Consider the following 241,532-nt stretch of genomic DNA (forward strand, 5'->3'; position numbering starts at 1 on the left):
CTAATTTGCGCAGACTGTTGGTGAGAGCTGTGCTTAAGCCACCTATCACCAATCCAGGGTCTCATCCTTGTCACTCCAAACGCTGTATCACCTGTGTGTACCTCAGGGAGACAGCCACTTTTACAAGCACTAGGACAGGCAGGACATATTACATCAAACAGAACATCACCTGCAGGTCCTGCAATATAGTTTACATCATCTAGTGCAAAAGACCAGGATGTTATATCCAATATGTAGGAAAGACCACAACTGACCTGCGCACGCAATTCAGGAACCACAAGTCAGCAATCTTGACAAAAAAAAGTGGAGCAACCAGTTGCAAAGCATTTTAACATCGAGGGTCACAGCCTGTTGGACTTTTCCATAACAGCGATAGAGATGCCAGCAGATCCAGCAGCATTGACCGAAAGGGAGAACTTTTGGATATACTCTGTGGACACATTGGCACCACATGGTCTGAACCTGGAGGACAGCACCAGCATCACTTAGCTTCTGCAAATGAAGCCCCTCTGAGCATTCCATCCTCAAAGCTCTATAACTGCCACCTTGGTAACAGCATTTGTATGTTGGCAGCTGATGAAGGCGGAAGCTGAAACGTTTTGTTAATATAATAAAAACCTCTGTTTGGTTAATCACAATTACGTTTATATATATTTTAGGTGATTAACGGAATCCTTATAGGGATCCAGAGCAAGCTTGAGTGAAGTTCTGTTTGTTGCTTTCAGAACTGTCTTATATATATATATATATATATATATATATATATATATATATATATATATATATATTCACTAATAGGCAAAAAACCTTGCAGTTTAAGAATGTACCTATAGCCCGCAGATATTTCTACCAAACTTTAAAAAGCAGGGAAATTGGGCAGCTATAGTGAATGCACCAGGGGAGCAGAAGACTGACCTCCTCTCTGAGATAGTGTACTGCCCTACAAAGTTGTCAAAATGCAAACACAATTTGGGTTGGTCTTTCACAGTCCAATCCACTTGCTGTGTAGCTTGGAAGAATTTGGTAACATGTGCCTCTGAGCATATGTTAATAAATTGATATCCCACCCTTCCTACCAGAAGGAGCCCAGGGCAGCATTTAGAAGCGTTTATACCCCACCTTTCTGTTTAGGAAAAGTGTGCGCCACTGTAAGGCAGCTTGAAATGGAAATGGACTGCCTTCAAGTTTATGGCGACCCTATGAATAGGGATTTCATGGTAAGCGATAATCAGAGGGGGTTGACCATTACCTCCCTCTGAGGCTAGTCCTCTCCAACTGGCTAGGGCCTGCTCAGCTTGCCACAGCTGCACAAGCCAGCCCCTTCCTTGTCCGCAACTACCAGCTGGGGGGCAACTGGGCTCCTTGGGACTATGCAGCTTGCCTGCAGCTGCACAGGTGGCAGGGCACGTAACCCATCAGCCACTCACTGTGGAGTGATCCTTAGCTGGCCCTTGACATCCAGGAGACACAAGAGGGATTTGAGCTCCCAGACTCTGGACTCCCAGCCAGGCTCTCCTCCCCACTGTGCCAACAAAAACGAAACAAATTCCTGCCTTGTCCACTGTTACTGTTAACCAGCAAGCACGTTTACCAAAATAAACGTCTGAATAATGGCTCCTGGAGTACGGTGGCCCTACAGATATTGATAGGTCCCCAGATCCCTGGCCATGCCGGTTCAGGCTAATGGGGAGGAGTCCATCGGTTCCGCATCCTTGGTCCGGAGGAGGGGTAGGAGAATCTTTTCCAGCCTGAGGGGCCACATTCCCTTCTGGGCAACCTTCCAAGGGCCACATGCCAGTGGCAGGCAGAGCCAGAGGCAAATGTGGGAGGAGCAATGAATATCAAGGCAACTTTTGTACTGCAGATTGCTGTTCTTCAACCTTGGGTCTCCAGATGTTGTTGGACTACAACTCCCATCATCCTTGGTCATTGGCTAAGCTTGATGGGAGTTGTAGTCCAACATCTGGGGACCCAAAGGCTGAAGAATGGTGCTGTAGACTAGTTTCTAAATACACTCATATCCCTATCTATCGGTCTATCTATCTGTCTATCTACCTACCTACCAGATTTATATCCCACCCTTCCTCCCAGTAGGAGCTCTGGGTGGCAAACAAAAGCACTAAAAACACTCTAAAACATCATAGAAACACACTCTAAAATACAACGAAACATCCCTAAAAACATATTAAAATAAAACATCTTTAAAAACATTTTTTAAAAAGTTTTAAAAACATCTTTTAAAAGGCTTTAAAAACATCTTTTTTAAAAAAAGCTTTAAAACATTTTTTTTTTAAAAAAAAAACAGCTTTAGAAACATTAAAAAAAGCAATTCCAACACAGATGCAGACTGGGATAAGGTCTCTACTTAAAAGGTTTGTTGAAAGAGGAAGGTGGAAGGAAGAGGAAGTATTGTCGGAGTATAAGGACACACTCCAGCCAGCCAAAAACACTCAAGGGGGGCATGGAGCAGAGACAGTGAGGGGTGTGGCCTGGGAGCATTCTGAGAACCTGATAGAGAGGCCTGGAGGGCCACATTTGGCCCCTGGGCCTGAGGTTCTCCACCCCGGTCTAGATTTTGCCTTTGCTCATGAGAACAGGCACTCTCCCTTCCTCCCCCCTCTAACCCATGTTTTCCCCCCTCCCTAGCCAAACCTGCCTGGCTTCCGCTCTGCCCTCTTTTATTGCCCCCCTCCCACCACTGCAAATCCACCCCCTCAGCCAACCATCTCACTTTGCTTCACACGGCAGTGACCCCATTCCCCATCCCAAAGACAACGCCTTGGCAAAGTTTTTTTAAAAAACTTTTTAATAATAATTGTACATCTGTCATATTAATTACAACTTGAATATAACAAAACAAAAGGTCAGTTATTAAAAAGCAGCAACTTGAAAGACGGCAAATCTTTATTTCTCTCTGTCTCTTTTTAATAAGAAGGTGCACAGAAGCATTAAGAAGATCAATCCAAACTACTGTAAAAATTCATCTCTTCGGGAGAAGATGTTTGGAGAGCCCCGTTCCCCCCATTTCTCTCACCACAACAGATAAATCTGCTCTGTTGGGGGGGGGGTGTCTAGAATTGAAACGTGCAAATACAACCAAATTCAGCTGGCTCTGCAGATTCCCTCTTCTGAAGAGCACAGCGGATTTTTAATTTTCTTTTGAAAAGCCATTGCTCGGTCATTTCTATGTGTTCATCCATAGTGGCACCCCATTCCCTGTCAAGAAGAATGCTAAGAGGCAGAAGCAAATCTCCATTTTGAGCAAACGTCCCCTTTTCAGACTTTTCCTCATAATCAGGGCCTATTGGATGAAGTGTGTGCCAAACCTCAGCTTTCTATCTGCTGCGGAACAATTTTGATTCTCCGCTTCACTGGGTCAGTTGGCTAGCTCCAAGTCTCCTACTGCAAGAGGTACCTCATTTACCTCACACAAAGCTGGTGACAAACTACCACCTCAGAATTGAGGGCATGTGCAGAAATCGGGCCAAAGAAAAGGTTTAAAACAGGGATGGGGAGCCTTTGGCCCTCCAGATATTGTTGGGACTCCAACTCCCATCAGCCCCAGCCACCATGGACAATGGTCAGGGATCTGGAGGGCCACAGGTTCTCCCACCCTTGGCTTAAAAGTAGGGCCGGCTGTGGATTTGAGGAGCCATTGGAAGGCCCTGGTGGGATTATCTGGGAGCGGCAGCAGCAGCAGCGCTTTGAGTAGTGATGGGTGGTGGCATGTGGCTGCCATTTTACCTTTGTGGCATTGTGGGGAAGTAAGATGGTGGCAAAAAAAGACAGGTGTCAGTGGTGAGCCCTCCTGGTGTTCCAGGAACTACCCATGGATGCCAGGTGCTGATACCAACCCTAGCTAAAACTGACTTGGTGTCTGTTGTACAGTTAAATCAGAGCAAGGGGAGGAAGCTTTGCCCTCACTCTGATCTGGCTTCAGGCATCATCTTACATATTGTCACCATGAAGCCAAATCCCCATATTTCTGTCCTCCCTGCTTTTCCTTATGAGCAAAAGTGCAGACACACTTTTAGCACACAAATTGATTAAAAATTGATAGGGCTGCCCAGGGCTGAATAAAAATTGCTTCAGGGACCCGATCCAATCCACAGACTCCCAAGCTGACCATCCCTACTGTAGAGCATGCAGACAGTACAGAAGTAAGGCACAGATCCTGAGAAGCTCTTAACAAAGTAAGGGATTCGGACTGAGGCTCAGTTCAAAGTTCTTGAGCAAACAGGTTGGGCTTGAACTACTGGAAGTTCATGTTCATGAGAGTTATAATTGTGTCCCCTGGTGCACTGAATACCTTTTTAAAAAACATAGGAACATAGGAAGTTGCCTTATACTGAGACAGAACATTATCTAGGTCAGTATTGTTGACACTGATTGGTAGCAGCTCTCCAGGATTTTTGGCAGGAGCCTCTCTCAGCCGTACCCGGAGATTGAACCTGGGGCCTTCTGCATGCTAGGCAGATGCTCCGCCACTGAGCTATATCCCTTCCACTACATTTCTCCTAAAAATTATCAGCAAGCCACCAGAAAGTAATAATTCTTTTTGCCGTTCCCCTGACTGTGATTTGCCTTCATAACAACACCATAAAAGCCAATAAGATTTAGGTGAGTCGTGACATCTGAAGCTACATCAGAGCAAGGGCAATGCTTCCTGCCATCACTCTGATTCTACTTCATGGCAACACCACATAAGCCAATGGGATTTGGCTGACTGATGGCATCTGAAGCCAAATCAGAGCGAGGATTCTGTCATCACTGACCAATTCTACCCTGTTGTCCCATATATCAAAGTGAGGCCCCACTTCCACCACAGCCAGGGGCCTAGATAAGCTTTAGTTTAGTCTCTCATTGGTGGTCAACTCTGCAATTTAAACCAATTTAACTCTCAGCCAAGGGATTCTGGGGGTTATATCCAATACTAGTCCTAGACCCAATGAAGTTAATGGACAATGCTAACTTAGTCCCATTAATTTCAGTGGGTCTCCTCTGAGTAGAACTTGGTTGACTACAACTCTGAAAATTGACAGGTTGTAGTCACCTAACTCCTGCACATAGTCTCACTGAAATGAATGAGCCTATGTTAGCCACGCCTATAAACTTCAGTGGGTCTACTCTGAGTAGGACTAGCACCCAAAGTTATCTATGGGATGAATGACCTTCAACAAAGAACTCCCCGCTACCTCTCAAAGCTACCATTCCCAAAGTTGTGAAAAGGAAATTTATGGGTGTTAAAACTGGTTTCAAACCAGTTTAAAATGCATAGCATAGATACGTAGGTTCAAATGATACTGGAGCTTTGCCTGGTAATACACTGTAGCTGTAGCCACAGCGTGCAAGGTGGGGCGCTGCCACTGTGTGGGTCTCCCGGCTATGGTGGTGATAGCGCTCACCAGGAATAGGAGTGGGGAGGCTGGGATGGCAGTAAGGACAGGGGAACATCAGTGGCTGATGGCAGCAGAGGGCGTACATGCATGCACCCTGTGTTGACCTCCACTGCCAGCCTATTGCTTCCCTGCTCTGGTCCCATCAAGCAGCAGCACCACCACCACAGCTAGGAGGGCAGCACAGGAACAGTGCACCACCTCACACACCACAACTGTGTAGCAGCACATTTCAAATTCTCATTCCTCAGAGGCTGGCAACGGTTTGCCAATTGTCCTTTTAGCAATGTAGGCCACATCCACACCATACAATTAAAGCAGTATCATACCACCTTAAACAGTCATGGCTTTCCCCAGAGAATCCTGGGAGCTGTCGATTGTTAACGGTGCTGAGAGTTGTTTGGAGACCTCTATTCCCCTCACAGAGCTACAACTGTCAGAGTGGCTCAACAAATAAATCCCTCTGCCTAGTATATTGTAGAGTTGGAAATCAGGACGATCACGGGGATGGAGCGACTTCCCTACGGAGAACGGTTGCAGCATTTGAGACTTTTTAGTTTAGAGAAAAGGTGAGTTAGAGGCAACATGATAGACATGTATAAAATTACACATGGCACGGAGAAAGCGGATAGAGAAAAGGTTGTTCTCCTCTCATAACATCAGAACTTGTGGACATCCAACGAATCTGAACGTTGGAAGATTCAGGACAGACAAAAGAACAGACTTCTTCTCACAGCACAGAGTTAGAACTATGGAATTCGCTCCCACAAGAGGCAGTGATAGCCATCACCAACCTGGATGGCTTTCAAAGAGGATTAGACAGATTCACGGAAGACTCTTGATGGCTACTAGCCACGATGGTTAGTCACCATAGTCAGAGGCAGCATGCTTCCAAATATCAGTTGCTAGAAGCCGTAGGAGGAGAGAGTGGTCTTGCGCTCAGGTCCTGCTTATGGGCTTCCCAGGGGCATCTGATTGGCCACGGTGAGAACAGGATGCTGGATTAGATGGGCCACTGGCCTGATCTAGCACGGCTCTTCTTGTGTTCTTAACTGTAGCTCTGTGAGGGAAGCAGGGGTCTCCTAATGACTCTCAGCACCCTTAACAAACTACAGCTCCCAGGATTCTTTGGGGTACTATTTAAAGTGATATCATAGTGCTTTAAACGTACAGTGGGGATGTGGCATGAGTCTGTCCCGGCCCCTTTCCAGCACTCAAATCTCCCCTTCTTTTGCAACGTTTCAGTCATCCCGGCAACAACTCAGTGAAGTTAGGCAAAGACGATTATCCCCGCTCTGCAGAGAGAAGTGGAGAAAACAGGAGCCTGCCTTAGGCCTACTAGTGAGTTCACGGATGAGGCAAAATTTGAACCCATGGCATCCTGTCCTGACCCTCACCTAGCCATTACGCCAGACGTGAGGAATCCCCAGCCTGCAGGTCTCATTAGGCCTGAAAGTCTTCCCCGTTTCACTCACAAGGCCATTTCGGCAAAGCCACGCTCAGCTGAACTACACCTGGTATTGTATATGATACTGGGTGTGGGGCAGGCAAAGACGCAGCTGGGCCAAGGGAGTTTTGCAAGCAGTGCCGATCAGCTGAGCGGCAGCACCTGCAAACACGTGCACACAGTGCCCTGCAAAGTGCTGACAATCAGCCGATTGGCTGGGTTTGCAAAGCACCGCACATGGAGCTACGCAATTCCCCAGATATCAACCAAAGATTGTCTGTGTGGGCAAACACAGGTCATCATTGTGACATCAGGCGATTGATAAGCGGGCAACCCTGCTGGGGTCTGGGCTGGGGTGGATGGAGAGATAAAGATCTGACCCACTGGCTGGCTCCAGTTCGCCACTACTACACCACGCTCACACCCATTCTTAAATCACTCCATCTCTTTGGTCTCTGTCCAATCCCCGTCGAGAAAGGTCCCATTCCCTGCTTGGTTAAGCACCTGGACAGTTTCACTGGCTATCCCATCCCAAAATGGCACCATCCATTTCCCTCATCAGGCAAGCAGAGAGATTCCCTCTGGAAACAGCCAGTCTTGATAACACTGATCGTATGGGTGCAACCCACATGTTCCCTCCTCCTCTCCCCCTGAAAAGAGGCAGTGTTAAAAGCAACACGATTACACTTCGTATGTCGTTCACAACACAAATCGCCGTTCTGATGAAGGCTCTCAGAGACACCTCTTCAAAGTCTTTCTCGGCTCCCATCCTCCGTCCCAAGGAGTGACCACATGCTGGTGTACAAAGGACACATTTGGATTGTGCTCTCCGAAATAAGTGCTAAGCAGGCTCTCTCCAAAACAGGCATGGCCCAATATGGCTTCCTCGTCTGGTCACATGACTGGCTTTGAGTTGATTCCCCCCACCCCCTTTTCCTTTCTCAAGGTCAAACTGTCCCAGATAACTCATGCAAACTCAGTAGGGAGTGGTACCCTCCCATTCCACTAGGTACTCGACTTTACCCCCTGGGGACACCCTACGGGCCAACACTTGGTACTTTTCTCCGCACACCAGCCTGCCAGCGGCGCCAAAGTAGTTGCTGATGGATGACTTCAAGTGGGAAAGTGACGAGTCGTCCTCGCTCATGCTCTCGAAGGTGGGGCAGTTGATGGCGTTGTCCGGACGATCCGGGCCGCAGGCTGCCTCACTGTCTTCGGAGGAACAGGCGGGGGTAATCCTCTGGGGGCGTTCCAAACATTTCTGCTTCGCCTCGATGGCTGTGTAGGTTTTAGCTGACAACTTGCGCTTCCGACTGCCCACGTTTCTTCTGCTAGAAGAAGAAATAATAATAATAATAAATTACAACTGTGGCATTTAGTCTATAGATCAATTAGGTTAGAGATGAGGAACCTGTGGTCCTCCAGAAAGACTACAACTCCCATCATCCCTGACCAATGACCATGCTGGCTTGGGCTGATGGGAGTTAGAGTCCAGCAATATCTGGAGGTCCAGAGTCCTCCACGCCTGGATTAGATGAATCCATTAAAAATCATTCTGACTGACCAAAGAGTGCCCCCTGAACCCCAGTTAAGTTTATATATACCAGTATAGTATAGTGGTTAGAGCAGCCTTTCCCAACCGGTGTGCCTCCAGATGTTGTTGGACCACAACTCCCATCAGCCTCAGCCATGCTGGCTGAGGCTGATGGGAGTTGTGGTCCAACAACATCTGGAGGCACACCGGTTGGGAAAGGCTGGGTTAGAGTATCAACTGGGACCTGGGAGACCAAGGTTCAAATCCTTGCTCACAGCTATGAAGCTCATTGGGTGACTTGGAGCCAGTCACTGTCCCTCAGCCTACCTCACACGGAGGGGAGGGGGAGAACTAGGTTTGTATGCCACCTTGCGATCCTTGGAGGAAAGGGGGAATACAAATGTAACAACAACAACAACCATTAATTCCACATAGAAAGATAGATGATAGATCGATATGCTTATAAAAACTGCCAGTGTCAAGGGCCATCTTTAAAATACACAGCAGGCAGCCTCCAATGCAGTCACGCTGAATGCAAACCAAGAGTCTCTCACCTTGATTCATAGGACAGGCTGGTTGTGGCTGAACCTGAAGTGCTGACGGCATCCGTGGAATCCACGTCAGAAAGGAAAGTATGGCTCGAACTCCCGCTGGAAAACAGCAAGAAAGAATAAAGAGGGTGGTGAGAAAAGAGTCAGACCGCTCTTGTGCAATAACTCAAGTAACTTGGCTTAAGCAGGGACTCAGTCACGGAGCGTGTGAAATCGCCACAGGCAACAGTGCCTCTGGGCATGGGTCTGCAAAGCCCACTTTGCCACATCTTTGCCTGGGACTGAACCTGGAAGCCTCTAAATGCAAAACATGCGCTCTTTCACTGAGCGATGGCCCCCTCACTTCTGCCAGCCCCACACCACCACCATCCCCAGCATCCCCAGTCCACTAGGCTGTTACCTTTTCAAACTCTGAATTTCATCCAACGTGAAATCAAAGATGCTGGCCAGGTGATGGTTTGTGCTCCAAGCAGAGGCAAAATCACTCTGAGAGCCGCAAAGGAAAAAAACAGAACGACAAAAAGCAAAAGTCCATTACAAACAGACGTATCCTCAAGCAGGGGGGATGGAGAACTGGGCCCAGACAGGGGACCTAATCTTTATCTCCCCCAGCGCTCATCTGCCAAGTCACAATGACGTCAGGTGACCCGCTTTTGTCCGGGTGGGCAAAGGCACAGCGCTTAGCAAGTGCCACCAAACTGCTGATAGTCAGCACTTCCAAAGCCTAGTGCGCAGGGCTTTGCATGCCAACTGGCAGCAGGGCTTGCAAAGCACTGCACAGGGAGCATTGCAGATGATTGCAATTCCCCTTTTCATCCAGCTGTGTCCAGGTATAGGACAGGTATGAGTAACTTGGCCAAAACAACCCAATGGGCCTAATCGGCCAAAGGTTCCCCACTACTGCTTAAGCAGTACATAAGAGCATAAGCAGAGCCCTGCTGGATTAGGCCAGTGGCCCATCTAGTCCAGCATCCAGTTCTCACAGTGGCCAACCAGAAGCCCCAATGGGAAGCCTGCAAGCAGGACCTGAGCACAAGACCAGCTCTCCCCTCCTGCGGCTTCCAGCAACTGGCATTCAGAGGCTTACTGCTCTGGCAGAGAATACCAGTCACCACTGTATCCAAGTGGAGACTGAGCATGCTCAGCGATCATGGAATGGTGACTACAGAGGGAGTGGGAATGGAAAATCGGAAAGGGAAACGGAATGGAGCATCTTAGAAAAGGGCACGGCTGGCACTCTGATCAGCCTAAGCAGATAAGTTGCTGATAACCAAAACAACAACGGTATCTGACACTCGGGTTTCAGTAAATCGGGAGATTAAAAAAGAAAGAGGGGCAGTTTTCATTGTTTAAAAAAATAATAAAATAATAATAACAACCACCAAGACACTAACACTAGGGATCGCATCCTCCAAGAGAAACTTTGATCTTTTCCTTCTCCTTTCCTGCTGGAGATCGTGCGGCAATGAACTGTGGGAAAGCAGTACCAGAAGAATTCATAAATTAAAAATCTGTTCAGTGGAAAGCTTATAGCATCTTTGCATGGCTATTTTTCCCCTTGTATTTCCTCTGCACGGCGTTTAAACAGCCGTGTTTTCCCCCCCCCCATTCTTTCCATGCACAGCAATGTGCATATCTGAAAGGCCACCTCCTTCCCTACAGACCCTCTCAGGTGTTAAGATCCGCAGAGGGGGCCCTCTTGGTAGTTTCTCCATCCTGACGGTGGCCCAGGAGAGGGCTTTCTCTCTGTGGCAGCCCCTAAATTGTGGAACTGCCTCCCCAAAGAGGTGCGCCTGGCACCTTCATTGTACAGCTTTCACTGGGTGACCTTGGGCCAATCACCATCTCTCAGCCTAACCTACCCTCACAGGGTTGTTGAGAGGATAAAATGGAGGCAGCCCCCATGTATATCACCCCAGGCTCCTTGAAGGAAGGACGGGGTATCAAAGTGAGAAACAAATAGATCTAGCCACAAGCATCATGCCGCTCCAATGCAGACCTGTTTTTGTGGGAGTACTTGAGTCTCCCTCTTTTCTTTGGCTCAGTTGCTCTACCGTCAACCGGTGCAGGGATCTTCTCGGGCAGGAGTTTGCTCGGCGGGTTGGGCGGGACCCGGATGCGCAAGCGGAAAATGCATTTCTTCTTCTTGATTTCCTTCCCGCATAGAAATCTAAAAGGCGGCAGAAAGAAGAGCTTGGAATCCACTAAGCTGGAGACACATCAGGAGCGGGTTGGACTAGATGACCTATGAGGTGCCTTCCAACTTTTTATAATTCTACGATGCACAGAAAGCTCATTTGGATGCTCAGCGTGCAACAAGGGCACTCGCAGAGACCTCTGGAGAAACTGACACTTAATTACATGCTTGCTTAAATGACACTTTAAAAATCAGCTTTGAAACTCATGAAGGATAGCTTGTACCTATAGGCCCGTGTCAGTAGTCACCTCCATACTAACAAGATAAGAAAAGCCTGCTGGATCAGGCAGATGTTCTCACAGTGGCCAGCTAGATGCTTGGGGTAAGCCCATAAGCAGGACCTAAGCACAAGAGCACCCTCTCCTCCTGTGGTTTCCAGCAACTGGTATTCAGAAGCATACTGCCTCCCACAGCAGAAGCAGAGCATAGCCATCATGGCTAGTAGCCTTATCCTCCATGAATTTGTCTAATCCTCTTTTAAAACCATCCAAGTTAGTGGCAATCACTGTCTTTTGTGGGCACAAACTGAATTCCATAGTTTAACTATGTGCTCTACTTTCTCCTTTTTCTGGAATTGTTTCCCAAAACAATCCAATAACGTCAACGCCAAATCATTGCAATCCAATACCTTCCATGTTGTTCTTCCATGTTTTTTCGGACTTGACTGCTAATTATTTTTTTTACAAAAACAACTGTGCAATAAAATGCCATTTGAAAGGCATCCTGCCCAGTGTGGACTGGCAAAATTGTCTTAATGCTCATGAGGGCTACTGCACTTTTAATTAAAAGTTTCCTGTTTGCTGGTCCAGTTTGTTTTATTGGTTCCTGTTCAGCAACATTGTGGAAAATGGCTTTCTGAGACTTTTGCCAACCTGCACCTGTTGCCTACTCAATTTTTTTCCATTCCAAACTCTGTCATCTGGGTCGTACAAATGGCAATTGCCATCTGTAATGACTTCCATACAGAAGTCAATTACAGGGACAGGAATATAAATGGAGAAAAGAGACCTTGGATTATGCTTACCTGCTTTTGTAGCTGTTTAGTGCATCAAGGAGGTGGGGGCCTCGCTCTGCTATGGGGGTCGCAGTCAGCTGGGGAAAAAGACCTTATTTAAGTATTTAAAAAAATAAATGCTGCTTTAAAGGCCCAGAAACCCTCTCAGACAGCATCATGAAACAATTTAAAATATAAAAACATATAGCCAAGAGGGCAGCATGCAAACAACCCAGGCCAGGCCACAACTCATATGAAGCATATCAAATGGTTTAGCGCAGAGGCTCCCGGCCACCAGTGGTCTACGAGCTTCATCCGGGTGGTCTGTGGATTTGTGGTTGAACACAGGAGACAACACACCCATTGCATGAAATATGCATATTGCCTTTTTTTTTTTTCAATAATTTTTATTCAGATTTTCATAAAACATACAAGACGAAATCATAAAACATTCAAAGACAAAAAACAAAATCAAAAATAGTTAAACAAAAAAAAAAAAAAGAAAAAAAAAAACAAAAATAAAAAATAAAGAGTAAAATATTGACTTCCCATTTGTCAAAGATCAAATCAGTTATAAGTCTATAATATATAACAATCCTGTCTCTTAAGTCATATTATAAAATCACTTTCCTCCAGTAGTTATCTTACTTAATCATCAAATCTCATAAACATTACTTTATTCTTTCCACAAAAAGTCAAAGAGAGGTTTCAATTCTTTAAGAAATATATCTATCAATTTTTTTTTCCAGATAAGCATATCGATTAATCCATCTCATTACTAATTATGATAATCTTATTGTCATAACCATAGTCAAAATAAACATTTCAATTAATCCATCACATCAGAATCTGTTAGGTTCAGTAATTTCAGTAGCCATTGTTCTATTATCCCTATTAGTTCCATTTTCCATCTTCCATCTTCAGTAGTCTTGTTAAGTCCAGTAATTTCAGTATCCAATCTTCCATTATCAGTATTCCATAATAATCTTGCTGTCAAAGCCATAGTCATATAGTAAGAGTCTGATGGGAATTACCTCTATCCCAAATATTTTCTTGCCATCCATTCTGAATAGGTTGCTGAAATACTGCTGTAAAATCATATCTCTGTTCTTTTTTTCAAAATACACTGGGTCATCTCTTGAAAGTTTTTCCATTGTCACATGGCTGCAGTTAATTCCATAGATTTTCTCTATATTGGGCTCCATCACATCATTCCAGTCCAGAAGATTATCCATGCCATTGATAACTTTATCTCTAGAATCTTCATTAATTTCTTCAGAGATAACATTGAGTTCCAAACAATAGATTTTATTTCTAAAGTCCATAGACTCCAAATCTTGTTCCTGTTCCACGTTTGTTCCAATCTCCGTGATCTCCTCTCTCACAGGGACCCCTGTTCCAGTCTCCAGGGTCTCCTCTCTCACAGGGACCCCTGTTCCAGTCTCCAGGGTCTCCTCTCTCACAAGGACCCCTATGTCTTTAATCTCCTGTGTCTCCAAACAATAGATTTTGTTTCTAAAGTCCATAGACTCCAAATCTTTTTCCTGTTCCACGTTTGTTCCAATCTCCGGGGTCTCCTCTCTCACAGGGACCCCTTCCAGGGTCACCTCTCTCACAGGGACCCCTATATCTTTAATCTCCTGCTTCATTTTACTCAATTCAATTTTCAGCTCCTTACAACCCTGTCGCAGGTTTTGTTTCGTTATCTCAATCTCATCCATTATTTTCTGAAACATAGTTATTTCCAGATTCTCAGCCACTTTCTTAATTGCCATTTTAAAAGAAAAATATAGGAAAACCACTTCTTATTTCAGCAACAATTGGGTTAATACTCCAAACTTGGTGACATCACAGTATAAACAGAGCAGACAGCCTTATCTCTCCATGCTTAAGTAAACAAAATGCAGTTCCCAGGATCGAAACAATTAATGGCGGTCGTCAGGAAACAGATTCGTCAAAATAAAATAGACCAAAAAGAGAGTAGTCTCAGACAATATAATATTCTTCAAAATAAAAATCTGGAATAGAAATCCCTCTTCTGTGTATATCTTTAGAATGCAAATCCAGGACAGCTTTTTGCAACAAAAACAGAGATAAGCTATTAATTAGTGAGTAGCAGAGAGAAGTTATGGCTCCCCAGTGAGATGTCAAAAACCGATCAATCTGGCAAATCTCTTTTAAACAGCAACAATTTAAGTCAAGTAAAAGAAAAATATAGAAAGAAGGGTGCTTGCCTGTTAGTGCGTTCTCTCTTAGAAGATAAGATGAACGTTCGCTTTATCAGATAGAGCTTGTTGTTGAAAATCCGTCCCACCTTCGTCGGCTGGACCTCGTCCCATAAATTAATGAGATCTGGTCGTCCCAACAAAAATAGGCTTTGAGGTTAATCTCTTCGTTTCTCCCTACCCGGGAGAAGTTTAATCAGTCAAAAAAAAAAAAAATCTGACTGATATATCTGAATAAGCTTCTTTTGAGGCAGGAGCCCGTCTCAAAAGCAGGCACAGGCTAAGTCACCCTTCCCGGAAGTCGAAATATGCATATTGCCTTGAGTGGCATTTTAATTGCTTCGTTCATTTCCTACGTTGTGGCTTGTCGTAAGCGGAGCCCCGGCTTCCGCGGGCTGAGAGGGCCGTGCCACACCCAGAACTATGGGGATAGGACTATGACTGAGAGAGCGTGGCTAGCCTTGCAAAGTAGCCCAATGCCTATAATACCTATTTTGCCAAAGGTCGTTTGTGTTAACTTTGAAATGTACTACAAATTGCATTGTTTTTATTGTTTATTGTTTGTCTTAATGATGTTTTATTTTTACATTGGTGCTCTTTTGTAAGCCGCTTTGAGGGCCTTTCGGCCGGAAGGCGGGGTAGAAATATTAAAAATCAAAATCCATAAAAGCCAATATATAAAAGAAGCAATAAAACATGCAATTAAAAATCATACAGCATCTAGCACAGTGCATGCCTGTTGCTACAACAGGCAAAAACCATCGTTCGTTGGATTGCCAAGATCCTCAGCGATTTTCAAGCGGTCCATGGGGGAAAAGGTTTTAGCATAAAAAGCAGCAACTAGTTTAAAAACAGGGACGTGCACGCTCAGTTCAAAGCAGACTGGAACAAAAAAAGGTCTTTAAAGGCTCACATAAGTAAACCTAACAAGGGAGTCAAATGTACATTGAGGAAGGGGCTGCATCTCAGTGGTAGAGCACCTGTTTTGCATGCAGAAGGTCCCAGGTTCAATCCCCGGCATCTATGGATCTGAAACCCTGGACAGCCACTGCCAGTGAGTGTAGATAATCCAAGGAAATGGATGGTCCAATGGTCTGATACAGCAGAAGGCAGCTTCCTAGGCTCTGCAGGACAGCGTTCCACAAAAGCAGGGCCACCACCGAGATGGCCCCGTCTATTGTGCCTGCAACTCCGATTGACCTTAACGGTGGGACTGCGATTTGAGGCAAGATCAGTTTAAAGCTGGTTTAGGGTGGGGAGGAGACTGGAAAGATGGAGTGGGTTCACTTGCAGCTGAGGAGAATGATGCCTGCATGATTGCTCTTTTCCCCCCCTCCATAAGTAAAACCCTAAGAGATATAGGCCCCAATCCAGCTGAAGCTGGTCAAGACTAAGCCCCACTGAAGAAGAAGAAAAAGCCCCAGGTTAGTTGTGAATTTTTTAAGCTGAGTTAGGACCTTATGATTCCTTTAATTTGAAAAACCAAACAAAAACTTGAGTATCATCAAGGAGGTCAAGGCTCTGCAGACGCATACCCCCATGGCTATAGGAAGCTGGCTTATCCCAAGTCAGACCACTGGTCCATCTAGATCAGGTGTGGGGAACCTTGAGCCCTCCAGATGTTGCTGACCTACAAACTCTAATCGTCCCTGGCCACTGGCCATGCTTGCTGGGGCTGATGAGAATTGTAGTAACATCTGGGAGGGGGCAAAGTTTCCCCTTCACCTGATCTAGATCAATCTTGTCTCTACACCAACTGGCAGCAGCTCTCCAAGATTTCAGACAGGAGTCATTCGCAGCCTTGCTTGGAACTGTCAGGGCCTGGGACTTCCGGGAAGGGTGACTTAGCCTGTGCCTGCTTTTGAGACGGGCTCCTGCCTCAAAAGAAGCTTATTCAGATATATCAGTCAGATTTTTTCTTTTTTTGACTGATTAAACTTCTCCCGGGTAGGGAGAAACGAAGAGATTAACCTCAAAGCCTATTTTTGTTGGGACGACCAGATCTCATTAATTTATGGGACGAGGTCCAGCCGACGAAGGTGGGACGGATTTTTAACAACAAGCTCTATCTGGAAAAGCGAACGTTCATCTTATCTTCTAAGAGAGAACGCACTAACAGGCAAGCACCCTTCTTTCTATATTTTTCTTTTACTTGACTTAAATTGTTGCTGTTTAAAAGAGATTTGCCAGATTGATCGGTTTTTGACATCTCACTGGGGAGCCATAACTTCTCTCTGCTACTCACTAATTAATAGCTTATCTCTGTTTTTGTTGCAAAAAGCTGTCCTGGATTTGCATTCTAAAGATATACACAGAAGAGGGATTTCTATTCCAGATTTTTATTTTGAAGAATATTATATTGTCTGAGACTACTCTCTTTTTGGTCTATTTTATTTTGACGAATCTGTTTTCTGACGACCGCCATTAATTGTTTCGATCCTGGGAACTGCATTTTGTTTACTTAAGCATGGAGAGATAAGGCTGTCTGCTCTGTTTATACTGTGATGTCACCAAGTTTGGAGTATTAACCCAATTGTTGCTGAAATAAGAAGTGGTTTTCCTATATTTTTCTTTTAAAATGGCAATTAAGAAAGTGGCTGAGAAGCTGGAAATAACTATGTTTCAGAAAATAATGGATGAGATTGAGATAACGAAACAAAACCTGCGACAGGGTTGTAAGGAGCTGAAAATTGAATTGAGTAAAATGAAGCAGGAGATTAAAGATATAGGGGTCCCTGTGAGAGAGGTGACCCTGGAAGGGGTCCCTGTGAGAGAGGAGACCCCGGAGATTGGAACAAACGTGGAACAGGAAAAAGATTTGGAGTCTATGGACTTTAGAAACAAAATTTATTGTTTGGAGACACAGGAGATTAAAGACATAGGGGTCCTTGTGAGAGAGGAGACCCTGGAGACTGGAACAGGGGTCCCTGTGAGAGAGGAGACCCTGGAGACTGGAACAGGGGTCCCTGTGAGAGAGGAGATCCCGGAGATTGGAACAAACGTGGAACAGGAACAAGATTTGGAGTCTATGGACTTTAGAAATAAAATCTATTGTTTGGAACTCAATGTTATCTCTGAAGAAATTAATGAAGATTCTAGAGATAAAGTTATCAATGGCATGGATAATCTTCTGGACTGGAATGATGTGATGGAGCCCAATATAGAGAAAATCTATGGAATTAACTGCAGCCATGTGACAATGGAAAAACTTTCAAGAGATGACCCAGTGTATTTTGAAAAAAAGAACAGAGATATGATTTTACAGCAGTATTTCAGCAACCTATTCAGAATGGATGGCAAGAAAATATTTGGGATAGAGGTAATTCCCATCAGACTCTTACTATATGACTATGGCTTTGACAGCAAGATTATTATGGAATACTGATAATGGAAGATTGGATACTGAAATTACTGGACTTAACAAGACTACTGAAGATGGAAGATGGAAAATGGAACTAATAGGGATAATAGAACAATGGCTACTGAAATTACTGAACCTAACAGATTCTGATGTGATGGATTAATTGAAATGTTTATTTTGACTATGGTTATGACAATAAGATTATCATAATTAGTAATGAGATGGATTAATCGATATGCTTATCTGGAAAAAAAAATTGATAGATATATTTCTTAAAGAATTGAAACCTCTCTTTGACTTTTTGTGGAAAGAATAAAGTAATGTTTATGAGATTTGATGATTAAGTAAGATAACTACTGGAGGAAAGTGATTTTATAATATGACTTAAGAGACAGGATTGTTATATATTATAGACTTATAACTGATTTGATCTTTGACAAATGGGAAGTCAATATTTTACTCTTTATTTTTTATTTTTGTTTTTTTTTTTTTTCTTTTTTTCTTTTTGTTTAACTATTTTTGATTTTGTTTTTTGTCTTTGAATGTTTTATGATTTTGTCTTGTATGTTTTATGAAAATCTGAATAAAAATTATTGAAAAAAAAAAAAAAAAAAGGAACTGTCAGGGCCTGAATTTGCACATGCTCAACCACCGAGCTGCAGACCTTCCACTATTGCAAGCTGGAAGGGCCAGGGGATGAAGCCAACTGGCTTCTGGGGTTTCTCCAGGCATTGACAACACGCTATTCTTTGTTTCCTTGAGGACTAGCGACTTGCTTATTTTTTAAAAAACTGAATTCCTGAATAGTAGTGGGAACAAACACAGCTTCTTATTTCTGAAAAAATATGTATTATTTTAGCATTTATTAGCATCAATTTTAAGTAGAAATGGCAACGTATATTCCTCAACGTATAATTCCTCATTTATCCTATGACCACAAGGGGGACCTCTGGCTTCAGCTTCCAAGTGCTAACTAAACTGAAAATAGGTGACTCTCACTCACCGACTCACAACCTTGAATGCAGGGGTGCGGAACTTGTGTTCCTTCAGATGTTGTGGGATTCCAACTCCCATCAGCTTCAACCAGCATGCCCAATGGTCAGGGATGATGGGAGTTGAAGTCCAGCCCCCCACCCCTCCTTTTACTTGTTTGACAAGCCCTGCCACTTACCTCCCCAAGCTGCAAAAGGTCCCAGTGGTGATTGACAAAGGCTAAGATTTCCTCAAAGTCAAAATATTTCTTCTTACTTTGGACGCCCAAGTTGTAGAGTACAAGATGCACCACGTCCACCCTGCATGTCGCAAAAGTGCAAGAGTGACCGAGGGTTCCTCCAGAGGACCTGTTGAATCGCGCACACACCCCGATTTGCTTGCACAAAACGTGTGCAGAGGTTATAGTTAGCCCCCATGTGCACTATATATTTAAAGCAGTATCTTACTACTTTAAACAGTCATGGCTTCCCCCTAAAGAATCCTGGGAACTGTCATTTGCTGAAGGTTGAGAGGAGACCCCCATTCCCCTCCCAGAGCTACGGTTCCCAATATGATTTAACAATCAATCCCTCTTCCCTCTGAGAACTGCAACTCAGTCAGGGGAATAGGGGGATTCCTTTATCCAGTGTTTACTGAGTATTCACTCTGATTTGTTCACAGGGAGGTTATACGACAATGAGCATTCATGCTGATTTGCTTGTGGTATTTTTATGCGTCTTCCTGTTTATCATTCATTCATCCCACACTTTTGACTGCATTTCCCCATCACCTTCCCAACTGCAAAAGTCCATGTGTTTTGGGGTTTTTTTTTTAAATGGATTTGTTGCACTAGGGGGACAGAGCACTTTAATCCACTTTAAACGCCCAAACCGAAAATTCTGCCATGTGCTTGAATGCCCCCTGGAGAACACACATTCTGGAGGCAACCAGAGATCTTCCCAGATCTAGGAAGAGAGTTGCAATTTTTACAGCTGAGGTAGCTAATGGGTAGCCCATGGACCAAATCAGGGCCCAGAGTCAATTTTATCTGGTGGCTCTTGACAGTCCTACTAAGTTTCAATCAACATAATGTTTGCAAATAGTGTTTGCTCTTAAGGGAAAGAAAAAACGCTTCCAAACTGTAAGAAGTACAGATATGCAACACCTTTATGTTGCATATCAAAGCTGGAGACTGTGTGCAACACGGATATAACAGGGAAATGTATGAGCTTGAGTGCAATACAGTTGGGGATGGGAGAATTTTCGTCAATTTTGGTTTTTCAGTTTTCCAAGCTTAAGTTCCAAGCTTAAGTTAAATTCTCCATGTTTCCATCCCAGCTTGGAATTAAAAAAAAGTTCTCATAAAAATCCATCAGCTGTTTAATGCAAATATTTCCTAACATAAACAATGCAATTTTGCCCAAGGTAGATATTTTTGCAAAGCCATTTATGCAAATATAATGCATTTGTGTATGTTATTTTCACTAATATAGGCATTTTCAAGCACATAATGGGTTGTATCCACATAAGCTTCATCAGAGTAGACCCACCAAAGTTAACGGGCATAAGTGAGTCACGTTTATTAATTTCAGTGGATTTACTCTAGTTAGGACTAGCATTGGAGACAACCTTTTATTTTGTACACATTACTGGTCTGGAGAACTAGATGGTAAAATTTGGTTCAGTGTCAGTTTTGAAGGATGGCTGTGTTTTGGTTTGCATATTGTTTCAGAAAGCATGAATTATGTAGGCCTTCAAATGCAGACTGAATCAAATCTTTCCTTCATCCCTAAATGCAATGTACACATTTGTCCTCCTTTGTAGCTGAGGTTGGTCACATTTAGCGACAGAAGGACCTGTCAATTTTTGTTCTCTCCATTTCTGAAATTTCCAAACTTAAAATTCAGTTCTCCACATTTCTGCGAGAATTTTTGATTCTTTGTAAAAAAAAATAATGAAAATTCTTCAGCACTTTAGTGTGAATTTCTCCAAATAAAGACATTTTTGTATGCAGTGTTGCCTAACGCACATATTTTTGCAAGCAATTTTTCAAATGTAATGCATTTTTGTACATTATTTATTTTTATGCACACTTTCCCCGAAAACATGCATTTTTGTAAGCACCGTTTGGTTTGGCGAACTGCATTGCAAAATTCAGATAAGTGCAACTTTCAAAAAATGGCTCTTTCGGTCCTCATATTGTTTCACAAAGTGCAAATTTGATAGATTCAGATTAAACTGAATCAAATTTATTTATTTATTTATTGTATTTGTATACCACCTCATAGCCGAAGCTCTCTGAGCGGTTACAGTAACTAAAAACATTAAAAAGAAATATACAAGTTTAAAACACATCTTTTAAAAACAATTTAAAACACACGTAAAAAATTTAAAACAATTAAAAAAAAATGCTAAAATGCCTGGGAGAAGAGGAAAGTCTTGACCTGGCGCCAAAAAGATAACAGTGATGGCGCCAGGCAGGCAGATCACACACAATAAGAAACACTGACAGAAGGCGCATGCCTAGGCCTTACCATCTCAAGGGCAAACGTTTGATGTACTCTGGGCCCTGGTTACACACCGAGCAATAGAAAACATAAAATCTGAAAGATGAAAACAAACAAACAGACCATGCTTTCTTTAATTCAATCTAGCAGCCTCGTACCGGCTGTTGCTCCAGAATTCTAAGAAACCCGAGAACTACTATAGTTTGAAAATCAAGGCTTAAAATCAGTGCAGTTTTTAAAAGTACAGTCCACCACCTTGATTCAAAATGGCACCCAATTGTATCCAAACCTAGACAAAAACCTGCTCTTGATCTTGGAAGCCATTGTGCAACATCTGGTTGCAATATCCTAAGAGGAGTCCAAACACATAGCAAGCAAACAACTTTCCAAAATATATAGCAGATTGGCAAAGGGATCAGTTGCAAGCAATAAGCTGAGCTTTTCAATTAAGGAACTACACAATGGCCTCCCCCCCCCCACAAAAAACCTAGAAAATAATTATAACATCGTAAAACAAGACAGGACAGGGCTTTAGAACAGTGAATAGAAGGAAGGGGGAATCTCCCCTGGGGCCCCTTTCACATGCTCAGAGAGCAAAACTAGATCACCCCACCCCCCCATACATGATCTCTATATAGCTCCCTGGAAGAAGGGCAAGATCCAGAGGTGATCGATCAGGGGTGGAGGACCTGTGGCTCTGCAAATGTTGTTGGACTACAACTCCCATCATTCCTGATCACTGGCCAAGCTGGAAGGAGTTGTTGGGAGCGGTAGGATAACTAAAAATGGAGCCTCCATGCTCAAGCACACAGTATACTTTCAAGCACCAGGATGAACCACAGGGGAAGGCCTGTTTGTTCACACATTGCCTGGTTCTGAGTGCCCAGAGGCATCTGGCTGGTCATGATTAGAAAGCTGACAAAACTTTGGCTTCATCTTGCCAGTTCTTAACATCATTATTATTTCTTTTTAAATTTATTAGCCACTTGTTACGAAGGTCTCCAGCAACTTCCATTTAAAGACATAAAGACAAACACATTACACCCCTAAAAAAATTCATATAGAACTTTCACGTGTCCATACAAACACCTGCAGTTCATACACAGCCACAAAAACAACCCCTGCCCTATAACAGCCACAGGAAGCTTTGGCAGCAGACGAACAACAGAAAAAAAAATCTCAGCCCATCAAAAGGCCTGCGGGAGGTGGGGGGGCAGGACAGAAGTCTTTACCTGGCACCAAAAAAATGTCAGCAAAGGCACCAGGCAGACCTCACTGGGGAGCACATTCCACAGATGGAAAGCCACCACTGAAAAGACCCTTGTCACCTTCCGAGCCTCCCACATAGGAGGACCCAGACATACCAATTCTAGATGCAAGTGAGGAGGGGGGGGAAGACGTACCGATCTCCAAACATCATTGGATCACTAAGGCATTGCGTGCAGGCTTCATGGAACCATTGTCGGCAGCGGTAGCACTGCAGCATTTTCAGGTACCACCTGCAGGGGAAAGAGACTAGGTTGGAACAAACAAGACCTGCAACAAGTGTGCAGAATTCCCCACCCAGGGTTGCTCACTGCCACTGGTACCCTCGGGAGGGCTGCCAATGAGAAAATGTATCCCTTGGGCTGAAAAAGGCCCCATCTGCACGATATGTTTAAGGCAGTATCATACCACTTTAAATAATCATGGCTTCCCCCAAAGAATCCTGGGAACTGTCGTTTGTTAAGGGTGCTGAGAGCCATTCAGAGACACAAGATCCCCCTCCCAGAGCTACAATTCCCTGAGTTTCCTGGGAAGTGGGATCAATTGTTAAATCACTCTGAGAATTATAGCTCTGTGAGGGGAACAGGGGTCTCCTAACAACTGTCAGCACTCTTCAATTTGAAACACAAAAGGCTGTCTTCACCATCATATGACACAGTATAAATAAATAAATAAATTTGACACAGATTTCTGGGATGAATGAGGAAAATAAAATTTTCTAGTTTAGATTCTCTATAGAAACATTAGTAAGACAGGAAAGAAGCAAAGTAAGAAGAACACCAACAAACATACAAAAATATAATTCTCTATCTTTGGAGATGGCAGGTGTTGCCACCACTCACCATATGCTCAGAGGCACATGTTACCAAATTCTTCCAAGCTACACAGGAAGTGGATTGGACTGTGAAAGACCAACACAAATTGCATTTGCATTTTGACCAATTTGTAGGGCAGTACAATATCTCAGAGAGGTCAGGTCTCCTGCTCCCCTGGTGCATTCACTATAGCTGCCCAATTTCCGCAAGGTTTTTTGCCTATTAGAGAATAATCATAGCTTCCCCCAAAGAATCCTGGGAACTCTCGTTTGAGAAGGGTGCCGAAGGTGTTAGGAGACCATTTATTCCCCCCGCAGAGCAATAATTCCCAGGATGCCCTGGGAAGAGGGATTGATTATTAAACCACTCCCTTTTGGGCAACCTTCTGGGGGCCAAATAGGAGTGCTAGGCAGGGCCAGAGGCAAAAGGGGACGGAGCAATGGATGTAAATGTGACTTCTGTACAGTGGGCTACTTTCTACACACATCCACACACCCCTTTCTCTCCTCCATCCAGGAAAGCAAGAGGCATGATCAGAGTACAAGGGCACATTCCAGGCTGGCAAAAACACTCAAGGGGGCGGGGAAGCAGGGCCAATGAGGGGTGTGGCCTGGGAGAGGGGTGTGGCCGGGAGAGCGCTCCAAGGGCCAGAAAGAGAGGCTGGGAGGGCCATATCTGCCTCTCCCCCCCTTGGGGCCTGAGGTTCCCCACCTGTGGCATAGGTAGACCTGTCCCTATCCTTAGTTCCACAAGACCCAAACATGAGCAAACTTATTTAGGCATCCCTAACAACATGGGCAGCATTTGGTATCGTGATGATTTCATTGTCTTGCTTTCTACGTATGGCTTGTTTTTATGTGTGCTACTCAAAAATGCAAATGATTAAGTGGTAGAGACATGCCTTCAATAAAGAAAGAAAAACAATCCGTTTTATTTATTTATGTTAAGACGTTTTCTATACCACTTAATATCCGAAATATCAAGAGGAAGATGAAAGAGAAGGAGAAATAGACAAGAGAGATGAGCCCCTATTGTCAAACATCCCCAGACTGGCCGACTACCACCCGGCTGCCATCTTCGTTTTTGTTTCTCTTACTCGCCAGGGCCACCACAGTAACAGTAACACTGCTGCTGATTGGTCCTATGGGGAGAGTCCCACTCCAGTTGCTCCGGATTATAGGACAACACCATCTTGACCATTTGCAGCGTCCTCGCAATGGCGCCTTTCTTCAGGGCTCCACCTTTCTGCAGAAGCAACAACAAGAGTCAGGGTCTGGCTTGATCCACTGTTAGTCATTCTTACAGGTTACATCCAGGGCTGATCCTACTAAAAGGAGACCCCACTGAAATTAATAAACATGACTAACTCAGGCCCATTCATTTCAATGGTCTGCTCTGAGTACAAGTTAGTTCTGGGGTTCCCAAACAGAGGTCTGCGAGCTTCATTAAGGTGGTCCACGGCACGTCCTTATTAAATATTCGTATTGACTTATAATTCTATTTTGATTGCTTGTGTCATTTCTTATACTTGTATTTTTTCTTAATAATGTTATTTGTTATTTAATTTAATTTTGGTAAATTAAATATTGCTTTCATTGATGTATTTTATACTTGTGTTTATTTTTCTTTGTAAGCTGCCTTGAGGGCCTTTGGTCGAAAGGCGGGGTATAAATAATATTAATAATAATAATAATAATAATAATGCAGTACACATTGAATCCTTTGGAATCCAAATTGTAATACAACAAAACATAACATAAGAAATAAGAGAAGCAATAAAAATACAATTTAAAAAATCATACAGCACCTAGGACAGCGCATTCTAATTGCTACATCAGGCAGAATAAAACATTAAGCTAAGAGCATCAGCAATTTTCAAGTGACCTATGGGGGAAAAAAGGTTTGGGAACCACTGCGTTAGTTAGATGTAACCTTCCGTTTTCATGTGGGGACACAGAAGCATGCACGAAAAGGAGATGGACTCCAAAAATGAGAAGTAGCAGAAGGCATCGCTTGAATCCCATCACTCACCCGCACAGCCAGGGCAAAGATACATCTCCGACAGAACCACGGTGACACCAAGGAACCCTCGGGGCTGCCCACCACTGGGATATGACACTGCTGGTGGTAACCTGGGAGGCAGAGAGGCAAAGTTTTGCAACTCCACTCAGAGGCTGAGCTCCTCCTGGCATGCTCTAGGTGCCGAATCCAGCAGAACACAAACACCATGGGCACAAAAGGCTCCCACATGTCTGCTCCACACTGGCAAGGGATAGATACTTTATGCGGGCAGCACCTACTCCCCGGAACTCCCTGCCCATTGATATTAGGCAGGCCCCTTTGCTGGATCGTTTTTGGTGCCTGCTAAAAACTTGCAAGCCACTCTGGCAATGGCAGCTGATGCCCATTGGGACTGGTGGGGCAGAAGGCAGGGTGCCCAACAGTAGGTGGAGCCAGAGCCAAGGACAGGCAGAGCCAACTCATTCTAGTTTGCCCCCAGCCTCCTCCCTGCTGAGTTCTACAAGGGGCAATACTGAGACTTGAAAGAGGAAGTTGACAGCCAGGGTCATCCCGCAGGACTAGCTGTCAATAAGAAGGCAAGTGAGGGTTGGCTGAGGGCAGACTGAGGTTGGTGGGGCAGTGCCCCAGTCACCCTAATGGATCAGCCTCCACTGGGTGTCATAACTCACCATCTAAATTTATTATTATTATTAGTGTGTGAATATATGCAAAAATTGATCACAAACTAACCGTATGCTGCTTTTGGAGGGGTGGAGGTGGGGCAGTGAAGCACACCATAACAGCGTATCCTGAAAGTGAAGGTGCTAATATTTGCAATGATCTGCAAATATTTGAAGACAGGCGGAGCCAACTCATTCTAGTTTTGCCCCCATCCTCATCCCTGCTGAGTTCTACAAGGGGCAACACTGAGGCTAAGGAGGAGGAGGGAGATAGCCAGGGCCACCCCCTGGACTAGTTGTAAGTAAGAAGGCCAGCAAGTGAAGGCCAGCAGAGAGCAAACTGATGTTGGTGGGGCGGTGCCTCTTCTGCCCAAATGGAGCAGCCAATCAGTTATGTTCCTGTAGTGATGCGGATGTTGAATCCCTGGCTCATGTCTTTTTTGCTTGTGATTTTTATAAGGAAGAACGTACTAGATCCCTTGGTCCTATTATGGAAAATTTGCCTGGTAGGTCTTTGGACTGGTATTTGAAGCATCTTTTGGCTGATACCAACAAGTTGGCCACAGAGCTAGTAGCTAAGTTCCTTTTCTCAGTTCAAAGAATACATAAGATGGTCCTCTTTTTCAAACTGCAACGTTCCATTTTAAAGTCATATTTATATTTTATTGTACATTTTAAATGTTTTAAAGAGTGTTTTCTTTTATCTGATGATTTGCCTTATTGGGTCTGTCACCGCACAATAAATTGAATTGAAATCGAAATGGAGCAGCCTCCACTGAACCCTGGAAGCCTTTTATCAGCTGAGAAGCAGGATTAAAACACTTGCAGCAAATAAATGAGAGCCCCCCCCCTTTTCAAAATGAAAATGCTACAGCAAATTTGCTAAGGGGCAAGGGCGTTTTCCTTGCTGCCCCTTTTCTGCCTTGCCTCCACTCCCACCCAGGAACAAACCAGGGCATGCATCTTACCAAGTCCACATTTCCCGCATATCAAGATATCGTTCAGGGGCCCCGTCGTCATTCCCAGGCAGATGTTACACTTTGGCTCTTCACCGGGCAGACCAGCTGGACGAGGGAAAGAAAGTCAGCAACATTCAACACAATTTATCTTGGAAAAGGGATGGAAATGGTCTGGCAAGCCTGGCCTGGATGTCACCAGAGCAGCGTGATCGCTATCTCACAGCCAAAGATCAAGCCCATGCCTAAAATAATGAGCCTTTGCTTTTTCTTGCTGCCGTTCACTTGTTTTGTGGATATGCCTGCCACCCTAAGCTCCTTCAGGAGAAACGGCGGGAGATTTTTGTTGTTATGTGCCTTCAAGTCGATTTCGACTTACGGCAACCCTATGGATCGGGGACCTCCAAGAGCATCTGTCGTGAACCACCCTGTTCAGATTTTGTAAATTCAGGTCTGTGGCTTCCTTGATGGAACCAATCCATCTCTTGTCTGGCCTTCCTCTTTTTCTACTCCCTTCTGTTTTTCCCAGCATTATTGTCTTTTCTAGTGAATCATGGCTTCTCATTATATGTCCAAAGTATGATAAATTCCACAAAGAAACAGCAAAGGAGCCTTCCGCTGAGGTCCCCTTCAGATGCCCTACATGATGATTTGGGCTCGTGATGGTATTGAGGCAGTTATACGCAATCCCTGCAAAAGGTTCAGGCTGGACTGAGTAAAAGACAGCTTCCTACATTCCTGCATTAAACACACCTGTAAGTTGGGAACACATGGAACACAGGACGCTACCTTGCACTGAGGCAGACCATTCATCAATTTTAGCTCAGGATTGTCTACGCCCCTGTTCTTCAACCTTGGGTCCCCAGATGTTCTTGGGACTACAACTCCCATCAGTCTGCTTAGCCACTGGTCAAGGGATCATGGGAGTTGTAGTCAAACAATATCTGGGGACCCAAGGTTAAAGGACAATGATCTACACTGACTGGCAGGGGCTCTCCAGAGTTTCAGGCAGGAGTCCTTTCAACTCCTACCTGGAGATGTTGGGGGCTGATTCTGGGACCGTCCACAAGCAAGGCAGATTCTCTACCACTGAGCTACGGCCCTTCAAACCTAACACACCAGGGAGGAGCTCTGGGCAAGAACTGTTTGTTTTGAGGGGCTTTTATTTTTATTTTTTTCTTTGCACTTGCAAGATGTTTTGACGTGCATTCCAAAATGGCACATGCGCACAGCTTGGTATGGCACAGTTTGCTCTACCCCGTCAGGATTCCCCTCTGACATTCCACTACCTGCCCGTGCAGAAGAGCCAGAGAACTTGCCCACAGAGGAGAGGGCTGGAGACTCACGCACCATGTTGGATGTCTTTCCAAAGAACCCAGTATTTGGAGTTGTCTTCAAAGGTCACCAGGCAACTCTGCTTAGAGCCGCTCACCTGCAAAGAGGGAAAGGGAATGAAAAATAATGTTTTGAAAATCTGCAAAGAACAAAGGGCTATCCTGTGGTTCATGGAGGATAAGGCTATCCATGGCTACTAGCCCTGGTGGCTGTGCTCTGCCACCATAGTCAGAGGCAGGATGCTGGAGGCTGGGCCTGGCAACCAAGAGGTCTTCTGTATCTTTAAAAGTTGTGCAGGGGGAAGGGAGGATTCCACCTTGCGGTTTTTCCCATTACAGTGTTGCAAGAAAACCTGCACTTGGCTGAATTTTCTCTTCTTTTAAAGATACAGGATCAGTCTAAGGCCCTGAGCCTGGCAACCCCAGCCTGGACACAGGAGCGTCATCTGTAGTGATAACAGCCGTCAGTGGCTACTAGCCGCAATGACTGTGTTTTACTTCCACTGTTGGGGACAGGATGCCTCTGAATGCCAGTCGCTGAGAATCCCATGTGGGGAAGGCTCTATGGTCCTGCTTGAGGGCTTCCCATTGGGGCACTGGGTTGGCCACTGTGAGAACAGGATGTTGGACTAAATGGGCCTTTGGCTTGATCCAGCAGCCAGGCTCTTCTTACGTCCTTCTGGTTACTTTAGTCAGCAGTGGGAAACCTAAGATTCACAGAGGTAAGGCCATCAATGGCGACTAGCGACAATGGCTGTGTTTTACCTCTATTATCGGAACCAGCGTGCCTCTGAATGCAAGTTGTCGAGGATTTCTGGTGGGGGAGACCACTGTTGCATTCAGATCCTACTTGTAGGCTTCCACTGGGTCACCTAGTTGGCCACTGTGAGGACAGCACGCTGGCTTAGATGGGCGTTTGGCCTGATCCAGCAAGGGCTCTTCTTGCGTTCTTCAGTTTCAAATATTGCCTTGGGACTGCAGAGCTTTTAAGCCATTTTAGATCTCAGAGACTTCAGTGGGGGTGTAAGAGACATATGCTCAACATCCCATTGAAATCAACCGGATTTCAACATGCTTCCACTTTGATTTGAGTCGGGCACGGCCTACATACAGTATCAATAAAAACTGAACAGCTCACAAAGGTTCCCAACAGGATAAATGATGTTTTGCTGCTCTGTGGAATAGGGCCCCATCTGGACTATAGACTTAAAGCCATCTCACACCGTTTTAAACAAATGTTTAAAAGGTTTAATGTTTGTTATGAGCGCTGAGAGTTGTTAGGAAACCCTTGTTCCCTCATAGAGCTACAGGTCCCAGAGTGGTTTAAAACAGTAAAACCTGTAGCTCTCCAAGGGAAATAAGGGTCTCCACAAACGACAGTTCCCAGGATTCTTTGGGGGAAGCCGTGACTGTTTAAAGTGGTATGAGACTGCTTTAAATATACAGTGCAGATGGGGCCTATGGCAGAGCATTCATCATATAAGGAAAATGATTTTTTTTAAAATGAAGAAAAGAAATACTTTCTTACCCTCTTGATCTTCCCAAGGTAATAGAGCCCGTCAGTCCAACGACACAAAACATACTGTCCCTCCATCAACTTGACCATCAATTCTTGATGGCTGTTGTGGTTCTTGGTGGCCAAGTCCACCGTGGATTCCTGAAGATGTCTGGCGGCCGCAAAGACATGCCTAACATTGGTGTTCTCCATGGGCCTGGGGTGGGTGCTGGGATTAAAACATGAAAGAGAGAGATTTTTCTTGTTAAAGTCAGCTTTGTTGACATAGGTCAGGGGTTGCCAACCTTTTGGGGCAGGCAGACACTTTGGGATATTTGAGAAAGCGCCGCAGGTGCCAGTCACAAAATGGCTGCCGCGAGGGGTGTGGCATAACACAAAATGGCTACCACAGCTAAAACAGCAATGGAAAGAGACAAGATCAAGATCACAAGGTGGTGTGGGTATGTCCTACATCAGTCCCCCATCAATGGGGAAAAGGCATGCAAACAGCTTAGAGGTTTTCCACAATTGAACAATACATCCATTTTGTTAAATTGTGTTGTACATCAGCCTGCTAGCGGAATGCTTTCCTGAGGGAAATGTGCCGGGCACCATCATTGTCCATTTTTAAGCACCAGACTAAGCCAATGCTACTTACATAGGCCTAAGCGAGCATCTGCTGTGACTTTTGTTATCTTTCATTTGGGAGCGGTAGGACCTATCCTTTTTATTGTGTTGTCGGATGAGCATATTAGGGATTTGGTATTGTCTATTTTCTGGCTTTTAACTGATTTTATCTGTTTGTATTTTATCTTGTTAGGTCACTTAGAAACTGCTTTGTATAAAACAACTAGCATATGCAATAAACATTAATCGGTTGTATATAACTAAGTTCTGCCATGGGGTAGACACATGGACATTAATGTAGCTAAGTTAATCATGTCTATTAGTTTCAATGGGTCTACTCTGAGTAGAGCTAGGAACAGCCATAGCTGCCCTATATTGAGTCTTGCTCAGTATTACCTATACTGAGTGGCAGAGGGTCTCTGAGATTTCAGGCAGGGAACCCTTCCCAACCCTACCTGAAGATGCTGGGTACTGAAGAACAGAATAGTAGAGTCTGAAGGGGCATTTAAGGCCATCAAGTCCAACCCCCTGCTCAAAGCAGGAATCCAAATTAAAGCATCCCCAACTGGTGGCTGAAACTAAATTCCATAGTTTAATTGTGCACTGTGTAAAAAAATGTATTTATTTGAACTTGGGGCCTTCTTCATGGCTTCTACCAGTGAGCTACAGCCCTTCCCCAACTAACACTGGATGAAAAATAGAAAATGGAAATGGCCTGCCTTCAAGTCAATCCCGACTTAAGGCGACCCTATGAATAGGGTTTTCATGGTAAGCGGTATTCAGAAGGGGTTTACCATTGCCTTCCTCTGAGGCTGAGAGGCAGCGACTGGCCCGAGGTCACCCAGCGAGCTTCGCGGCTGTGTGTGGATTCAAACCCTGGTCTCCCAGGTCGTAGTCCAACACTCTAACCATTACGCCACAAGACCTGAATCAGGTTGTTCCCGTCGCCTGTTGTGCAATCTTTTTAAATTGGGAGATGTTGAGGTATGACCCGAGACCTTCTGCATGCAAAGCCTGTGTTAGAATTGCTTTTTAAGATGTTTTTAAAGCTTCTAAAAAAAAAGAGGTTTTGTTTTGTTTTTAAGAGTGCTTTTAGTGTTTTTGTTTGCTGCCACGGCTCCTTCGGGGAGGAAGAGCAGAATATAAATTTAAGAAATTAATAAATAAAGCACGCGCTCTACCACTGAGCAAGGGCCCCTTGTTGGAGACAGAAAGCTGAATGGGACAGATCTTGAATCTGATCCAGCGAGACAGTTCATATGATCAGAGACACCCATTAACACTAGAGTATACAAAGGCAGGGATGTAGGGAACCTGTGCGCCCCTTCCCAGACATTGCTGCATGGCAACTATCCGCCCCAGCCATGTTTGCCAACCATCACAGACGATGGGAATTGGAATCCCACATCTGGCCCTAGAAGCAGCCTGCCCGTTGTGTCACATTTGCCTTGACTGCATCATGAAACCACAGCCCGCTCGGAGCTCTTTTGGTCCAAAGAGCAAGAGACCCTGCCAATTTGCCAAAGGCATGCGCCACCCACGCCAAGATCTATTTTTATCTCACTGCTGGCTTTGGAGGCCTTTGCTCTGTGGAACTCAAAAGCCTGCAAGATCAGCTGAGCCAACAAAATATAATAGGTCACTTGCCTAAGGGATGCCCCAGCAGATCCGTTGCACAATCTGACAGAAGAGAACCCTGTGATCTGCATACTGCCAGCTGTTCAAAATCCAAAATCCAAGTGCCCAGGATGCTCTGGAGCAACGCCTGGGTGTCAAGATCTGCCTCTCTGAGTTCATGCTGTACATGTGGATAGAACTGCCCTCTCCAAAGTTGCAAGCAGTTTACTATCTGACAGGTGTGGAGACGGACTGGGGATGGAAAGATCGGTCAATTTCGGTTCTCTCAGTTCCTCAATTTCTCCAATCTTTAAATTCAGTTCTCCACATTTCTGCAGCAATTTGGAATTTAAAAAAAAAAAAACCTCATGAAAATTCTCCAGGATATTAATGCAAATTTCTCCTAATATTTTTGTAGGCAATTCTGAGGAATGCACACATTTTTGCAAGCCATTTCTCAGCACAATGGAATGCATTTCTGTATGTCATTTTCACTCATATACTCATTTTAATGGAGATGCATTTTTGTAAACCTTGTTTGGTTGTCGAACTGCATTGCAAAATTCGAATCAGGGCACAATTCAAAAGGCAGCTGTGCGCTGGTTCTCATATTGTTTCGGAAAGTGTGAATTTGATCAACTTGGCTTCAAAAGTGAACTGAATTGAAATTCTTGCCCATCCTTAGTGTGGGGGGTGCGGGAGCATACTTTGCAGGGAGCAGTGATGACAGGTCACTGGCAAGGGTTAACAGGAAACAGAAGAAGGGTAGTGTGGTTGCTCGACCCAGCCTTCCAATTTGGCTGAACCCCAAGGAGTCTGATTGGCACCTGATGTTATAAGTAGAAGAGCTACTGCTGGGTTAAACTTTAGTAAGGATCTGTGGAATGGGCACATACAGATACAAAAGGGGGTGCAGGAATTGCACACTTCCTGAACTTCTGGTAAAAGCTGGAAGCTGCCAACTGCCATCATATTAAAGACCTGCCTTTTTATATGTATAAAGCATTTGGCAAAGGCCTGGTTTGGGGATAAATTGTTCTCCATGACCAGATTTTATTGTTTTGTTGTTGTTGTTCTTGTTATGCATTGTACTGTATTTTGTTCTGCTATACTAAACGCATCCTCAAGCAGCTGTCCAGTGGAGCTTTTCCATATTGTCAGGGGTCTGTTGACATTAACTCCAGGAAATGGAGTTTTAGACCCTTCGGAGGCCCACTGTGAATTGTTTGCAGGGCACTTTGAGGGTAAAGTTGCTCGCCTCTGTAGCAATCTTGATGTCTCATCCACATCTACTGTAGTTCCCAGTGAGGCATCCAGTGCAACGTCTGCTGCAGCTTCTTGGGAACTGTTTCAGTTTATGCAGCCTGATGACGTGGACAAGGTGCTTGCAACAATGTGGCCAGCAATGTGTCCTCTCGCCCCTTGCCCTTCTTGGCTTATTAAAGCTTGCTGAGGGGGGTTAGACCGAGTGGATCCAGGGTGTGGTCAATGCATTGTTGCTGGAGGGAGTGGTTCCAGCTGCCCTGAAAGAGGCAGTGATTTGACCGCTCCTGAAAAAAGCCCACCCTGGACCCATTGGTTTGCAACAACTACCGCCCGGTCGCAAATACCCCCTTCCTAGGGAAAGTGATTGACAGGGTTGCGGCAAAGCAACTGCAAGTACTCTTAGATGAAACAGATTATCTTGGATTAAACCCAGTCTGGATTCAGGCCTGGTTATGGGACTGAATCAGCCTTGGTCGCCCTGATGGATGACCTTCATCGGGAGAAGGACAGGAGGAGTGCAACCCTGTTATTCTTACTTGATCTGTCAGCGGCTTTTGATACCATTGACCATGGTATCCTTCTGGGCCAACTTGGTGAGATGGGTGTTGGAGGCACTGCTTTAGATTGGTTCCGATCCTATCTCCAGGGTTGTTTTCAGAGAATAGCTTTGGGTGATTGTCTTCCAGCTCCCTGGCAGTTCTGCTGTGTGGTGCTGCAGGGTACCATCTTGTCCCCCATGCTGTTTAACATCTATATGAAGCCCTTGGGAGCGGTCATCTGGAGATATGGGGCAAGATGTCAGCAGTACGCTGATTACCTAGCTCTATTTCTCTGTAACATCTGAATCAGGAGAGGCCATGCAAGCCCTGGACCGTTGCCTGGTTGGTGGTTGGCTGGATAAGGGCCAATCAACTGAGTCTGAATCCTAGCAAGATGGAGGCGCTGTGGGTTGGTGATAATTGGTCAGTTGCCTGCTTTGGATCAGGTTGTACTCCCTCTGAAAAAACAGGTCTGTAGTCTGGGGATGCTCCTGGATCCATCTTTGTCGCTAGCGGCCCAGGTGACCTCCGTGGCTAGGAGTGCCTTTCACCAGCTTCGGATGGTAAGACAGCTGCGGCCGTTTCTGGACAGGATAGCCTGACCACTGTTTTCCATGCACTGGTAACCTCCAGGTTGAATTACTGTAATGTCCTCTTTGTGAGGCTACCCTTGAGGTTGGTCCGGAAGCTACAGCTGGTGCAAAATGCGGCAGCGAGACTGCTCATTGGAGCAGGGTATTGCCAACATATCATTCTGCTACTGAGAGAATTGCACTGGCTACCTACTAGCTATGGGTTAAGTTCATGGTTCTAGCATTGGTGTACAAAGCCCTATACAGCTCAGGACCAGGATATCTGAAAGACCGTCTTGGCCCTTATATACCCAGCCAATCATTGCACTCTGCAGGTGAGGGCCTCCTGCAGATACCATCTCATCAGGAGGTCCGTTCCACACAACATAGGAAGCGGACCTTTAGTGTAGTGGCACCGACCCTTTGGAATTCCCTCCCCTTAAATATTAGACAGGCACCATCTCTGTAATCTTTTCAATGCCTACAGAAGACCTTCCTCTTTTAACAAGCCTTTTAAGTAGAGACCTTATTCCAATCTGCATCTGTGTTGGATTTGCTTAATATATTTTTAAACCTTTTTAAAAATGTTTTTAAAGCTTTTTAAAAAAAATGTTTTAAAGATGTTTTGTTTTAATATGTTTTTAGTGGTTGTTGTGTTTTAATACATTTTAAAGTCTGTTTTTATGATGTTTAAAGTGTTTTTAGTGCTTTTGTTTGCCGCCCTGGGCTTCTACTGGGAGAAAGGGAGGGATATAAATCAAATAAATTTAAAAAACTAAATAAATAAGTAAGTTGTTTAGCAACTTTGGGGGTCCCTTTAGAGACCAAAAATGGGATAGAACTATAGTAGGTCATAGCCAACTAAATTCTACTCAGAGTAGACCTAGTGGGTGGTATTCAAAGAGTAGACCCATCAAAATGAATGACCATGACTAACTTAGGTCCATTCATGTCAATGAGTTTATTGTTAAGTAGGGCTTAGTTGACTACAACCCATTGAAATTAATGGATCTAAGCGAATCATGTCCTCTACTTTCACTGGGTCTACTCTGAGTGTAACTTACATTGGCTACAACCCATTGGGTCTACTCTGAGTAGATTCTGCCAGGAAACAGGCTCATTGGGTTGTATCCAACTAAGTTCTACTCAGAGTAGACCCATCAAAATGGAAAGTCGTAAGTTAGTCATGTCCATTAATTTAAATAGGCCTACTCTGATTAGGCCCAAGATTGGATACAAACTTATTCTTATCATTCATAGTTTTAATGGATTTTTATTTAGTTGGCCTGTTTACCCAGGCATCTGATGGCTGAAGGGAAATGTTCCTGGCAACCTGGAGATCACTGGATGGAAGGGTGTTTTTAAAACTGCAACTGTGTTCCAGAATGTTTGCAAACTGATTTTAGAATGCTCTTCTTGCTGTTCAATTGTTTTGTTACATTTGCTTCCTGGACTTCTTCAGGAGGAAGGGCGGAGTATACATTCAATATTACTGTCGTTATTGTTGGCTGTCTTGGAATCATCTTTACACAGACTATAAATTGTGATTCCATAGATTAAATAAGTCCATTTCACATGTTTTGCTCAATTGCAGTTATTACAAAGGGGCCAGAAAAGACCTAATACACCCTGTTACGCAGTCTTTCCAGGACGCTTTTCTGAGTCCCTTTTGACTGTTTTACTTGAGGGCTCTGATAAGGCAATAACTGAGCAAGTGGCAAAATTTCTGAACTTGGCCATCTTGACCAGACCCTGCAAGATTGCTAATGGTAATTAAACTAATTGAGTTGCTTTTGCTGTTTGTTGTAGTCTTTGCTATCCTGTAGTTTTTATCTCGTAATACTCAATACTATGTTCTGTATTTGTGGTCAGTTGACTGTAAATAAAGATTGATTGATTAAATAAGCTTATATAAAAAACGGACTTCCGGGAAGGGTGACTTCGCTTGTGCCTGCTTTTGAGACGGGCTCCCGCCTCAAAAGAAGCTTATTCAGATATAAATCAGTCAGAACATTTTTTTTTTGACTGATGAAATTTCTCCCGGGCAGGGAGAAACGTAGAGATCAACCTCAAAAGCCTGTTTTTGTTGGGAGGACTGGATTTCATTAATTTATGAGAAAAGGTCCAGCCAGCAATGCCGGACGGACTTCCGAACAAGCTCTATCTGATTAATGCGATACGTTTATCTTTTCTTCAAAGAGAAAACGGACTAACAGGTAAGCACCCTTCTTTCTATTATTTTTTTTACTTGGTTTAAATTGTTGCAGCAAAAAGAGATTTGTCAAATGAATCAGCTTTAAAGAACTTCTGGGTGAGCTATAACTCTTCTCTGTTATTCACGAAATTAACAGCTTATCTCTGTTTCTATTGCAAAAAGCTGTCCTGGAAGTGCATTCTAAAGATATAAACAGAAGAGGGATTTCTATTCCGAGGAACATTATATTGTCTGGGACTATTCTCTTTTTGGTCTATTTTATTTTGACGAATCTGCTTCTTCACGACGCCACTAACTGTTTTGATGCTGGGAACTAAATTTGTTTTGTGTTCTTGAACATAGAGAGATAAGGCAGGCTGCTCTGTTTATACTGTGATGTCATCAAGCCTGGAATATTAACCCAATTGTTGCTGAAATAAGAAGTGGTTCTTCTTTATTTTTGTTTTGTTTTCGTGGTTTTAAAAATGGCAATCAAGAAAGTGGCTGAGAATCTGGAAGTAATTATGTTTCAGAAAATAATGGATGAGATTGAGATAACGAAACAAACCCTGCGACAGGGCAGTAAGGAGCTGAAAATTGAACTGAGCAAAATGACGCAGGAGCTTAAAGAAACAGGGGATCCTGTGAGAGAGGAGAATGAGATCAGAGATGAGAAAAGAAAAAATAAAGGGAAGATACAAGCCCTGGAGATTGGAACAAATGTGGAATTGGAAAAAGATCTGGAGTTTATGGATATTAGAAATAAAATCTACTGTTTGGAATTTAATGTTATCTCTGAAGAAATTAATGAAGATATTAGAGATAAAGTTATCAATGGCTTGGATAATCTTCTGGACTGGAATGACGTGATGGAGCTTGATATAGAGAAAATCTATGGAATTAACTGCAGCCATGTGACAATGGAAAAACTCTCAAGAGATGAGCCAGTGCATTTTGTAAAAAAGAAGAACACAGATATGACTTTACAACAATATTTCAGCAACTTATTCAGAATTGATGGCAAGAAAATATTTGGGATAGAGGAAATTCCCATCAGACTCTTATTATATGACTATGGCTATGACAGCAAGATTATTATGGAATACTGATAATGGAAGATTGGACACTGAAATTACTGGACTTAACAGGACTATTGAAGATGGAAGATGGAATTAATATGGATAATGGAATAATGGCTATTGAAATTATTGGACCTAACAGATTTTGATGAGATGGATTAATCGATATGTTTATTTGGACTATGGTTATGACAATAAGATTATTATTATTATTAACGAGATGGATTAATTGACATGTTTATTTGGAGAAAAATTGATAGATATATTTCTTAAAGAATTGAAACCTCTCTTTGACTTTTTGTGGAAAGAATAAAGTAATGTTTATGAGATTTGATGATTAATTAAGATAACTACTGGAGGAAAGTGATTTTATAATATAATTTAAGAGACAGGATTGTTATATATTGTAGACCTACAACTGATTTGATCTGCGACAAATGGGAAGTCAACATTTTATTTTTTTGTTTAATCATTTTTGTTTTGTTTTGTTTTTTGTCTTTGAATGTTTTATGATTTTGTTTTGTATGTTTTATGAAAATTTGAATAAAAATTATTGTAAAAAAAAAAAAAAGCTTATATAAAAAACATCTCTGTGCATGGTGCGTTACGAAGAACAGGTTTGCGGTCCCTGCCCCTAGGGGCTTGCAGTTAAAAAAAAAAAAGAATGTCAAGGAGACAAGAAGGAAGGAAAAATGAGCGGCTAACGTAAAAAGGGAAAGAGCGTGCGATTGTTTCTGTAAGTGATGATCTGATTCGGTATAAGGCAGGCTTCCTAAGCTTGCTTCTTTCAACAGGGATTCCTCCGCTTTCGCCAGCTGAGGCAGCCAGCACCACTTAGCAGGAGGATACAGGCAGCGCAGTCTGTTGCTTGTTAAATCAGAGTTGGAGACAGAGGTAGGCCCCGTGCCAAGCGAGCTCATTCTGCATTCAGTTCCAAACTATGAGAAACCGCCTTTGGTTTTCCAAGAATAAGGTCTGGAGTTCATTGAGTTTGATTGTCAGCCCCACGATTATACAGCACACAAACCCCGGAAGACTAAAAAAAAACACACACACATGCCCACCTTTTCCAGGAAGCCTTTGGCAGGAGCCCCTCAATATCCTCATGTCTCACTCTAGCGGCTCACGGTTTCAACCTTGATACGACTGTCAGTTTCACACCGAAAGAGTTCTTACCAGAAAACAGGCACAGGGGACCTTTGGCCCTCCGGATGTTGCGGAACTACAACTCCCACCATCCGTTGGCCAGGCTTGCTGAGGCTGATGGGAGTTTTAGTACAGCAACATCTGGAGGTCCAAAGGTCCCCCATGCCTGCCTTAAAAGGCGGGTGCACATTTACAAATTAAAAAAAAAAGATTAACTGAATCAAAGTACATAATAACTGAAAGAAATGCTTATTCCTCACCCCCTTTTTACCCTCCCTCCATTTCTCCCTCCTTCCTCCACCTCCGTTATCAAGTTTTATATTGTAAAGTTCTCAAGGCAGGGACCTGCCCACCGATGCTTTTGTAAAAGGCCACAGGAACAGAGGCAGCTGCCTTCCACCGAGTCAGACCATTGGTCCATCTAGGTCAGTATTGGCTACACTGACTGGCAGTGGCTCTCCAGAGTTTCAGGCGGCGGGGTTGAACCTGGGACCTTCTGCATGCAAAGCAGACGCTCTGCCACTGAACTCTGGCTTTTCCTGATGAACACAGGGAGCTGCCTTGTACCTAATCTGAAACCTTGGTCCATCTAGCTCAGTACTGTCGACACTGACCGGCAGCAGCACTCTAGTTTTTCAGGGTGGGGCACCTGGAGATGCCGGAGATTGAAACTGGGACCTTCTGCATGCAGAGCAGATGCTCTGCTGCTGAGTTAAGGCAATGCCCATTGATGGCACTCTCTAAACAAATAATGGTTCCAAGCAATGAAAAGAACAGAGAAAGGCACGGTGGGTCACCGCTGCTCACCTGGCCCCCAGTCGCCTACGGTGGTGTCGCCTACCAGGAGGTAAAGGGGGAGGAGCGAGGCGGCGGCACCACAGAGCCAATCCGGGGCTCCGGCCTGCGCGTTTGCACTGGGCTGACCTCACCAGCACCGCCTGGCCCCTCCCCTCTGCCTCCCAGTAAGCAGCAGCAACACAGCCGACCAGAGGTCAGGCGAGCGGCAGCGCCCGACCACGCTGTCCGCTACTGGAAACAAAAATATTATTATTCTATATTAAATTTGCATCCTGCCCTTCCCGCAAAAGGAGCCCAGGGTGGCAAACACGGCAGTGCTAAACACAATACCACTGAAGAGGAAAAACGTATTTAAAACATAGTAAAAATATCAAAGCATCATCATATTTCTTTGGTGCGTAAACAGGGACAGTCAAGGTTTCAAACGGACAAATGGAGGAAAATCCATCCGAAGAGGAGGCTTTCCTGGACCTAACCCTTGAATAATTATAGATGCACTTTCTTGGATCCGAACCCGGGACTGTCCCTGTTCAGCTGCCTGCTGTAAGAAACCCCAAGCTTCATTTCACCCCTTACAGAACAGTTTCACCACTTTCCCCACCAACTGTCAGGAAATTCCGGGCAGATTTGGACACTCTTAAAAACACACCATACATTGGAAGCACATTCCCCCACAAGCACACATTCAAAAAGCACCGTGGGAACTGTAGATTACCCCTCACAGAGCTACAATTCCCAGCACTCTTAGCAAATTGAAGCTATCAGGATTCCTGCTGGGGGGGGCGCACAGGAACAGCTTTAAATGTACAGTGTGTACGGCGAACCTCAGTTCCCTGCATTGTTTGGGGTCCTCCATGATAGGCCAACCAGCTATCAAAATGGTTTGTCAAGGACACGGCAGGCCAAAATACCCATTTTAAACGCTGGATTTGGCTTGGCATGCCACATGTTGTGATAGCTGACCGGGGTGGGGGACAGCACACCAGTTTCCTATGGAGACTATAGTCCAAGGTAGCCAGTGTGGTGCCTTCCAGATGCTGGACTACAACTCCCATCATCCTTGGCCTTTGGCCATGCTTGCCGCTGGGGCTGATGGGAGTTTTAGTCCAACATCTGAAGGCTGTGATGTCGGCCGCCCCTGCTTAGACCTCTTCTGCTCGCATCCATTCACTATTACCTGTGGGAGGGCCATGGGGCTGCCCTGCCCTCTCCAGCCCCTATTTTCCCTCCACAAGTGAGAGGTCGGGTGTGTGTGAGCGCATCTGGCCGAACACAGCTGCAGTCCTCTCTGCAAGTGGGAAACCCTCAGCCAAACATGTAGGCTGTGGCCGCAACATACACTGAAAGCACATTTCCCCCTCCCCAAAGAATCCTGGGAACTGTAGTTTGTTAAGGGTACTGGCTATTGCAGCACCGTAAGGGGAAAACTACAGTTCCCAGGATTCTTGGGGGGTGCTTTAAACATATGGCTCAATGAGGGAAGGTTGCATCTATCTAGATTTCAGCAAAGCGTTTGACAAAGTCCCCCATGACCTTTTGATTAGCAAACTGGTCAAATGCGGACTAGATGGAAATACTGTCAGGTGGATTCACAACTGGTTGGAAAACCGTACTCAAAGAGTGGTCGTCGGTGGCTCTGCTTCGGACTGGAAGGAGGTTTCGAGTGGAGTGCCACAGGGTTCTGTCCTGGGGCCGATACTCTTCAATATTTTTATCAATGACTTAGATGATGGGGTGGAGGGAAGCCTTATGAAGTCTGCGGATGATACGAAACTGGGAGGGATAGCTAACACAATGGAAGACAGGAATAAAATCCAAAGGGACCTGGATAGACTAGGAAATTGGGCTGAAATTAATAAAATGAAATTCAATAAAGACAAATGCAAGATTCTGCATTTAGGCCACAAAAACAAAATGCACGGGTACTGGATGGGAAATACCCGGCTTAGCAGTAGTGCGTGTGAGAAGGACCTTGGAATTGTAGTGGATCGCAAGTTGAACATGACCCAGCAGTGTGATGCTGCGGCAAAAAAGGCAAACGCGGTTTTGGGCTGCATAAACAGAGCTATAGTTTCCAGGTCGAGGGAAGTAATAGTCCCACTATATTCTGCATTAGTCAGGCCTCATCTGGAATACTGCGTTCAGTTCTGGACACCTCATTTTAAGAAAGATATAGACAAATTAGAGCGGGTTCAGAAGAGGGCGACGAGGATGATAGCGGGTATGGAGAACAAGTCTTATGAGGAAAGGTTGAAGGAACTTGACATGTCCAGTCTGGTGAAGAGAAGGCTGAGGGGTGACATGATTGCACTCTTTAAGTACCTGAAGGGCTGTCACATAGAGGAGGGTACAGATTTGTTCTCTGCTGACCCAGAGGGTAGGACTAGGTCTAATCGTTTTAAGTTGCAGGAGCGTAGATTCAGATTGGACATTAGAAGGAACTTCTTGACAGTAAGGGCAGTTCAGCAATGGAATCGACTGCCTAGGGAGGTGGTGGGATCCCCTTCGCTGGATGTCTTCAAGCAGAGGCTGGACAGCTATCTGCGGGAGATGCTCTAGCTGTGGATTTCCTGCTGTGAGCAGGGGGTTGGACTCGATGGCCTACAAGGCCCCTTCCATCTCTATGATTCTATGAAAAGACTACGAGCGTGCAGACCTGCAGCCTCTTCATGAACACATTTAACAAACACCTAAATAAGGCTTTAGTGAAACAAATCTTATCATTATTACATTTACAGTATATTCCACTTTCCAAGGGCCAGGGAGACCAAGGTTCAAATCCCCGCACAGCCATGAAGAAGCTCAATGGGTGACCTTGAGCCAGTCGCTAACTCTCAGCCTAAGCTACCTCACAGGGTTGTTGTGAGGATGAAATGGAGAGGGGGCTTATTTACACATTTATTTACATTTCTGTCCCGCCTTTCCTCCAAGGAGTTGTCGTCATCGATAAAGGGAAAGTGGGACAGAAGGCATCGAACAGCAAAGAACGAAATCTGTACCTGCAGCCTGAGAAAGAGGAATAAGAAAAAGCCACCTGGCCAAGCCAATGGTAAACCCAAAATGGAAATCAAAGACGCTTCCCAACACCAGACCCATAGCCAGGGGTAGGCTGGGGGGCCGCCCCACCTAAACTTCCCTCCCATTTGCTTGTACGAAAAATACATAATACAATTTATTACAGAATTTTTGGGTTCCCCCTGAACTTTTAAGCTGCCTACGAGCCAGACCAACACACACACACACTCAAAAGAACATCAGTCTGCCACTATTTGACTTTAGTTCAGCAGCCCTTGAACTAAAAAAAATCACTTTACTCTGCATCTTAGAAGGACTGCCAGAAATCCTTGCACTGCCAAACAGTGGTGACATCGGGGTGGGCCTCTGAGGAGCAGACATCCAGGGCCCCACTCAGCAGAATGACCAGCAGGGCCCCCAAACCCAGCAGAGCTGGACTGAAGCAGTAGAGTCTGGTCCATCAGGGCAAGTGGAGCACCGCCCCACCAAATCCAGTCTGCCCTTAGCCAGCAGTCCCCACCTGCCTGCTTTTTTACTTACAACTGGGTGCCGGCTGTCAGCTTCCTCCTTAGTCCCCGTGTAGCCTCTTGCAGAAGTCAGCAGGGAGGAGGATGCAGACAAAAGTAGAATTAGCAGGCTCCGCCTGGCATCAGCTTGAGCTCCGCCCATCATCGGCTCTGGCTCCGCCTACTGTTGGGCTCCCTGCCTTCCGCCCTACCAGTCCCAACAGACGCCAGCCACTGCTGGACTGAAGTGAGCAAAGTACCACCTAAAGAGGAGGGACCCCCTGTAAAGCCAGGAAGTCTGAAATGGCCTAACTGAATTACACAGCGGCGGATGTCAGGGGACGCAAGGAGCAACCCACCCATTATTTTATTTGAGCCCCTTATTTATTTTTCATCGCTAAACCAGTTCGCCGGGAGTGTGTACATCTGGCATGGTGACCAGATGTTTTTAAAACGAAACAGGATTTCATACATACACCCAAAAAGTCACTGGAAGGATTTCCATTTTAGCCTTCCTGACAAGCCCCGTAGCCCACCCACAAGTGCTTAGGATGTCAGGTGCCTGGAGAAGCCCCAGCATGCCACACCCCTTTCCCCAAGCCATGCCCCTCACTGGCCCAGCTTTGCACCTTCATGTGCTTTTGCCTGGCTGGAAAGCATCCTTAAACTGATAATGCCTCTTGCTTGCTTGGGATAGAGAGAGGGTTCGTTATAACACCGCCTACTTTTGGCCCTGGCCCCGGCCACCACTGGCATGCAGTCTCTGGAATACAGCCCTCCGGTGTGGGGGTGAAGAGATGTCCCTGCCCAGAATCTATACTATAGCTATACTATTCCTGAACATGGAGGTTCCATTGAGCTATAATATTCTTTGACAGGCCCCTCTTCCAAATGAGTGTTGTGTTAGGTGAGCACACACACCCTTGCCATTTTGTTTTGCTTTTTTGTGGGGTGGGGGAAGTCTGTCAAGATTGTGGCCTCTCGGCTCAGAAGAAGCCAGGAGGAATCTTTGACTTAAGAAAAAAATTAACTCTGTAAAAAAATTTGCAAACATCCCGCGTGTAATTGACTATGAGCCGCGTTCTGATTGGCTGGTTCAAAAAAAAAAAGCCATGCAACATTTCAAAAAGAAAATCCATTTTAGGCCAGGTGGGGAGATGAGAGAGATGCAACACGCGATCTGCGTGCGTCGAGTCAAACCGAAAGAGGCCCCGAAGGATGCGGTCGCTGGAAAAAAAGCCTCTCGCGGGCACCGGAAAAGAAGCAAAGGATCTGCGCAGTTAAGGGGGTCTGGGGGAGAAGGCCCCCTCTCTTTCATCCTGATTCTTTTTATGGGATCGGATTTCTCCCGTTTGCACACACACACACACACACACACACACAAAGACAAGCAACTGTCAATCAACGATCTGCACGGACAGGCGCGGGCACGAACACGCCCTTTTGCCCAAACTCCCACCGTTGCAAAACTCAGAGGGGGTTGCAGCCGAGGTGAGCCCTACTCGGAGGAGACACCCCCCCGGAACCCGAGGGACACGCCTAACTTCGGTCCCTTGACTGCAGCGGGTCTACTCTGAGTAGAACTGTGCGGGACACACGCCAGCGCGTTTCTATAATCTTGCGCGTCTAAAGGCATACGGAAATGGTTACACTTGAAAAGAAGATTTCTCTCTCCCTCCCGATCTTCTGCCTGCCTACTCGGAAGTAGCTCAACGGGGCAAAAAAGCGTGCCAAGGGCCGCAGCCTGAAGTTTGCAGGAATAGTTAACTGACAATCCCGGGGTGCAGCGAGAAGAGTTGGCGATCCCGGGCACGTTTTACTCCGGAGTAAACCCCGCGGAGTCTGATGGGACAGCGGCTCTCTCAAGAGGCAACGTGCGCGGGCTTGCCGGTGTGACCGGCGTGCGATCCTAAGGCAGGTTTACTCGGAAGTCACTCTCTTGCCGAAGTCCATGTGGGACCTTGCACTCAAGGGCGCACCTGCAGATCTGGGGTGGTCTTCAGTACTAATCCTACTCAGAGTAGACCCAATGAAGTGAACAGAGAGGACGAAGGCTGCAAGCCAATATACACTTGCCTGGGAGTAAGTCCCACTGAACCCAACAGAACTTACTTCTGAGGAGACATGTTTTGGGTTGCAGCCTAAGATAGGCGCGTTCTTGTCAGTGGCTCTACTCAGCAGGACGTAGCCGATTACCGCCCCCCCCCCCGCAGCATAAATTATTATTACTAAAAAGCCCAGAAATGTCACAGCGTTGTCACGACTCGTTCAAAAAAACAACAACAAGCCGCTCCCCGGTCAGGAAAAGTTGAAAACCTGCGTGCCTTTCGTTTTGCAAGTTTTTAAAAAAGTTTTTCCGAGATGAAAAACTTTCCTGTGCACGCTACCAATCCCTTTCCAGCCCAAGGCACGCCGCCGCCAGCGCTTCCCTGCGAATCGGCTCGTTCTGCCCGCGGAGACACCCCCTTCGCGCCCCCCCCCCGGTGCACAGTCTCACCGATTTTCTGTATCGAAACGCGTCTTCTTTTTCCTGCGGGATCAGCGCCTGTCTTGCTCCATTGCGAAGAGGAAAGTGCCAAAAGAAGAGGAGGGGGGGAAGGAAAAATACACCCCCCCGGACGATCGGACTTTCTCAGAGTCCACCGGGGGAGCTCAGAGAGCCGATTCCCCGCGGCGACCCATTGCACGCCCCGCCTCGCTTCAGAAAGGTGTCTGTTCCGCCTTAGGCGGCTCTTGCAAACTGAAGATGCTGAAGCTCCGGAGCGCCATCTTTTTTCCCCCCTCTTTTTTCCCGCGAATTATTTACGTTCGGCTTATGCAATTAGCGCAGCCGGCGCTCCCCGGGCCCCGCCCCCCGGCCCGCCCCCTGGGTTGCATCCTGCCCGTGGCGCAGCCCTCCGTTGCGTAAGGGTGGGTGGCCCTCTCCAAGAACCTCTGAGCAAAAAGAAAGAGAGAGGAATCTTGGTGCTGGAGGAGCTGTACATCCCGAAGTGTGCATAATGTAAGGACAGTGCATGAGCCTCCATGTCCAGAAGCAGTATGCCTTCACACTGCGGAGGACAAACAACAGCAAAGATCAGTTGCCTTTAGAGCCTGCCCTGCGGGAACTGCCCCTGGTAACTGTGGGTTTAAATTAAAACACAAAAAAAACCCTTTATTATTAGAAACAAATAATATTCCAAAATAACATGTACAGCATAATTACATCTAAACTCAGGGGTGTAGTCGTCCAGGGGCTTGGGGGGAGGTTCTTAGACCCTTTACTTTTTTAGGAGCAGGGACCCTATATTGCCAGCATGCTGTGAGCCAATCAGCATGAAAGGGGAGTGTGTTAGCCACTGAGAAGAGTCTTCTAACATGCTTCCTTATATTTTCCTGCTGATTGGAACCAATCAGAGGGGGAAAAGGTGAGTCAGCCACTGGGAAGACTCTTCTTCGGTAGCTAACACTCTCCTCCTCCTGGCTGATTGGCTCCTAGGAGTGTTTGTTGTTGTGGGAAAAGGCATTCACAAGGATCTCATTCTCAAACCTACAGCAAAAAAGGGGAGAAGGGGCATGGCTGTGAATAACATGAAGGGACTCTGCACTTCTGAATTTGCCACTATACTACTGTATAAATTCAATAAACAATAACAGGTCAGACCAGGGCCAGCACCAGAGGGTGGCCAGGTTGGGCCCTGGCCAAGGGCCCCTGTGGAAGTGGGGCAAGAGCGTGTATGGGTTCTGCATTCCAGAAGGAAGATAGAGTTAGGGTCCTCCAGCTGGCTAGGCTTGCCTACCTTTACCTGCGCTGTTCTCTACCTAACTTCCTTCCATTGTAAACTGATATGCTCAGGGAAGCTTATTTGCCCCTCCTTCCGTTGCCATCCGACTGTCCGAGGAGAGAGGAGACCTTTGTCTTTGCTCTCTCTCCTGAGCCATGAGAGCAAGACCCACGTCTGGGCATTGCTCCTCCAACTGAGTGAGTGAGCTAGAACTAGGTATGCCTTTCCTATCTACTATGTATTTCTAGAAATAAAGTAACTTTTCTTATTTTACTAAGTCTCAGTGATTTAAATGCAGGATAAAAGCCTGTGTTGTTGTTATGTGCCTTCAGGTCGATTATGACTTATGGCGACCCTATGAATCAGTGACCTCCAAGAGCATCTGTCATGAACCACCCTGTTCAGATCTTGTAAGTTGTGGCTTCCTTTATGGAATCAATCCATCTCTTGTTTGGCCTTCCTCTTTTTCTACTTCCTTCTGTTTTTCCAAGCATTACAATCTTTTCTAATGAATCATGTCTTCTCATGATGTGTCCAAAGTATGATAACCTCAGTTTCATCATTTTAGCTTCTAGTGACAGTTCTGGTTTAATTTGTTCTAACACCCAATTATTTGTCTTTTTTGCAGTCCATGGTATGCGCAAAGCTCTCCTCCAGCACCACATTTCAAATGAGTTAATTTTTCTCTTATCCGCCTTTTTCATTGTCCAACTTTCACATCCATACATAGAGATCGGGAATACCATGGTCTGAATGATCCTGACTTTGGTGTCCAGTGATAGATCTTTGCATTTGAGGACCTTTTCTAGTTCTCTCACAGCTGCCCTTGACCCAGTCGTAGCCTTCTACTTAGATAAATACACACACTGGCACACATGCATCTCAGATCGCTGACGATCTCTGCATATACAAATTTCCATAACACTCCTTAGATTTGGAGAGTAGCGCTCCCATTCTGCTATCTGCGGCAGTGTTGACTCTCTCGTAGATCACAGAGAGGGAGCTCCCAGGCACCCCCCCAATACAGACCATGTGAGCTTCAATAAGCCTGCACACATGCCCCGCCTGCCTCTCCCATTGCTGGGAATACTGTGCACGCTGTGCGCCCATGCCTGCCATCAACCAAGATGGAAATGGAGGCTTCCCTAAGGGGCGTAGTGCACATGCATGCCATCAACTAAGATGGCAGCGAGGGCATCAGTGCCCTTAGGGAAGCCCCCGCCACCATCTTGATTGATAGTATGCATGTGCACGCAGTGCACAAGCAGTTAACACGAGGCAATGGGAGAGGTAGGTGGGCAGGCGCCACAGGCCCAGAGCAGTCTGATGCCCAAGGGCCCAGTCATGCCTGGCACCGGCTCTGACATCTAGCCTGCAATTGGTTCCTCTGATTAGGAGCAATTCATCGGGATCGCAGGCTGAAAAAGGGGTTTTGTGTTGTTCGACTGAGGCATGAAAGTGCCTGCTCCAGCTACTGAGCAATCATCCCCTCCCCTAAACATCACACCCCAATGGTAGCTAGTTTCATGATTAATGGGGATATCACTTGCTTACTAGGAAAGATTGGGTTTCCTCAGTAGGGCTGTCAAGGTGGGACAAAGTCGGTTCAGCTTGAATTTATATTTATCTAATTAGAGTATTGGACTATGACCTGGGAAACCAGGGTTCGAATCCCCACACACCCATGAAGCTCACTGGGTGACCTTGGGCCAGTCACTGCCTCTCAGCCTCAGGGGGAGGCAATGGTAACCGCCCCCCCTTGAATACCGCTTACCATGAAAACACTATTCATAGGGTCGCCATAAGTAGGAATCGACTTGAAGGCAGGCCATTTCCATTTCAATTTGCACTTTCTGAAACAATGTGTGCCCCAAAACATAGCTATCCTTCAACATTTGCACTTTTCTGAAGGTTCCAGTGGAGTTCTCCAGCCGTGTAACGCGTACAAGAATGCATATAATAAAGTGAGAATAAATTCACATATTAGTGCAAACACAGAGAAATGCCTTACATTGGGGAAAGTGTCTTTGCAAAAATATGTGTATAAGGCAAAACTGCATACAAAAATGTGTATGAAATTGGCACTAATACACTGAATTTTCACAAGGCCTTTTTTTAGAAAAAAAATAGCAAACATGGAGAATTGAACTGAATTTAAGAATGGAAAAAAATGAGAAACAGAGGTGCTAAAGTTGACAGATTCGCTCATTCCTACTGTGCCAGGTCAGGACTTTGGGGCAGAAGTCCAGGACCCCATTCAGCGGCATAAGCAGGACCCCTAAATGCAGCAGGGCCGCTGGCCGCATTTTGAAGCAAGTGAAATAGCATAGATTGTCTTCTAAAAAGCCTTGCCCACAAGACCATTAATTCCAGAGTCTAAAACGCCCTATTATTATTATTCATAGAATCACAGAATAGTAGAGTTGGGACCTATAAGGTCATCAAGTCCAACCCCCTGCTCAATGCAGGAATCCAAATCAAAGCATTCCCGACAGATGGCTGTCCAGCTGCCTCTTGAAAGCCTCCAGTGTCGGAGAGCCCACTAACTCTCTAGGTAATTGGTTCCATTGTCGTATGGCTCTAACAGGACGTTTTCCCTGATGTCCAGTCGAAATCTGGCTTCCATTATTTATTATTATTATTATTATTATTATTATTATTATTATTATTATTATTATTATTATTATTATTATATTTTTTAGATGCCTACTGCTAAAAATAGTCTCAAGGCGCTATAAAATATATATTACTTATATGCTGTACTTCCCAGTGGGATATACATAAGCTAAATCAAGAGCAAAGTACTCCGCAGCTTTTGCCTATAGTTTAATGCGACCTGAGGAGACATCGGCTGGCTCTTGAGTAGCCTCTCCTTGCAAAGAGAACAGAGGCAGTTCTTATCATCTAGGGTAGGCAAATATACACAGCCTAAAAATCGACAGCCTTGGGCTTTTTCTTCTGTCGCGTATCGTAAAGAACACGAGCACTGTACAAAATTGTTTTTTTCCTGTAAGAAACGGTCGATATATTTCTATACAGAGAAAAGAGGGCACTTTTTAGGGGAAAAAACCAAGCCCACACAGTTCTGGGTAAGATGGTTAAGAGATGGTTACATGTAAAGCTTTAAAGCCACCATCAGAGGAGAGCGAGGGCTCCGTCCACGATACTTTTCCAGGGCTCTGATTCTCAACCAAAGCCTTCCACATGGGCCATTCCAAATGTCAACTTCTGCTTCAGCTCATGTTTGGTCTTGCACACTGCATGTGCATTCAGACATGCATACACTACCGACAAGATTATATCCCGCCCTGGGCTCCTGCTGGGAGGAAGGGCGGGATATAAATCAAGTAATAAATAATAATAAAGATGCATCCAATCTCTACCCCAGAGACTGAACTTCTAGAGACCCTAGGGCTGTGGTGAGGGAACCTCCGGTCTGGGGGCTGGACATGGCCCTCCAGGCCTTTGTTTCTGGCCCTTGGAACTCTTCCCAGGCCACACCCCTCACTGGTCCTGCTTCACCACCCCTTTTTTTTTTTGCACATGCCTCTGGAGGGGACATGGCCACAATCAAAAATGAGCAGAGGAACACATGTTAAGCTTTACCTTTGTACAGTAGGCTAGCTTCTGCACACAGCCCTCTCTAGCCGGACAATCGGGAGGCATTATCAGAGTTCAAGGACACTTCCTAGCCAGGCAAAAACATTCTAGAGGGAGCAAAGCAGAACCGCCTGTTCCCCGTCTGTGAAACAGAGAATGCCTCTAAACAGAGGACTGTCCTCTGTCACGTAGGGCACATGGCTTCCAGGAGGGTTCTCTCCCTCCCCAGGGGGTGCATCTGAGACACTTACCGGGGAATTGGATGCTTCCCACTCTGCGGCCCCAAGAAAAAAAAGTTTACAAGCACTCAAAGGTCTAAAATTTGCAATGAGCCATGACGGAGAACTGTGAGTCATGATGACACAACGAGGTTATAAATAACTGATGCAACTTGCTTCTCTGCCCATCTCTTCTTTATAATGTCTCTTTGTGGTGTCTGGGTCAACCTAACGTAAGAAAAAGTAGGGCAAAAAGTTTACATTGCACCATCAGGTCAAATGGCAAGGCCTCAGCAGCATTCTTTGGGAAAAGAAAGAGTTGCAAAACAAAGTCATCCCACTGTGCTCTTCTCTGGGTTGTTGTTGTTAATATTATTATTATTATTAGAAGATGTATCTCTCTTATTATTATTAATGATAGTGATGATGATGATATCATCTCGCTCTGCCTTCTAGTAGGAGCCCAGAGCGGCAAACAAATGCACTAAAAGCACTCTAAAACATCATAACACACTTAAAATATATTACAACAAAACATCCTTAAAAGCATATTAAAATATTGTTGATGATGACATCAGCTGATTGAAGTGATGCTGTGTTGTGAAGTCACAGGATGAGCCCAGTGACTCTTTGCTATGCCCATCCCGTCAGTTAAAGACACTGGAGGGGATTAACCGGTTGAAATCAGCCAATGAAGGGGTTAAGCAATTCACAGTGCAATCCTATCCATGCATTCTCAGAAACAAGCCTCGCAGGGTTCAGTAGGACCTACTCCCAGGTAAGTGTGCGGAGCAGAGGAGTGTTTTGTCTGTTGTGGAACACACTCCCAGGGGGGTAATCTGTTGGGGGCCGCATGCTAGCAAATGGGCAGGGCCAGCAATTGGTGCTGCCACCCCACCTCTCTCTCTCCCTCCCTCCCCAACCAGTGTCAGGCTCAGGGGAACTCGGAGATCTGGATTTGCTCCAGCAAGGAACAAGCTGCAACTACACCCTTTCATAGCAGTAGCACAAGGGGCATCATAATTGTTAGCACCACCTGCCCTGCAAGGTGCTGCTCTACTTAACAGGGGGCCGCCCTTCTCTAGCAACCTCCAATGGCAACTAGGGAAGGGTGAGGATTTCAATTAAGAACATAAGAAGAGCCTGCTGGATCAGGCCAGTGGCCCATCTAGTCCAGCATCCTGTTCTCACAGTGGCCTTCCAGGTGCCTGGGGGAAGCCCGCAAGCAGGACCCGAGTGCAAGAACATTCTCCCCTCCTGAGGCTTCCGGCAACTGGTTTTCAGAAGCATGCTGCCTTTGACTAGGGTGGCAGAGCACAGCCATCATGGCTAGTAGCCATTGATAGCCCTGTCCTCCATGAATTTGTCTAATCTTCTTTTAAAGCCATCCAAGCTGGTGGCCATTACTGCATCTTGTGGGAGCAAATTCCATAGTTTAACTATGCGCTGAGTAAAGAAGTACTTCCTTTTGTCTGTCCTGAATCTTCCAACAAAATTCAGTTCGCATTTCAAGCAGAACTTACCAAATTCGCAATTGCCGAATCAATATCAGAACCGAAACGCAGCCATCCTTCGAGATTTGCATTTATTGGAATTTTGGGATGCAGTTTGCCAACTGAACAACATTTACAAAAATGTGTATATTAGGGGAAAGTGTGCATAGAAATGAATACATGAGCTAAAATAACACGCCAAAAGGCATGAAGTGATGAGAAATGGCTTGCAAAAATGTGCACCTTTGTCAAAACTGCCCACAAAAAATGTGCATATTTGGAGAAATTTGCACTAAAATGGTGGAGAATTTTCATGAGCATTTTTTAAAACAAAATTTGCACATTGCTGTGGAAATAGAATCATAGAACAGTAGAGTTGGAAGGGGCCTATAAGGCCATTTAACATTGGAAAAATGAGAAACAGAGAACCGAAACGGACAGATCTTTCCATCCCTAATGGCAACGGGGTGGGAGAGGCTATGGTGGAGTCCTTGGAGTTCATCACGTAGCAACACCCCTGCGACTGGCCCTGCGAACCCTTCAGCTCCGTCCCTGGTGAAGAGGATTCTGACTCTGACTCCTGGTCCTGACACCCTCCATGTCCATCAGGCTCTACACCAGGTCCTCCCCTTGCCTTCTTCAGGTACCACTAGGGTCTGCCCTGCATATTCAAGCACCGCTCCTTGACCTTCCAGGCATGCTCAGGAGATCTGTGCCAGCCCATGCAGCCCAGCTGTGAAAACCAAGCTCTCCTAGATAAGCCTGGTGTCCATAGCAGATCCACAGGAATGAAAGCTAGAAACAAAAAAAGCAGGTGTTTGTAATATGCCACCATCCAATGGGTTCCAGATGGGCCCAGCAGAAGCGCGGAAGAGAGGGCGCTCTGCCAGCCACAGCCTCCTCTTTTAGAGCTGAGGCTATTCAAGAGAAGACCACAAGGAAGAATCTGCCCCGAAGAACGATGGTTCAGATCAGATCCTGGGTCATTCATGGGGATATTCTACTTGTGGCTGCCAACAGGGCCTTGGTTAAAGGAGCTCATTTCAACATGCCAGTCTGAGTGAGCCAGGTGAAAACTTTCATCAAAACTCTCTCACTGGAGGCTTTTTCTTCTGCCTCTGTTGCGACCTCCTAGCGCAGGATCTTGGAGCGAACTACTCTGAGCTGCTGGTCACCAAGAGGCATAGTCAAAACAAGTCAACCTTTCTGTCCTGGACGATCAGAGACATTGGGAGTGAAGAGTTCAGGCAGTCTGCTTCATCATCGCCGGGGCAGCTGGACGCCCAAGAAAATCAGGACATTCCCCTCCCAACAACAAACATATGAAACTATAGACCTGGTTGCAAATGCAGTTCAGCTGGCTTTGAGGAGACTGGAATTTAACACAGAAAATGCAGTTACTTGTACCACAGATAAAGCCACCATTAAGAGCTATTATGTGTATTGTTATTTAATTTTGCAGATTGTATTTTGTATTGTTTTATTGATGCATTTTTATATTGTATTTTATATTTGTGTTTTTTGCAAGGTGTCTTGAGGGCCTTTGGCCAAAAGGTGGGGTATAAATATCATCATCATCTTCATCATAAATGGAATCCATCCCCAGTTTTCGCTTTTTCATTGGAAAGAAACTTTCTGTGCAGACGCCCGGCACAGAGAAACCTCAAGGAATGGATAAGGAGCAAGGTCTGGGAGCCAGTGCATATGCAGAATGATCAGGGCCAGTTTAAGATATGCTGAGGCCCTAAGCTCTATACAGTTTCAAAGGCCCCATAGCCTGAGCTGTGCCCCACCTGCCACTCAGGATGGGGAGAAATTTGATTCATAATAAATAATAAATAATAAAATTTTATTTAAAGTCAAACTTAACAAAGTGGCATTTTCTGAAACAAAATGTGGACCGAAACACAACTATCCTTCAAAATCCACACCCCTCCAGATTTTGCAATGCTGTTCTTCAATTAAGCAACGGGTAAAAAAAATGCATATAGGGTAAAGTGTGCCTAATAATGCAGCTTTTTGTGAAAAATAACAGCCACAAATACATTATATTTGGGAACATTTGTTGCAAAAATTTGTATATAAGTCAATGGGTTTATTAGGAGAAATTCATACTAAAATGCTGACAAACTTTCATGGGGATTTACTTTTTTTTAAATGCAAATTGTTGCAGAAATGCAAAGGACTGAAATTAAGGTTGGGGAAAATGAGAATCTGAGAGAGCCAACAGAGACAGATCTGTGTGTCCCTGCCTGGCACCAGTGCTGTTTCACAGCAGATGGACACCTGGCCTAACAACATTTTGCTATCCCAATATGGCAAATAAATGTGTAGCCGTGAAGAATATTTTTGTCGTATCTGAACCATGGCTGTTTGCACCTATTGGAATGTTAGGTTTGCACATTTAAATTGGATTAAAGCACTCTGTTCCCCTGGCACAACATATCTATTTTAAAAAACTACACACTTTTTGTGCTTTGGAAAGTGTCAGGGAAAATGCTTTGAAAATGATTAACAGGAAGATGTATAAGGATGGAGAAATTTGATTAACTTCACATTTAAAGCTGAATCTATCAAATTTGCACTTTTTGAAACTGAACTGAAACACAGTCATCCTTCAAAGGTCACACTTATTCCATTTTTGCGATGCATTTCGCCAACCAATGTTTAACAAAAATGCGTATATTAGGGGCAAGTGTGCCTAAAAATGTATTATAAAAAATAACATACAAAAATGCATTATACTAGGAGGCAATATTTGCATATTAGTCAAAACTGCATACGAAATGTGTTTATTAGGGAAAATTAGCATGTAAATGGATTGTTTTATAATTTTATTTACATATAATTAACAAAATCCATATAACTTTCCATAACGTAATGGAGAAGGTACAATCAATGAGTAAACAGAGGGAAAGAAATTATGCACATTGTGTGCGATATGCAAAGCTTTATAAAACATATATTATTTCCCTTTTCATAGTGATCATATTCCTTTATGGTCCTGTATATAAAGAATGTGGGTAAATATTATCTTGTATCTTCTTGTTCCAAAACATGATAAATAAAGACAACCGTTCTATAAACCTATTTACTTGTCCATTTTTTCTCTCTTCCAAGGTATGTCAGTTTTAACATTAATATTGTCTCCCAGACTTTATTAAACCAGCCTAAAATTAATGGAGCTTCTTTCTTTTTCTGTACCTTAGCAATTGTTATTTTGTTGCTGTCAACAGATTTGAAATAATGTCTAAATCAGATTCTAGAATTACGCCATCAAGAAAATTTAACAATAATACTTTAGGGTCATTTGGTAGAGAATATCCGGTCATGTCTCAGACATTTCTGATATTATGTTACACACATTAGTCCTTGTATCGCAGGGCAGCTCCACAATACATGCAAATAATTGGCTTTATTATTTTCACATCTCCAACATAGATTCTGTGCCGCAGGATATATATTTGAAATCCTGCATGGAGTTAAGTACCATTGATACTGGACTTTATAGAAATTTTATTTTAAATCAGTTTATTTTTATTATTTGATTTATATCCCGCCCCTTCCTCCCAGCAGGAGCCCAGGGCAGAAACGCTAAAAACACTTTAAAACATCATAAATGACCTTAACTTACATTAAAACAAAACAACGTTAAAAACATTTTTTTAAAAAGCTTTAAACATTTTTTTAAGGTTAAAAACATATTATTAAAGAAAACATATTAAAATCAATTCTAACACAGACGCAGACTGGGATAGGTCTCAACTTAAAAGGCTTGTTGAAAGAGGAAAGTCTTCAAAAGGCGCCGAAAAGATAGCAGAGATGGCACCTGCCTAATATTTAAGGGGAGGGAATTCCACAGGGTAGGTGCTAGTTGATACTAATTGGGAAGGTATGGATTTTTTAAAACACACACACACACACACATTCTTGCAGAAATGTGGAGAATGGCATTTGACTGAAAAAATAAAACCCAATAACCAAAACTGGCGGATCGTTCCATTGCTAGTGATGGCCACTAACTTGGATGGTTTTAAAAGAGGACTGGACAAATTCGTGGAGGATAAAGGTTTCAGTGGCTGCTAGTCACAATGGCTTATGTTCTCCTCCCCCCCCCCAGCGGTCGGAAGCAGTATACCTCTGAATACCAGTTGCTGAGAACATAGTCAGGTCCTCGTTGTGGGTGAGCTTCCCATAATGGGCATTGGGTTGGCCACTATGAGAACAGGATGCTTGACTAGATGGGCCACTGGCCTGACTCAGCAGCCAAGCTCTTCTGATGTTCTCATTCTGCCACTCATAGCCATGTCAATACTTAAACTTGCTGCTTATTCATTAAACCTGTTGCCGGTCCCTGCCAGCTCCATTGTGGCACTGCTGGTTGAAAGAGCAAGGAAGATCAAAGGCAGCAAAAGGGATTTCTGCCAGATGATTTGCCTCCTATTAATCCACCAGCCTAGCTGCACACAGTTGCAGTGGGAGTAGAAACACTGTTTTTCGACCGGAGCCTATCTTGGCTGTCATTGATAAGGAAATAGAAACTCCTGGCAGAGCTTTTTAATGTAGTTGCTTTCTTGTCTTTTTATTTCTTGATGGTGTTTGTTTCCCAGCCAGGATTTTCTCTCCTCCAGTATTCTAAGTGTTGTTTATTGATTTTAAAGACGTAAAATAAAAGCTCCTTTTCTACATCCAGCTGCTCACTTGCAATGTCAGGAGGAAGGCTGGCAACAGAGGGTTTTAGCCAACCAAGTTTTACTCAGAGGAGACCCACTGAAATTGATGGACCAAAGTTTGCCACGTTCATTTATTTGAAGGGGTCTGCTCTAAGCAGGACTAAATGTAAATGTCCTGCCTTCAAGTTGATTCCGACTTACGGCGGCCCTATGAACAGGGTTTTCGTGAGGCTGAGAGGCAGTGACTGGCCCAAGGTCACCCAGTGAGTTTCATGGCTATGTGGGGATTCGGACCCTGGTCTCCCAGGTCGTAGTCCAACACCTTAACCACTACGCCACACTGGCTCCCCTAACTAGCAGTCCTAAAAAAAAAATGTAACACAGTCATCCTTTACCCGACCCTAATTAAGCATTCACTGTGTTTACAAAAATGGCTACTTTTGTGTCTTTGCAGCACCACCCTGTGACATTTTTGCATCTAAAATGGAACATCAACATGACAAACATAATGCCACACACACACACACACACACACTGAACTGGAACTCATGACACAGAGATGGAGGCAGGAAACTGGGGGAACACACCCACCGTACAGAATGTGCAGCCAAAAGCACATTGCTTCACACTGTAACCATCCCATGAGTAACTGCAATGTGCAAATCAGCTCTATTGCCAATGCAAATCAGCCTCAGTGCAGATGCAAATCAGCCCTACAGCTCCTGGGATGTTTCCAATGCAGCCGCCAACCCTCGGTTTTGTCACCTGCCTCGGCTTTCAAACCTTCACAAAGTGGCTTCCGTAACACACTTGAGGAAAAGGGTGCCCTCTCTGAAATAGGCATGTTTCGGTGAATGCAGTTTGGCCAAAGGAACAAACCTGGGGAAGCCACTGGCCTCATTCATATCAGTCACCGGCTTCTGAAATGAAGCAGAGGCTGGATCTGGGTGGAGAGTATTAACAAGATGCTCTCCGTCGTTCTGATCGAGCAACATCAAAGTTACCTGTGTGTCGGCGGGGAAGAGACAATGAAAAACAGGTTAGGCTTGGAAGGCAAATGAACTCAAGTCTAAGATCATAAGAATCAAGAATGGGGAAGCTTTTTCACCTTGAGGGCCACATTTGCTTCAGGACAACCTTCAGGGGGCCAGAGGCAGAGCAATGAACATAGATGTTAACTATGCACTGTAGGCATATTTCTACACATGCTCACACACCCCTCTCTATCCTCCATCAAAGCAAGGAGGAGGCACGATCAGAATTTAAGGCCGCATTCCATCCATGCAAAACACTCAAGGGAGGTGCAAAGCAAGGGCAGTGAGGGATGTGGCCTAGGTAGAGAAGGTGTGGCCACAGGCCAGCTACAGAGGCCTGGAAGGTCACAATATGCCCCCCAGGACTGAGGCACCCCACCCTCAATAACAACATAAGAAGATCCCTCCTGGGTCAGGCCAAAGGGGCCCATGTAGACCAGCATCCTTGCCTCGCAGTGGCCAACCAGATGCCCTGATGGGAAGTTTGCAAGCAGGACCTGAGCGCAGCAGCAGCCCTCTCCCCATTTGCAATTCCCAGCAACTAGTATTCAGAGGCTTACTGCCACCAGATCTGAAGTGCAAGCAAACCGACCCTTCTGGGTTGTGTGCGTATGTTTTGGTTCTCATGTATCATTAATAAGCAAACGCATTGCAATGGCAGGTGCTCGCTCCATAAGCAAAAGCAGCTTTTCCCACATCTCAAGGTCAGCAGATGGAAAAACAAGAGAGACAAAGCAGGCTTCGAGGGAGAGAGGGAGCAAAACATTTTAAAGCTAAATGCGGTCTGAAATCTTTCCTGCAAAAGGGGGCGGGTGAAGGGAAGCTGCAAGAGGAATTATTTTTGGATGGATTACTCAGTCAACAGCATACTACGGGCGAGCCCTAGCCAAGTTGAAGCTAAGACATAAGGAGAGACCTGCTAGACTAGACCAAAGGCCTATTTATCTAGTCCAGCATCCTGTTCTGGCAGTGGCCAACCAGATGCCTCTGGGAAGCCCAGAAGCAGGGCATGAGTGCAAGAGCACTAAGGGATAGATGAATATGTCAATCTCAGCGGTGGAGGCTGGTCCACTGGGGCAACTGAGGCACCGCCCCACCGAGCTCAGTCTGCCCTCAGCCGGCTCACTGCCTCCTTACTTACAACAGGCTCTGCCTGTTATTGGCTTAGGCTCCACCTACTGTTGGCCTGTCTGCCTTCCGCCCTACCAGTCCCAATAGGTACCATCTGCCACTGAATTTCGGTTTCACTCAGTTTCTCCAATTCGAAATTCAGCTCTCCACATTTCTGCATCAGTTCGTGATTTAAAAAAGAAAAAGAGTCTGCATGAAAATGAAAGTCCGCATGAGGAGTCCAATTACACATTTTTGCATGCAATATTGCAAAATTATTGCATGTAAACATTATTGCAGGTAATTCCCGGCTATGATGTATTTTTGTATGTTATTTTTCACTAATATCTGCATTCCGGGCCCAGTTCAAGGTGTTCATGATAGTGTTTAAAGTCCAAAATGACTTCGGTCCCAGATATCTTCAACAGAGCCTCTCAAGTGCTGAGATCAGCAGAAGGGACCTTCCTGATAGTTCTGCTGCCCTCAGAACCTGGGGGGGGGGTGGTCCAGGAGACAGGGCCTTTTCTGCTGCAGCCCCTGTGTTGGGGAACTCCCTCTTCACAGAGGTTATACAGTTTCTGTCGTGCACTGACTCTCCTGTTTACCCTGGCCTTTGACACCTGAGATATATATATACTTTAGGAGCCACCCTATTTTTTGTTATGTTGTGACTTTAAGCTCTTCTTCGTTGTTTTTAATGATGCATTTTAACCTGTTGTAACCTGCCCTGGGACCTCAGGATGAAAGGTGGGCAATAAATTGTTATTATCTATGCACACTTTCCCCACACATGTTCATTTTTGCACATATTTTTCTCCAGGGCCGTGGAGAGGAGCGCAAGCCCTTTACCTTGTGTGCGAAAGGCCACTGGAGAAGAGCATCGTACTTCCCCTTCAGGAGCACCACAAAGAGGGAGAGGTGGGTCCCTCTGACTTGCCCTTCGCCGTTCAGGTAAATCTTCATGCAGAGCTTGTAACCGTATCGTGAAGTGTAGAAAGCTGAAAAGAAAAAACTTGGGAGTGAAACACTAGCTAGAATCCATACATTTCCCCTGGGGAGAATGTGGCCCATTCATATCCCACAGAACCTACGGGGAAGGGCTATAGCTCAGCTGGAGAGCACCTGCCTTGCATGCAGAAGGTCCCAGGTTCAATCCCCAACAGCATCTCTTGTTCAGAAATATGAGGACTGGAGTCTTACTTCATTTTTAGATTGTTGTTGTTATATGCCTTCAAGTCGATTACGACTTATGGCGACCCTATGAATCTTTTTTGGATGTATTCATAGGGTTTTCATGGTAAGAGGTATTCAGAGGTGGTTCACCATTGCCTCCCTCTAAGCCTAAGGCACCCGGTATTCCCAGGCAGTCTCCCATCCAAGTGCTAACCAGGCCTGACCCTGCTTAGCTTCCCAGATCAGGCGAGATTGGGCGTGTTCAGGATAGTATGGCCGTAGGCTTACTTTTAGATGAAGGACAGTAATTCAGTGGTAGAGCATCTGCTTTGAACGCAGAAGGTCCCCAGTTCAATCCCTGACATCTCCAGGTAGAGCTGGGGAGACAGCCCAATCTGAAATCGCAGGGAGCTGCTGCCAGGCAGTGCAGGCAGTGCTTAGCAGATGGACCAACGATCTGATTCCATATAAGGAAGCTTCCTGTTTTCATGTGTTTATGTACGCATACGGTGAGCAATGGCGTTGAAAAAGCATTAACCACCTAAGTCAGACCCATTGCAATTAACGGCCCTAAATTTGCCACCTGCATTCACTTCAATGGATCTACTCTGAGTAGGAGTAGCATTGGATGTAACTCGTTGTCTCCAGGATCTCCCTACCACATCCTTCTACAAACTGGTCTGCCAAGAGTTGCAACATTTAGTCAACTGATCAGGTAGTAGATCAATCCTTTTGACCAACTCAAAGGACACCCCTGAGAGGTCAGTTTCAGTTTCTCTCGCTTTTCTAATCTTCAACTCAGCGCTCGATATTTCTGCGTCAGTTTGCCACGTGAACATCCTCGTGAAAGTCCATCAGCATTTCTCCCAACCTCCGCACACACATTTTGCAAGGAATTTCCCTTACAGTGGTGCACTTTCTGTACACTACTCTCACTAATATATGCATTTTAAAATCCTCATATACACATCTGGTTGGAGAACTGCATTGCAAAATTCAGAGAAGTCTGAATTTTGACGGATAGCTGGTTTTCAGTCTGCAAGTTGTTTCAAAAAGTGCAAATTGGACAGGGTCACAATAAAATGCAGACCAAACCAAATTTCTCTTCCCCCCTCCCCCAGTCCAACAAGTAGCAGATTTTAACTTTTAAAAAATGATATACGTAAAAACTGCACATCATGGATGGAAGAGTTGTTTCCTACTGTGTGGAAGAGGGGACATGTCTCTTCCTCATCTGCCCCCAAATCCCACCACTGTACATGTTTGGCATGACCCCCAAAGCATTTGAGAAACCATGTTTTTGAGCAGGGAGTGGAGGAAACCCTCAGATGTTGTTGAACTTAGGGACCGACTGAACCCTTGTATCCCCCAGCAAAATCACCATGATAATCTATAGCCTCATTGATCGTTCCCAAGGTTGGTGAGGCTCATTTGGCATCGACACAAAACTGAGAGTCATGTCATCAGCTCAGTCCCATAGACTGTAGGCTGGTGGGGCAGCGCCCCAGTTGCCCACTGCACACACACTAGGGATGGGTGACAATTTCAATTCGGCTCGCATTTCAAGCAGAATTTGTCAAATTCACACTTTCCGAAACAATATGAGAACCGAAAAATGGCTGTCCTTCAAAATTCACATTTATTAGAATTTTGAGATGCAGCTTGCCAACTAAACATTTACAAAAATGCATATATCAGGGGACAGTGTGCATAAAAATGAACACAAGTGAAAATAACACGCAAAAAGGCCTGAAATGATGAGAAATGGCTTGCAAAAATGTGCACCTTTGTCAAAACTGCCTAGAAAAATGTGTTTATTTGGAGAAATTTGCACACAAATGGTGGAGAATTTTCATGAAGATTTTTTAAAAAAAAAATTCACAGATTGCTGCTGAAATGTGGAGGACTGAATTTAACATTGGAAAAATGAGAAACTGGGAACCAAAACAGACAGATCGTTTCATCCCTACTGCACACACGCACACACACGGCAGATTCTTACGGGGAGAATGGAAGCCCCACAACTTCCCACACACAGCTTCGTAGCACTTCCGGTGGACATCCATAATCTTCCATAAAAAGACGCCATCGTAAGATGCTTGCTCAGACAACAGGAGCCTCTCCTCAAGCTTGCTCAGAGCTGTGTCTTTCTGTATAAGGCATCGCTGCAGATCTGTAATCTATTAGAGAAAGGAAAAATCTTTATTCTGGGTGGAGGGACAAGTGGCTTGGAATGGGCAGAGAAATGCAATTCAGTTTGCATTTAAAGCCGACCATTTCTCAAATTCACCCTTTCCAAAACAATCTGAGAACCGAAACACAGCCGTCCCTCGAAATTCGCACTTTTCTGAATTTTGCAATGCAGTTCTGTAGCCAAACAATGTTTACAAAAATGCATGTATCACACACACGCCGTAGCCATCCAGGAACAATAGGATTGCCATTGGGGATGCAGAAGGAATTTGATTCTCGTTTTAAAGCTGAATCTACCAAATTCATACTTCCCGAAACAGCACAAGAACCAAAACACAGCCGTCCTTTGAAATGAGCGTTTATCCGAGTTTTGCGATGCACATCTCCAGCCAAACAATGTTTACAAAAATGCATCCATGAAGCCAAAGTGTGTGCAGAAATGAACATGTTGGGGAAAATAACATAGAAAAATGCATTCTGTTAGGAGAAATTGCTTGCACGAACGTGAACATGAGTCAAAGCTGCGTACAAAAATGAAATTATTACGAGAAATTAGCTCTAAAATGCTGACTTTTTTAACATTAAAAATAATCGCAAATCCCTCCAAAAATGTAGCAAACTAAATTTAAGATGGGGGGGAAACTGAGAAACTGAGAGGACTGGAATTGATGGATCCTTCCATCCCACCTGCCAGCCTATTTGGGGGGGGGAGAGCAACAGGGGCTAAATAGGGACAGATAAGCTTTCTGTTGCGGATTCCACCCATGCCCACCCCACCCGATGAGCACAGGAATCACCATTCAACAGGTGATGTTTGGGAGATGTCAGCTGATGCATTCCAAATGCAAATGGGGCTGCCCTTGAAGACTGTTCAGAAACTGTTCATGCAGAAGGCAGTTGCTGGATTACGAACTAGGAGTTATGATTATATCACAACAGTGCTATGCCATCTGCACTGGCCCCTAGTCCATTTCCGGGCCCAATTCACAGTGCTGGCTTTGACCTTCAAAGCCCTTCACCATTTAGGATCAGGATACTTGAAGAGCCACTTGTGGCCACATGCTCCTATCCCCATATTAACATCTTCAGTGGAGAAGGTAGTGCGGATTGAACCTGTGACTTCCGGCAGCATTCAAATCATGCACGCGCTAGCACTGAGCCACAGCCTTTCCCCCCAACACTTACCTTCAGCTCCAAGCCGCGGATCATGTCCTGGTCAAGGCCCCTCTGGCTCCGGAAAGCCACAATCTTCTGGCGAGAGGCAGCCATCTCCTTGCTCAGCACCGAAGCAATGTTTTCGAACACACTCAGCTTGCCCTCCAGCAAGGAGACCCCCTTTGCTGTCCGCGGGAGCGTCCGCCTGCTCTCCTCCTCACACAGAGGAAGCCTAGAAGAGTCTGCTGCCAAGGCCCCCCACAGTTTCAAGCTTAAGAAGATCTCCATCAGAACTGTGGAGTCTGTCAAGCGTGCATCAAGCGCACCACCTCCTGGGTACAAGCGAGCTTTCAGCTTCATCACGTGGTGGAGCAACAGCATCAAATGTGTCCCTGCAGCCTGCCTCTCATGTTCTTTTCTGTCTTCTGCATTGCCCTGTTGGGAAGAGACAGGATGCCATCAAGATGACAAAGCCACAGTGACCAAGTCACACTGTTGACCAGGTATGGCGCCAGCCCCCGGCATGCTAGGGTAGCTGCTGAGGCCACCATACCTTGGGAGGGCCCACCAGTGCTTAGGGATGGATGAGTCTGTCTATTTCACTTTCCCTCAGTTTCTCATTTTACAGTCTTAAGTTCAGTCCTCCACATTTCCACATCAGTTGGCTATTATTATTATTTTTTAAAAAGTCATCATGAAAATTCATCAGCATTTTAGTGTGAATTTCTCCTAGCATACACATTTTTGTATGCAGTTTTGCCTAACAGACACATTTTGGGCAAACAATTAGGAAGTATTTTTCATGTTTCACTAATATATGCATTGTTATGCGCATTTTCCTCAAAGATGCACATTTTTGTCTATGTTATTGGGCTGCAGAATTCGCAGAATTCGGGAAAACTGAAAATTTTGAAAGATGCAAATTGTGACTTGTGGCTGATTTAGTGAAATATTCAAGATAAGCATTGGGGGGCACACAGTATTAACACTCCATCTGATCTTGCTCCCCCATTAGGCTTCTCTTGGGGGGGCACCCAATAAAGGAACCTTGTTTTACAGCTCCTAAACTGGTTCATCTCCTGTTTACTATAGGCACTCTCTTGGGTTGCCTCCTGTGATAACAGCAATGTATGACATTTCAAAAAATTGAATCCCCAGCTTCATTCCACTCCCCGAAACAAGGATGGCCACAGGTTCTAATTTACAGTGCACAGCTCTCTGTTTGGATAGGTGGCAGAGTACAGTCCCCTTTGTGAAGGTGTCCTGCCTTTGAAGGCAATTATTCATCTCCAAGAAAGAAGCTGCATGGACTTTTTTCCTCTCATCCTAGATGAGTGCAGCTGCCTGTGAGGGTCGGGCAACCTGTGGCCCACAGACTAATTTCACGTGGCCGTTGGTGTAGCTTCATGGAGGTTGCAAGGAAAGAAAATAGGGTGGCAGAAAGAGGGGAAAGAGAAGGAGCCAAAGGAGAAAAGGGTTGGAGAGACAGTGGGGGTAAGGGGTGCCAAAGAGAGAAATGAGGCGTCAAAGATAGAGAAAGGCTGTAAAAAAGAGAGAGAAGGGGTGCCAGAGAGAGAAAGAAAGAAGGGGTAAGAAGGGGTGCCAGAGAGAGAGGGGGGGTGCCAAAGAGATAAAGAGAGAGATAAGAGAGAGAAAAGAGGTAAGAAGGGGTGCCAAAGAGATAAAGAGAGAGAGATAAAAGATAGAAAAGGGGTAAGAAGGGGTGCCAGAGAGAGAAAGAGAGAGGTGTGTTTGTGAGTGTGTGTGTGTGTGTGTGAGAGAGAGAGAGAGAGACTCACTTTCAGCTCCAACTCTGATCACTTTCGAGTCTAGCCCCACTCACCACCAATATGCAGCCCCGTTTGAAGTGCTATGCAGTCCAAATCCAGTTTAAAGCTAAAGAACCCCCAGAAGCGGGGATCAGGAGAGAGGTCTTGAAGTTTTATCAACAGGGAGCACCTGGACAGCAGCTGACTGAGCAGGCACATGGGTCACCCACTCACGGATCTCCCCACAAAAGTGCAAAGCATTGCATTTTTAATCAGTCGTTAGGTCTGAATCTGCGCCTGTATCAGCATAGGCAAATTTTCGGCAAATCTGGGTACTCTCTTTGTGGCCACCCTACCCGAAGCAGGCCATAGAGGATCTGGTTGGCATCATTACCTTGAAAGAGCATCCAATCCTAGAAAACCGACATCCTTCCTCACCAGCGAAAACCACCAGGGAATTCTGTGCAGGACAGGTTTTTAACATATGCTCCAATGGTTTCTGCGTAACCAGAGAGAATGGGAAAGTGTACCAACACATAGGGGCAAGAGGGGCAGAGCCTCCAAATGGTACAATCAAACCAATCTGTATCAAAGACAGACCTTAAAAATATTAAGCCCAGCGAGTTTCATTTGAAAACGATCTCCTTCAGGAGCATCTAAAACACATCTAAAAGCAAGGAAGAGCCTGCTAGATCAGGCCAATGGCCCACCTAGTCACAATGGCAAACCATATGCCTATTTGTTGTTATGTGCCTTTCAACTTACGGCAACCCTAGGGATCGGGGACCTCCAAGAGCATCTGTCGTGAACCAGCACTGAGTAAGAGCCACTGGACCAGACGACAGCTGTGATGGCTGCGTCCTGCCTCCACTATCGAAGGCAATACGTCTCCGAAGAGCAGCGGCTGGAAATCACCAGCAGAGAGAGCGCTGCTCCACTCAGGCCCTGCTCCACTCAGGCCCTGCTTGAGTTACTTTTTTTGAACTACAACTCCCATCAGCCCAATCTAGTGGCCATGCTGGCTGGAGCTGATGGGAGTTGTAGTTTAAAAAAGTAACTTTTCCAAGCTCTGCTTGTAGGCTTCCAAGAAAGGACGCTGCACTGGATGGGCCTTTGGCCTGATCCGGCAGGGCTCTTCTTGCACTCTTGAGGTTACTTTAGTTCGTAAGGGGACACCCTGCGACGATTCATGGAGGAGAAGATTCACGGAGGACAAGGATTCAATGGCTGCTAGCCACAATGGCTATGTTTTCTTTCCATGTTTGGAGGCAGGCTGCCTTTGAATACTGGGAATCGCAAGTGCTTTCAGGCTTCCCATTGGGGCATCTGGTTGGCCACTGCGAGAACGGGGTGCTGGGCAAGATAGGCCCCTGATAAGAACATAAGAAGAGCCTGCAGGATCAGGCCAGTGGCCCATCTAGTCCAGCATCCTGTTCCCACAGTGGCCAACCACATGCCCACTATGGGAAGCCCATAAACAGGACCCGAGCTCAAAGAGCACTCTCCCCTCCTCTGGCTTCTGGCAACTGGTTTTCAGAAACATCCTGCCTCTGATTATGGTAGCAGAACATTGTCATCCTGGCTAGTAGCCATTAATAGCCTTATCCTCTATGAATTTGTCTAATCTTCTTTTAAAGCCATCCAAGTTGGTGGCCATCGCTGCCTCTCTCGGGAATGAATTCCATAGTTCTAACTCTGCTCTGTGTGAAGAAGCCCTTTCTTTTGTCTGTCCTGAATCTTCCCACATTCAGCTCCGTTAGATGTCCATGCATTCTAGTGTTATGAGCCCCAAATGGTGCATCCTTTCCTCCTAGGAGAGTCGCTCCATCTTTTTGATCATCCTGGTTGTCTTTTCCTGAAACTTTCCCAACTCTACTATATCCTTTTTGCAGGTGAGACAGCCAGTACTGTACACAGTACAGCAGCCAAAGTCTTATTTTTCCATGGTGTGATCCTACTTGCGGTTTCCACCACTTCGAGAGACAGAGCCCCTCATCTGCAATCAGCAGCAGCTCAGCCTCTTTCAGAAATATTCCCTGCGGATAAACCTTTCAGCAAAACGTCAAACTACAGTTATGGGCGGGAACAGCAGGGGATTGTGGGAATCAGATTGCCGCATTTAAGAAAAAAATTAAAAATTGCCTGGCTCTGCCCCAGCACCTCTAACGACATCCTGACGTTGTCGAATTTTAGAAAGCAAAGGGTTTCTTGGCATCGGGGAGAGGAGCAGTGAGAGAAGTGTGGCTTGCTAAATGATTTTGGTGTCAGGCTCTCGTTTAAAAGCTCAGGCACAGAGCCAGTAAAAATGTTGGCAAGCTGCAGCTGCAGTGTTCATGCGTGCCATTCATTTTCCAACATTCGTAAACCCCCATAATCCAGGAGGCTTGGCAGGGGGTGCAAATGGGTTGCCATTAATCCCTGGAAAAGGTGCAAACCTCCCCCTCCCATCCATGCAGTGGCATACACTGACCCCATAAGAAAAGTGAGGAGTTCTCACTGCCATAGTTCTCTTCAAATCCCCAGAGGGCAAGCAGTTCTTCTCTGTTGCACTAAAGAATTTAAACAGTAGTGTAGTGGCAAATTCAGACGTGCAGGGTTCCTTCATGACAGTCACAGCCACCACCCTCTCCCCTTTTCCCTCCTGGGTTGAGAATGAGATCCTTGTTAATACCATCTCTCACAACAACAGATGTTTCTATGAGCCAAAAAGCGTGAAAGGAGAGTGTTAGCTACGGAGAAGAGTCTTCTCAGCAGCTGACTTGCCTCCTTTCACCCTGATTGGCAGGAAAAGACAAGGAAGCCGGTTAGAAGACTGTTCTCAGTGGCTTGTAGGATGCTGGAGATAGGGACCCTGCTGGGACCCTGCTCACAAAAAAGTAAAGGGACTAAGGCCCCTGAGACCCTGGATGACTACACCCCTGAATCTAAAGGACTTAAGTTACAGGAGGGTAGATTTAGGCTTGATGTTAAGAGAAACATCCATAGCTCAGTGGCAGAGCATCTGATTTGCATGCAGACGGTCCCAATTTCAATCCCTGACATCTCCAGGTAGGGCTGGGAGAGACCCCTACCTGAACCCCTGGACAGCTGGTGCCAGTCAGTGTAGACAACACTGAGCTAGATGGACCAAGGGTCTGACTCTCTCTAAGGCAGCTTCCTCTGTTCCTAGGTTCTTTTGGGAGAAGGGCCATAGCTCAGAGGTAAAGTCAAGCCTCCCACCAAGTCAAGATGCTCGAGAAATTCACTTTCCACACGGGCACATCTGGAAAAGGCAAATAAACCATCGTACTTGATGCTCGTTCCCAGAGACCTTTGGGCTGCCGCCGTCCGAGCACGGGGTGGCGTCTGCACAGTCGCCCTGCAAGCGATCTGCCAGCCTTTTTCGCATCGCTGCCTGTCCACAGGGGTTGGCATGGCATGGGACTGGGGCATATTCACATGTGCTCTGATGATCCTGAGTGGAAGAAAAGGTGGTGATGTCAGCAAAACAGCCCACTGGGGCAGAGGCCATGTTGGTTTTTTTTAGAGTTTAGTTTGATTTAACCGAGTGTAATATTTATATGCTACCTTCCGGTCAAGAGAAAGTGGTTTACAGCAGGGGGTGGAGCCTCAGGCCCAGGGGATGAATCTGGCCCTCCAGGCCTTTCTATCTGGCCCTCAGAACTTTCACTACTAGGCCACACCCCTCACCAGCCCTGCTTTGCACTTGTGAGTACTTTTGCTGGGCTGGAGCATGCCCTTGAACTTGGATCATGCCTCTTGCTAGTCTGGATGGAATATAGAGAGAGGGGTGTGTAGAAACTAGCCTACTGGACAATGGTAAAATTTACATTCAATGTTCCACCCACTCTTGTTTCGGGCCCCACCCACCCCTAGCATGTGGCCCTCCCAGAAAGTTGCCCAGAAATGATCGTGGCCCTCATGCTGAAGAAGGTTCTCCACTTCTGGGCTTAGAAATAAAATCTATAAAAACACAGTAGAAAGTATGTTTTTTAAACATAAATAAATATACCCATTATGCACCATAAATATCCCCAACAATTAAAATAAAAACAAAATGCCAGCAACAGCATTTTCATATATAGATATCATAGTTGCTCATCTTACGTGTGTGTGTGTGTGTGTGTGTGTGTGGCCCATGGGCACAGTGGGAAATGCCCAATGTTACTTCTACTCAGAGTAGACCCATTGAACATTATGTACATTACTAACTTGGCTGCATCAATTTCAGCGGATCTACTCTGAGTAGAACTGTGTTGGATAAAAACCAGTTAGATTGATTCTAGTTCTTTTCTTCTAGATCAGGTAATCCAATTTTTTTCACTAGCTCCTCCCATCAAAGCCTCTGCCTCCGCCCACTGCTGGCATCTGGCCTCCAACAGATTGCTCTCAATGAAATTTGGCCTTCGATGGGTGGGGGGGAAGTGTCCCACCCCGTTCTGTTTTTTCTATTCCATAACACTCAACAAATCCTTTCAATACAATTAGGATCCCTTTTGAATTTGTTTTTTAATTTAATATTGAGCCATGTTCACACATATATCTGGCATGCAGCTCAGAGGTCCTCACCTGATTTTGTCCTTTCTTCCTAATAGAATACTGTGCATATTTCAGCCCATAGTTCTATATTCAAAACCATCTTCACATTTCCTCTCTTGCACTTTCACCAAATCAAAGTGTGAGGTTTGACTCCTTAGACTTAGGCTTTGAACAGGATCCTGCCTATTAGTAAATCTCCCCCAAAATGTTTTTAGTGCACCATTTTGGTTTTGCTCCTATGCCAACCTGAGCCTGTGAGGAGCACAAGGTGGCATACAAACATGGTTTTCCCTCTCCCAATTGTATCTTCACAACATGCACTAATTTCAGCAATATTTTATTGTACTGTATTTTAATATTGGATTGGATTTTTAATTTTTTTTTTAAAAAAATTATATGGTGGTGGTTGTTTTTAACATCTCATAAACCTCTTTGATGGTTTTAATGAAATAGCGGTGTACAAATATTTTTATAAATAAATAAAATAATACACCCCACACACCCTATACGCAGATATTTTAAAAGCATTTCTAGGGTTCCTGGACTGAATGTATGCATGTTAGCCTTTGGCAACTGTATGGTATGTACAGCTGGAAGAGGCCAGTCATGCCCTTAAGCCAGCAGGGATGGTGCTCTAATCCATCCTGCTCCTCAGTTCAACTGGCCTATGGCAAACATGCCTTCTTCCTGCCTTACGTCCAGGTTCTTCATGAAGCCCATCCAGTTACATCCAGGGATCCCACAACGCACGCTGAGTTCCAAAATTTCCTTGTTAATGGCAGCATCACTAAAAGCCTGGAGTGGAACAGGGTAGGTAAAAAGACCTCTTAAAATTATCATCATCATCATCATTAAGATTTATTGGTCACTTGATACCCAAAGGTCTCCAAGCAACTTCCAACGCTGTTAAAAATAAAAATATAAAATAGAAATAAAGAAACAACCACCCCCATAAAGCCACATTTGGCAGCAGACTCGTACAAAACAACATCATCCCAGTCTATCAAATGCCTAGGGAAAAAACGTTTTTATTTTTACATTTATACTCCACCTTTCCTCTGAGGAGCACAAGGTGGTGTACAAACATGGTTTTCCCTCTCCCAATTGTATCTTCACAACATCCCTGTGAGGTAGATTAGGCTGAGAGACAGCGACTGGCCCAAGATCACTCAGTGAGCTCCAGGCCAAGCGGGGATTTGAAACCTGGTCTCCCATCTCTCAGTTCAACACTCGAACCACTACACCACACTGGCTCTCAATAAATGCTGTTTATCCAGCATTCATCCTGATTTGCTTACACAAAATGTACACAGAGGTTAGTCTGTATCTGGTCTCCATTGAGCACCAGTTCTGATTTGTTTGTGGGGAGGTTATACAACAATGAGCCTTCATCCTGATTTGCTTTCTGTGTTTGTTTAAACATCTTTCTGCTAAACATTTTGTCCAGCTGATTCTTTCAGAGCATTTTCTCCATTGCTTTCCTAACCGCAAAAAATCCAGTTTCTGTTTAAAAAGTTGGATTTGTTGTGTTAGTGTGACAGGGTGCTTTAATCCACTTTTATTGTGCAAACCTAAATTTCCAGTATGTGTTTGAATCCTTCTACAAAACACTGACAGTCTGGGGGCAACCTTGTTCCATGGAAGGGGGACGGAATCTTGGAATCTGAAAGTCAGTTCATTGTATGAGTTTCAGGCTGTAATCCTAGACTCACCAAGGAGTAAGCCCCGTTGAACTCCACAACTTACTTCTGAGTAGGGATGGAAGGAACTGTTAGTTTCGGTTCTCTCAGTTTCTCATTTTGCCAATTTTAAATTTGGTTCTCCACATTTCTCCAGCAATTCATGATTTTTTAAAAATCCTCATGAAAATTTTTAGTGCAAGTTTCTCCTAATAAACACATTTTTGTATGCAGTGTTGTTGTAATGTACACATTTTTGCAAGCAATTTCTCCTAATATAATGCATGCAGAGCTTGGAAAAGTTACTTTTTTGAACTACAACTCCCAGCAGCCCGATCCAGTGGCCATGCTGGCTGGGGCTGATGGGAGTTGTAGTTTAAAAAAGTAACTTTTCCAAGCTCTGTGTTTGGGTGTTATTTTCACTAATATACTCATTTTTATGCACACTTTCCCCTAATACATGCATTTTTTGTAAGCATTGTTTGGTTGGAGAACTGTATCACAAAATTCAGAGATATGTGAAATTTTGAAGGATGGCTGTGTCTTGGTTCCCATGTTGTTTCAGAAAGTGCCGGTTTGATAGATTCGGCTTTAAATGCAGACTGAATTGGATTTATCCCCTGCCCCTACTTTTCAGTAAACATATAAGACTGTTAGAAGACCCATTAACATGTGCAGAAGATTAAACAAACAACAATACTTTCACTGTTTTAGATGATGCACATTTGAGGAAGAGGCATCACCATAGAAGATGCATTTCCTCTTATGCAAGAGGAAGAATGTGGCGGGGGGGAAGCTTCTTTCTGAGATTTATTTATTTATTTATTATTTCAATTTATATACCGCCCTTAGCAGAATAGCTCTCAGGGCGGTGAACAAACAAGATAAAATACAATATATCATAGTAAAAAATCACAAAAACATGTACAAACAAGCAACAGAAAGCACAACAAAAACAAAATACAACACAAATTAAGAAGGATACATATTAAAAGTAGAAAGATTAAGAAAATTAAAAGATTAAAATGCCTGGGAGCATAAAAAGGTCTTTACCTGGCGCCGGAAAGATAGAAGTGTAGGCGCCAGGCGTATCTCTTCGGGGAGGCTGTTCCACAACTCAGGCGCCACCACAGAAAAGGCCCTGTCATCCACAATTTTTGGAAGTTCCTACGTAAGGATGTTTAGCATGTTTTATGGACCTTGCTCCTGCACCAGGTTTTCTTGGGGAGGGGGGCAAAGTGTGGGCATCCTGTGCATGCCTCCATTAAAATATCTATCCTTTATTTTTGTTTTTTAATGGAAATATTTTTAAATGTTTTTGCAAAACCGGGGATTGGAGGCGTCTCAGTAACTTCATGAGCACTAGCCAGTCGTCACTGTCTAAAGCTGGCTTTTGCTGTGAATGCACAGAAATAGTTTTCCTTCCCCCCCCTTTCTGGAGCTTGATCTTCAGCAGGAAAATGAGTGTGTGCATTGAAAGTGCCCTTCTAAACTTGCTCTTCCCCATAGACAATAGAAAATTGGTTGCGATGGCTATATGGAACCTCCATCTTCAGATGCATTCTAGCTTTAAATACAAGTTGCTGAGGGCAACCTGCTGGCAGGCTTCCCTAAGGCATTTGATTGGCCACTGTCTAGATGGACATTTACCCTTATTCTTAATAAGCCCCCACAGATCTACAAATATTATATCCATCATTGCCCTTATTCATTTCTCCCCTTCAAGAAACTGGCTTTTAACAGGCAACAAATAGCATCTTTCTTTGAAACATACATGAGTTCCAGTAAAGCACACCTCATCTGTACTCAGAGTCTACAGCTGGATCCCTCTTACACCCACAGCCTCCAATTTAATATACAATGTAGGCTGTTTACGCCAACATTAATTGCCAGCTGGATGTCCAGACTAAAGAGGCACTTGGATGCAATGTGTGTTTGATGTCATAAATTGTCCTGGAAAGGTATAGAGAATGTAACCATTGCTTGGAAACAGAACTGAAAATAAATGTTGACTCCACTCCATTAAAAAAGAGCAAGAGTTCAGCTAGAACACTTCTACCTTTGTCTGTGGATTGTAAAGGTAAGGTAATTTTCCAGTCAGCTTATAAGCTTGTTTACATTTTCGGAGGAAAAATGACAGTTAATGCAAAGCTAAGTCCAACGTCTTAGCCAAGGCAGACATCTAAGCAACGCTTGCTGTCGTCAACATTCTCCACTCTGACTAATTGCATTTAGGTAATGCTAGATGCAAAGGCTTCTGAGGCAAGCTGCAGACTGGGTTCCTGCGTCAAAATTCTCCCCACACAGAGAAAGCTAGCACGTCAGCAGCCTTTTTCAGATGACATTTCCGCAGGCACTGTACATGTTAATTGTGTGAGGGGAGGAATGGGGTCACACCACTGGCTGAATCCTGACCTCCACATGTGCTGCTGAATCCCTGCACAGGGCCCATACATCTATAATCTTCATCCAATGTCAAGGGGGAAAAGTCAAACTAATTTTGGGGGGGGGGATATATTTTCTACCCCAATGAGATTTCCAATGTACGGTGAGCTGAGATCTTGACCCCAGAAAACATTCATGTCTGTGTTATCAGAAGAAGTGTGCTTGACAGTACCCAGACACCCAGAGCCAGGAATCACTCATTCAGAGGAGGTACAATGTTGCTCTTTGCTGACCTATTCCTGACCATTTTTCTATGAAAAAACAACAGGGTGTTTTTACTACCCTAATCCATTAACATTGGCTAGGTTGGTAAATACACCCCAATGCATTTCTGGGATATTTTATGCCCCAGGTGGTTTTTTGTTTCCGGAAGGAAAACAGTAAGTGGTAAGTAACTGAAATGTGGGGACGTTGTATGGGTGACTATTTGTGACAATGACCTAGGGCTTATTCACACAGCAACTTACTGCGATATTGGTGCTACTTGCATCTCCGTTTAATTTGCATGGTTCACACTACGTTGCAGGCAATCAACAGCTATCACACAGATTTCCCATTATCAACCCAATCCAATTCTAATGCAAAAAGGAAAGGAAAAACCACCCTAGCTTTGCTGCCCTCCTCCGTGTAGGTGCTTTGCCTCAATGTTTTTTTTTAGTGGGTGAACTCTCTTATGCCCCATTGCCAGCTCCCTCTCTCTCTGCTGCCCGCAAAAGCTCTATTCCATTTCATACAGTTTTGTGACAACTGCACCCCCCTCCTGAAGCCAGGAGAGGCGTGCAATTGACAAGAAACAATGAAACTGACCAAAACAACCCTCCCCTTCTCCATTAGCAATATTGATACTCCGGAGGGAGTAAACATGTAAAGTTAGGGGTGGGGCCACAAGGAAATAGCAATACTAAACCTTTCCAAATGAATGCCTACTTGTGTGAAAGGAAAACAGCAGATTTGAAGGTAGGAAGTGTGAACCTTGCAAATCTATCACGATGGCAAAAGCTGTGTCTTTACTGCGAAGTTTAGCTCCCTTGTGAATGTGCCCCTAGACAGACTACCCTTATGTGTAAATTGCTCAATGGAAACTGTGCCAGGGGTAGGTTTTTGCCTCACAAAATTGGATGGAGATTTTAAATTTGTTCAAGCATCATTCAGTAAACATGACATGGGCTAGGGAGAAGGTTAGGATTAGTTCCCTTCATTCTGACATGGCATTCCACAAGGAGAATGTTTCTAAGGCAAGCAACCAATCATTACGCTCATTCATGCACCTCACCCACTTTCCTTCTGAAGTGACTAGGGTTGTAGGACAAGTTCAATTCAGTTCACACTGAAAGGCGAATCTACCTAAGTCACACTTTCTGAAACAATATGTGGACTGAAAGGCACTCATCCTTCTAAATTTGCACATCTCTGAATTTTGCAATGCAATTCACGAACCAAGCGATGCGAGCAAAATTACATATACTAGGTAAAGTGTGCGTAAACATGCAGATGTTCATGGAGATAACATGGAGAAATGCATTCTGTTACGGACAATTGGTTGTGAATATGTGTACTTTAGGGGAAATTGTACACAATAATTTGTATGTCAGGACAACTTCACACTAAAATGCTGATGAATATTCCTGAGGACTTAAAAAAAACAGAATTAACAAACTGATGCAGAAATGTGGAGAATTTAAGATTGGGAAAATGAGAAAAATCATCCCTTGAAGTAATCCAGTCCAAGGAGGATTGCACCCTGTGGCTGGGGTTGGTTTGATACATGCAGCTCCTGGCTGAGCTGATGTTGCACCAGTCCAGAGGCTCCCAAATGGGAAATGGATGCCATTGAGCTTCCTGCTCCTTTTCTGCTGGCATGCCTTCTGTTGTCTTTCCATGAGTTGGATTGCTCTGTCAGGCATCAAACTGTCTTGGTTCTGAATCCAAATCTTTCCAGAACAAGTTTTTTGAACTACAACTCCGAAACAGCAGCTTTCCCTGTAGCTCCTCATGAGACTTCTAACTCTTCTAACTCTTCTAACTCTTCTCAAGCTTTAATGAGTAAGTTTCCTCTGCTTTTTCGACCTAATTTGAGCTCTGTGCCTCAACATTCCAGTCTCAACATTCCACTTGCTGAACGGTGTATAATTGGGCTGTTTTTTAGTTCCTTTATCTAATGCTGCTCTCTACGAAGTTTAAACCTCATTTTAACAGCTGTCGCTGCCACAAGCCTTTTGAACAACTTTGAGACAGTTTTTCTTTTGACCCGTTATATACTTTACACTCCGTACGCTATCTTTTTTAGCAGCAGACAGAACGCAATTAATGGGGATTCCAAACATTATCTGCCGAAACTTAGGAGATAATTTACTGCCTAAACTAAATTAAAATGGCAGTGATGAGAAGCCAAAGGAAAACATTAGGAGCCCCTCTACAACCCAGGGATATGAAAAGAAAGCAAAGAAAACAAAATCACAAGAAAAAGGAAAAAATTAAAGCCAAACCTTTGACTCCAGCATCGATGCATCCACACTCCCAATCAGACATTCAATGCTCACAGCAAACCTTCCCAAATTTAAAGGGACAACAACATATTACTCAGTTCTTTGCCTCTTTAACACCTGAGAATCTATCAAAGAACACTTCTCCTGAACCCACAGTGAACCACGACTGGTCCATCTCACATTACTCTTTCAAAGTCCCTGCTGACTCTAATACAAATGCTTCAACTCCTTTAACCCTCGCAGAAGAAATCGCTATAGCGGAATCTTTGGCCGGGAAAAATCACGCCTTTCAGGACGAACTCAGCCACCCCTGCAATGCATTTTTGGACACCGGAATGGCAGTCCCTAAGCATCTTATGCAGAAATTGGCGGAACCTCTGTTACGTGCTTTTGATAGCCCGCCCCTGAACATCACGCTGAAATCTCCACGCACCTTGGAGAAGCCGGCAAGTCACGACATGCCGAAGACGGACCCCTTACCTGGGGAGGCAGAAAATCTGTCACCCCCCGATCCAACGGGCGCAGCCGGACTTTTAAATGAATACATCCCAACCCTGCTAGGCTGTCTCTTTATGATTGCCCTCGACTTGGACTCTATTAATTCATCCTTATCTGAATCTAACCGCCTGCTATCCTTGCTGGCCAAACCCTCTCTTAATCAGGAATACGTCCCTCCAGACGCTCATTTGCCCTCTCTCTCCATTTCTTCGCCAGATTCTAAACAAGTGACTCTAGGAAATAATAACTGTGGCACAAAATCCAAGAAACGCAAACGAAGACACCATATACCGCTGCCACCCAAAAAAAAAAAATCCAGCAATGTGAAGAATTATAAACATCTACCTGGCAGAAAAATGAACTTTAACAAGTTATTCACCCTTTTGGAGCAAAGTGAAGCCAAAAAGCCTATAGGGAAAACAAACAAAAATGTACCTAAGGCAATAACCCCGGAACCTACCCACTGTACCAACGTGCCATGGAACATCCCCGCGAGTTTGTCCAATGCTGATACCTTCTCTCCACAACGATGCAATAATTCGCTCCCAGAAAACTGTTCCTTATCTCCAGCTGCCTTCAACACATCATCATCTTTTCAGAAGAAGGCAAACTTTTCCATCGATCTTCCCCAAGATCCATGGGCTGAAGTTCTTCTAAGACCCAAAAGAGATCTTACAAATAAGACTGACCATTGGAATTTAGTTCTGGACCCTCTACAGCTAATATTTGAAAACTTCCCAAAACCTCCAGGATTACTCCCCCAATCTGCACGAATTCATCAATTTTGTAACTTATTCAGATCAAAATTGCCTCTATCAATAACTGACATATCTAATGTTAAATACTTATTTTCAACGGCCATAAAGCACGCGCCTTAGTTCGCTTTTCCTCTTGTGATGTACTTAGCAAATTTCTCTCCATTAGACCATCACTAGTTGATTTAGGAATAACTATCCATAGATACTTCGAAAATAAAGCATCTCCAGAACCTTTAATTATCACTAGATTCTCTCCCCTTTCACACCCTAATTACTTGCAGATACCCGACCCTCTTATTACTTTTGTCCCTGCCTCGACATCCCTGGTATCTACTTCCAATGGAATGCCACCTCCAAGCACACCCCCTTTGCCGCCGGCACCACCTAATCTGTTCACCGAAGAAGAGTTACTACTTATTGAAACTTTTTTTTTTTTTTTTCAATAATTTTTATTCAGATTTTCATAAAACATACAAGACAAAATCATAAAACATTCAAAGACAAAAAACAAAATCAAAAATAGTTAAACAAAAAGAAAAAAAGAAAAAAAAAAACAAAAATAAAAAATAAAGAGTAAAATATTGACTTCCCATTTGTCAAAGATCAAATCAGTTATAAGTCTATAATATATAACAATCCTGTCTCTTAAGTCATATTATAAAATCACTTTCCTCCAGTAGTTATCTTACTTAATCATCAAATCTCATAAACATTACTTTATTCTTTCCACAAAAAGTCAAAGAGAGGTTTCAATTCTTTAAGAAATATATCTATCAATTTTTTTTTCCAGATAAGCATATCGATTAATCCATCTCATTACTAATTATGATAATCTTATTGTCATAACCATAGTCAAAATAAACATTTCAATTAATCCATCACATCAGAATCTGTTAGGTTCAATAATTTCAGTAGCCATTGTTCTATTATCTCTATTAGTTCCATTTTCCATCTTCCATCTTCAGTAGTCTTGTTAAGTCCAGTAATTTCAATATCCAATCTTCCATTATCAGTATTCCATAATAATCTTGCTGTCAAAGCCATAGTCATATAGTAAGAGTCTGATGGGGATTACCTCTATCCCAAATATTTTCTTGCCATCCATTCTGAATAGGTTGCTGAAATACTGCTGTAAAATCATATCTCTGTTCTTTTTTTCAAAATACACTGGGTCATCTCTTAAAAGTTTTTCCATTGTCACATGGCTGCAGTTAATTCCATAGATTTTCTCTATATTGGGCTCCATCACATCATTCCAGTCCAGAAGATTATCCATGCCATTGATAACTTTATCTCTAGAATCTTCATTCATTTCTTCAGAGATAACATTGAGTTCCAAACAATAGATTTTATTTCTAAAGTCCATAGACTCCAAATCTTGTTCCTGTTCCACGTTGGTTCCAATCTCCGGGATCTCCTCTCTCACAGGGACCCCTATTCCAGTCTCCAGGGTCACCTCTCTCACAGGGACCCCTGTTCCAATCTCTGGGGTCTCCTCTCTCACAGGGACCCCTTCCAGGGTCACCTCTCTCACAGGGACCCTTATATCTTTAATCTCCTGCTTCATTTTACTCAATTCAATTTTCATTATCTCAATCTCATCCATTATTTTCTGAAACATAGTTATTTCCAGATTTTCAGCCACTTTCTTAATTGCCATTTTAAAAGAAAAATATAGGAAAACCACTTCTTATTTCAGCAACAATTGGGTTAATACTCCAAACTTGGTGACATCACAGTATAAACAGAGCAGACAGCCTTATCTCTCCAATAGTTAAGTAAACAAAATGCAGTTCCCAGGATCGAAACAATTAATGGCAATCGTCAAGAAACAGATTCGTCAAAATAAAATAGACCAAAAAGAGAGTAGTCTCAAAACAGTATAATATTTTTCAAAATAAAAATCTGGAATAGAAATCCCTCTTCTGTGTATATCTTTAGAATGCAAATCCAGGACAGCTTTTTGCAACAAAAACAGAGATAAGCTATTAATTAGTGCGTAGCAGAGAGAAGTTATGGCTCCCCAGTGAGATGTCAAAAACTGATCAATCTGGCAAATCTCTTTTAAACAGCAACAATTTAAGTCAAGTAAAAGAAAAATATAGAAAGAAGGGTGCTTGCCTGTTAGTGCGTTCTCTCTTAGAAGATAAGGTGAACGTTCGCTTTATCAGATAGAGCTTGCTGTTAAAAATCCGTCCCACCTTCGTCAGCTGGACCTCGTCCCATAAATTAATGAGATCTGGTCGTCCCAACAAAAATAGGCTTTGAGGTTAATCTCTTCGTTTCTCCCTACCCGGGAGAAGTTTAATCAGTCAAAAAAAAAAGAAAAAACTGACTGATATATCTGAATAAGCTTCTTTTGAGGCAGGAGCCCGTCTCAAAAGCAGGCACAGGCTAAGTCACCCTTCCCGGAAGTCTACTTATTGAAACTTTTAACTCTTTGCCGGGCCCAAATCAGAATGAGATATTAGAGCGCCTTGAACAACTGAAAATCCATCTCATTACGCTTAAGAAAAGAGACTTAACTCATAAACTCACAGAGAGCCTTAAAACTCCTGTCACAAAGGATACATCTAGAAAAACCTCAGAACCCATACAAGCACCTAACACCTGTGATATAGGCGATCCAACGTTAAATTTGGAAAATATCCCCTTGATCCCCCAGATCTCCTACCAGAAACCCGCTCAGGGCAAGTTGGAGAAAGATCCCCCTGCCCCAGATATGGCACACCCTAGCTGTGAAAATTTCTCTTACCAGTTGGCTAAGCATGCAAAAATTGACCCCCCTGGGTTCTGGACAAATATGCGTTTTTTGGCTCCAGAGGAAATGGGATCTTGTGAGACCCTACCCCTTCTGAACCCCCGAAATACTCTTACTTCTAACAACTTTTCGGCCCCAATTGTGAATATTCCTGAATCACAAGCACCACCTCTTTCGCGACCATCAACACTGAACGGCTGTATCGTACAGTCTTCTCTTTTTAATGTGATCACTTCTATATGACCCATTTCATTCCTCTCCTGGAACGTCAGCGGTTGGGAAAATAAATACCAAGACGCTGACTTTACAGAATTCCTAAATAACTTCATGATTATCTGTCTTCAGGAAACTTGGGTCACCAACACAGACAAAATGACTTTACCAGGATATGTATCCTACTCAAACCTGGCGACCAAGCATTCCAGGATCGGCCGACCCAGTGGTGGCCTAACTATCTTTGCCTCCTCTGCCTTGGCAGTGGTAATTACCCAGCTCCCGCTAACACTTCCAAGCTTTATGCAGGCCCTAAGGCTACAGGGACTATGGGTCGGTCCAGTGATATGTATCAATATCTATTTACCCCCCTCATATCACCTATCCAATCAATGGGTTAGGTTAGATGAGGCCCTCTCCCACATAGAGACACGGTTTCCAAATGATAAAATTCTCCTATGTGGAGACTTCAATGCCAGAATAGGTAACTCCTGGCCATTTAATACCAATACTTCCAATCAGGACCCTTTTACTTACTTCCTGTTTCCACATAAGCCCCTTCAAGACTCAAAATCGAATAAACAAGGCCCCTTCCTAATAGAATTTGCTTCAGCACATCTGTTGGAAATTTTAAATGGCTCTATATACGATCTATCTATGGGCTCATTTACTTTCCGGACATCACGCGGTACAAGTTTGATTGACTACATTTTGGTCTCTCAGACGCTGCTGAAGAACATCATTGATTTTAATGTTAATCCCAGGATTGAGAGTGACCACTTTCCTCTCTTACTTAGAATTAGAGCTCCCACGACCAGAATTTACTATCCCTCTCCAATGGAGTCAGTGGATACTGAAAAAAGAATCTATTGGACAGATAGGAGGCGTGCATCTCTCGCACTCCTATTCCAGAGCGACACATTCCAACTAATCCGCCTGGAGGTCCTGAACGAAACCCAGGACCCCATATCGGCATTTCAAACAGTCCTATCCTTACTTAGGCCCCATATGACCCACAAAAGCAATGGCATCCAAAAAAACCCCCACGTATGCGCCTGGTTTGATAAAGAATGCAGAGAAGCAAAAAAAAAGCTTAAGAAACTTCTACACTTGTCTCTCAAGTTCCCGTCCCCTCAATCCCTTTTTGCCTTTAAATCAAATAAGGCCCTTTATAGATCCCTCCTGAGGGAAAAAAAATCAGCCTTTGCCGATTCTCGTTGGCAGCTATTAACAAAGATGATTACTGAAAACCAAGAACGCCAGTTTTGGTCTTTAGTACAGTCGGGACTTGGCCTTAGCAACACCTCCAACCAAGTTTTGATCCCAATCTCAACCTGGTATTCACATTTTTTACACCTCTATTCCTCAATTTTGTCTCCCCGTAGCATTTTACCCATGTCAGATATTACCAACTTGCCGTCATTGCCCCCAGTTTCACCCCAAGAAATTAAATCTCTAATTGATTCACTTAAAAATGGGAAATCCCCAGGAGAGGACTTCCTTTTACCAGAAGCAATTAAACAATTTCCCGAATGGTGGGCCCCTTTTTTGGCTCGTTTATTCACCAGAATAAATGACTCTGGCATTATCCCCGACGGTTGGAGATGTAACATAATCATCCCCATCTACAAAAAGGGTGACTCCTCCAACCCCGCTAACTTCCGTCCAATCAGCCTGTTGAACGTTGTATCCAAACTTTACGCTAAATTCCTTCTTAATAAACTAGAAGACTGGGTACAGACACAACAGATTTTATACCCTGAGCAAGTTGGCTTCCGTAAAGACTCCTCTCCAATCGATCATTGCCTAACACTCCATTTCCTGGCAAAACAGTCCATCGCCGGTCCTATCTGACATCTGTATGTAGCATTTGTAGATTTGGCCGCAGCGTTCGACTCGATCGATAGGAATGCTCTATGGCATAAACTGTATCATCTGAACATCGACCCCCGCTTGCCATACCTTATTCGTATTTTATACACTAACACCTTTGCTATAGTTAGAGCTCCCCATTCTGGAGTCCTATCTGATCCGATACCTGTGGAAAGAGGCATCAAACAAGGATGCCTCTTAGCTCCCCTGCTCTTTAATTTGTTTTTAAATGATATCATTCCTTTTTTATCCGGACCTCAATTTTTCTCCCCCTCTATCGGCCAAAGGAAAATACCGACACTTCTCTATGCCGACGATATGGTCCTTCTTTCCCTAGTTCCAATTGGACTTAGAAAGATGTTGAGATCCCTACAGTCCTATTGTTATAAGGAAAAACTCAACATTAATTATGATAAAACCAAAGTTTTAGTTTTTGGGAAAAGATTCAAAGGACATCGCTGGCATATAGCTGATCATCAGTTAGAACAACTTCGAGAATTTAAGTACCTGGGTATTTATTTTTCAGATACCCTTTCCTGGCAATATCACCGACAATATATTAAATCGCACGCGGTTAAGACAATAGGGACAATTTTAAAATTTTCTCGTTCTGTCGGGGGCGGTCAGATTCACCCTACTTTAAAGATCTTTAAAGCAAAGGTGATCCCACAAATCCTATATGGAGTAGCCGTATGGGGCTGGGATTATAATATCGTAACAGCCCTGGAAACTATACAAAATAGTTTTCTCAGGCGCTTGTTATCTCTCCCTGTGGGAACCTCTGCAGCGATGACTCGAATTGAGACGGGCTCCCCCTCACTGATGGCTCTCATACATTTTACCCTTCTGAAATTTTTGAGAACACTCAATGGGCCCCAGCCCGGGACATTATTACAATTATGTTTTGACCACCCATTTGCTTCTATCTTATGGCGCTCTAAATTAACTAAACTGCTATCAACTTACCACCTTTTAGAGCAGGATTTCAACGCTATGCCAAATAATAAATCTCTACGTGAATACATATTCCTCCACTCTATGAACCAGGATAGGCTATCCTCCATCAACTCAAAGGTATCTCCTTGGTACTGGCGATTTAAGCTTGACCCCCACTGCTCTACTTATCTCCTTCAACCAATACCCCTTGTCCTTAGACGGGCGTTTACAGCCCTACGTTTTTTCTCCTTACCAAATGCGGACAGGGAAGGTCGACTAGCCGGTGTCCCTAAGGACCAAAGAATTGTGTCTGTGGCTCACCCTCGGCGGAAGACCTTCCCCACGTTTTGCTCTACTGCCCAATTTATACTCAGCCCAGAAATAGATTTCTTAGTAAATGGTTAGAAATCCCTCAGCTTGATTCACTTGATGGAAAAATCATTTTTTTAATGTCAGATCATAACTTGGAAGTAACCCACAAAGTAGCTCTTTTTGTAATAGCAGCAAGAAAACTTAGGGTCAATTACATTGCCCTTCGAGATATTACATAGGCAAGTTCTCTTACATGAGATCCCCGCTTAAATGCTTCCCTTTTAAATGTCTCCATTTGATTTTAAAGTATTGTATATGTATTGTTTTAATTTGCGTTGGCCTTTGGTCCTGCAAACAAATCAATAAAGTAAAGTAAAGGTTGGTTTCCCCCTGTTGATTGGCCTTCTGTTATGCTAAGGCAGAAAATGATTTTATTTCATGGGGTTGGATGATGACCATCTGTTTCCATGCTCCCTGCTCCTCAAATTCAAAATTCTTTAAAAAAAACCCCTAAAATACCAGGTTCAGAACAATATTCAAAAGATAAAATGCACAGATTTAGGAGCAAGAAAGCAGCTTGAGCAGATGATCTTAATTTCCTGTGTGTGTGTGCGTGTGAATTGACAGCACTTAGGAAATTATACTAACCAACCTGGCAGATGTACTTTCTGGGAAAGGCTGAAGGCCAAATACATAGAGACCACACATACCTTTCCTGCTGATAGTAAACTTTCTTCATTTGTGGTGCCCGGATCTTCCTCTTTACACCTCTGACAAACTGGGTTGTTACTGTTTCTGGGGTGGGGAGAGAAAGAAAGGTCAATCAAGTGGTTCCAGGGGATTTTAGTTTGCATCTGTCAAAGGCCAAGTTACCCTATGGAGGAGCCCCCAAATCTTCTGAACTACATCATCATCCCTGGCCATTTGCCACACTGTCTGGGGCGCCTGGGAGCTGTAGTCCAGCACCAGCACTCCTCCACCTGTCCTTTGATAACTTTAGTTAAAGGTAGTTACAATTTCTTTAGTTATCCTTCACAATTTGCACTTCTCTGAATTTTGCAATGCAGTGCTCCAACCAACCAGTGTGTACAAAAATGCATATATTAGGGGAAAGTGTGCATATGATAGCAACACACAAAATGCCTTATATTAGGGGACATTGCTTGCAAAATTGTGTACAGTATACTAGTCAAAACAGCATAGAAAAATATGTATTTTAGGCAGGGGTGTAGTCGTCTGGGGACTCGGGGGGGTCTTATACCCCTTAATTTTTTGGGAGCAGGGTCCCTATATCTCCAGCATCCTACAAGCCAATCAGCATGAAAGGGGAATGTATTAGCCACTGAGAAGAGTCTTCTAACAGGTTTCTGTGTCCTTTTGTACTGATTGGAGCTAATCAGAGTGAAAGGAGGTGAATCAGCCACTGAGCAGACTTGTCAGTAGCTAACACTCTTGCCTTTCATGCTTATGGGCTCCTAGGGATGCCTGTTGTTGTGGGAGAAGGCATTAACAAGGATTTCATTCTAAACCCAGCAGCAAAAAAATTTAAAAAAAGATGGGAGGGGTCAAGGCTGGGACTAACATGAAGAGACCCTACCCTTCTGAATTTGCCACTACACAACTGGTTTTAGGAGAAATTCACTGCATAGTGTTGATGAATTTTCATGAAGACTTTAATATATATATATATATATATATATTGCATGTTGCTGGGTAACTGCGGAGAACTGAATTTAAGACTGGAAACATGAGAAATGGAAAGAACAAAATGGATGGATTTCTCCTAGTTTAGCCCTCCAGGGCTTCAGGCAAGGGTCTCCCCCAGTCCTGCTTGGGCCTGCCAGGGATTGAACCTGAGACCCTCTGCATGCAATGCAGATGAACATAAGAACATCAGAAGAGCCTGCTGGATCAGGCTAGGACTTCCTTCTCTGCCATCTGCAGCAGTGTTGGGAGTCACGGAAGGGGAGCGCAACCTCCATACCCTAAGGAGGGTCTCTTCAGAGGCCCCTCTGGGCTGCAGGGGCCCTCAGCCAGGGCCCAACCTGGCTGCCCTTTGGCACCGCCCTGCCCATCTAGTCCAGCATCCTGTTCTCACACTGGCCAACCAGATGCCCCAGAAGGAAGCCCGCAAGCACAACTTGAGAGCAACAGCATTTTCCCCACACGGGATTTTCCACAATCGATATTCAGAATTGTACTGCCTCTGACAGAGCACAGCCATCATGAAAAAAGGAAGCAGCCTTATACTGAAACAGATCATTGGCCCATCTAGATCAGTACTGTCTACGCTGACCGGCAGCACCTCTCTAGGATTTCAGATGCTCTGCCACTGAGCTACGGCCCTTCCCTACAACACAGGGGCCGGATGGGCAAATAGCCTGACCAGAGTTCTGAATCGCTGGCCGGTCCACGTATCTTGACAGCCAGCATGCTTCTCCTGCCCTCTGCATCTCTCCCCTTGCACCTCTGTTCCTCCCCGAGTCATGGCCTTCCCCTTTTGCTGCCGAATTTTTACACTGCCCTTTCTCTTCTCTCTCCCTCTCCCTCTCCAGTCACATGACTCCTTCCTCTGCAAAAAAAAAAAAGGCATTCTCACCGTACAATCCAGGCCAGGCACTCTGAGCAATAGCGATGTCCGCAGTGGGTCTGCAGCGCATTCCTCAGCAAGCTCTTGCAGCGACTGCAAAGATATTTAGGGTCTGGAGCATCCTTGCAGATGCTTGGAGAGTACCCAAAGGGTGGCTTGATTTTATCAGGAGATAAGCTGGCAGCGGTGGCCCTGCCAGACACGCTGCTGCTCCTTCCCTCTGCCATCTGCAGCGATGTGCAGCAGGCAAGCTTTTTTTAAAAAAACTTAAACACACAGGCGCACCGCTTTCTTCTGCAGTGCCAAAGACCCCATTACCTCGCCCTGAGGCTCCCCAGCCTCATTGTCACTGGTTGCTAGCGATCCATTTCACTCAATCTTGCCCTTAACATGATGTGTGCGTGTGTGACTAAGAAAGCATAAGAAGTTTTAAAGAGGTTGTTGTAACAGGAAATTGCCAAGCAGACTTCAAATTCCCCCTGAAAGCCCACACATTCATGCACACACACAAGGCATGAAAGCACAAGATAAGCATGAATCAAAGGGAAAGTTGCTTGCTCCTTTTGAGATAGGGCCTGCCTCACCATCTGAAAGATTTCCCATTTATGAATGGACATTGGAATGTGGGGGCCACCAGGAAAGAGCCCAGCAGCTGCGACTTCTGTGCTTAGAAAAATCCATCATGCCATCGTTTGAATCTTAGAAGTGGCCGCATTCTTCCTGTTTTCCTGTCCCTAGAGAACCATTGACATCAGTGGAGGCTGGTCCCTTAGGGCAAGTGGGGCACCGCCCCACCAAGCTCAGTTTGCCTTCAGCCAGCCCACTGTCTCTTTACTTACAACAGGCTCTGCCTGTTATTGGCTGTGGCTCTACCTACTGTGGCCATTCTGCCTCCCGCCCTACCAGTCCCAAGGGGCGCCAGCCACCACTTGCTGATGCACCCCCCACGCATCATTTGCCTTTGGAGATTTATTATGATTATTTGTTTCATTTGTTAGTCGCCTTGTACCCAGTAGTCTCTAGGCAGCTTACAACAGAATTTATAACATGCAATATAAAAGAGATTTTAAAATATACAATATAAAAACTGAAAACCCAAATAAAAAAGGAATAGCCAAAATAGCCTACATCAAGGGCCAAAGGCTGGAATGAAAAGGAAGGTCTTTGCCTGGCACCTAAAGATGGATAAAGAAGGCACCAGGCACGCCTCCCTGGGGAGAGCATTCCACAGCCAGAGGGCCACCACGGAAAAGGCCGCTTTAAAATATTGGGAGCATGAGTTGCCGTTCTTTAGGATTCCACTCCCTAGGGGAGGGGGAGGGAACCTTTTACATTTCCTCCTAAGCCACCTGCCAGGGTCTACATGCCAGTGGCGGCCGTGGTCAGAGGCAAAAGTGGACAGAGCAATTAATGTACCTTTGACCTTTGTACGGTAGGCTAGTTTCTAGACACACACTCACATACCCTCTGTGCCCTCCACCCAGGCAAACTAGAGGCATTGTCTATTGGAAGTCAGCAGAGTTGCAAAGCAGGTGCAAGCATCGGTCTGTTAAGACCACAGGTAAAGGTGGGAAAGAAAAGTGAAGGTTGATTTGCTTCTAACATCCAGAGCCATCTCTCGGAGTGAGAGCTCAGAGAGACACCGCCTCACAACAAGGAGGGAGATCAAAGGAGAGAGCATGTTCAGAGCAGAAGCAGGAAGAGATGCTCAAACAAACAAAGCAACAAAGTTACAAGGCGGCCAGTGAGAGGACCACACTTTTCCCCCACTGGTTCAAGTAACTAACTGCACACACTGTCATCTCATTCCTACCGGAAGGAAGAGCAGGACGCAATGTTTATTATTATTATTATTGTTATTATTATTTATTATTATTATTCCAACATGATCAAAGTTCAAGGACACATTCAAGACATAAAAAAGCTTGGGGTGTGGAGCAGGTCTAGTGAGGGGTATAGCCCGGGGAGAGTTCTGAGGGCCAGATAGAGAAGCTTGGAGGGCCACATCTGGTCCCCAGGCCTGAAGCTCCCCCACTACTGTCCAGTGCCTTAGTACATGTGTGTCTAAATGCACGTGGAGTGTTGCCGTTAGGACATTTCAGACTCTGGGATGAATGGTCTTACAGGGGAGGTTCACATGCTTCAAAATGAAGCGAGTTAGCCCTGCTGGCGTTTGGGGGCCCTCTTGCTCATTCTGCGGTATTCAGAGGTGGTTTACCATTGCCCTCCTCTGAGGCTGAGAGGCAGTGACTGGCCCAAGGTCACCCAGTGAGCTTCATGGCTGTGTGGGGATTCGAACCCTGGTCTCCCAGGTCGTAGTCCAACACTCTAACCTCCACACCTATTCATAGGGTCGCCATAAGTCGGGATCAACTTGAAGGCAGTCCATTTCCATGTCCTTTGCTCATTCCGCAGAGTGAGAGCCCTGACGTGTGCCCCCAAGTCCCAACGTGGCAGCGCCCCTTGCTCTACAGCAGCTCTCAGGCTTTAGTATTCATGTTTCCTGGATGCAGGAAGCGGTTAAGGCCCCTGCAACTCATACGAAAACACACCATATACACTGAGAGGTCGATACTCATCTATTTATGTGATCTTCCAATGACTTGCCATCTGTTCCTTTCTCCTCCCGCTTCTTTCTTTAACATGTCAAGACTTCTCTTATCTAGAACAGAAAACATCTCGGCTTATTTTGCCTTAGTGGCCTGAGAAGGCCTTCGGAGCACAGCTGCCTGCTAATCCACTCGGAGCGGCAGGAGCCAAATCCCAGGCTGCTGGGATTTCAGCGATAAGGACTTGGAAGATCAGATTCTCCTAGGATTTTTGAGCAGGTGTGCTTCAGAAGTTGCCGATACTGGCTGTGAGTTCATGGCCCTTTAACTGGGGGGGAGGGGGACGTGGAGGAGGAAAGGGAAGCTGAGGATTATACTCTTGGATATCACCAAGGGTCTATTTGATTACAGGGGATGTTTGGTAGAGGGGTTTGTGCAATCAGCGTGATCTTACAGTTTTAATTTTTTAAATGCAAAAACAAAAGGAGAAAATGAGGTCTGCTGGATAAGATGAATCCAGGTGTGGAGAACCTCAGACTGAATATGGCCCTCCAGGCCTCTCTGTTTGGCCCTTGGGATTCTCCCCAGGCTGTATGCCCTTCCCAGCCACACCCCCTACTAGCTCTGCTCTGTACACTCTGTGTTTTTGCCTAGGTGGAATGCGTCCTTGAACCCGCTTGGCTATGAAGCTCATTGGGTGACGTTGGACCAGTCGCTGTCTCTCAGCCTAACCTACTTCGTAGGGTTGTTGTGAGGATAAAATCAGGAGCAGGAGAATGATGTCTGTATGAGTTCCTTGGAGGGCAACGAGGATGATCAGGGGACTGGAAACAAAAAGCAGTATGAGGAGAGACTGAAAGAACTGGGCATGTTTAGCCTTGAGAAGACTGAGGGGATATAGGACAGTACTCTTCAAGTGCTTGAAAGGCTGCCACACAGAGGACAACCAGAATCTCTTCTCGATTGTCCCAGAATGCAGAACAAGGAATAATCGGCTCAAGTTACAAGAAGCCAGATTTCAACTTAACATCAGGAAAAGCTTCCGACCTGTTACAGCGGTACAACAATGGAACCAATGACCTAGGGAGATGGTGGGCTTTGCAACCCTGGAGACATTCGAGAGGCAGCTGGACAGGCACCTGTTGGGTCTGCTTTAATTTGGATCCCTTCACTTTGCAGTGGGTTGGACTGGATGGCCTTACAGGCCCCTTCCAACTCTATGATTCTATGAGGAAAGGTGGGATAGAAATGTAATAAACTGTGAGGATGCCTCTTGCTTGCCTGGATGGAGGATACAGAGGGAAGTGTGAGAAGCCTACTGTACAAAGGTAGCATTTGCATTCTTTGCTCCACCCACTTTTGCCTTTGGCACTGCCCACCAGTAGCGTGTGCCCCCCTGGAAAGTCACCCAAAAGGGAATGCAGCCCCCAGGCTGAAGAAGATTCCCCTTCCTTGATCTAATCCATCATCCTGCTGTCCACAGTGTCAGGAGTCACTGACCACCCCAGTCAGGACCAAGAGACAAACCAGGAGGCGAGATCTGGAGCAAGGACGGGGAACTTGTGGCCCTGCACATGTTCTTGGACTCCCATCTGCCCCAGCAAGAACAGCCAACAGTCATGGATGGTGGGACTTTGCAACATCTGGAGGGCACCAGTAGTGGAGGGTTGCTCCCAGTAATGTAGTGGCAAATTCAGAAGTGCAGAGTCCCTTCATGATAGTCACAGCCATACCACATCCCATCCTTTCCCCCCCCCCGCTGGGCTGAGATCCTGATTAAGTCTTCTCCCACAACAACAGACGCCCCTAGAAGCCAATGAGTATGAAAGGGGAGAGTGGTAGCTACTGAGAAGAGTCTTCTCAGTGGCTATCTCACCTCCTTTCACTCGGGCTCCAATCAGCAGGAAAGGATAAGAAAACACTTTAGAAGACTCTTCTCAGTGGCCAACACACTCCCCTTTCATGCTGATTGGCTCATAGGATGCTGGAGACATAGAGACCCTGTTCCCAACAAAGTAAGGCGTCTAAGACCCCTTGACACTCTGGACGGCTACACCCCTCATTGCTCCAGACAAAAAACACAGCTCATCAGCCTTTATAAGATGCCCCATATAGGGTTTGATAAACCTCTTGCTTTTATTACCAGTGTGGAACTGTTCAAAAAGAAGAAACAGAGGTTGTACTCCAAGTTAGGCCTACTCAGAGTAGAGTAGACCCATTGAAATCAGTATGTATAACTAACAATTTAATTTTTATGGATCTACTCTGAATAAAATCTACTTGGATACAATTAAAAAAGGAAATTACATTAAAATCCTAACTACATTTATATCCCACCCTTCCTCCAAGGAGCTCAAGGTGGTATACATAGTCCTTTCCCCACCCCACCCCACATTTATCCGCACAACAACCCCTTGAGGTAGGTTAGGCTGAGAGTCAGTGACTGGCCCAAGGTCACTCAGTAGGCTTCACCCGAGTGGGGATTTTTACCCTGGTCTCCTAGGTCCTAGTCTGACACTTTACACACTACACCACACTGCTCCAGGTGTGGTTTGCCAAGCACCACCAAAAGCCAGAGTCCATAGCTGAGCAGCTCTGTGTCGTTTGATGGGTAGTGCCCAACTGCACTTGCTGACCTCCTCTAAATAATGTGGGTTCTGTAGGACATTGCCTTATACTGAGCCAGACCATTGGCTCATCTAGCTCAGTAGTGTCTACACTAATTGGCAGCAGCTCTCCAGGTTTTCAGACCAGAAGTCTCTCCCAGCCCACCCTGGAGGTACTGGGGACTGAACCTGGGACTTCTGCATGCAAAGCAGATGCTCTGCCACTGAGGTACGGCCCTTCCCCAAAGATAAATCTTTTATCTTTTAATTGCAAGATGAGCCCGAGTTGCAAAAAAAACCACGCCTCTGCATGGCACTACAGCCTGCTTGTTGGGCAAGGAGTCAAGACACCTCGAGCCTCTATTTCTGTGCCAGCCACATCCTGTTTTTTAAAGTTATTATCTGAACTCATCAATGAGTGGGCCGAGGTGATTTACCAGAGGAAATAGGTCAACAGTGGAAAGTACCAAAAACTTAGCTTTCGTTTCACAATGCAGTTCAGTCATTTTGTCTTTCCATCTCTCTTTCAAAAGGGGCGGCATTCAGGGTGGCGACATTGGGGAGATGCTTCACCAAATTATTTAGGGCCCTCCAGACTGATATTATTTTGCAGGCAAGATTCAAGCACACACTGGGAATTTAGGTTTGTGCAATTAACATAAATCAAAGCACTCTGTCCTCCTAGCCAGGAATGGGCAGATTTCCATTTCAGTGTTTCATTTTCCCCCAATCTCAAATTCAGTTCTCCCCATTCAGTTTGTGAACTTTTAAAAAAATCTTTTTTTATATGCAATTTCCCCTAAAGTAGAATTTTTTGCAGAGCATATTTTCCCTAATGCATTTGGGTATGTTATTTTCATTAATATATACCTTTATATGCATACACTGTAGCTATTGCCCTTGTAAGCAGGATGTGCTAGAGTGCCACCCAATTCAGATTTTGTACCAAATTTTCTATTAATTCGGTTATTCTCTGTTATTGCGTATCAGATTTTTATGCAGCAATTTCCCGCTGCTATTTTCGACAAGAGATTTTGTGTAAAAAAAATCTGCCTCTAAAATATCAACTACAATAATTTTATTGCTATTTTATTTATCTATATTTGCTTTCCAAATATTGATATTAAATATCAGTATTTTTTGGTGAGAGGAAAAATGGCTTGGTAAAAGCAGCAAGCTAGCAGACAAAGAACAAACTCGACTTGATACTAGCTTGTTCGACGGAATGCTTTCGAACCAGCATTTGCCAACAGATCCCATCCCTAATTGTAAGTACCTTTGATCGGCTTGAGCAACATAGGAAATATTGTATCCATGTAGCCTGGAAACCTAGGGCTGTATATATTCAGATTACCCGGATGACACTCCTTGCTGTGCTTTAATTGGCTTTTAAATATGTGTTTTTAAATTTGTATATTTGTTTTTATGTTTTAATAGTTGTAAACTGCCCAGAGAGCTTTGGCTATGGGACGGTATACAAATGTAATAAATAAATAAAGTTAACTCAATTTCCCATAGTGAATTTACACAGGATCTGAAGTGCCATACAGGAGCATACACAACATTGCATCCAATGCTAGTCCAATTCAGAGCAGACCTATTGGAAACGACGACCATGACTAAGATCCATTCATTTCAATGGGTCTACTCTAGAGTAGAACACAGTTGGATCCAACCAATATGCTGGCAATCTGTAATACCTCCCACTCAACTCTGATGCTATTTTAGCCTTTTGAAGACCAGACTTAAGCCTGAAAAGGCAACCGTGATACCTCGTCAAGTGGAAATATGTTAAATGACTTCTTTAATAGTTATGGCCGAGAGCCAGTGTGGCGTAGTGGTTAAGGTGTTGGACTGTGACCTGGGAGACCAGGGTTCAAATCCTGACACAGCCATGAAGCTCACTGGGTGACCTTGGGCTAGTCACTGCCTCTCAGCCTCGGAGGGAGGCAATGGTAAACCCCCTCTGAATGCGGCTTACCATGAAAACACTATTCATAGGGTCGCCATAAGTCGGAATCGACTTGAAGGCAGTCCATTTCCATTTTAATAGTTACAAAGTTTAACATCAAAAGGTATGTGCTTCACACTTATGTGATGAGTCTCTCTTCAAACTTTTCCAATTAGATTGGGGTGGTGGAAATAAGGTCTTGGGTGTTTGTGCTGTTTTAAAAGCTATCTTTGCCTGTTTTTACATTTGTTTTAAACCTGTTTTTAGTTATTTTTCAAGTGCATGATTGTAAAGCAAGCTGGGGTTTATATGAAAGGTGATTCATATATTGATACAATAAAGAAATAATGGGAAAACGCAACGCAGCACTATTACTCACCTTGTGGAGGGTGGCTGGGAGGAGGCAAGCCCAAAGCAATCAAACTGGTCCAGGGGAGGGTAACGAGGATGATCAGGGGACTGGAAACAAAGCCCTGTGAGGAGAGACTGAAAGAACTGGATGTGTTTAGCCTTGAGAAGAGAAGACTTCAGAGATATATGATCACACCCTTCAAGTGCTTGAAAGGTTGTCACACAGAAGAAGGTCAGGATCTCTTCTCAATCATCCCAGAGTGCAGGACACAGAGTAATGGACTCAAGTTGCAGGAAGCCAGATTTTGGCTGAACATCAGGAAAAACATCCTAACTGATTGAGCGGCGTGACAATGGAAGCAATGACCTAGGGAGGTGGTGGGTTCTCCAACACTGGAGGCCTTCAAGAGGCAGCTGGGCAGCCACCTGTCAGGTATGCTTTAATTTGGATTCCTGCATTGAGCAGGGGGTTAGACTCAATGGCCTTATAGGCCCCTTCCAGCTCTACTATTCTATGATTCAAGGCTGCAATCCTAATCCCACTTCAGCTGAACATCAGGAAAAACTTCCTAACTGTTGGAGCGGTATGAGAATGGAGTCAACAGCCTAGGGAGGCAGTGGGCTCTCTGACCCTAGAGACATTCAAGAGGCAGCTGGACAGGCACCTGTCAGGGATGCTCAAAGTTGGATTCCTGCATCAAACGGGGGGTTGGACTCTATGGCCTTATAGGCATTTTTCAACTCTACTGTTCTATGAAACCTGCCGGGCTGTATGTAGCAGGCACACACAAGCAATCATAGAAACATAGGAAGCTGTGCTGCACTGAAACAGACCATTGGTGTATCTAGCTCAGTACTGTCTACACTGACTGGCAGTGGCTGTCCAGGGTTTCAGGCACGGCTGTCTCCCAGCCTTACCTGGAGATGCCGGGAATTGAACCTGGGATCATCCGCCTGCAAGGTAGGCGGTCTGCCACTGAGCTACAGCCCTTACACGTTGATGCAGCAGAGCTGCCACAAGCAGATAACAGTTTGCTCCTTTAGAGGAAAAAAGTTTCCTGGTCAGACCTCACAGTGCATGGTGTTTTCTGCTTCCAATGCCCAATGGGATGCGGCCAGCCATTTAATAGTCCACTGCGGCTATTTCTAGTTACACAAAGCTAGGTAGGAAACCAATTCATCTCCAGAGGGGTTATCTTGCTTTAAAAGCCTATTAAAATGCACACACAGAGAGAGAGATGGCTTACAGCATGTTAGCCTTCAGGGACTGGTTTTATGAGCTTGGGGACAACAGTCATTCCAACCTTCATTGCTTCTGTAGAAATAATTCTGAACAAATAAGCTTGGAGCAATGAAATGGGCTTCATGCTGCTGCTTCCCATGTTATCGGCCCTTGGATGGCTCTGAAAGAGGAGTAGTCAAACTCATGGAGGATAAGGCTATCAGTGGCTACTAACCCTGATGGCTATGCTCTGCCTCCACTATCAGAGGCAGGATGCTTCTGAATATCAGTTGCTGGAAATCGCAGGAGGGGAGAGTGCTCTTGCGCTCAGGTCCTGCTTGTGGCTTCCCATTGTGGTTGGCCACTGTGAGAACAGGAGGCTGGACTAGATGGGCCACTGGCCTGATCCAGCAGGCTTTCTTATGTTCTTTTGATGTAGCATCAGTAGCTTCAAGAACATACAGTGGAGAGCCTGTGGCCCTCCAAATGGTGTTGGACTCCATCTCCCATAAGCTGTAGAATCGTAGAGTTGGAAGGGGCCTATAAGGTCATCGAGTCCAACCTCTTGCTCAAAGCAGGAATCCAAATTGAAGCATGCCCGACGGGTGGCTGTCCACCTGCTTCTTGAATGCTTCCAATGTTGGAGAGTCCACCACCTCCTAGGTCATTGGTCCCATTGTCGTATTGCTCCAACAGTTAGGAAGTTTTTCCTGATGTTCAGCCAAAATCTGTCTTCCTGTAGCTTGAGCCCATTACTCTGTGTCCTGCATTCTGTGATGATTGAGAAGAAATCCTGGCCCTCCTCTGTGTGGCAGCCTTTCAAGTCCCTGATCATCAGCTATGCTGGCTTTGGTGATGGGATGTGGAATCTGGAGGGCCAAGTTCCTCATCCTTGCCTACAGAATCAGATCCTGATTTAAGTTTATTGAACTTACATCCATTGAAATCAAGGGATCCAGTTAGTCATGATCACTTAAGTCCTGTTTATTTCCTAAACCCCAACAACAGCTCACTCTATTGCTCTGTTTAGTTCTAGCAAAAAATGAAATGCAAAATATGAAAGGTGAGATCTTTTATTTGAGTGCAGAATGGCAAGATTTGAATATAGATGGGTTCTTGATTTAGGGTAATCAGCCCTATAAACTCCCTGTTGGTCAATGGCAAATATTACGTGTTTCCAACACACCCCAGTACTACACAGGGTTCATGCAACACCTTTACTCTCCATTCTTCCTTTCTTGATTTTCTCAGTTTCAACTCATTTGTTCCAAGGTCTTTCTCCATCTTATATCAAGCTAACATATACACAAAAAGCTAGAATTCACAAGCATTTTCTGCCCCAAAGATAGAAGGTTGAGAAGAACCATAGAAAATACACTTTTGATGAGTTTGTCCAGAGAAGTTCTCCAGGAGCTTAACAGCCATTGATAAAGAGATCTTCTGCAAATTCCTCCATTGATTCAACAAAGTCCTGGCACAAAGCACAAGATGAATCGGAAGGCCACCACTCAATCCAAGTCATGGCATCTAAAGGATACTGGTATCTACAAAGAGAGAAGGAAAATGCCATTTTTTAAAGTAAAAGAACAGAAGGAAAGCAAACCATTAGATCAGCCTTTCCCAACCAGTGTGCCTCCAGATGTTGTTGGACCACAACTCCCATCAGCCTCAGCTTCATTGCCAATGGTCAGGAAAGATGGGAATTGTGGTCCAACAACATCTGGAGGCACACTGATTGGGAAAGGCTGCATTAGATGAACATTTAATGGATATGGCTAGTGATGCATGTCTTGATCTTTTCCAGATTAGACTACTGCAATGTGCCTTACATGGGGCTGCCCTTGAAGAGTGTATGGAAACGTGGAAACCCTCCTCTGTTTTCCAGCAACTAGCATTCAGAAGCATCCTGCCTCAGTGAAGGTAGAAAGCTGTCCAAGTTGGTAGCCATCACTGTGTCTTGTGGGAGCAAATTCCACAGCTTAACTATGTGTTGCGTGAAGAAGTCCTTTCTTTTGTCTGTCCTGAATCCTCCAACGTTCATTTTCATAGGATGTCCCCGAGTATAAGAGATGGAGAAAAACTTCTCTCTATTTTCTCCTCACCAAGCATAATTTTATACACGTTGACCATCTCACCTCTGACTCACCTTTTCTCCAAACTAAAAAGCCCCAAACGTATTCTTCACAAACCGTGCCTGTGCACTGTTTAAAAGGACCACTGCGGATCCCCGGTTGCTTACTTGGAATTGGCACCATCTCCTATCTTCAAGGCCTCTTTCCCCATGATCAGGTAATCCTCTCCTGGATTAAGCTGAATGTCAGCGCATGAATTCTTTTTAATAAAGATGACTTCTGAGTTCCTCTGAGCAAAAGCTACCCCTGCAGTAAAAATTGAATGAGGTTAAAAGAAGCCAAAAGGTCACCAGGTCCAGTCTAGAGATGTGAAGGCCAGAGGGGGAAAAAACAGGAAAAAATGGGGGGCAGTAGAGTAGTGGCAAATTCAGAAGTGATAGTCATGCCACACCCCCTCACAGCCAGGCCCCCTTTTTCATTTTCGATCACCTCTCTTGCTGTCCCTGTCATCTCACAAGTCCACACTCCACTACAAGAAGCATCCCTAGCAGCCAATCAGCATGAAATGGGAGGCTGTGTGTTAGCTACTGAGAAGAGTCTTCTCAGTGGCTGACTCACCTCCTTTCACTCTGATTGGCTCCAATCAGCACAAAAGGACAAGGACTCTTCTCAGTGGCTAGCATGCTCCCTTTTCATGCTGATTGGCTCATACATAGAGACTTGACAAAGTCAGGGTTGTTGAGAGGATAAAATGGGAGTAAGCCTGTTGCCTTGAACTCCTTGCTGGGAGAGGTAGGGTATAAATGTAATAACTCTCACAGACATAATGCAAGATATTGAGAAAATGGAAGGTGCCAAGATGAAGGCAACAAAGATCCACTGAAGAAAGAAGGAAGGGGCTGGGTGCGTTTAACCTCAAGAACAGACGAAGACCACATCCACACCAGACATTTATTCCACTATTATTCCACTTTAAAGAGTCATGGCTTCCCACAAAGACTCCTGGGAAGTGCAGTTTGTGAAGGGCGCTAAGAGCTGTTAGGAGACTCCCTTTCCCCCTTCAGAGATCTACAATTCTCAGAGTGGTTTAACAGTCAGTCCTTCTTCCCAGAAAACTCTGGGAATTGTCGCTCTGTAAGGAGAATAGAGGTCTCTTAACAACTCTCCGATATGTATTTTCGAGACCCACCCTATTCCAGCAACCGTAATTTGTTTTAACTATCTAATATTGAATTTTAAACTGTTGTAACCCACCCTGGGAACTGCTGGTGCAGGACAGGCAACAAACAAATTTAAACAGCAACAACAACCCAGAAGGCCACTAGGCCACCACCCCTGTTGGATCTGAATGGAATCATTTCAGGTCAAGATAATCAATGCTCTCACCTCGTTTATAGAGGTCCAGGACAGTGGCGGCGTATTTGACAAAGCTTCCTTCTGCCTTGGAGGACAGGATGTTCACTTTATACACTAGAGTGAAGAAATAATAAAGATACGAAATACAACAACCGTGTTGGACAAAGGTCCATTCTCAAGTGCCTTCACTTAAAGTCAGGGGGCAGCAGGAGGCTTTTTCTTTGAGCAGAGGTGGCTGGTTACTGTTGCCAGTCCCCAAGCCCTGCCTGTGATCAATTCCTCTGGCACTGACGTAAAATCTACCACCATCACATCTTAAGACATTGGCAATGACAGGTAACACTTGGATGGAATTGTCTCCCCAAGGAGGCCGATCTATAGCACTCACTGTGTTGTCTTTTGGAAAGACCAGGCATTAGGATACCGTGTTATTTATGCTCCTCAGCCAAAGCTGAACAAAATTTTTGCTGTGGGAATCTTTTGTAATTTGCTTTGGGAGCCTCTAGGCCAGCCTTTCCCAACCACTGTGCCTCCAGATGTTGCTGGACCACAACTCCCATCAGCCTCAGCCAGCATTGCCAATGGTCAGGAAAGATGGGAATTGTGGTCCAACAACATCTGGAGGCACACTGGTTGGGAGAGGCTGCTCTAGGTGCTATAAACCAGGACAGAGGTATTCTAAATAAATACTAAATAAAAATTTGGGATTTTTTAAAAATAAAAATAATCCTCATGAAAATTCTTCAGCATTTTAGTGCAGACCTCCACATTTTTACTGGCAGTTTTGACTATTGTATATATTTTTGCAAGCAATTTCTCCTAATACAATGCATTTTTGTATGTCATTTTTACTAATACATTCACTTTATATATTTTTTGAAATGTTTTTTCTTCTATGGTGGTGGTGGTTGTGTTAAACATGTTGCAAACGGTATGCAAATATTTATATCATTATATATATATTATAAATATTTGCATACCGTTTGCAACATGTTTAACACAACCACCATAGAAGAAAAAACATTAAAAAATATATTAAAAACAAAAGTCAACTGTTGCGAAAAAAGCATCTTCTTTAATTGCCTGCATAAGCCTGGCGAAACAGAAAGGTTTTCAGCAGGTGCTTAAAAGTTGAAACAGAAGGCGCCTGCTGAATCTCTGTTGGCAGAGCATTCTGGAGAACTAGGCCCATGAATTGAAGGCTTCATTCTGTGTCAATGTTAAATGAGCCTCGCCAACTTAGGGGGCAGCCAGAGCCACTCCTGCAGATGATCTCAGTGATTGAGCTGGAACATAAGGGTTCAGGCGGTCCCTAAGATACCCTGGACCTCAGTTGTTCAGGGCTTCATAAATTAATACAAGGACCTTCAACCTGGCTCAGTAGCAGATGGGCAGCCAGTGCAGATGTTTTAAAAGAGATGTCACATGTTGTCAGCCACATGCTCCCATCAGCATTCTGGCCACTGTATTTTGCACCAGCTGGAGCTTCTGAACCAGGGCCAAGGGCAGCCCCACACCAAGTGCATTTTTGCAAGCATTGCTTGATTGGATAACTGCATTGCAACCTTCAGATAAGTGTGAATTTTGAAGGATGGCTTTTAGTTCTCATATTGTTTCAGAAAGTATAAATGTGTTAAATTTGGCTTCTTTATATGAGAGCTGAATTGGATTTCTCCTCCATCCCTACTCAGAGTAGACCCACTGGAAATAGACCTAAGTTAGTCATGTCCATTACTATTATTTATTTATTACAGTTATATACTGCCCCATAGCTGAAGCTGTCTATGGCTCTACTCTGAGTTGAACTAACATTAGATACAACCCATTGAGGCCAGCTCCACAACACAGGGCTACTCATTTGCATTCCTTCCATCTACATTCAAAGGAAGGCTGACAATTATTAGACCCTACCTGAGAGATATAACGGTTCACCTGAACTGTGGGCCTTGCTAGATCAGCCTAGGAGTTCTCCTAGGTCCTGCTGAACTGGACCCTGCTATCTAGAATGCGACACTGCCTCCTGGGTGCAGGATATACTGAGGGGTTCGAAGTGCACAGGGGAAGTGGACACAGTCAGATCCAATCTCTTCTGGCTAGGCCAAGACAGGTCAGGTCTTTTTAAGCAGAAGTCAGGGAAGTCAGGACCATGGACAGCTTCCAGTGGGCCCTGCTGGCTGGAGCTCTCCCTCATATTGCAGCCACAAAGGCAATGTTGTCTCAGCAGAGTGCTGAAGCCATCTAAAGCCTGAAGAAGGCTGGCAAGGCCTGTACTGTAGTTGGCTCCATCTCCTTGGAGGAGCTGGCTGCGTGGTTCATAAAGGGCTTTTCTGCATTTCTGCAAATACCAGTTCTTACAAGGCGGAAGGGCTGGAAATGTCACTTGAGACTCATCCTCTGAGTAAAAGAAGGCGGAAGGCCCATGTTTTCCTCCACCCTCCCACTTCTTTTTCCTCACTTGTCTTTTTAGATCAGGAGCCTGAGGGCAAGGACCATCTTAATACTCTCAGAGCCTTTTTGGCTAAAAGGCAGGGACTAAATGCTCTATGTAAACAAACAAAATGTACCAAACTCTTACCATATGCAATATTGTTTTGGCAAGCTGCTTCCTTCCGAGAATTGAAACGTATGGACTGATCTAGTCTGGTCTGCATGCGCCCACATTCCGCTGTGTTTTGGAGAGGAAACAGAACATCAGCACCAACAGAAACATTTTGCCTGGTTCCCACATCCTCTACCCCCTTTCTGTTGCTCCATTTCAGCTGGAAGCAGATTTCCCCTACAGCGTGGGGGGAGCTCCAAAAACAGCCCAATGGCGACTGAGCAAGCTCAGCATCCATGGAATGCTGACTATTGTGGGAGGAGGAATGGAATGGAGTGATGTGGAGGTGGGCATGGCTGGCTGGCTGGCACAGTAAACAGGAGCACTCACACGGCAACATTTTGTTGCAGATCTCCTCAAGAGCTCCTTTTAGCAGCACTTTATGAACACTTTCATACCTTCTCAAAGCAATAAGTCACACTTCATGATCCCATAACACATTAGCAATTTAAAACACTGGCTGGGATTCTAAGTAAGCATCATGGGAAGTAAGCCCCATTGAACTTGGGGGGGGGGATTTACTTACGTATATGCATGTTTACCTTCCATACATTTGCACTCCACCCCTTCACAGAGTCTTACAAGAGAGTCTTCTCCATAAGGATTGTAAAATATAGTGCACTCTTTATCTGTGGGGAAGCAGAGGTCATTTTCAGAAAGCCAGGGAGTGGGAGTTGTCTACATCGGGGTTACACACAAGAATGCAAAGCGGGTGCAGAATGCTATTGAGAGACAAGCCAAGAATTTGGAGTTCCCAAAATATGAAGACCAAACTGTGCTGCAATTAACGTCCATGTAATTTGTTATGTAAACTGTAGCTGCTGCTACAAAGCCCCAGCAGCTCTGGGATGGTGTGGGGTGGCCAGGGGGAGTTTAACTCCCTGCCACAGTCTCTGCAAAAACAAAACCACCTCCCCAAAGCTACTGTTTGCCTTTCAGGAGAAGCTTCTCTTGTCGCCGAAGGACATTTCCCTGGAAATGCAAACAGCTTCAGAGAGGAGATTTTTGTCAGGATCATGGCAGGGAGGGAGGGAAAGCATTACATGCCCTCCTTCCTTTCCCTCCCACAGTTCTAAGGCTGCTCAGGCTTCTTCGCGGCTACTATTTACGTAACAAGAACAAAAAGTGCAAGTGAATTGCATTCATGCAATGACCGTAGTGGGAAATTTGGTCCCCAAGAGCTTTTGCTTGGAGGAGGAGTGGAGAACCTCAGGTCTTGGAGGGGCAAATGCACCCCAGGAACTCTCCCCAGGTTAGTTGTGGCTAATACCCATCGGGACAGGTGGGGTGGAAGGCAATAAGGCCAAAAGTAGGTGGAGCCAAAGGCAATTATAGGTTGAGCCAACCAAGGCAAGTTTTGTCCCCATTTTCCTCCTCCCTGCTGAGTTCTACAAGAGGTAACAATGAGACTAAAGAGGAAGCTGATAGGCAGCGCTGCCCCTTGCACTAGTTGTAAGTAGGAAGGCAGGCAGGCGGTGGACTGGCTGAAGGCAGACTGAGGTTGGTGGGGCAATGCCCCATTCTCCCCAATGGACCACATCCCCTTTCCCCACACCATACTTTGGACCTTCTGCACCCAAACCATGTGCTCTACCTTAGAGCTACGGCCCGTCCCTTAAAAGAGCAGTCTCCTTACCAGGAGTGTGATATTCATACACAGTGAAGGTTCCTGGGCTCGGCATTCCGACGCGGAATATTTCTGTCACTTGGAACCCAATGCACAGGAATTCATCTGCTGGAACCTGTTGGAAATAGAGTGCAAGTCAGGATGGATTCACATGAGGAATTTCCCATGGCAAGGTGGCCTCTTTCCCCCGTCTCCTTGCATCGGAGGTCCAGAGAGCCTGAGTTCATTCAGGAGTAAGTGGACACTGGGGACCAGTGCAAGTTTAGTCCTCCTTAAAAAAAAATTGCCAAATCAGGTGAGGCTTTGGTGGTGGTGCCACCACCAGCAGCTGCCCGGTTGGCACTGACCAATGACAAGGCCTTCTCAGTAGCGGCTTCCGGTTTTTGGAACGCCCTCTCTGGCGAGGTCCCCTGTCTCCATCATTACTGACTTTTAGGAGGAATTTGAAGACATTCCTGTTTACCCAGGCATTTGATGGCTGAAGGAGAATGTTCCTGGCAACCTGGAGATCACGAGAGGGAAGAATGCTTTTGTTTGCAACTGTTTTCAGAATGTTAATTGTTTTTCGAATGCTGGTTGTTAAAATGTGTTGTAAATATGTTTGCTGCCCTGGGCTCCTTCAGGTGGAAGAATGGAAGATACATTTCATAAGTAATAATAATAATAATAAAACCTGCTTTCGGAACAACTGTTTTAGAGCGCTTTTAGTGTTTTTGATTGCCACCCTGGAGTCCTGGGAGGAAGGGCTGGATATAAATAAATAAATAAAATAAAATCTAATGAAGTGGTGTAAAATGTAAATGTGATGCAAAGTTAAAACATCCTGGACACAGAACGGAGTCTGGGATGAGCTGCAGGCAGCTATAGTTTGAGATGAGCTGGGAACAAAGTGTTGTTCCTGGAGACTGGAGTCAAGGGATGAAGCCAGAAGTTGGAACTCACGAGCAAAGGATTCAGGAAGACACTAAAGACCAGGAAGCTCGTGTTGCTCAAGGAAGGAACTGGAACAGGAAGCCATTTATACTCCTGTGCAAGAGGGTTCAATGACCAGCCTGGGTGTGCAGACTCCAGGGTCTGATTTCCATTGGTTAAGAAAGAGAGCCCTGTCAGGCTCATTGCCCTTCCCCAAGTACAAGCAAAATGTGTGGGGTTTTTTTTAGAGTTTTGCAATTATAGCAAATCTATGCAAATATGGTTACTTTGCATAAAACAAAAATCATTATTAATACATTGCATAAAATATTTTATTATCCTCATTTATTAAATTTCTATCCCGCCCTTTCCCCTAAAGACAGCAAACACCAGAGTGGTAAAATAATACTATGGAGGGAAAATTAATATAAAATAAAAACCTATTTAAAAACATGTAAATGTTTTTGCACAAATCAGCTTCCCTCTACCCTAGTGCACAACCTGGTAAAGAATTTTGAAAGGCTGACTAATTCTAAAAACAGGGAGTATATATATATATATGCGCAGCCTTGGCACAGAACAACAGAAAGAGGACCACAGTTGGTGAAACGTAGAACAGGGGTTCCAAAATTGGTCTTTGGACCACCAGTTGTCTGCAAGCTTCATTCCAGGGATCCACAGCACGTCCACATTAAATATTCCTCTTGATCTTAATTGTGCTGTTATTGCGTCTTTTATTTCTTAGATTGTATTTCAGTTTGAATGCTATGGATTGCAAATTATAACACAATAAAATACAACATAAGAAGTAAAAGAAGTATTTCAGTTTGAATGCTATGGATTGCAAATTATAACACAATAAAATACAACATAAGAAGTAAAAGAAGCAATAAAAAAAATGTAAAATCATAGCCCATCTAGCACGGTGTGTTACAATTGCTGCAATGGGCAGGAAAATCATTAAGTGGACCCTCAGCAGTTGTCAAGTGGTCCATGGGGGGAAAGTTTGGGAACCACTATTGTAGAATATTTTTTAAAATGAAATGCGCGGAGATGTCAGAGGGAACCTACCGAGTCAATTTGCAGCAACACATGTCTGTCTCTGATCTCATAATTTGCAATCAGCTGGTCAACGTTATTTGCAAGCTGAGAAGAAAGAGAGAGGGAATTCATCAGTTTCTGATGCAACCAGTACCAGAAGAATAACTATAGTAGTCTACAACAGAAAACTAAAAAGGGAGCTATGATGGCACTAAAAAAGCTGAGTTACATGGAACGTCTGCGATGTTATAGTGTTACTCTAACCTTAGCAAGGCTGGCTCCAGCTTTGAGGGGTGGCCCTTGTCAAAATGCCATCTGGCAGACCACCTCTTACACTGGTGGATCTCCAGCCATGGGGTTATTTGGTGCCAGTGCAAGATGGCCACAAACTGCCATTTTGAATTTCCCACAATGCCCCAGGAAAATATTATGCCAGGGGCATTGTGGGAAATTTAAAATGACAGCTCGCAGAACCAGCTACCCAGACAGGGCGGGGGCATCATGCTGGCGGGTGGGTGGCAAGTACCATCTTTTAAGAAGCCGTTCCTCCCCTCTCTCACAAGAGAAGGAATGCCTTTTCCATGCCTGCTGTGACAGATAACACCTAACAGATGGCAGTCAAGAAAACATTTTTCTTGCCTCAGAACTATTACTTTTATCCAGAAGCAAATTATTAACACATGGGCCCCATCTGCACTACACATTTAAAGCAGTATCACACCACTTTAAAGAGCCATGGCTTCCCCCAAAGCATCTTGGGAACTGTAGTTTGTTGAGGGTGCTAAGAGTTGTTAGGAGACCCTTCCCTCACAGAGCTACAATTCCCAGAGTGCCCTGGGAAGAGGGACTGATGGTTAAACCACTCTCAACATTGCACAGAAATTACATGAAAATGCATATATTAGTGTAAATAATATACAAAAATGCATTATATTAGGGGAAATTGCTTGCCAAAATGTGGATCTTAGTCAAAACATATAAAAATTTGTTGATTAAGAGATATTCACATGTACATGGTGGCAAGTGTTCATGATGATTCTTTAAAAAATGCAAACGTAGAGAACTAAATTTTAAGATTGGAAATATGAGAAACGTAGAGAACCTGAAACTGCTAGATTTGTCCATTCTTGGTGACAAGTTACCAGGGATGTAGTTGTCCAGAGTCATGAGGGGTCATAGACCTTTCACTTTTCTGGGAGAAGGGTCCCAGCCAGGTTCCTAAGTACAGGCCAATCCTCATGAAAGGAGAGCGTGTCAGCCACTGAGAAGCGTCCTTGTCTTTCATTCTGATTAGAGCCAATCAGAGTGAAAGGAGGTGAGTCAGCCACTGAGAAGACTCTTCTCAGCAGTGAACTCACAGGCTCCCCTTTCATGCTGATCAGTTCCTAGGGATGTCTGTTGTAGTGGAGCGTGGACTCTGAGATGACATGAAGAGCAAGAGAGTCGAAAGTGGAAAGGGGGCGTGGCTGTGAGGGGGCATGGTGTGGCTGTCATGAAGGCACCCTGCACTTCTGCATTTGTCACCACACTACTACAAGTCACTTACAATAGATAAGTCTTCTGTGTTTGCTTCCAATCCGCTGACAAGAGAGATGTCCATCACAGCGTGGGAGGAAGCAGATTGAGGTTCCCTCCTGCTCGGTTTGTACCTATACAGGGTGAAGAATTGAAAACCGAACAGGTGACAGAGTCCATGAGAGAGAATAAGCTTCTCCTGCACTAGTCCTGACATGCATCTATTTTATGGAGACTAAGGCCATCAGTGGCTACTAATACATGGCTGAATACCCATTGCCCCCTACATTGACTACGCCCCCTTAGACATGCCGCATTTTAATGGATGACAGGACTGGATACCTACCCTCCCTTCCATTCTGAATGGAGAGGTGGGTGCATAGAGCTTCTCTTTGTGAGCGATGGCTGATGCCCATGCACAGAATGGCATACCCACATCTTGTGAGCGCACCCACATCTATTTCCACTCTTCTAGATGTGGCAGCTTTTGTGCCGTTTCCAACCCCCCCTCATGGCAGCCATCTTGTGACTGGTGCCCACAACACTCTCTCAAAATTCCATATATGTGACCATTGCCTCTAAAAGTGTGGCGATCCCCACTTTAGGCCATTTGGATTGTACCCAATTATGTTCTACTCAGAGGAGACCCGCAGAAATGACTGGAGCCCAGTTAGGCATGCCCATTCATTGCAGTGGGTCTGCTCTAACATTGGACATAATGATCTTACACACACACACACACACACACACACACTTCAGTTGTTAATGTGTACGCTCACTTCAAAATGCGGTTAGCCGGCTCTGCTGCATTTTTGGAGATGCTCCTGTTTATTCTGTTAAGTGAGGCCCTGGACATGTTCCTCAAAGCCCAGTGATGGCACCACTGGACACATCATCAGGTGCATTCCCAGTTCATGGAGGGTGGCAGGTAAGCTCAACAGGTTTGCCTGGTTCCCTGTGCTGATGGTTCCAGGGCCCACCCGTCCCCCTAAGTTCCTGGCCCCGAGAGATGATTAGGTAAGTCACTCAGCCTGTTCTGCCAGTTCCTGGTGGGATCAGCTTGAGTGTGTTTTTTTTAAAAAAAAAACTTGCTTCAAAGAGGTTTCTCAGCTGATCGGCAGATCAACCCATTTCCCCTCCAGATGTGGCCAATGGAAATGCTTTGCTGTCGGCGACTAGTGTGCTCACAGCCAGATTCTAAGCTTCCCTTAATATTCTCCAGAACACCACTGGCCATCCAGAGGCACCCCCCCAGCCTCCTAAGCTCATCTGCACCAGGCCATTGTATTGTTGTCCTGCTGGCTGAGTCTTAGTCACTCCACAGGGTTCTCCTTTTTCCTGCAAAATAGCTTGCAGGGCATATTATGCTTGGGAAAACAGGAAGCCTGCCTTTGGCAACCAGGGCCAGCTAGGATATCAAGACAGATCTATAACTCTGGCTACAACCATAGTATACAAAGGTCAGGAAGAAGCAAGGATGAGCATAGTTTAGTGAAGTTGTCATTAAGTATTGAAAAAATCTGAAATAAAATGCTTATCCCCCCCCCAACTATTCTGACAACTGGCACAAAGCAACAGACTCTTGACTCATCTGGACTTACTTTGCACAGGCCACCAAGTGCTTTGTTTCATCTGAGGACCTGTAGTAAGAGCCCCTTCCATCGATCCTCATTTCTGCAAATGCAACAGCAGAAGCAATTTATCCAGGGCTTTCCAAACCAATTACATAGATTGCTAAGTGGTTACAATGAGAATTAATCCTGGTTCTGTATCTTCAGGTCAAGGAAATCAACTCATTCCAAAGTCTGAGATTTTGCTTTTAAAAATAAAATAAAAACACAGTCCCGTTCAAAACCAGAATTTCAAAAGCTGCTCATTACTTAGCACCCAAACTCAAACATTTAGGCAGTTTATAAAGTGAATTATTTTTGGCAGGGCTGGGGAGCCTTTTTTCAGTCTGAGGGCCACATCCCCTTCCATACAACCTTCCAGGGGCCACATGATAGTGGTGGGCAGGGCCAGATGCAAAAGTGAGCAATTAATGTAAAATATTATTTTGTACCGCAAGCTGGTTTCTACAATCATACACATATACCTAGGCAAACAAGAGCCATTATTTGTCATTTGTTTTAAACTGTTTTTAATAATTATTTTATATTGTTGTGGGCTGCCCTGGGACCTACTGGTGAAGGGTGGGTAAAATAATAGTAATAATAATTTATTATTAGCCTATGGCCATACTACCCTGAACTCACCCGATCTCACCGTATGCGTACATAAACACATGAAAACAGGAAGCTTCCTTATATGGAATCAGATCGTTGGTCCATCTGCTAAGCACTGCCTGCACTGCCTGGCAGCAGCTCCCTGCGATTTCAGATTGGGCTGTCTCCCCAGCTCTACCTGGAGATGTCAGGGATTGAACTGGGGACCTTCTGCGTTCAAAGCAGATGCTCTACCACTGAATTACTGTCCTTCATCTAAAAGTAAGCCTACGGCCATACTATCCTGAACACGCCCAATCTCGCCTGATCTGGGAAGCTAAGCAGGGTCTGGCCTGGTTAGTACTTGGATGGGAGACTGCCTGGGAATACCGGGTGCCTTAGGCTTAGAGGGAGGCAATGGTGAACCACCTCTGAATACCTCTTACCATGAAAACCCTATGAATACATCCAAAAAAGATTCATAGGGTCGCCATAAGTCATAATCGACTTGAAGGCATATAACAGCAAGAACTACATTGTTGTTGTTGTTGTTGTTTACAGCCATACTACCCTGAACATGCCCAAGTTCATCTGATCTGGGAAGCTAAGCAGGGTCAAGCCTGGTTAGTACTTGGATGGGAGACTGCCTGGGAATACCAGGTGCCATTGGCTTAGAGGGAGGCAATGGTGAACCACCTCTGAATACCTCTTACCATGAAAACCCTATGAATACATCCAAAAAAGATTCATAGGGTCGCCATAAGTCATAATCGACTTGAAGGCATATAACAGCAAGAACTACATTGTTGTTGTTGTTGTTGTTTACAGCCATACTACCCTGAACATGCCCAAGTTCATCTGATCTGGGAAGCTAAGCAGGGTCAGGCCTGGTTAGCACTTGGATGGGAGACTGCCTGGGAATACCGGGTGCCGTAGGCTTAGAGGAAGGCGATGGTAAACCACCTCTGAATACCTCTTACCGTGAAAACCCTATGAATACATCCAAAAAAGATTCATAGGGTCGCCATAAGTCGTAATTGACTTGAAGGCATATAACAACAATTTATGTATGTATTTACTTGTTTGTTTATTTGTTTATTATTAGATTTATATCTGGCCCTTCCTCTCAGTAGGAGACCAGGGTGGCAATGAATAATAACAACAACAACAACAACAACAATAAAGCCTTGAGCCAGGTAAAGATACTCAAGGAAGGTGCGAGGCAAGACTGGTGAGAGGCGTGTCCTGGGGAGAGGGGGTGTGGCCAGGGTGTGTCTCAAGGAGCAGATCAAGACATCTGGAGGTAGGCCTTCTCCTCCATACCCTTGGTTTATGGCATTTGAACACACACACCATTCAAATCAATGACCTTAACTCTGCATCGTATTATTTCTACTAGCTACACCAAGTGTGGGGAACCTTAGGCCTTCCAGATGTTGCCAAATGACAACTCAGCCCCAGCAAGCCTGGCCAATGGCCAGGGATGATAGTTGTACTTCAGCAACGTCTGGAGGTCGAAAGGTCCCTCTCACCTGACCTGAGCTATACACATGAGGAGTGTTTTGGGAATATCCTTCCCTACTCCCTCACCTCCTTGCGTTTCAAATTAGGGCCAGGTAACCACACATGGAGATTCAGAATAGGCTGTGGTACGTTCAACAGATATGAGGAAAGAGCATCTGCTTTGCGTGCAGAAGGTCACAAGTTCAACCCCGCCATCTCCAGGTAGGGCTTGGGAGTCTGTCCTGTCTGAAACCCTGGAGAGCTGCTACCAGTCAGTGTAGACAATACTGAGCTAGATGAATCAGTGATCTGACTCAGAAGAAGGCACCTTCCCAAGCTCCAGAAGAGGAAGGGAGTGCAGATTCCCATGCAAGGGCAACGAGAAAAGACACAAGTCCTCTCCACAAATTGCAGCTTGCTGCAAGGGTGAAGAAGACTTTGCTTGCATCCGGCTACCCTAAACTAGGAGTGCCAAGTCTAGACGCTGAGATGTCTGCTATGACTTCATTAATGCTCCTTTACATTTCGCCATTTATCTTTATTTATTTATAGTACTTTTATTTATACACAAAAGCTGTGTGGGTGGCTTGCAACAGAACTAGAACAGTTGCCTACAAAATTAGTATTACAGAGTCAAAATTCTTTTCATTGTAAAGTATTACTTTCTCACCAGATGGCGATTTGACCTCAATCTTCAGCTCAAAGCTGCAAATGTCGTCAGAGGTACCGATCTTATAATACACACTTCTCACCTGCAGAAGTCCGTTTTAAAAAAAACAAAACAAAAACACGCAAATGGCATTTTAAGAGGATTTGAACTCACCAATCAATTATTTGGCTATAGGCATCTACTCATAATTCGTGTAAAATATGCATCTCTCAAATCTAGTCATCTACATACAATCTACAGTGTCTACAGGTGGATAGTCAGACCATTCAGTGCATATGGTGGGTGGCAACACACTTCCAAATACCAGTTGCTGGGAACCACAGGAGGGGAGAGTGCTTTTGCGCTCCGGTCCTGCTTATGGGTTTCCCATTGGGGCATCTGGCTGGCCACTGTGAGAACAGAATGCTGGACTAGATGGGCCATTGGTTCCTATCTGATGGACAGTGAACTTGTGCAGATAATCTAATCATGGAAGAGAGAGTCTCGCCTAAAGAAACCCGACCCATTTATTTCAGTTTGTAGCCTACTTAGTAATAAGGACTCAGACACATTCACGAGGCCCTTTCTGATTGGCTGCAGCCACTTTAGGGTTTGGCGGTGAGCTAGCTGGTCGTCCACTTGGCTTCTGTTGCAGCAGTTTTGCATCAGGCCAGGAAGGTGTGTGTGTGTGCCCTAACTTGGGGGTATGCAATGGGTAGAGGCAGAGCTTGGAAAAGTTACCGTTTTAAACTACACCTCCCATCAGCCCCAGCCTGCATGGCCACTGGATTGGGCTGATGGGAGTTGTAGTTCAAAAAAGTAAATTTTCCAAGCTCTGGGTGGAGGCACCCCCACTTAGCAAGGGGTCTCCAACACTGGCCAATGCAAGGAAAGCCTCAACCCCCTTTTCTCCTTCCTAAGTGGGACACTCAACGTCCCCCCCAGTGCTCAGTTTGGGGGCATGAAGGCTCACACATCTCACAGCAGATGGGATGGGATGGAAGATCCTGTCCTATGTCAAGCCAAACCCTTTAAGTTGCTGTAATCAATAAAGAGCTGTGGCCTTGTTTTATCCCATACCTGTCTCTGGTCTTTTGAGCAGGGCTAAAATATAACCTTCCCACAAACAAATCAGGATGAATGCTCAATAAACAGCTGGTGTCAACTGGGCTCCTTCTGGAAGGAAGGGCAGGATTGAAATGTAATACATAAATAACTGTCTCGCCTCCCCGTAAACTTTGTGCAAACACAATCAGGATGAATGCTCCGTCAACAGGCCATCTGGAAGTGAGCCACGATCCTTTGCTCACTTACATTCACTATCGCTAAGCCGGTGTTACTACCCGTGCGGACCTCTAAGTCATAATTCAAGGGAGCCTGCAGATGCAACAAAATGCAGAAAAACGGCATTAATGCAAACCAGATCCTCGTTACGCTGTTACGCTCAGCAGTTGCATTGTTCAAACAGCTTTACATTGGTGATATGGAGAAAGGTTTCTACCAGGATTAGCAAGGACATGCCAAATTTCACAGAATAGTAAGGACACAGTAGGCTGTGGGGGAGCGAATAACTGGCTAACTATTACATCCATTGGCAATCACTCATGGCCGAGTAAGATTGTCTTCCAAGATAATTTGGTTAGAAGAAGCCTGTGCGTGAATTTGTTTTATGTGGGGAGATTGGCCCACGACGATCAACACACAATCTTGACAGAAAAAGGCTTTGATCCAATGGAATGGATACCACGAAGATTGGAAGTCTTTTATCTGCTTCAGCCTTCATCTGCCTTCACAGCCGTTGTAACATACACATTGTTATCCTCCGCCTGTTCTGCCGTTGAGGACTTTCTTGGATCGTTCTTTGTCTGGTTTCTCTCCCTTGACCTTACCGCTATGGGTGACCCTGCTGGGAGTACATGACTCCCAATGGCATGGCTCACAGGGTTCACTGGAACACACAAGCCCACTCAGCACTACAAGGTGACAATCCAGCGAGTGGAAATTATTACATTATTACGTTATTACTACTACTTCCATTTGCACTGGAGGAGGTATAGCTTTGGGGAAAGGCCACTGCTCAGTGGTTGAGCATCTGCTTTGCATGCAGAAGGTCCCAAGTTCAGTTCCTGGCATCTCCAGGTAGGGCTGGTAGAGACCACCCTTGCCTGAAACCCTGGAGAGCCGCTGCCGGTCAGTGCAGAACAGCAATTCCCAAACATGTTTTCCCTTCATGGGACACCTGAAAATTGCTGATGGTCTTGTAGGAATCACTTCATGACTTTTCTGCCTGTTGCAGCAATTGTAATGTTGCCATGCTAGATGTTGTTGTGTGAAATTGTCATACCTATCAGCAGAGATCTGCAACGGTCTGAGACGCATGCGTGCCAGTGTGTGCATTTACCTAAGAAAGCAGGCTTTACCCTGCATTGAGATCACTGAGACTTTTTAGCAAAATAAGAAAAGCTACTTTATTTATAGAAATACGTAGTAAATAGGAAAGGCATTCCTAGTTCTAACTAAGTTGGAGGCGCAACGCCCAGGTTTGGGAGTTGACCTCATGGCTCAGGAGAGAGCGAGCAGAGACGAAGTTGTCTCTTCTCTCTTGGACAGCCGAAGAAGAGAAGAAGGGGAAGGGGGGAAGGAGGAGGGGCAGATAAGCTTCCCTAAGCATATCAGTCTGTGACAGAAGGAAGTCAGTCAGCATCACAGGTAAAGGCAAACAAGCCTATCCATTGGAGGACCCTAACTCTATCCCCCTTCTGGAACATAAACAAAAGAACAAAACAGGAGTTGCTCTTGCCCCACTTCCAACAGATGTCACATGCTTTATAATTGCTCCTTTTGTGTCATATGTTGTCTTTCATAGTATTACAATTTGTGTTCCACAGAATACAAACTGCAATATGATAAAACACAACATAAGAATTAAAAGAAGCGATAAAACACACAACTAAAAAACAGTATGAATATTTAATGCAGACACACCGAGGACCACCTGGGTGAAGCTCACAGACCACAGTTTAGGAAGTCCTGGGTACAGACAGCATTCCCCCATTCCTAGGGGTGCTGTTTTGGCTACAGAAGCAATGGCACTCACAGTCGGGACATTGGAGATAGAAGGAATGGTGATTCCAAGGACATTTCAAAACTATCGTCCCTTTAAAAAAAAAAAAAAACATTAAAAGCTATTTATAATATGTTCACTCACTTGCACAGACTTGCCCACGTAATTGTGTTCCGTCAGTCTGTACTGATGAAAATCTCCATGATTCTTGTAGGCCACTTTGACGTTCATGGACAGCATCATCCGTTTAATCAGAATGGAATATTCGGTCAGGGCTTCAAGAGCAATGACTGTATCCTGTCAAATGCAACCAGGCAAGGGTGGGGAATTAGCAGATGAACCATGGCCTGCTGTTATTTGTTTAAGTAAGGCATTTATGCCCTGCCTTTCCATACATCCTAAAACAGGTGTGAGGACCTTTGGCTCTCCAAACGTCACTGAACTACAACTCCCATCATCCCTGGCTCTTGGTCATGCTTGCTGGGACTGATGGGAATCATAGTTCAGCAACATCCTGAGGGCCAAAGGTTCCCCACATCTGCCATACACAATTGTGCATGCACAATTCAACAGTTGTTGTAAATTCTGAACTTGAGGGTGTTACTACATGAGATCCTCCCACATGACAATGGAATGAAACATTATCTCGGCAATCTTTGCAACAATCCTGAAAGCAGGCCAGCATTACTGTTCTGCCCAAATGGGGAATTTACAAAATGAGGCTGAGAAATCATTTTGGCTTGTCCAAGGCCTTCACACAGCTGAGCGGGGGATTTGAATCTAGGCTGGCCACATCCAAGCCCAGCACTAAAATGTCTAAGGCTGGGGTGGGGAATATGTAACTCTCTGGATGTTGATGAACTCCAATTCCCACTGGGCCCATCTAGCATGGCCAAAGATCAGGGATGATGGGAGTTATAATCCAACAGGCTCCCCAACCCCATCCTAAATGTTAAGCTGTTTCCTGGGCACTCCAACTCCCATCAGCTTCCGCCAGCATGGCCAATTGGGCAGGGATGATGGGAGTTGTTGTCTAGCAATACCTGGAGGGCTACAGAGTTCCTATCCCTGGCTTAAAAGAAAGGGAGCCAACCACAGCCTTGGCACTGCTCCTGTGAACACCAACCAACTGTGCCTATGAAGGGAAAAGGACTTTGAGCAAGGTCTCCAATGACAATCCATCAATCATTATTACAGTCAAAGACCACCACTATAAAATATTAAAACCATAAAACATACCAATATTATGCATAAAAAGAAGCAAACAGATGCAACATAAGATAATATGGCACTATTGGTGCTGGATAAGTACACCAATGGGCAGCCCCCTCCCCCAAAGAATAGCTATTATTATTCTCCATCATCACTCTCCTACAGGTAACAGCTGATGCACAAGATCTTGCCACATTAACTGTGACCTGTGGGTTCCTATCCAAGAGTAAATATTCTAAGAAAAATGCATCAGACCTCCCTGGGATTTTTTTTTTTTTTTTGAAGAATTGGAGTAATGAGATCAAATCATGAGTCTCAATAAAAAGGACAATATAGCAACACATGAGCAATGGTTTCCACATCTCCCATATCACAGGGGCATAAGCGCTCTTGTACCGGCACCTTGTTAAATCTGCCTTCTAGAAGTGCAGAAGGTAAAACATGGAGCCTAGCGAGCATGAAAGCTTTCCTATACTTGGGAATGGACAAATTTGTCATATAATTTGTTGTTGTAAAGATTCTCACATTATCTCCATAGTTAAAGTGCGGCCAAGCTCAAATTTATTTTATTTATTTATTTATTTAATTACGCTTTTAAACCGCCCTATAGCAACAAGCTCTCAGGGCGGTGTACAGCAAAATAAAACCACATTTAAAAACAAACAAGTGTGGATTAAAACATACACTATAAAACATATTTAAAAACAAAATTAAAATACGAATAAAATAAAAATACAGTTACAGTTAAATTTAAAATAAAATTAAATTAAGTTTAAATGCCTGGGCAAAGAGGTAGGTTTTTACCTGGCGCCGAAAAGATAACAAAGAAGGCGCCAGGCGTATCTCATCTGGGAGGGCATTCCATAATTCGGGGGCCACCACTGAAAAGGCCCTAGATCTAATTGTTGTTCTCCGGGCCTCCCTATGGGTTGGGACCCGGAGAAGGGCCTTAGATGTCGAGCGCAGTGAACGGGTAGGTATATAGCGAGATGATCTACAAATGATTATGTAGATCAATGTTCGTGAGCATCCGACGACAATTGTAAATGGTCTGCAGGCTTGTGAGAGAAGACAGGCCTTCAGCTATTGACCGCTGAGAGTTAGAGGATTTGTGTGTGTGTGTGTGTGTGTGTGTGTGTGTGTGTACCTGCGTGGAATAAAATCCACCACCGTATCTCTGTTCTTCCGACAACCACCTGATGATCGGATTAGCATAGGTTTGGTCTCCATGCAGAAGAGTGGCAAGCAAGGCATAGGCAGTGGTTTCGACCATCCTGGCGTAGTTTGCCGACGGACTGCTTGGATCTAATTTGATGGAGGATTCTTTCCAATAGCGATACAAAGGTGGGCCTACTGTAAAAGGAACGGGAATGAAGATGAATGGAGAGGGGCACAGCAAGGCAAGGAAACAGAAAAGTCACCTGGAGGGATCATAGAATCATAGAATAGTAGAGTTGGAAGGGGCCTGTAAGGTCATCAAGTCCAACCCCCTGCTCAATGCAGGAATCCAAATCAAAGCATTCCCGACAGATGGCTGTCCAGCTGCCTCTTGAATGCCTTGAATGTGATTACCTTTCACCCTATTGGATCACAGGACAACTAGTACCAAAAAACCAGACAAACCAGGAATAGGTGAGTGCAAACCATTCAAACAGGAAATTTGGAAGAAAGGATGTCAGAGAATTCTGCCCAAATTGGAAAGTTCACGGGTTCATCTGCGGTCAGGAATGAAAATCAGTCAAGTGAATATGATCATTGTTTGTCCACATTGCTGTTTCAGTCAGCAAACAATATGAAATTATTGTGAATCTTGGGCAACAAAACTTCTTTTTGTAAAAACAAAAAAGTCTATCTGCGGTTAGGAAAGTGATGTAGAAATGCACATAAAAAGCATAGGATGGGAGGAGATATATCCTCTGGGCAAGCAAATCAGATTGCATGCTCAATAAAGTGCAGACATCATATTTTTTGGTGCAAGCCACAACACACACATTTTTAAAAAGCCTTCTTAGACCTCTTTTACAGCCATGGCTTCCCCCAAAGAATCCTGGGAACTGTAGTTTCCTAAGGGTGCTGAAAACGATTAGGCCCTTGAGAGAGCTACAATTCCCTTTGCAAACTACAGTTCCCAGGATTCTTTGGGAAGAAGCCATGACTGTTAAAGTGGTGTGAGGGTTTTAAATGAATGGTGTGGATGTGACCCAAATTAGGATGAATGCTCAATGAGTAATTCATCTGGAGGCCTCCCTCCCCCCATCTCTATTTCATTTAGTTTCATCGTCATTAGGGGAAGTTGCTAGGAATTGGGAGGGGGGATTCAGTTAAACTTGCTTTTAAAGATGAACCTACCAAATTTGTACTTTCTGAAACAGCACATAAACCAAAACACAGCCATCCCTTGGAATGTGCTCATCTTCAAATTTTACAGTGCAGTTCTCCAGCCAAGTAACGTGTACAATAATGCATATACTAGGGTAAAGTATGGTTAAAAATGAACATACTAGGAGAAATTCACACTTAGATGCCCATCTACTTTCATGAGGACTTTTTTTTTAAAAAAAATAATAAATTGCAGACTGATGTGGAAGTGTGGAGAACTGAATTTAAGAAAAATGAGAAACTCGGACAAACCAAAATGGACAGCTATGTCCATCCACAGAAGTCGAGTTTTACCTTTCACGAGGGCTTCCCTCTTCAGCGCACCATAGGCTGCCCGTGCACCAGGATGATTGAACTGTGACAGAGCTAGTGCGTAAGTCACTACTGCCAAAGAAAATGTGCTCTGTGCCGACTGGAAATTTTGTAGCAAATAATCTTTAGCTTTATTCTTGGCATCGTCAATTCTCTGTAAAGACAAGCCAGACATTCTCTTTCCTTTTTTCTTTGCTTGTTTATTGTTGCATCTGTATCCCACCCTTTCCTCCAAGAAGCTCAAGGAGGTAGCATACACAGTTCTCCCCCACCCCTCATGTTATCATTACAACAACCCTGTGGGGTAGGTTAGGCTAAGCCAGGGATGGGGAATCTTTTTTCAGCTGGAGGACCACATTCCCTTCTGTTCAACCTTTGGGGGGAACATTCCAGTGGTGGGCGGAGCCAGAGGGAAAAGTGAGTGGAGCAACGTACTGCATTTCAGTCATACAAAAGTCCAGGGGAGGCTGGTGGCTCCAATGTCAGTGGGGCAGTGAATCCACTCTGGGTTTTAGTCTGAACTTTCAAGCAGCTGGTCCCAGGCGCTGGACCTATTCTGGGAATAGGTTTCAGCACCCGGAACAGCTCCTTGAAAGTTCAAACTAAAACCTGGAGTGGATTCACTGCTCCAGTCAGGGGGTTCCACACACATACAGACACCTCCATCCAGCTGTAAAGCAAGAGGCATTATTATTACAGTTCAAGGACACGTCAAGGAGGATGCAGAGCAGGATCTGCAAGGCTTGTGGCCTGGGGAGAGTTCCAAGGGCCAGACAGAGACACACCGAGGGCCACATTTGGCCCCCCGGCCTGAGATTCCCCACCTCTGAGCTGATAGTGACTGGTCCAACGTCATGCAGTGAGCTTCACGGCTGAATGGGGATTTGCCTTCCCAGTTCTAGCCTTGCTACCCTAACCATTGTGAGACTAATTGCTTTGTCTAAATAGCTGGCCCCCTTTCCTTACAAACTGAGAATCTACCTGTCTGACCGTTTGAAGCTGCTATCTGTGCAGTCATATAGCCCAATCTGGCTGTCTTACATCTTCAGAGAAGGTGATGCTAGATTAAGATCCTTCACCGTTACATCTAGGGATGGGTGAGGATTTTGATTCAGTTTGCATTTCAAGCAGAATTGATAATATTCACAATTTCCAAAAGAATATGAGAACCAAAACCCAGGCATCCTTCAAAATTTGCATTTATTAGAATTTTGGGATGCAGTTTGCCAACCAAATAACATTTACAAAAATGCATCTACTAGGGGAAAGTGTGCATAAAAATGAATACATGAGCGAAAATAACATGCAAAAAGGCATGAAATGATGAGAAAAGGCTTGCAAAAAGGCTTGCAAAAAACCTTTGACAAAACTGCCCACAAAAATGTGTTTATTTGGAGAAATTCACACTAAAATGGTGGAGAATTTTCATGAGGATTTAAAAAAAAAAATTAGCAGATCGCTGTAGAAATGTAGAGAACTGAATTTAACATTGGAAAAATGAGAAACCGAGAGAACCGAAACAGACAGTTCTTTCCATCCCCAATTACGTCATATACTGGCAATTGTATCACATATTGGCATCATATTGGAAAAAGTGCCTGGTTGGTGCTTTCTGCTACTGAACATAAGCATCTAGCTACCCTGCACATGAACTAGCCACAGCTGAACACTTTTAGAAATATAGGAAGCTGCCTTATACCATTGGTCCATCTAGCTCAGTATTGTTCACTCTGATTGGAAGCAGCTCTCTAAGGTTTCAGACAGGAAGCGTTTCCAGCCCTATCTGGAAACACCAGGGATGGAACCTAGGATCTTCTGCATGCAAGGCAGATGCTCTTCCCCAATCTCCACATCCCTGGAATCTAAATGCTGACAAAGGCAGGACACCAACCTTGGACCACTGTGTGGACCAGCACAAAAAACACAGGCAGAGAGAAGGAGGGAATGATCACATCCCACTCACCTGCAATGGGCAGACATGAATTGCTTTTTCAATTCCAATCAGACAGAAGGCTGTGAGATACAACGTTTTTTCTTTCTGTTCTTTAGGTAGCGTGCCCTTTAAAAAGCAACATATACATATATACGGTAAGACAGATTTATTTGCTGCATGTGTAGCCACAAAAGACACACACAAATCAATCCGAGAGCAAGTTAAAACATATCCGTCATCAGAACTGCAAATTATCAACACTTAACATTGCAAAGGTTTCCCAAATCATTTAGGATTTTTTAAAAAAATCTTCTCAGTACTGTAGTCCATAATATTCTCTCTGCTGCCCTATAGATAGCAAACTTGCTTCCATCAGCCAACAGCCAACTAATTTTGAAATCATTTGATTGCCCTTCCAGGGAATTCAGAAATGAACAGAGGAATCTATCCCTAGGTCAGGGGGGTGAGGAAACTTTGTGGCTCCACAGATCAGATCCTTCTCAGGATCAGCCTTGCAAGCCAAATTTGACAAGTGGGCACGCCTGCCTATCGTTTAATCATGTTGCGCATTATGATATCACATGATGGACAGGTGAGTTGCCTTGCCCACCTGCCAAAATCCCTTGCACAGACTAGCTGGTGGGCACTTGGGAACCACAACACGAGGGGCATTGAAAGACAGACCACATGACGCTCATAGCTCTGTCCGCCGATGCTCCCTGACCCCAGCACCTACTGTTGGGGATGGGTGAGAAATTCCATTGTATTTGCATTTCAATTAGAAACCACCTGAACTGCTCTTCTCGAACCAAGCATAGCCATCTTCACACTTCTCCGAATTTTGCAATGCAGTTCTCTAACCAGCGTGTGTAAAACTGTGTCTATGAGGGCAAAGTAGGCATAAAGATGGATTTATTAGAGCAAATCACATACAAAAATGCATTACATTAGGTGAAATTGCTGGCAGCGGCATGTGTATTAGTCAACAGGGCATGAAAATGAGTTAATTAGCAGACAGTCAGACCAAGAGGCTGACAATTTTTCTTGAGGATTTCAAAAGAAACATAACAAAAAATGTGGAGAACTGAATTTAAGATTAGAAAAATGGAAAATTGGGAGAAACGGACAGATTCACCCATTCCTATCCCCTCTCTCACTCTGTCTAATGGTAGAGCCGGCCCTGCAGCAGAAAAGGCTTTGAGCTAACAAGGAAGGTCATATCCAAGTTATATTTTTGTAATATGTTAGCTGGAAATTTTTAAAAAATTAAATCAGTTTCCTTACCTGCAGTTTTACTGGCTGATAACTTGAAATCTCCCTGAAAGATCCATCTGCCATTTGACAGCTGTCAATCAACCATGTCAGAGAATTGCACATAGAATCCCGATCGACAGCCACATACTGGCTCACTTGTCCCAATATCCTTAAGGCAAAAGCTGTCAGCCTGCCAGGTCAATTATATAAACAAAGATACTTCCTTAGAAAAAAATGTGAGGGTGCTAGTTTTGAAATCAACTGTCTTTCATTTGAGAGCTGCGACTCTGAGAGAACAGGGTAAAGTATTCAGTGGCAAGTATTTAATGTTCTAACCAGGATCCAACCTGATGATATACTAAGCCAATACCGCAGTGTTTCCAGGCAACCTGTTTATTTAACATTGGTCCTGATTTGTTTGCCGAGTAGTTAGACAATGTGGGCTATTTACTGTGCATTCATTCTGTTTTGTTTCCAGAGAGGTTCGATGATGTTCTGCCAACCCAAGTGCTACCCAAACTTCCCAGTGCATTTCCCCATCACTTCCCTTATTGCAAGAAATCTGATCTTTTCGGGAAGCAGATTTATTGTGCAAGTGATCAACTGTAGTTGTGCTACTGAATTTGCCAGGACGTGAATCCCAGTGACAATCTGGAAAATCCCCTATACACATTTACTGAACTCAGTGGGTCTTACTTCGAAGTAGACTTGCATAGGATTGCACTGTCAATGTGTGACATTTCCAGCCCATGGACCTATAACCAGGGTTGCTGTGGATCACTCGTTTGGTTTACACAGAGAGCTGGGAGTTCCAGAGGTAGGGGAGCGTGTAATTTTGCCCCACCTTTTGGTGTGAGCTTAAGTTGGGGAGACAGCAGACGGTCCTATAAATAAATTATCAGGGGGTACCCGGCATTATTCGGGAACTCTAGAAGCTAGCAGCAACCCTCACTGACAATCGGTGCAGTTTTGAAGGGCTGAGTGTGCCATCTTGATTCAACATGGTGCCCAATGGCATCCAAACAGACACAATCCCGTTCCTTGATCTCAGGAACCTTCGTGCCGAGTTTGGTTACGATATCTTAAGAGGCATCCATATCAGTGCAGTTTTGTACGGTTGAGTCCACCATCTTGATTCAAACCTGACAGCATCCAAACATGGAGAGGAACCTGATCCTTGACCTTGGGAACCACTGTGCCAAATTTGGTTGCTATATCTTAAGAACTCACCAGGCACTGGACTCTCCGTTCTGCCACATGCTGTATGAGAAGTCTTTTTTCCGGAATGACAGGATGCTGACGATTCCTAGGATATAAATAAAGTGGCATCTCCAAGGGCTGTTTCACACCTTACACATGCCACCATTTCAAACATTTCAAGATAATATACATTTATTATATTTCCTAGAAAGTACGAGCAACATCCTGATATCACTGAGGTTCACTGCAATTATGATGCCAGTCATAAGATTCTCGCTACATTATTGCAGTTTGAGTATAGGTTGACTGTATGCCCAACGCCCTCCCTTAGCATGCAATCCATCATCACAAGGCACATTTTGATGGTAAATATCGTGTCTAGTTTCTTCTCCTATGAGGTCTTTAGGTCTATGGTGCTTTGAAACAGCACTTACCTTGGTTCAACTTCCTTCTCAAGTTAACTCTTGGAGTGATAGTTTCCTTGCCAAGTATGTCCCAGCTGTCTGTCCTTTCCAGGTAGTCATACGCGTAAAAGATTGGCACAACATTCATAAGCTCGGTTTCTGCACTCCCCTTGGGGAGGTTGACAAGAAACATCAGCCCTTCTGGGCTGAGGGCTGCCATGATCACTTCACCCAGAAGAAGTCCTGCGGAAGAAAAATGATACCCTAAAATCCTGCCTTTGGGGGTGAGGTCCATGTTGTGCGTTAATTTCAGATGCTTATTGAGTGTATATGAGAGACGGAGCCTTTTTGGTGGTGGGGCCTAGAGGGTAGAATGTCCTCCTAAGAAAGCTCTGCTGGGCTCCATTGCCGGCTGCTTTTCAAGGGCGATTAAGACTTTTTTCCTTTTCTCTGGGTAAGGGATGTTAGTTTAGATTGGGGTGGGGAACCAAATGTGGCCCTCCAGGCCTCTCTATCTGGCTCTTGGAACTCTCCCCAAGCCACACCCACTCTCCCCAGACCATGCTCCTCACTGGTCCTGCTTTTCACCCTGGGGTTTTGTATTGTTTGGCCTGCCTGGAATGTGTGCTTGATCTCCAATAACGCCTTTTGCTTCCCTAGTTGGAGGATACAGAGGGGTGTGCTATTGTGGTTAGAGAGAGACTAACCTGCTGTACCAAGGTAACATTTACATTCATTGCTCCACCCACTTTTTCCAGTGACTCCACCCACCACTGGCATGTGGCCCTTGAAAGGTTGTCCAGAAGGGCTGAAAAAGGTCCTCTGGCTGAAAAATGTTCCTCACACCTGGGTTAGATTGATGAGTACCAGGGACAGAGCCTTTTCAGTGGTAGTCCCACACCTGTAGACTTTCTCCTGCCAGGAAATATGTACATCCCTATCACTGCTGACCTTTCAGAAGGCATTTTTATTTTAATCTGCTTTTAATTGATGCCTGTGTTTTGATTAATTCCTGCTTTTTAAAAATATTATAGTAGTTTTAAAAAAAAATATTATAGTGTTTGCAATATACTATCAACAATTATAGTATTTATTATGTTATACTATCACTATTTGCCGTATTTAAAATATTAAACATTATAGTATGTACTATACACTATAATATTCTATTATGACTCTTGCACCCTGCCTTCTAATGGGCAAAGCGCCCTGAAAGGCAGCTTTAAAATTCTGTAGTTAATAAATATAAATCTTCCAATAATCACGTTGCTGTTGAGTAGATTTTAATCTTTTTTCACACACAAAAATAGTTCTGTTCTTCTTTCATTTGGCTGTTTGATTGTACTTTTTATAGACATTGCTTCATACTGTTAGAAGCTAAGAAGAGCCTGCCTGCTGGATTAGGCCAAAGACCCATCTAGTCCAGCATCCTGTTCTCACAGGACAACCAGATGCCAGCGGGATGCCTGCAAGCAGGACTTGCTTCATTGCAACTCAGTGGAGGCTGTTCCTTGAGGGCGACTGGGGCACTGCCCTACCAACCTCAGCCTGCCCTCAGCCAGCCTCCATCTGCCTACTTCCTTGTGCTTACAGCCAGCCCAGGGGGTGGCACTAGCTGTCAGCTTCCTCCTCTTCCTTCTTCATCTCAGGGTTGCCTTTGTAGAACTCAGCAGAAGATGGGGACAAAACTAGAATTAGCGGTCTCTGCCTGTCATTGGCTCTGGCTCCACCTGTGGTTGGGGCTCCCTGTCTTTCGCCCCACCAGTACAATGGGCACTCTTACAACTACCACTCTTACAATTTGTAAGCTGCTTCAGTTGTCACCAACAGAGAAGCAGGATTTAAAAAAAAATCTTCAGAAAAAATATAAACCTAGGAAGAGCTTTGCTGGATCAAACCATCTGGTCCAGCATTCTCTTAAACTAGCGGACAGCTAGATGCAGTGGAGGCTGGTAACTCCATGTCAGCAGGGCAGTGGAATTCCACTCTGGGTTTTTGTCTGGACTTTCAAGGAGCTATCCAAGGTGCTTTATCCTGGACAGCTCCTTGAAAGTTCAGACGAAAACCCGGAGCAGAATCCACTCCCTTACTGACATTGGAGCTACCAGCCACCACTGGCAAGATGCTTATGTGACATGAACACAACAGCATGCTCCTACGCATGTTCCCCAGAGAAAGCCATATCCCTATGGATGTGAAAGTTGGACAGTGAAAAATTGGATAAGAGAAAAATCAACCCATTTGAAATGTGGTGTTGAAGGAGAGCTTTGCACATACCATGGACCGCAAAAAAGACAAATAACTGGGTGTTAGAACAAATTAAACCAAAAGTATCACTAGAAGCTAAAATGATGAAACTGAGGTTATCATACTTTGGATACATAATGAGAAGACATGATTCACTAGAAAAGATAATAGTGCTGGGAACAACAGAAGGGAGTAGAAAAAGAGGAAGACCCAACAAGAGATGGATTGATTCCATAAAGGAAACCACAGACCTGAACTTAAAAGATCTGAACAGGGTGGTTATAACAGATGCTCTTGGAGGTTGCTGATTCATAGGGTCGCCATGAAGGCATATAACAACAACTCCTCCATGGCATGAAACTTGGTCGAAGACTAATCTTACCTGTAACATTTGGCAGTTATAAACAACAAGAATGGGAGTATAAATACAGGACGCTCCATCCCACTCCGTTTTACCTTTTATACTCACAGTCCTCTCAAGGCTTGTTTTCGGGACCATGTTTGCGGGTATCTTGAGTCGAAATTCCTGCTGTCTCTTCACTGTGCCTGTTGTTTCAAATACATGTAAAAAGATTGATGGAAGTTTATTGCGTTCCATGTGTCATCACTAGAGCTAAAGCTACAATGCACTGTACATTGATTGATTGATTGCACATGATATCTTTCAAGGACATACATGTGGCACTGATCCAGATCTAGACCCACCTAGCTTCAGCAACTTGGTGGTCTTTTGTGCCTTTGGACTAGAGATGGGGGGGGTGAAATCTACTTCATTTGCACTCCCTGAAACAATGCACAAATCTAAACATAGCAATCCTTTGAAATTCACACTTCTCTGCATTTTGCAATGCAACTCGCCAGCTAGGTATTGTGCATAAAAATACATGCAGCAGGCAAAGTGCACGTAAAAATGCATATAAGGTACAAAAGCGCATTACATGAATTTGCTTGCAAAAATGTGCACATGAAGCAAAAACTGCATGCAGACTCGCATATGAGGAGAAATTAGCATGTTGATGGGTTTTCATAAGGACTTAAAAAAAGAATTTGCAAATTGTTGAGGAAACGTGGAAAACTGAACTTAAAATTGGAAAAATTGGAATCTGAGAGGAATCAAAACTGATAGATTTACCACTTCCGGGAAGGGTGACTTAGCCTGTGCCTGCTTTTGAGACGGGCTCCTGCCTCAAAAGAAGCTTATTCAGATATATCAGTCAGTTTTTTCTTTTTTTTTTGACTGATTAAACTTCTCCCGGGTAGGGAGAAACGAAGAGATTAACCTCAAAGCCTATTTTTGTTGGGACGACCAGATCTCATTAATTTATGGGACGAGGTCCAGCCGACGAAGGTGGGACGGATTTTCAACAGCAAGCTCTATCTGTTAAAGCGAACGTTCATCTTATCTTCTAAGAGAGAACGCACTAACAGGCAAGCACCCTTCTTTCTATATTTTTCTTTTACTTGACTTAAATTGTTGCTGTTTAAAAGAGATTTGCCAGATTGATCAGTTTTTGACATCTCACTGGGGAGCCATAACTTCTCTCTGCTACGCACTAATTAATAGCTTATCTCTGTTTTTGTTGCAAAAAGCTGTCCTGGATTTGCATTCTAAAGATATACACAGAAGAGGGATTTCTATTCCAGATTTTTATTTTGAAAAATATTATACTGTTTTGAGACTACTCTCTTTTTGGTCTATTTTATTTTGACGAATCTGTTTCTTGACGATTGCCATTAATTGTTTCGATCCTGGGAACTGCATTTTGTTTACTTAACTATTGGAGAGATAAGGCTGTCTGCTCTGTTTATACTGTGATGTCACCAAGTTTGGAGTATTAACCCAATTGTTGCTGAAATAAGAAGTGGTTTTCCTATATTTTTCTTTTAAAATGGCAATTAAGAAAGTGGCTGAAAATCTGGAAATAACTATGTTTCAGAAAATAATGGATGAGATTGAGATAATGAAAATTGAATTGAGTAAAATGAAGCAGGAGATTAAAGATATAAGGGTCCCTGTGAGAGAGGTGACCCTGGAAGGGGTCCCTGTGAGAGAGGAGACCCCGGAGATTGGAACAGGGGTCCCTGTGAGAGAGGTGACCCTGGAGACTGGAATAGGGGTCCCTGTGAGAGAGGAGATCCCGGAGATTGGAACCAACGTGGAACAGGAACAAGATTTGGAGTCTATGGACTTTAGAAATAAAATCTATTGTTTGGAACTCAATGTTATCTCTGAAGAAATGAATGAAGATTCTAGAGATAAAGTTATCAATGGCATGGATAATCTTCTGGACTGGAATGATGTGATGGAGCCCAATATAGAGAAAATCTATGGAATTAACTGCAGCCATGTGACAATGGAAAAACTTTTAAGAGATGACCCAGTGTATTTTGAAAAAAAGAACAGAGATATGATTTTACAGCAGTATTTCAGCAACCTATTCAGAATGGATGGCAAGAAAATATTTGGGATAGAGGTAATCCCCATCAGACTCTTACTATATGACTATGGCTTTGACAGCAAGATTATTATGGAATACTGATAATGGAAGATTGGATATTGAAATTACTGGACTTAACAAGACTACTGAAGATGGAAGATGGAAAATGGAACTAATAGAGATAATAGAACAATGGCTACTGAAATTATTGAACCTAACAGATTCTGATGTGATGGATTAATTGAAATGTTTATTTTGACTATGGTTATGACAATAAGATTATCATAATTAGTAATGAGATGGATTAATCGATATGCTTATCTGGAAAAAAAAATTGATAGATATATTTCTTAAAGAATTGAAACCTCTCTTTGACTTTTTGTGGAAAGAATAAAGTAATGTTTATGAGATTTGATGATTAAGTAAGATAACTACTGGAGGAAAGTGATTTTATAATATGACTTAAGAGACAGGATTGTTATATATTATAGACTTATAACTGATTTGATCTTTGACAAATGGGAAGTCAATATTTTACTCTTTATTTTTTATTTTTGTTTTTTTTTTCTCTTTTTTTCTTTTTGTTTAACTATTTTTGATTTTGTTTTTTGTCTTTGAATGTTTTATGATTTTGTCTTGTATGTTTTATGAAAATCTGAATAAAAATTATTGAAAAAAAAAAAAAAAACTGATAGATTTACCCATTCCTGCTTTGCACCATACCAAGGTTTGATGCTAATGCTAATAATGATGCAAACCTACCTAGCAGCTAGCCCCATATGAATATATTAAATATATGCCTTCAACAGGATTTAATTCTGAGTAGACATGGTTAAGATTGGAACTGGCCATGAGTAAAGGATCAGGGAAGAGCTTGGGAGGCAGGGAACGGCAGGTGAGAGAAGCCATGCACACCAATATAGATAGTAGTGGCGATACAATATGCAACTCAATTGCCTTGTTCCCAGTGTTGCTCAGCAATGCTAAGATGGCCAAAATCAGCTCAGTTTTGAAATCCATGGTTAAAATCCGTGCAATTTTGAAAAGTTCAGTCCGTCATCTTGATTCAAAATGGCGTCTGACTGAACCCAAACTAAGATGAAAACCTGCTCCTTGATCTTGGTAACCCTCATGCAAAATTCGGTGACAACATCTTAAGAAGTGTCCAAATACATGGCAAATAAACAAACAACTTTCCAAAATGTATAGTGTAATCTTCTACATGTCTTCTCATTAGTAAGCCCCACTGAGTTCAACGGTACTTATTCCAAGGTGTAAGGACTGATCCCTAAGCGGCTGTTCAAAGAGTACATTACAACATATGCACGCTGATTATTATTAGAAAGCAAAATAATTTATTAGGAAATTTGAAAGGGGGGGAGGTCATTTTCCATACCATAAACACCTTGTGGGTCCAGAGTGTGACCTTCGTGAATTTCCTTTCGTATTCCTTCAGGCTAAAACCCAGGAACAGAGAGATAAAATTATGCAGTCTTATGAAGGCACTTTGGCTTATTGGTTTTTTTTCGCTCCTTAAATCTCCACCAAAAATAATTTTAATAATAATTTAATTAAGAACAGAGGAAGCTGACTTATACTGAGTCAGGCCATTGGTCCATTTTACTTAGTATTGACTATAGCTATAATGCCTTTCCCAGCCTTACCCTGGAAGCCCGCAAACAGGACTTGAGCACAAAAGCATTCTTCTCCCTTCCTCCTATTTAAGTAGAAGAATAGAAGAATGCAAACTTTAATGAATCTGGCCAGTGATGCATGTCTTGATTTTTTTTTCCAGATTAGACTACTGCAGTGTGCCCTATGTGGGGCTGCGCTTGAAGAGTGTTTGGAAATTTGGAACCTTCCAGCGGATCTCAGCAAATGGTATTCAGAAACATAGCGCCTCTGGCAGTGAAGGTAGAGCATAGCCATCATGGCTAGCATTCACTGACAGCCATGAACCTGCCTCTTGTGGGAGCAAATTCCATAATTCAGCTATGCACCCTATGAAGAAGTACTTGACTGAATCTTTCATCATTCAGCTTCGGATGTCCATGAGTTTTAGTAGTATGAGAGAGGGAGAAAACTTTCCTATATCCACTTTTTCCATGCCATTCATATTTTTATACACTTCTATCATGTCACCTCATATTCACCTTTTCTCTAAATTAACCCCCCCAAGCCATTTCTATGGACTTCTGCCTTATCAATTTCATTGGACAGACCCCAAGTTGTAATATGATATGAGGGGGATTAAAATCATGCATACTTTATAAACCTTCATTTATTTGGGGGGCGGATTGGGAGGAGATTTTTAACAAGACAGACTTGACCTTACCACAACTCTTAACGTTTTCACGAGGATTTCGTTACGATCGCTCATCAGCGTGAAGTTGATGGTATGGAGGCCTATCTCCAGAGGGAGAATCTTAAATGTTACTAAAGCAACAGACGATCCCTGAAGTTCCTGGGGCCGCCCACAGGAGGTGCTTTGGATGCCTTGCGGATTGATGGTAGAGCCTCCGAAAAGGCAGATGCCGCTGCCCACGGTTACCTTTGTGCAGAACTACAACATGCACCAGAAAGCATTCAAGGATGTTACTGGCAGCCGACTCAGTAACGTGTAACTAACAATCATGAGTAACGTGCAACTTAACAAACATCTGCAGAAATTGTGTCAACATTGCATGCAGTGCTGGTCTTAGCTCTAAAACGAAAAATCATGACACTCCTTGCTTTGAACTGGACAGGGGCCAGGGCACAGTGGTGCCTGGTGCCTATTGGGATTGGTGGGGCAGAAGGCAGGGAGCCCAATGTCAGGTGGAGGCAGAGCCAATGACAGGTAAAGCCAACTAACTCTAGTTTTGTCCCCATCCTTCTCCCTGCTGAGATCTACAAGGGCAAAATTGAGCCTAAGGAGGAGGAATTTGAAAAGGGGTATAACCCCCCCCAACTAGTTATAAGTAGTAAGGCAGGCAGTGGGGGCTGGCTGAGGGCAGCCTGCGGGTGGTGGGGTGGTACCCCATCTGCCCAAATGGACCAGCCTCCATTGGCCAAGGGAAATACAGGTGTAGCCCCGCCCTCTCAATGTTGCTGTGTTCCGACCATACCCCTAACCAAAGGGGTGAAGACAGCTGCTTCTACAAATGTAAGGTTTCCTCCACAAGTCAAGAACCCTAATTGATTCCCTGGAAGAAATCTTACGAAAGAAGTGGGCCCTGTCAGAATGAAGCCACTCATGTGAACTAGTCCCATACATTCACAAGGGCCCCACAGATACCAAACGGCTGACTTATGTCTAGCTGATAGTGTATGAGAGAAGAGGCATTTAAAAACGTCATTTACTCTTGGAGTGATTGTGTCTTTTATTTTGGGATGCAAAGCTGCTGCCACAGTGGCAGCTGAGAGCTCCAAAACAAATCAGATTGTGCATATGACTATAACTGATTTTATTATAGGTGCTCATTAAAAACAGTCTTGATGAATAATTATTTATGAATGGATTCAAAACATTTGGACTATTTAAATGGTGCCTCGCATAAGGCAGTCAATAAGTCACAGACCCACAATTCCCAGAGTTTCCTGGGAAGGCATATTGATTGTTAAACCATTCTGGGAACTGTAGCTCTGTGAGGGGAATGGGGGTCTCGCAATAACTCTTAGAACCCATAACAAATGACAGTTCCTAGGATTCTTTGGGAGAAGCTGTGGCGGCCTGAAGTCGTAGGACACTGCTTTTAATGCACAGTGCAGATGGAGCCTTTGCGGGGTTATTTACTGAGACCTTTCACTGGCGCCATTGGGGATACTGGCAGGCACCACTGGCACCTATGGGATTTACTTTGTAAATTTTTTTTTAAAGTTTGCATTAATAATTTCAGTGGAACATTTGGTGTTTTGGTAAACTGTTGTGAAGCTCTGCTCCACTTGCTGTCCCATGTGTTAAGACTTGTCACTTTCAAAGAACGGTATGCTCTTCCTGGTTTTTGTTTTACTTACCCTGGTTCTAGAACCTTTGTAATTGTAAACAGATCCTCTCAATTCGATTTGTTCTCCACGGATGACAGAGTAGGGGATGTGCAAGCTTAAGAAGATGTCTTTCACTACCTCCACTTGAAGTGCATCAGCAACACAGATACCTGTGTGAACATCAAGCATCATCACTTACATCATCACTAGCAGTCCATTAGGGTGAATGAGGCACTGCCCCACCAACTTCAGTCTGCCCTCAGACAGCTCCTACCTGTCTGCCTTCTTCCTTACAACCAGTCCAGGGGCTGGCCTTGGCTATCAGCTTCGTCCTCCTTAGTCTCAGTGTTGCCCCTTGTAGAACTCATCATGGAGGAGGATGGGGGCAGAACTACAACTAGTTGGCTCTGCCTATGATTGGTTTGGGCTCCACTTACTTCTGCCCTACCAGTCCCAATAGGCATCGGCCACCACTGATCATTAATAAATAGTATTTTCTAATTAGTCAATCAGTATTTGATGATATTTACTAATGCTGGGTGTTCTTTATAAACACACAGGTGAGCATCATGGCCAGTGCTAGCAGAAGTGATTGACTGATTAATTTAATATACACATTACATATACTACTATTTATATATTTAGGAAGGGTTTTTTTTAATTTGCAGATTAACTATAGGAAAAAGAACTGAATTGAATTATGGATAAAATATGGACAAGTGACACAGGCTGGTGATAGATTCATCCATCCTTAGTTAAGATAGAACTGCATTGGACCTAACCCACATGAATGTGCTTTAGGCACTGGGGAACATTCTCACTTGCATGTATTTGCCAGCACTGCTAAATAACCACACCCACATCACAGCTACAATTCCCAGAGTGGTTTAACCATCAACCCTCCTTCCCAGGGCACTCTGGGAATTGTAGCTCTATGAGGGGAATAGGGAGTCTCCTAACAACTCTCAGTGTCCTTCACGAATGACAGCTTCACCCAGGATTGTTTGGGTGATGCCATGACTGTTTCAAGTAGCATCACAGTGCTTTCTATGCATGTTGAAGATGGGGCTGTTTGAATTAAGACTTTTATACATACCTTTGTCTGAAATGCTAACCCCTTGTATTTCCCAGGTGGTGAGAGAATCAGGCAAGGTCACAGAAAGGGCTTTGGAACTGCATTTATTGAAAACAAGAAGAATGAAACAGTCAATATACTAGTTCCGGTATTGTTGTCGCTGGTTTTTCAGTACTAGAAATGACAATGTAATTTCAACAAACAAGGAGCTGGTTTAGGGCCCCTCCAGACATCCCTTAGTCTGTGCCCTCTTGTTGATTTTGTTTGTGCCCTCATGCTGGTATCAGGGCAATAAGACACAATCCAAGTTCAGACTAAAACCTGGAACGGATTCACTACCCCATTGACATCGGACCCAGCAATCTCCCCTGGAGAAAAATCCAATTCTATTTGCATTTAAAGCTACCTGATCTGCACTTTCCAAAACAATATGCGGACTGAAACACAGCCATACTTTGAAATTCATACTTCTCTAAATTTTTGCAATGCGGCCTCCGGCCAAGTAATGTCTACAAAAAAGTGTGCCTAAAAATTTTCACGTCACTAAAAATAAGATACAAAAATGCATTATATTAGGGGACATTATATTAGGGAACATTGCTTTGCCAAAATGTGTATAGTACGGAACATTGCTTTGCAAAAGTGTGTATATTAGGGGAAATTGCACACAAAAATGAGTATAAACATATGCACTAAATGCTGATGAGGATAAGTTCTTTTAAAACCTGCAAACTGACGCAGAAATGTGGAGAGCTGAACTTAAGAGAATCAAAACTGACAATTCATCCATCCCTGCTTTAGAGGCTGGGGATTGAACCTGTGACCTTCTCTGTGCAAAACAGGCACTCCACGACTGAGCCATGGCCTTCCCCTATTAACCAGTGGTGGCCAGTGGCTCCATGTCTCTGGAGCAGCAGAATCCTGGTTTTAGTCCCAAGAACTGCCCAAGGTGCTGAACCTGTAGATTTCAGCACCTTGGACAGCTTCTTGAAAGTTTGGACTAAAACCCAGAGCAGATTCTGCTGCCTCACTAACATGCAGCCACCGGCAGCCACTGCTAACATATGAAGGTATTATACTGTATCAAGCCAGACCATTGATCCATCTAACTCAGCATTGACTATGCTGGTCGGCAGTAGCTTTCTAGAGTTTAACTGTGAAGATGTTCTTAGTGGATAATACAGTTCAAGAGAACAGTTTAAGTTTGAGGCTGAAGCCAAAATTACTGCATCTTGTCCAGAGTACCGTACCTGTGAACTGGGTGAACCTCCCAGAGCCAGCTTTCAGGAAAATAGCTTCGGATCTCTGGTTCCAAATCCAGCAAGGCATCAAAGGCTGAAAAAGATTTTTAAAGGGAATTCTAGAAGATTAGGAAAGTCAGGTAGGAGTCAGGAGCTGCTGAAGCTAGACTGGGGTTGGAGAACTTGTCCTGCAGATGTTGTTGGACTCCAACTCCCATCAGCCTCAGCATGGCCAACAGTCAGGGATGGTGGGAGTTTAGTCCAACAACATCTGCAGGGCCATAGGTTCCCCATTCCTGGTCTAGATTCAAACCCACAGCTCTGGGCATGGCTCCTCCGCCAAATATTCTGCAGAGAACGTTTTTGGCAGAGAAAATAGATATGTATTTGCATCAGCCACCAGCTGTGGCAATTTGTGTACAAAATACATTAATATGTAAAAAGACAATTTAAAACTAAGCAAATAAAATGGCCAAACAATGCTCTCTCCATTTTAAATTGTATCACTTTCATTTTTCGTGTAGTTTTGCCATTTTAGTTGCTTATTCTTTTGGCTTTAAATGTGCCATTTTAGTTTTAATTTTAGCTTGGCAATTTTTATCTGCTTAGCTGTATTTATATGTGAATGTATTTTGTACCCAAATTGCAAAAGCTTGGTGGTTGATCCAAATTTCTACCTATGCTTTTCTGCACATTTGCAGGGGGGCAGCGAAAAACCCAGAGGACTGAAGAAATTAAAGATTTGGGGGCACTTTGGGGACAGGGGAATTACATTTCTTCTGTAATTGTTTTGCTGAACATGCTCATTTGATCAGGTTTTATATGGATTCCATTCTATTTCCCCCCAAATTTGGGGAAATTTGCAAATTTTCCCACATACTATTTAAGTACCAAACATGCATTAGCAGTGCAGGAAGTTTGTATGTTTAGGAGAATCGCCTGGAAATTCTTAACATGACCCCACATATAAAATCTGTACTTTACATCCACCATTTGAACAAAGTTCTCCTGTCAGTTATACACAGAAGTATAGTGGCAAATTCAGAAGTGCAGGGGCCCTTTGATGATAGTTGTGCTGCGCCCCCTCACTTGCTTTTTCTCTGTCATCATCTCTATACTCTTCAGTTCTTCCTGTGCATGCCTTCTCCCACAACAACAGACATCCTTAGGAGCCAATCAGCATGAAAGTCAAGTGTGTTAGCTACCGAGAAGAGTGGCTGACTCACCTCTTTTCACTCTGATTTGGTTCTAATCAGCAGGAAAGGACAAGGAAGCATGTTAAAAGATTCTTCTCAGTGGCTAACACATTCCTCTTTCATGACAATTTGACTCATAGCATGCTGGAGACATATGGACCCTGCTCCTGAAAATGTAAGAGGTATTAGACCCCCCCCCCAAGACTCCAGATGACTACATCCCTGGTTATACATGATTTTTTTTCCTATTAGCAAAATGTATCCCACATTCCTGTGATTTGCTGATGAGGAAGTCTTGCAGTGTTAACAATACCTCCAGACTGTCAGGAATTTGCAGGAAGGATTCAAGCACATATCAGGAACTTTCAATTAGCGAAATTGAAGTGGATTAAAGAGTTCTGTCCCCCTAGCTCAACAAATCCATTTTTTTTTTAAAAAAATGAACTTTTACAGTTAGGAAAGTGACAGGGAAATCCACTGAAAAGTGTGGAATGAACAAATGGTCAACAGGAAGACATATGAACACCCTCAAGCAAGTCAGGAGGAATGCAAAGGAACACAGGAAGTTGCCGTATACCAAGTCTGATCCGTGATCCATCTTACTCTGTACTGTCTACATCAGTGTTCTTCAACCTTGGGTCCCTGGATGTTGAGGATCTACAACTCCCAGCATCCTTGACCATTGATCATGCTATCTGGGGATGATGGGAGTTGTAGTACAACAGCATCTGGGGACCCAAGGCTGAAGAACAGTGGCCTACATTGACTAGCAGCGGCTCTCCAAGATTTCAGACAGGGTTCCCCTTCAGTCCTACCTGGAGATGTTGGGGATTTTAACCTGGGACCTTCTGCATGCAAGGCAGATGCTCAGCCACTGAGCTACAGTGTCGTATAACCACCCCGTCAACAAATCAGAATGAATGCTCCATAAAGACAAGATAGAATCTAACCGCCGCAACAGTGTCGTGCAAGTAAATCAGGGCGAGTGTTCCAGTAAACAGGTCATGTGGAAGGGCTCTAATTGTCTATTCACCCATTCATCCAACCACCCCTTTGAAACCCTCCGTGAAAAGGTGACCCACTTCCAACTGGTATCATGCGCAAACATACCTTTCCTTGCCAGTATCAAAACTTTGTGTGTCTCATTGAGGCGCAGCTTGTTTGCAAATTCACAGCAGCGCCTAAAGGCCTCCACACATCTGGCTCCAGACTTGATGCGCTTGGCTCTGTCGCCGCATGTCTCCATGACTGGATACTGTTCTGCGCCGTTCCTACAGCACTTCTGAACTTCATGATGTCTAAACTGGGATACTGAAATGACAATCGTATTTTACCATCTCTTTCTTAGGGCACAGTCGTCAGTTTTGGGGGGGTCTCTCTGGTAGGGACTGGGGAGAAATTCAATACTATCTGCAACATAACAAGAAGATACCAGTGAAATCCAAACTTCAGATCCGTTCAGAGGAGCAAGTTTGGCACATCTTATTTATTTATTAAATTTGTTCGTCGCTTTTTTACACACAGATGCACACTCAAAGCGACTTACAGTTAAGAAAAACAAATAAAAAAGTAAAAGTAAAAATATATAAAAAGTTAAAAAGAACAGTACATAAGGCAGTGGAGCAACCCTTCTTAGGAAGCCCTCCAAAAGCCTTCCAAAGTGAAGAACCAACGATGGTGACAGTTGTACCTCCCTGGGGAGAGCGCTACACAAACTGGGGGCCACCACTGAGAAGGACCGTTCTCATGTTGCCACTTTCTGCACCTCTTTTGGAGGGGGCCCATGAAGAAGGGCCTCTGATGCAGAATGTAGGGTCCAGCTGAATACATATAGGGAGAGAGGATCCTTGAGGTATTGGCTTCCTAAGCAGCAGATCATTGGCTGTCCCAGCTCAGCTGGGGTTCAGCTGAGGCTATGTCAGAATAACTCCTTCATGTTGAATCAACTGGGGCTATGCTGGCTCAGCTGCATCTCATTTGATGGAACTTAAGCTGGCGGAACTTACACCAGGGTAAATCGTTCCGGGAGCAGGGCAAGGCAAGGAGAGACTTCAGATTTTGCTAGGCAGTGCTCCAACCAATGTGAGCAAAACTGGATCACTTTAGGCAAATGTGTGCATTAAAACACATATATTCGTGAAAATAATATGCAAAAATGCATTGTATTAAGGAAAGTTGATTGCAAAAGTGTGTACATTATTTAGTGCTTCATGGGAAAATGTGCTTATTAGGAGAAATTCACATAAAAATTTCAGGAGGATTCCTGTCTTTAAAAAAATTGCAGATTGATGTAGAAATGTGGAGAACTGAATTTAAAATTGGAAAAATGAGAAACAGAGAAACTGAAATTGACAGATCCATCCATCACTGCCCCCTGGGCAAAATGCTAAGCTTATTATTATTATTATTATGGCCGCTTGCCATCTTAAGTTACCCAGAATGCAATGCCCTGGCCCATAGATCTCTGAAATCAAATTACACACACACATAATATAATATCCCACAAATTGTTTGGTTCCCTCCCCCAAGAATGCTATTCAGTAGTATGTTTGACATATGGCATACCTATTTTTTCAATTTCACTGTTGATGGTGGACCTTGAGGATCTTATGATAGATTGACAAGGTTCATCTGTTGAAACAAAGAAAAGGAAGATAATACAAGTGACAGTGATCTGAAATGTGATTTTATAAAGGTGACTGTAGGGATGGAGAAGAAATTCAATTCAGTTTGCATTTAAAGCTGAATCTATCAAATTTGCACCTTCCGAAACAATGTGAAAAGCAAAACATGGCCATCCTTCAACATTTAGACTTATCCAAATTTTGCAATGTAGTTCTTCAACCAAACAATGTTTACAAAAATGCACACAGTATATTAGCGGGAAGTGTGCAAAAAAAGAGAACATACCAAAAATAACATAAAAATGCACTATATTAGGAGAAATTCTGTGTAAAAATGCAGTGAAATATTCTTAGTCAAAGCCATATACAAGACTGTGCTTATTAGGAGACATTTACACTAAAATGCTTTAGAATTTTCAAGAGGACCTTTTTTAAAATTAAAAAAAAACCATACAAATTCCTGCAGAAATGCTGAGAACTGAATTTAAGACTGGAAAATGAGAAACAAAGAACAATAACTGACAGATCCTTCCATCCCTAGCTATCAGTGGCAAATGCCAAATATTTAGGGAGAACTTGTGAAACTGTCTCTCTTTCATGGTTAAAAGGTCGGAGGGGGTGTCACCTGTTTCTTTGGAATCGTCGGCATTGGCGTTGGTCAGGAAGGTGAGTCCAGCCCTTCGGAACACATCGACGTTGCTCCAGCCTCCGCCGGCACCGCACCCAAGGTCACTCGTCTCCAGCTGCAGAAGTGCCTATGGCGGGCAACAGAGGGCAGGGAGGAAAACTAATTTCAATGCGAGATACAGCATGTTCAGCTTATACTGCACAACAGGGATGAGGAACTTGTGGCCCTCCAGATATTACTGGACAACAAATCCCATCTTCCCTGACCATTGGCCATGCTGGCTGGGGCTCTGATGGGAAGTGGAGTCCAAGAAGAGGCAAAGGGTCAACAGAGAGGCTCTGTTACATCTATTGGCATCCTCCTGAGTGCAGATACTCTGATCTGGATCGTGTGCCCCAAGTATTATTTTTTCCCCTCTACATGCACAGCCTAATCCTATGCATGCCTACTTGGAAGGAATTCCCACTGAGGCAACTGGGACTTGCTCCCAGGTAAGCATGCATCGGATCATAGGCCGCAATCCTAGACACATCAACTGGAGCATATGTGGTCTCCATTGAACTCGGTGAGATTTAATTCTGAGAAGACCAAATCTGAACAACCAGCTAGATTTAGGATTTTGTATTAGGCAAATTTCATGGAGGCTACTAACTGTGGTCTACGGCCATACCACCTGAACACGCCTGATCTCGTCTGATTTCAGAAGCTAAGAAAGGTCAGGCCTGGAGTACTTGGATGGGAGACCGCCTGGGAACACCGGGTGCCATAGGCTTAGAGGAAGGCAATGGTAAACCACCTCTGAATACCTCTTACCATGAAAACCCTACGAATATATCAAAAAAAAGATTTATAGAGTCGCCATAAGCCATAATCGACTTGAAGGCATATAACAACAACTAGCTATGGTGGCTATGTTCTCCCTCCACTGTTGGAGCCAGTATGTTTCTGAACTCCAGTGGCTACGAACCGCAGGTATTGAGTGGCCTGTTGAGCTCAGATTCTGCTTGCGGGCATCTTAGAAGAGGCACCTGGTTGGCTACTGTGAGAACAAGATGCTGGACCATATGGGCCTTTGGCCTGATCCAGCAGGGCTCTTCTGATTTTCTTAACATCAGGAGCAAAGAGATCTTCTTTGTCATAGGTGGTGAATCACTTGTTGTTGGACTCCAGCTTCCATCTGCTGCAGCCAGAATGGCCAATGGCCAGGGGTGACGGGAGTTTGAGCCCAAACATCTGGGAAGCCAACTGTTTCCCCCATCCCTGAATTAGGATTTCTGTTTATGTATTACAGTTTGCATACTGGGCAAATAAATATTCAACAATTATATATTTGTTTATTAAATGTGCATGTTGTAAACATGTAACACAGGGGTAGGGAAACTCAGGCCCAGGGGCTAGAAGCAGCCCTCCAGGGCTCTCTGCCTGGCCCTCAGAACTGTCCCTAGGCCACGCCTCTCATTGGCCCTCCTTCACACCCTCCTTGTGTGTTTTTGCCTAGCTGGGATGTGTCCTTGAATTCCCATCATGCCTCTTGCTTGCTTAGATGAAGGATGTGTGTGCGTATAGACTAGACTACTGAACAAGGTAAAATTTGCATTTGTTGCTCCACCCACTTTTAACTCTGTCTCCACCCACTACCGGCATGCCGCCCTCAGAAGGCGGCCTAGAAGGGAATCTGGCCCGTGGGCTGAAAAAGGCTTCCCCACCCCTCATGTAACACAATGCCAACAATTTTTCTGTTTGCTTTTGGACACCAGAACGTAACTGTCTCCATAGGCCTTTTCTTCGCTCCTGTGACGCCGTAAATCGCCTTATCCATAGACGACAAAGCAACCATAGAGTCAAACTGGCTGTTCAAGGAAAGCGAAATGACATCTTTTGGCTTGTAAGACCTCTCACTTGCTGATAACCGAACCTGTACAGGTAGGGGAGGGAAACACAGAAAGGATTAACTAAAGGAAATCCAACGCTTTCAAAGAGATTTCAGTAAGTTCCAACTTCATCTGGCCTGTCTGCATATTTTTTAAAAATGGATGGACAAATTCATATGTGAAAAAAACACGGTGTGCTACTAGAGATGAGGGGGGGGGAACTAATTCAGTTTCCATTTAAAGGCAAAACTACCTAATTTGCACTTTCTGGAACAACATGAGAACTGAAACACGGCCATCGTTTGAAATTCACACTTCTCTAAATTTTGCAGTTCTCCAGCCAATTAATGTGCAAAAAATGCATATACTAGGGGGTAGAGTGTACATGGAAATGCTTATATTAGTGGAAACAACATACACAAATGCATTACATTAAGCAAAATTGCTTTGCAAAAGCATGATATCAGGCCAAATTCCTTTGCAAACATGCAATACGTTGTTCTGGGTCACATTTGCAAGGAAAGCAAGTAAATAAATAAGTAAGTAATAATGGGTAACATTGCTTTGCAAAAAATGTATTCACCCTGAAATGCTGGTGAATTTTCATGGACACTTTTTTAAAAAAAATAATCGCAATCTCGCGTAGAAATACCAAGAACTAAAAGGACTGGGGAAATGACAATCTGAGAGGAGCCAAAACGGTCAGATACATCCATCCCTACCAGTGACTCACCTCAAGGCTGTTTCCACATTTCTGTTCTATGTTTAGCCAGACTGAATCGGCTACCAGCTCTGCCGCTCCCTCCCCTGTGACTATGTAATATACAAGGAGGCGAGCTGAAGGAACCATTTCCTTAGTTAGCTGAAATCTGAGACCTTGATAAACTGAGTCCTTAATCCTTGCCTGAGTCGCATGGCTTATTATTTTCCCTCTGGACAAAATCTAAAAGAAAGGAGGAAAGGAACTAAGTTAAAAAAAATAGGCTCTGGCTCATTGGAAGCCCAAATAAAAAGAACTTTAGATCCTTTAGAGGTTTGCTTTAGAGGCAGTGTGGTGTACTGGTTAGAGTGTCGGACACCAGGGTTCAAATCCCCACTCAGCCATGTAGCACACTCGGTGACCTTTGGTCAGTCACTGTCTCTATCAGCCTAAGCTACCTTCCTCACAGGGTTGTTGTGAGGATAAAAATGGGGGGGGAGAGAACCAAGTGTACCATTTTGAGCTTCTTCACCTCTTTGCACCTGTCCTCTCTTTAGAAAGGGAAGGTGTCCAATCCTGGTGTCCAATGAAATTTGGGCATCTTTAAGGGGGCGTGGTCAACATAGGAGAAGCTGAGCCAGTGCAAAAAGCAACTGAACAGGAAAAGCAAGCAGTCTCTCATGTGTTATGGATTACTAAGAGCTTTTGTGGGCACCTTAGGAAGTATTGGCGGTGCCCGTGGGTGCTGGATTGGCAACCCGTACTTTAGTAAATGGGTTAAAGAAATGCAAATTCAAGTATTTGTGAATCAGCTGGTCTTTGGTGTCCCCCAAAATCTCCCGGCTGAGGTGGCCATTTCGCTGCATTAATGTCAGAATGAGACCTGGAAGGCTGGGGTAGAAATGTGACATAATTAGATACAATGCATTATGAGGAAACTGGTTGTTTTTCCCCAGTACATACCAAATAGCTATAATGATGTATTTTATCAATGTAGTGGCTCAGTGGGTGTATGTTGATGTGAAGGATATCGCCCACACGTAGCATTTGATGGTTTGAAGCCCAGTCGATATATAGATAGCTTCCACTGAGGGAAATGTATGATTTTGCCTCATAGCTTTTACTGGCCTGGTTTTCTTCCAGTAAACTGGCGTCTGCAGTTTTTATCTAAAAAAAAAAATGAGGGCATGCAAAAGACATTTAAATCCTCAAGGGCCGTAAGAATCTAAAAAAACACAAGTGAACATGCAGAAAAGTCAGGCAAGATCTAGGAAGCATCCATAACTCAGTGGTGGGGCATCTGCTTTCCATGCAGAAGATTCCAGATTCAATCCCCAGCGTCTTCAGGCAAAGCTAGGTGAGACTCCCTCTCTGAAACTCTGGAGCAGCAGCAGATGGTGGCTCCATGTCTGTGGGGCAGTGGAAGCCACTTTCAAGTGGTTGTCCAAGATGCTTGAAACCTATTCCCAAAATAGGTGCAGCACCTTGGACAGCTCCTTGAAAGCTTGGCCTAAAACCTGGAGCAGATTCCACTGCCCCACTGAAATGGAGCCACCAGCCACCAACTCTTGGACAGCCACTACCAGTCAGTGTAGGCAATACTAAGCTAGATGGTCTAAGGTAGCCTTTCCAAACCAGTGTGCCTCCAGATGTTGTTGGACCATAACTCCCATCAGCCTCAGCCAGCATTGCCATGATGAGAGTTGTGGTCCAACAACATCTGGAGGCACATCGGTTGGAAAAGGCTGGTCTAAGGGATTGACTCAGTATTAGGCAGCTTCCTACGTTCCTATAACCTCCCATCAGACAGGGGCTGCCATTGGAGGCTCTCTTTATTTTGATGTATCTCCCATCCCCCCTCCAAGAACTTGAGAGTCTTTGCCTCTAGAGACACAGTCAGTGTCAACTAGAAATTCAATTCAGTACATGTTTAAAGGCAAATCTCCTTAACTCACATTTTCTAAAAGAATACAAAAACAGAAACATAGCTATCCTTGGAAATTCACACTTCTTTGGATTTTGCAATGCATTCCTCCAGACAAGCAATGGGTACAAAAAATGTTTATATTAAAGTGTGCATAAAAATGCACATATTAGTGAAAAGAACATACAAAAATGCTTGATATTCAGGAAAATTGTTGCACAAAATTTTGTTATGCTAGGCGAAATGCTAGGCAAAAATGCAGGTTCCAACTCACAAGGAGGCCCGGAGAGCAATAACAAGATCTAGGGCCTTCTCGGTGGGGGCCCCCGAATTATGGAATGCCCTCCCTGACGAGATACGCCTGGCGCCTTCTTTGATATCTTTTCGGCACCAGGTAAAGACCTACCTCTTTGCCCAGGCATTTTAGTCTTGTTTTAATTTTAATGTTATAGTTAATTAATTGTAATTTTTATTAATTTTGTCTTAATCTGTTTTAATGTGTTTTATATTTATATGTTGTATTCACATTCGCTGGTTTTAAATGTGTTTTTATCCTGTTGTACACCGCCCTGAGAGCCTGTTGCTATAGGGCGATCTAAAAGTGCAATAAATAAATAAATAAAAATAAATATATAAGGAGAAATTCACACTAAATTGCTAATGAATTTTCAAGAAGACTTTATTGTATTGGATTTTAACTTACGGGACAATTGGTACATCATGCAGATAGCATGATAAATACATAACATAAATACATACATAACATTATAGCTCTATACTAGACAATGGAAAGAACAAAAATATGGCCATACATAAAACTATGTGCAGGTTATCTTAATGAGATAAACTGAATATCAACTCATTACCCCAAACCCCCATCCCCTTGCAATAGCATGTCAATGAAGATACAGTGGAACGGATTTTATCTTCAATTCAACACACAAAAACAAAGAAGAAGAAAATTCTGCAAAGAAAACAAGAGGTAGTGTTCAGGAGGAGGCTTTTTTCCCCCAAAAGAAAAGTCACAAACTTATTGGAAGAACTGAGTGGAAAAAATGAGAAATCAGAGCTGACCAATTCACCAAATGTCGACAATACCAAAGTAGATTGATCTGCGATATTGAACACTGGGGTCTATAAAATATTACCGCCCAAGTCCTAACATTACAGACATCTCATTCTTCTGCCACACCCCTTGCTGTCAACTTTCAAAATATGGAGAAGGCATGGAATCACTTTTGCTTTTTTGCAACCAGCATGCTTTGCAGGGGTATTTTGTTGTTGCTCTCTGCGTTTAAATTTAGAAATCCAACCTTCAAGTTCACCCGTCTTTGCTGAGAAAAAAAACAACAAAACCTTTCCCAACTGCATTGCACATGGGCCAAAATATACAGCCTCAAAGTACAGACTGTACGAGAACTGCAACGCAAGAGAAAAAAAATTAACTCACTCGGAACTCCAGCACTTTGCTGTCAGAAGGGATATTAACCACAAATAAAGCCGTCCCGTCGATCTGGCTTGTTTGTCGTCTCCCAGAATCTGTGCCTTCTGGAACTAACACAGTTTCTGCCAGTTGCTCATTGAAGGCACTAGCAGTGAAGGCAACAGGTATATTCCGAGCAGGAGCATCCACTGTATCCCTCACTTGCACCTATTAGCACAGAAACAGATTCAGTTTACTATAATGCTATCTTCCTTATACCAGGGTGGAGGGAACATTCTTCAATCCAAGAGACACATTCACTTCTGGACAACTTTCCAAGGGCCACATGCCCATGGTGGGCGGAGCCATAGGCCAAGCAACAAATGTAAATTCTACCTTTGAACAGTAGGCTACTTTCTGCGCCCACACCCCTCGATCCTCCATCCAGAGAAGCATTAGCAGAGCTCAAGGAGGCATTCCAACCAGGCAAACACTCATGGAAGGTGCAAAACAGGGACAGTGAGGGGGGGGGTGGCCTACGGAGAGTCACGGGGACCAAACAGTGAGAGGGCTGTTTTTGGCCCCTGGGCCTAAGGTTCCCCACCTATGCTTTAAACCATTATACTAAAACAAATAATCTATAACTGTTACCACACACACATTAGGATCATAGGCAGTTTTGAGTCAGATTATCTGGTTCCCAGTTTATTATTTTATTTTATTTATTTAAAATATTTCTATCCCGCCCTTCTACCCTACAATAGGGCACTCAGGGCAGCTACTATATAATAAAATACACAATAAAAACACAAAACATTACAGTAAATTAAAATGCATAAAATACTATTCAAATACATAAAATGCATTATGCATAAACATACAAACATACATACATGTATATATGTGCACACACATAAAAGAAGGTGAGAATAAAAGAACTTAAAAGATAAAAATAAAAGATAAAAAACTTAAAACACTGTCAGGCTGACCCGTCAGTCCCAGCCAAAGGCTCTCCGGAACAAAATAGTTTTTACAAGTTTCCAGAAGACCATCAGGGAGGGAGCAAAGCGGGCTTCTTAGGGCAGGAATTTAAAAGTCTGGGAGCCACAATTGAAAAGGCTCTCTCCTGCATTCTCCTTTTTTTTGACAATATCATTGAGTCTGCATTTTCTGTGGCCATGTCAACAAACCTTAACATAGTAGGGAAGTCCAGGCTTCACAAAGAGAGGAGTGGCAACCAAATTCAGTTTGTAAGGAGACAGGACATACTGGACACTTGACAATTCGCTGTCTTCACTGTGGCCACCTGGCAAAATAAGAGGCTTCTTGTGAAAAGAGCTTTGAGAAAAGTGTCACTTCTCAGCCCCAGAACTCTTGGCTGCTTTAACATAAGAAGAGCCCTGCTGCCATCCAACTGAGGCTGAATCCCAAAAAGGCAGATGTGTTGTGCTTGGAAAAGTTACTTTTTTGAACTACAACTCCCATCAGCCCAATCCAGCGGCCATGCTGTCTGGGCTAATGGGAGTTGTAGTTTTTAAAAAGTAACTTTTCCAAGTTCTGTATCTGGAGTTCTCATGTCCATGAAGTGGGAAGACAGCCTGTTCTGGATGCGGTGGCTCTTTCTTGAAGGAGCAGGTCTGCAGTCTGGCGGTACTCCTTGATCCAACTGTGTCACTGGAGGTTGAGGTAGCCTCAGGGGCTGGGAGCGCCTTTTTCCAACTCCGGCTGGTTTGCCGGCTTCTGGACAGAGAAGACTTGGCCACATGGCCACAGTGCTCCATGCTCTGGTAACTTCCAGACTGGATTATTGCAATGCGCTCTACGTGGGGCTGCCCTTGAAGACAACTTGGAAACTGGTCCAAAATGCAGCAGCCGGATTACTGGCTGTGGCTCTCTTTAGGTCTCATATGGAAATGAAATGGAAATTACTGCTTTCAAGTTGATTCCGACTTATGGCGACCCAATGAATAGGGTTTTCATGGTAAGCAGTATTCAGAGGGGGTTTACCATTGCCTTCTTCTGAGGTTGGGAGGCAGTGCCTGGCCCAAGGTCACCCAGTGAGCTTCGTGGCTGTGTGGGGATTCGAACCCTGGTCACCCAGGTCGTAGTCCAACACTCTAACCACTACGCCACACTGGCTCTTATATAACCCCTGTTTTAAAACAGCTGCATTGATTGCCAGTTCATTTCCGGGCTCAGTTGAAGGCGCTCATCCCAAATATCTGAGAGGCCACCTCCTTCCCTACAGACCCTCTCAGGTGTTGAGTTCAGCAGAGAGGGCCCTTTTGGTTGTTCCACCACCCTCAGAAGTTCAGGGGATGGTGGTCCAGGAGAGGGCATTCTCTGTGACAGACCATAAGCGGTGAAATTCCCTCCCCACTGAGGTGCATCCGGCAACTTCACTGTGCAGCTTTCAGCGAATGCTGAAGATGCACCTCTTTACCCTGGCCTTTGACACCTGAGATGTATATTTTTAGGACCCAGGCTATTTTCTGTGATGTTAGCTTGTTTTTCACTGTTTTTAACTATGTGTTTTTAAATTGTTCTAATCCACCCTGGGACCTTTGGGTGAAGGACAGGTAATAAATTCTAATCATCATCAAGCATCCTGTTCTCACAGTGGCCAATCGGAAGCTTGCCAGCAGGATCCAAACAGAACAGCACTTTTCCCTCCTATGGCTTCCAGAATCATGCTGCTTCTGATCCCGGAGACAGAGCATAACCATCAAGACTAGCACTCTATGGTTAGAATTTCACAGTTTAACTACATGCTGCGCGAAGAAGTATTTTTCTTTTGTCTGTCCTGAATCTTCCAACATTCACTTTTGCTGGATGTCCACTAGGGGTGGGTGAGAATTTCGATTCAGTTCGCATTTCAAGCAGAAAATATCAAACTCGCAATGTCTGAAACAATACGAGAACCGAAACACAGCCATCCTTCGAAATGTGTATTTTTTGGAATTTTGGGATGCAGTTCACCAACTAAAGCCAACTGAACAATATTTATGAAAATGCATATATTGGGGGAAAGTGTGCATAAAAATGAATATGAGTGAAAGTAACATGCAAAAAGGCATGAAATGGTGAGAAATAGCTTGCAAAAATGGGCACCTTTGTCAAAACCGTCCACAAAAATGTGTTTATTTGGAGAAAGTCGCACTAAAATGGTGGAGAATTTTCATGAGGATTTTTTTTAAAAAAAATTCGCAGATCACTGCAGAAATGTACAGAACTGAATTTAACGTTGGAAAAATGAGAAACTGGGAAAACCGAAACAGGCAGATCTTTCCATCTCTAATGTCCCCAAGTTCTTGCGGTATGAGAGAGGGAGATAAGCTTTTCTCTATCTACTTTCTCTATGCCAATTATGTACTTCTATCATGTCACCTCTGACCCGTCTTTTCTCTAAACGCTGTAATCTTTCCTCTCAGGGGAGCCGCTCCACCCCCTTGACTATTTTGATTGCCCTTTGCTGAACCTTTTCCAACTCTACAATACCCTGTTTTGAAGTGAGGCGACCAGAACCGTACACAAGATTCCGAGTGCAGTCGCACCATCGCGCTTTTAAATGGGGCCAAAGTGCATGTGTGAGAGAATGCATGGAAATGGGATAATTACCTGTAGATTCCAGCACTGAAACTGCAATATAAAGGTTTGCACCATCAAGCTCTTGCAGACTGCCATAGCCTATATTGCCGGTAGCCAATTTGCTGTTAAATTTACACTCGGCAAATCCATTCTCCATCTGTTGATTAAGACGCATAGCAGTATCAGAAATCATCCAGGCACAGAGACAGTTTTCTTCGCGTCAGTTACAAAATCTCTATGCCACCTTTCACCCAGTGATTTTACAGAGGTTTGTGGTATATAATGGGGGAGGGCTGAAGTAACAATCCAAAACCATTTAAGGAAAACTGACCAGCCATGAGACAAATCAACAGGAAAACAGAGGAAGGAATGCATCCTAACTAATGCAAGAAATGACATTGCAACAATTTTAAAGGGTTAGGCAAATTCATAGAGGACAAAGGTCATAGAGGATAAAGCTGTCAGTGGCTACTAGCGAGGATGGCCATAGGAAGATGCTTTATACTGAGCCAGACTGTTGGACCACCTAGTATTGTCTACACTGACTGGCAGCGGCTCTCCAGACTTTCAGCCAGAGAATCTCTCTCCTAGCCCTATCTGGAAATGCCGGGAATTGAACCTGGGACCTTCTGCATGCAAAGCAGATGCTCTACCACCGAGCTACGTCCCTTCCCCTAAGAATTCTGCCTCCATTACCTCTGAATGCCAATTGCTGGAAACAGCAGGAGGGGGGGCTGTTCATCATTGCCCTCCCCAGCAATTCCCTGTTGCTGTCATTGGTCTCCTCTGGAGGAGAGAAGATGGAACCAGCTGTAAGCCATCTAGCCTGGTGACAGGACTCCTCCCCTTCGAATGGCATTTAAGCCAGGCTGCTTGGAGTACAATAACTGCTGCACCAGCAGCTTGAACTTTATTTTCTGGTCACTTTCTTTTTGCTGTGTTTAAACCCAGATTATTTCTTTTGTAACATTGAATCTATTCTATGTTGGCTAAATTGTTAGTTTTTGAATGAATACATTTGAATGTATTGATGTGTTCTGCAAACAGCTTCTCTCCCCCCCCCACTCTTTGTATTTTGATAAATCATTATTAGGGATGGGGGGGAAATTTGATTCAGTTTGCATTTCAAGCCAAATCTATCAAATTTGCACTTTCCAGAACAGCCATCCTTAAAGCTCCACACTTATTTGAATTAGGTGATGCAGTTCACCAACCAAACAATGCCTACAAAAATGCATTATGTTGAAATGCTTGCAAAATTGGGTTGTTATGTGCCTTCAAGTCAATTTCGACTTATCGGCAACCCTATGAATCAGCGACCTCCAAGAGCATCTGTTATAAACCACCCTGTTCAGATCTTGTAAGTTTAGGTCTGAGGCTTCCTTTATGGAACCAATCCATCTCTTGTTTGGCCTTCCTCTTTTTCTACTCCCTTCTGTTTTCCCCAGCACTGTTGTCTTTTCTAGTGAATCATGTCTAGTAAATCATGTCAAAACTGGGTACATTCATCAAACCTGCATACAGAAATGTGTTTATTAGGAGAAATTTCCACCAAAAAATGCTGCAGAATGTTCATGGGTGTTTTGAAAAAATAAACAGTTGTAAATTGCCACAGAAATGTGGAGAACTGAATTTAAGATTGGAAAAATGAGAAGCTGTGAGAACCAGAATTGGCAGATCCTTCCATCCCAAGTCAATTATAAGCTACTCACTGTGAAATGCCAGCATGTAAATCAGCTCAATCAATCAAAAATCAACAAGGCATTGCAATGCAATAAATCAGGGATGGGGACCCTGAGTGGATTCCCAGCCAGCCTGGCCAATGGCCAGGGATGATGAGAGTTGGAGTCCAGCAACATCAGGAGGGCCATGAGGTCTGTTGTCCTTGCCCAAAGCAACACAGCAGCACAGAGTTGACCAATTGTAGTTGCACATCGCCTTGCCTTGCAACTACAATGGCCCAAGTCATTCTGCACTCTTTCAATGATACTCATGTCTAGTACCAAAGGGTTGGTTGGTTGGTTCACTGATTCATCATTTAAAATCAAGACATTAAAAAAAATCCCTTTTATTCATTGACCTAGTTTTCAGGACAAATGCTTTTGAATCCTGAAAGGAGAACCAAAATAGTTGGCAGATATTTACTGAATTACAAATCCTGGCAACTCTGCAGTACGCTTCGCGTTTCTAGCTGAGCTGAAGAATGAAAAATTCTAACGAACACCACCGTTTTCTTGCCTGGAAAATATGTTGGCACCAGACCAAGTCATAGCAAATATTTCAAACTGAGTTCCCAGAAGCAGCAAGAGTTGGAAGCTGTTCAAAGGCTTGTGCTCTCACCCACTTGAGCAAAGATTTGGCTGGTAGATGGATCTAAATCGGCTTAAATCCAATTGACGGATGTTTAAGTGGTTTGTGGACAGGTCCTGTTGGGTTAAAGTGTGGAAACCGCAGCTTTCCAAGTAGAACCATTTATTTTAATGATTTTTTTGGGGGGGGGGTTAAGTGCAGATTTGGGATGAGGAAGAAATTGGGTTCAGTTTGCATTGAACCTACTTAATGTACACTCCCTGACACAGTGTACAAACTGAAATGCAGCTGTATTTTGAAATGTGCACTTTCCCAAATTTTGCTATACAATTTTTGTTTAAAGTCCACAAAAATGTATGTATGCACAGAAATACATATTATGCATTATGTACATTGACATGTACATTAAAGTGCATGTACATAAAATGCACATAAAAATAACATACATAAACATGTTGTAAACTGCCTAGAGAGCTTCGGCTATGGGGCAGTATACGAATGTAATAAATAAATAAATTAATGAATGAATATGTTAGTGAAAAATAGCATGCCAAAATGCATTCTGCTAGGGAAAAGTGCTTGCAAAATGTGCTTATAGGAGAAATGCACACTAAAATGCCGCCAAACCAAATTTCTCCTCCATCCTCAGCTGCCAATACAATGTGCACTCCTAAAAAATCCAGATAGGAGGCTGACAGGCCGACAGGTTTTGCATGCCAGTTCCAACTCATGGCCCAGTGATGCCCCACCCCTGTTATGAGTCAATCCTCCCCATAAACAGTGGTGGCTGGTTCTCACTGGGGACAGGGTGGGCGGAAGATAGGGAGCCCAACAGTTGGTGGAGCCACAGCCAATGACAGGCAGAGCCCACTAATTGCAGTTTTGTCCCCACATTCTTCCCTGTTGAGTTCTATAAGGGAAATACTGAGACTATGCAGTGACACTCCCTGGACTGGTTGTGAGTAAGAGGTCAGACAGGTCAGGACTGGCCGAGATAAGACTGAGGTTGATGGGACAGTGTCCCATTCATCCTAACGGGTGTGCCTCCACTGGTGGGTGCTTTTTGAGCTGGGGTTACCCCAGGACACATTTCCAACACTGAGGTTCAGCTCCAGAACATGTGAACTAACAAAGATGTGTGCCTCTGAGCATGTGCAGAATATTTTTTTTCCTGAGCACCAAGAGTGGATTTATAATCTACTTTTTAAACTCGGATGCAGAGAGAGCTCAGGTTCAAGTTGGCAAATTACTCTGGGTGGGCTGTCCATTGTGAACCCCCAGCATGCGTTAGAACAGGCAAGGTTTTTCCTGCAAGATACACAGATGTGGCAATCGAGAAAAGGGTCAGGCTTCCTTTCATGTTCATCACAGGGAAATGTGGCAGCTTCAATGTCATGTCTGCCACTCGCAATTGACTGAACAGCAGAGCTTTAAGTTTGCATCATTAAAAGTTAATTACTGCACTCTGCCTCAACAAACCCAGAGGTTTTTTGCTGTTAGGAAAATGAAAACAAAACACAGTGAAAAATGTGGAGTGAACAAGTAATTCGCAGGAAGATACCCCACAAGCAAATACAGGGTGAATGCAGAATGAACGCTTGTTGCTGTATAGCTTCCCCTCAAACAAATCAGAAAAAATGCTCAATAAAAAACGGACATAGTCTAACCTCTGCATAAGCTTTGTGCAAACACATCAGGATGTGTGCTCAATAAACAGGTAATCTGAAATGTGCTCTTTTCGGATCCACATTTAAATGAATAACTTAAATCATTTGAATAACTGTAATAGATATAGACAGAGGGTCCATGTCAAGGTGGTGTGGGTTCCAAACTTTAACTCGGGTCCCTCACCTTTTTAATAAATTGCTGATCTCAATTTAAAAACAACAACACAGAAATGATCCTGCTAAGTACAGCTTACAATTGTTCATGGAAAATCAACAAGCCATCGAACAGTGTGGTCTGGCTCCTCAAGCCAAGCTGAAACTGCTCTCTGAATGAGGTACCGTCTGCTGAATTTCAGTTCAAAGCACATTTTTCTTATGCCCTTGATAATACATGCTTAAAATGGAAATGCTGTCATTGAGTAATTGTCAGAGTTAACCAGGAGACAGATAGAAATCTCAGAAGTTTCACTGGAAAATTGAAACAGGAGGTGTGATGCAATTTTGATCCAAGCTTACCTCAATGAATTGCAATGCTCTGGGCATCATCGTTTTCTCAGCTCCTTGAATTATTCCAAAATGGACATAAACTTGAGCATTAGCCACTCTCTTGTTGTAAAAATATCTTGAAAACAAGACCAAAAACACATTATTACCACGACTATTACTACTCTTATCTTGTAATTTTGCAGAGGATGTGAGGCACAACACTCAGACTGCAACTGGTAAGAATGGAAGGATCTGTCAGTTTTGGAAGGAACTGTCAGTTTCAGTTCCCCAAATTTCTCACTTTTCCAATCTTAAAAATTCAGTTCTCCATATTTCTGCAGCAATTTGAGAATTAAAAAAAAAATTCTCAGCATTTCCATGCGAATTTCTCCTACATTTCTGTATTCAGTTTTAACTAACGTACACATCATTGCAAGCAATTTCTCCAAATACAATGCATTTTTGTATGTTATCCTTATTAATAGATTCATTTTTATACACATTTCCTCCTAATATATGCCTTTTTGTAAATCCTGCTTGTTGGGAGAACTGTATCACAAAAATTCAGATAAGTGCAAATTTCAGAGGTAACTTTGACCAGCCCACCTTACCTTGCTCTGATAATAATCCTGAATTGTTCAAATTGCTGAGAGCTAATAAAGTTTTTTTCTGGCTCTATTATGACGGAGAAGCTTGGCATTGCTGAAATGATAAGTAGAAGAAAGTTCAGTTCAAGACTTTTCATTACACATATAAAAAGATCAAAAATATTTCTCCAGAACATTAACCTGACATGGTTGTCACCTTACCTGTCCTGTTCCCAAGGCCTTGGGGGTCATCTAGTACAACTCCTTGTTTGGGAGTTGGGGCTGAAACTTGATTCAGTTCACATTTATTATTATTATTATTGTTGTTGATGATGTTGTTGTTGTTGTTGTTGTTGTTATTGTTAGATTTATATCCCACCCTTCCTCCCGGCAAGAGCCCAGTTTAAAGGTAAACTTCCCAAATTTGCACTTTCCAAAACAATATGCAACTGAAACAGAGCACTCCTTTGAAATTTGCATTTCTCAGAATTTTGCAGAGCAGGACTCCACTCATGCAATGTGTACAAAATGCATATATTAGGGTGAAGTATGCATTTAAATACATTTATTAGTGAAAATAACATAAAAGTGCATTATATTGGCAAAAATTGCTTTGCAAACAGGTGGATGTTCAGCAAAGCAATTACAGCACAGACACAGAATGAGATAAGATCTCTGCTTAAAAGGCTTGCCTGTTGAAATAAGAGAGGCTCAAACGGTATTGGCATTCTGCTGGCTCCTGAAGACACACCTGTTTAGACAAGACTTCCCTTGCATTTGAACCTTCTTCATTCGTTTTTGAACTGTTTAACTGTTATGCTTTTTAATAAGCTTGCTTTATTGTATATTTTACCTGCGGGTGCTTGTAATGGTTTGATGGAATTGTTTTATTGTGCATTTTAATGGATTGCATGCTTGTAAACCACTGAAAAGCCATTAAGGCATGTTAGCAATACATAAATCAAATAAATAAATCAGAATAATATTGGAAGAGCACTATCATAGAAATCCCTCCCCCCCCAAGTTTTCTCCATGCTGATAACTAGCTGGAATTCATCTTGGCAGGAAGACTTAAATGGTGGGGAAAGCTTTCCACCAGCATATTAATTGTATTATTAATTCAATTTTTTACCTAACCTTCACCCTAAGATCCCAGGGCAGGTTACAGACATTTACAAATACAATATTAAATTAAATTACAGTCAAAAGAATAGGGCAAGTCCTAAAATCTCTCTCTCTCAGGTGTCAAAGGCCAGGCTGAAGAGGCATGTCTTCAGCTTATGAGAGAAACTAACATATCAGACTGAATATAGGCCACACTTTCCGCCCTAAATCTGGTTTGTATAAAACCTAAGTGTGGCCTATAATCGTGCTGTTGTAGGTAGAGAAGCCATGGCTTAAAATGAGATCTGAGGAACCATGTGGAACTTCCAGAGCTGGCACCAGACTGCAGCAGGCCCTTTAAGGCAGTGGCACAGCAACACTGCCACCACCACTGGGGGGTTAAAAAGGTCTGGCTGTATCAGCTCATCAGCACACTGTGCATGCATGCGTGCCATCACACTAGAGGGCAAGGTCATGTTGAGGCCCTTGGGCGATGGCAAGCATGTGCACACTGCATGCTAACGCTGCAGCATTGGAAGTAGCGCGGCCAGCCCGTGCCAGCAGCGAGAGGAGGTGTTGTCTGTGAGGGTAGCTTCCACTCTGCGATCCGCGCCAGCATCGGGTCATGGGGTGCACACTCTGACAGAACAGGAGCTACACCCTCCCAGCCCCAGCAGCAGGAGCCCCTGTCAGTCACAGGGGCCCTTGGCTAGTGCCCAATCTGGCTGCCCACTGGGAACTTTGGTATACTTGGGCAGTTTTTTGTAAAAAGATAACCTGCCCTTCTCTATTTATTTATTTATTTATTTATTATTAAATTTGTTAGTCGCTCATCTGGCTGGTTGTCCAGCCACTCTGAGTTACGTACACAATAAAACGGAAACATGATAGTTAAAATTTAAAAAACAGTAAAAAACCGTAAAAACTTAATCTGTCCTAAAAGCCTGCCCAAAAAGCCAGGTCTTCAGAGTCTGATGGAAATTGATCATAGATGGGGCATGGCGTAAGTCATTTGGGAGAGAGTTCCATAGGGTGGGGGCCATTACTGAAAAGGCCCTCTCTCTGGTCCTCACCAGCTTAGCTGTTCTAACTGGTGGGATCCAGAGAAGGTCCTCTGAGGTTGATCTTGTTGTGCGGCATCCTTGTCGACACTGGAGGAGCTCCTTCAGATAAGCTGGGCCACCACCATTTAGGGTTTTAAAGGTTAAAACCAACACCTTGAATTGGGCTCGGTAAACAACCGGTAACCAATGCAACTCCTTCAATACAGGAGTAATATGATCTCGACGGCGGCTGCCTGTAATCAGACGCGCCGCCGCATTCTGTACCTGTTGTAACTTCCGGATCGTTTTCAAGGGTAACCCCATGTAGAGCACATTACAGTAGTCAAGGCGAGTGGTGATCAAGGCATGTACCACTGGTGGGAGCAGATGATTGGGAAGGTAGGGGCGCAGCCTCCGTATCAGATGGAGTTGATACAGAGCTGCCCGGCTCACAGCCGAAACCTGAGCTTCCATAGACAGCTGGGAGTCAAGAATGACCCCCAGGCTACGGACCTGGTCTTTCAGGGGTAATCGTACTCCATTAAGCACCAGGTCTATGTCCCCCAACCGTCCCTTGTCACCCACCAACAGCACCTAGGTTTTGTTAGGATTCAGCTTCAGCTTATTCCTTCCCATCCAGCTTATTCTCTACAGGTATTGCTGGCTACTCAGGCAGTTATTCATTGTGAAATGAGTCTAGAAGTTGCATGTGTTTTTTAGAGTGTAAGAAGAACTGGATGGTACTAGAGATTTACAACATATATATATATTCCTTTCAAAGAGAACACATTTTAGGGATGTAGCCTAATTTCAGAGGTGGCTTATATTCAGACCAATACAGTACATAAAGGTGCCAGGTGCACCTCTATGAGGAGGGAATTTCACAGCTTGGGGCTACCACAGAGAACACCTTCTCTTGGGCCGCAGCCCCCAAATGTCTGAGGGTGGCACAGTTGCCAAGAGGGCCATCTCTGCTGATCTTAACACCCAAGAGGGTCTGCAGGGAAGGAAGTTTGAGGTTGAAGTCATTGAGGGCTTTAAACAATAATGGTTTCTTCCGATTTCTGTATGGCAAACATCAACTGCTCATTCATTCATAAAGTTTCTACCCAGCCTTCCTTTCATAGCACCCAGGGCAGCAAAACAATACAATTTTAAAAGGAATAAAGTTGCCCATTTAATTCACTACCGATTAAAAGAATATTGGACTGCCTTCAAGTCGATCCTGACTTATGGCAACCCTATGAATATGGTTTTCATGGTAAATGGTATTCAGAGGTGGTTTTACCATTGCTTTCCTCTGAGGCTGAGAGGCAGTGACTGGCCCAAGGTCACCCAGTGAGCTTCATGGCTGTGTGGGGATTCGAACCCTGATCTCTCAGGTCGTAGTCCTACACACTAACCACAATGCCACACTGGCTCTCCAAAGAATATTATAATATACTTTTTCTTCCCCCTCCAAAAAGAAGCAGTGTACTGGTTTCATAACGTCGATATAAAGGTCCACATTACCATATTCTTTAACTTGAAACCATGTTTTGGCAGAGGTTGTGAAATCCTTTTGATACTTGGCTTTAATTGTCCATAAACCGAACCTATGAAAAAAAGTTGGTAACATTTAAGAAAAAGATATATATATGGGAGAGAGAGAGAGGAGTCAGACACACACTGATCTTAACGGCTGAGCAGGGATCTGAAACCCCATCTCCCTGGTCAATCCTCTAGCCCAAGGGTCACCAATGTGGGTGGCTTAGGGCAGTACTGAGCACCTTCAACAGCTGCTCAAAATTCTAGACTAAACCTGGAGTGGATTCCACTGCCCCGCTAACATGGAGCCAGCCTCCGCCACTGCTTGGGATTCTCTCCTGGCTACACTTCCTCATCAGCCACAACCCCTCTACACAAGCCACACACCCTTTCCCCAGGCCACACCCCCTCACTGGCCCAGCTTTGCACCCCACTTGAGTGTATGTGCGTGGCTGGGATGGGCCTTTGAACTCTGGTAGAGCTCTCGCTTGCCTGGATGGAGGACAGAGGAGGTGCATCAGCTGGTGGACAAGTGAGCGTGGGTTTGGGGGGGGAATGGCCTCATGGGCCAATTGCACCCCTTGGGGGGCATGATTCATCCAGAAGGTGGAGGTTCCCCACCCCTGGTCAACACTGACTGGCAGCAGTATTTCAGGCAGGTAACATGCCCAGCCTGACCTGGAGATGCCAGGGATTGAACCTGGGACCTTCTGCATGCAAAGCAGATGCTCTACCATTGAGCTACAGCCCCTTTTTCATTTGTAGTATCATGCACATGCTGCAAGTATCACTCTTTCGGAAATGATGTACCTAAAACCAGAGCTTGGAAAAGTTACTTTTTTTGAACTACAACTCCCATCAGCCCCAGCCAGAATGGCCACTGGATTGGGCTGATGGGAGCTGTAGTTCAAAAAAGTGACCTTTCCAAGCTCTGCCTAAAACCCTCGCAACTGCAGCCGGTCAAGCCTGAGCCACCGCAATGAAACATTGCAAAATTGTATGTGGGTAAGTCACGGGGTGGGGGGACAGGCTTTTGAAAAGAGAGCTGTCCCTGCCTTTTCTTGCAGCGAGAAATCAGTTCTGGTGCTCCCCGCTTTCAAATACCAAGCGAACTTCCAGCACCCCCTAGAGGGCTACAAGTAAACATGCTTTGCACCTTCCACAATCAAATATATTGAGAGTGCTGCAAGTCCTCCCGATCGTACCTTTGGGGCACTTTGTAAGGGCCAAAGTAGATGCGACATGACATTAACTGCAGGAATGCAGTTAAAACGCATGCGTTAAAAAAATGAAAATAACAACAGCCACAGTTGCAGGTGGACTACAACAGTTGGGGAAGGAGAATCTGATCTCCGATTCTGAGAGTATGTATCCAATGGATGGACTTCTAAAATGATATTGCACCCATTTTAGTTTTCAGCCTTGTCAGGGCTCCAGAAGTATTGGTTTGATGGCAGAGGCAAACACTGACTGCACAACAGGATCCGTGCTTATTTATCCTCTTGGATTCCAGATATAAAAAAAACCCCAAGATTTTAAATCTGACTGACCCAACATCCCTTATGCTGAATAAATAAAACAAAAGGTTTCATTCAGTCTTAACATTTAAATATGAAGAGATCTACTTAGGGTGTGGAGGGATTTTGAAGTCGGGGAAAGATACAATTCCGGTGATATCATCTTCCTTGATTATATCCACTTCTACTCCTTCTGGATCCTTTACAGAAAATAAAACTAAACTTAGCATTATTTTTTTTACAGATATGGTACAACCATAATCCAAAAGATTAATTATCTGGTTGGCCACTGTAAGAACAGGATGCTGCATTAGACTGGCCTGATCCAGCAAGCGCTCTTCTAACGTTCTTATGAATGAACAGACACGTATAGAATACAGACAAGTGTAGAAACCCACAAAGGATGAAGATTTATACCCGCCTTTCAGTCAAATGACCACCGAGGCAGAACACACACCACAACCACACCACCCATTTAAAGCACATGGCTTCCCCAAAAGGAGACTGAGACCTGTACTTTACCCCTCACAGAGCTCCAGCTCCCAGGATTCTTGGGGGGGAAGCCATGTGTGTTAAATGTGTTTTGAAGGTATGGGGTGGATGTCACAAATGCAGATAAGGAGCATCATTATATCCCATTAAGAGCATGAGCATAGAAAGCCACTTTCACATAAGCTGCTAGGTGAAAGCTGTTTTCTTTTCTGAAGCTCTTGGCCAAAACAACCTCACGGAGAGACCTAGTGACAGTGGAGACTAGTGGCTCCGATACCAGTGGGGCAGTGAATCTGCTCTGGATTTTAGTCTGGACTTTCAAGGAGTTGACCAAGGTGCCGAACCTAGGTTCAGCACTTTGGAAAGACTAAAACTGAGAGCAGATTCACTGCCCCACTGATATCTGAGCCACTAGTCTCCACTTCCTAGCGGACCTAATTAGACTGTGGGCCACAGATTCCCCACTTTTAACCTACAACCTAAAAGGAAATAGCATGGGCTCTATGGGGAAAGCAGGAAATATGCAATGAAAGGAGTAGAATTATTTTACGCAGTACTGGGATGGAAGACAACATAGCAACCCCATGAGCATGTCACGCTAAGCCAAGCTCTGCAGATTGTCTTAGACTTACCACAAAAGTTAAGCTGGCTGATCTTCGCGCTGGTTTCAATTCTTCATTCAAAGAATAGACCCGAACCTTCACTGTGGGAATAAATAAAAAAGAACTTTTGTTTAATTTACATTCTTTATAAGGAAAAGTATACTCCCTGTACCTTCCATCCCTATGGGCCTCTCAGGGCAAACACCAAGCAATATAACCATAAACACAACAAAGTTGTCAAGCAGTCCAAAAAGAACAGCTGCTGCCAAAGTTAACCAAAATTAACCACAAGACAGTTCAAGTTCAAGGCATTTTCATAAAAAGTCAGGATGGCCACTTGCACATCACCAAAATGGAGGACATCAACTTGCACAGAGTTTGCTGGTGCTAATTTTTATGTATAGATACAAACCATTTAAATAGAAACACATCTAAGCCCTAGTGGGGAAGGCTGCAACCAGGTGGCTTCAGACCCCACTCAGTCTTCTGACTGTTGATTAGGGATGGGTGATAATTTCAATCCAGTTTGCATGTCAAGCTGAATCTATCAAATTCGCCAATTCCAAAACAATATGAGAACCGAGACACAGCCATCCTTGTCTACTCAAAGGAAAATAAAATCAAAATGGAGATTCAGAGGGATCTGTGCTCTCCTTAAGCCACTCATATTGTATTTATTATTCAGAAATGATTTTTTACCCCTGGAGATAGGTGGAACCATAAGGATTATTGTGATTGACTGTGCTGTCCAGAGATTATTGGCCACAGCAGATAGACAGAAACAAGGCCTGAGTGTCTCTAAATGTGAGCTGCAACCCACTCCTCAGTGCCATGCCAGGAGACCCATCAAGATAGAAGCACTGCAGCCAAGGCATTATTATGCAGCCTCCGTTGTCCTGCCGTGCTGGCCTTGCTCGTTTCGCCTTGTGTCGGCCGCGTTTTGCCTCTCATCGCCTTTGCTTTTGGCTTCTCGGGGAGAACTTTCCTGTTGGTCGCGTCTTCGTGGGGCCTGTTTGTGCCGCCTCTTGCTGTTTGCTACGCTGGATGCTGGATGCTGAGAGTGAGAGGAGATGCCGCTTTCGGTTTCGCAAATGACGCACCTTGTGGACTATACGGGCCAGAAGCTTTGTTGAACTTTGTTGTGGTGACCTTTACCTGTTGTTTTAGTTTTATTGCTGTTTTGATGTTGTGATACTTACATATTATGACTTTGTACATCGCTCAGAGTGGCTCGGTTTCCAGCCAGATGGGCGATAAATAAATCGCAGAAATAAATAAATAAATAAATCCTTTGAAATTACTTTGTGATGCAATTCGCCAACCAGACAAAAAGTGTATATATCAGGAGAAGTGTGTATAAAAATATATAGGAGTGACAATGTGCATAAACACATTATATGACAAGAAATGGCTTGCAGAAATGTGTACATTTGTCAAAACGGCATACAGAAATGTGCTTATTAGGAGGAATTTGCACTAAAATGCTGGATAATTTTTATGAGGATTTTGTTTAAAAGAAAGAAATTGCAAATTGCTGCAGGAATGTGGAGAACTGAATTCATGATTGGAAAAATGAGAAACTGAGATAACCGAAACTGACAGATCTTTCCATTTCTTCTGTTGATGAATGACTACCAGGCTCCTGATCCTTCCTCCTTGTGGTTCTCTCTTTCAGCTAGACTTAGACTGGACAGCCATTCAAACAGAGCAAAGAAGGGAAACCAGTGGCCCTCCAGACATTGTTGGACTACAACTCCCATAATCCTTTGCCATTGCCCATGCTAGTTGAAGCCAATGGGATTGGAGTCCAACCATATCTGGACTACTAGGAATTGCAACTGAATGTTAAGCAGCAAGCAAAATAGAGAAAGATGACTTTACCCAACTGATCCGGAGTGTAAATAGGTTTGTCGGTCTGAATAAAGAGAAACCCATTTTTGTACGTAATGGGCACTTTCTTCTCTCTCGTAAAGTGGGGAGAGACAGCTTCCAGATATACGTGCTCAACTGGATTCTTTGGGTCTTTGCTTGACAAATCAATTGGCTGAATCTAGAAATGGTTGGGGGGGAGGTATTTAAAAAATAGTGAATTGTATGCCAGAATAACCCAGCCCCTGATTAACAGGAACAGCAAACATTTGCAAAGTGATACATTTACTACCAAGATGGTAACTTAATTGAGTTATAATCTGCATTGCCAGTGGAGACTGGTGGCTCCAATGTCTGTTGGGCAGTGAATTCGCACCAGGTTTTCATCTGAACTTTCATGCTAGCACCTTGGACAAGTCCTTGAAAGTTTAATCTAAAACCTGGAGCAGATTCACTGCCTCCACCGACATCGGACTCACCAGTCTCCACTGTGCATTACAAATACATAGATTTTTTTAAAAAAATATTTAATACGCATATCAACGAGGAACATGTGAACGGGCCCCGACTATTTATTTATGTGTTTTTAAACAAAGTAATCACAAGGAGGCTTTCATAAGAACATATACATATATATAATAAACATTCTAACAACAAAATGGAATAGCGCGGTCAGTGTGGTGTAGTGCTGACTAAGACCAGGGTTCAAATCCCCACACAGCCATGAAGCTCACTGAGTGACCATGGGCCAGTCATTGTCTCTCAGCCTAACCTACCTCACTGGCTTGTTGTAAGGATAAAAGGGGTGGGGAAGAACCGTGTTTGTATGCCTCCTCAAGCTCCTTGGACAAGAGGTGGGAAAGAAATGTAGTATGGAAACAAAAATAAAGGAACCCCACAACAATAAAAAGAGGTATCAGGAGCCATTGTCATGATAATATCGGACCAGCATCATACTAATTAAGATCAACTAACATCATTTTGAGGCTGTTTCAACACTGCCTTTTCTTGTAATAGCTCAGACCACCTAGGACAGTGGTCACAGCCAGCATGGACACTGGATTGGGCTGATGGGAGTTGTAGTTCAAAAAAGTAACTTTTCCAAGCATACAGTAGACTAGTTTCAACACACACACACACACACACACACACCACACACACTTCTCTAGCCTCCATCCAGGCAAGAAACAGTCGTTATCAGAGTTCAGTGGCATGTTCCAGCCAGACAAAACACATAGGGCGAAGGGGGGGGCAGGAAGGGGTGTGGACTGGAGAGAGTTCTGAGGGCCAGACAGGGAAGAACAGAGGGCCACATCTTGCCTGAGGTGCCCCACCATTGTTATAAGCCAATCACATGCATGGACCAGAAACTCTTGACTACATACCGTTAACGTTACGGAGCCTTGGAACATATTGGCAGGAGTCAGCTGAACACGGCCAGAGGCATATGTAGTTCGTTTATCCGGGAAGCTTTTCACAGAAATTGTCACTGGAAACTCTTGTTCATATCTGAAGGCTTGAATCACCAGGTTCTCAGAGGCCCCAACACGGAGCATTTTGGGTGACGAAATGACATACCTGTAAGAGAATGGCGTGTCAATTGCTCTCTTTCATTCCTTAATAAGGACCTCTCCAGACACTATGGTTTATGCCTGGTGGCTATGCCACCACCGCTGATCCAACCAGGTACCATTCTTGCTTGTACAGAAACTGATGTTTCCCAGCACTCGAACGTCCTGAAAACAATAGTTCATGTTCCAGCAGTAGTGCAGTGGCAAATTCAGAAGTGCAGGGTCCCTTCATGTCAGTCACAGCCAAAATAAATAAATAAACTAGCTAGCTATGTGGGTGTGAAAGGTTCGGGGCGGTGGGGACACATTGAAGCACCTAAAGACCATCCCACTGCCCATCAAAGCACGCCCACACTCCAGTTGCCTTCAGCCAGAGTTCCTTTACTGACCATTCATTACACCATAGGGGTCTCGCCTCTAGACATCCTTGGAGACCTGTTCACTTCACAGGGACCCCTCCCTTGCTATCCTCAAGCCACCCTGAGAGTCCATGATTGAGGGCCCTCTGTAAAGAGCTCAGGCAGCTCACCCTGACAGTCACTACCCCTTTACTTGCCTTCCTGTAGGCCAGGGGTGGGGTGGGGTGGGGTAGGCAGCCTCCTCTGCCTATCTTGTGGCCATGCACCTTCCTCCATGAGCTCTGTTCAGGTGGCAGACCCTCTCTGCTAGCTGTCAGCACACCTGGGACACCTGTCTGTGGCTCTTTCCTGTTCCTCTCAGGAGTTCCCTCCAGCAGAGAGACAGAGTGTAACGTCAAGACAAGGGGAGAAGCCCTCTTTTCCTGGGCAATAGCCTCTTCATCCACCTGAGCCTTTACTGTATCCCTAGAGAAAAGGCCCGCCCTGGCCTTCCAGCCTGCTTTTAAAGAAGCTGACTCTTGAGTAGAGCCAGCTGTGTTGCTGTGAGGGCCGGGTGATGGATCCTGCTAAAAGTCTGCTGCCTCTGCTCTGCTCCAGTGGCTGAATGATGACTTGTACCTGCTGCCAGGGAAGAAGCCCGAGATAAGGCTGCAGCTGCTGGCCTGAGAAAAGGACGGTAGACTAGCTGAACAGTTGGCAATCCCACTTCTGTGCATTCACCTCTGCCCTAGGCTCCATGTTTCTGTAGGATTTATTTTATATCTTGTTTTATAGCTGTTGCCTGATCCTTACCCTATGGTCTGATCCACAGCTGATAAAGTTATGGCCATGTTTAATTCACACACTTGTCTCATGTGTTCACTGTTCCTGGGGTGACATGCTTAGGTGCACCGGAGGTACAACTAAGATCGCTAGATGATCAAGCTTTCCTTTGTTGTTGTTATTATTATTGTTTATTTCTATGCCACCTTTTGGCGAAAAGGCCCTCAAGGCGGCTTACAAAAAAATTATTTATTTATTTATTTATTTATTTCAATTTATATACCGCCCTTAGCAGAATAGCTCTCAGGGCGGTGAACAAACAAGATAAAATACAATATATCATAACAAAAATCATAAAAACATATACAAACAAACAACAAAAAACACTACAAAAACACAATACGACAAAAATTAAAAATACGGATTAAAATATTAAAATGGTTAAGAAAATTAAGATGCCTGGGAGCATAAAAAGGTCTTTACCTGGCGCCGAAAAGATAAAAGTGTAGGCGCCAGGCGTACCTCTTCGGGGAGGCTGTTCCACAACTCAGGGGCCACCACAGAAAAGGCCCTAGATCTAGTAACCACCCTCCGGGCTTCCCAATGGGTTGGTACCCGGAGGAGGGCCTTAGATTCTGAACGAAGTGAACGGTTAGGTTCCTATCGAGAGAGGCGTTCCACAAGGTATTGAGGTCCCACGCCGTGTAAGGCTTTATAGGTAAGAACCAGCACCTTGAATCTCACCCGGAAGCAAATAGGAAGCCAGTGCAGACGTGCCAAGACAGGTGTTATATGCGAAGACCGACTGGTCCTTGTCAGTAGTCTGGCAGCTGCATTCTGCACCAGCTGAAGCTTCCGAATTGTCTTCAGGGGCAGCCCTACGTAGAGCGCATTACAGTAATCCAATCTTGAAGTTACCAGAGCGTGAACAACGGAGGCGAGGTCGTCCCTGTCCAGATAGGGGCGTAGTTGGGCTACCAGACGAAGATGGTAAAACGCATTCCGTGCCACCGAGGCCACTTGGGCCTCAAGAGACAGGGAAGAGTCGAGAAGAACCCCCAAACTACGTACCTGTTCCTTCAGGGGGAGTGTAACTCCATCCAGAACAGGGTTAACATCCACCATCTGAGCAGGGAAGGCATTCACCAACAATGTCTTGGTCTTGTCTGGATTGAGTCTCAGTTTATTAGCTCTCATCCAGTCCATTATCGCGGTCAGGCAACGGTTCAGCACATCAACAGACTCACCTGAAGAAGATGAAAAGGAGAAACAGAGCTGCGTGTCATCAGCATACTGATGGCAACGCACTCCAAAACTCCTGATGACTGCACCCAGCGGCTGCATGTAGATGTTGAAAAGCATGGGGGACAAAACCGACCCCTGAGGGACTCCACAATGGAGAGTCCATGGTGTCGAGTGATGTTCCCCAAGCACTACCTTCTGGTGACGATCCGCGAAGTAGGAGCGGAACCACTGCCAAGCAGTGCCCCCGACACCCAACTCCGCGAGTCTCCTCAGAAGGATACCATGGTCGATGGTATCAAACGCCGCTGAGAGATCAAGGAGAATCAACAGAGTCACACTCCCCCTGTCCCTCTCCCGACACAGGTCATCATACAGGGCGACCAAGGCTGTTTTGGTGCCAAAACCGGGCCTGAAACCGGATTGAAACGGATCTAGATAATCGGTTTCATCCAAGAGCGCCTGGAGTTGGCGCACAAATATAAGAAATATAAGCACAAATATAGAAATGCATATCAATAAAAATGGTACAATTTACAAAAATTAAATAACAGGGTAATACCATTATTAAAAAGCAACAATAACAACTTTCAATGGCAATACAATAACAAATCATTTTCCTAATAAAGTATTTGTTATAATTCAATGTCATTGCTTGCTCGTGTGTGTGTGTGTGTGTGTGTGTGTGATCTCTCTCTCTCTCTCTCTCTCTCTCTCCAGGGTTTTAGACAGGGGACATGGCCAGGAGATGCTGAGAATTAAACCTGGGACATTGTGCATGCAAAGCAGATGTTCTGCCACACTGAGCGATGGTCCTTTCCCAATGCTCATTGGTCCACCTACCTCAGTCTCGTCCACACTGGCAGCAGCTATCTAGGGTCGCAGGCGAGGAGACATTCCCAGCCCTACCTGGAGATGCCAGGGATTGAACCAGGGACCTTCTGCATGCAAGGCAGATGCTCTGCCATCGGGCTATGGCCTTTCCTGATAGATATGCTTTTAGGAAAATAACTAGGGAGAGAAACACTAGGGAGAAAGTGCCTGTAGTCTTGAGGACCGTAGCCTTGGAAGGGGTGAAGTCCTGCCGAAATCTGCATAGCTTTTGCTTCCACGAGGGTTGCCCAATCAGTCAGCACCGTATTGCAATCGGCACATTGTCTTGAATCCTACCCTGGCTGCCTGCCATGGCATATCTTATCCTCTCCTGTTTATTTACCTGCTATATTTTTCTTTTAGCTGGCTTTTGGCATGGAGAGATCCCTGGAGGTGGATTACACAGATCAGGTAAACAACAAAGCTTGCTTAAAACCATTTAAAGGAATAAGACAAACAAAACCAGTCCAATGGAGATTAAAATGTCACAAGGGAATTACGAGAGCATCTGAATACTGCTGAAAATACAAATCACACAGAGTCCTGTGCAGTTTTTTTAAAAAGAAAAATAACATAATTGTGGAGGCTGCAATGTGAAGCAAAAGAATGTTTTGTGTGTGCAGTATTTTTCCACTTTTTTTTTCAAGATAGTTTTCTCCCTACAGGGAAAAAGATGGCAAGAGGAACCTGAGGCCTTGGGGCCAAATGTGGCCCTCCAAGCCTCTCCATCTGGCCCCTGGGACACTCTCCAAGCCACAAGCTTAACTGGCCCTTGTCCATGCACCCTTCAATTGCCTTGAACTGTGGCCTCTCGCTTACTTGCTTGCCTGCATGAATTTCTGACTTTTCTCTGGCTGGAATGTAGCCTACAGTGAAAATGCAAGAGTCACATCCGCTGCCCTGGCTATTTATTTATTTATTTGCTTCTGGCTCCACCCATCACTGGCATGCGGCCCCCAGAAGGTTGACCGTGAGGAAATATGGCCCTTGGGCTGAAAAAAGCTTCCCCATCCCCCTGACATATGGGAGCCTATAGCTAGTCCCCTGCTGGGGAGAAGTGCCTTGGGAGGGATGGGGCGGAGGGGGAGGCCTGCAGAAAAATAGCTGGAGGGGAATGTATTAACAAGCAAGGGGGGAACTACACAGGACTCGGCACTGCACGCAGGTTGAGCATCACATCTCCAAACGGTTTTCAAAAGAAGATTGGTCTAAACAGGCATCGACATATAAAACAGAGGCTAATTGGTGGGCATCTTTGGAGAAGAAGCCACCACTGAAAAGAACCTGCTTCTTGTCCCCAGCATCATTCTAGCATCATTAAGTAGTGATACCTAAAACAGGATCTCAGATGGTACCCTCAGCGGCTGTAGAGGCTAGTCCATTTGGGCAAATGGGGGGCACTGCCCCCTTAGCCAGGCCCCACCTGCCTTGCCCTCTTCCTTCCAACCAGTCCAGGAGGTGGCACTGCTAATCAGATTTCTCCTTGGTAGCCTCAGTGTTGCCCTTGTAGAACTAGATATTTTGGTGCCTGAGGCAAATAGCATGAAATGTGCCCCTAAGCAAACCACTTATATGTATTTTACGACTTAAAAATTAAACAACAGTTGTATTCAAATGATAAGCAGCAAATACGGATCATTTAAATATTTAATTCAATTGCAGCAACCTCCCTGTTCTGAGGAATAGCATTCCTGTTGGGATACGACAGGTGCTCATTGTCTGCTGCATCCGGAAGCAATTGAAGACATTTTTGTTCTGATAAGCTTTTCCAGCTGGATGAATGGATCTCTGTCACGGGTGTTTAGTTTGCATTTATATATATGCTGTTTTATGTGTTGTTTTAAACTTTTTAAAGCTTTTTTGTGTGTTGCCTTGAAATGTGTGTGTGGAAGGTTACTATTAGTAAATAAATAACACAATAGCAATTAAATCAGGAACATGAAAAAAATCTAATGTTTATATCATCAGGAACTGTACACATCATTATTTTTGTTGCAAGTGTGTCTTGCACCCACCCCCTATAAAAGTTGGTACCAGCTATTACCAGTAATCTCACCTAAACATTATGACACTCTAAAATATAAAAAACAGCCTTTAAAATATATTAAAACAAAAATCTTTAAAAACATATTTTTAAAAAAAGCTTTAAAAACATTTTTAAAAGCAATTCCAACAAAGACGCAGACTGGGATAAGGTCTTTACTGAAAAGCCTTGTCGAAAGAGGAAGATCTTCAGTAGCCACCAAAATGATAACAGAGATGGTACCCGTCTAATATTTAAGGGAGGGATTCCAAAGGGTTGGTGCCACCACACTAAAGGTCCGTTTCGTATATTGTGCAGAACGAACCTCTTGATAAGATGGTATCTGCAGGAGGCCCTCAACAATCTTTCAGGTATCCTGGTCCCAAGCTGCATAGGGTTTTGCACCAAAACCAGAACCTTGAACTTAGCCCGGTATATATATATACTTGATATTTTATATTTTATATATATTTTTACACTGGGCATCACACTCATATATATATTCATGAGGATGGGAACAAAACTATAATAAGTTGGCTCCACCTATCATTAACTCTGGCTCCACCTACTGTTGGGCTCCCTGTGATTCGCCCTACCAATCCCAATGGGCACCAGCTATCACTGAGGAGAGGGCTATGGGAGAAGAGGATCCTTTAAGCACCCTGAGACCCAGGTTACCATGGGCTTCTAAAACTGACCAGCACTTTTGCATCAGAAAAGCAAAAGTCATCCAGCAATTCTCTTGGAGAAATGACATAATGCATTCTTTGCAATCTTGTCCTGGTTAACAACAGGAAGGGGGGGACATTTTGCATCTGCCCCCATTTTACCACAACAGACATAATCACCCCTTTACTTACGTTTGCTCCTGAGTCAAACCTTTTCCACAAAATGCCAGAAATAAGAAAATGCCTTGAAGAATCATGATTCACCTGAGCAGCAGAAGCTGCTGGGGAGACCAGCTTTTAAGCGTTGTGCTCTGTTCACCTCCAGGTCTGTCAACGGAATTTGTCAGCAAAATTTCTCTAAAGGTTAATCATTCATCAGATCTCTGAAGAGGATTTTCATTTCCTTTACAAATTCCCCTTCTTTATTCCAGAAAAAAAATAAAGTGGGCCAGGGTCAAACTAGAGCATCTAACTCAGATTTCATTTCTGTTTAATCTTGTTTGTACAGTGGAAGATCTTGTCGAGAGAGACACTCCTTCCTCTCCAGAGTATACAGACCTTTTTGGAAGTAATGCAAGACTTTCCCCTTTCAAAAAGCCTGCTGAAATTTCGCTCGGATGTGATGTTTTCTTTGGACTGATCTTTCCCGTGTCTAGCTCCAATTTGAGACAATTGCATTTTTAAAAAAAGTTCAAAATATCCTACAGTGTAAAATTATAGTGTAGAGAATACATAATAATTACATCAATTATAATAGTAACACTAAAAATACATAGATAAAAACACAGATTTAAAAAAAAACTACTGTGGCTTAACATCCTTTATTCATTGTTATTTTGTGTGTATGCCTTTTTTAGGTTTTGTTTGTTTGTTGAGTACTATGAAAGGCACTTTGAGAACCTCCTTATTGCATTTCTCAATCAATCAAATCAGGGGTGGGACACTTTCAGCCTGCAGGTCAAATGCGGCCCTCCAGGCCTCTGTATCAGGCCCTTGGGATTCTCCCTCTGGGCCACACCCCCTCTGTTCAGGCCCCACCCCTTGCTGGCCTTCCTCCACATTCTCCTTGAGTGCTTTTGCCTGGCTGAGATGTGTCCTTGAAGTGTGATAATGCCTCGTTTGACTGGGTGGTGAAGGGGTGTGGGTTTTTTTTTTAAGAAACCTCTTGACTCTTGCATGGTTGGAAGGTAGCCTACTCTACAAAGGCAAGTGTCGTATCTGTTATTCTGCTCCCTTTTGCTTTTGGGCCCATCCAGCTCTGGTGTGTGGACCCTGGAAGACTGACTGCAAGGAAATGTGGCCCCCAGGATAAAAACAATTCCCACTGCTGCATCTGCTTCATATATATGGATGCTGGAGCCTCATTTCTAGTAGAATCAAGAATCGTGATTGGCAAACTGTGTGCTGTTGCTGGGCACATTAGCATGCCAGTACGAGGGGCTAAAATATGTCTTGAAAAATTAATGTACCCAGCACACTATGGCTACATCTGCACCAGACATTTAAAGCACCGTTGTACCATTTTAACAGTACTGGGGCTGTCAGGAATCTTGCACTAGCCAATGGGTGAGTTTTAATGTTGTGCCACCGAGGAATCCAATGCAACAGATTGTGCAATATGTTGTGCAACAAAATTACCAGCAACCTGCTTATGTATTATCTTCCTCAGCAACATTCTGTTGGCGCAAAATATTTCACCAGTGGAACAAGTATAGCACTAAATGACTTTAACTTAACATTATGTTGGATATAGCCCAAGCCTTCCAACCAAAGCATTCTGGGAACTGTAGTCTGTTAAAAGGTGCTAAGAGTTGTTAGGAGACTCCTGTTCCCCTCACAGAGGTTCAGTTCCCAGAGTTTCCTGGGAAGAGGGATTGATTGTTAAACCACTCTAGGAATTGTAGCTCTGGGAGGGGAGTGAATGAAATGGACTGCCTTCAAGTCGATTCCGACTTATGGCGACCCTATGAATATGGGTAAGCGGTATTCAGAGGGGGTTTACCATTGCCTCCCTCTGAGGCTGAGAGGCAGTGACTGGTCCAAGGTCACCCAGTGAGCTTCAGGGCTTGTGCAGGGATTTGATCCCTGGTCTCCCAGGTCGTAGTCCAGCACCTTAACCACTACACAACACTGGCTTTCAGGAGGGGATCAGGGTTCTCTTAATAAGCCTCAGCACCCTTAAGAAACGAACAGCTCCCAGGATGTTTTGGGAGAAATCATGACTGGTATAAGGGTGCTTTAAATGTATAATGTGGATGTGTCCATAGTCTATTAGAACAGAAGCATAGAGTTGGAGAAATCCTTGTAGGGCTTTAATTCAAGCCAGGGATGCAAAGGGATAATTGCACTTGAAGGCTTCCTGTATGTGTAGATCCCAGCAGGTCCTGCAAGCACTGATCAGCTGTTAGTGCCTATAGGAGGCTTCTTGGGATCAGCTGCACTATGCAATTCTCAGTGGGGAACTCCATTGCACAGCTGATCATCCCTCTGAGCTTGCTGTCACCAGCAGTCAGCTGATGCATACTGATAGCAAGCCTCCCTTGCCAGGGAACCATCAGGAGCATTTTATGATGTTTGGTATGGGGCCAGTGGGACCTGTGTGGGGTCTAATTAGGCCACAGGCCAGAAGTTGCCCCACCCTGTTGTAGGTCCTCTAGTCTAATTTCCTGCTTGATGCAAGAAATCCAGAGCTACAGTATTCCTAACTGATTAATTAGTCTTCTGAGATGCAGAAAGCTTCTGGGGAAAACTAGGAGTGGATTTTGGGGTGACTTTGCTGTTTTTGTTGTAGTAATAATAATAATAATAATAATAATAATAATAATAATAATAATAATAATAATAATAATAATAATAATGTATATTTTATTTTGGTATTTGTTTATACATATATTTGTATACCACTATATCATTTAAAAACATCAAAGAGGTTTAGAAGAAGTTTTTTTAAAAAAATTACTGTACAATAAAAACATTAAAATACAATTTAAAAAAGGTCAACTACGGCAAAAAGGCATTTTCTTAATTGCCTTCATAAGCCTGGCAGAACAGAAAGGTTTCAGCAGGCGTTTAAAAGTTAAAAGAGAAGGTGTTTGCTGAATCTCTGTTGACAGCGGATTCCAGAGAACTGGGCCGATGACACTGAAGGCTTGATTTTGTGTCTATGTTAAATGTCCCTCGCCAATTCGGGGGATGACCAAAACTGCTCCTGCAGATTATATCAGTGATTGAGCAGTGATATAAGGGTTCAGGTGGTCCCTAAGATATATCTTGCCCTTCCTCCCAGTTAATAGCACTGGAAACATATTCCTGGCCTAAACGCGCATTTAGACTAGAGCTACCCAGTTCTTTAATACTAGGAGTGTATTGCCCTGCCCCTAGCCCAGCCACAATTTTGCAGCTGACTTCAGTTGGTTGGTCTCAGAGTTCTAGTAAAATAACAAAGCAGATCCTGCAAGCTAAATGTATGCCACTTTCTTTTCTTTCTTTTAAACTATAACTGTGTTCTGTCCAGGCGTATGGTTGTGTACACGTCTGTGTATCTTTGATTTGTGCACACCGAGTATAATATCTTAGCAAACAGGCATGCAATGAAACAGACCTTATGCAAGATTTTGCAAGTTTAAACAAATACTGTAGCCAACATTTACAGGAAAGACTGTTTGCAAAAGAAATCATTGACCAATAAGACGGTACTCACATTGTTCTCATCGGGGGGGAGGGGGAGATCATTCTTCCCTTCAGCAAGTGGAAGGCTATCCCTTCTCATCAAAGAAAGAGGGGAGTCATCCACACTTTCTTGGGGTGTACTCTTTTCCTCTGACCAAAGCAGTTGTTTATTGAGTGCACAGGTTAATTTACCTTAGAAAATCATAGGGGGGTGAAAAATTCCTGAGCACCTGGGATACCATATGTTTTTAAACAGTAGTTGATATTATGAGAGTCAGTGTGGTGTAGTGGTTAAGGTGTTGGACTATGTCTTGGGAGACTAGGGTTTGAATCCCCACACAGCCATGAAGCTTACTGGGTGACCTTGGGCCAGTCACTGCCCCTGTTAGCCTTAGAGGGAGGCAATGGTAAACCCTTTCTGAATACTGCTTACCATGAAAGCCCTATTCATAGGGTCGCCATAAGTCAGAATTGACTTGAAGGCAGTTCATTTTCATTTGATACTATACTACCACAAAATAGAACAGAATGTTGAAGCATGAAACAGCAACAAAAATGGCAGTGTGGAATGCTTCACTCCAGAGTTCTAGCCTGGCAGCCATGCTTTTTTCCAGGTTACTCCATTCCAAAACCCAGTGGTGGCTTGTGAGGAGGGCAGAGACAGTGGGTTGTATCCAGCTGCATTCTGAGCAGACCTATTGAAGTTCATGAACCTAAGTTAGCCATGCTCATCAATGGGTCTACTCTGAATAGGACTGGTGTTGGATACAACCCAGTGACATTCTCTCACAAGCAGCAGTGGTGCATTCACAACTACCAACATGGAGCCCTCTCCTTTGTTGCTACCTTGCTCCATCTCAGTGAGCACAGCACTGCCGCTGGGAGGATGTCACTGCCTTGCCGCCCTCCCACAGAAGCCACTTCTGCCAAAAACCCATCCCAAGATTTTCCATTCCCCCAATACAGTGGCAGCATGCACAGTACCCTATGATTTTAAAGCACATGACTTTCCCCAAAGAATCCTGGGTACTGTAGTTTGTTACGGGTGCTGAGAATTGTAGCTCTCTGAGGGGTAAACTATAGTTCCCAGGATTCTTTGAGGAAAGCCATGTGCCTTAAATGTATGGTGTGTACGCAGCCACAATATGAGCATGCTCATCCTTCATTTTTGGCCCACTTTAGATTTTTTTTCCTGATTTTTTTTGTACTTCTGCAAACATCATGGTTCCCCAAAGCATGCTTGCTGGTATGTCATTGCCTTATCTGCATGGATGATGCTGTTTTGACTACAGGAGCCAGACTTGGAAAATGAGTGTGATTATGGTCCTAGATGGTATATTTCATATAGTCCAAGGGTAGGGCCTGATTAGCCTTTACAGTGCAACCACATTGCTGAAGTTTACCAACGGAATCTACTCGGTACCTGGATAGGGTGGTCCAATGTATGCATCCTCAAGTTCTGTGATGGATGAAAGGTGGGATATATGGAATTGACTGCCTTCAAGTCGATCCCGACTTATGGCGACCCTATGAATAGGGTTTTCATGGTAAGCGGTATTCAGAGGGGGTTTACCATTGCCTCCCTCTGAGGCTAGTCCTCCCCAGCTGGCTAGGGCCTGCTCAGCTTGCCACAGATGCACAAGCCAGCCCCTTCCTTGTCCGCAACTACCAGCTGGGGGGCAACTGGGCTCCTTGGGCCTATGCAGCTTGCCCACGGCTGCACAGGTGGCAGGGCACGTCACCCCTGAGCCACTCACTGTGGGGGTGAGCTTTAGCTGGCCCTTTACACCCAGGAGACACGAGCAGGGATTTGAACTCACAGACTCTGGACTCCCAGCCAGGCTCTCCTCCCCACTGTGTTATACCAGCTGTCATATAACTGAAGTGTAATAAATAAAGAAAAGATATGTTTTCTTGCAAGCCGATATTATTAATTAATTTTTACAGCAAGCAGTTTGTGCTGCTGAGGATTAATGCATGGTGGAATAAAAACTAGAAAACTTGATTTAAACTAGTGATTAAGGCTGCAATACTAACTCCACTTACCTGAAAATAAGTCCCATTGAATTCAATGCTGCATACACACTATACATTTAAAGCACCCCTCCCAAAAATCCTGGAAACTATAGTTTATCCCTCAGAGCTACAATTCACAGCACCCTTAACAAACTACAGTTCCCAGGATTCTTGGGGGGGGGGTGCTTTTAATGGTGTGTATGCAGCTTCCTCCTGAGCAGACATGGTCAGGACTGCAGCCTAAAATCATTAATTTTTATTTTATTTTATTTAGTTCAATTGCTGATTTAAACCAATCCTTCCTGCTTTGGGGATTTCACTATCTGCTTAATGACGCCTTCCATTTGCTCTTATGCCCTACGATTTGCATTTCGTCAAATACAAAGCTTTAAACTTTGCATTTCCAGAAAGCTGGCCTGTCCAAAAAAAATGTTTCTTTGCCAAGTCTGATGGGTAGCGGAGATGCAAAAGCTAGCTGAACTTTCAGGACATGTTAAGAGTCCCCAACATCTCTGCTGCCCAGTTTTTAGCATCTCATTACAAATCAGGCAGTGCCCCTGCTTTCAAAGCGACTATTTATAGTTAATCACGAGCTGAGCATGAGTCAGTAGGGTGATGCGACTGCAAAAAAAAGCTGATGTGATTTCGCTTGCACACCATGTATTTGAAGCACACAGCTTCCCAAAAGAACCCTACCCCACAGGGAGCTACACTTAGCAAACTATAGTTCACAGAGTTCTTTGGGGGGGAAGTCATGTGCTTTACATGCATGGTGTACTGTGTACACAGCCAGTGTTTTGGGGGCAAATGGAAAATGGTATGTCTGCATTAACAGAAAGTTTCCAAATCATGCAAAGTTCTTTTTGTGTGTATGTGTGTGAACTGCTTTTAGAGGCTTAGTCATGAAAGGCAGTATTAGCATGGAAAAAAAATAACAGTGCAATCGTATACATGCCTCCTCTGAAGTGAGTGGATCCAGAATTGCAACCTTAGGGTGCAATCTTAAACTCATTTACCTGGGAATAAGAAGCCCTATTGAACTGAATGGGATTTACCTCAGAATAAACATATGCACGTAAGTGTAAGGGCCATAGAAATGATGGTGGTTCGAACAGGCGGGAATGTCGCAATAAAGGCGGGAAGGCGCGCGACCAAAGTCAAACAATAAAATAAAAAAAGAGGCGCGCGCGCGCCCCTCCCTCTGCGCGCGCCCCTCCCTCTGCGCGCGCCCCCTCCCTGCCTCTGCGCGCGCCCGTTAGAAGAAAGAGCGTTAGAGAAGATGCCGTTAATAGGATGGGGGCGTGGCCCCAGCGGCTTGCCCCGCCCCTTCTGCGCTCCAACCCCGCCTCTCCTCCCCCGTTGTTTTGGGTTGGTTTTGGGTTTTTTTGGTCACCAAAACAAGATGGCGTCGCCGGGCAGTTAAAGGAGCCGCCTGTCACGTGAGCGTGGGGCAACTCCTTAGCAGAGAGCGCGGGAGCCGCTGGCTTCCTTTATATTTTTATTTTCTTTGAGTCTCCAATCCGAGGGGGAGAACCAAGGTGGAAGTGGAGAAGGTCAAACAATATATATATATATAAAAAGAGAGGCGGACAGAGCGTTGCCCCGCTTTCACCCACACCCCCAACGACGGCGATGATGGTGGAGTCCGGGCCGCTCCCCAGTGGGTTGCCATGACGACGGGCGTAATCAAAGCGGCGGTGGAGGGGGAAGTCAGCCAGGCCGGAGGGGACGAAGTGGTCCAGGTGAGGCGTCTTCCCATTACAGCATCTCTTAACGGGAGGAAGGAGTCGGGGCACTTTTAATTTTTTGGGGGGTGGTCTCAGTGCTCTCCGTTCCCCACATTAGTTCAGGGTAGGGATGGAAAGATCTGTCCATTTCGCTTCTCTCCGTTTCTCATTTTTCCAGTCTTTAATGCAGTTCTACACATCCCTGCAGCAATTCGCGATATTTATATATATATATATAAAGCTCTCTTGAAAATTCATCCAGCATTTTAGTGCGAATTTCTTCTAATGAACACATTTTTTGTGGGTAGTTTTGACGAACGCACACGTTTTGCAAGCCTTTTCTCGTCAAATGATGCATTTTTGCATGTTGTTTTGACTCATATATTCATTTTTATGCACGCTTTTCCCTACCGTGTGCATTTTTGTAAACATGGTCTGGCTGGGGGAAAGTATTGCAACATTCGAATTAGTGCGAATTTCAAAGGATGGCTGTGTTTTGGTTTTCATATTGTTTTGGAAAGTGCGAATTTGATAGATTTGGCTTGAAACATGAACTGAATTGAATTTCTTGCCCAATCCTAGTTCAGGGTAAAAGGAAGAATCAATTTATTTACTTTTGTTTATTCATTTGATATTTAGTTACATTTTTTAAACTATCTGCCTTTTATTTATTTACATAATCTGTATCTACAATAGTAGCTTTACAATAGTAATGTTGCCAGGATGACTGACAGAGCAGAAAGAAGCAGAAAAGGTAGAATGTAGTAATAATAATTGGGTGCTTCTTGTGTGCATCCTACTCAGAGTAAATCCACTGGAAAAAAAAGAACATAGATCCATTAAGTTCAGTGGTTCAGCTCCGAGTTGAACTTGGTTGGATACAACCCAATAATTATAAATAAAGCACACCACATGTTCAGCATAAATTTATATTCCCAGAGCTGCTTATAGAGTAGTAAGAAATGTGCAATTTAAAAATAATGTTAATGATAATAATAGGATCAGTGCATTTTTAAAATGATGATAATCCCGTGGTGTATCAGTGCAATTTAGTGATGATGATTCTGCTGCATGGCAGACAAATGCTATTGTCTTTTTGGCACCTTTTTGAAGACCTTCCTTTTTCAACAATGCTTTTAAGTGGAGATTATTATCCCAGTCCATATCTGTATCTAAAAGAAAGAAAATGTAATAAATAAATATTGCACTCTCTCATTCCTACAAGTACCACTTGTCAGACAATTGTTTTGGGATGAGGGGGTTAATGCCTTGTAGTTGCTTCCACTTCCCTGTTTCCACCCCTCCTCCTCCATGTCTGCTGGCCTGGGCTTTAAGATCCATTGGGGAGGCCTTTCTTATGGTCTCACCAATGTGTGTAACTAACTGTGCAGTGACCTTGGACAGGGCCATCTCGGTAGTGGCATCCCATCTGGACAGTTCCCTCCCCCTAAGATGCAAATTTCATTGTCAGTATTGAGCTCACCAAGGCCTCTGGGATAGACTGAGGTGTCCAAGGTCAGCATAACTGTTTCTCACTGTTCTGTTTTAGTGATGGTATATATTTTGTCTTAAATCCAATGGGTTTTGTATTTTTAATGGTTTTATTGATTTTTTTAAAATGGTTTTAATTTTAATTTTTAGAAACGGCCTCAGGATCTATCTATTTTTTAAAAGCAATTTTACTTTAAAAATGATTAAAATAAATACAAAGACAGGGGAAGTCTATCATTTTAACACTTGGCTTACATGACAAGTTAGTACTGAAGATTTGGGTGATGGCAGACCAACTTCTAGGAAAGTGCACGATACACAGTTCAGTGGTTGTGGTGCACAGTGTATGCAGCCATAGTTCCGCAACATTTGGTTAAGAAAACAAGGTTCTGTTTGAAGCTACATTGGATTTCTTTATAAAATGCCATCAGCTCTATGTTATGGTGGTATGCTTTTGTAAATCATGCTTGGAGGATAAAGAAAAATAAGCTACTTTGAGAGACGTGCCTTTGTTTTAATGATGCTGACAATAAACAGAGAACACTTTCAGATAAGAGTTTAGAGTAATAAACCACTGTCATTAACACTGGCTAAGAAAAAAAGGAAGATGATCAGAAGATAACAAGCGGACTAGTTAAACAACTTAAGGAAGTTGTTCTCGGGATGTGCAGGATTATGAATATTAAAATCCAGCTGAAATAAATGGGAACATGTATGACAATCATTTTTACTCTTTTTTTTTGGTACGTTTCTCTTTTTCAGCCTAGCCTCTCAATGTTTCATTGGCACTGGTTTGATTACACAAGTGTTTAAATAGGACTAATAGTTAAAATAGAAAATGTACTATCTTATAATCTTACAATGCCTATACTTTTCTAAGTGTGGTACAGATGTTAAAAGATAAGTTGATCTAAAAGATAAGTTGATCCTTGCCTGCAGGCTCGTAATCTAAGAGACATATATTAAAAAGAGTGGGAAGAGGCAACAAGCTGAATCAGGCACCAGTTCTTGAAGCTGCCTACTCTCTGTGTTATTATTTGGTCTGGAGCGGTCAGCCTCCCTCCCTTTACAGATGCACAACCCAGCAGCCTTTGGTCCACCTGCAGAGATCATTTGGTTCTGGGGTCCCAGGGCAACTGGTAGCTGGAGCCGAGTGTTCTTTCTGCCAGGAAGGGTGGAAGCAAGTTCCCTGTACGTGCTCATTCACGTGCTCACCAGTGGATGAAGCCAGGTTTGTCTTCCCTTTGGCACAGCTTTTCCCAACCTTTGGGCCCCCAGATGTTCTTGGACTACAACTTCCATCAGCCCCAGCCAGCGTAGCCAATGGTCAGGAATGATGGGAACTGTAGTGCAGCAACATCTGGGGACCCAAAAGTTGGGAAAGTCTGTTTGGCATGATGTGTTTCCAGAGAGGCAGGAGGTCTAGCCTCCCTGTGACCCTTGGTCCCTGAGCTGGTGGCACAGACTAGAGTGTACTTCATTTCAGTTCTGCAGGCCCATACCAGTTTCAGGGAATCGCAAGTGGGGAGAGTGCGACTGCGCTCCGGTCCTACTTGCAAGGCTTCCCTTAGTCATCTGGTTGATCACTGTGAGAACAAGAAGCTGGACTAAATGGGCCATTGGCCTGATCCCAGCAGGCTCTTCTTAAGTTAGCAAAGAGGATCTTGGAGTAGGAGGTGTTTTTTAAACAAACAAACATAGATTTAAGTTACATTTGGGCACTATGACTGGTTACTTTGTATACAACGAGAGAAGAGCCTACAGCCGAGAGCATACAAGCCATCAAAAGGCAAATACTTTATATATGAAGTGAACCAAGCTAATTTTTGTGCTCTGCTTTTCGTCCATGTGAGATGGCAGATTGTGAGTTGTGCATTAGCAAAAGAAGCAGTCTGAATTGCATTTAGGTACTGTTGGGAAGGCAATGGGTTGTGTTAACTGTCTCCTTCTGTGCTCAGCGCATGCATGCGGAAAGATTGCCAGCAGAGTTGTCACTGCATTTCTCTGAATGAGAAATATTGGAGGTTCTTTATTGGGTGAAGCAATTTCAAGAGAAGCAAAAAAAAAAAAGAATTTTTATAAAACATTGTACTTTTGGGGGCGATTGGGACCCACAGAATACATTTTTAAAGTGTTTTAAAATTTTTATATTTGTTTTTAATGTTTTTAATTGTTGTAAACTGCCCAGAGAGCTTCGGCTATGGGGCGATATACAAATGTGATAAATAATAATAATAATAATAATAATAATAATAATAATAATTCAGGTTCTTTTAAACAAAAATACATACTGTGCATGAAACACTTTTAGACCTAAGTTTTCTGTGTGCTTCCAGATGCTTTCAATCAGCCTCTTCCAGCCTACAAATTCCCGGTTTCGGTTGTTTGATCTCTGATGTTTATTTCTTTATTCCTCAACTTTATCTCCCATTTTTGCTGAAAGACCTGGAGAAAACAGTCTTGATTGTTTGCCACTCACACTGTTTATAACCACAGGGCTAACCATAAAAGTGGACAGGCAATTGGCCTTACTCTTCCTCATGGTGGTAGTCATGGAATCAAAGGGTGGGTGGGGGCTCTGAGCTAGTTTGTTTCTTGGGCTGATGCTGTTACCCTGCTTCTCTAAAAGAAACTGCTAATATCAGTTGCAGTATTTCTGTCTTGGGGGTTGGGAGGAACCACAGCTTCCTGAAAGCATACTGAAGAGACATGCGGTGAGTAAGCAAAGATGGAAGGTGTGAAATTAGATTTGGTCCTCTCTAGCTAGGCAATTGCACTGGGGGGGATGTGTGCGCTAGTGGTTTTTCTTCCATTATGAAAGATTGTTCAGGGAAGATCTAAAAGCTTTGAAGGAAACCGTGTTTTAGTATATATCTGTATATATCTATGTTTATCTATCAGCTTGTTGAACAAAACCAGTAGTCAAGATCTGTAGTTTTCCATTTGAGCAGCTACATGAATATTTTTATGCACGTAGAAATATTTTGAAGGAGATCTTGTATCTATGTGCTTGCAGTTTTTCACATAATGCTATGCAGCATTCTGTGCAATGAGGAAAGGCCGTCCACAAAGACCATTGCCTAGAAAGAGGCAGATGTCTCCATCTCGCACTCGGAGTCCAATGTCTACCGTGAGTTCGAGCAGCAGGTCACCATCTCTGCTGAACAGACAAGGAATTCCAACTACTTACCTAACGACGGGGCAAAGGTGTCAAGGAGATGCAGCTGAAGAAGGCGATGATGCAAGAATTCCCTCTGAATGTTCAGTTGGACAAGGTATTGCAGATAATAATAAGCATTCTAAGCTACATATTATTTGGATGTAGGAGATCTGGACATCTGCCTGGCAATTTTTTGTGGAGGTATAGAATATGGCTTTTGAATTAGCATTTTTTATTTAATTACTTGATAAATTTATATTCCACCGTTAAGCACATTAGCGTTTCCACTGCAGCTCACCACATTTCGAAATAAGATAATATCAACGTCAAGTTTCATGCAATAGTAGCATGCGCACAAAAAATGAATAGTTAAAAATATAGCAGATAAAACAGCACAACAGCTATTTAAAAGGCCTGGGAAAAGTTCTTCACTTGGTGTCAAAATAACATCAACGTAAGTGCCGAGTGATGCTCCCAGGAAGAGCATTTCATATATATATATATATTTAGTAATGTAAATGTACTGCCTTCAAGTCGATCCTGACTCATGGCGACCCTATGAATAGGGTTTTCATGGTAAGCGCTATTCAGAGGGGGTTTACCATTGCCTCCCCCTGAGGCTGAGAGGCAGTGACTGTCCCAAGGTCACCCAGTGAGCTTCATGGCTGTGTGTGGATTCAAACCCTGATCTCCCAGGTCGTAGTCCAACACCTTAAAATACTAAGGCCACAATCTGTTCTTGGGCAAGTGCAGCTGAGTGTGTGTGAAGGTGCCGAAGGGCCCAGAGAAGTACACAGTTTCATCATCTGAGACCCTTCTCAGTGTGCCTCCTCTGAAAGAAGTCCAGAGGTTGGCCACACGGGAGAGGGCTTTTCTGGTTGTGGCCTTCCAGTTGTGGAATGCTCTCCCCAGTGAGGCCTGCCTGGTGCTGACGTGAACAACTTTTTGCCCCAGATTAAGACCTTCCTTTTTTCCTAGGCATTTGGTGGATCTTAATGAGTTAGCATGGCCCATATATTGCTGATGTTTTCCTGTTTTTTTAATTGTTTTTTTATTATTAACCTTTTCTGATACAGAATTACACATTAATTACAGCCTCCGAACACGAGTACCGCTTGACATTAAAAGAAAAATTGCATAACCAGAACAAACCTGAAACTCCCCCCTCCCATTTGCTGCAGAATATTGAATTTAAAGCCCATATATAATAGAGATCAGAAAATTCTTAAGATAAAGTTAAAAAACAAATATAGGACACATACATATATCAATATCTTTAAAGCACCTATCATTGTCTATCAACTTATAAATACTAAAACAAAAAAGACAAAATTAACTCACATACAATGTTAGGCGTTCCTGTTTTTGACATGATTGTTTTGTTAGTTTATTGCTATGTTTTTAACTCTGTTTTCATTCTGTTTGTAAACTGCCCAGAGACTGTTTTTGTATTAGGCAACTAATAAATCAAAATAATAATAGTCACAGCACAATCTTGTGCATATTTCCTTGGAAGCAAGTACCTAACTGTTCTCTGAGGCTTATTCCCAGGTAAGTGCAGCCAGGACTGCAGCCTCAGATGCTCATTTAAAGTACCCTCTGAGATAGCACCATCTTTATCACTGAACAGCTACATTATTTATACAAATTTTATTTGAGCCTCCAAACTTAACACACACTTTGTAAAATGATCACATATTTTGTAGCCCTAGAATAGCTGAGCAGGAGATGCAAAGATGCAAAACTTATGTATGTTAACCTCAGATCTAGTTGCCAACTTAGAACCAACAGATATCTGCTCTTAATATATCCACAAAGCCAAAAACTAAAGATGGCACTACTTAGTTTAAAACATTAGTTTTTACATTTCCAGGTATATTTTTCCTGAACTAAGACACCTTGACATTTAATCAAGTAAGAGGGCAACACTAATCCCCTATGTTGATGGCTGGAGGGGAGTTAGGATAGTGTGTAGATTCCTCTCAGCTGACCTTTGTTGGCAGAGAGGAGCGGTGCTGGCGGGATGGGCTTTGCCATGGTAGAGACCTGAGCTAAACCCAGTGGGTAGTGAGCTCCAGCCAGCAGTTATCTCCCACCAGCAATAATTTATTTATTTATTTGTTTGTTTCATTTATAGACCGCCCATACCGAATAGCTCTCTGGGCGGTGTACAAAAGGTTAAAATACAAAATATGACAATAAAATCAAGCTACACACAATAACGTTATAAACATTTAAACATTTGACTTCCGGGAAGGGTGACTTAGCCTGTGCCTGCTTTTGAGACGGGCTCCTGCCTCAAAAGAAGCTTATTCAGATATATCAGTCAGTTTTTTCTTTTTTTTTTGACTGATTAAACTTCTCCCGGGTAGGGAGAAACGAAGAGATTAACCTCAAAGCCTATTTTTGTTGGGACGACCAGATCTCATTAATTTATGGGACGAGGTCCAGCCGACGAAGGTGGGACGGATTTTCAACAGCAAGCTCTATCTGTTAAAGCGAACGTTCATCTTATCTTCTAAGAGAGAACGCACTAACAGGCAAGCACCCTTCTTTCTATATTTTTCTTTTACTTGACTTAAATTGTTGCTGTCTAAAAGAGATTTGCCAGATTGATCAGTTTTTGACATCTCACTGGGGAGCCATAACTTCTCTCTGCTACGCACTAATTAATAGCTTATCTCTGTTTTTGTTGCAAAAAGCTGTCCTGGATTTGCATTCTAAAGATATACACAGAAGAGGGATTTCTATTCCAGATTTTTATTTTGAAAAATATTATACTGTTTTGAGACTACTCTCTTTTTGGTCTATTTTATTTTGACGAATCTGTTTCTTGACGATTGCCATTAATTGTTTCGATCCTGGGAACTGCATTTTGTTTACTTAACTATTGGAGAGATAAGGCTGTCTGCTCTGTTTATACTGTGATGTCACCAAGTTTGGAGAATTAACCCAATTGTTGCTGAAATAAGAAGTGGTTTTCCTATATTTTTCTTTTAAAATGGCAATTAAGAAAGTGGCTGAAAATCTGGAAATAACTATGTTTCAGAAAATAATGGATGAGATTGAGATAATGAAAATTGAATTGAGTAAAATGAAGCAGGAGATTAAAGATATAAGGGTCCCTGTGAGAGAGGTGACCCTGGAAGGGGTCCCTGTGAGAGAGGAGACCCCGGAGATTGGAACAGGGGTCCCTGTGAGAGAGGAGACCCTGGAGACTGGAATAGGGGTCCCTGTGAGAGAGGAGATCCCGGAGATTGGAACCAACGTGGAACAGGAACAAGATTTGGAGTCTATGGACTTTAGAAATAAAATCTATTGTTTGGAACTCAATGTTATCTCTGAAGAAATGAATGAAGATTCTAGAGATAAAGTTATCAATGGCATGGATAATCTTCTGGACTGGAATGATGTGATGGAGCCCAATATAGAGAAAATCTATGGAATTAACTGCAGCCATGTGACAATGGAAAAACTTTTAAGAGATGACCCAGTGTATTTTGAAAAAAAGAACAGAGATATGATTTTACAGCAGTATTTCAGCAACCTATTCAGAATGGATGGCAAGAAAATATTTGGGATAGAGGTAATTCCCATCAGACTCTTACTATATGACTATGGCTTTGACAGCAAGATTATTATGGAATACTGATAATGGAAGATTGGATATTGAAATTACTGGACTTAACAAGACTACTGAAGATGGAAGATGGAAAATGGAACTAATAGAGATAATAGAACAATGGCTACTGAAATTATTGAACCTAACAGATTCTGATGTGATGGATTAATTGAAATGTTTATTTTGACTATGGTTATGACAATAAGATTATCATAATTAGTAATGAGATGGATTAATCGATATGCTTATCTGGAAAAAAAAATTGATAGATATATTTCTTAAAGAATTGAAACCTCTCTTTGACTTTTTGTGGAAAGAATAAAGTAATGTTTATGAGATTTGATGATTAGGTAAGATAACTACTGGAGGAAAGTGATTTTATAATATGACTTAAGAGACAGGATTGTTATATATTATAGACTTATAACTGATTTGATCTTTGACAAATGGGAAGTCAATATTTTACTCTTTATTTTTTATTTTTGTTTTTTTTTTCTTTTTTTCTTTTTGTTTAACTATTTTTGATTTTGTTTTTTGTCTTTGAATGTTTTATGATTTTGTCTTGTATGTTTTATGAAAATCTGAATAAAAATTATTGAAAAAAAAAAATAAACATTTAAACATTTAACAGTTAAAATGCCTGGGAGCATAGCCAGGTCTTAACCTGGCGCCGGAAAGACAGCAGCGTAGGCGCCAGGCGTACATCTTCGGGGAGGCTGTTCCACAGTTCGGGGGCCACTACAGAAAAGGCCCTGGATCTAGTAACTATCCTCCGGGCTTCCCGATGAGTTGGTACCCGGAGGAGGGCCTTAGATGCTGAGCGAAGTGACCAGGTCGGTTCATAGCGGGAGAGGCGTTCCACAAGATATTGCGGTCCCACATCGTGTAAGGCTTTATAGGTCAAAACCAGCACCTTGAATCTGGCTCGGAAGCAAATAGGTAGCCAGTGCAAACGGGCCAGAACAGGTGTTATATGCGCTGATCGGCTAGTTCCCGTCAACAATCTGGCTGCCGCGTTTTGCACTAGCTGGAGTTTCCGAACTGTCTTCAAGGGCAGCCCTACGTAGAGCACGTTACAGTAGTCCAGTCTAGAAGTTACCAGAGCATGAATAACTGAGGCGAGGTCATCCCTGTCTAGATAGGGACGTAGCTGGGCTACCAGCCGAAGGTGGTAGAACGCATTCCTCGCCACCGAGGCCACTTGTGCCTCAAGAGACAAGGAAGGATCGAAAAGAATCCCCAAGCTACGAACCTGTTCCTTCAAGGGGAGTGTAACCCCATCTAGAACAGGGTGAACATCCACCATCTGGTCAGGGACTCACCAACAGTGTCTCAGTCTTGTCTGGATTGAGTCTGAGTTTATTAGCTCTCATCCAGTCCATTATCGCGGTCAGGCAACGGTTCAGCACATCCACAGCCTCACCTGATTCAGATTAAAAGGAGAAATAGAGCTGCGTGTCATCAGCATACTGATGGCAACGCACTCCAAAACTCCTGATGATGTCACCCAGAGGCTGCATGTAGATGTTAAAAAGCATGGGGGACAAAACCGACCCCTGAGGGACTCCACAATGGAGAGTCCAAGGTGTCGAGCAATGTTCCCCAAGCACTACCTTCTGACGACGATCCGCCAAGTAGGAGCGGAACCACTGCCAAGCAGTGCCTCCAACTCCTAACTCCGCGAGTCTCCCCAGAAGGATACCATGGTCGATGGTATCAAACGCCGCTGAGAGATCAAGGAGAATCAACAGAGTCACACTCCCTCTGTCCCTCTCCCGACAAAGGTCATCATACAGGGCAACCAAGGCTGTTTCGGTGCCAAAACCAGGCACAGAAAACTCTGAAATGGGGCATTCCAGGGCAGGGACAAAGTGCTGACGGCTTTGGAACATAGGATCCAGGATGGTGCATGCTGGGGAAAGCATTCTGTCAAGTACTTAGGCTTGGTTTTAGTTGGGGAAGAAATCTAAAGCATTCGGGTTTCATGGACAGGTGATTTTTAAGGAGGGCTTTGGAGGAAGAGATGTTCAGGAGGAATGTTCAGAGGAGGAAGTGAGGGAAATGGAAGGACGCATAAGAGAGCAGAAGTAAAATCTTTGAAAGAAAATCCTCTTTTGGAAATATGACCTCTGTAAATTGACCTTTTAAATCTGGAACAGATAACTTTTGGTCCTCTGAATGTTGCTTGACTTCAGCTCCCATCATCTCTGACTTTTAGCCATGGTAACCTATGTTACAGTTGGAGTCTTAACAACATCTGGAGGGCTCCAGATTAGCCACCCCTGTTGTAAAAGAACACAAGAATGGAGGGAACAAAAGCCAGTTAGTTAGTTCCTAATAAACTGCAAGTGGATGTCCATCACACCAGCAACAGTATCCAAAAATATTTCCTAGGTAAGAATGACAACTCACTAAAGGGTTTGGTTTGTCATACTGAGTATTTTCATGTATATGGTAAAAACAATTTCTACTGCAATCGGAGATTTTGTCTTTTGTGACAATTCTTTGAGTAGCCTGTTTTTCTTGAAAAAATATTCCATTTTCACTTACTGCAGCCTCTTATTGTTGATTTCAGGTGACAATTGTATCAGTCCAGGTATCAGGTACATAACAGAAACTCTTATTAAGAAGCTGACCAAACAGGAAAATGTGGCACGCGTAACTACTCTGAATCTTTCCCTTGCCAGAGATGGAGGAAAGAAGTTTAAGGTATATAATGTCACAATTATTTATTCAACTAGGACAGAAACATAGTTGCATATGGACCTAACACTATACATTTCAATTTGCTTACGGGAGCCAGCTATCTAGTATTTTTGAGGAGGGGAAACAGAATCCCAAAAACTAGCCACAGAGTTCTTAATGTTATATCATGCCTTTTAAAAAGCATACAGTGCTATTTTTTTAATACTATGAACTGCTGGTGTTCCCTGTTCTCATAAGCTGCTCCTGGGACTATTTGTCAAGGCCAGGTATCCAGGCCAGAGAAAGCATTCTCCAGCTTTAGAGGTCCCCAAAGTCTGTGGCTTTATCTGATAGAAAGTGCCTCTGTATAGCCCAAGTAAGAGCAGAAAACCAGGGTCTCCAGCATTTACACCATGCAGCTTCACCATGCAGCCAGTTCAGAGCGTTCATATTGACTGCATATCACAGAGGCTGATGTTACATGCCCTTCTTTCCTTCTGTGTCTGAAGAGGGTGATGCAGTCCGACGAAGTTCACTTGCCTGGGTTCCAGCCTCGGGGCGGGAGGCTCCCCAAACAAGTCCTGACACTGTTTTGATAACTAAATACAGTAGCCCAATGCACATGTCACAATACAGTGGGGCCCCACTCATATGGCAGGTTAGGTTCCAGACCCCCGCCGGAAAGCAAAAACCTCCGGAAAGCGGCTCAGCTGTAGTGTGGGGGTCTCAAACCTAACCCGCTGATTGCACCAGAGGAGGAGAGGATCAGATCACTGGATTTGGCTGCTTGAAAAGCTGCCCCCTTATTAAACATTTAAAGATGTTAAAGATCAATTAATGCTTTAAATGCCTACTGCTTTAAATTAATGCTTTAAATGCCTACTATTGCTGTTTTTGTCTGTTTCACAATCAACTGGCACAATTACAATCCCCTAATGATCTCAGCTGATAGCACGATATATTGTTCCTGTCAGGATACTTCTTAAAAACAGAAAGCTACTGTTTTATCTTACCGTAGAAGGCATTGTATTGGTTTAAGGTCTTGTTTATGTTTTCAGTACATAGAAAATCTGGAGAAATGTGATAAACTAGAGGTCCTCAATCTCAGTAACAATCTGATTGAGAAGATTGAAAAACTGGACAAACTTTTAAAGCTAGGTGACCTCAATCTTTCATACAACAAAATAAGGTAAGCAAAAACAAAAATAGGAGTGAATAATTACAATATTATGAATGTTTCAATTTTCCTGTATGGTGCATTAGAAGTTTCATTGTTACAAAATGTTGCTACGCTGTGATTGCAAGCAATGAAAAAGGAACAACTTCTGCCAAAAAGAAAACCAAAATTCAGACAGGCTGTTGGATTCTGTAGCTCTCATGCTTTTCCTCTGGTGCTTGCTCTTTTTTTTGCCACGGAAGAGCTTTCATAGTTTAATTCAGAAATTGCATGCAGGGATTAAAAAGTTATAATTGTAGGAACAGAACATAGGAAGCTGCCTTATACTGAGTAGAACCATTGGTCCACCTAGCTCAGTATTATCTACACTGACTGGCAGCAGCTTTCCAGGATTTCAGCCAGGATTCTCTCCCAGCCCTACCTGGAGATCTTATGGATTGAACCTAGGCCCTTCTGCATGCAAAATGGATGATCTACAACAGAGCTACAGCCAAAGACCTACATACCTCTTGGATGTGGTTTTGCTATTTCTGGCTTTTTAAATTTGGCTTTGTTCTTATCTTGTAGTAATTATATAAAAACCAAAGTAACAGTTTGTAAAGTGGAGTGAAAAACCAGTGAATAGCCTTGTTCTCTGAGTGTATCAACAGTGAAATATTAACTGTGGATCAGAATATAGATGTACAGCCCAGGTACAACCAAGGGTCTGTATTAAAATGACTTAGGCTGCAATTCTAACCCCACTTACCTGGGTGTAAACACCTCTGAATTCAGTAGAACTTACTTTGGAGTAGACATGGTTAGGATTACACTGTAAGGCTGCAATCCTCTGTACATTTCTGAATAGTCATACATAGGATTGCACAGTTAAATTTTTAAAGTTAAGTTGTCTGAAACATAAGTACTTCCATTTAACTGTCACTTTAGACCAGGCTGCTCACAGGATTTCTACACACTACATTCAATGTAACTTCATGAAGCAGCTCTTCTGTGATTAAATATAGATTAGAGCAACCTAAGGAGGGGTTTTTTTTAGGTAACCAGTGCATAATTATGTGGGCATGATAAACCTTTTCTAAAGTTAAAAAGCAGGGGAAGGCACAAGCCATTTCCCCCTACAACATGTTGACGAAAATTATTTGAGCATAGAATCACAGAATAGTTGGAAGGGTCCTTATAAGGTCAACGAGGCCAACCCCCTGCTCAATCCAGGAACCCCAGTTAAAGCATAAAACAGAACCTCTTGTAAGTCCCTGACAATATTACAACAATTTTCTGATTTCAGAAACTGAATTTACCGCCACAGAATCTTGATGGCTATCTTTCTTTATCCCTAAATATATATTTTTACTCTATTTTACTTATTGTAGAATGACAAAGTAAAAACAGTTACACAAAAACCAAGCAAGGTACCAAACCAAAATGTTTCTTTGTAATGTTGGAGGAACTAAATTTAAATGAAGGAAAAACCATTCAAAGACAGCGTTGGAAGTTGCATGTTATTCTTTCTTGTGCTTCCTGTTCATTTAATTCCTCCAAACATTTTTGATTTTGTGTCTCGTTTTGTGTTTATGGAGAGCCAGTGTGGTGTAGTGGTTAAGGTGTTGGACTAAGACCTGGGAGACCAGGGTTCGAATCCCCACATAGCCACGAAGCTCACTGGGTGACCTTGGGCCAGTCACTGCCTCTCAGCCTCATGAAAACCCTGTTAATAGGGTCACCATAAGTTGGAATCGACTTGAAGGCAGTACATTTACATTTTTTTGTGTTTATGGACCAAATGAAACATACTTTACCAGTGGTTGCATGCAGATGGACTCCTCGCCCAAGCTGATAAAGTGTCTGTTGTTAACATAGCATAGAAACCCTTTAATTTAGTCAAGCCTTTTATAAATAAAAATTTGCATAGGGTTTTTCAAAGTAAACACTTCCTTTCCCAAAGATATTGGGAACAGACTGTAGAATGCTTGACAGCTTTCCAGTGTGTGTGGCTAACCCCTTTAAAGCTAACAAGCAAGATGGGAGCAAGTACAAGGATTATTCCCGATTCTCCAAACCATGGTTTGAAAGTGTTCTACCTCTGTGTCACATTTTCAATATGCACACACTGTTATATTGACTCATTTTTTTAAATATTCCCCGTTTCCCAGTAAAATAGAAGGTATTGAACACCTACACAATTTACAGAAGCTGAACCTTGCTGGGAACGAGATTGAGCACATCCCAGTGTGGATGGGGAAAAAACTCAGGTCCCTGCGCATCCTGAATTTGAGAAAAAACAAAATATCATCAGTAAGTAATTTCAGTTTATGGCAGTGCTTGCAGAGCACTCCATTCTTTTTCTTTTTGGTGGATTTTAGTTGTCTGTTATCTTTGTTTAAGCCCTTTTCATAACGTCAAATTTTGGGCACTTGAAAATCACTGTTTTGCTTTTGTTGAAGAACACTTCACTTTTTGGATGTGCTTCCGTGAATCTTTTAAGTTTAGGATCTGCACAGCTTTTCTTGAGCCTTTTAAAAAAACAACCCTTGGAGGCTTTTTGTATAGCACATGCTGAACAATGCTTGTGTTTTGGACCTGGAAGAAAAATAAATTTTAACTTTTTTTTCTTTGGCATACGTCTTCAATGAAAATTTCTCCCTGGTTGAGAACACAAGTTTCAAAACACAAATGAAAATTCCTAAAATTTTAGCATAGGTACTCGGCTATTCTTTTGCCTTTTTGTAATACTTGTGCAAATCCCTTTACAGTGAGAAGAGTTGTATAGTTTTTGACATTGGGAATATTGTTAATACCTTGTAATGGTTGCACCGACCTGGGTTTAATTTTAACATAAAGGAGCCGCTTAATATATCATACAATAGAGTGTAATTATATGTCTGTAAGCAGAAAATGGAATGTGATTTGTGCTTCAAGGTATGTCTATTTCTTGTACCTTCCCCCCACCCCCCTTTTTTTCAGCTCCATGAGGTAGCTAAACTTAAATCTCTTAAAGATTTGACTTCTCTGTTCCTGGCAGACAATCCTGTCGTAAACCTGTCTCATTTCCGTCTGTATACCATATTCCATTTGAGGTCACTGGAAGATCTTGAGGGACAGCCAGTGACAAACTGTGACAGGGAAGAAGCTCTTGAGAGGTTTAATCTAGGTAAATATGATGACCATAGGATCATAAAACTGCAGTGCTAGCCTGTGCATGCCTACTCAGAAGTAAGTCCTGTTGTGTTCAGTGGCTCAAATGTGTGTTGGATTGCAGCCTTAGAATAAATTATGCCACATTTTTCAGACTGTGTGCATGTTTTGAGGTTTGTAGGAAAACAAGTTGTGCATAGGAATTGAACAACTGAAATGGCCACTTCACACATTTATTTTTTTTATGAGTACAGTAAAGATGTTTTAAGTGCTCGCCCACAAAGCGAAAGTGTGAAAATCATAATAAACATGGGGAGCTGCAAGTACTCTGGAACCCCTGACTAGATGTGGCTGTCTGTTGATTGCCCTCTCGGCAGCATACCTGGGTAATTTGTGAAATGGTCCTAAGTATCAAAATATATAGACAGGAGATATAAAGAATAATTTTACTTTCAGAGTATCACATCTAGGAAAAGCACAAGGCATGTTCAAGCATTCACCTGAGCATGTGGATCTGAATCTGTGGGTGGGGGGCAGGGCCACCAACACAGTTCCTACCCCTGTGCACATGGCCCCATCTCTTCAGTCCCCAACCTTTCCCTGGGTGAGTGGAAATGGTCTGCAGGGGGCTGGTACTTGTGGTCACTTAATCAGGGATCCAGCCAGCATGTCCAGGGATCAGGGATGATGGGAGGTGCAGTCCAGCAACTTCCGGAGGGGCCAGAGGTTCCTCAAGCCTGTTTTATCCTGTTCGTACATCATAAGGGAAATGGAAGTGTCTTGCACAACTCCCAATAATATCAGTGGGGCTTGCACAGGAGAGCTTTGCAATGAATTGTTCCCAATACCAATAATATCTAGCGTAAAAGCAGGATCAGAACCCAAGCCATCAAGTTCTCCATCAGTGGGCGATGGTATCCTGGATTAGGTTGGTTTTTCCACATACTCCATTAGGCAGGGCTGATCCAAGTAAGCTTCAGAATCTTTGTCCCTAGTAGTTGGAAGAGCAACTGCCAGTTTTTGACCTGCATGCTGTGTGGTGACAGGGCTTCAGATGAGTTCTGGCTCCATCTTCAGAATTTGCTCACCTGAACCTGGATTCGATAGCCTGGGAGCAGAGTGAGGAGTTTCCCATGGCTGAAAGCATTTTTTCTCTTGCCAACATTTTTAAAAAATGGCCAGATATCACACCAAGTGCCACACCTTTGTCTTCTGTCTATTGGACTGTGAAGTCTGGTGTTGGTTTTTATGTCCATCAAGTTGTTTGCCCTCTTTAACTATGCATATTATAAGTGGAAGACACACACTTTCAATATGGAAGAAGCCACTACTATCTTTAGTTGTCTTTTCTGCCAACAACCAGTACATGTTGAACTATATATGATTTGCTTTACAGAAGAGATAGAAAATCTAGAAAAGGATTTGGAGAAAACTATGAAAGAGATGGAGGACCTTAAAATGAAACAATCTAACCTGCTTGAACAACTTCAGCAACAAGATAACCTGAACACATCATTAAAACAAAACAACTTGCAACAGAAACAAAGATGTAAAGACCTGGAGAGTGAGCTGGAGACAAAAAATGAGCTGGTAAAGCAATCTTGGTGTTTTTTTAAAAAAGCCAGTAAACTGTACAATTTCTTTGTGTCTGCATGAGCTCTAATGAAATCTCTAGATAGCCTTTTGACGTTAAATGAAAGCAATTGTTTTGGGGTTGAAACTCAGTTAATTTTACTACAATAGTGTAAATTTAACTTCAGTGGGACTACATCAGTTGCCAAAGTCTTGGTAATAATTATTTGGTTTTCTGTTTGGTTTATCTGAAAATAGCCATCGTGATATTTGTGTGTCATGTTTTAACTTTTTAGACATCTAAATGTTTCCTGCTGCTTCTAGTAAACATTTTTGTCTTCAGAAAGATGAATTTATATGTTTTCTAGGTAGGTGTCAAAACATGTGTTCTAGTGCTGCTCTACATCACACCATATCTATGGCTTATTTCTAATGTTCTAAGTGTTTTTAAACAGAGCCCAATGTTTTTTTTCTTGGATGTAAAATTCAGACTATTCTGTGGATTTTACAAGCAGAAATGAGAAGTTAGGTTTCTGTTCAAAAACCTTAATAGTCTAATTAAGCCTCATGATTTATTTTATTAAACTCTTACTTGCCACGTCTACAAAAAAGTGGTGAGGACTTAGCTTTCCTCTTTCAGTTAAGACTCCTCAGGGTTGGGCATAATGAAAACTGGTTTCATAAGGTGTGTGTGATTTGGACCACTGGAGAATATATGACAAAGTCCAGAGGTGGGGAACCTTCAGCCAGATGTTGCTGAACTGCAACTCCCATTAGCCCTAGCAAGCATCACCAATGGCTAGGGATGATGGGAATTGTAGTTCAGTAACATGAGCAGGACCAAAGGTTCCCTACCCCCTGGTATAGTCCTTTAGAAAGTTCTACTGTACAGTGCCCAGTGAAATGGGAGCTATTCATGACATGCCCTGACTGAATGAACAGAACATTTCTAAAAACTGTTAGTAGTATCTTGATCTGGCATCCTGTATTTTTCAGCACTACCTTCTCTTGTCCTTCTGGATGACTGATTTTGTGTGCCTCTCTTTTCCTTTAGCCTATATCTTGGTTTGACCCAGTTTCTTTATTGCTGACTGAGCCTTTATTCCTCACCAGAGGTAGTCTCTGTGTACAGCTTCACTACACTTTATTTTATTTTTAGCTGCAACCGATAGGACTTCCTTGCATGGTCCTGTCTCACATTGCCTCAGTAAAGTGAAAACCGTACTTCTTTCATAATTATTTGTCTGCTTGAAACTTTCCTGTGTCAGTATTCTACCAAATTAGAAGTTGTGCGTGGTGTTGGATGCTTTGATTTAGAAGTCTTAATTCTTTTCCTTCTTCCCATTTTTCCTGTTTCGACTCTTCTCTCTTTTTCCCCATCCTTCAGTTCTTTCTACTGCTACCTACTGGAACCTTGCTGCATGCTCTCCTTCAGGTATCCAACAAAAGAAAAGCTGTCAAAAAAGAGAGATCACCCAATTCTTTGCTAGAAACATAAAAATAATAGGGTTGTTTCAAATTGGAGCTGCTTATACTTCCATCAGTGTATTTGGTTCTCCAAATATATTGGGGATTGCAGTAAAGGCACAGATTTAGGTAGACCCAATGTGTTGGAAGTGGGGCAAGAGCAACTCCTGTTTGAGTTCTTTTGTTTGTAGAGTTAGGGTCCTCCAGGTGGCTAGGCTTGCCTAAGTTTGCCTGTGCTATTCTCTCCCTAACTTCCTTCCATAGTAAACTGATATGCCCAGGGACGCTGTTTCCATAATGCAGATTGAATTCTTAAGCATGGTTTGTTTTCCATGGTTCAGAATTAGGCCCAAACCAATATATGAAACTGAGGTTTGCATAAACCATGATTAATTGCTAACCTTGGCTTGATCAAGTGTAAATATATGGCGGTTGCAAAGTAACAAGCAAGTCTTCCTGGTGTCTAGAGTATGCATAAACTCTGGGGTGGACAATTTATCAAGATGAACCATAGTTTCATTTTGCACATTTGGATCTTAACCAGGCTTAGGCTGCAGCATGGTTTGTGCTCACCATAGTTAAGAACATAAGAAGAGCCTGCTGGATCAGGCCAGTGGCCCATCTAGTCCAGCATCCTGTTCTCACAGTGGCCAACCAGGTGCCTGGGGGAAGCCAGCAAGCAGGACCCGAGTGCAAGAACACTCTCCCCTCCTGAGGCTTCCGGCAACTGGGTATTTGTGAAGGCCAGCTTTTACTTTCTGGTCCCTGTGCGCAACTCCTGGCTGAGCCGGTGTTCAACCAGCCTGCAGGCTCCTGAATGCCAAATGGATGCTGCAGACCTTCCTTCTCTGCCAGCTTCCCTTCCGCCATGTGTTGGATTGCCCTGCCTGTGGCTGTGAAGCAGCAAGCCTTGCACAGAACTATTGTCAGGTGCAGAAAGCACAAAAGTGCAAGCCATTCCATAGCTGACAAATACAAAAGCCTCAAGTGCATGCTGGGAACTGCTTGCTGTATCATGGCATCATGGCCTGTGTGTGTGTGTGTGTTGTTTAAGTAGGTGTAGAAATGCAACATCTAAAGCAAAATGCATTTGTCACATATGTCTGACTGGGTGGGCAGGGGTGAAACCATTAATTTTTTTACCATATGAAGGCTTTGTGTTGTTGTGTGATTCATGCACAAATCATATAGTGACCCATAACCCTGGCATTCCACTTAACTCTCTATTTTGTTTATGAAACTGACACTTTTTTAAAAAAACTAATTTTTTCATTAGCTAAAGCAGAAGACAATGGAATTAACCCGAGCCTGTCAGAAACAATATGAGTTGGAGCAAGAACTGGCTTTTTATAAGATTGATGCCAAGTTTGAGCCATTGGGTTATTATCCGGCAGAGGTAATTATTTGAAAATAGTATTCTGAGTTTCAGAGAGCCTTCTTTGCCCTGACCGTGTGCTGCCCATCTGAAACAAAGCACAAGATCATGGACAACTCCCTGTTCCCCTCCTAACCTTCACGCTTATTGATGGTGAGGACAGAAGGGGAACATGTCTGCTATTGCACCAGGCTTCTAAGGCACTGAAATCTGGCTGAATTTGTACTGTGTGCCCTGTTCTAGGATGTTGAACTTGATGATGTACCGGGTGAAAGCCCTTACATTGGGAAAGCTAGATACAAAAGGAACATGTACGCTGTGGAAGGTTTCATCCCCAATAAGGCTCAGAAAATGCAAGTGGGAAACCTGGAAGAGGAAGAGCAACAAAAAATTCAGAAGCTGAAACTGAATATTCTTCAGTCGCTAGATGCACAACTAGAGGAAAAAGAGAGAAAGATTAAAGGAGGTACCACCAACCTTCCCTCTCCTCCCCCTGTAAAGATAAAAGCAGGAAACTTATCACTGTGTACCTGTTGTCTTCTGTCAGATGCTCTTTGACTTATGCAGGCAGCTAAAATTATTGACACAGCAGCAGCTGAGTGTATCAGTTCAGTGAGGTCATGGCTGAGATGACATTTGAACAGGGGACTTCCTAGCTCTCACTCTTAACCATTACCGTGGATTTCAGTAGACTTTAGGACTGGGTCATTAGTTACTAAAGCAGCTTTCGGTCTCATTTGCAGTGGTGCAGCTAGGCAATTTTAGACCCTGGGCTTAATGGTCTTACACAGGCCCATCTTTAGATGCACATGTATGTTACTTCAATGGCATACAATTAAAATGTCTTCTCCTTTCCCCTCCATTCCGTGTTTTACAACTACTCCTATGTTCTTGTTATGTTAGAGCAAAAACCAAACCAGTTTGTCAACCCTAAATGCGCTGAGCATGTTCCGTATTTGAAAGTCAAACCATGGCACCATCATGATTACAGGAATAAAATGCAGTTTGCTTCTACTGCCCCAATACTAAGCACATGTACTTGGGAGTAAGCACCATTTTGATGTAGAAAAGGGTTCTGTGTTTTTAAATTAAAAATAACGAAATAAGCATATGTAACCACGTACACGCTTAGCTGGCTACCTCTTGGTTGTAAAATGTTTCTAAATATAATAAGAGAGGACCCTAGAGCAACCACTGCCAGCCCTAGTAGTACCTGGCATGCCCATGCCAGCCCAGGGGCTGACTCTGGTCCTGTTTGCCACTGCCCCCATCATCGGCCATCCTCTGGGTGATTATTTGGGGCCCCCTTGGTCCCAAGATCCAGCCCTGGTTGCACTACTGCTCAGTCACTTGAATGTGACTCCATCCTCACTGGCTCCGCTCCCTGCCTGTGATTGATCTTTTCCCTACGCTTTCTTGATTTTTGACTTGCTAGTCTATTTAAGCATGTACGTGAAAGGAGGAGACTTATGATGCCATCCTATACAAGTCTAGTTATTACAAGTCTACTTAGAAGCAAGCCCCGTTGACTTCAGTGGGACTTCTTTCCAAGTAAACATGTAAAGCCCTGCAGCATCCACAAACTTTACTGTACACTTCTCTGGATTGTGGCCCTGCTTTCTATCCCTCCGAAAGGTGTCCACCATAACTGCAACAACTGTGCATGGCTTCTTTGGATGGTTTCAGTCGACATATCTTTATGAATTTTTCTGTTTTTCTCAGCCGAAGAAAAATTGGCGGAATTGCATAGTGAAGCAGCAAATGCACAGCACCGTGTTTTAAAAGCAACAGAGGAGCTAAAACTAGTCCAAGATGCTGTGGCTCAGAAAAAGGTATGTGTAAGCCAGCAACAATGTGGCAATAAACGTGAAGCATTGAAAGAACCTAGACATCATATCGTGTTTATTTTTCTGTGCCTGCCAAATTTCAAGCATTCCAATTTAATGCTTGTGGGATGGTGGTTTGGGGGAGTGCATTATAGCTACACACTTCATTGCAACACTTGGCCGTTATATAGCACTAGGGGGGGAAAGAGGAGGGTTTAGGTTTTCATCCTCTATTTTCATTGGTGATAACAACTTTGCCCAACGAAAGGCAGTGAGAGGCTGATAGTCCTGCGCACATTGGTTTGGGAGGAAGCCCCACTGATTGCATTGGGACTAACTTCTAAGCAGTGGAGGCCGGTCCATTTGGCGAATGGGGCTGTGCCGCACCAACTTCAGTCTGTGCTCAGCCACCTGCCTGCTTTCTTACCAACATCCAGTGCAGGTGGTGCCACTGTCTGTCAGCTTCCTCCTCCTTAATCTCAGGATTGCCCTTGTAGAACTCAGCAGGGAGGAGGTGGAGGAGGACAAAATCAGAATTAGTCGGCTCTGCCTGTCAGTGGCTGTGGCTTTACTGACTGTGGGTCTCCCTAATGTCTGCCCTGCCAGTTCCTTAGAACCACCATGTGTTCCAAGTACACATGCTTGGTAAGTAGACATGCATGGAATTGGGCCCGTACAGTGGAATTCATTTACAAATAACAAAACCATATTTTGAAAGCCAGCCCTGTAGCTTTTGAAGGCTCTGAATTCCCTGCATCTCAAGCTTAGTTAGGTGTGCTTTCTGTTTGTTCAAATCCAGATGTCAGAAGTGGAAAAGGATTGTCTCCGACAACAGCTAAGCAGCAAGATACTTCTTCTGAATCAGCTACGAGAAGAAGCTCTAGAACTAGAGAAACAGATGGAAAGGCAGAGGCAGGACATGGCCAGAAAAGAGAAGGAGTTGGAAGACCTGCAGAGTTTTATAGATTCTCTGGATCCGAAAGACCCAAGACATGTAAGTTTTTAAATATATATGACTTCTATATAGACTTCTAATTGAACTTACCAAATTATTGGGTGGAAAATCAAATAAGCATATATCAAATTAGAATCTAGCCTTATTTTATTATTTTTTAAATTTCAAATATATTTAAACCATCTTTTAGGGCAGATTGCCTTTACAAGCCAGTTTACAAGATTAAAACATGAAAATGCTGTTACAGCGCACACACACACTAGCAGCAACTAACCATTTTTCAAGAACTACACAACTCAGTCAAACACAGGTTTGAATAAGTGTGTCTTCAGAGTTTTGTTGTGTGTGTGTGTGTGTGTGTTTTTAAGTCCAGCAGTGATGAGGCCATACATTTCTCTTCAGAGAGAGAGAGTTCCAAAGGTGTGAGGTCACCACTGGGAATATCCTGTCTCGTACTTGCCAGCCTATCACTGTTTGTTTGATATTTTTTATTGCCTATGAACCAGAAGTGCACCACCTGTGTGTCGTCATCGTACAATAGTATACTTTTTCAGGGCCTGGGAGTGCTACCCTTTCCACGATACCTGTGGATGGACATAGAAATATTTGTGGAACTTATGAAAACAAATGACATGCATCTGTACAGCGATGAAACTGCCCTGGTTGTGACCTTTTAAAGTCCTAAGTGGATTGGGGCCAGGGTATTTCAAGGTTTGCTTCTTTCTACATCAGGTTTGGAGAACCTTTGGCCCACCAATTCTTTTTATCCAAGCCCAGGCACACTTCCTGAGACATGCTTCCTTCCCCGTCTTCTTCCACAGTAATGTAGCCTTGCAGGAAGAGATCTCTTCCTGCATGACCATTTTGTACACAGTAATGGAAGGAAGTGAACTGGCCATGTAGAAAAAGATCACCTTCCTGACCAGCTCGCTGTTTTCTCTTCACGTGGTGAGAAAGGGGAGCAGTTTTTCAGAGCAGAAGGATGAAATGCAGGTCAAGCTCTCCTTATGTGTGTATATGAAGGGGGGGGGAGAGAGATGTATTGAGTGTTGTGGCTCCACCTCCTTTGGGGATGCCATTCCTGACTGCTTTTCCCTGAGGGAATTTGGCCCTTGAGGCAGAAAAGGTTCTCCACCCCAGTTCGACATGAACCTTACTGGGTGTTACTCTCTTTAGTAGAGGACACTCTGTGATCTGAGCTGAGGCAGGCGGTTCTGTGTTGTGGCATCCCATCTAAGGAATACTCACTCCAGGGATGCTTGTCTGGCACTGATTCGGCTATCTTTTGGGTACCAGATCAAGACTCTTTTATTTGTTCAGGCTTTAGCGTTCTTACAACGATTAGAAGTTATATATGCTGACCTAGTTTTCTCTTGTTGCTGTCCTGATCCTTTGACAATGATTTGTGTTAATTGTGTTTATGTAAACTGCTGTGAGAGGTTTTCACTTTAAAAGTAGTATATAAATACCATAAATAATTGAACAGGTAATTGGAATGGTCCCTGGAAACTTGCAGGCTTAAATATGATCTGAGTTTTTAAAATCTGTTTCTCCCCTGCTCACTTCTTCGTGAAAGACTTCTGTACACAGCTATTTGCAGGGAATCCATGGGTGGTGAAAAGCAGGATAAAGTTATAGGGTTGGATTCATAGTAGCACAAGAGAGCGCCACACTCATAAGAACATCAGAAGAGCTCTGCTGGATCAGGCCAGTGGCCTATCTAGTCCAGCATCCAGTTCTCACAGTTGCCAGCCAGGTGCCTGGGGGAAGCCTGCAAGCAGGACCTGAGTGCAAGAACTCACAACTGGGCTTTCTTGCCCCTTCTCCCCAATGCAGTCTCCTAAGCCAGAGGTTCCCGTCTTCCCCCCCCCCATGGACCATTTGAAAATTGCAGAGGGTCTTGGTAGGCCACTTTAATGATTTTTTTCTGCCTGTTGTAGCAATTCTAATGTGGCTGTGCTAGATTTTGTATGGGTTTTTACTTGTATTTTCATTGCTGCTTTTATTCCTTATATATTGTATTCCTTAGCATTAAAACTGTAATACGATAAAATACAGTATAAGAAATTAAAGGAAGCAATGAAAATACAAGCAAAACCCAATATGAATATTTAAGGGGATGAATGTGCCATCTCCCGTCTTGATCCACAGACACGCTATGGGCCATCTGAATAAACAAAGCTCGCAGACCACAGTTTGGGAACCCCTGCCCTAAGCAACCCAAAATACACATTTTGTTGTTGTGTGTACTTTTGTCAAGCACTCGATGCAACAAGGGATGGGAGAATTGGTTGGAGATATCTGTTGCTTCCAGCAAGAATGTATTTTGGATCTAATCCATTTTAAATTAACAACCAAATGCTAGTACTGCCTGCCTGGCTTCTCAAGAGGGGATTGTTTGGGTGGTCTCATTGTTCTTTTAAAAGCACGGCTGCTTATCATGTCAGAACATCCCAAAGAATGGGCTATGCATGCCCAAGACAGTGTTGGGTTATTCTGTCTCAAACTGCCATCCTCCTTTTGCATGTCAAGCTGCTTTTGAAACTGACAGTGCAAGGATCTGTTCTTTTTAAAATAAATAAATAGCCAAAAAAATCTCACTGAGCTCACTTCTTTGGATGCCTCTTTAGATTCCGGCCATTATCCTATTCAGGTGCTTGTATTGTCCTCATGTAACATTTCAATCCACATTCATACAAAGCCTTGACTAGGGATGGGGTTCAGTAGCTGGTTCCTATCCGTCTGAATTCCGACAGTCTGGCTGCTAGTACTGATCCGCCATTTTTTGTTCCTGACTGTTTTCGCAATTGCTGATTTGCGGGGTTTTTTCCAGCTAAAGAAACAACATAATTACTAACTAAAATGCTCACGATGTAGGCACTTGTTCCACTGATTTTTTTTCTATTTAAATATCAATTAGGCAGCGAATTGCCCATTAATTCTGTCTCTTGCCTCAGGCTAACTGCTGTGCTGCTTAATGAGGACTGTTCCCCACCCCCATTTTTGCTATAATTGTTGTTGTGCAGTACTTTTGATTGTTAATGGTGATTGTTATCATCTAGACAGAAGTTAAGAATGCATCAGCTTAAAGCAAAGCTAATTTTGTTGTTGTTGTTATGTGCCTTCAAGTCGATCCTGACTTATGGCGACCCTATGAACAGGGTTTTCATGGTAAGCGGTATTCAGAGGGGGTTTACCATTGCCTTCCTCTGAGGCTGAGAGGCAGTGACTGGCCCAAGGTCACCCAGTGAGCTTCATGGCTGTGTGGGGATTTGAACCCTGGTCTCCCAGGTCGTAGTCCAGCACCTTAACCACTACGCCACACTGGCTCTCGCAAAGCTAATTACAAAGACAATAATGTAAAATTTGGAGCGGATGTAAAAAAAACCCCACCATGCTGATGATAGGCGCGATCAGCTGCAAGAAATCAATGCTGGCCCGAAAACAATGCGGATTGTCGGATTATGTCAAAATCCGGTAATAAATCTGATTTAGAAAATATTCTCCCCCATCCCTAGTTGTGATTTAGATGTGCCCCTGCCTTGTTTTTTAAGAAGCAGCCATGAGGCAAGACCCTAAATCAAGTCCCACCAAGTTCAGTATTGTCTCCTGTTAAATGTATTTTACATGTGTGTTTTTTTAAAGCTATTGTAGATGAATTTTTGGTTTTTTTGAAATGGTATCCTCACATTCTCATTCCTCAGGAAAACCTGGTGCAGTTTACCCCACAATGGAATCATTAGTTAGAAATGCTTTACTGAAGGGACAAGGAGGAGTAACATGTCTTGGCTTCTCTCCGCAAGGAGCCTAATAGCGCAGACACACCCTAGAAGGAAAAAATGTGGATGGACCAGTTTCTTAATCTCATGCTGCCTCATATTTTGAAGTTACTTTCTGTGTTTTTAGTTTGCATAGCTTTGTTAAATTGATTCCATAGAGTAAGGAATACAAAATGGACCTGAATCTATTGATGTAACTATAAAAACTTATTGTCACAAAACTCTAATCGGGCAGAAATCCTGTTGCACTAAAACAGCTGCACAGAGTTGCACTGCTATGCACACATTGGAGTTCGTCCACCCAACTCAGTTGGGCTTGCTTCCAGTTAAGCATGCGTACAGTTGGGCTGTGTACTGTTATACCCACATATCTTGGATTCTTATTTTAAAAAATCCACCTTTTATAAAACCAAGCCATTTTATGCTTGTAGTTTTGGTACAGAGTTTAGTGAACTACAGTGGTTAAGAGATCTACATTTTGCAAGGGGGAAAAAGGTAAGTATAGCATTTCATGCTTTTAAGTTACGTGGGTGTGCATGAAGTCTCATTGAAATCTGCCTTGTTTTTGAGACTTAGGGCCTCATTGTAAAAAGAACTTGCCAAGTCAGCAGTCCAAGATCTCAGCCCCTCCAGCAGTAATGTTCTGTAGTTGACGGGAGGCTTCCTGAATGAGAGGAAGCTGCTTTCTTTAAGCTCAGCCTCTCGGAGAGCAGAGCTGCCTGTTACAAGCCCTAGAATCGATTGGCTTGCCTGCGCTGCTTCCTGTGTTGTGATTTGAAGCAAACAGGACGGAGTCCAACTAGCTGAAACAAGAAGGGATTGGAGCGCATGCTACCACCGTGCACGCATCACAAAGAACTCTTACAGCTCCTGGAACTTCGCTTTCTCTCTCTCTCTCTCTCTCTCTCTCTCTCTCTCCCTCCCTCTCTCCCTCTTTCAAACCACATCCTAACCAAAGTGCAACTGTCAAACAGAGAAGTATGATATACAAGGCAAGATGGGAGATTAGGGGAAACCATGTTCTGGTTAAGCAACTTTTCTAAAAAAGCTTTTCTTTCACAATTCCAAATTTTGAGTGGGGCTTTCAGCACATGATTTGAAAAGAAGAAAAGACAAAGAAAATGCTGTAAGTGCCTTCCTCCCTCTTTACCCCCTCCCAAAAGACCCTTGAGGAATTTCAGTAGCTGCAGAGAACATTTGGAAGATAGCTGTGCTGTTGCAGATACTTTTTACAATAGGACAATCTTGCCTTGCCTTCTTGCAGATATTTGGATGTTTTCCTTTTTTGTTTCCTGCTGTTAGAAAATTGCATATAGATTTGATCGGGGATAGTCTTGATAAAATGAAACTTTTGCTTCAGCCATTTTGCATTACCTCAGTTAATATGTAGTATGCAGAAAAACATGCTTTTTCCTGGAATTCTTGCAAATAAGGATTTTTTAAAATAAAAAATATAGTAATTGGTGTACTGCATTTTTTTTAAAGTAGGTATCATCTAATGGTTAGATCACATCTTTGTATTTATTAACTGCTATTCTTTTTATGTGGGTGTGTTTTGTCCTCATTATGTCAATGAGTGCTCTGTTGCTTTTGGTACATAAAGAATCACATGCAGACGAACGTTGGTTCCTTAAAACCCTGGATGAAGGGAGTCTGCCTTATAAAATTGGATACTGTGTTTCTAAGCCAGGCAGGCACTATCAGTTCCAGCTGATGATAAAACATGCCATTGTGACCATTTCGTTCAACTATGCTGTTGGATTAAGCATGGCACTTATTAGCAGATGATGCACAAAGCTATATTCAATTGACACTGGATACCACAGCTTGAACGAAAGTGCTCTTGACAAAAAATAGATTTGGGAGAAAAGATGAAAATAATATTTTGGTGTGAAATTGACATTAATAGAATTATTAGCTTACATTTTAATGCAGAAGAACTAGTGTCTAATCTCTCTTCCGCAGTTGTTGGAGAGAGGCATATCAGATTAGTCCAGTGATTCTCAAACGGTGCGCCCAGGCACACTGGTGCGCCCTAAGAGGTGGCTAGGTGTGCCTCAAATATTATGAAAGTATATTTTAAAAATGAGAAGAAACCCATTTGTATAGGGTAAGTAATAGTTTTCTATAGTTTATTTTTATTCATAGTTTAAAATATATTAATATATTTTTAATTTTGTACACGAAGTGCGCCAGAAAATTTTTATATGTTTTACAGTGCGCCGCGAACCAAAAACGTTTGAGAACCACTGGATTAGTCTGAATGAACTGGGGGGGGGTTTACAGAATGGCTTGTGTAGCTTAAGGGGCAATTGTAGGTTATGAGACGTTCTGGACTGCTGCTGAAACCAGCGTCCGTGTGTTGAATTATATCATTCCATAATGCAGAATGAAAGTTACGTTGTCCCCTGATGTCATCACATTGTACGTTTCCCAGCCAGGGAATAGGGTAAAAATTACCCTGTATTGCAGAGGGACGGAGGGGGTGAACACAACACAAGATGTCACTTTCTCCAGCTGCTCCATGTTTCTTGGAACATGTGCTTTCATTCTTGGACAGCATCTTCAGGGAATCGGGGATCATATTAGCAGATGGGGGGGAGGTTCCTTTTATCTTAAAGATGCTGTGTTTACCATTTCCTAATAAGTACCATGCTTAACCTGACAACATAGTTGAATGAAACTGTTGCAGTGGCATATTTTGTTAGCAGGACTCAGCTTGGCAAGGTGCACATGACTCTCATATTGGTTTGGCGTTCAGTAGCTTTGCTATAGAGATGCTGCCTGAATGGGAGCCTATACCCATCGCTTCTGCAGAAATAAGTGTAAAGAAGGGAGGGAGCAAATGCATTTTAAAAATGTTTTATAATTGAAATTATTACATTTAATATATGCTTTTAGCTGCTTTAAGGAATTCAGTATAAAAACAGGCTGCAAATCTTTAAAAAAAGTCCCTCTTCCAGGAAAACATTCCAGGTATGTGAATACAACTGACCTAAAGTGGAAGGAAATATTTTGTAAGGAGACAGAAGAGTGAGAAAGGGTGGGGACCACTACGTTCACAAAAATATATCCTTGTGGGCTTCTCTCAGGAGGATGTCTTTGACTTGATACTGCCTTGAAAAAGATTTTTCAGAAATAAGAACCATTTCCAAACATTCTGCAAAATGTTTGCTCCTAAGAATTTATATATGTGCTGATTTATCATTCTATGAAAAGGTGGAAGAAACCTGAAGACCATCTAGCTGAAAGTCCTGTGACTGAATTAACATTGTCCATATACATAATTTATTGATAATGTTATTGTCTTTTGTAAATCTTAGAGTTTTTTTACAATCAAACAGTATATCAGTTTTGTTAAATAAATAAAATAAATAAAAATATATTAGCTTAATAATCTTGGGGGAAAGCTGTAGATCCGTGGTAGTACACATGATTTGCATGCAGAAGGTCCCAGGTTTCATCCTTGGCTGGAAAAGATCCCTGTCAGGAACTCTGGAAAGCCCCTGTCAATTCTGAGTTACATGCCTGCTGTAGAGCATCTGTGGCAAGGGAGCTGGAGGGCCAGGAATTTTTGTTGTACGTTGTTTTTGAAACTACTGCTCTGAGATGTCCATTTAACTGCCCTTCCCAGGCGCATATGAAGGCTCAGAAAGCAAGCAAGGAACAGCAACTTGATATGATGAACAAGCATTGCAAGCACCTTGAAAGCCGCCTGGATGACATGCTGTCTCGGATTGCAAAGGAAACTGAGGAAATCAGGGACCTGGAGCAACAACTCACAGATGGTAAAAATGGCCTTCCAAAAATAGTCTGTTGCTGTGAGACTTTCTCATACTTTACATAACTTATACAGGTCTTACACTCCACAAGCAACAGCTCCCAGGTATATGTTCACAGGTTCTTAAAAGCACTGGTATGTTTTTGTTTGCTCCAGGAAACACTTCTTTAACGTACGCAGCAACCATGTTTGTTATATGAAGTGCGGAACTGCCCTTAATATATGGTCTCCTTGGAGGATTGTTGAACTTCTTGTTGTGAATTGCAAAGGAATTTGCCGTAACATATCACGTAGTACTGGTTGGCAGCTAGATAGAACCCAGGGGAAGAGACTAAGCCCCATCCCCCTCACTTATTCTTTCAAGCACATTGGTACCAGATCTGAAAGCAGAGAAACAGTGTTCTGCCTCTCTTGGCAAGAAACCCATATGTGGCCTAATGGATGGGTATCCGGGTATCTTTCCATCCTAGGATGCCTTATCCAATAGATTCAGGGCAGGTCATATGGGCTGTCAGGTGCCTTCTACTAAGGACGGGGAGAAGTTTGATTCAGGTCACATTTAAAGCAAATCTACCTAATTTGCACTTTTCGAAACATCCAAATTCACTTCTATCTGAATTTTGCAACGCAGTTGTCCAACCATTTAAAAATGCATGCAGTAGGGGAAAGCGTGCATAAAAATGAATATATAAGTGAAAATAATATTAAAATGCATTATATTAAGAGAACATAGCTTGCAAAAATGTGTACATTATAACTGCATACAAAACGTGTTTACTTGGAGACATTTGCACTAAAAAGCTGACAAATCTTTACGAGGATTTTTTTCTTTAACTTGCTGCAGAAGTGTGGAGAACTGAATTTAAAACTGGAAAAATGAGAAAGTGAGGGAACTGAAATTGACAGATCTGTCCATACTTAGGTGGACTATTGTTTAGTCAACTGGAAATTTGTATCCTGAAATTATTTCCCATTGGTAGTTAGAGGCCTATTGGTGGAGATAAGTTTCCTAAACAACTCTTGTTGGCTTTTTCCCACAGAGCAATAATAATTATATAAAAGTTAGATCTGTTAGGAAAGCAAGATAAGCTGACAGCACTACCAAGAAATGTGATAAGAAACAAAACTATTGTACAATTAGTGATGAACAGATTTCTACTTCAGTAACTTAATCAGTGAACTCTTCTTGGCTAGGTTTAAAGAAAAATGTATGGTTTCGGTGGGGAAATGATGTCATTGCAATCCTTCATTGCTGGGTTTCTTTTTTTTTCCTTCTCCCTCCCCCCTTTTTTTATGTTGCTGTACTTGGCTGTTTGTTTCATTGGACCAGTGTTCTTTTTCAAATTGCTTTAGGTTTTTCAAATTGCTGTCAGGTTGCATATTGTGCCAAATGGCAAGGATCCAATTCTTAAAAAAAAAAAAAAAGTTTGGTAAATGTGACTATGTTATCCGTTCAGATAGTGAAATCAAAGGCCCTCTCTCCCGTGTAAGTCTATTTTGAGATGTGCTGAGTGACGTCACCTCAGCTTCAGCTGATCAAAGATAGGTCTTGTGTCCTTCTGGTGTTCGTTTGCCAACTGAAATACATCTCTCCTTGTATTTCTTAACTCTTTCTCCTCCGGCGTTCACAGGCCAAATAGCAGCCAACGATGCCTTGAAGAAAGACTTGGAAGGAATTATCCTTGGGTTACAGGAATATCTGGAGAGCGTTAAGAGTCAGGCCAAGCAAACCAGTGATGAATGCAAGGAGCTGCAGAGGGATAAGGAGGCTTTATTGCAAAGGTTGGAGGAACTGGAGGATGAGAGAAACCAGCTGGAAATAGTTGCCATGGATGCAGAAAACCTGAGAAAAGTAAGATGGAGGAACAGTTATGTCCCCAAATGTCCTGCTGCTTTTCCCCACTTCACTGGCAAACATTTTAGAACCTAGGGCAAGACTCGGGTATCCAGATCAGCAGAGCCCTCTTGGTATGTAGTTTTTAAAATTTATACTGAATTCCCAAAAGTTTCGATGAACAAGCTGGGATTTAAAGAATCCGGGGATCCTTAAGGACCCAAGTTGTTAAGGGCCTTGTAAATTAACAGAAGAACCTTGCACTTAGCCGGGTAGCATATGGGCAAGCTTTTAAGCACTAGAATTTTGTGCTGGAGTTCTGTTCTCCTACTCTCAGAGCTTTGGGGGTTGGCAGCTCAGGAGAGGGCATTATCTGTGGTGGCCCCAACACTGTGGAATTCCCTCCTTGGCAGAGTACATCCAGCATCTTTATTTTACAGTTTTCATTACTTGCTGAAGGCCCATCTCTTTGCTCTGGCCTTTGAAGCTGAAAAGTATTTTTATGGCCTACTCCAAAACGATGATTTAATGTGGTGCTGGGATGGTTTTTTTTAATGGTGGTGGCTTTATTTGTTTTAAAATATATAATTTTGTATTGTAGCCCACCTTGGGGCCTTATGGTAAAAGGCGGGTAATAAAAACCAATAAATAAATAAATTTTATTGCCAACTGTCTATCTTGGCAAAGATGAGCAAGTGTGTGCTGTGCCTGCCCCCTCTCTTTATCCCAGTTTTACCTTTCGACAGGCATCGCACAGCCACCTGTTGCAGTGCATGGCATCATTGCTTCCTCAAACAGCGCACAGCAAGGTGTGCATGCTCTGCTCAGACATCCTGCTAGTCATTCCAGCAACACCACAGCTGTCCACCCTTGAGTGGAAGCACCTGACGTGGAAAGGTTGTTGCATCCCTCCCTGCTTGTGTCTCCCCTGCAAACGTACATTGCTGGGAGGGAGTTGTATCAACTAAGTTCTACTCAGAATAGACCCATTTGTATTAATGTACCTAAATTGGTCATGTCCATCAATTTCAGTGGGTCTACTCCTTGGAAGAGAGCTTTGCGGATACCATGGACCGCGAAAAAGACAAATAATTGGGTGTCAGATCAAATTAAACCAGAACTGTCACTAGAAGCTGAAATGATGAAACTGAGGTTATCATACTTTGGATACATAATGAGAAGACATGATTCACTAGAAAAGAGAATAATGCTGGGGAAAACAGAAGGGAGTAGAAAAAGAGGAAGGCCAAGCAAGAGATGGATTGATTCCATCAAGGAAGCCACAGACCTGAACTTACAACATCTGAACAGGGTGGTTCATGACAGATGGTCTTGGTGGTCACTGATTCATAGGGTCGCCATAAGTCGTAATCAACTTGAAGGCACATAACAACAACTCTGAGTAGAACTAGCACTGGCTACAACCCAGGATTGGGAACCCTACTTTTGCCAACAAATATGTGAACTTCAAAGGATTGTGTTGCTTATGGGGGCTCCTAGTCCTGTGATAGAGCTGCGTTACGCTGCAATCCAGTACACACTAACCTGGGTTAGTGGCATTTAATGGCAAATGCAATTCAATATAAACAAGTGTAAAATTATGCATATTGGAGCAAAAAATCTGAAGTTCACATATACGCTCATGGGGTCTGAACTGGCGGTGACCGACCAGGAGAGAGACCTCGGGGTTGTAGTGGACAGCACGATGAAAATGTCGACCCAGTGTGCGGCAGCTGTGAAAAAGGCAAATTCCATGCTAGCGATAATTAGGAAAGGTATTGAAAATAAAACAGCCGATATCATAATGCCGTTGTATAAATCTATGGTGCGGCCGCATTTGGAATACTGTGTACAGTTCTGGTCGCCTCATCTCAGAAAGGATATTATAGAGTTGGAAAAGGTTCAGAAGAGGGCAACCAGAATGATCAAGGGGATGGAGCGACTCCCTTACGAGGAAAGGTTGCAGCATTTGGGGCTTTTTAGTTTAGAGAAAAGGCGGGTCAGAGGAGACATGATAGAAGTGTATAAAATGATGCATGGCATTGAGAAAGTGGATAGAGAAAAGTTCTTCTCCCTCTCTCATAATTCTAGAACTCGTGGACATTCAAAGAAGCTGAATGTTGGAAGATTCAGGACAGACAAAAGGAAGTACTTCTTTACTCAGCGCATAGTTAAACTATGGAATTTGCTCCCACAAGATGCAGTAATGGCCACCAGCTTGGATGGCTTTAAAAGAAGATTAGACAAATTCATGGAGGACAGGGCTATCAGTGGCTACTAGCCGTGATGGCTGTGCTCTGGCACCCTAGTCAGAGGCAGCATGCTTCTGAAAACCAGTTGCCGGAAGCCTCAGGAGGGGAGAGTGTTCTTGCACTCAGGTCCTGCTTGCGGGCTTCCCCCAGGCACCTGGTTGGCCACTGTGAGAACAGGATGCTGGACTAGATGGGCCACTGGCCTGATCCAGCAGGCTCTTCTTATGTTCTTATGTTCTGGGAGTAAGTCCCATAGAACCCAGTGGAGTCTGAGTAGACATGTGTTGGATTGCAGCCTTAGTTCTCTTTTTCTGTCAAGTGGCCGTTGTGAAGTGTCAGATCTGTTGGGAAGGGGTACAGTCCCTTTCTAGCAGTGATACATGCTGCAGCTGCATGAATGGAAAACGGAGCATACAAATAGAAAGCACTCCTTTGGTTCCAGGAAATGGCAGACATCGAACAGGCACTTGAGGAGCAGCGAGAATTCAACGAGGCCCTGCAAGAGGCCCACAGGGAACTTAGCACTTATGAAGCTGAGCTGGAGGCTGAACTGAAGGCCCGAGACGCTGAAGCCAATCAGCACAAGGAAGAACTGGAGAGGCTAAAACAACTTAGTCAAGTAAGAGTTCGGCTGTTGGGTCTGCTTTAATTTGGATCCCTGCACTAAGCAGGGGGTTGGTCTTGATGGCCTTATAGGCCTATTCCAACTCTACAATTCGATGATTCTATGACAGTCACAGAGAAAGAAGCCTCCTTACACCTTTCCGATTTCCCCCAACCCATGTAGATTTCAAAACTTGGCTTCATTTTAACTTTTTTTTTAAAGTCATCTGTAAAGAATAATGGGCTGTATCCAGAGTTCTGTGTCCGCTAGTGCAAGGGCTCTTGTGCTAGCAGATGAGTGAGTTTTAATGTTGCGCAGCAGAGGAATCCTGCACCCTTTCAGGTTGGCGGTGGTAGCAAGGAGGGAAGAGCTCTACGGTAGGGGTGCCTTTCACCTAGTTTTTTTTGCTGTAGCCGTGCTGCCGGCTTTCCTGTTTCACTCCGCAGTTGCTAGAACTGATGGGACTCTGGCTTTGTAACACAGTAGCTGGGGAAAGAGGGCCAGGAGTTGAATTGCTGCCACATTGTCATTGGAGAAGTTGCGGGACTTTGCCTTCCCTAGCAGCCCCCTGCCATAAGGAGTCCGTTAGGTAGGCCTGCGTAAATTATGACCCACTGAGAAAAATGCAGCTAGATGTATAGCTGGATGGATGGCCCATAAATGAAGGGCTTCTTAGCCTCTTCAGTTCAATGGGAAATAGCGCTGAGCTGCTAAAACATTGCTCTGCTTGGTAGCAAAGGCTAATCTAGGTGAGTCTAAAGCCCTGGCCCAAGGGAGGCATGTTAGGGACATGGTGTTAGCTCATTGCTGATGTGCAAAAAAAGTAAAGGGTATACAGCACTCATCCTATATAACATCCTAAATGATTGATTGACGTTCAGAACTGCTTTACAATCCACATCCAAGATACTGCCCCGGTTTGTACATTACACGTGGGCACATTTTGAAACTGAGAAACTGTTGTGGGCACCCTCCCCATACTGCAGCCACACTTACTCCCCCTCCCCCTGCAGCAATTAGGCCTGACAAATGTTTTAGCTTTTTTTCCCAAGCTAATGTGGGGGCAATCTCCCTAGAGAGTGCAGCTAAAAAGGGAAGGGTTAATCCTTTCCAGCTGCAATCTCCAGGAAGATCTCTCTCTCTCTCCCTCACATGCACATACAGAACAATTATGAGGCTTGAAAAACTGTCGAAGCCAGTATAAACTTTTTTCAAGCCTAATTGCAATGGGTAAGATGTGATACCAGAGTCACAAATCCCTCCTTAGCTATGACCCCCCCCTGCAGTTAGACTTGAAAGAAGTCTCCTATTAGCTACAGTAGATGGCTTTTTTCAAGCCTGATTGCAGAGGAGGAAAGGCGAGATTATGACACTTGTCACAGTGGTGCCAGGGAAGACCTTGGTGGGTTACGTGCGTCCGCTGAATTGGCAACTCCTAGAATAAGCCATGGTGAACGGTTTAAAGGGATTGAGCAGCGTGCTGGTACTAGCACACTGCTCAGTCCAGAAAAGCCACGAATCATTACTTAATGTTATGTGCAAAAGACACCAGTCACAACAGCCAGACTAGCAGAAGATGAGAAATGCATTCATTTTAAGGACTGTCAGTATCTTCCTTAGAAGAAAGAACAGTTCTTGCAAACTACACCTTCTGTTCAATCATCCTCTAATTCAGTTTTCCTTAGAAAAAAATGAAAGCTATTCTTGCTGGGGGTTTTTTAATGGATTTTTTTTCTTTTGGGGGCGGGGTAGCTGGAACATTCTGCCCTCCAAGCTGAACTTGGCAAAGAAAGACAGGCCTTAAAAAATGCCTTAACCAAAGCACAATTATCGGAAGAGAGAGAACAGGAAAATAAGAAACTGCTTTCTCAGCTCAAACAACTGCAGGTGGAGTATTTTTTTCTTTTTTCTTTCGTCTCTGAAAGAGCATGTGTGATATATAACCTTCTTCAGAAGGCTCTAGCTGTTGAAAGTCAATCATGCAGCCATGCTGTGTATTCTGTCTTAATGCATCTGTTAAAAATTAACGAGAGCTGTATCTCAGAGGAGTCAGCTAGAGTTATCTGGGAAAATTAACACTCCTTTTGTATTAATTGTTCCCTGTGGCAACTGGGTGTGTAGCTCCTCAAGACGACTATGCTAGTGAAGAGGTGCAGTAAAATAAGTGTTGCATTTAGTCTTCTTACCTTTATAAAATCAATGCAAGAAGCAGAAAAGATAAATTACATGGGAAGCATATAATAGCGGAACTGTTCTTTCAATCTGTTTGTTACAGAAAGACAATGATCTTTTGAAACAACAGCTTAAGGATACTCAAAATCAACTGAATCATGCAGTCAGTAGTTTAATTCATCCTGAAGAAGTCTTGGCTCGTGTGAGTGAACTCAAAAGAAAGCTGCAGACTGGGGCAGAAATCAGGTGAGCTCAAACTGGAGGTTTCATGTTGTGATCGGAAGGCAGAAACACACCTGCAAACACGTGGCCAGTTCATGCCCTGGGAGCAGTGGTACTCCCAGGTGTACATCTGCCAGTGTTTGAAGATGGGCATCTCCTTTTCAGATGGTGTACAGAACTCTTTTCTGCATTTGTATGAAGTGGCCTTCAGACTCAAAACGCTGTTAGCATCAAACTGGACGGCAGAGACTTGGGTCTGGGGAATCTGAATCTCCACCAAACATCTAAAAACAGTCAGACCTTTCTGTCGCCCACCACTTCTTTCCTGTCCTTATCTTCCCCACCATCAGCAGCCACTTTTTCCCCATCTGAAGTTCCGACATGTGTGTTTGCTGTAGCTGGAAAAAAACAGCTGGGTCAGGAGAGGGTGGGTGGTGAAAGAAGTGCCTTTCCCCTACCCACTTGCCACTTCTCTTCAAATTCTGCTGCCCTGCTGCTTTTTAGATGTTTTGGCACAGACCTCCACAAATCTAGGTTTAGCCATAAGACACAGGTCTTAAGTTGGTGGTAAGCCTTGTCTGCAGTTCTCCATAACTTTTTTTCCCCTTGCATAACTGATTCTTCCAGGTCTCATAACTCAAAGGATGTTTTAGGGGAAGGCCTTGCAGATCTACAGAAACAGTTTGATGAGATCCTTGCTCATTCTCAGCAAGAAAATGAGGCAGTCCGGGCCAGAGAGAGAGAGCTGCAGAAGGAGCTGGCATCCCAGCAAGCTAAGCTGGAAGAGGCACAAGAAAAATACAGGCTGGCCTGCAACAGAGCTGCAGAAGCCAAGGTAAGAGAACTGCATGTTGCACAAAGGGGTGCAAAAGGTTACTCTTAGTTTCCAGCTTCCAGAGAGATAGCTGTGTTGATCTGTTGCAACAAAGAGCCTTGTAGTATCTTAAAGGCAAGCAGGTTTATTGTGGTATAAGCTTTCATGAACTAGAGACCCCTTCATCAGATGTCCATGAAAGTGTTCGCTGCACAACTCTTAAAGAAAAATGTCCCACAATTATTTTGGCAGAAATCTTGTATAATGATCAATTTCATGTCAATCCTTTGTGAGTGTGTACATGGTGCACCTCTGTCTTCCTTCAAATCCCTCTTCAAAATCCAACTTTTCTGTGGTGTCATCCTAATCCTTACCTCCAACTTTAACTGAAGTCGCAATCTTATACCCAGAATTCAATGGAAGAATATTGTATTGTATTGTATTGTATTGTATTGTATTGTATTGTATTGTATTGTATTGTATTGTATTGTATTAAGTTCTATACAAAGTAGATCCACTGAAGTTGATGGACTTAAGTTAGTCATAACCATCAATTTCAATGGGTCTACTCTTGAGTAGAACTTATTTGGCTACAACCCAGTCGATTTACTTTTAAGACAACAGGTACAGGATTGCACTGAAAGTGTGTATAACTGTGCCTGTTTGCATTCGTCGCTCATTACTCCTATCTCTCCTTCCTTTGCCTTGATGTCAAATTCTGATTTATAAACTGTTTGAGGGCATTTTATGAAATTGTAAAGCATCATATGCACTGATATCGTTGTATAAATAAGTATAATATTGAAACAATTCAAAATAGGAGTGATTTTGCGCTGCCTTTTTGTGGTGTGCCTACAATTTGCAGTTTTGGAAAAAGAAGCAGATATAATTGTTTGGAAAGGAGGTAAAAGATCAGAGGCCTTTGCCAAATTCCCACTTGCTGTTAACTTTGTGCCCTGGCAATATAAATATCTGAAAGATACTTAATAAAAGCTCTCATCATCCTTCCTTTGTTTCATGCATTTCAACTTCAGATTAAATCTGAGAAGAGACAGAATGAAGCCAGAGTTCAACAACTAGAGAATGAAATCCAGCACCTCTGTGAAAACCTGAAGAGCATGGAGGAAATCCAGGGCCTCACAGATCAGCAGCTTCAAGAAGCTGATGAGGAGAAAGAGAGAATTCTTGCTCAGCTGCAAGATCTGGAGAATAGGGTAGGGATGTTCCTATTGAAAAGTATGTGAACAGTAAGACAAGCCCTTCTGCACGACACTTCACAAAAATGCCTAGGTGTTTGCTTAACTTTTAAGCGATTGGAGCAGGATATATGTGTGTTCAGGTATGTGTGTTGTTTTGTCACATCTGTTGAATAGCATTTTGCCTCTCTTTCAGAAAAAAGTGGAAGATGCCAAAGCACGAATGCAATTTCTTGATATCGATAAAGAACTGAGGGAGTTAAAGAGAGCAATATCAGCTTCAGATAAACAAGCAGCAGCAGATCTCTTTGCAGCCAAAGATCAGCTCAGGTCACTTCACGGGACTGTATGCAAAATTAACCAGGAACGCAGCAAGGTACATAATTGGTAAAATTGTAAATCTGAATGAATAGTGTGGCTCAGTTATTGGATGCCTGTCATTTAGGCATACATTTCTGGATTGAAGCATGGAAGCAACTTTCTTGATTTTATTTATTAATGAAGTATCATACAGTTATTAACAGGATGGACTGTGTACATGCCTATATTGAGTGCCTCAAATAAAGAAAGAGTAACAGAGATGGGGTGAAACCACTGCTTTGACCAAAGTTCAGATTTTCATCTAGCTGTTCACTGAGAATCAATGTGATTACTATAGCCTCAAGCAACAGCAATATATCCAGGGTACTCTCTGGCTCCTTACTTGAGGAAGGCAGCATTTGGCTGTAGGGTTCAGCACAATGCTGGCCCCTATTTGACAAGCAGCATCAATACATAGGACTTCTGCACTATCAATTTGGGTGAATCCAGCTGGAGGTACGCAAATGCAAACGAGAAGCACAGATCTATTTCAGATGAGAAAATAAACCAAACATCAATTCCTGCAAGCTTCCTTATTTGTAATCAATACTGAATTTGTTGCTTATTTATTACATGCAGTCTTGTACCCAGTGTTGCTTGGGAATTCTAAGAAATCGGATTTGAAATCAGTGGTAAAATCAGTGCAGTTTTGAAAGGTTCAGTCTGCCCTCTTGATCCAAAATGGCACCCATCCAAACACATACGAAAACCTGCTCCTTGATTTCAGGAACCATCATGCAAGGCTGTATTACGATATCATAAGAGGTATCCAAATGCATAGTGAACAGACAGACAAACTTTCCAAAATATATAGTACATGTGTTTTTGCTGCTGTTTGAAAGGGTCTGTTGCATTTGTTATTATATAGTTTTTATTGTAATGTGTTGCTCTTTTTGTATTGCATTGTGCTTTATGCTCTTAAAGTGTTGTAAGTCACTCATGTCACAAGCAACTAGTAAATTTAATAAGTAGTAGTAGCAGAAATACAAAACACCAGCAGCTGTGTAAAGTATGTGAAAAAGCTTTTTTCCTCGCTGTAGGAACTTCAGGAAGCAGAAAAATTCTGTATGCAGGCCACTGAGGCTTCTAAAGATCTTGCCAGAGCAGAAGCAGAAATAGAATTGTTGCAGAAACTTCTGAAAGAAAAGGAGGAGTGGGTAAGTTATCAGTCATCTTACTGCACGTATTGTTCAGGAACTCTAAGCTGAGAGGCAAGAGTGAAATATTCCTACATGAATATGAAAAGTACAAGGGTCAGTTATATGTTTCCAGTTAAGTCCTTAAAATATCCCTTGTCAGGTTATTCGTTTCCAGGGAGAGAAAATGGGTTCAAGGAAATCCCAGGGAGATAGGAATTGACGGAGCCAGTCATGACATCTGCCTGGAGAGCGAAGTCAGACCATGGCATGTGAGCCTAAGACTTGCCTCCTTTTACAACCTGATTCAGAATATAGGGTCAGACAAGTCCTGTAGGATCTCTGGCTACAATTTTTGATATTATGCCATCAATTTGTGAAATTGTTGCTTCTGTATTGCAGTGTTGTGCCAGGTTTTGCTTTATTCCAACATATGCGAGGCCCAAAGGGTTTTGACTAACATGCTTTTTAATAGTTTCAGAGTGAAATGGGAAAGGCTGATGCTGAGACTGCAGCTTCAGCTTTTCGAAAAGAGGAAATGGATAAGTTAAAGGAGCTGCTGAAATGCCACAAAGAAGAAATTGACCGACTGCGCAGTGCATTAGAGCAGGCTCGGACAGGTAATGTCCTTAACCAGCTTGATCCATCAGGAGCATGTTTTGGTCAGGACTGACAATGTGGCTGCCAAAGCACAATTAATTTGTCAAGGGAGCACTCAGTTTCTTTCAGTTGTGGCATAGACAGAATGCTTAGCCTGATTGGGGAATTCTTTTAATTACCTATAGCTCCACAAATATTAGTGGGCTAAAAATATAAATTCTTTTGCAGGCAATAGGGAAGAAATTGACAGCATATTGAATGAAATTTCTGCACTCAAGCATGCCATCTCTCACCAGAATGATGCTATCACCAGCATAATGGAGCCGATCAAACAGAGAGGACATCTGTATTATATGCCATCATTATCACAAGTATGGAAACCAGAGTGATATTTAATGGAAAGGAATCAGATATGGGAATCTTTCCTTACTTGCCTTAAAAGTGCTTAATTGAATTTAGAAAAGGTTAATTAGGACAACTTCTGATTTTCCATCAAGATACCTATAGCTGGGAAGCACCGTTTTTATTTGAAGCTTCTCTTTTGCCTCAAAGCTAGATGGCTTATAAACAGAGAATCTCCCAAGTTAACCACAGATAATTTTGCTAAGCCAAGGATAATATTTTGAGCTTCCTAAATCTGAGGTCTAAATTACGCATTTTTTAATTAATTTATTTAACAAGATTTATATACTGCTTAACCATAAATAAAACCTCTGAGTGGTTTACCCTTCTCCACAATATGACAATGCAGAGGCCAATTTGTACGGGAGGAGCAGATGATCAACCAATTCTCTACTTTTTTATTTTTGCTTTCCTCAGCCCTGCTCGCTTGGGGTAACACACATATGAAAACAAGCCACAACTTCTCTACGCAGCTTGTTGAACTGCTACAACTTAGGGGGTTCTGTAGCAAAATGGCTGCAGAGCCTTCATTCATATAATTACCCCTTCTGCAAATGGTAGCAGTTCCTTCGCATATTGATTTTTATTTAATTGTAGCACATATTTATTTAATTGCAGCATGTATAGCTCAGTTCTTGTGTCATGGTAATGCTTAGCCTTGATTTTTGTAATTAGAAATCCTCTGGTTTTGCCCGGTGGATTTCCAAATCTGTTAGTAAATCATTTTTGTGTTTGCTGTGTGTTGCAGCCCCTCAGGCTTTACTCCAAGCCACTACCCAGAATAAAATTGACTTAGTCACATCTCAGTAGTTAGTTATTACTTATAATAGCCTTGTTTACATATGGAATCGCAGCTGCTACCAGATATTTGTTTATTTAACCATATTTATATACCGCTTGCTAGAACAAAAGACCTCTGCGCAGCTTATAAGACAATCTAAAATATTCACGTAAAATATCAGTAAAAAATCAACATTAAAAACAAGTTACATTTTTTAAAAAATCAGTATTTTTAAAACATAGCTACTAAAGTCACATGTCAAAATTACATGCCTGAGTCAGTTTGTTGGAACAAAAAATATTTAGCAGGTAGATAGACAATGCGTTTAGCTTTGAGGCAGAGTTAACTTGGATGGGGCAGATTACAGAATTAACCATTGTCCTGTATTTTGGCATTCACACTTAAAGTTGCACATGCGGGAGCTTTTGCTTCCTTCTGCTGGTGCATTTAGACTTTCTGCACCGTGAAGAACAGCCCTTGCTCCTCAGTCTTCCAGTTCCTTATCGAAGAGCACACAGAGGCTAGTGGGGACTTTCTCCATGGAATATCTGCCTTAACATTGGTTATTTATTATACTTACTTTTGCTTCTTAAAAAATGTTTTCAAGGCAACTACTCCGGCATCTCAGAGTACCAAGGATTCCGGCGTTGGCCTGCAGTGCCCCATGTCGACCCCAATTACAAAAGGACATGGGGAGGGAGGGCAAAGCAAGAAGGAATGTCCCATCCCCCCTGCTGCAAGAGGGTGCAGGGTGCATACACCAGTCAGGAGTGGCCTGCAGGAATCTCCTTCCAATGGAGGTAAGCCGGTAGGATTGTCTTCCAGTGTCTGGCCTTGACAGTTGTTCATGTGCCTTTTCATAGCTGCCTAGCAAGGCGCTGTTCTCTGTTTGTGTAGGACAGCCTTTCCCAACTAGTGGGCCACCAGATGTTGTTGGACCACAATTGTTGGCATTAGGCCGTACTGCCTACGGATGTTTTCATCAGGTCTGAAAGAGTTACAAGCATGTGTCTGAAGGAGCAGCGTTATCAGCTAAGACTGGCCTGGGAAACGGACACGTTGCCATGGAAACGGGTGATAACAGCTTGGGAAAAGTGCTAACTGTTTTCTATTGCTGTGCTGTTCTCTCTGTGTCTTGCCTCTGAAATGAGAACTTCTCCTAGAAGGGGGGGGAACTCTACATGTATCTACTTTTAAGCCTTTGGCCTTAATGTCTAGTAAAGACTCTTAAACTTTCTCAAGCCTCTGTGATGATTCTTTACCATCTTACATCCAAACGTAACGTGTTGTTTCACGCAAGAACCGCCAAGCATCAACAAATTCCCATCTTTCCTGACCATTGGCAATGCTGGCTGAGGCTGATGGGAGTTGGGGTCCAACAATATCTGGTGGCCCACTAGTTGGAAAAGGCTGGTGTAGGAGACCTAAGTTTCTGTACCCTATGACTTTTTTGTCCTGCTGAAGGTCCATTTTTTGGTTGTGTTTCTATCCCCAACTTGTACCAGGGACTTTCTTAAGTGTGTTATTAACCTCTAACTCAGATTATTTTTCCTGAATCCCAAAATGCAGGGATCCAAGATAATGGAGAAGTGAACATTCACAGCACCTCCTCCTTTGTGCCACCCCCCGGCTCAGTCATTTATACTCTACTGCCAGATGGTGCTCCACCCCCTCAGGCAACAGTGCTGTATGGCACATCTTCTCCAGTCTCAGCCAGTGGAGCACTGTTTCCTCCAACTGCGGTTATACCTGGTTCACCTCCTGCTGGAGCTCAGCTTATATATAGCCCTCTTCCTGCCAACTGTTCAGTGCCTCTTGTTCCTGTTGGAGTGCATCACTGCAACATTCCTGAGCATCATAACTTGGTAAGATTCTTGGCTCATTCGAGTCCAGTTTTTTAAATTAAAATAAACTTCCTCTGATTTGCTGTTGTGGCTAAGAGTGGATCAGCCATCACATCCTGCACCCTGCCACTTTGTCATGGGTAGTGTGAGAGGTGGGCACCTTTGACCTTCCCATTGACTGCAGTGGGAGGGAATTAACTGTGTCAGCCATGGTGTTGTGCTGGTTCCTGGGATGTGTTAGAGAAATGAAAGGACTTGGGATGTGGTGTCTTCTTGCATGTTTTCCACTGCTCTGCTGGCAGAACAGTTACCCTAGTGGTGTTTCCATGGGTAGTCCAGGGGACTTCCAGTGGTGTGAGAGTTGTTCTGCTGGCATACCTGCATCTCCGCTGGTGGAGCAGCACTTAACACTGGAAGGTCCTCAGGCCCCTTAATCAGCATATTGGTAAGGGTAGGATCGCTTTCTTAATCAAGAGTTTATAATTTTTAAGAAACTGATTCTAGCTTTTTAAATAAGCCTCTTTTTCCCCTATACACTCTTTCAAACAAAGAAATATGTGATGTACTTTGTGCATATTGGGAGAGAAGCGCCATCTGACTTCATATATGAAACTCAGCAGCATATCCTCTTGGTTAGAGAAGTAAAATGTGGGAATATTCTGGGAAATAAGTATTTACCAGTGCTGTAGGTTTCTTTCATTTTAAGGAACTGAATCAAAATAAAATTGGGGATTTACTCTCTTTTTGATACTCTTTCTATATCCTTTTTGCTGAGAAATACAGCAATTAACATTTTTAATGTAAAACACTAAATCTCAGCAACTGGTACAAATGGATACTTACACTACAATCCTCCAAGTATTGTTGTTTCCATTGCATATTCATGTGGTGTACACCATAATATTTGAGGCTGAGGTGCATGTCTAAACATACAATGGACAGAGCCATGGCCATTTGTGACTTCCAAGCATGTGTCTGCCACGTGCTTGCACATGTTAGAAGATGTATGTCTTCAACTCTTTCACTGACCTAGTTTGCACATAACACTAAACCATGGTTAACAGTAACCATAGTTAATAACCACAGTTAAAGCAGAGGCATCTTGCTGACAATCAAACTTTGGTTTATGGTGTCACAGAGTAGTCGAAAGCACCAGCAAGAGTAGCTGAGCCTTGAGAGCAGTTTGAATTATTTGTTGTCTTCACAGCTCTGTAGCTTTGGGGCAGTGATGGCTCCTTAACTTTAGTTAAGCAGGAGGTACAGGTTCATACATAATGCTTAGGTATGGTTAACATTAACTGAAGTTTATAAACCAACTGCAAACCTTGGTTAATGAGTGACTTTTAACCATAAGTAAACCATAGTTTTGCTGCCAGTCTGGGTTCACACATGATGCTAAGCCATGGTTTGATAAACCACGGTCTAGTGTTATTTGTGAAACCAGGCCACTGTTTTCTGCAGCATATGCAGTGAACATGCTGGAAGCATCATGTCACCACGTGAAGCACCCTTATATCATCAGCAAGAGAGACTGTCTCATTGCATTGCTTATATTCATCTGTTTCAGGAGAATGAAATCTCAAGGCTACAAGACAGCATAGAGAAGTTAAAGTCTCAGAGACGCAAAGGCGAGTGGCGGAGACCTTCTCATTGTGAACGTAATAGAGAGGCGGAAGAATTGCACCAGGGCATTCAAGACCTGTTGAGTGAAAGAGAAGATCTGGAGTTCCAAGTAGGAGAGCTGCGGAGGATAGCCCAGAAACGAAACAAACGAAAGTGAGGATGCTGTCTCAAATCTTTAACAAACAGGCCTGCTGAGTTTTTGTCTCTGTACCCTATGCTCAGCAGTGTCACAGCAGCCCTATTGGACGTGCACGTTCAGCAGAAAGGATTTAGGAAATTCTAGATCTGCCTTTTTCCAGGTCAGGTTGTCCCTTCTAGGCCAATATTGCTTAGTCAGACTAGCAGTGGCAGAAGGCTTCCCCATCATCTGCATGGAGTCTCTTTTTTCCTTGTGCGCATCTTGTGCGGGCTCCTTGTCTGATGCAGTCTCCAGTATGCTGGAGTGAATGTTGCATCCGCCTCTTTTGCTACATGTCATTCTTTTTGCTACCTAGCTGAGCTTGCTCGTTTCTCTTTTATTTCAAGCTGCCCACAGCCCTCTTCCCAATGTGAGGTCCTTTACCAGAGGCTAGTACCTTTTTTAGTTTTAGAGTTGTGGGTAATGTAGTAGCATTATGGGGGTGCAGTGGTGGGGGAAAAACAGTGCTTGAATTACAGGGGGCCAGAAGACAGGCAGCCCCTTACCTTTTGTGCCAGCCACCTTTGCTGTTTTTAGAAAGCTATGGAGAGACTGTGGTTTGGCTAAAATTAGAAAGAGACAGGGAGTGGGGCTTGTGGTTTTCATTAGGGTCCTTTTCCTTAAGAGAAGCTACACTACTAAAGGTTCTTGATACCTATTAGCTTTAAGTGTTAACTTCTTAACCTGTTTTAGAGACTTCATTGATGGATGCATGAATGGCCTGATTTCAGACCTGGAGTTAGAGAAATCCCTCCAGCACCGTGCAAACATCGTAGATGAAATAGAATGCATTGAAAAGACTCTTCTGAAGCGAAGGGCAGAACTCAGGGAGGCAGACAGACTTCTTGCTGAAGCTGAAAATGAACTTGAAAATACTCGGGGAAAAGTAAGGGTGTTTTGTTTTTAATTTTGTTTGTTCCAAGAAGACGCACGGAAACTTTAGATTACAAAGGAGTTGTTAAAACCTCCCACCTGTCACCATTTTGGCTGCAGGTAGAATGACAGATTCACTATGGGGCAAAAGTTCCTTTGGGTGGTATTCTGTGCTAGTCCTACTTAGATTAGACTCATTCAAGCTAATTGACGTTACTAACTTAGGTTCATTAATTTTGGTGGGTTACTCCGAGTAGGACTTAGTTGAATACAACTATGGTTGTGTAATAGGTGCACATTTAAAAAAAGAAGAATCCTGTCGGGGGCAGCTTCACTCTGCACTTGCAGCTTTGTGACATCAAAAACTCTTCCATAAGTGCATCCGTTTAAGGTGCAGGAATCCTGTTCCCCATTGGATCTAGCAAGCCTAAAACTGGAGGATTTCATTTACTGGCTACCAGTTGTTTACCGGGCCCTGTTCAAGGTGGTTTCGGCCCAGTTTATCTGAAGGAGCGCCTCCAGCATCACCAAATATGCCGCCTGACGAGATCAGCCGCGCAATACCTTCTCTCGGTCCCACCAGTTAGGACAGTGAGGCTGGTGTGGACCAGAGAGAGGGCATTTTTGACTGTGGCCCCCACCCTCTGGAATTCCCTTCCTTTCGATCTTCGCCATGCCCCCTCCTTGATAGGTTTCCGCCGGGCCTTGAAAACCTGGCTGTTCAGGCAGGCCTACGGGACCTCTGGGGTGGTTTAGTTTTAATATTGATATTATTAATTATTATTATGATTCTTGTGGTTTTATTGTATTTATTGATGAAATTGTACGTCGCCTAGAGTGGCCGTTGATTCGGCCAGATAGGCGACTCAGAAATAAAATTTATTATTATTATTATTAGTATTACAATTTTCAGTAAACTCCTCAACCCTTAAGGTATTTATCACATATCCAGCTAGCCCTATTTACCTTCAGCAACCCTTCCTGCAAGATTTCTAGCATTCACCCTCCACATCATCCTTATGTAGATTCACAAATTGGTGCCATGCTACACTCTGGGGCTAGTCCGACTGCCACAAAGCATCCCCTATGCAGGAGGCAGACTCTGATGGTGTGTTTTTTTTAATCTTTAAAAATGACAAAATGTGACAGATACATTTTAGTGTATTTGTTTTCCTGGCCGTACCTTTCTCCTCTGTGCTGATGAGGCAGAACAAGTGCAAAGTAACAGTGGAGTGCCTTCTACATTGACTAGTAGTGTGCGAGATAGATGTTGTTTCCAAACATCCTTTTTCTTTCTCTAGACCAAAGACACTATTCAGAAATACAACAGTGCTAAGCAACATTTGTCTCGGACTGAGAAAGAAGCTGAAGAGCTAGAACAACGGGCCCAGGAGATGGCTCTGAGGCTTGTAAAAGCAGATCAGCAACTAAGGTAAATGGGTGTTGCGTTCAGATCACATGATTTGGTCCCGTGCGCGTGTTGTGGTTTAGGAGACGCTTGCAGCTTCTGGGCCAGCAGGTCACATGTGACTGAGGAGAGAGAGGGAAGCTACCAATGTGTTTCTGGACTACCTGGACCTCCTAACTCATCTCGTTCAGTGACTACGTAACGGCTGTTCTGTGATAGACTGGAGTGCCTGGCAAGCAAAGGCACTGTTTGCATCCTGCCTTCTGGATCAATTGGAAGCCTGTTACAAGTGACAGATTTATTTTAATTTTTTGATAATTCTGCTGCTGGTTTGGTATTTGTCATCAAGGTTTTATTATAGTGTTGATTTGTTTTAATGGTGTGCTTAGTGATTTTGTTGTATGCCTCACCCCAGGGCCTCTGTGAGCCAGCATCTGATATACTATAATAGCAAATTCAGTCTCTAAGTAGGCAAGTAATGCATCCCTTGTTGTGCAAGGATGGCGCTAGCAGGCTTGGGGGAGGCCCAAGGTTTGCAGAAGTATAAAACCACTAGAAAACAAGCCCTTGGGGTGGGGGACCCACTCTGAAAAACAGCCTAGTGAGGGCTGAGCATAATGGCTATGGAATGCTGACTGTTGAAAGAGAAAAAGCGGTGTGTGCAAAAAATGGGAGGCATGTAGAATGGAAATGGAATATTCTGGTAATGGGCATGGCTGGCTACCTGAAACTCTGAACAGGAGCACACCATGCTGCAACATTTTTTTTGCAGGTCCCACTTGTATAAATTTACAAGACAAGTTTGAACCATAAAATAAAGGGCCTGGGTCCATAATCGAAAACTGCTGTGAACCACCCATGAAGTCCAGATGATAGCATGGGTTATAAATTAAAATAAGAATACCGCTCAAGAAAGTAAAGAGTTGCTAATGAAAAAGCTCCTGGTCCTCTCTGCATCCTCTCGTCTCCTGACCACAAGCTGGGACCAAAGCAGCTAGTAGTCCACCTTGAGCAACTTGGAGGAAAGGTGGAATATAAATGCACTAATAATTAAACAAATACACTTCTGCTGCAATACCAGGATCCCAGCCTCAGCCAACCTGCTGGGCTTTTTGTTCTTTTTTCTTTTTAATAATAATCCAGAAGCACCAATGTGGTGGTGATGGGGATGCTAGATTGTGCACTGCAGACAACAAGGTGCAGAGATTGAGGAGGGGGGTTCGTGCTTTTAGGCCTTGGGATGATCATCAGAACTAATGACTTAGTTAGCATGCACTTGGGGAATGAAAGTGGAGCAGAAGACAGATCAGCACACGCACAAACACAACTGCCCCTCCTTCAAGCATCTGCAGGCATGCATGCATTTGGGCATGTGGGAGGGGGGAAGCCCACAACTGCTGCAGCATCTTGGAAAGAGAGATTGGGGGGGACAGAGTGTAGGTGGAAGACAGGAGGGACCCTGGCACACACACAGCCTCAGAAATGGAGGGTGAGCAAGTCCTGTGCTTCCTCGTTGCTTCTTATCTCTGTCTTGGCTGAATTTGAGATCTGGGCGGCCTTGCAAATAAGAATAATTTTTAAAAGGAGGTGGCAGCGAAGCAGGAGCCAAGAAAGGCAAGCAGGCTGGCTGCCAGGAAGGAAGGGGGAAAACAGCCTTTCTCTCATGGATGACAGAGGTCTCCAAGTGGGTAGTGTAGCTCGCCCTACAGCTCAGAGACAGGAAACGCTTCAGCGAATATTTTTGCTGTTTCATGACGAAACACCGTTTACGGTAAGAACAAACTGTTCTTTCCTTGCAGCTGTGCTTTTTTGCTTCATGAAAAGCCCTCTCTTCTTCTTCTGAGCAAGGGTGTCGTCAGCAGTGGCAGTGCGAGGAGATGGGAGTCGGCAATAGTAAACTCCTCTTCTTCCTGGTAGCTCCACCCTCAGCCTCCTTCAGCATCTGCCACGTGTTTTATAGACAGACACCTGTCCTCGGCATGCCTGAAAAACATTCTGCCGCTTCAGCAAAAGTCCTCCCCTCTTGTTTGGAGCAAGGGGGAGGTGTCATCTGCAGCGGCAGTGGGGAGCAGACAGCATCCAGGGAGGGAATTAATTAATTTACTGTTTGCACCCCACGAGATTACTTCATGGTCCCCCTGGAGGTCACGGCCCCCAGGCTGGGAACCACTGCCCTAAACCAAACAGAACTAAAAAGACCTTTTTTTTAATGCATTTCAGATTGCTTCAAGCAGATGCAAAGGACCTAAAAGAGCACAAAACCAAACAAGAAGGGATTCTGACGGAAATCAACAAAGTCATATCTGCAAAAGATTCTGAATTTCTGTCCTTGAGCCAGAAGATCGAAATATTGACTGACAGGCAAGTTAAATTGGTTTGGTTTCCAAAATCAAACCTGTGAGAGATCCATTTTTCTGGTTAATTAAGGCAGTTCATGGAGTCTTCATTTTTCATTCACTTCATGTTTTTTTGTACTTGCAAATTCATATTGTGATGAAATATGGTACTCCAAGAAGACATATAAAAGAGCCACAAATAAACAAATGTATTCGTCACCACCTCTGAAAGGTGGCTTCACTTGGAACAGTCTCCAACTCCCTACAAGTCCTTACTGTTCATACTTAGTACTGTGAAGAACTAGACTAGTGCTAGACAAGGCAGAGGGAGAGAGAAGGCCCAGGGGATGCCTGGCCCATTTTAGGTTCTGGACCTGCACACTGCTGGCATATGCCCCCCAACAGATTACCCCAAGGGGATGAGGCCCTCAACAGAAAAAAAATGTTTCCCCACTTCTTCAGTTGTGCCCTACAACCAAGCTCACCTGTTTAGCTTTTCCCATCCTCTCTCCTTTATACCTTTGTCAGCTACTCTCAGTGGCCACCAGTGCACCAGGCCCTGAAAATTCTCTTCTGGCAGTAGTGTGGATGTGCCTCAGTGGACACATGGCGTCAGTGAGTGGGGCTGAACCATTGACTGCTCCAGGCCACCAGATCAGAGTTTGTTGCTAACTCGCTCATCAGTTTGATTGAGCAACTCTGGACCACAGTGTATTTGTACTTCCTCAAAAACTTACTTTCATTATAAACTTTCCTAGTCTTCAGAAGCTGCAGGCAGATATACAAGTTGCAGAAGGTAATGAAGATCACCACCTCCAGATTCTTAAGGAAGCAGAAAATATTCTTCGGAGCAAAAAGAGTGAGCTACAGAGGCTGAAGGATCAGGTGAGTAGAATTTGTGATGGGACAAATCCTGCCTGGTCCCCACTATCCTGAGAGGCAAATGGCCTGAGATACCAGCCCCAGAGTAGCCTTGATGGGAGGGGTAGAAAATTTTGTTACAGGCCAGAGAGAATGAAATGGACCAATCTTATTAGCTCATTTGTTATTGTTTTATTACAGTTGCTAAGTTCTATACACAAATTTAAAATTAAATAGGCTTTGCCAGCGGTCTTTCAGTATAAAGGCAAATACAAGTGATGTTAGGGAGGAAAGTGATGTAAGATTATTTGGAAGAGGTTTCTTAAGGGAGGTGCTTGAATGCAAAAACAGGAGTTAGATGTCAGGTGGAAGGGCATTTCTGCGATAAAGAGCTGCAAACAAAAAGGATGCGGATGTGGGAAATACAAAAGTGCAATCTTAGGCTTACCTAGAAAATTAGTGCAGGTAGAGTGAAAGGTCCAAAGAAGATGGATGTAAAGAGCCAATGAGGCATTTGAAAACTCTTGTTTTAGTCAAGGCTTTTTATACAGCAAGTCAGTAAAAAAAATATGCATCAACTAAATATAAATGTCTGAATGCTGTAAAATTTCAGTGAAAGGACCTGTTCACTTGTTACCTGCCACCTGGCATTCTGTCCCAAGGGAGATACGGAGCAGACCTCACACACATGGGCTCCTGCTTCCCTCTCTATAGATGATGATCTACAGAGCCGCCTTGGGTTTCAATCATGAAAAGAAAGGCGGGGTAGAAATGTAATAAATAAATAAATGATGACTATTTAGGCAGTGCTTTAGAGTGTTCTAGACATGTCAAATAATATATTGCCTCAATAATCCTTACAACAACCCTGTAAGGATACCGTGAGGTGAAATGGAGAGAATAATGAAGTACCTACAGCTACCTAGTGAGTTCATGGCTGGAGTGAGCTTTGAGCAGAAATCTCCTTAACCTGCAGCTCAGCCACCACGCTCATTCTGCTCTGGAAAGTAGCGAGTGCGCTGCAAGATCCCTCCTCCATTCAAACAATCTCAAGAGCCAAGGAGTGAGTGAATATTTGCAAACTATGATGGATACAGACCCTCCTTTGGGGGGGGGTTTCCCTCCTCCTTTCTCATTTTTGCAGACTTCAGCGCAGCAGCAAGAACTGCTAATTTTGGACAGGCTGCTTAGTCAAAAAAAGGAAGAGCTCCTCCTCCTCCAAGATAGCCTTGCCCAGAAAAATGCTGACCTAACAGAAGCGCTCAGGGATGGCGAGGCTGAAGTGGCAGAAAAACGGCGGCAAATAAAGGTTTTCCAATCTTTTATTTTAATTATTTTTGAAGCTCATTTGGATTTTTCTTGGAAACACTTTCCTTTTAGGGTTTGTACATCAAACTGTCCCATTATAATATACAAAAACTGCATGTCCAATTGATATTGACGAAAATTTGAATTTTGTAAAATAAAAGTAGAATGTTTTAGGTTGCAATCCTATACACATTTACCTGGGAGTAAGTCCCATGGAATCAAATATAACTTGTTGATCCAGTTTGCATTTAAAGGCCAACCTGCCTAATTTGCAGTTTCCAAAATAATATGAGAACACAGCCACCCTTCGAAACTTGTACTTCTCCAAATTTTGCAGTGCAGTTCTTCCACTAATATATACAAATATGCATATATTAGGTCAAGTGTGCATAAAAATCCATATATTAGGAGAAATAACATACAAAAATGCATTATTTTAGGGGAAATTGCTTTGCAAAAATGTGTATATTTAACTAAATTGCGTATGAACCCATGTATCTTAGAGAAATTTGCATTAAAATGCTGATGAATTTTCATGAGGACTTCTGTTAAAAAAAAATCACAAACTGATGGCAAATATGGAGAACTGAACTTAAGACTGGAAAATGAGAAACTAAGAGAAACCAAAATTGCCGGATTCGCCCATCCCTAGACTGCATTGTCTGTAAAAACATTAATCTTTTTAAGCAATGCTGGTTTTTTCGTTTAGGAAGTGAAGTCTTTTCTAGAAGATCTGAGTGTTCAGAAAGGAGAACTCAGTGCCCAGCTAAGTGAGAAAAGGGCCCAACTTTCTCTAGTAACGCAGGATATCCGAAAAGTGGAAGAGAAACTACAGGGCGTCCTGGGACAGATAATGAAGCATAAGACAGGTGTGGCTTAAAACCATTTCTCATGTCCTTAGTTTTGTATTTACTTAACAATATGCCCACATCGGCAATAAAGAAACAGGTGTCAAGATTGTGGGGGACAAGTCTAATAACGAAGCTGACTGCTTAGAAACAAGTAGGAGAAGTGAGACTAAAAAAGGCTTGCCTTAAAAATAGTTCTCTTTCCTTATTAGATACTTGAGTGGGAACAAATTAAAACCTGGAAATAAAGATTAATCTTGTTCTTTCAAACGCTATTCCCAAGACTGGTTTTGCACGAGAATGTGCAGGATAGCATAAGGTTTTGCAGTTATAATACCTGTGCTGGCAGTTCTTGCATTGTTGACTGAGCTGTATGAAGTCCTTCCCCAGCAACCTCTGGCTAGTTACACAGGGCTTGGCTTTTCACAGAAGGGCAAACCCCGCCCTCAGACCCTAGGCCTGCTGAAAGGCTAGACCTGTCATGCAGGACCTCTGTTCCTCCATACAACCGAGCATTAAATCTGAACAGAGAGTGATTTTGTAGTGTGTGTCAGTTCATAATGAAAAAAGTATACGTGAAGCTCCCTTCCACTGAAGCCATTAGCCAGCGGTGGCTGGTGCCCATGGGGAGTGGTGGGGTGGAAGGCAGGGAGACCAACAGCAGATGGCACCAGAACCAATGACAGGCAGAGGCCATCCTCCTCCCTGCTGAGTTCTACAAGGTCAACACTGAAAGTAAGGAGGAAGATGATCTCTCCACCCCTTGGACTGGTTGTAAGTAAGAAGGCAAGCAAGTTGGGGCTGGCTCAGCTTGGTGAGGCACAGCCCCATTCGCCCTAATGGACAAGCCTCCACTGCCATTAGCATATCTGGCCCAGTATGGTTCTACTGCAAAGGCGGGGAGCCTAATCCTCCAAAAGTCATTGAACGCCAACTCTCATTAGCCTCCGCCATCATGGTCAATGGGGCGGGATGATGGAGGTTGGAGACCAGCACCACGTGAAGGCTGCACCGTGTGAAGGCTACAAGTTCCCAGCCCCAGGTCTACCCCAACTGACAAAAGCTGTAAAGTTTCAAGCAGTTCTTTCCTGAGTGTTATTGCCTGAGATGATTATGTTGTTTAAAGTGGAGATGGTAGAGACTGAACCTAGGGCCCTCCATTCTATTTGATTGGCTTCCTTGGAACTTATCTGCTTTTGTTTCTGCTGTCAATGATTAGAACTCAGGCATGTTCTGGAAATGTTGCACCTCGAAAATGCTGAACTAGAAGGCCTAAAACTCCAGCAGAGCCAAAAAGTTGACGAATTGGAAAAAATGCAAGTTGCAGTCCTGGAGGTAAGTGAGGGTTCATTTCCCCATGATACATTCCACGTAGGAAATCCTTCACAGAGCCACTTCCAAGCATCCCGGATTTCTGCACGGTCTGCATTCACACATTACTGGGGCAGTTCTATCCAGGAGGTCGATCGCATGGAAACACCCTAGGAAACATGGTTTTCCCAAACTTCCCCATTACGGGAAGTAAAATCCAGTCTGCTCCATGGTTTCATTTGTGTTTAATTCCTAGGAGAAACTTGAGTTGGAGACTCTCCAGCGAGCATCCCAGCAGCAACGCGGGGAAGTGGAACGTCAAAAGCATCTTCTTGAGAGGACCCAACAAGACGCTGAGCAGCTTAATTCTCACCTCTGTACTCTCCAAACCAGCATCAAGACGTTGAGCGTTGAAAAGCAGCAACTGGAGGAAAACTGTGAGAGTCTGGAGGAGAAATTGTCACAAACTAAAAGGTGAAGGAACTAACAGAAAGAGAAAACTGTTGGTAGAGAAAGTATCTTGCACTATTATGAAGGGGGAACCTCTTTTTGGATAATCCTGCTGTGAGTTGGGGGGGGGGCTGTCTTCTGCTCTCTGGAAGGAGGCAACCATTCACTCATGGGTAATGTCTTTCTTCCACCTGGGAAAGACAAGGAACCATATGACCAGCTTTTGTAGACTATCCGCTGCCTGCGGGTCACTCCCCAGTTTCCATTCAGTAATCTGATGGGAAAAAATGAAAGCTTTCCATCAGAGGAAAATAAGTATAGGGAGGAGAGGAGGATTTGCCTTTCTCTTGGAAAGGATCTGCCACGGACCCAAGAGTCTGTAAATCCCAGGTTAGGCATGAAAAGGGCGAGTGAGAATTGTGTGGAAAAACAACACAGGGAAATAGGGAGAGGCTTGCCTTGTTCAGGGGCTGGATGCCTCATGCAGCCTCTGAAGGACTTTTACAGCACGTATCCAAGCGCCCATTTTATGTTTCATGGGCTACTTTGTTTAAATAAAAATGTGGAATAGTCCAATACCAGACTGTTGTGTGTCAGGGATGGGGAGCCTCTGTATTGGACACACCAGCAGTATAAGCATGAGTGGCACACTCTAAAATAGCAGTTATGGCACAATCCCTTCAGGCTACTTGATACCCCTTGTCCTTTGTGGTTTCCTTTCACCTCCAGTTTTTCGCTACAGCTTGTTCCAGCATTCACCCATCTTTGAAATTAGAAAGTCTCATCCAACAACCAGAATGACCGCTCTGTATTTCCATTTGATTTTTAAAAAATTAAATCTAATATTATCAAAAGTATTAACAAAAAAAACCCCAGAAGTAATGCATTTCTTATCCCGTTTCACAGAAACCTGGCTTCTGCTGAAAACAGCAGTAAAGCCGCCCTCACCAGCATAGAGAAAATGGAATTGGATGTCCAAAAACTGCAGATTGATACTGACCAACTACAAAAGCGCAAAATATCTTTGAATGGAGACATTGCAGATTTACAGAAGCATCTTCATGGTAGAGACTAGCTTTCCAAATACCTACGCTTTAGTCTTTTTTAAAAAACTTAGATCAGAAGCATATACCTAAATGTAACCTAATTTATGATGGGGATATTTTTTCCAAATCCAACTGCAAACATTTGCACCTTCCTTGCCTATAGTATTTTCTTTCAACCAGCCGTAAAATGTATTTTCTTTAGAAAAAAAGGAGGAAATGAATATACTGAAGACTGAACTGTACAATTCCAGACAGCACCTGCAGCTATTGGAACAGGTTTGTTTGTTCAGTAGTAGCATTTGGGATATAACTGCAGTGCATTGAAATATGCCACCTCTGACAGAGACTAACAGCCCAATCCCCTACATCAGCCTTTCCTAACTTTTGGGTACCCAGATGTTGCTGGACTACAGTTCCCATCTTTCCTGACCATTGTTATAGTCCAACAACATCTGGGGACCCAACGTTTGGAAAAGGCTGCTCTACATGCTTAACTTGGGTGCATCTCCCATTAAACCCAGAGGAATTTAGCTTCTGAGAAAACCTGCATGGGATTAGGCTGCATGTGTTGTGAAAAAGGTTGTGTGCAAATGTACCATTTAGAGAGTCAGTGCAAGTTTTTTTCCTATGGTGCGAGTCCAACTCATGTGTGATGTCATTGCCTGGCAGCAAAGGTGCATTTTGTAGGCACCTGACATCACCCAGCTGAAATGTTTGAGGCACTTAGCTGCATTATTTATTTATTGTATTTGTATACCACCCCATAGCCGAAGCTCTCTGGGTGGTTTACAGCAACTAAAAACATCAAAAACAAACATACAAATTTAAAAACACATCTTTTAAAAACAATTTAAAACACAATTTAAAAAATGCAAAACAATTTGAATGCCAGTCTTTATTTTACGTGTTATTTTTTACTCTGAAATGGCAGGATGTGAAAAATGCCACAAAGCAGAAAGGGGAGCTCCTTCAGGAACAGGCAGCCCTGAAAGATGACATCAGTGAATATGCGAGGAAGAGCAAGGAGTGCCAAGAGGCACAGAGGAGGAACGAAAACCAGCTGCAGAAGCTCTGCAAGGAAATGGAAGCACAAGAGCTGGAACGGGCCAAACAGGAGATGGTACATGAAATCACTCTCTCATATGAGCGACCTGCTCAGCTACAGCTTTCTGCGTTTTGAAAGAATCCACGCTGACTACATCCCAGTCCTAGAACATGAGGATTCTATGCCCTTGTTCTGTGTCCCATCAGGGATCCAGTATCATTCCTGTTTGATAGTTAATCTCTAAACCCAATTGTTCAAAATGTCTTGGGACAAATATCTTTCAACCTGGTGATATTCTAAAATGAAGATCCCAGGATTGCCTAGGGCCCATCGTAGAATATACATTCTTTAGTGAACTGTCCCTCTCAAAACGGGTATTTTAAAAGATGAGGTATTGCTGCCCCTTTTAAGGATGGTTTGTCCATTCGGACAACAAGCCCCACAGTCACTAGCCATTCTGGCCTAGGCAAATATATGAAACTGCCTTATGCTGACTCTGAGCATTGGTCCACATTCTGAGTGACAACGGCCCTCTGGAATCTCGGGCAGGAATCTTTCCCCGCTGTTCAGATTAGAGGGGCTAGAGATTCAATCTGGCGCATCCTTCATGCAAGCAATTTGTTCTGTCACTGATTACTTCATAGCTCTAAATACTGTAATTGGTTACAACTCGAATGTGAATCCGAGTCTTCTCATAGAGCCTCTACACCAGAGAACTGTCTTGACCCCTGGCACAAGTCCACTCACATCATTCCTCTAGGTATGACACTCTGTGCTCATGGAGGAACAAAAGCAATTTCTTTTAAAATTGCTTACATAAAATGTATCAAGCTCTGCCTTGAAAAGGGAAGATATTAGGCCCAGAGACTTTCAAGTCAAGGGAACATTTTGCCCTCTGGATGTTGCAGGACTACAACTCCCATCAGCCTCAGCAAGCATACTCAATGGCCAGGGATGAAGGGAGATGTAGTTCAGCAAATCTGGAGGGTCAAAGGTCCCCTGTGCCTGCTTTATGGGATCAGGGAAACAGAAAGAGCAGGTGCCCATTCAGGTGCCCTTCCCGCTCATCAAATGTTCACTCTTGACCTGATCTGTTTGGCCAGGTCCTTCATCACCTTAGGGAGGATGCACAGCACGAAGAAAAGAAGTTGGAAGAATGCACAGCTAAACTGATGTATCAGAAACGGCTGTTGGAACAAGAGCTGGCAGAGCAACACCACCAGCTGGAGCAAGCAATTGCTAAAGTTCAGGAGGCAGAAGAAAGGATCCAGAAGCTTCAAGAGGAGGAGTCTTTGTGCACAGCCCTTGAAGAAACCATCAGCAAAACCCGTATGTTGGATTTAAGGCTGTGGCCGCTGATGTACGGCTCAGAGCAGATAAATGATGTTACTGTTTTAAGAATGAGCCCTAATATAGACTGTGTGATATTTGGGCCTCGTTGTGGATGTGGCAACCCCAGGTTCAGATACATGCTGAGCTACACAACTCCTGCACAGCCTTAGCCTCAAAAGAACCTTGTGAGATACGGTTAAATGCTGCTCTAAGCTCTTTAGCTAAAGGAGAGGTTATGCATGTAATAAACTAAAATTGCACATTAATAATTTAAAATGGAAAGGGTGCGATTCTGATTAGATTGGAGTGCTTGACATTTGGTTCAGGTCTGTGGCTTTTCTAGTGACAAAGGCTGAATCTTCTCGATTCCAGGGCATCAGCTCTCTGAAAAAGAACTGAAGTTGCAAGAAACAGTTGGTGAGGTTTTATCCCTCCAAAGGGAGCTGGAACTCTCAAAGGCCAAGGAGACAGTGCTCCATGATCAGATCCAAACAGAAAGGAAAAAAGCTGAAAAGCAAATCGCTGGCCTGAAGGAAGCCATCAAGGTGCAGAGGGCCCAGCTCGAGAGATCGCTTCACGTATGTTCCCTTTGTTTGTGTTGTAGTAAACAGGTCAGACTAAGTGAATTGAACCTGGTTCCCATTGAAATCAGTGGGGCTGAGCTGCTTCATTTCAATGGGATATACAAGATCGACCAACTTAGGCTGCAATCCAAATCTTCTTTGCATCGGATGACGGAGAGCAGGTTGGACTGGGTGGAGGTATCCCAGGGAGGGGCTGAACAGGTCCAGGATCCACTGGATCCCAAGCCGGCCCCACTGCTGTCACTTGATGGCATAGGCTTGGCACTGTGCCAGCTCCAGAGTTACGCAGAGATTTGGCTGGTGCAAGTGGCAAGGACTCTCCCTGGCTGGGGTTTGGAATGCAGTGCCAGCCTGGATCCAACCTACTGCGTTTGATACTTTTAATAGTGCTTTGCTTTGGGGATGACAGGAATCCAGTCCAGTCCGGGGCATCACACCTGAAATTGTATGAATGCTCAATACTTGATTATAGAGCATTTGAGTGTTCAGAGCACTTCACATACATTTATCTCGGGCTTTGGCTCTCCAGATGTTGCTGAACTCCCATCATCCCCGTCTACTGGTCATGCTTGCTGGAGCTGATGGGAATTGTAGTTGAGCATCATCTGGAGAGCCAAAGGTTCCCCATGCTTGCATTATCTGAATAATGATTACAAAAAAACCAGTAAGGTAGGTCAATGTTATTTCTGATGGGGAAGACTTGAGTGTGTGTGGCCTACCTACAGCCGTCGTGTGAGTCCATGTCAGAGGTGCATGCTGAGCTGGAGAGGTCCTGGTTCACAGTTCACTCTCTTAGCAGCTACACTCACTGTACTCCTAGGGTGCCCCACCTCATGTTCTTAATTTGATACCATTTGCCATGAGCTGAGCCGCATCAAAGCATTGCTATCTGGACAGTAATGATCATATTGAGATTTGTTTCAGAGGAATATGTTGGTTCAGCTGAAGGGAGACAAACAGGAAAGCTGTGAATATACCCACCTGCCTATTTTTAATTTTAGGAACAAAAACAGGAAAACTACTGTTTACGGAAAGAAGTGACCACCATAGAGCAAGTGGCCCAGGACAACCACCTGCGAGCAAAGCGGTTGATGAGGGACCTTGGCCATATCCAAGAGGAGTACATGCAGCTCAAGTCACAGGTAAGGACTTTGATCCCACACATGGCCTTCCTCTTACACCCTTCGCGGTGGGGAAAGTGTGCGTGATTATCCCATCTTGCTTTGCATTTTTGACACCAGCTATACTGATGCTCCCCATCCTTTCATATATACGGTGTAGCAAAAGCGTGTGGAGATTCCACCTTCTCTCCCATAACATTAAATCTCAGGATTATCCAATGAAACACACATTTCAGGACAAGCAAAAAGAAAAGACAATACAGAATTAATTTATGGAATTTGAGGTCATAAGATGTGGTGATGACGGCAGGCTTAGGCAGCTTCTTCCGAGAGGAGAGATGCATCAGAGGCTATTAGGCATGACAGCTAAATGGATCTGGGCTAAATGGCCCATCTGTGCTCCAGAGGCAGTATGTCGTGGAGTACCACTGCCTGGAGACAAACGGGTGGTCCACGTACCTTTGTGCACTGCTTGGGGACTTCTGAGGGCATTGGGTGGGTCACTGTGGAAGCAGAATGCTGGAACAGATGGACCTTGAGCCACCTGTGTGGTTCTTGTGTTTTTACATCGGAACAACTTCCACGCAGGCTGGAGTTCTAGCGCAACTCAAAAATAGTGGGTTCTTTTACACGGGTCTACAAAACCTGTGGGCGCACGCTTTCCAAAAGTGAAGCGCTTATTACATCCCATTGATTTTAGCGGGGGAGCCAAGGATGGGCTCATACCTTTTCTCTTGAAATCAGTGGGTTGTATCCAACCGAGATCTACTCAGAGTAGAGCGAAGTTAGTCATGCCCATCCCTTTAATTGGGTCTTTGAGTAGGACTAACACTGAATACAGAGTGACTTACACTCTAGCAGGATCAAGTGCTGTCTTTTATGGCACACAGAGATCAAGCTTCTAAGTACACCAGTACAAGCTGAAACTGGGTACATCAGTTGGCCAGATCTTTATTTTTAATCCTCAAAGCTGATTCTATGCAATTGGCTGAGGTAGCCTTTGTGATTTGAACAAGTAGTTTCCATTTGTTTGGTTCTTCATCCAATTGACTGAAAAATAAAGCTTGGCGATGACTGAGCTTTGACTGTTTTTTCATTTTATGAGAATTGCAGTAGTCATGTGACAAACATAGGCCCGGATCAGGCACTTGGCAGCCCCCATGCAATCTACTGTGGGGCTATTGCCACAATCACAACCAAGCTCGGATCAGTCACATAGAGATTCCCATGACATGAAACTGGTGCCTCCACGAGGTGCGAGGGCTTCAGAAAGACAGGTTGCAGGAATGACGTTACCACTACACTGTTCTCTCACAGACACCAGTTCACATAATCCCGTCCAGGTTGGGAGCCCCCCAGTGGCCCTACACATTTCTGCAGCTGATTGTGAAGGGCCTGCCGAGTGTCTGCAACGGGTCTAGTTTGCTAAATGGATCTTCTTAGTGCCTGGTGTCTTCTCTGAAATCCTGCTCTCGCCCTTGCACCCCACTGCTTAGATGAAGAGTCAAGAGAACTTGGAGAAAGAGCAGAAAGAGATGAAGGGCACAGTGAAGTCGCTTAAGCTAGAAGTGAAGGACAAAATGAGAACCGGGTTGAAGGATCTGAGCCAGTCTCCTCCAAAGCTCTTGGAACATCTGGAGGCTGCTTTTGAAGCCAACGGAAGACCTCAGAGTGACTTGGAAAGTCTGAAGGAAAACTATCCATTCACAGATAACGAGGCAAGGATGCTGTGCTTGGATGAAAAGCTGGACCTTTCCAAAGTCCACATCACGGTAAACACAGCCATCCTACAATCAATGTTTTTTTAAAAAAATTCACATCAGTATCATATGCAAGCGTCATTCTTCCTTGATTTGTGCACACCGTGGATATCAGTCTGAAGCAGTTAACTCATGGTGCACTAGTGTTGGGGACACACAAATCCAGGATTTCTCCCATGCTGTGGTAGCTAGACCTCTCCCTTTATCTGCTTATAAAAATATTTATATATCGTAAGTTCATAAGAGAATCAAATTTGTGCAATTGCTACTTAGACTCCAAAGTTTCTGCTTTTTTAAATCTAAAAGCATGAGGTCTGTAAACTTGCATTTAAAGATAAATAAATCCCAATCTTCTTGGGGTGCTGGAAATTTCAGTCAGGGTTTCGTACTTGAGTAGAGTAACTGCAGCTGCATGATATTCATAGCCATGCTGATGTATAGAATGTCACCATGTTCATTATTTATACAATTGCCGACGGCAAGTTCTACGATGATCTGCATTATCAGACAATATAAGTTTATTCTCTTTCCTCTAAAGGATGAGCAATGGCGTGGAAAAGCACGCAGAGAACAACTGCAACACCACGAAGATCGGCTCAAGGTAGGGACAGTTTGTGCACTTGGTTCCCAGCCCTCGATGGATGAGACAGACAGAATATTTTCAGTCTTGGGGTCACTGTTTTTCTGAAGAGTATGTGCACCTTTGTCCATATAGCAAAGTGTCATCTAAGTGTCTCTTCACTCAATATGTTCATTTAAGGCTCGGCTTCGGCAGTGCATGTCGAAGCAAGTAGAGGTGTTAATCAAAGGAAAGCAACAGACGGAGGGCACCCTCTACAGCCTGAAGAAGCAAGTCGATGCACTGGATGAACTGTTTAGCAGCACTTCGACAGACTCAACGTTTCCTTCCTTAAACTCCTCAGGGGTCACGGACTCTCTGCATGAAGAGTCAAATCCGGGAAAGAACCAGGTAAGCTTTTGTACTGATTTGGGCTTATTGCTTCCCTGTGTATGAGCGCGCCTTTCTGTTTTAAAGTATATTCTGCCTTTTGATCAAATGGTCTTCAGAGTGGGTTACAATAGAAAAAAATTAGCCCATGGGTCGTGCCTTTGGCTGGCGGCAGGTGCAGAGTGCCCTCCTTCCTCTCTCTTCTCAAGTCCCAGAACAATAGTTGGAGCCGAGTTCTTACAACCAGTAGACAACTTCCTCCCAACGTCTGGGTTTAACTAGAGTACAAGAAACGAACTCCCTGTGGTCTGAATAAGTATTGGCTTTTCACATGCGTATTATACTTGGACAACTCCTATTTTGTCTTTCATGCGAAGTTACTGAAACTTAATTCTAGATTGATTTTTATCAGGATTTTGGCACGCCCTCGTGTTAGAATGTGTGTGTCGTATACTTTAACCTGTCCAGTCTCAAAAGTTTTACCATCTGGTGCTTCCACTATTCTGTTCCACTTTAGCAGGACTGAGAATTAGACCTCAAGATGTATCAGTGCAGACTCGCTTATAAATAGTTGGGGTCAAAACAAGGGTTCTTTTCCATTCTAGGGGGGGGCAAGTACTGTCTTCCAACTTAGATACTGCTCACTAACAAAAATCCTAGAGGAACACAGTGCTTCTCAGGTTGACATGGGAGACATAGACTTAGACGTGGGGAACTTCCCAGTTTGACCCATGAGGCCGTTTTCCCCAAACCATGCCCACATCTGGGGTGGGGCAGGTACAGATGCAGCTGGATTGGCTCTGCGACTGAGTTCCACATGGAGAACTTCATCATGCAGCCAATCTCTGCAGAAAGCAGCTTTGCCAGCCCTATGCTCAGCCCTTGGGAAGCACCCAGCACAAGACTTCCACAGCACTTCCTTTAACACCCAAAAATCAAGTAGCTGTCAGGCACTTGGAAGGTGCTGCACAAGGAACTGTGATAGGTGTGTGGGACAACCTGCATGTCATTCACCTGTGAGTGTCCCACCCACCTGTCAGTTATCCCTTGGGGTATTGACAAATAAGGGTCTACCCAAAAAGGTTCTCCACCCATGAGGGCTGGGGCCTTGCAATTCACCCAAACTAAGGACATAACTGGGAGATTCATAGCCTCAAGCTCCTCTTTTAGGTTGGCCCCTGCCGTCGCCCAAAGCAGACACGTTCTCCTTCCCTATCTGCGTACAAAGTCAAAAGATACTGTAAAGTGCTCACTTGTGAGGGGGGTTGCCTCTTTAACAGAGACCTCTTTTCTAGTTTTCCAGATCTCCTGCCAGGACATCAACACAATCTCAAGTAATCTGTCAGTACAAGGCATAATCCCAACCGGTAAGAGGGAGAAGGGAGCTAACATTGAGAATCTGTGTTGTAAATTGCATGTTAAACTTTGAGCAACGTAAAGTAAGACTTGAGAACATAAGAAGAGCCTGCATTCCAGCATCCTGTTCTCACAGTCTAGGCAGGAATCTAAACACACTTTCTAGGCCAGGGATGGCTAACCTGTGGCCCTCCAAACGTTGTTGGACTCCAACTCCCAGCAGCCCCAGCCAGCATAGACGTTGGTCAGGGATGTTGGGAGCTGATGTCCAGGAACACCTGGAGGGCTGCAGGTAATCAACCCCAATTCCAAGGCAAAAGTCCCATTGAACAAAGTGAGACTTAAGCATGCTTAGAACTGCACTGACAAAAATGTTCTAGAAAGCCTGGCAACTGCACAGTACAGCCTTCCTCGTGTAGTTGAAGAAGGAAAAGTTACAACTCACACCCATTTCTTGCATCAACCACTGAGGCCGCACTCAAACACAAGGCACTCAAGCTCCGTTAATTTTGTTTGAGCCAGACTTCCACAACTAAGACATCTTTCATGATTTAGGAAGGACTTCAGCTCAAAATACATTGTTAATTATCATAATCATCCAATTTTTTTTAAGTACAGGAAACTGGTACAATTGTAATCTTGTTTGTCATTTGCAGCTATTATAGGTTGTGGTAATCATTCAACTTTTCTTATTACAGACAAGCAGTGACATATGCAACCATTTTGGTGGGGCCCGAGTCGCTAGCCTGGGTTCAAAGGTATCCGAAGATTACTACCTCATCGCTTACAAGTCCCTGTAAGACATTTCTAGTGTAAGCTCAGGTGTTTTCTGTGCATACGTTGTTGAATGTTTTTCTGAGAACTTTAGCAATGCATGCTAGTACTGAAAGTACAAGCCATTGATGTCTGGGTACTTTTGTAGTTTTTTGCAGGGGGAGAAGCAGGGTCTGGATGCATGGATTTATTTATATATGGGTGAATGGATTTAGACTTTTTTACATTCCTTTTTCCCAGTGTTTGGTGACATTTTGTATTTTATTGGATATTTTCTTAATAAAAAAGAAAAACTGTTTCCATTTTCTTCTGTTTCCTCCTATGAACTTAAGGATTTGAAAGTTGTTCCACCAGCTTCATATGCATATTGAGGGTGCTCTAGGGTAGGGGTGGAGAACCTCTTGTCCTTGGGACTCTTCCCACCACGTCTCTCCACCACGTCCTGCTCTGTGCCCTCCCTGAATGCTTTTACCAGGGTGGAGAGATGAGAATGTGTGTATATTGTCAAAATCTCAACCTTTGTGTGGCGGGAATGTAAAAAGCCACATCTGTAACTTAACCAACTTTTTGCCCCTAGCCTCACCCTGTGAAAAAAAGCCAGTTACAGAAAAAAACTGTACATGTCCTATATTAAAGAAGGGGCAGAAGAAGAGGGATTACCCAGATAACTGCTTCTGTATTTCCACCAGAGGCCAGTAGTAGCTGCCTGCCCTGAAGGCTGCAGTTACTGGTACTTTCCCGGTTCTCAGCCCAGCATGAGGGAGGTGTCCAAGTACTGGGGCTGTCTCCAGCCACTTAGCCAGGAGCTGCAGAGTCACA

At 43.6% G+C, this 241,532-nt stretch overlaps 4 protein-coding genes, 1 non-coding gene and 5 pseudogenes across 10 annotated transcripts; 5 read left to right on the plus strand and 5 right to left on the minus strand.

The window, feature by feature from the left end:
- Nucleotides 1–2,822: 2,822 nt before the first annotated feature.
- On the minus strand, nt 2,823–45,889 carry PHF19 (PHD finger protein 19). Of its 3 annotated transcripts, XR_009759753.1 has the most exons (16): nt 45,588–45,889; nt 29,765–29,960; nt 28,253–28,334; nt 26,915–27,010; nt 25,297–25,397; nt 24,362–24,510; nt 22,588–22,683; nt 21,212–21,280; nt 18,877–18,997; nt 12,150–12,217; nt 10,928–11,098; nt 10,323–10,398; nt 9,329–9,414; nt 8,932–9,027; nt 3,614–8,174; nt 2,823–3,517 (listed from the first exon to the last, which is right to left on the minus strand). XR_009759753.1 is itself a non-coding variant. In XM_061604011.1 (15 exons), the coding sequence occupies exons 2-15, from the start codon at nt 29,942–29,944 to the stop codon at nt 7,820–7,822; spliced, it is 1,743 nt and encodes a 580-aa protein (XP_061459995.1). In that variant the 5' UTR covers nt 29,945–29,960; nt 45,588–45,889; the 3' UTR covers nt 2,823–7,819. The 3 variants fall into 3 exon arrangements, 2 of the variants coding, with proteins under 2 accessions (XP_061459995.1, XP_061459994.1); XM_061604011.1 differs by having other exon boundaries at nt 2,823–8,171; XM_061604010.1 differs by having other exon boundaries at nt 2,823–8,174.
- A 9,149-nt stretch (nt 45,890–55,038) lies between these two features.
- TRAF1 (TNF receptor associated factor 1) lies at nt 55,039–96,268 on the minus strand. Its single transcript, XM_061604488.1, has 11 exons — nt 96,262–96,268; nt 93,847–94,051; nt 86,371–86,454; nt 84,482–84,566; nt 70,508–70,606; nt 68,562–68,726; nt 65,667–65,771; nt 63,534–63,938; nt 62,158–62,335; nt 59,832–59,980; nt 55,039–57,842 (listed from the first exon to the last, which is right to left on the minus strand). Exons 1-11 carry the CDS (start codon nt 96,266–96,268, stop codon nt 57,624–57,626), a joined length of 1,701 nt encoding a protein of 566 aa, XP_061460472.1. The 3' UTR covers nt 55,039–57,623.
- LOC133374086 (5S ribosomal RNA) lies at nt 60,321–60,439 on the minus strand (annotated as a pseudogene).
- Nucleotides 96,098–168,235, minus strand: C5 (complement C5). 2 transcript variants are annotated; one of them, XM_061603929.1, is made up of 42 exons: nt 168,092–168,184; nt 164,165–164,340; nt 161,787–161,979; nt 160,414–160,582; nt 158,563–158,633; nt 157,547–157,638; nt 155,907–155,989; nt 152,272–152,362; nt 151,691–151,796; nt 147,228–147,354; nt 144,800–144,915; nt 143,637–143,837; nt 141,226–141,429; nt 140,296–140,505; nt 139,457–139,606; nt 137,689–137,818; nt 137,005–137,070; nt 135,550–135,750; nt 133,253–133,337; nt 132,024–132,100; nt 130,958–131,097; nt 129,297–129,524; nt 128,358–128,418; nt 124,980–125,069; nt 122,307–122,519; nt 121,903–121,978; nt 120,703–120,862; nt 119,449–119,544; nt 117,468–117,639; nt 115,942–116,147; nt 113,727–113,879; nt 111,833–111,895; nt 110,540–110,621; nt 107,764–107,836; nt 106,194–106,296; nt 104,678–104,752; nt 102,704–102,809; nt 101,610–101,696; nt 101,044–101,133; nt 98,499–98,582; nt 97,280–97,418; nt 96,098–96,584 (listed from the first exon to the last, which is right to left on the minus strand). In XM_061603929.1, exons 3-42 carry the CDS (start codon nt 161,955–161,957, stop codon nt 96,455–96,457), a joined length of 4,977 nt encoding a protein of 1,658 aa, XP_061459913.1. In that variant the 5' UTR covers nt 161,958–161,979; nt 164,165–164,340; nt 168,092–168,184; the 3' UTR covers nt 96,098–96,454. The 2 variants fall into 2 exon arrangements, with proteins under 2 accessions (XP_061459913.1, XP_061459912.1); XM_061603928.1 differs by lacking the exon at nt 164,165–164,340 and having other exon boundaries at nt 168,092–168,235.
- LOC133374077 (5S ribosomal RNA) lies at nt 108,653–108,771 on the plus strand (annotated as a pseudogene).
- LOC133374030 (5S ribosomal RNA) lies at nt 108,920–109,038 on the plus strand (annotated as a pseudogene).
- LOC133374101 (5S ribosomal RNA) lies at nt 109,187–109,305 on the plus strand (annotated as a pseudogene).
- LOC133374099 (5S ribosomal RNA) lies at nt 138,348–138,463 on the plus strand (annotated as a pseudogene).
- TRNAA-UGC (transfer RNA alanine (anticodon UGC)) lies at nt 156,601–156,672 on the minus strand. Its single transcript has one exon. It is a non-coding gene; the product is annotated as a tRNA-Ala (tRNA).
- Nucleotides 168,236–174,986: 6,751 nt separating the features above from the next.
- On the plus strand, nt 174,987–241,011 carry CNTRL (centriolin). Of its 3 annotated transcripts, XM_061603585.1 has the most exons (44): nt 174,987–175,326; nt 179,819–180,077; nt 186,160–186,293; nt 187,328–187,458; nt 189,597–189,738; nt 190,408–190,594; nt 191,975–192,168; nt 194,894–195,013; nt 195,236–195,458; nt 196,715–196,824; nt 197,618–197,812; nt 205,187–205,340; nt 206,965–207,185; nt 209,862–210,038; nt 211,776–211,910; nt 212,299–212,441; nt 213,045–213,252; nt 214,266–214,445; nt 214,624–214,803; nt 215,828–215,944; nt 216,399–216,543; nt 216,752–216,894; nt 218,314–218,506; nt 219,276–219,571; nt 221,118–221,326; nt 222,045–222,237; nt 223,526–223,656; nt 225,853–225,993; nt 226,727–226,853; nt 227,974–228,138; nt 228,847–229,006; nt 230,205–230,320; nt 230,553–230,770; nt 231,653–231,810; nt 231,995–232,068; nt 232,724–232,912; nt 233,941–234,166; nt 234,542–234,747; nt 235,755–235,895; nt 237,371–237,646; nt 238,173–238,235; nt 238,395–238,604; nt 239,879–239,950; nt 240,638–241,011. In XM_061603585.1, the coding sequence occupies exons 2-43, from the start codon at nt 179,852–179,854 to the stop codon at nt 239,939–239,941; spliced, it is 7,020 nt and encodes a 2,339-aa protein (XP_061459569.1). In that variant the 5' UTR covers nt 174,987–175,326; nt 179,819–179,851; the 3' UTR covers nt 239,942–239,950; nt 240,638–241,011. The 3 variants fall into 3 exon arrangements, with proteins under 3 accessions (XP_061459569.1, XP_061459570.1, XP_061459571.1); XM_061603586.1 differs by lacking the exons at nt 174,987–175,326; nt 179,819–180,077; nt 186,160–186,293; ... (2 more) ...; nt 190,408–190,594; nt 191,975–192,168 and adding an exon at nt 193,571–193,585; XM_061603587.1 differs by lacking the exons at nt 174,987–175,326; nt 179,819–180,077; nt 186,160–186,293; ... (6 more) ...; nt 196,715–196,824; nt 197,618–197,812 and adding an exon at nt 202,345–202,678.
- The last annotated feature ends 521 nt before the right edge of the window (nt 241,012–241,532 follow it).

Source organism: Rhineura floridana, chromosome 20 (assembly GCF_030035675.1).
Source record: "Rhineura floridana isolate rRhiFlo1 chromosome 20, rRhiFlo1.hap2, whole genome shotgun sequence".
In the NCBI taxonomy this organism is placed as follows: Eukaryota; Metazoa; Chordata; class Lepidosauria; order Squamata; family Rhineuridae; genus Rhineura; species Rhineura floridana.

Coding starts and splice junctions, on each gene's coding strand:
- CNTRL (XM_061603585.1), top strand. CDS start 179,852: ATGAGGAAAGGCCGTCCACAAAGACCATTGCCTAGAAAGAGGCAGATG. Junction 222,238..223,525: donor TTGAAAATACTCGGGGAAAA/GTAAGGGTGTTT, acceptor TTCTTTCTCTAG/ACCAAAGACACTATTCAGAA. Junction 229,007..230,204: donor GATAATGAAGCATAAGACAG/GTGTGGCTTAAA, acceptor GTCAATGATTAG/AACTCAGGCATGTTCTGGAA.
- TRAF1 (XM_061604488.1), bottom strand. Junction 65,772..68,561: donor TCTCTGGGAACGAGCATCAA/GTACGATGGTTT, acceptor CTGGTTACGCAG/AAACCATTGGAGCATATGTT. Junction 63,939..65,666: donor GGATTGGATGCTCTTTCAAG/GTAATGATGCCA, acceptor TCTTCCCAACAG/GGCAATGCAGAAGACAGAAA.
- C5 (XM_061603928.1), bottom strand. CDS start 168,156: ATGATTCTTCAAGGCATTTTCTTATTTCTGGCATTTTGTGGAAAAGGT. Junction 144,916..147,227: donor TTCAGTGCTGGAATCTACAG/GTAATTATCCCA, acceptor TTATTTTGCCAG/GTGGCCACAGTGAAGACAGC. Junction 113,880..115,941: donor GTGGATTTTATTCCACGCAG/GTACACACACAC, acceptor TGCATTTGACAG/GATACAGTCATTGCTCTTGA.
- PHF19 (XM_061604010.1), bottom strand. CDS start 29,944: ATGGAGAACACCAATGTTAGGCATGTCTTTGCGGCCGCCAGACATCTT. Junction 22,684..24,361: donor TACTGTGGTGGCCCTGGCGA/GTAAGAGAAACA, acceptor TTTCCCCTGCAG/GTGGTACCTGAAAATGCTGC. Junction 18,998..21,211: donor AAACGTTTGCCCTTGAGATG/GTAAGGCCTAGG, acceptor TGCGACATGCAG/GGTGGACGTGGTGCATCTTG.